The sequence below is a fragment of the Myxine glutinosa genome, chromosome 12 (genome assembly GCF_964187855.1).
Source record: "Myxine glutinosa chromosome 12, kmMyxGlut1.1, whole genome shotgun sequence".
NCBI lineage: Eukaryota > Metazoa > Chordata > Myxini > Myxiniformes > Myxinidae > Myxine > Myxine glutinosa.
Genome location: NC_136272.1, coordinates 101,674,713 through 101,928,334, shown reverse-complemented (window position 1 = coordinate 101,928,334; position 253,622 = coordinate 101,674,713). Strand labels below are relative to the sequence as shown.

At 44.9% G+C, this 253,622-nt stretch overlaps 3 protein-coding genes and 1 long non-coding RNA gene across 16 annotated transcripts; 2 read left to right on the top strand and 2 right to left on the bottom strand.

The window, feature by feature from the left end:
- Window positions 1-13,242: 13,242 nt before the first annotated feature.
- On the bottom strand, window positions 13,243-114,080 carry SUPT20H (SPT20 homolog, SAGA complex component). Of its 10 annotated transcripts, none has more exons than XM_068132206.2 (27): window positions 114,062-114,080; window positions 89,273-89,364; window positions 89,000-89,093; window positions 86,927-86,974; window positions 86,757-86,824; window positions 84,555-84,621; window positions 65,916-66,042; window positions 62,624-62,727; window positions 61,965-62,081; window positions 61,791-61,844; window positions 49,518-49,657; window positions 48,984-49,143; window positions 46,017-46,073; window positions 45,865-45,921; window positions 42,045-42,208; window positions 41,858-41,890; window positions 40,762-40,879; window positions 40,413-40,527; window positions 40,016-40,162; window positions 39,555-39,918; window positions 39,338-39,435; window positions 37,117-37,217; window positions 36,483-36,575; window positions 17,079-17,156; window positions 15,560-15,662; window positions 15,320-15,399; window positions 13,243-14,534 (listed from the first exon to the last, which is right to left on the bottom strand). In XM_068132206.2, the coding sequence occupies exons 3-27, from the start codon at window positions 89,000-89,002 to the stop codon at window positions 14,376-14,378; spliced, it is 2,655 nt and encodes an 884-aa protein (XP_067988307.1). In that variant the 5' UTR covers window positions 89,003-89,093; window positions 89,273-89,364; window positions 114,062-114,080; the 3' UTR covers window positions 13,243-14,375. The 10 variants fall into 10 exon arrangements, with proteins under 10 accessions (XP_067988307.1, XP_078622261.1, XP_067988305.1 ...); XM_078766135.1 differs by lacking the exon at window positions 114,062-114,080 and adding an exon at window positions 89,724-89,774 and having other exon boundaries at window positions 89,000-89,101; XM_068132204.2 differs by lacking the exon at window positions 114,062-114,080 and adding an exon at window positions 89,724-89,774.
- Window positions 90,457-102,434, top strand: LOC137437334 (uncharacterized). The gene is made up of 3 exons (XR_010986464.2): window positions 90,457-90,718; window positions 90,885-91,088; window positions 102,312-102,434. It is a non-coding gene; the product is annotated as an uncharacterized LOC137437334 (long non-coding RNA).
- Window positions 105,835-182,295, top strand: LOC137437696 (RNA-binding protein 47). Its single transcript, XM_068132216.2, has 7 exons — window positions 105,835-105,990; window positions 114,261-114,557; window positions 159,623-159,999; window positions 160,146-160,896; window positions 161,207-161,413; window positions 165,401-165,573; window positions 180,477-182,295. The coding sequence occupies exons 3-7, from the start codon at window positions 159,643-159,645 to the stop codon at window positions 180,738-180,740; spliced, it is 1,752 nt and encodes a 583-aa protein (XP_067988317.1). The 5' UTR covers window positions 105,835-105,990; window positions 114,261-114,557; window positions 159,623-159,642; the 3' UTR covers window positions 180,741-182,295.
- A 2,407-nt stretch (window positions 182,296-184,702) lies between these two features.
- On the bottom strand, window positions 184,703-242,991 carry RRP8 (ribosomal RNA processing 8). 4 transcript variants are annotated; one of them, XM_078766134.1, is made up of 8 exons: window positions 218,996-219,280; window positions 211,950-212,015; window positions 205,343-205,498; window positions 199,118-200,382; window positions 198,603-198,732; window positions 187,131-187,237; window positions 186,853-186,949; window positions 184,779-185,254 (listed from the first exon to the last, which is right to left on the bottom strand). In XM_078766134.1, the coding sequence occupies exons 3-8, from the start codon at window positions 205,433-205,435 to the stop codon at window positions 185,141-185,143; spliced, it is 1,806 nt and encodes a 601-aa protein (XP_078622260.1). In that variant the 5' UTR covers window positions 205,436-205,498; window positions 211,950-212,015; window positions 218,996-219,280; the 3' UTR covers window positions 184,779-185,140. The 4 variants fall into 4 exon arrangements, with proteins under 4 accessions (XP_067988315.2, XP_078622260.1, XP_078622259.1 ...); XM_068132214.2 differs by lacking the exon at window positions 211,950-212,015 and having other exon boundaries at window positions 184,703-185,254; window positions 218,996-219,298; XM_078766133.1 differs by lacking the exons at window positions 211,950-212,015; window positions 218,996-219,280 and adding an exon at window positions 242,797-242,991.
- Between the last annotated feature and the right edge of the window lie 10,631 nt (window positions 242,992-253,622).

The window sequence follows — 253,622 nt, the reverse complement described above, 5'->3', positions numbered from 1 at the left end:
CACTCGGACACGGCCATCTTGACGATAGACCAGAAATCTAGACTCGTCACTGAACGTCACGTGATTCCAGTGTCCTGGCTGCCATTGACGGTGCTATCTGACCCACTGCAATCGGCACTGGCTGTGTTGTCTGGTCACGTGTGGCTTTCTCAGGGGATGCCTGGCACGATAGCCTGCTTGAACCAGTCGTTGGTTGACTAGCCTTCTGGATACAGGCACATTTGTCAGTTGCTGCCACTCAGCCCTAAGCCGATTAGCTGACTTGGTACGGCCATTGCAGACTAACCGGTGCAGCTGGCGATCATCTCTCCTTGTGGTTCTGCGTGGACGTCCTGGCCTCGGTATTGGAGTAGGGACACCCCTCTGAGCATTTCGTTTCAGGATCTTTGACACCTGACCTTGAGTGATGCCATACTGCCGAGCAATAGCACGCTGTTTCATGCCAGAAATTTCGTAAAGCCACCACTCCATGACAAACAGCATTGTCAAGTTGACGGACCATCTCCAGATGAAGCGGCAATAACTTTTGTAGACGTGCAGAAGTTGTTTTCCACTAATACAGAACACAACAACCCTTATATACCGATTGTGAAGCCAATCGTCAAATGTACCTGTCCTTACATTTTGTCACGCCACCTGTGATATAATCCTGTTATTGACTTCTTGCTGCGAAAGACAATCAGTGACATGATTCTTTCAACAAAGACATCACCGAAGGGTAAAAGAAACTCACCAGATTGATATACTGAGTTCAGAAAGTAAAGCCAAGCCAAGGAAAAAAAAAATATTCCATATTAAATGCCAAGTCTGTATATTGTGAGAAACCACCGGTGGAACCACCTGTTCTCACCCAGATTTGGTGCCCCGCCCACCGCGTGACGTGGCCTCCTTGGAGCCTCACGCGATCGGGAGGCGTTTCGGCACGTGATTGGTGGAGGGTCAGAGAGCGCGGTCGCCATCTTATGCAACGGACCGCGGCTCGAAGGCTCCGAGTGGGAAATCTCAAAAGGGCTTTCCTTGAATCCTCACGACAGCCGAGTTGGGCTGGTCGATTACAGTTCGGTATTTTACGAGCGAGTAACTCCGGAAGAGACGAGTGATTCCCGGATCTCGTAGATTGGAACCGCGAGTGATTGCCTGCTTCGTGTTGGAGCTGCTGGCCGACCGTTCCTGCCGGCCTTGTGCGGTGAATTCCATCCTGTTACCCTCCGAGTCCGGAGATCGTCGATTGGAGCCCGCGAGTGATCTTACCTGCATCCTGTTTGAGCGTCTGTTGCCGACAGTTCCTGCAGGCTTTGTGCAGTTTATTCCATTTTGTTACCTTTCATGGTTTTGTGATCGAGCCAATAAAGCATCGTGCCTTACCCCGAGAAGGCCGATTAAAACACAATTGTGTTATTGAGTTCTCTCTGTCCACTCCGTGGACTACTTGAAGCCCGGACATTAACGTCCGTATTCCGTGCTGGGAACCATTTCACAGCCGGGATCGCGACAAATGGGGGCCCGTCCGGGATCTTTCAAGTGAGAGACATTCGAATTGAGACGGGAATTCGGCATCTGCATCTTCTCTGCATCTTCTCACCAGCGGACGCCGTCTTGGAGGAACTTTCTCGCCGTAGGACGCTGTCTTGGGTGGTGCTTCACTGCAGAATAAGTGAGCCTCGGATCCTCCAAACAACCGACAAAAAAAAAAAAAAAACGTGAGTATTTGTACGTGGTATTTTTCTCATTGGCAATTTGATGTGCGGGTGATATTGTGTAGTTCGTGTCGTATTTCCCCAACAGAGCGTTGTGTTTGAGCGTTGTGTTTTGTGCCTTGTCTTATGATAACTCGTAGCCAAGCTATGTCGACCAGAAGTGAGAGTTCAACCTGATCATGTTGACAGTCACGGTGGGGTGGCGATTGTGAGCGACGCAAGCAGCCTTGACCCGGTCACTCAACCCGAGATGTTAGGAAGCGATTCCATCATGACTAAATGCATGCGTTCGCCCTTCTGGACCGGGCTGACTCCGGTTCAACAACTTGACATGTATAACAGGGAGAATGACAGGGCAGAGGCAGAGCGTGCGGCAGCAGAGAGAGAGCGTGAGAGAGAGAGAGAGCGTGCGGCAGCAGCAGAGGCAGAGCGTGCTGCGGCAGCAGAGAGAGAGCGTGAGAGAGAGAGAGAGCGTGCGGCAGCAGCAGAAGCTGAACGCGTCAGAGAGCATGAGTTGCGAATGTTGACTGAACGACCGCGGGCAGAGGGGTCTGCTGCAAGAGTCCCGGAAACTGTTCATGTTCGTTTGCCGGACTGGACGGGAGACACGAAGCCAGAAGCGTATCTGGAGATGGCGGAGAAGTTGTTGGCTGCCGGTGGCATTGATGAGAGCTTGTGGGTCGGCCATCTTGTGAGCCATCTATATGAGAAGGCGAAGGAGGTATATGCGAGGATGGCAACCGAGGACGCAAACAAATACAGGGCACTGAAGGCCGAGATTTTGAACGCCTATGCGGTGTCCGCATGTATTTATAGGAGAAATTTTTTCAGCTGGACTCGTGAGTCCAGTCAAACCTATGAGGAACATTCGCGGGCCTTGTTGGAACAGCTGCAGAGATGGTTCAAGGGGAGCAAGGTTGAGTTACCTCAAGCGGTTGCGGAACTCCTGGTGCGTTACCGTATCGATCAACAGCTTCCGCTTGACTTAGCATTGTTTCTTGTCGACAAAGACACTGTTTCCTTGGCAGACTGCGTCAACCTTATTGATAAACATGTTTTGGCGTGCAAAATGCTGCAAGTCACGCAGTCGCGTCGTAAGACGGAGGAGTCTGCGATCAAGACCGCCCCCCGTCTGCCCGGCGGCTGGATCGAGGGGAGGGGTTCTCCGATGCCCTCCACTGGTGGCGGTCGCGAGCCGCAGACCAGGGCAGGGCCCTGGTGCGATTTCTGCAAACGCGTGGGGCACGGTGAAAACCGCTGCTTCTCTAATCCCGCTAGTCCGGCCTACCGAGGCAACCCTCCTGTTAAGTCGGAGGGAGATCAGTGGAGCTCATCCGCCGGGCCCTCGCACACGACGGTGGCATCGGTGACCGAGGTCACTGCCACCGAGGCTAATTCCATTCATCCACTGTACCAGGATTATTCAGGGACAGCCTTAGTGGGTGGCCCTGATTCGATGCTGAAGTTTGAGGCCCAATACCTTCGGGATACTGGGGCGACACGGTGTGTTCTCCGGGCGGGGGTAGTTCCGGCCTCTCAGATGCGTTATACCGGCGAGTATACCCTCCTTCGGGGCATTGACCGGGTTCTTGGCCGGTATCCCCTTGCCCTCCTCGAGGTCCGGAGTGACATTTTTAAGGGTCCAGTGACCTGTGTGGTGGTACCCTACTACCCGATACCCGGGGTCTCCTTGCTGATTGGCAATGATGCCATGGCCAGGGAGGAGTCATTGACTCTGACCTGTGGGGGGGTCACTAGATCCCAGAGTAAACAGGCGGAGAGAGTGGCGGAGTCAGACATATCTTCACTCTGGCCCGAGGAGCCTAGCGCCTCGACTCCAGTTTCCGACGGTGACGTTGCGTCAGCTGAAGTCCACCCGAGCCTCCCGTCAAGCCACCCTCAGGTGCCGTGCTCCTCAGGGACCGCTCCCGCCATGTCGCGATTCAGCAGGAACGCTAATGCTAAGGTATATGTGGGAAACCTGGGCAATGGAGCAGCGAAAGCCGAGCTAGGGAGGGTCTTCGAACATTACGGACCACTCCGCAACGTATGGGTTGCTCGAAACCCACCTGGATTTGCAGTTGTTGAGTTTGAAGAGCCACGAGATGCTGAAGATTCGGTCAGAGCCCTTGATGGAAGGTTAATTTGCGGATCGCGTGTGTGCGTCGAGATGTCGAATGGCATGTCGCGGCGGCCTCGTTTCAGACGCCCTTTGGTCCGCAGGCCTTTCGACCCGAACGATCGATGTTACCAGTGCGGTGAAAGGGGTCATTACGCATATGACTGTTGTTCTCGACACCGGAGGAGTACCCGCCGCTCTAGGTCTCGGCCCGTTTCCTTCCTGTCAACGCTTCCCCCAACTTGAGTTTGGCCCCCTTGCCTCTCTATTGTGCTTTGTGTGAAGTGTAACTCTTGTAGGGTAGATATTAATGTGGTGTATGGTGTTAAAATTTGTGTGTGAAAAAAAAAAAAAAAACCAAACTGGTTCATTGTTAACCTGTTAATGCCTGTTAATTGCCTGTGCGTTAATAATTGCGTTATTGTTGCGCTATTGCGTTGCGTTGTATTGTTGCGTTGTTGCGTTATTGTTGTTAATAAGTGTTAATAATTGTTAATTGCGTTAATTGCCTGTTAGCGATTACCGCCATCATCTTGCCATGTGATTTGCACCTACTACAAATACTGGTTTTAAAAACGCCGTCTATTCGACGGGGTTTTTACTTAGGGGGGGAGGACTGTGAGAAACCACCGGTGGAACCACCTGTTCTCACCCAGATTTGGTGCCCCGCCCACCGCGTGACGTGGCCTCCTTGGAGCCTCACGCGATCGGGAGGCGTTTCGGCACGTGATTGGTGGAGGGTCAGAGAGCGCGGTCGCCATCTTATGCAACGGACGCGGCTCGAAGGCTCCGAGTGGGAAATCTCAAAAGGGCTTTCCTTGAATCCTCACGACAGCCGAGTTGGGCTGGTCGATTACAGTTCGGTATTTTACGAGCGAGTAACTCCGGAAGAGAACGAGTGATTCCCGGATCTCGTAGATTGGAACCGCGAGTGATTGCCTGCTTCGTGTTGGAGCTGCTGGCCGACCGTTCCTGCCGGCCTTGTGCGGTGAATTCCATCCTGTTACCCTCCGAGTCCCGGAGATCGTCGATTGGAGCCGCGAGTGATCTTACCTGCATCCTGTTTGGAGCGTCTGTTGCCGACAGTTCCTGCAGGCTTTGTGCAGTTTATTCCATTTTGTTACCTTTCATGGTTTTGTGATCGAGCCAATAAAGCATCGTGCCTTACCCCTAGAAGGCCGATTAAAACACAATTGTGTTTATTGAGTTCTCTCTGTCCACTCCGTGGACTACTTGAAGCCCGGACATTAACGTCCGTATTCCGTGCTGGGAACCATTTCACAGCCGGGATCGCGACAATATATATATACACAAAGAATTAAGTTAAGCACCCCCCCCGTTTTTTTACAACCTCGCACATTACAAGTTTGTTGTCGTCAAAACAGTGTAATATACCCATGATATTGCTATATTTTCTGGAGAAGTGATATTATGGTCACATAAAAACATAACAATCATGCCGTTTTCAATATTTTATTCTGAATAATTTAAGGTGAAAATTTTTGGGAATTTTAGGCATATTTTCACCTCAATTTAAGTATGGAGCTATAGGTCCATCACGGACAGTGTGGATGACGTTTATGTTTTCTAACGTACAGTCATTGTTCTGAGAAGACCTCTAGCGATCTTTGCGTCAATAACGTGTGTAGGACCCACGTGATCGGATCACTGACTCAACCCTACGTCTCATAGACCCTGGAAGCCGTCGTATGCGTTGCTGTGGCAGGTTGTTCCATTCCCGATGTAATGCACGTTCCAATTCATCCAGATTGGCTATTGGAGGGACCATCTTCGCAATTTGTCGTCCCAACATGTCCCAAACGTGCTCGAGGGGGTTCAACCTGCCACAGCAACGCATACGACGGCTTACAGGGTCTATGAGACGTAGGGTTGAGTCAGTGATCCGATCACGTGGGTCCTACACACGTTATTGACGCAAAGATCGCTAGAGGTCTTCTCAGAACAATGACTGTACGTTAGAAAACATAAACGTCATCCACACTGTCCGTGATGGACCTATAGCTCCATACTTAAATTGAGGTGAAAATATGCCTAAAATTCCCAAAAAATTTCACCTTAAATTATTCAGAATAAAATATTGAAAACGGCATGATTGTTATGTTTTTATGTGACCATAATATCACTTCTCCAGAAAATATAGCAATATCATGGGTATATTACACTGTTTTGACGACAACAAACTTGTAATGTGCGAGGTTGTAAAAAAACGGGGGGGGTGCTTAACTTAATTCTTTGTGTATATATATATCCCAAATACAGACTTGGTATTTAATATGGAATATTTTTTATTCTTGACTTGGGTTTACTTTCTGAACTCAGTATATCAACTCGTGAGGTTCTTTTATCCTTCGGTGATGTCTTTGTTGAAAGAACCATGTCACTGATTGTCTTTCGCAGCAAGAAGTCAATAACAGGATAATATCACAGGTGGCGTGACAAAATGTAAGGACAGGTACATTTGACGATTGGCTTCACAATCGGGTATATAAGGGTTGTTGCGTTCTGTATTCGTGGAAAACAACTGCTGCACATCTACAAAAGTTATTACCGCTTCCTCTGGAGATGGTCCGTCAACTGGACAATGCTGTTTGTCATGGAGTGGTGGCTTTACGAAATTCTGGCATGAAACAGCGTGCTATTGCTCGGCAGTATGGCATCACTCAAGGTCAGGTGTCAAAGATCCTGAAACGAAATGCTCAGAGGGGTGTCCCTTCTCCAATACCGAGGCCAGGACGTCCACGCAGAACCACAAGGAGACATGATCGCCAGCTGCACCAGTTAGTCTGCAATGGCCGTACCAAGTCAGCTAATCGGCTTAAGGCTGAGTGGCAGCAACTGACAAATGTGCCTGTATCCAGAAGGCGAGTCAACCAACGACTGGTTCAAGCAGGCTATCGTGCCAGGCGTCCCCTGAGAAAGCCACGCCTGACCAGACAACACAGCCAGCGCCGATTGCAGTGGGCCAGAGAGCACCGTCAATGGCAGCCAGGACACTGGAATCACGTGACCTTCAGTGACTAGTCTAGATTTCTGGTCTATCGTAAAGATGGCCGCGTCCAAGTGTGCAGCCAAGTGCATGAAGCCCACAACGAAGATTGTATAGTGCCAAGAGTCCAAGCTGGAGGTAGTGGGGTGACCGTTTGGGCTGCTTTTCATGCAGGGGGCAAAACTGACCTGGTTGTTCTGAATGGAAACCTGAACCAGTTCAAGTACAGGGTCATTCTGGAAGAAACATTGCTTCCATTTGCTCGTGCAGCCTTTCGAGGAAACTTTGTCTTCCAAGATGTCAATGCACAGCCTCATCGTGCTCGCATGATCCAACACTTTCTTGCTGACCGTGGTGTAGAGCATATGGAGTGGCCTGCCATGTCCCCGGATATGAATCCGACAGAGAACTTGTGGGCAGAATTAACGCGTCAAATCGACAACTTGGACCAGCAGCCTACCTCTGTGCGTGAATTGCAGCAGACTATCGTCACTGCATGGCAAGCGATTCCTGTCCAAACCTTGGCAAATCTCGTGAACAGCATGCCTCGACGTGTACGTGCTCTCCTGAATTGACTAGCCTTCTGGATACAGGCACATTTGTCAGTTGCTGCCACTCAGCCTTAAGCCGATTAGCTGACTTGGTATGGCCATTGCGGACTAACCGGCGCAGCTGGCGATCATCCCTCCTTGTGGTTCTGCGGGGACGTCCTGGCCTCGGTATTGGAGTAGGGACACCCCTCTGAGCATTTCGTTTCAGGATCTTTGACACCTGACCTTGAGTGATGCCACACTGCCGAGCAATAGCACGCTGTTTCATGCCGTAATTTGACTAGCCTTCTGGATACAGGCACATTTGTCAGTTGCTGCCACTCAGCCTTAAGCCGATTAGCTGACTTGGTACGGCCATTGCGGACTAACCGGTGCAGCTGGCGATCATCCCTCCTTGTGGTTCTGCGAGGACGTCCTGGCCTCGGTATTGGAGTAGGGACACCACTCTGAGCATTTCGTTTCAGGATCTTTGACACCTGACCTTGAGTGATGCCATACTGCCGAGCAATAGCACGCTGTTTCATGCCGTAATTTCGTAAAGCCACCACTCCATGACAAACAGCATTGTAGAGTTGACGGACCATCTCCAGAGGAAGCGGCAATAACTTTTGGAGATGTGCAGCAGTTGTTTTCCACTAATACAGAACGCAACAACCCTTGTGTACCCGACTGTGAAGCCATTCATCAAATGCACCTGTTTGTACATTTTGCCATGCCACCTGTGATATAATCCTGTTGTTGACTTCTTGCTGCGACAGACAATCAGTGACATGGTTCTTTCAACAAATAAATCACCAAAGTGTAAAAGAAACTCACCAGATTGATATACTGAGTTAAGAAAGTAAACCCAAGTCAAGAAAAAAAATATATTCCATATTAAATGCCAAGTCTGTATAATAATTCACCAAATGTCCGTCTGTCTGTCCGTCCGTTCCCAGGTACCGCAAAAACGGTTGAACCGATCGCAACAAAATTTTGGGTGGGTAATCCTGGGACCCCCTGGAGTAAAATAGGCCTTGTTTTTCCAATATTCCAGTTTTTCCGGTATGGTGGGTACAGAGAGGGATGGGTTTGGGACACAGTGATGTGGCTTTTATTGAAATTCTACAAATACTGTTTAGATTTTGATGATTTGCGTGTGATATGATTTAACGGATGTTTATATAAATCGTTTAAAATAAAAAAACCCTTAAACTCTGATATTTTGCCTTTTCATTTTGGCCTCCCAATTGAAGCCCCGCCCATAGGGCGGGTACCGTTGCTCGTATGTATAATTCTTAATTAGTTTTATTTTAGGTAGTAGGTTGTAGACAGCAACCGCCCAGGGTAGGACTACCGTCCTGACTTAGGAGTGTTAAAGTGGTGCCCGGAACCATCCTACACGCTCCGTGTCAAGATTGCTGCTTTTACTTTCTGTCTCACTCAAACTACAGCTACCGGCCGAGCTTCAATCTCTCTTTCTCGCAAACAAATACCATACACTTTTCATAAATTTCATTCTTCTTTTATTTAAGGTTTGGCTTCGATGAGGGCTATACAGTGCATGCCTGGAGCCTCCAACATATATTTTAAAAAATTTGCAGGAAGGATCATAGACATTTTAAAAAAAATTTTTGTATACAGAATCGAGGCTCGTGAAAGAGCTAACATTTATCACACAAAAAAATCAAACAGACAAATAAAATATATAAAAAGAGGGAGCGGTAGACAAGATGGGGAGAGAAGGGAAGCACAGAAGGATGGGGGAAGCACACAATCACAACAGTAGAGAACAGGGACGTCGGGAGATCTGTGGAAGGGGGAAGGCTGGAGGAGGAGGGAGGGGTACACGGTATAAAGCAAATGAACACTACTAGGAATTTCAGGAAAGAAGTTGGGGATTGAAAGAGGCATATTTGGGGTGTTTAACGGGGGTAGAAAAGATCAAGGTTTTGGATGGGGGAAGATAAGATATGGTGGTCAACACCTGTTTTAAAAACCTGGAGGGAGGAGAGGGATTGAAGAGTGTGTGGGAGTTTGTTCCAGAGGTGGGAGAAAAGAGGAATGAAAGAGTGAAGGTGAGCAGAGAGTCTTGATTTTGGCAATTTCACCAAAAGAGGGTTTCACCACTTACATGCAAAGTTCATTTTGATAACGTGGGAATGCAAAAAAACGAAATAAATAAAATCCCAGTAATTAACATCAGTAGTTGAGCCCGTGTAATTTCCCTGCAACAGACGGAGACGATTACAGGTGAAGGAGCATGAACGCTGAGGTGTTGTAATAAATCCAGAGGTGCAATGCCCCCTAAATCGTCCTTTCCAGAGCTATCTCCATTAGCGCGAGTAAAGCCACAAGAAGTACTCTGGCGGGCATCTTACCATGCCGATCTTCATGATAAGGTAGATTAAAGTTAAAAAGGCAACAGACGGATCATACCGAGATGGGGAGGATTAGAGGTAGAGGAGAAACGCAAAAAGGGAATACACAGTTTCCATCATCAGCTTGCGTACATCTGACCTCAACATACGATCTTCACAATACATATATTACATATTTTATGCCATCGCTCCCGGGAAAATCCCAGTGTATACGAAGATACTCACTCGAGGCCTGAACACGGAAGTGTTATAATAAACCTGTGTAAAGCAATGTATTTTTTTATTACAGGTGGACGTGTAAACACACTGTTAATTAAATTTGTGTTGTTGACAACAAATCATGAAATAGTATCTCAACATGCGATCTTCACAATACATTACTCGATTGCCCCCAGGATAAGAAAAACCCAGGCAGTGTATAAGCACAAGACCCGATTGAGGCCTGAAGGCCAATTATCTGAATTTAATATATACAGTTATTTAAAAAAAATTTTTTATCCAAACATAGCCCTCGACCTTCCTCTGGATGAAAGAGGAGGCCATGTCATGTTTGGTTGCACTGGTTCCTGCAGGGTCAGAATGTATAAACGAACAGATACACAAAGAAACAAAAACAAATAAACTTTCTTCTTTATATATTATACGAGCAAAGCTATAGATGTCAACCTATGCATGGAATAACGGTGTATTGAGGAAGGTTTTGCATTTAGGAAGCAGTGGGAATCATTTCGGGAGGAAAAGGTTCGGCGTTTCCAGGCTCAAGGAGAAAGCACTTCATACATTAGAAAGGAGGTGGTTACGAGGGGATATGATGGAGATGTTTAAGATAACAAAGGGTATTGAGAAAATACGTGCAGAATAATTATTCAGCACAAGAGACAGTGATAGGACCAGGGGCCATAACCTGATAGTTAAGATGGTAGGAAGGCAAGGGTCTTTCACCCAGAGGAGTCAATGCATGGAATTGGAACCTTGGAAAGGTAGTGGCAGCAGAAACAGTACATTGGTTTAAATTAGAATTGGATAGATACCTGGAAGCATTGGAGATAGAGGGGGTATAGGGATGTTGGCAGGACTTGAAAGTAGCTTGAGTTTGGATGGGTGATTATCACTTGCCTGCTACACTTTCCTCATCGCCACTCCTCCTCCCCCCCCCCCCCCCTCCCATTACCTCCAATGAGATTAATTCAATCTGGTGTTGGTATAGGGCAGGCATTTTGGACTACTTCAGGCATCCAAAACTGTCTGTCAGATAAGAACTTGGTCCACCAACCATTCTATCACATGTACAGCAACATGTTTCACCATGCCTTTGACAAAAAAAAATCTTACCTTCCATACCATGATCTTTATCTTCCTGTCAAGGTTGGGAATTTGGAATCAGCAACCCTTCACTTCAGGTCCCCTCCTCCTCTACCACTCCTCAAAGCTTCAGTGTCCCCCCCATTCTGCATCCTCACCCACCATCTCAAACCTTCCCCTGCACACAACCCACTCAATCCCCCACGCCTCACACTCCACCCATTCGAAACTTCCCCTCCACCTCACACTCAAACCTTCCCCCACACACGCAAATACTCTCTCTCACCCCACACCCTCAAAGCGTTCAAAAGCAATTGCATTCTTCCCTCCAGATCTTCAAGACAGCTGTTGACCGCCATGTTAGATCATGCCCATGATCTTTTCTAACTCCAGTAACCCCCTCCCACCCTATCCCTCCTCCTTCCAATATTTCCAGTTTTTCACTCCTTGTGAGTTTCCTTCTGTATCCATGTTGTCCTTTTCCCCCCATTCCTCTCTACACCCATTGTGTGTACAAGTCTCCCTCTCTCTTGGCCTTCAACTCTGCTGTTGGTGTCCCCCCCCCCCCCACCCCTCTTTTCTCTACTGTTCCTTTTGTTCTGTTAGGTCATGATCCATTGAATGTACGAGCTCTTTCGTGAGGCTTGACTATGTGTGCAAACAAATGGCGTCGGTCTGTATCAAATTTCATTGATATAACTAGGTGGCAAACGCACCCTAAACCCAGTATCCAGCACCACTCAAACCTGGCGCTTGGGTCGCCCTCCTCAAAGATTCGGAGGAGGTAGAACCACTGTGGGCATTTTTGAGATGGTTGCCGATTCTTGCCAATTCACACTTCAAACACTCCCGGCCCAGGCAGATGACAAAGCGATGGAAATGTGAAAAGTGTTGGTGAAGGACTCGAAGGAACAACCGAAGATCTGCGCAAAACAAAACATCAGCTAGGGGTGTGGAACACAGAGAGCTCCAGGTGCTGATGGAATGAGCTAGCGATGCGGAACACCCCCAGGAGGCAAAGGCCACCACTAGTTTATTCATATATATTTATTTGTACAAAAAGCACGGTTGGGGTGCCGAGAGAGAGAAGGGAGATTTAAAAAAGAGGTGGAAGGGAGTGGGATGATGGAGAGTGAGTGTGTCGGCAGTCAGGGCAGGGGGTACTTTCCACCATAATTACATCATCAATAAATAATTGTCCCCAAAGCAGGTTTTTCATGCAGGGGGTTAGTGTTTTACTTGTACCTAGATTTTAAATACACAACTGAATGATGATGTTAGTAACCATAAACTAATAGAACAGTGCACAACAATCATTTAGTTATGCTCTGAGGAGAATGCAACACAATCATGATGGGCCAACTGTCCTATTGCAATACCAAAATTATTATTTTAATATCCTAATAAGACAATTCCATTCCAGTTTGCCAGCAGCTACTACTACAACTTGCACCTGGAAAAAGGAACATTCAATGGAAGCCAACAGCTCTGTGCCATTCCGGGTACACAGGTCCGGGCCCGAAGCATTTTGGAATGGCCGTCCACGTCCAGCTGACGTCGCTTCCTATACGGCCTTGTTTATGGTCTGTCTCGTGGCAATGCTCGCCTTGCTGGCTCGTGCGCTGCGTACACTGCGTCATGGAGTCGGTCCACCCCCGGAGAACGAAAGTGCCGAGGACACTTTGCATGGTCTGGAGGAGGTTATTTCCAATGGACCCGCTGGGTCATTACTGGAACTTACATAAATATAGTTCATAAAACTCACATGAGGGATGGTATTCGTGAAACACAAGTGTATCGAATACCTTCGCACACCTGCTTAGTGAATCTTCTGGACTCCACATTGCAGCCCTTTACAAAAAGTTACTGCAGAAATTATTCCCCTATCGTGGCCTGACTGCAGTATTATATCGATGAAACTTTTTTGAAGTGTTTAAATCTTGTTATAGTGAAATTAGTAGCTGTACATTGTGTGCACTATGAACTGGACATTTCGAAGTGTAAGCTTTTGGTAGAGGGGAAAGGGGGAGGGAGGGGAAATAGTTTGCCATGCTTTGCATATGTAATAAATAAACATCCTCTTCAAAATAACGATGAATTTTTTTCTGCAAAATGGGTTCCTGACAAGTTTACAATCCCACCACCGAAGGCGACATTAGAAAGAGGAAGGGCAGCTCCACACAAATGCAAAACAAAGCAGGCGGAAGAAGATGCAGAGAGCAAATTTACTTACAAATTCCACAACGGCAGAACTGGAAGAAAATAAAAAAAAGAACATTTTGTAGCATTGAACATGTCATTAATAATTACAGACAAGATTTGTGTACAACGTATCCCCACGAATCGACCTTTTGTCAAGACGCGACCCTCCGGACGGTCACTCAGACGACCGGCGATGACGGTGGCTCGGTTTACCCCGAGCGACCCTTTTCTTCCCTTTCGAAGGCATGTTACGAGAAGCCACGGTCGGACCACACGACATATTCACGGACAATATTTTCTCTCGAGAAGCGCACAGGACAATCCCAACAGCTGTGCAAAAAATTTCCAAAATTCTACCAAAAATACGATACCAAAGCCGAGTGGTAAAAACGTTTCGCACCTTCGCCGAGACCGGTCGCACGTAGTAACGGCCGAGCGGCTCGGTCTGCGGTACGGCTCCATTGTTCCACATTTTGTGCAGCATACTCTATTAAATAGACAAAGGTCCCTCTACAAAGTGCCATCGGACCGTCACCTTGCACCTTCATTGTGATGAGACGATGACGAGACGGCTTTTCGGTGGTTTTGAGAAAAGCCTCGGAGCTGGAACGCTGCTTTTGGCTCACAGTTTTGTAATACGGTAAACCTTTAGGGGGTTCAGCAACACTTTGCCTTTGAACACCATGGGGAAGGTGTGGGGAAGGTGTGGGGAAGGGGGTCGGCATAAAGAAAAAGCAGAAAACTACATTCATGTAAAAATAAAAAATTTCAATTATGCCTGGCTTCGCCAAAACGTATATCGAGAATTGCATTTAATACAGCTCAAAAGAAGAATCCCTCCCCCCCCCCCCCCCCCTGCCTCACACCAACATTCTCCCAGGAGAATGAAACATTGGAAACCTTCTTGACCCTCTCGACCTCGTCAAAAAGAGCCTCCATATTCAAAAGTGACCACGAAGAACAATCTCCAAAAGAAGACATACTGCATAAAATCCGACCGCAAAACGCGCGGCCTCAAAGCCACGCTCGCGAATCGGTCCAAACCGGCGAAGTTAAAAACCAACGTCCATCTCGCTGCGCAATAATTCTTTATACAATCTGCTCCCACAGGACCATGTCCCCCATGTGGGTGAGAATTCAAGTCTGGGGAGGCGTAGCCGGCGTGGTCCTTTTCTTTTTAGCTTTGTGTTGACCAGCCGGATTACCTCCGCTTGGCACGGGCCCCGCCAGCGCCGCGGCTGCTACAGCTTGCTGTTGGCGTATGGTGGCTAGGGCCATTTGCTGCTGCAGCATTTGCTAGGGAGAGGGGAAAGGGTACAGATCCATCAGTGTGTGTCCTTCAACAACCGAGGGGAGATTCGTGTACGCTGGCACTGGTTCGGTCACAGCAAGGCAATAGCACAATCCCCGTGCGCCGGTACAAAGAGGACTTCAATAACGTCACTGAGATGTTAAACCAGCGATCCTAACATCCGTATAACAGCGCTTGATACATTTGAGCATGGTGTCACCTTGTTCACAAACACCATTTCCAATCATGACCAACCGAGACTCGTTTCCTAACTCGGGGTGAAGGGGACAACAACCAAAGTCTGATATTGGGTTTGAATCTTGGCTCAGCTATAAACTCACCATGGTGTTTCACATGTAGGCATCAATGTGTGTGCTTGTCCCTTGGACAGACATTAAACTGGGTGTCCCGTCTACCGACATTAGCTGGTGGACGTTAAAGATCCCACGGTGTCCTTCGTGAGGAGTCGGCGAACTATCGCCGGCACCATAAACAAATTACAAATTCCTGCTCCACCAAACGAGGCGCTACATCAGCGGCACAGCAACACCCCCAGCAAATGATGCTACCAGCAGCCATGTGCTGTACACGAAATTAAATGACCATATTGAAGTCACGGACCCATAACTATTGCAGGGTAACAACATCTACCACCACCACCACATCAACCAACCTGCCGTCTTGCAATACATAACTCATAAATCCCTCAAACCGGCAGACACAAACTCAGAGGTTTTATTCACCGAGCAAGGTTTATGCCTGCCGTTTCATGTCAATTTCACAAAGATACCTGGAATTGATGTTGCGCCACAGCCGACGTGGGCTGCTGCTGCAGTACTGGGCTCAGCTGCATCCTTTGTCCTGCTCTGCCTGCAAATCACAAACAGCTCGCATGAATCACCGAGGGAGCTCATTCAAACTGTCCCAGCAAGTGTGCTAGGCCCCTCTGGAGAGCAACACCAATTTAAACCAAGCAAAGACTCCTCTTAAAAAAATGGATACTTGCTAATGGAGCAAATCTATTGCTCACTAGAAGCTTGCTGTGGAGTAGGCATGATGCTTGGCAGGCTGATCACAGTGGCTTGCTGTGTGGTCAGGCTTCCGTCAGGTCCACTGACGCTTACCTCACAGCTCTAAGGGAGGAGGTTAGGGGAGATAGGAAGGTTGGTGACAGACATAGGTTACGAATTGTTGAAATATTTTCCAACCTCTTCACATCCCACACACCTTCACTCTTTTACAGGTTCGCAGACCTCTCAATGCTCCTCTCACATTTACACAAGTGGCGTATCATCTCCAAGGTGTTTGGTGCAACTCTCCGTGCATGGGCGTTTGTTGATGCCTCGGTGGCAACATGGGTCTGGATTATACAAGCCGTATGTCGATCATTTTGCCTCATTAGCGGAGCAGAGACAGCTCTCGACGACTGCTCATTTGCTTTAATACTTTCGAACCATATAATTTGGAATAAAATACAAGAGATCCAGGATATCATCACACAATTGAACCTCCCCCCCCCCCCCCCGACCCCCGACAAAGAACCTTTGGTTTAAAAAAATAACAACATGAGGTCCAAATGATGGACCGAAAGTCCTTCATACCGTATTTTAAATACTTTGGATGTATGACTAATAAAAGTTAAAATTCCCCGCTGGTCATGAAACCAATTTCCATCCAAGATTACAGCAAACCGATACGAATTAAAATTTCTGGAAGACTTCTCCGGATAAGCTGGAGGCCCATACATTTATTATGTACGCAAATACGGAGAAAGGTCTGACCGCGCTACTCCATCCCAGATGCTCTCATGCATCCCCTTACCCATGTGGGCTAAGTGTTCAAAGGCAGTTGAAACACACTGGTGGTGGCGGTGGCAGTGACTGCAACATGCCTGCAACATGCGATGAAAACGTAATTTCCTCGCGAGGCAAAACGCCACGTTCGCACTGTTGTTACGTTACAGCCGTGGATACAACGCACACTTTAAAAGTTAACTAAAACCACAGCAAAATCATGACACTCGATAAAACAATGGTGGGCAATCAAATTAATTATATACCTGTAAAAGCAATGACGTGCTAATGTTGTTCAGACACAATGACGTCACAACAAAAAAGCATGAGTGTGGAGGAAGAATAATTAAATATAAATAGTTTAATTAACTTTGCCAACTGCCTCCCCACCCTCTCCCCCCCCAAAGAAAACAACCAACAAACTCGCAACTTTATGTTTTCAAATTGGAACATTCAGGGTTTTTGGCGATTAGCCACCTTGTGCGTTTTTACAGTCAAGGTACACGACCAAGGTGTCTTTCTGAACACCGTAAACCTTCTGAAGCCGTACGAGTATTGCGGTAATCACTGGTTGTCTTGACCAATTTTCTCGGACGGACGGGCTCACATGTCCTAAAAATGAATGCACATTGAAGATACAAGCACAGCACTGGACAACAAGCAATGTTCTGGACAACACACAGAAAACAAGCTCAAGCACGAATGGCCTCTTGAAACGGAGATGCAGGTATCGCTGTGACCACACCGAGGCCTCACCTGATCTCCGAGCTGACCCGCCAGAATGCCAGAGTTAGCTGAGCCTGGGGCCTGCTGCTGGGCATGAAGTTGCTGCAGCTGTGGATTGAACACGAATTGCGGCTACAACCATCCGTGCGGATAAAAATAAAAATTTTCAATAAATAAACCAAGGGTCATACGGCCATAGAAGGTCAGAAACATTCTGCTCATTAATGCAAAATCACATCGTCGTTCATCACAATAGCTTTAACATGGCTTCTTTATTTGAATTGAGCAGATGTTTCAAGTTTTCTTCTCATAGGAATAACCACAGGTTTCATTGGATGGGTGGAGTTTAAAAAATATATCTGAGGAGTAATTTTTGGAAGGACAAAAAAGAAAAAGAAAAACCTGCCCCATCTACATATTACATATGCATGGGCTAGTGGTGAATCTCAAGCTATTGCATAAAAGGAGAAGAGTGGAGGGAAGGCGATTGGGATTAGAGGGGCACATTGGAGTGGAGGAGGTGCAGTGGGGTTGGGGAATGGTGGTTGGGGGAGTGGATTAGGATTAGAGGGGGGGCATTGGGGTGGAAAAGGTGGGGTGGGGAAGGGGTAGGGTGGGTTGGGGGGCAGATTGGAATGAACGGGGAACTTTACACAAGAATATTAATTAATCCTTGGGTTTTTTTCCCCTATTTCCACATTTCCTCATACATTTCATGACTTGTTCAGAGCCACAATGGTCTATGCAGACGAGCCCCATAAAACCAAAATGCAAAATAAACTGTACAATCTCAAAATGGAAAACCCTACCAGGAAGTGATCAAAATTCATGATGAATGACATGACCTTTCCTCCATACAGACAGTGACGAAAGAAAGACTGTACATTGCCACGTAATACGTCGATGAGCCAATGTGGTGACATTTACGTGTTTACTCAACCAAGTTAAGCCATACAAAAATGCAAATATCAATAAATAGTATTAACATCTCATGCAAGTATGACTAGGTAGTGGTGTGGTAACAAAAGTGTTTCCAACAAAAAAAAAAAAAAAAAAAGGTAAAGTAAAATATAATGATGGGGATCAAAAATAAATAGCCCTGTGGAAATGAGCCAAGACAAGCAAACAAGAGACTGGAACTGGGTAGATGGAAGGAATCACCTTTCGAGGCCATTTTCCCCCACAGAGTGGGGGTTGGCCTTTTTTGGGCACTGTGGTCCCCTTTTTGAAGCAATGTTTTATGGCCGGATGCCCTTCCTACCACCAACCCTGTTAGTCGCCTCTTGCGACACACACGGAATTACCAGTGAACTGGTACTCAATTTGTCGACCTCGGAAGGATGACAGGCTGAGTCAACCCCCCTCGCGTTAATTCAGCGATCAATCGGGATTCGAACCCAGGATCCTATGATCCCAATCCGGCACCCTAACCACTAAGTCAACACCAGGCTAGAACTGGGTAGATGGCACGGGATAAAATAACTTACGTCATGTTTATCATGGATCTTTCAGACCAGGTGATGATCAGGATTAAAAACGAGTTGGCAGAGTGTGGCACCATTTTGCTGGTTCAGTGTCCAGTTTGTGCAGAACAGAATGACAAATTCACCTGCTGGTGAAGGCTGGTGTTGACATGTCGTGGTAGACAGGTACAACAATGGAAGAAATCAACAGGACATTGACTGAGGTATGCTAACCGCCGTGGGAAGCAAAGAGAAGCCAACATTTCAGGCAATCCCCTTAGTCAGAGTCAAACCTTCCTGTTTTGCTCTGACGAAGGGTTATCATGACAGCTTACCACTGCGGTTAGCATACTCCACTCAACATTCTGTCGATACCATCTGTCGGTGTGCATAACGGGTTCGATGCATCAAAATTGATAGTCGAGTTGTTGATGTTCCCGTCTTGCACGCTAACATGTGAAGATGATACAAATTAAGTTGCAAAAAAACTTCCGTAGAAACTTGTGGTGGCCGTGGTGCGTGGCGGGTTCCATCATGACTTGCATCAGTGCAAAACGCAGCAGCAGAAGCAATTCTTGCTCAATAAAAAACATGCAAAACGGGTAAACTGACAGAATAAACAAAAACTTATTTCCAGTTCTGGGTTCACCTCACATGAACATCTGATCTGTAGCTGCTGCTTCCAGTTCAGCCAAAATAAATTCCCTGGATCAGATACGTTGTGTTTTACTGTTTTGACTCCTGTTTTTCGTCAATTCTTCTGTCCCAAACCGTATCTTGCTGTGTTGAATCATCCAGTTTGTGTCCAGGTTGAAGTCAGGCCTACTGGTGATAGTCAGGTTGTGCTTTCCCTCCGTTGTTTCCCTCGTTTTATCCCAGGTATTGTTACTACAGATCCCTAAGCTCAATGCATTTCTGTTCCTCACTCAAAATACTAACATATCACTCTTCTTCACTCAGAGGAGAGGAAAAAACACAAACAAAAAAACATTCCTCCTCCCGTACATACAGCACCACGTTCCTCCGTGCCTTGAACAAAATATCTTATCTTCCATCCGATGATCTTTATCTCCGCTTGTCAAAGTTGTGAATTTGGAATCAGCATCCCTCCACTTTATGTCCCCTCCTTCCGCTTCCAAATATTAGATTTTATTTTATTTTTTGTATACAAGATCGAGGCTCGTGTAAGAGCTAACATTAATCACAAAAAAACAACGGACACACAAAACATATGATAAAGGGAGCGGGAGACAAGATGGGGAGAGAGAGGGAAGCACACAGGTACAACAGTAGAGAACAGGGACATCGGGAGATCTGTGGGAGGGAGAGGGCTTGGGAAGGCAGAGGGGGAGGGGGGTGGGAAAGTATAAAACACATGGACACTGCTAGGACTTCCAGGAAAGAAGTCGGCATTTCAGAAAAGTGGATCTGGGGTGAATTAACGGGGGTAGAAAAGATCAAGGTTTTGGATGGGGGAAGATAAGAGATGGTGGTGAACAGCTGTTTTAAAGACCTGGAAGGAGGAGTGGGATTGAAGAGAGTGAGGGAGTTTGTTCCAGAGGCAGGAGAAAAGAGGAATGAAAGCGTGAAGGTGAGCAGAGAGTCTTGATTTTGGCAGTTTCACCAGAAGAGGGGTGCTGGCAGATCTTGTGCGACCTGTGGGAATATTTTGGGGACAGAGCACAGACAGGGCTGGGGGAGCTAGGCCGGAGAGGAGTCGGTAGAAGACAGAAAGACCACCAACCTGCCTGCGGTGAGTGAGTGAAAGGCTCTCGGAGTTAGCTTCATCGCGGGAGATTCCAATGATTCTGAAAGCTTTGGTTTCAACAGCGTGAAGCCGAGCTAGGTGTGAGGCAGGAGCACCAGCCCAGAGGGGAGAACAGTATTCCATTGAGCTGCATAAGAAAGCCTTGCATGTGGTAAGGAGCTCAGGTGTGCCAAGGAAGGACTTCACACGACGGAGGATGCCCAGTCGGCGACTGGCTTTGGAGGCCAGCTTGGAAATGTGGTTTTCCCAGGAAAGATCATGGCAGATAGTGAGACCCAAAAGCTTGAGTGACAGAACTTCTTGGAGAGGATTGTTCAGAAAGTACATGGGAGGGTTGTCCAGTCGGTCTTTTCGGAGAGACATAGTAAGAGTGTGAGATTTGTCAGGATTGAAAGACATGTTCACTTGTTTGACCAGTCTGTGATTTTGTCCAGGTCTGCAGAGTGAGGAAGCTGCAGACTGCCGATCTGAGGGATGAGGTATGGAGCGGCAGAGAGTGGAATCATCAGCAAAGAGATAGAGAGGATTTTCCAGAGAGTCGGAGAGATCATTGATGAAGACCAGAAAAAGCACAGGGCCCAGAACACTGCCTTGGGGAACTCCAGCCAGAACAGGAAGGGGAGATGAGAAAAAACCATTCAGGGCCACACGTTGACTACGACCAGAGAGGAAGTCCGCAAGCCATGCGTGGAGATTTCAATGGATACCATTGGAGGAGAGTTTGGTGAGCAGAGCGGGGTGCCAGACCTTGTCGAAGGCACGTGATATGTCAAGGGAGACAGCAAATTTTGAAGATCCGGATACTAGCAAATTTTGGTGAAGATCCAGACACAAGCATTTTAAAAGTAAAAGTTTTTTTTTCTATTCTTGTGTATGACAAATTACAACTCAGATCTAAGTCGATGTTGGACAGCCAAGTCACAGCACTGCCTTGACTGGTTTGCCACAAAAGGAAACCTGGAGTTTGCTGTTAGCCAGTCGGTTGCTGAGATGGAAAGCGGTAACGGTCGTCTTAGTTGGACTTGGGTGGAGGTAGAGTCCCTGTATAAAGAGAGTTGCGCCATGCGCTGACCCGAGATTTCTGGTCACGTGATTTCCTGGCGCCATTTTGTGTCTAACTTCACCGTGCGTGAACGTCAGCTTGGTACGGGAATGTTGTTTATTGCCAAACAAAATGACTGGTTGTTCTGCTTTTGGTTGTTCAAACCAATCTGGGAAATATAAGATGTATAGATTTCCAAGTGATAAAGTCAGAAGACAAATTTGGGAAGCGAAAGTCAGACGAAAGAGCTGCAAAGCGATCGACTCCTCGAGACTCTGCCAGGTAGGCCCACGCCGCTTGATGATCGATGTCCAAAAGCAATTCTATTTGCTCGGTTTTTTTTTGGTTGTCTGTCCGTTGAAAACCCTTTTAAAGGGAAGTGATTTGTGTTTGTTTATAATCTTCAAGGAGCTGACCAAAAATGCATTTCCGTGGGAAGAACCCTGCTCAATTTTTTTCGGGTAGTCCTAGCGGACCGCATATTGTCATTGATTGATGAAATGTCCCGGTACAGTGACATTGCCTGGTCTGCGGTTGGGTAGTCTGCGGGCAATGTCACTGTACTTTTTCAGAGGGAATTAATTTTGATTTTATAGGGGTGGGAAACCCATGGTCCGTTTTGTTTTCAGTTGTCTGTCCATCCATTCAAGGAGTGAACGTAGTGGGATGAAGTGTTGGTCTGGTCAGAGTGTTGTATTACGGGCAGAGTTTTCTTACGGTCTGAATGTATGAATCATGTTCTGTACTGAATGTATGAATCATGTTCTGTACTGAATGTATGAACCAAGTTTTGTTCTGAATGTTTACTGTGTTGGCCTCATCGTGTTCCTGGTGAAATTAAACAAGTTATGGTGAATACGACGTCTTATCTGTGCTTTTCCATATCTGTTCGACGAGACGAACCGTGCACACTGCAGGTATTTTTAAAAGTTTTTTCTCTGTTTAATTACGGCTTGGCGCAGTCGAAAATTAAGTGTTAATTAAGTCGCCAGCTATGAAACATATTAATCGATCAGGCAATATCCATCAGAGTTCTGGGCAAGGGTGTAGTAATATTGAACGTTTCAATCTTACTAGATGCCGATGACGTTTTCCTTATGTCAGAGACAGAAGCTGACTTGCAGCTTGTTAAATCATTACAATGGAAATTGAATATAAATGTCGATAAAACTAAAGTTGTACACTATAGAAATATGGCAATACCACGTACAGAATTTGTTTTAAGTGTGTTAGACTATATGTCGGCTGGAAGTCCTACACCGGAATTGCTCTCGGCACCCTTTAAAAAATATTGGATATGCCCACACTCCTTTCTAAAAGTTATTAAAATTCAGAGAACGACAGCATTGGTTTGTCTTACTTATAATGTTAGCTCTTATATGCAGTGTTGGCTTGTAATATGCATTGCCATACCACTTTTAATATCACCACACAGCTCTTTTTCACGGCAATAGCTGAGTTTTTGACAAAACAAATATCACCTGTATGTAATAATAAGACTAAATATGTGCAGTAAATTTTTTTTTAGCAGGTTTAGAATATATCACCCCATATCGCGAATGTACATGTATATCTAATCCGACACACTTAGACACAAAATGGCGTCCAAATTTGAGTTGACACAACTCTCTATATACAGGGACTCTAGGTGGAGGCACCAGTGGATGAAGTATTGCCCCAGTACCTTAAAGTTGTGGGACAGGGTACGGATGAGATCTTCAAGGTTAATTGTTTGGGTAGCAAGGGCAAAATCATCTGCGTCGGCAAACTTTCTGGAGGTGGTACAAGGCATGTCTCCTCCCGTAAAAAGGTTGAATGCCTCAATGCTGTGTTTGCTTCAAATCCTGTGCCTCCCAACCCCCACACTCTCGGTACATATCCTTCCCTGTCACACCCAACTGCTCATGAACTCTTTGGCGTTTGCACCCGAGAAGGGAGAGATGGTTATTCCAACCCTCGACTCTGAAACTGGACTAGATGGCCTCAGCTCATGTGCCCTAAACACCTGCTCTGTTGCTCTTGCACTTCCTCTCTCTGCCCTTTTCACTCCATAATTTGCACAAGGTCATCTTCCTTTTGCTTGGAAATCAGCCATCATCACTGCATGGTATAAAAGGTGCAAAAACTGATCCCCTTAACTACATACCTATCAGCTTACTTCCAATCATAAGCAAGGTCATGGAATCCATCATCACATTTGATAGGAAATCCTTCCTTTTCTCCAACAGCATCATCTCAGATCATCAACTGGGATTCATACCAGGTCACTCCACCTTGGACATGCTGCTTCTACTCACCCAACAATGGATGGAGGCCCTCAATGTCAGACATGAGATCAGAGCCATCTCTCTGGACATATGTTGTGCTTTTGATACAGTCTGGCATCCTGCATTTACTCTCCACACTCTCTGACAATGGCATCCACGGCCAACCCAAAACATGACTTGCTGACTTTCTCAAGGGAATCCTTTCATCTCCTCTCTGTCAAGGCTGCAGTTTCCCAAGGCAGTGGTCTGATCCCAGTCATTTTCCTGATCTTCATCAATGATCTCACTGACTCTCTGGAAAATCCTCTTTATCAATTTGCTGATGGATGACTCCACCCTCTGCCATGACATCCCTCATCCTTCAGACAGGAATGCCGCAGCCTCGTCCCTCTCTTCAGACCTTGGGGGAAAAAAAATTCACAAGCCGGTAAAACACTTAGAAAGATGTCTTTCAATCCTGACAAATCTCACACGTGAGTGTGAAATCTGTGATATCTCTCTCTGAAAGGACCATATGGCAAACCCCCCAATCTACTTTATTAACAATCCTATTGAGGATGTTTCAGTCATTCAAGCTGCTGGGTCTCACTATCAGCCCCAAAGCCAACCGTCTACTGGGCATCCTCTGTCATACAAAGTCATTCCTTGGCACACCTGAACTCCTATCCACTTACAAGGCCATCATCTGTAGCTTGATGGAGTATTGCTCTCCCCTGAGCTGGTTCCCCTGCCTCACACCTTGCTCAGCTTGATGGCGTGGAAACCAAGGCCTTCAAGATTATTGGAGTCTCCTGTGATGAAGCTGAGTCTATGTGTCAATCACTTCGCCGTCTCAGAATAGTCAGGTTGGTGGTATATCTGTCTTCTACCGCCTCCTTTCTGGTCTTCTACACTCTGCTCTTTCCGTGCTTTGTCCCCACAAACCCTAGGTTTTTTTTAGGGCGCACACGCTCCACCATCAACCTCCTTCCGGTGAAACTACCCAAATCGACGTGAAACTATTTCTGGTGAAACTATCCAAACTATCCTCCACATCTTGAAGACAGCTGTTCACCACCATCTCAGATCATCCCAAAATGAGAACCATGATCTTTTCTACCCTTCTTAACACTCCTCCCCCCACTCCCTACCTTAAGTCCTCCTCCTTCTAAATTTCCTTCCAGTTCTTACCTCCTGAGAGTTATCCCATGCTTCCTTTGTCCATCCATCCCATGCTTCCTTTCCTGCTCCCCATTCCTCCTCACACCCATTGTTTGTCCTTTCCCTCCTCTCTCAACTGTTCCCTTTGTAAGGTTACCTCCTGATCCATCCATGTGTACTAGTTCTTTCACAAGCCTCGACTGTGTATACCCCCCCTGCCCCCCCCCCCCCCCCACCAAAAAGACATGGCACAGTCAACTGTCGGTGCCAGGACAAACAGGTATTCATACAATCATTACTCAAGTGAGGCAAAGCCATGGTGGACACTGCAACATCCGTGCACCAGTTTCTGAACTAGCATTGTATTACGGCCGACAACCGTACACATACATGTCAGGTCGTAGATTTGTTATTGTTTAATGTTCTGTTATAGACGTCGGTCGACAAATATGTTATGATTTAAATGTTGTTTAAAAATGCTATTTCATAAGTTAATAAAGGGTTTTTTCGCTTTGTTATAGGTTAAAATGAGAAAGTACTCGATGCATTCGTGCTGGACATATGGCTCGTTGTATACGTGTGCCCTTTAGAGGCTAGATAAGCCTGGTCATAAACTTTCTCCCTTCGATCCGCAGACGGCGCCTCGAGCCGCGGGCAGGAGAACGCTTATATGCGCGTGGAATGTGTAGCTTTATGTAGAATGCTTGGATTGCAGACATAAACCTTTTGATAAACGGCCAAAACATTAATTATATTTCGTATAATCACAGCGGCGCTTGAGTTACAATAAATATGCTTTGAATTTATGTTTAAATGAGAAATGTGAACTGAAGGTGCTTTTAACACCTGGGACTCATCAGAGCAACCTCATTTACTTTACGGTCTTATCGGAACCAAGAATGCAATTCCCTTTTCAGTGAGTTATATTTTCTGTCACCTCGGAGCCCTGAAAACACATCTGGTCCGGATCCTAACGGTGCGTGCTGCACTCCCCCAAATGAAAGGACGGATGACGGTGGGGGCTTGGCCCACCGGGGAGGAACCTCTACCAGTTTTCTTTGTTCCCTCGGAGATTTCCTGATAAAACATGTCCCTATATAAGTGAACTGTGAATCGATGTGCTTTAGGAAGGCTAGACGTGGCATGACGGCGATTCGTGCTGTAGAAGTCTTCGCTTCCTCCAGATCTGTATAATTGGTATTTTAATAAAGTTTCGTCATTCTCAAGCTGTTGGTGAACTTCTGTTACGAACAAAGAGCTGTTTCCTGACATTTGGTACCAGGAGTGGGGTGCAGCAGACGGAGGACGGGAGAAGCGGAACCTGAACGACAGGAGGAAGGCTGCCTGAGGCCGGCGCCGGCACGCTGATTTGGTTAAGGTGAGCATTGTTTTATATCAGAGGGCTATTTTCCCAAATTCGTACCTTCCTCCCTCGAGCGGGTTCAGTCCACTTCCCTGTCTTCTGCCCTGCCTGCACTCCGAACAGAAATTGTAAGTAAAGGCTAATTTTCATGCCTTAGAATGACGGGCCTTTGTTGAAATTCACCGAGGGTAACGCTAAGGGTAGGATCTTCGCAAGATAACATTAAGAATAACGCTAAGGATAAGAATTCGCGCAGGATATCAGTAAGGATAACGTTCAGTAAGGGTAACGTTATAGTTAACAAGGAAGAGGGGGAAACATGAGGTCGGACAGCCGTAAAGGCTGAGCCAGGTGGCCAAGAACTTTCCAGGAAGGATCAGCCCAGAGCAATAAGATGGGAAGCAAGCTAATGAAAGAAGGGGAACCCCTCAAGGGAACCCCGGCATCTTTCATGTTTAAGAGGCATCATTTTGCCGTGGTAAGACCAGTAAAGGACTGGGCTGTGTTAACTAAAGATTTAAGTAATCCCTGGCCAGAGGAGGGATCGTTTGCACTTGACAAATTGGAAGTGTTGTACGGAGCTTTGGATAAGCTAGAAAGGGAAAGGAAACACTTCCCACCCGATTACTGGAAAGTGTATGGGTGGTGGGAAAAGGAAGGGATGAAGCGACTGGCGGCCTCAAGACAGGCTAGCTTGGCAGGGGAAGTACTGAAGCTTCAGGGCCAAAAGAAACAAGCAGACAAGGTTCAGGACAAAACAATTAGGGAGGTAGTTAAGCAAGCAAACCAGCGGCTAATGCCACTCGTCCAAAATCCGGACCAAGACCCCGCGACAGGGGAGGTAGCCACCATGCCTCTACCCCCCCAAGCCCTGAGCCCTGTCCCCGGGCCACAGGCGCCACCTCTCCCACCCCCGCCCCTGTTTCCCCAGGGGTTAGACCCCCAGAAAACTAGACCAGCCGCTCCTCAGGTTCACCTTAGCCCGGGCAATCCATTTAGAGGACAAGAAGTTAGTGGGGCGGACAGCGGGTTCGCGGCCCCAGAAGGGCTAGGAGAACTGTACCCCTCATTGGAAGGGTTCACGGAATCGGAGAACCCACAGCCTACAATCGGGATGTGTCCCTTAAAAACCATAGGACTAAACAGGGGGGCACCCATTAACATCAGGATACCCTGGAGAGAATCAGATTTGGCGTCTATGCAGGAGCGGGTGAGAACCCTGCTGGCTGAACATCCCGGTCAGATACCGGAATTTATGCGTTTGTGGATACAAAATACTGGTGCAGATTGGCGGGACGTCTGCCACATGGGGAAGGCTGTATTGCCCGCGCGGGTGTGGGACCAGGCCAAAGTATACGCACGCTGGCCAAATGTAGCACCACCCCCGGCCCAAACCGCGGCCCAGACCCTCGCCGATTGGGAGGCCCTGGTCGACCTATTGTTGGCCGGGGTATACACCGCACTGATGCCTGCCGCGGGGCCAGATTGGAATAAAATATACGGCCTAAAACAGAAGCATGGCGAAGCAGCCATCGATTGGAGAGAGAGGGTAGAAAGAGCAGTGTTAAAGTGGGGAGGACTGGGCCAGGTGCGGGCACAAGATCTCCCTCACGCGGTAGTGAACAATTTTTTGGTAGAAGGAATGAGACCGGCAGTTAGGAAGCGCATTCAAACGGCTATGATAGGATGGAGAAACACCCCAACCGACCAACTAGTCGAAGCGGCCGAACAATGTGGCGATGGCGACGAGAAGAAGGCCGATGTTAAGGACGACATGTTGCAAATGCTTGTCCAGGAAAAACGGGCCCAACTTAACCAAAATAAGAAGGGAAATCGAGGCCAAGGACGGGCCCAGAATCGGAACACCAGGATAGAGCCCAACGAAGAGTGGGGCCGCGATAACGAAGGCGACGATGACGTCGACGACAACGACAGTGGACGAGTCGACATGCGGACACAAGGGCCCCCTCCCCAAAATTGGAACCCACAAGGGCCCCCTCCCCAAAACTGGAACATGCAGGGGCCCCCTCCACAGCAGCAGAATTGGGCCATGCAAACAACCCCTCCACAGACCTGGGCAGTACACCCTCCCCCTCCCCAGAACGGGTATCCACAGGGACCCCCTCCCCAAATCGATGGGCCTCCCCCAAGTTATTGGGCCCCAAGCGGAGCAAACGGGAATGGGCCGCCACAATGGGGACAGCGGAACCAACAGCCTGCGAGGCGTCCGACGCAACAGGGTCAGCGCAATAGCAACGGGTACCCCGCATCCACCGCTCCACAAGGGGCGTGCTTCCGTTGCGGACGGATGGGACATTGGAAACGTGATTGCCGGGGGCCCCGCCAGGGATACCCGCCACAGAGAAATCGAGTAGCCTATTGACGGGACGCCGGCGGGCCGCCCGTAGAATGCCCCCTCTTGACTATGACACCAACCGAGGAGCCGACCTGGACACTAGACGTGGATGGGCAACAGGTAGACTTTCTCGTAGATACGGGCGCGACTCGCAGTACTATTAACGAAGGGCAGCTACCATCTTTGCGCCCCACTGATAGAGATGTTCAGATAGTGGGAGTTTCAGGCTTGCCCCAAGCGCTTCCCATTTCAGAAGAGGTAAGAGTGGTGTGCGGCCCACTAGAGGCTAGACACGCTTTCTTGATGACTACCACCGCCCCGACTAACTTGTTGGGACGGGACTTACTTTGCCGTTTAGGCTGCCAAATTTCATGCACGGAGCAGGGAGTTTTTGTAGATGTCGCGGAATCCAAACGCGATCTGTTAATGACGGCATTGTCTCGGCCCGGCCCCACCGCCTACTGGTGGAGCCTGGAAAGGGGGGCTTTGGCCACTTGGGCACACGTCCTAGACATAGTGTGCTCCCGGAACGACGGGCTGCGGGATTGGCTGCGCGTACACCAAATTACAACAGACATAAAGGACAACCCTCCCCATTGCACGGCTTACTACGATGCTAGGGGCGATGACGACGAGTACCGAGAAAAGATAAAGGGGTCAATAGGTAAGAATTCGGACCTACTATTGTCAAATATATGGGTTGGACGGGAGGGAATAGGCGTCGAGGTAACCCTAACCGCGGAACAGCGGGCGTTGTCTCAGTATCCCGCAGGGGTGGACGCCCATGTTACCCTCACCACCGCTAAAGGGTGGCCGGCGGAAAGTGTAGGATGGATGATGGGGCGCTTGCGAGAAATTCCGTGCAGCGCTATTTATGAAGTGGACCACTGGACAGTGACGATGCTCGACAATGACGAAGGGTATTTGATCACCCTTGAGGAGCAGAGTATAGAAGGAAAACTTGAAGAGACAGACCTGCCCCCAAAGGGCAACCACGTTGTACGAACGGTGTCTCAGGGCCCGGGCGAGTCCGATGACCTTTTGGAGGAGGTTCCGGCCGATTTGTGGTCCCAACACGACAATGATGTCGGGCGAATTCGCGATGCCAAACCTCTGGTGATACCAGTCCAACCAGGAATGCCCCTCCCAAACGTGAGACAATATAAATTGCGGCACGAGGCCGATGCGGGCATAGAGCCAGTGATTCAATCTTTGGTGAAACAGAAAATAATTGTGGAAACTAACAGCCAATGCAACACACCAATTTTGCCCGTGAAGAAACCAATGCAGGATAAATGGAGGTTCGTGCAGGATCTGAGGGAAGTGAACAAGGTCATACAAGGCATACACCCAGTGGTACCAAATGCGGAAGGCCTTATGACATCTATTCCACCGGACGCAACACATTTTACCGTCATTGACCTATGCTCTGCCTTTTTCTCCGTACCTATCGCACCTGAGTCACAATACTTGTTCGCCTTCACCTTTAGGGGGCGCCAGTTCACCTGGACGGTGTTACCCCAAGGGTTCTCCGACAGCCCCACCCTGTTCTCCCGAGCGTTGCACCGCGATTTGGCAGACGTGGAACTAAAAGGGGGTTCGGTGTTGTTGCAATACATTGACGACTTGTTGATTTGTTCCCCCTCCAAGGAAGCCTGTGAAGGGGACTCCATGGCCCTGCTAAGAGCCTTGGCGGCCAAGAGCCACAAGGTGGGACGGAGAAAGCTCCAATTTGTACGGAAGGTAGTAACCTATTTGGGTCATGCCATTTCACACGGGAAGCGAGAACTGCATGTTGGACGGGTGACCGCCATCATGGAATCGCCACGGCCAAGTACGCAACGACAGATGTTGCGCTTCCTAGGTATGACGGGTTACTGCCGCTCTTGGATAATTGACTACGCGCTACTTGCTAAACCGCTGTACGAAGCCACCAGAATAGGAGAACCGAACTACTTGGTTTGGACGGACGAATTGATGCGCTGTTTCGAGGGGCTGAAAAAGGCATTGGTAACGGCACCGACTTTAGGACTCCCCGATTATGCGAAACCATTCACCCTTTACACTCATGCAATAAGGGGTTTTGCTCAGTCCGTTTTGACACAGACTCATGGAGATAAGGAACGACCGGTAGCCTACTTTAGTAAAAAGCTAGAACCGGTCGAGCAAGGGTTCCCGGTGTGCCTGCAAGCCGTGGCAGCGGCTAGGTACGCTGTGGAAAGGACAGCGGACATTGTGATGGGGCACCCGGTAACGCTACAGGTACCGCACTGCGTCACTTCACTGTTACTACAGCGGACAACACAACACTTGTCGACCACTAGATTAATGCAATACGAAACAGCACTGATTACGGCCACCAACGTCACCATTAAACGTTGCACTACACTCAACCCGGCCTCACTGATGCCCACCCCAGAGGAGGGCGAACCCCACGTATGTGTCGATGTAGTACAGCAAGTCTCCACGGTACGTCCGGACTTGAAGGACGTTCCTCTCGACAACCCCGATCGTGTGTACTACGTCGATGGATCAGCTAAACGCGGATGGGACGGCTCTTTGCTATCCGGATACGCGGTGTGTTCAGATAATGAGACGGTAGAAAGCGGGCGCCTTCCGCCCACATTTTCCGCCCAGCAGGCGGAGCTGTGCGCCTTGACTAGAGCATGCAGCTTGGCGGCGGACCTGGCCGTCAACATTTATACAGATTCAGCATACGCGCACGGGGTAGTTCACGACAAAGGGGCAATCTGGAAGATGCGAGGCTTTCTCACATCCGCGGGTTCGGTCATAAAGAACGGCGAACTGGTTGAAGGGCTACTCCAAAGCATCTTGCTTCCCCGCGCTATCGCGGTAATTAAATGTCGCGGCCACCAAAAGACAGACTCTGACGTCGCCCGAGGCAACGCCAGAGCAGATGCAGCGGCAGGAAAAGCGGCCAACCAACAAATAGGACGGAACATGCCGATGGTAACGCGAGCAAAGGGGGCACACACGCAAACTGCCAACGTACCGACCTCAGGACCAACCCCCTCCCCGCAAATTGGGTGCACCATCATCACCGCCTCACCAACTAATGAGGACGTTGTAAAACTTCAAAACGCAGCAACAGCAGCCGAACACAATGACTGGGTAAAACGAGGGGCCACACGCCCCGGACCAAATGCGATGTGGACCCTTCACGGAAAACCAATAGCACCCAAGGAACTACTGCCTTGGCTGGCACGTATGGGACATCAAAATGGCCATGTGTGCCAGAGGGGGGTGATGGAACAGATAAACTATACCTGGGCGGCACCGGGACTGTCGCGAATCGCATCTGAGGTGTGCGGGTCATGCGCGGTTTGCCAACAACACAACAGGGGGGCACCACCAAGGCACCCACATAATGCGGGCCATCCCCGACCAATCGGGCCCTTCTGTCATGTCCAGTTCGATTTTATTAACATGGAACCAAGTATGTCGTTCCGATATGTCCTGGTAATCGTGGACATGTTCACAAAATGGGTCGAGGCCTACCCATGCGTTAAGTCAGATGCCCCGACAGTAGCCAAGCGCCTCGTGCGGGATTTCATGTGCAGATTCGGCATCCCTCAGAAAATTTCGTCAGACAAAGGGGGCCACTTCACGGGAGAGGTGATTAAGGGTATCCTAAAGGCACTGGGCGTGAAACAATCTTTCCATTGCGCTTATCACCCACAATCAGCGGGACTTGTGGAACGCACCAATGGGACGCTGAAACTCAAGGTAGCCAAGATCTGTGCAGACACAGGTTTGAAGTGGCCGGAAGCACTCCCGCTGGCGTTAATGAGTATCCGGTCCACCCCGGGCTGCACCACGGGCCTTTTCCCCCACGAGATATTAATGGGACGACCTATGAGTTTGCCTGTTTCGGCCCCGATGGACATGTCCAAACTTGACTTGCCTGTGATGGATGACATGCTTTTAAAGTTTTGCAGAGGATTGTCCAATGTGGCACGCAGCATCCACGCCCGGGTACGAGAGGCGTTGCCTGAACCAACAAGCCACGCCATCCACAACTTCCAGACCGGCGATTACGTGCTCGTAAAACACTTCACCCGCAAGAACGCCTTGGAACCAAGGTGGAAGGGACCAGTCCAGGTATTGCTGACTACACCAACGGCTGTCTTTTGCGAGGGCAAGACCTCGTGGATCCACGCCACGCATTGTAAGTTGGCCATACAAGCACCAGACACTACACCACAACAACCACAGTAAGGATGGGCCTAATCATAGGTACGATACTATTGATAGCAACAGCAGCTAGGGGAAGCTCCGATCCCAATAGATGCGAAAACGGAACCCGACACCTCACCGTAACATGGGGACAAAGAGTATCACTACCATGTTTCGAACAGAAAACCCTGTACACAAATTGGGTAGCCGTAAGATGGCTAGCACTGTCGGCAGGGCCTGGACGCGTTGGCATTGTACTACGAAAGATACGAGAGTTCCGGGAAGACGGGCAAGCTAGCATTAAGACCTTGGCCCAACCAGGATACCAATGGGGAACCCCTGATTTTAAGCTACAAACACGCACACGCCTAGAGAAAGACATGACTATGCAGGTCCGGTGCAGCGTCTGGACCCCTGGCGCGGCCGGTGGCGAAAAGAACTACATACGATGCAACGAATACATACTCACGCCGCAACCCCAGGATAAGGCCCCAAAGAAGGGTGAAAACACATATTGGAAAGTGGCCAGGGAGGTGGCAATAATTCAAAATAGGACACACTGCTGGTCGTGCATGCACTTTCCCCAAGCAGGCACCACAGGAATACACATGATAGTGCTACCTTTGTCCCTCAATGACCTCTGCTCACAACCTATCGATTCCCCATGTTTAGTCACCACGCTGGAAAGAGAAGGGGTTGACAACGGTAAGAGTTGCAATCGACAATTTAATTATCGCCCGTCAATGATTGCCCATGTGGCCGAGAAGCCTGCCCCCGTCTGGGTCAAACCACAGAAAGGGACGGTCTGCCTCCAGGGTTCCGGCCACTTGCGTATGGGAGAATCAGAATGCGCCTACACTCTCCCCGGGAAGCTGGGACAAGGGAGCTCGGGGATTACATTACGAATAGTACTGCAAGATAAACACAACCACAACATAACGGCTATAACATTCTCTAGGGGGGTTAGTAGGATTAATGGGGTGGTAAAGGGACTCCAGTGCTTATCCACCCACCTGGTCCCACCCCATGGGACAATGTTTATATGCGGCGACAAGGCTTACCCCTATTTACCAAATAATTGGGGGGGCACATGTTATCTGGGTTCAGTCCTTCCTGACGTTGAGATACTGGATGAGCTAGACCCAAAGTCCTTGGACAGGCGTTATAAGAGGTCAGTCATGAACGAAGATGGAACCACTAAACTACACGGGAGCCTATGGGAAAAGGTGTTAGGTTTCTTCTTCCCAGGTGCGGGCACAGTCATGGATAGTTTCCGGATAGATAAATTGGCTTTGGCCCTAGAAAAGGTGGCAAACGACACCGCTACGGCTCATGACATACTATTGGACACGGTAATTCACATGCGTACAATGGTGATGCAGAATCGGGTGGCTTTGGACATGCTCCTGGCAGAGAAAGGAGGGGTATGCGGAATAATAGAGGGAAAATGTTGCACTTACATACCTGATCCATCTGAAGGAGTGTCAGCCGCAATAGTGAGACTAAGGGAAACTAGCCACGCCCTGACGATCGATCGGATCGCGCGCGAGAATTCTTATAAATTTAGCTGGCTCACTGACTGGTTCCGGGGATGGACGGGCACCATAGTGAAGTGGTTATTGACCGCACTGGCTGTGATAATTGGGGTAGTAATTTGGGGGGCACTAATGAAATCTCTAGTCCTCCTCTGTATGAGAAAGTACTTTACAGGATGGAAAGTGAAGAAGCCGCCGACAACGACTATGGTTCTGACCACAAAGGCCGTCGACCTGAATGGGTCCTTCAACAAGGCAGATGTGACCGGCGCTCCAGAAAATTGCATTGATTTTTGTGATGACTGTGATACTTGTGTTGATCCCATGTGGGAACTGGCTGCTGCCTGTAATGATGTCTGTGATGACTGTGATACTTGTGCTGTAAACCCCTTGCGTGTACTGGCTAACGCCTCTTATGTATTACAAGCTGACAGCTGCACGCCCCCTTCCGACCCAACTATGGATCTGATTGCGACGCTGGGTCTGGCGGTCGAGGGACCCGACGTGGATATCCTAGACCCGCAAGCCGACCAGGCGTCCATGGGAGACTTTGACATAAAGGAAGTCCCTCTCTTTGCTTCAAATGTTTTAAGTTCAAATGCGTCAAGTGAATCGGATTTTTACGCTCTGTACCCTGACCAGGAACATGAGACACAAGATACTGACATTATGTATTCCCCAGAACAGCAGCACGTGAGGGACCTCATGGGCATGATCGTTGATTAACTTCGAAGATCTGCAAGGACCGCGTCTGCAAAGGGTGGGGGGAGCAAGTTCCGCAGGGGAGGTCACGGGCCCTCTGGCGGGGCAGAACCTCATCTGGACCAGACGCCTTCGTTGTGGATCCGAAACGTTAATGGACTTTCATGTTCTGAGCCCTCAGGTTCCAAGCACGCACCACACGACACGTTCACCAAATGCACGGGCGAGGCGCTTTGGGCGCACGGTATGCCCTTGGGAGATACCCGCATTACACGATTGTTTTTCAATAAAGCCCGATGTGGCCCGTTGTCTCTTGAGATACTTTGTCTCGACGAGACAAGAGGAAGGAATGTCAGGTCGTAGATTTGTTATTGTTTAATGTTCTGTTATAGACGTCGGTCGACAAATATGTTATGATTTAAATGTTGTTTAAAAATGCTATTTCATAAGTTAATAAAGGGTTTTTTCGCTTTGTTATAGGTTAAAATGAGAAAGTACTCGATGCATTCGTGCTGGACATATGGCTCGTTGTATACGTGTGCCCTTTAGAGGCTAGATAAGCCTGGTCATAAACTTTCTCCCTTCGATCCGCAGACGGCGCCTCGAGCCGCGGGCAGGAGAACGCTTATATGCGCGTGGAATGTGTAGCTTTATGTAGAATGCTTGGATTGCAGACATAAACCTTTTGATAAACGGCCAAAACATTAATTATATTTCGTATAATCACAGCGGCGCTTGAGTTACAATAAATATGCTTTGAATTTATGTTTAAATGAGAAATGTGAACTGAAGGTGCTTTTAACACCTGGGACTCATCAGAGCAACCTCATTTACTTTACGGTCTTATCGGAACCAAGAATGCAATTCCCTTTTCAGTGAGTTATATTTTCTGTCACCTCGGAGCCCTGAAAACACATCTGGTCCGGATCCTAACGGTGCGTGCTGCACTCCCCCAAATGAAAGGACGGATGACGGTGGGGGCTTGGCCCACCGGGGAGGAACCTCTACCAGTTTTCTTTGTTCCCTCGGAGATTTCCTGATAAAACATGTCCCTATATAAGTGAACTGTGAATCGATGTGCTTTAGGAAGGCTAGACGTGGCATGACGGCGATTCGTGCTGTAGAAGTCTTCGCTTCCTCCAGATCTGTATAATTGGTATTTTAATAAAGTTTCGTCATTCTCAAGCTGTTGGTGAACTTCTGTTACGAACAAAGAGCTGTTTCCTGACATTCATTCACTCAAACTTTCTCCAAGTGATATTCCTGATGCCAAAAATGATCAGAATGTCCTTAACTGCATCCAATGCACTTGCTGCCACAAATAGAGTTGAAGGTGCTATTGAAAACATGGAAGTGAAAGGCCGAAAGATATTTGTTCTCTTTAGCATTTTTAAGAAAGGAAAAAAAAAAAAAATCTAACAAGAAAACCAAAGTACAATTAAGAACAAGACGTGGAAGTCATGCTTGAATCTAAATCGCAAGATGGACACAAAAGGTGTAGTGGAGGGGATGTGGAGAGGGGTAACAGAGCAAAGCATGCAAGAAAAGATGGGGAATGGGGTGCCAATGAACCAAATGGGTCAAAAAGACCGGCTGGCTACCTGGTGCAGCAAGCTGCCTGGCTTGTGTCCAAAAGGAGAGGGAGGAACCAGGTTCGGGCTGTGCATCCTTATCCCAGGACAGCCCGGCATATGCTATGAACCCGCACAAGGTGAGAAAATTTTTCAATGACATAAAAGAAATAAAGATAAAGAGGGAAACGGGATTGCTCACAGCAATGGGAGTGTTAGGCAATGGTGAGGGGTTGCTTAAGAGGTGGACAGGAATAAGTCAAAAGGACAGATCACTGTCCAATCGCTGATTTATATATATGTCGGATAGTTCATACAAGGGAGCGCACGACAGGTACATGCCAAGGGTTAAGCCTTTATCCTTCTGGATGAAAATTCAATCAATCTAAAACATGCATTTTTAGTTGGTGTTTATTTGTTTGTTATAATTGTAAAGTAACCAGGAAATGGAGATAAAATACACAACAGAGAAAAGATAAATAAATTTTGAATATCGATAAGGTAAAAGTAGTATTAAGCATCTCGCCTCGTTAACAGCGAGTCTAAAACCACCCTGAGCCTACCCATCTTGATCGATATAAAATTCCAGGATCTTTGGAAATTTCACACAATGCGCGTACAGCCGGTGGGATGGAGATGCGGCTTTGCGCGATTGTTGACATACCGGAAGCAGAGACAGTGGACTTGAGAGGCCTGAGCGCAGAGCCTGTGCATTGCTGTTTGATCCGGGCACGAGGGATCCAAAAGCCATCGGAGACGCACCACCTGATCAAGAACATGCAGAATAATGTTTAGAGGGAGAGAATGCAACTTCTTAAGCAAAAATAATTTATTTGAATGTTTTATGCACAATGAGCAGTTTGAGTTATAACACAGCACTTCCTGTTTGACTGGCAAGATAAAGCAAGAATGATCACAAAATATATATTTTTCACATCCTGTCTTCTCAATTCCCTCACCCTTGCTATTGAAGGTATTATGCAATTAATCTCCGACCCTGGTGCCGGCTTGTTGGGCTAGCGGTGTTGGTGTTGCCCTGGGCATGCAAGCACACATGCAAACCCTGGTGTTGGGCTAGCGGCTAGGGTGCCGGCTTAGGATCCTAGGATCCTGGGTTCGAATCCCAGTCGATCGCTGAATTAACGCCAGGGGGATTGACTCAGCCTGTCATCCTTCCGAGGTCGGCTAATTGAGTACCAGTTCACTGGTAATTCCCCGTTTGTCGTTAAAGGCGGCAAAAAGGGTTGGCGTCAGGAAGGGCATCCGGCCGTAAAACATTGCTTCAAAAAGGGGACCAAAAAACAACAACAACCACGGTTCCCGAAAAAGGCCAACCCCCGCTTGCGGGGAAAAATGGCCTCTAAAGGTGGTTATTTTTTATATATATGCAATTAATCTCCGAGGGTCTTCACGGTTTAGTACAATAGCAATTACTAATCTGACGGACATTTAGGTCTGGTTTCAGGCAACTAATACATCTACTCCATAAAGGAACGGCAGGAAGGGTCGTCTTATTATCCTCTGTGTGGTATAAAGATTACAGGAAATCGAGACTCGAGCCTCAAGACTGTCAGGGGTGTATTCATTTCGCAAGTTGCTTATAGAGCGCTCGCCAAGTGGCTTAAGCACTCAAGAGAGCACTTAATTCAAAACCGTTAAGGAACGGCTGGCTTGGCAAGCTCTAGCTAGCTGCTTAGCAACTGGACTCGCAGTGCGGTATCTTCATCCTAATGAAGCAGCACTTACAGCAAAATAAGGAAGAAAACATTCATTGTGATTCCAAACAGAGGATTTATTTTATATCTATCACTTCAGTTTTGTTATGTGTCTCTCTCTCTCACTCTCTTCCACCCTCCCGCTCTATCTCTTTGTGGTAATCAACCTGTTGTTCATAAAAACATATACGTGGTGATTTGAGGTACATGATTTGCCATGAAGTGTGACTGAACTGGCTTTAAAAATTTGGTTAGGGGCCGATTGGGAAACGCGCATTTAATACGCATATGTTGCACAGTTCAAAAATTATGTCACGCTATTTTTTTGAGGGAGGTGCATGAGACCTTGATTAAACCTTACTAAATATTTAACACTCGACCTAAACTAAACCAACGGAAATCTGACACAACAAAGCTGAGCAGTGTATAATCAGCAGAAGCCGACAGGCCTAATGTTAGGCCCACCAGGAAACAAGATGGCGGCAATATCATTTTGCTTCAGCACTGTGGTGGGAGGAGTCAAGCGACAGATGTGGGTGTGGTCTGGTGGCTGTCCGACCAAATGTTGCACATTTCAAAAATTGACCCCCAACAACAACAACAACAACAGCAGCAGCAACAACAGCAAAGCTCTTGTAGACCTAGAGCTTGAGAGTAAAAACTAGACAGTTCATGGAACACATTACCTTACTCAGTCTTGAGAAAGAAAAAAAAAGATATGGGTAGTGCCTGTGAGCAGCAAATTTGATTGGTCGTGATGGCATAAAATGCCGTAATATTTTGTCCAAGTACTGCTAATCTGCAGGTTAGTTTTCCGACTCGTTTCGATTTGTGTTAAAAATATAACATTAAATTTATATTAAGTTGTTCCATGATCACAAACTGACATTTGTAGACAGACAGAGACACAAACAGGCAGACAAAGTGAACCAATAGCTTAACCCCGCTTTTCGCTTTGAGTGTGCGGGGTAAAAATGTTTTCAGAAGCACCCAAACTAACCTCCCTCACCCCCCCCCTTCTGGACTTGGTTAGCTTCTCTTGTCTAAAACATTGTGTTAAGAACCATCGATTAAAGAAAATATATTTAGAAGGTATTCCTAATGGGCAGGCAAGAACATTTTCAGTTTGGGAAAGGGCCATCCACATATGAGGTAAAAAAATGAAAACACCTGCTTGCGTGGCATGTATAAGACCCGTGGGCCCAATAAGCCCAAGGCTTTTTGAAGAGCTTGCCACAATTGCAGATGTAAGGAGAGGCTGCGCTCCGCTGATTCGCAATGGGTAAGGGGTCAAGGAAGGAAGAAAATATTTACAAAAAATAAAACAACAAGAGGTTGGCTCTTTCAGAAAAATGAGGCAGAAAAAAAAAAATCAAAGCAGACGTACCAGACGAGGTAGTGACCTAAAGTGGAGACGACTTGTGGTGAGGAAGAACCACAAGAAGGGTTATTAGCAGTTCCTTGGCCAGAGCCAGGAAAAGGGATAGTCATTAGAGGCATCATGCCTCCTCCCTGGCCACTAGCAAAGGCAGTGGCCACTGGTTGCCCCAAGTGTCCGACTAAGGTAGAGAGAGGCTGGGGGGTATGGGCAGCCAAGGGTGGGCAGGCTGTTCCTCCTGTAGATACGTCCTGTGGACTGGGCGTATGAGTCAGGGGGGCTGTGGGCGTTGGCGTCCGGGCATCCGACGGGTGCGGTGTGGACGACGGTGTGTTGGTTGGCGTTGGAGTCGAGGATTTAGGGGTGCCTGCACCTACAACGAAAAAACAACAGCAGTTGTGGTAAAGATTGACAATGGAGCGACCTTCAGTCCAAACAAACAAAGACACTGAACACCATGAAGCACGCACGTTGCAGCGCTGCCGGGGACATTGCCGGAGGTGACAACATGCCCTGCGTTGCCGTGTCCATCGAGTGCTTGCGAGAAGCTGGGCGGCCAGGCTGGGACATGGGAGGTGGCGTGGAAGACTTAATCAGGCTTCCGGTGGGGCTAAACCCTGGCACGGTGAAGGCAAGGTCATGGAATTGAGGTAGTAACAGGGATTTGATTAATTATCAATAGTAGTATACTATCCAAATATGCAATCAAGGCATCATGTTTCCAAATGCGATGCAAGAAACACGAGCAGCCTGGTCCAAAGTGACATCAAAAATTCCATAAGAAAACTTAAACTTTATTGGCTCTTTAAGAAAGAAAATGAATAATTAAACCAAATTAAAAGTTATTGTTGACCCCCTTCAGCAAACCTGTCGTAGAGGAAGAGCAAGAAGGAGCAGGTCCCGGGAGCTTGATGGGAGGTGGACGGTGACGTATACCCTTTCCCAGCACCGAGCAAGGCACAGAGACACCCGTGTCCATTGCCTGTTCGACACAAACAAAAAGAGGAATTGCACTGGCGACCAGACCCTGGACTACCTTAACAAAGGTGATGCTTCCGTTTCATGTTTACAAGGGCAGAGGATGGCAAGTGATCTCAGGCTGCTGGTGAATAGATTTTCAAAATATTTTCAGCTGAGACCAACCATGAAACACCAACTCTGCCAATGCATTTGTCTGCTCAGCATGTATCCCTTCACTCATACATCAGACACTCACCTCAGGGTCTTCCAGGGGTGAGGAAAGACCTGGCGGGCCTGATGCGCTGGTGTGGTGTATGACCTGCACCGCCTGACGTACCTCGTTTTCCACGACTTCCTTCAGTTGCCGTACTAACCTGTCAGCAAACAGACAGTATGTATCAACGTTAGTCAACAAGCATTACAGACCCTACATGGACTCATAGGAAACCCATTAGTACGACCTGATATTAAATGCTTTCTCATCATTGAAAGCTGGAAGGTTGTCTGGTTATGGCATTAATGCAAGTGTAATTACGTCCGCCACCAAAGGTGGATGGAGGTTGTGTTTTCACCCCTGTCTGTCTGTCTGTTTGCTAGTTTGTCCGTTTGTGAACAAGACATCTCAAAAAGTTGTGGACGGATTCGGACGAAATTTGGCAGATAGTTAGCGTATATGAGAAAGACGAAATTATTCAATTTTGGTGAAGATCCGGATTCGGATCCGGATACTAGAATTTTTAAAGTGATTCTTCACCATTGGGAAATAGGGCCAAAAACGATACAGTACATAGCAGGATATCTAAAAAAGTTATGGATGGGTTTGGACGAAACTTGGTGGACCTGTTGTGTGTGTGACAAGGAAGAATCGGATTCGATTTTGGTGAAGATCCGGATCCAGATCCGACTAGTATAAATTTTTAAGTGATTCTTCACCATTGAGTGATATGGCCAAACATGATAAATAGCAAGAAATCTCTAAAAGATCTCAAAAAGTTGTGGACGGAAGATATAGATCAAATGTGATTCTGTATTGTAATATCCTCGTCTACTCTGGGATACAAAACGTAAACTGTTCACCTGGCGGAGGTATGCTCTCTACTAAGTGCCGTTCTCGTTATTTCAATGAATTACGAGTTAGTTTTATCCCAACGTCAGTAAAGTCAAATTCAACATTTATAAAATCAACTACAAACAAAATGCTGTTCACCTTCCAGGTTACAAAATATAAATGAGATGTTGTGATGATAACTACATTTATCTGTGCTGAAAATTAAATGTGCATTTGTTTACGGTTTGCAAGTTATTCAGCTGAAGGAATAGCTGCTCAAGGAGAGACAAACACCCAGGATTACCTGTCTGCAGTTTGCTTGTCAGCAAGAATGAATCTGAAATACAGAGTCGGAGAGTCAACAGGAACAATTATTATTCACAAACACCGGGGGCGACGACTATCGCTCTTGGTGTGATGGCAGTTTGCATTGCAGCAGCACGCAGTGACAGGACAACATCAGTGCACTCAAAAGGTAGGCCAGGACTTACTTGGCTCCTTCCATCAGCTCGCCTTCATCTCCATCAGGCACCGATTTGCTGACAAACGATGTTCCATAGCAACGAGAATCTCCAGGTACACGATGTACCATCAGGCGTGATACGGATCGCCGGTCGCTAACCCCGTGTTCAAAAACAAACTCATCCTGCAGCAACTGGAAAAGAGCACAATCGTTCACGACCCGACGATCAAACGCCAAAGCAACAGTTGGTGCTGGTATGCATTGTATTCGTTCATGTCGCTACCACGTACTGTATTTGGATCGCAAAACAACAAAACTTTTCTCGACTATGGTAAAAGTCACATGGTGCCATGAAAAAAGAACAAAAAAACAATCCAAACGAGAAAGCATCTGAAATTGCAAAGCCCGTCCATTCCCATTTGTATTCAGACGCCTTATTTTTCTTCCGTATGCTCAAAATAAGAAAACAGTTTAAACAAAATACAAAACAAGTATAGATACATTCAAAGTACACCGCCCCCATGCCAAATAAATAAATACCATCCTCCAGCGTGGCATTGCCGGGGCACCTTCGTCTCCCGGCAATACCGCCGTGCAGCACATAGAGACGGTATTGGGAGGGAGGTGTGTACAATAAATTGATTGTTTGCGTAATTAAAATCAATAAATAGTAATCGTAAAATAATTACTTAATCAATTGGCTAATAGCATACCTCAACCACCAGTGGTTTCATCCGAAGCTCTAACTTTTTGAAAATTAAATGTCATTAATCAAAAAAAAATTCGTTGATTAATGAATAAATAATAAATCGATTAATTGATTAATCAATAAATCAAAAATATCCTTTATAGCCAAATCACTTGGTCACTGTCATGTCCGAATATCAGCTTCCTAGCTCAGAAGGTTCCTGAGATAATGCCCAGATGAGAAAGAAAATAAATAAGTAATTGATGATGAAAATAAAAAAATAATAATGGTAAAAAATTAAATTATTAATCAATTGGCTAATAGAATACCTATACCACCACCGTTTCATCCGAATCTGTAACTTAATTTTTTTACGTCATTAATCGAATAATGAAATAATTAATCAATTAATATGAATGAATGAATGATCGTTTTAAGGCCATTTTCCCCGCTAGAGCAGGGGTTAGCCTTGCGGGCCCCATGACAATCATGGTTCCCTGTTTGAGGCAATGTTTTTATGGCCGGATGCCCTTCCTGGCGCCAACCCTTAGTCGCCTCTTACGATGCGCAGGGATACGGTGTACCTATTCTAAACCGGGGTACACACCGAGATCCACTTTGACCCTTGGTAGACCCCTTAGACCTGGATTTTTTAAAATGCCGTGAACAAACTTTAGTCACAACATGCCAAATGTCATTTGTGCCAAATCTGGTCACAATCCCATCAGCGGTTTCGTAGAAGAAGTTGCAAGTGTTTACTGATGGACTGACCAACGGACGACACGCCATTGCATAAGCTCCCCCAAAATAGGTATTTGCCTTTTCCTCTGAAACTACACAAGCAATGAAACTTGACCACAATCTTCACCACCCATGACGTACCAAAGTTTGTTCACGGCATTGAAAAAAATATCTGCCCCTTTTTAAAATTTTAAAAATAATACAAGATCGAGGCTCTTGAAAGAGCCAACATGAATGAATGAATGAATGAAATTAATTGATCAATCAAAAATACCCTCATTCATTCATTTCATTCAAAAATACCCTTTACAGCTAAATCACTTTTTGCCAAAGCATGTGCTCACTATTGTGTCCAAATTTCAGCCACCCAGCTCAAAGGATGGCTGAGATATCGCCCAGACAAACAAACAAACAACCAAGCAAGGAAGAAAGAAAACAAACAAACAAGAAAGAAACCAGAGTGAAAACTGAGTACTCCCATTCAGCGCGCATCATTGCCGGTCCCCCTTCGGTGACCGGTGATGACGTCATGCAGCGCCTGGAGATAGCATAGGAAAGGAGCAGTGTACAATGACAATTGATTATTTTATGCATCCTTGACCTTTGAGCTTTAGATTTTAAAAAATAATCTGACTCTGGGGGCCTTTTACTCGCTCACCACAGGCAGGTTGGTGGTCTTTCTGTCTTCTACCGACTCCTCTCAGGCCTTGCTCCCCCAGCTCTGTCTGTGCTCCATCCCCCAAAATTTAACTTCGGGTTGCACAAGATCTGCCAAGCAACCCTCTTCTGGTGAAACTGCCAAAATCAAGACTCTCTGCTCACCTTCACTCTTTCATTCCTCTTTTCTCCAGCCTCTGGAACAAACTCCCACACTCTCTTCAGTCCCATTCCTCCCTCCAGGTCTTTAAAACAGCTGATCACCACCATCTCTTATCTTCCCCCATCCAAAACCTTGATAGTTTCTACCCCCATTAATTCACCCCAGATCCACTTTTTTGAAATACCGACTTCTTTCCTGGAAGGCCTAGCAGTGTCTATGTGTTTTATACCTCTCCCACCCCCCCCCCCCCCCCTTCCCATGCCTCCTCCCCCCAAGCCCTCTCCCTCCCACAGATCTCCCGATGTCCCTGTTCTCTACTGTTGTACTTGTGTGCTTCCCTCTCTCTCCCCATCTTGTCTCCCGCTCCCTTTATTGTATGTTTTGTGTGTCCATTCATGTTTTCTTGTGATTATTGTTAGCTCTTACAGTCTTACACGATCCTCGATCTTGTATACAACAACAAAAATAAATAAATAAATAAAGTCAGCTTCTAGCTTTTGATTGGTGAGCCAATTCTGTGACCCAATATGCAAATTCTTAAAATTTCAGGGCAATTGGATGAAAATTGACGATTTTATGCAACCTTGATCTTTGACCTTTTGATCTAAAAAAACCCGACTCCTTCCTTTTGATTAGTGAACTAATTCAGTGACCCAATATGCAAATTCTTTAAATTTCAGGTTAATAGGGTGAAAATTGGTGATTTTACGCAATCTTGAACTTTGACCTTTTGATCTAAAAAGCAATAGATTTGTAGCTTTTGAGTGGTGAACCAATTCTGCGACCCAACATTCAAATTCTTAAAATTTCAGGTCAATAGGTTGAAAATTGGTGATTTGATGCAACCTTGACCTTTGGATCAAAAAAAAAAAAAAAAAAAATCAGCTTCTAGATTTTGATTGGTGAACCAATTCAGTGACAACATGCAAATTCTTAAAATTTCAGGTCAATCTGATGACAATTGATGATTTTATGTGATGCTGACCTTTGACCTTTTGACAAAACCATGAATTTGTTTTCTCCATATTATCATAATAAAGTTTTGGTGAAAATTTGATGACAATAGCTCAAATGGTAAGAAAGTTATGGCACGGACGGACACGGACGCGGACACACACACACACACACAGTCAGACTGACACACACACACACACACAGTCAGACTGACACACACACACACAGTCAGACTGACACACACACAGTCAGACTGACACACACACAGTCAGACTGACACACACACAGTCAGACTGACACACACACAGTCAGACTGACACACACACACACACACACACACACACACACACACACACACACACACACACACACACACACACACACACACACACACACACACACACACGTGATTACAAAACACTGTCTCCTGATGCGCAGGGGACAGACTGATTATATTGGTCTCAAATGAGTTTCGTCATAATCGTTACAATTGTAAGTGGAAAAAGCACTCAACATTACAAAGGACGTGCTGAAAATTATCCATTTCATTGATGCTGACGTTCGCTTCACTTTGAAAAACCAGAATTAGCAGTTACTACAATCGGCGATTTTATCAACAGGGGTACCGAATGTAGTCAATCTCACCAAATTTTCCGAAACATGAGTTTCTTCATGCTGTTCTACTTTCAAATATTTCTCCACCTGCAAGTATAACACAAAGGCAATGAGGATACAAGAAGAAAGCAAATCTTTTTAGACTTAATGTTTGATATTCTGAATTCAAACAAAAAACTCACATCAATCTCAGAAGGAACGGAAAGTTGAAGTGAACGCTGTTTCCATGTGTCGACGCACTGCAGAACGCAAATTTCATGCGTCACGTGAAAAGTCACTGCAGAAAGTGCAAATAAAGAGAAAAGGAGGAAGAGGAGGAGGAGAGAAAGAGAGGACAGAGAAGGAAAAGAAAGAGAGGGCAGAGAGGGGCAAGAGAGTGCAGAGAGGAGCGAGAAAGAGAAAAGAGTAGAGGAAAAAATAGGGCAGAGAAAGAGGGCAGGGAGTGCAGAGAGGGGCGAGAAAGAGAGGAGAGAGTGGAGGGAAAAATAGGGCAGGGAGGGCAGAGAGGGGCGAGAAAGAGAGGAGAGAGTGGAGGGAAAAATAGGGCAGGGAGTGCAGAGAGGGGCGAGAAAGAGAGGAGAGAGTGGAGGGAAAAATAGGGCAGGGACGGCAGAGAAATAGGGCAGGGAGGGCAGAGAAATATGGCAGGGAGGGGAGAGAAAGAGAGGGCAGGGATGGGAGACAGGAGAGAGAAAAATAAGGCAGCAAGTTCAGAGATGGGAGAGAGAAAGAAAGGGCAGAGAAATAGGACAGGGAAAGCAGTGAGGGGAGCGAACGCGAGGGAAGGAAGGGGAGAGAAAGATGGCGGGAGGGCAGAGACGGATGAGAAAGCGAGGGCAGGCAGGGGAGAGAAAGAGGGGAGAAAAAGAGAGGGGAGCGAAAGAGAGAACAGAGATCAGAGAGTAAGATGTCAAAGAAAGAGAGGCTAGGGAGAAGGGAGAGGAGAGAGAAGGGGGGGGGGCGAGAGGGAGGAAGGGGGAAGAAGGCAGAGAGGAGAGGGAGGAGAGGGCAGAGAGCACAGGGGGGAGAGGGTAGAGAGCGCAGGGGGGAGAGGGTAGTGAGTGGAGGAGTGGGGGGAGGGGGGAAGGAAGAGAAGGCAGAGGAGGAAGAGCAGAGGAAGAGAAGGCAGGGAGGGGACAGTGGAGAGGACAGAGGAGCAGAAGGCAGAAGGCAGAACAGGGAGAGGGAAGGGGGAGGGGAGAGAGAAGGCAGGGGGGTGAAGGCAGAGAGGATGCACCGAGTACAGAGAGGGCAGAGAGGAGGGGAGGAAAGGGTGGGTGGAGCGAGAGGGATGAGGACGGATAGGTTGAAGGGGAGAAGGAGATGGCAAAGGTGGGGGAGGGGTTGAAAGGGTAATGGGGAGGAGGGGGGGGAGAGGGCAATGGCGATGGGGAGAGGGCAATGGGGATGGGGAGAGGGCGATTTGAAGGGGGGGGGGGGGATGTAGAGAGGGCCATGGGGAGAAGGAGAGAGGGCAGTGGGGGAGGCGGGAGGAGCGAGGGAGAGGGGGTGTGAGAGGGTGATGGGGGTGGCGGGGGGTGAGAGGGTGTTGGGGTGGTGGGGGGATATGAGAGGGCGAGGAGGGATGAGAGGGAAAGGAGGAATGAGAGGACAAGGAGGGATGAGAGGGCAAGGAGGGATGAGAGGGCAAGGAGGGATGAGAGGGCAAGGAGGGATGAGAGGTCGAGAGGGTTCAGAGGACGAGAGGACAAGGGGAGTGAGATGACAAGGGAAGTGAGATGACAAGGGGAGTGAGATGACAAGGGGAGTGAGAGGAAAAGGGGAGTGAGAGGAAAAGGGGAGTGAGGACAAGGGGAGTGAGAGGACGAGGGGAGTGAGAGGATGAGGGGAGAGAGAGGATGAGGGGAGTGAGAGGATGAGGGGAGTGAGAGGACGAGGGGAGTGAGAGGACGAGGGGAGTGAGAGGACGAGGGGAGTGAGAGGACGAGGGGAGCGAGAGGACGAGGGGAGCGAGAGGACGAGGGGAGCGAGAGGACGAGGGGAGCGAGAGGACGAGGGGAGCGAGAGGACGAGGGGAGCGAGAGGACGAGGGGAGCGAGAGGACGAGGGGAGCGAGAGGACGAGGGGAGCGAGAGGACGAGGGGAGCGAGAGGACGAGGGGAGCGAGAGGACGAGGGGAGGGAGAGGACGAGGGGAGGGAGATGACGAGGGGAGCGAGAGGACGAGGGGAGCGAGAGGACGAGGGGAGCGAGAGGACGAGGGGAGCGAGAGGACGAGGGGAGCGAGAGGACGAGGGGAGGGAGAGGACGAGGGGAGGGAGATGACGAGGGGAGCGAGAGGACGAGGGGAGCGAGAGGACGAGGGGAGCGAGAGGACGAGGGGAGCGAGAGGACGAGGGGAGCGAGAGGACGAGGGGAGCGAGAGGACGAGGGGAGCGAGAGGACGAGGGGAGCGAGAGGACGAGGGGAGCGAGAGGACGAGGGGAGCGAGAGGACGAGGGGAGTGAGAGGACGGGGGGAGTGAGAGGACGGGGGGAGCGAGAGGACGAGGGGAGCGAGAGGACGAGGGGAGCGAGAGGACGAGGGGAGCGAGAGGACGAGGGGAGCGAGAGGACGAGGGGAGCGAGAAGACGAGGGGAGTGAGAGGACGAGGGGAGTGAGAGGACGAGGGGAGTGAGAGGACGAGGGGAGTGAGAGGACGAGGGGAGTGAGAAGACGAGGGGAGTGAGAGGACGAGGGGAGTGAGAGGACCAGGGGAGTGAGAGGACCAGGGGAGTGAGAGGACCAGGGGAGTGAGAGGGCGAGGGGAATGAGAGGACGAGGGGAGTGAGAGGACAGGGGAGTGAGAGGACGAGGGGGGTGAGAGGGTGAGGGGAGTGAGAGGGCGAGAGGCGAGAGGGTGAGGGGGGATGAGAGGGCGGAGGGCAGTAGTGCAAGGGACGCAAGAGTTCCAGGAAGGGGCAAAAGTGCCAATGGGGTGGAAGTGCCAAGGGGGTAGGAGAGGGTGGAATTGGAAGGGGGAAGAAAGAGGAAGCAAGGGAAAAGGGGAAGGAAGGGGACGGCAGAGGAATGGGGACAGGAGGGGAAAAAGGACAGAAGGGGAAGGGAAAATGGGGGAACCGGAGGGTAGGAGGAGGCAAGGAGAGGGGAGGGGAGAAAAAGAGAAAGATCGAAACAGTCAAAACTCACAGTGGATGTGCGTGAAATTTTGAGGTCCACACGAGGCATGGTGGTGCGCTTGTCTTTGCGGCGACTCAGATACGTGTGCAACCTTTGGCACGCTGGTGTTGTCGGCTGGATGGACTCAAGTTGTCGAACCAATGCTGGCCACGACCTCCGCTGAACGGCCCTGAGCAAAGCACAAGGACTTTTCACTCGTCTCAATCTTCCTCCCCCTTACAATTTCTCCATCACTTGTTCAACTTTCACTTTTTCAAAGTTTCAATTTTGTTAGTGTAGAAGAAAGCGAAGTGAGGAATCAAAGCAAGGGATGAACAGTTGATAGAAGGAAGGTTAACAGAAGAACTTCGGCCTAGAATGCAAGTACAATCTTCCAAAATACATTTGTCTATCTATCTGGCACTTTTACTATGCTATCTACTCTAGAGCTACCATGACTGAATCACCCTAAATATTGTTTCCATTCCTCATGATACGCTTTTACATTGAGCCGTTCTTATATTTCACATTCCGTATGAGCCTCCGAAGGTAGCAAACAGGTACCTTTGGATACGAGGGGAGTTCAGGTGCATTCTTTGGTGCAACAGACGGTTTGCAACGCATGAGATGGAGACGGATGGGTCAAGACACAAGGGTTCACTGGTGGCCAACAGCATGTGGCTTTCAAGAGCAAGTTTGTCCTCCTGAAGCAGCGGTAAAAAAGAACCAAAACACTTTGATCTTTATTCGTTCCAATCTAAAGCAACTGGATATAAAGATTGCATTCCCACATACAAAGATCGTTGATAAAATATCTACTTGTATGACTAGATGAGTTACAAGGTAGACAAAAGCAATGGAAGTAATTGCGGGGAGTTGGTGAGTAGATGGTGACGGAGTACCTTATCTGCATAAAAGACATCAATTAAGATTGGAATTTTGGACAATTAGAAGGCCCACAGTTGTTAATGCATATACCACATATGGTATTTTAATACCACTAGAAAAACCCGCTTTTTTATTACCCTCACCTGAGGAGAGGGTATTGCATTTGAGTCCGTTTGATTGTTACTTGCAAAATCGAAGATTTTTCAAGTGTATTGGTCGGTTCCGTTTGTGGTTCTGTCTGTTTGTCTGTCTGTCTGTCTGTCTGTCACCGGCCTACAGGTCACAATTCTAAACCGATCGTCACGAAACTTCACCACGTTATATAAGTCGTCCCAATTGAGAAGCCTATTGATTTTGAGTTCAAAGGTCATCTGGAGGTCAAATTTCTAAAATCGCCATTTTAAATCCGATTGACTTGAAAATTGAACAGCATTTGCATATCGAGTCAGTAAATTGGGAAGCATACTATTTTTAGGTCAAAAGGTCAAAGGTCAACTCAAGGTCAAACTTCCAAAATCATCCCTTTTTATCTGAAAACCCGTAAATCTTCATCCGATTGACTTGAAAATTGAACAGCATTTGCACATTGAATCACTAAATAGGGAAACCAACTATTTTTGAGCTCAAAAGGTCAAAGGTCAACTCAAGGTCAACCTTCCAAAATCATCATTTTTCATCTGAAAAATCGTCACTTTTCTTCCTATTGACCCGAGCTTTGATCAAGATTGTCAATTTTAATCTTGATGAAATGGACAATTTGCTGTATCAATGGAATTTTTTTTCTTGGGGAGGGTTTGGGGGCGTATTTTGCAAGTATCGTGCTCCGCATGACGTCTTCTTGTTACTTGCAAAATCGAAGATTTTCAAGTATATTGGTCGGTTGTGTTTGTGATTCTGTCTGTTTGTTTGTTTGCTTGTTTGTTTGTCACCGGCCTACAGGTCACAATTTTCAACCGATCTTCACCAAACTTCACCACATGGTAGAGTTGGTCAAATGCCAGAAGCCTATTGTTTTTGGGGTCAATAGGTCAAAAGGTCAACATAGGCCAAAGGTCACCAAATTTGCTAAATTTCTAAAATCCTCAATTTTCATCCGATTGACTTGAAATTTGAAGACCACTTGCATATCTGGTCACTGAATTAAACCACCAAGTATTTTTGAGGCCAACATAGGCCAAATGGTCAACATAGGCCAAATTTCTAAAATCCTCAATTTTCATCCAATTGACTTGAAATTTGAAGAGGCCTTGCATATCTAGTCACTGAATTCAACCACCAAGTATACTTGAGGTCAACATAGGCCAAAAGGTCAACATAGGCCAAATTTCGAAAATCCTCAATTTTCATCCAATTGACTTGAAATTTGAAGAGGACTTGCATATCTGGTCACTGAATTCAACCACAAATTATCTTTTTGGTGAACATAGGCCAAAAGGTCAACATAGGCCAAAAGGTCAACATAGGTCAAATTTCTAAAATCCTCAATTTTCATCCAATTGACTTGAAATTTGAGGAGGACTTGCATATCTGGTCACTGAATTCAACCCTGTATTATATTTTAGGTAAACACAGGCCAAAAGGTCAACATAGGCCAAATTTCTATAATCACCAATTTTCATTTTATTGACTTGAACTTCTAAGAGGATTTATATACATGGTCACTGAATTCAACCACCATCTATTTTTGAGGTCAACATAGGCCAAAAGGTCAACATAGCCCAAATTTTTAATATCCTCAATTTTCATCCGATTGACTTGAAAATTGAACAGCATTTGCACATTGAGTCACTAAATAGGGAAACTAACTGGTTTTGAGGTCAAAGGTCAACTCAAGGTCAACCTTCCAAAATCATCATTTTTCATCTGAAAAATCGTCACTTTTCATTCTGTTGACCCGAGCTTTGATCAAGATTGTAAATTTTAATCTTCATGAAATGGACAATGTGCTGTATCAATGGAAAACTTTTTTTGGGGGGTGGGGTGCGCATTTTGCAAGTATCATGCTACGCATGACGTCTTCTTGTTACTTGCAAAATCGAAGATTTTTCAAGTATACACAAAGAATTAAGTTAAGCACCCCCCCCGTTTTTGTACAACCTCGCACATTACAAGTTTGTTGTCGTCAAAACAGTGTAATATACCCATGATATTGCTATATGTTCTGGAGAAGTGATATTATGGTCACATAAAAACATAACAATCATGCCGTTTTCAATATTTTATTCTGAATAATTTAAGGTGAAAATTTTTGGGAATTTTAGGCATATTTTCACCTCAATTTAAGTATGGAGCTATAGGTCCATCATGGACAGTGTGGATGACGTTTATGTTTTCTAACGTACAGTCATTGTTCTGAGAAGACCTCTAGCGATCTTTGCGTCAATAACGTGTGTAGGACCCACGTGATCGGATCACTGACTCAACCCTACGTCTCATAGACCCTGTAAGCCGTCGTATGCGTTGCTGTGGCAGGTTGAACCCCCTCGAGCACGTTTGGGACATGTTGGGACGACAATTTGCGAAGATGGTCCCTCCAATAGCCAATCTGGATGAATTGGAACGTGCATTACATCGGGAATGGAACAACCTGCCACAGCAACGCATACGACGGCTTATAGGGTCTATGAGACGTAGGGTTGAGTTAGTGATCCGATCACGTGGGTCCTACACACGTTATTGACGCAAAGATCGCTAGAGGTCTTCTCAGAACAATGACTGTACGTTAGAAAACATAAACGTCATCCACACTGTCCGTGATGGACCTATAGCTCCATACTTAAATTGAGGTGAAAATATGCCTAAAATTCCCAAAAAATTTCACCTTAAATTATTCAGAATAAAATATTGAAAACGGCATGATTGTTATGTTTTTATGTGACCATAATATCACTTCTCCAGAAAATATAGCAATATCATGGGTATATTACACTGTTTTGACGACAACAAACTTGTAATGTGCGAGGTTGTAAAAAAACGGGGGGGGTGCTTAACTTAATTCTTTGTGTATATATTGGTCGGTTGTGTTTGTGACTCTGTTTGTTAGTTTGTCACCGGCCTACAGGTCACAATTTTCAACCGATCTTCACCAAACTTCACCAAGTGGTAGAGTTGGTCAAATGCCAGAAGCCTATTGTTTTTGGGGTCAATAGGTCAAAAGGTCAACATAGGCCAAAGGTCACCAACTTTGCTAAATTTCTAAAATCCTCCATTTTCATCCGATTGACTTGAAATTTGAAGACCACTTGCATATCTGGTCATTGAATTCAACCACCAAGAATTTTTGAAGTCAACATAGGCCAAATTTCTAAAATCCTCAATTTTTATCCAATTGACTTGAAATTTGAAGAGGACTTGCATATCTAGTCACTGAAATCAACCACCAAGTATTCTTGAAGTCAACTTAGGCCAAAAGGTCAACATAGGCCAAATTTCTAAAATCCTCTATTTTCATCGAATTCACTTGAAAATTGAACAGCATTTGCACATTGAGTCACTACATAGGGAAACTAACTATTTTTGAGGTCAAAAGGTCAAAGGTCAACTCAAGGTCAACCTTCCAAAATCATCATTTTTCATCTGAAAAATCGTCACTTTTCATCCTGTTGACCCGAGCTTTGATCAAGATTGTAAATTTAAATCTTCATGAAATGGACAATTTGCTGTATCAATGGTAAACTTTTGGGGGACGGCGTATTTTGCAAGTATCGTGCTACGCATGACGTTTTCTTGTTTGTTTGTTTGTCACCGGCCTACAGGTCACATTTTTCAACCAATCTTCACGAAACTTCACCAAATGGTAGAGTTGGTCAAAAGCAAGAAGCCTATTGTTTTTGGGATCAATAGGTCAAAAGGTCAACATAGGCCAAAGGTCACCAAATTTGCTAAATTTCTAAAATCCTCAATTTTCATCCGATTGACTTGAAATTTGAAGACCACTTGCATATCTGATCACTGAATTCAACCACCAAGTATTTTTGAGGTCAACATAGGCCAAATGGTCAACATAGGCTAAATTTCTAAAATCCTCAATTTTCATCCAATTGACTTGAAATTTGAAGAGGGAATGCATATGTGGTCACTGAATTCAACCACCAAGTATTCTTGAGGTCAACATAGACCAAATGGTCAACATAGGCCAAATTTCTAAAATCCTCAATTTTCATCCAATTGACTTGAAATTTGAAGAGGACTTGCATATCTGGTCACTGAATTCAACCACCAAGTATTATTGAGGTCAGCATATGCCAAAAGGTCAACATAGGCCAAAAGGTCAACATAGGCCAAATTTCTAAAATCCTCAATTTTTATCCAATTGACTTGAAATTTGAAGAGGACTTGCATATCTGGTCACTGAATTCAACCACAAATTATATTTTTGGTGAACATAGGCCATAAGGTCAACATAGGCCAAATTTCTAAAATCCTCATTTTTCAGCTGAAAAATCGTCACTTTTCATTCTGTTGACCCAAGCTTTGATCAAGATTGCAAATTTTTATCTTCATGAAATGGACAATTCGCTGTATCAATGGAAAACTTTGGGGGGGGGGGGGGGGGATTTTGCAAGTATCGTGCTACGCATGACATCTTCTTGTTTGTCTGTTTGTCCGCACAGAATAAATATGATTTTCTCTGCAACCATTGGTCCGATTGACAGGAAATTTTCACCATAGGTGCACCTCCACCTGGAAATTTTTTAAATGATAATTATGATGTCATAGGTCGCGTAGTTAGGCCGCCATCTTGGAAAAACCAAAAAACTTTGCACCTCTATATCTCCGAAAGTGCTGAATAGGAAAAATTGAGACATGGCTCATTGTGAAGAACTCTCTATGTGGAATAACATCTGTTAATTATGTCATAGGTACCTCCATTATGACGTCATAATTTGACAAGGACAAAACTTCATCCAATCAAGATGAAATTTCTTGAGCATAATCTAGGAATAAATTGGCGGAGAAAAAAAATTAATGATGACGTCGTCAGTCACGTGATTCGGGCGCCATATTTGTTTTAACACAAAAGCCTTAAAAAAAACACTGAAAACACATCCTGGTGAGGGTTTGCAATCTCTGATTGCTCTTTCTTGTTCTATTTGTTAAGGGTAGATTGTCAAGGCAATCATGCAGCGGGAGATGGAGTTTTACAATCACTTCTGTGTGTCTGTCTTTCCTGGGTTGCAACTTATTTACCATTTGAGCTTTTGTCATCAAATTTTCAACAAAGCATTATTACGAGAATATGGAGAAGCCAAATTAATAATTTGGTTGAAATGTCAAACGTCAGCGTCCCATGATATTGTCATTTTTCATCCAATTGACCTGAAATTTGAAGAATTTGCACATTGGGTTACTGAATTGGTTCACCAATCAAAAGCTAGAAGCCGCTTGTTTTTTTTATTGTTATTTTTTTTTAGATCAAGAGGTCAAAGGTAAAGGTTGCATAAAATCGCAAATTTTCATTTGATCGACTTGAAATTATAGCAGGGTTTGCACATTATGTCACTGAAGCCTATTCCTTTTGAGGTGAAACAGTCAATCAAGGTCGCCTAAAATCGTCAAATGTTCTTTTTACCATTATCAACGAAGGTGGATGGAGGTTATGTTTTCACTCCTGTCTGTCTGTTTGTTTGTCTGTCTGTAAACAAGATAGGTGTCTGTCTCAAAAAGTTGTGGACGGATTCAGACGAAATTTGGCAGAGAGGTAGCGTATGTGACATGGACGAAATGATTAGATTTTGGTGAAGATCCGGATTCGGATCGGGCTAGTAGAATTTGTTAAGTGAATCTTCACTATTGGGAGATAGTGCCAAAAACGATATATAGCAGAATATCTCAAAAAGTTGTGGACGCATTTGAACGAAACTTGGTGTACCGGTCATGTTTGTGACCAGGACGAATCTATTCGATTTTGGGGAACATCTGAATATGGATTTGGATATGAGAATTATTTAATTATTTAAGTGATTCTTCACCATTGGGAGATATGTCCAAACATGATAAATAGCATCAAATCTCAAAAATATCTCAAACAAGTACACATACATTCAAAGTACACCGCCCCATGCCAAATAATTAAATATGCTGCAGCGCGGCATTGCCGGGGCGCCTCCGGCGCCCGGCAATACCGCAGTGCAGCTCATTGAGGCTGCATTGGGAGGGAGAGGTGTACACTAATTGATTGATTAATTGTATAATTAAAATCAATAAAAGATTATCACAAAATATTTTCATAATCAATTGGCTAATCGCATAACTAAACCAGTAGTGCTTCATCCGAAGATGTATCTTTTAGAAATTTAATTAAATAAGTCATTTATAAAAAATTAAATAATTAATTGATTACTCAATAAATAATTAATCGATTAATCAATAAATACTTAATAGATGAAATGATTAATCAATAAATCAAAAATATCCTTGATAGCCACATCACTTGGTCACTCATGTCCAAATATTAGCTTCCCAGCTCAAAAGGTGCCTGAGATATTGGCCAAATGAGAAAGAAAATAAATAAATGATTAATAATGAAAATAAATAAATAATAATCATAAAAAAATTAAATTATTAATCAATTTGGTCAGAGAACACATAAACTACCACTATTTCATCAGAATCTGTAACTTAAAAAAAAAAAAATTTTTTGTCATTAATCGAATAATTAAATAATTAATCGATTAATTGATTAATTAATAAATCAAAAATATCCTTTGCAGCCAAATCACCTGGTCATTGGCATGTCCAAATATCAGCTTCCTAACTCAAAAGGTGCCTGAGTTAATAATGGTCAGAAGATAAATGAAATTTAATTAATTAAATAAGTACTTAATTAAACGCTAATAATTAAATAACTCCTCAATTAATTGATTATTCAAAAAACAAAAAATACCGTATTTGACAAAGGACTTGCTCACTACTGTGCCGAAATTTCAGCTTCCTAGCTCAAAGGATGGCTGAGATATCGTCCGGACAACCAAGAAAGAAAACAAACAAACAAGAAAACAAACAAGTACAAATACATTCAAAGTACACCGCCCCATGCCAAATAATTAAATATGCTGCAGCGCGGCATTGCCGGGGCGCCTCTGGCGCCCGGCAATACCGCAGTGCAGCTCATTGAGGCTGCATTGGGAGGGAGAGGTGTACACTAATTGATTGATTAATTGTATAATTAAAATCAATAAAAGATTATCACAAAATATTTTCATAATCAATTGGCTAATCGCATAACTAAACCACTAGTGCTTCATCCGAAGATGTATCTTTTAGAAATTTAATTAAATAAGTCATTTATAAAAAATTAAATAATTAATTGATTACTCAATAAATAATTAATCGATTAATCAATAAATAATTAATAGATGAAATGATTAATCAATAAATCAAAAATATCCTTGATAGCCACATCACTTGGTCACTCATGTCCAAATATTAGCTTCCCAGCTCAAAAGGTGCCTGAGATATTGGCCAAATGAGAAAGAAAATAAATAAATGATTAATAATGAAAATAAATAAATAATAATCATAAAAAAATTAAATTATTAATCAATTTGGTCAGAGAACACATAAACTACCACTATTTCATCAGAATCTGTAACTTTAAAAAAAAAAATTTTTTTGTCATTAATCGAATAATTAAATAATTAATCGATTAATTGATTAATTAATAAATCAAAAATATCCTTTGCAGCCAAATCACCTGGTCATTGGCATGTCCAAATATCAGCTTCCTAACTCAAAAGGTGCCTGAGTTAATAATGGTCAGAAGAGAAATGAAATTTAATTAATTAAATAAGTACTTAATTAAACGCTAATAATTAAATAACTCCTCAATTAATTGATTATTCAAAAAACAAAAAATACCGTATTTGACAAAGGACTTGCTCACTACTGTGCCGAAATTTCAGCTTCCTAGCTCAAAGGATGGCTGAGATATCGCCCGGACAACCAAGAAAACAAGAAAGAAAACAAACAAGTACACATACATTCAAAGTACACCGCCCCATGCCAAATAATTAAATATGCTGCAGCGCGGCATTGCCGGGGCGCCTCCGGCGCCCGGCAATACCGCAGTGCAGCTCATTGAGGCTGCATTGGGAGGGAGAGGTGTACACTAATTGATTGATTAATTGTATAATTAAAATCAATAAAAGATTATCACAAAATATTTTCATAATCAATTGGCTAATCGCATAACTAAACCACTAGTGCTTCATCCGAAGATGTATCTTTTAGAAATTTAATTAAATAAGTCATTTATAAAAAATTAAATAATTAATTGATTACTCAATAAATAATTAATCGATTAATCATTAAATAATTAATAGATGAAATGATTAATCAATAAATCAAAAATATCCTTGATAGCCACATCACTTGGTCACTCATGTCCAAATATTAGCTTCCCAGCTCAAAAGGTGCCTGAGATATTGGCCAAATGAGAAAGAAAATAAATAAATGATTAATAATGAAAATAAATAAATAATAATCATAAAAAAATTAAATTATTAATCAATTTGGTCAGAGAACACATAAACTACCACTATTTCATCAGAATCTGTAACTTAAAAAAAAAAAATTTTTTTGTCATTAATCGAATAATTAAATAATTAATCGATTAATTGATTAATTAATAAATCAAAAATATCCTTTGCAGCCAAATCACCTGGTCATTGGCATGTCCAAATATCAGCTTCCTAACTCAAAAGGTGCCTGAGTTAATGGTCAGAAGAGAAAGGAAATTTGATTAATTAAATAAGTACTTCATTAATCGCTAATAATTAAATAACTCCTCAATTAATTGATTAATCAAAAAACAAAAAATACCGTTTTTGACAAAGCACTTGCTCACTATTGTGCCGAAATTTCAGCTTCCTAGCTCAAAGGATGGCTGAGATATCGCCCGGACAACCAAGAAAGCAAGAAAGCAAGAAAGCAAGAAAGTAAGAAACCAGAGTGAAAACTGAGTACTCCCTTTCAGCGTGCGTCACTGCCGAGCCCCCTTTGGTGCCCAGCAATGACGATTTGCAATGCCTGGAGATGGCATAGGAAAGGAGCGGTGTACAATAGCATACCTAAAGCACTAGTGCTTCATCCGAAGATGTATCTTTTAGAAATTTAATTAAATAAGTCATTTATAAAAAATTAAATAATTAATTGATTACTCAATAAATAATTAATCGATTAATCAATAAATACTTAATAGATGAAATGATTAATCAATAAATCAAAAATATCCTTGATAGCCACATCACTTGGTCACTCATGTCCAAATATTAGCTTCCCAGCTCAAAAGGTGCCTGAGATATTGGCCAAATGAGAAAGAAAATAAATAAATGATTAATAATGAAAATAAATAAATAATAATCATAAAAAAATTAAATTATTAATCAATTTGGTCAGAGAACACATAAACTACCACTATTTCATCAGAATCTGTAACTTTAAAAAAAAAAAATTTTTTGTCATTAATCGAATAATTAAATAATTAATCGATTAATTGATTAATTAATAAATCAAAAATATCCTTTGCAGCCAAATCACCTGGTCATTGGCATGTCCAAATATCAGCTTCCTAACTCAAAAGGTGCCTGAGTTAATAATGGTCAGAAGAGAAATGAAATTTAATTAATTAAATAAGTACTTAATTAAACGCTAATAATTAAATAACTCCTCAATTAATTGATTAATCAAAAAACAAAAAATACCGTTTTTGACAAAGGACTTGCTCACTATTGTGCCGAAATTTCAGCTTCCTAGCTCAAAGGATGGCTGAGATATCGTCCGGACAACCAAGGAAACAAGAAAACAAACAAACAAGAAACCAGAGTGAAAACTGAGTACTCTCTTTCAGCGTGCGTCACTGCCAAGCCCCCTTCGGTGCCCGGCAATGACGATTTGCAATGCCTGGAGGTGGCATAGGAAAGGAGCGGTGTACAACAAGTACACATACATTCAAAGTACACCGCCCCATGCCAAATAATTAAATATGCTGCAGCGCGGCATTGCCGGGGCGCCTCCGGCGCCCGGCAATACCGCAGTGCAGCTCATTGAGGCTGCATTGGGAGGGAGAGGTGTACACTAATTGATTGATTAATTGTATAATTAAAATCAATAAAAGATTATCACAAAATATTTTCATAATCAATTGGCTAATCGCATAACTAAACCAGTAGTGCTTCATCCGAAGATGTATCTTTTAGAAATTTAATTAAATAAGTCATTTATAAAAAAATTAATAATTAATTGATTACTCAATAAATAATTAATCGATTAATCAATAAATACTTAATAGATGAAATGATTAATCAATAAATCAAAAATATCCTTGATAGCCACATCACTTGGTCACTCATGTCCAAATATTAGCTTCCCAGCTCAAAAGGTGCCTGAGATATTAGCCAAATGAGAAAGAAAATAAATAAATGATTAATAATGAAAATAAATAAATAATAATCATAAAAAAATTAAATTATTAATCAATTTGGTCAGAGAACACATAAACTACCACTATTTCATCAGAATCTGTAACTTAAAAAAAAAAAAATTTTTTGTCATTAATCGAATAATTAAATAATTAATCGATTAATTGATTAATTAATAAATCAAAAATATCCTTTGCAGCCAAATCACCTGGTCATTGGCATGTCCAAATATCAGCTTCCTAACTGAAAAGGTGCCTGAGTTAATAATGGTCAGAAGAGAAATGAAATTTAATTAATTAAATAAGTACTTAATTAAACGCTAATAATTAAATAACTCCTCAATTAATTGATTATTCAAAAAACAAAAAATACCGTATTTGACAAAGGACTTGCTCACTACTGTGCCGAAATTTCAGCTTCCTAGCTCAAAGGATGGCTGAGATATCGTCCGGACAACCAAGAAAGAAAACAAACAAACAAACAAGAAACCAGAGTGAAAACTGAGTACTCTCTTTCAGCGTGCGTCACTGCCGAGCCCCCTTTGGTGCCCGGCAATGACGATTTGCAATGCCTGGAGATGGCATAGGAAAGGAGCGGTGTACAACAAGAAACCAGAGTGAAAACTGAGTACTCTCTTTCAGCGTGCGTCACTGCCGAGCCCCCTTTGGTGCCCGGCAATGACGATTTGCAATGCCTGGAGATGGCATAGGAAAGGAGCGGTGTACAACAAGAAAACAAACAAGAAACCAGAGTGAAAACTGAGTACTCTCTTTCAGCGTGCGTCACTGCCGAGCCCCCTTCGGTGCCCGGCAATGACGATTTGCAATGCCTGGAGGTGGCATAGGAAAGGAGCGGTGTACAACAAGAAACCAGAGTGAAAACTGAGTACTCTCTTTCAGCGTGCGTCACTGCCGAGCCCCCTTTGGTGCCCGGCAATGACGATTTGCAATGCCTGGAGATGCCATAGGAAAGGAGCGGTGTACAAAAGTTGTGGACAGAAGATTTAGATCAAATGTGATTCTGTATTGTAATATCCTCGTCTACTCTGGGATACAACCCTGGTGTTGGGCTAGCGGCTAGGGTGCCGGCTTAGGATCCTAGGATCCTGGGTTCGAATCCCAGTCGATCGCTGAATTAACGCCAGGGGGGTTGACTCAGCTTGTCATCCTTCCGAGGTCGGCTAATTGAGTACCAGTTCACTGGTAATTCCCTGGTTGTCGTTAAAGGCGGCAAAAATGGTTGGCATCAGGAAGGGCATCCGGCCGTAAAACATCGCTTCAAAAAGGGGACCAAAAAACAACAACAACCACGGTTCCCGAAAAAGGCCAACCCCCGCTTTGCGGGGAAAAATGGCCTCTAAAGGTGGTTATTTTTTTTATTTTTTTTACTCTGGGATACAAAACGTAAACTGTTCACCTGGCGGAGGTATGCTCTCGACTGAGTGCCGTTCTCGTTATTAGATAATGCGTCATTCTGTCTCTTTCAGCATCTTACTTCTCTCTAACGTCCTCAATTCAAATAAACCAACCTGCGTCCATTTGTGGTTATCACAAGTGATTGCATTGACGTCACAAATGAGCGTCTGGAAAGAGAAAAACCACACATAGAAAACTCTGGCACAAACATATTGGGCAAAAGACAAAAAGTTGAGCAAATCAAAACAAGCGTTGGGAGTAAGGACAAATAACTCTGTTGGGAGTACCTGCGCGGTTGGCTTCAGTAGCACGTGTCTCACATCTGGAGCTTGTCCCTTGACGAGGCCGACCTGTCTATAGTCCCTTATCTCAGCGATCACACATCCACTGTGGAAGATGTTAACCTGGTGGGTGAGTGGAGGGGGAGAAGGGGGAGGAGGAGGAAAAGGAGGAGAGAGTTCCTTAGATCACACAAAGACCTATATTTTCACAATAATACCTCCATTACATTCAATGAACCAGCTTCATCTATGGTAGACAATACTGCCGCCCTTACTCTCCTCTGACAAAAAAATATTATATCATCAACCATGCAGTTTCCTTGTATGTTTGACCCTTGATTTGACTTCAACTTGACTTGACTTGACCTTGACTTCTGACCTGCAATTCAGTACCATAGACCTTTGATCCTTCATCTTTAGCGGTCTCTTTTATCCTTAATCTGGACCATTCGACCCATTCCCGACACTATACTGTATATATAAACCCTCCGTCCACCCACATTCCTATCTTTTGCCCTGATGAAGAAAAAAAACTGCTCAAAACGTCTGTCACACTTCATTTCCCATGTTAGTTAAGATACTCTTATTATACTGACTTTGATTTTGTCATATCAAAACAAAGCAACCATTATAAGCAAAGCACCCAGACATCACATGATCAGTACCTGTGCTTTCTCCAGCAAGTCCACCAGCACTGGAGGAAGCTCTCCAGAATCCAAGTATGCAAGAAACTCCCCTTCTTCATATGGCAGGTGCAGAGTTTCAACATCTGCCATGACAGATATAACAAGAGGTGGTGGAGAGATGAGAGATAGGGAGATAGACAGATAGGGAGAGATGGAGAGATGGAGAGACGGAGAGAGAGAGAGACAGAGACAGAGAGAGAGAGAGAGAGAGAGCGAGAGAGAGGGAGAGACAACACCATCAACTTCAGCAAAGGTACTTACAAGCGTTACGCCTAGGTCCCCCATCGGGGAAGTGATGTGAGTTGACAAAGTGGAACACGCAGAAAACATGCTATGATATGATATTTCGCTCACAAGGGTCAGACATACATGGAGGCGGCCATCTTGGATTTTGACGTAGGAACCCAATTTTCAATAGCGTTCTTCCTTATGCCTAGATACACCCACACACCAGAAGGTACTTCGCTTATTTTTCAAGATATTTCGCTCACAAGGTTCAGACATATATATGGTGGCGGCCGTCCTGGATTTTGACGTGGCGACCCACTTTACAACAGCGGTCTTCCTTATGCCGAGATACACCCACACACCAAATTAGAAGTTGGTACTTCGCTTATTTTTCAAGATATTCATCTCACAAGGTTCGGACATACATGGCGGCGGCCATCTTGGATTTTGACGTGGCGACCCAATAGACACACCTCCACACCAGATTAGACGTTGGTACTTCGCTTATTGTTCAAGATATTTCGCTCACAAGTTTCAGACATATATATGGTGGCGGCCATCTTGGATTTTGACGTGGCGACCCAATTTTCAATAGCGTTCGTCCTTATGCCGAGATACACCCACACACCAGATTAGAAGTTGGTACTTCGCTTATTTTTCAAGATATTCATCTCACAAGGTTCAGATGCCATCATGGCGGCGGCCATCTTGGATTTTGACGTGGCGACCCAATTTTCAAAAGCGTTCTTCCTTTTGCCTAGATACACCCACACACCAGATTAGAAGTTGGTACTTCGCTTATATTTCAAGATATGCAGGTTACAAGGTTCAGACATACATGGCGGCGGCCATCTTGGCTTTTGACGTGGCGACCCAATTTTCAAAAGCGTTCTTCCTTTTGCCTAGATACACCCACACACCAGATTAGAAGTTGGTACTTCGCTTATATTTCAAGATATGCAGGTTACAAGGTTCAGACATACATGGCGGCGGCCATCTTGGATTTTGACGTGGCGACCCAATTTTCAATAGCGTTCTTCCTTATGCCGAGATACACCCACACGCCAAGTTAGAAGTTGGTACTTCGCTTATTTTTCGAGATATTTCGCTCACGGGTTTCAGACATATATATGGTGGCGGCCATCTTGGATTTTGACGTGGCGACCCAATTTTCAATAGCGTTCGTCCTTATGCCGAGATACACCCACACACCAAATTAGAAGTTGGTACTTCGCTTATTTTTCAAGATATTCATCTCACAAGGTTCAGACATACATGGCGGCGGCCATCTTGGATTTTGACGTGGCGACCCAATTTTCAATAGCGTTCTTCCTTATGCCTAGATACACCCACACACCAGATTAGAAGTTGGTACTTCGCTTATTTTTCAAGATATGCAGGCTACAAGGTTCAGACATACATGGCATCAGACATACATGGCGGCGGCCATCTTGGATTTTGACGTGGGTTGCACCCACACACCAAATTCGAATGCGGTCCTTCGCTTACGCACGCACGCACACACGCCCGCACGCACGCACGGACGGAGGGGAAAGCCATAGTCCCCCTTTCGCTCCGCTGAGCGACGGGGGACAATAAAAGTTGAACAAACAAAGTTGCTTTCACCAGCCTCGGTGGCGTAAGGATTAAAGGGTCCGCTCTGAGTCTGGGAGGTTGGTGGTTCGAGCCCTAGCCGAGTCATACCAAATACTTTAAAAACGGTTTGTGCTGCTTCCTTGCTTGACGCTCAGCATTTAAAAGGATAGGGCATGGACAAAACCATAGATTGGTAACAATCGTGCAGGCCTTGATGAGCCTGATTGTCTCCTCCTGCGTCAAAAGTTCCTTGTGAGGGAACTCGTGTTATAGTTATATAACAAACACCCTGGGATGTGTAGATTACCAATCTCGACAATCATTCATTGAACACGGTTAAGGAAATGTACAAACTGGTAACATGTTAACCAGGGTTTTTTGAGGTGTGGAGAATGCTACAAGGACAGCATAAAATGCCCAAAGCATGACAACTTTGTCAGATGGCTACAGAGGGGTTGATGCATAGCAATGGGAGCAATCTTCCGACTCTCTTGCCTCTATATTTTGTCACTTTCCTCGAAATAAACCCTGACTTACATTCTTAATTTGTAGATCACCATTATCAGTTTGTTATTTGAAGCTTTGACCATGTGTGAAGGAGCAGGGCACCCAACCCAATTGCCTGTTGTGACGCCCAACAGCAAGGCAAGTGAACACGCCATGGATAAACCTCCAAAATCCCATCCACGATTTATAAACACTAGGGCATGCCCGTACTATATATATATCTAAAATTATATCCCCCCCCCCCCTCTATTTACATGAAATGGTTTGGTCCAAAGCGAACGGCTTGCGAGTACGGTGACAATCCCCCCCCTCTATTTACATGAAATGGTTTGGTCCAAAGCGAACGGCTTGCGAGTACGGTGACAATCCCCCCCCCCTCTCTATTTACATGAAATGGTTTGGTCCAAAGCGAACGGCTTGCGGAGTTTGGTAAAGAAATCGCCATAGCGTGTACAAACGCGCAGGAAAGCGAAAGAATCGCAAAGTAGTTTTAATTAGTTTTAAAACATAGTTTAACGCCAACATAGTTTGCCAACGTGAAATAAATGAATACGCTCTCAAATGTGCCGTCCGAGGCAGAGTCTGTTCGGCACGTTCGGCACACGTGATAGCTCGCTGCTCTCTGATTGGTTGAATCGTTTTTTGGACATAGCTCGATAACTACTTGTCCGATTAATATGAAACCTTGAAAAGGCACATCCTCGGGTCCCCAGCAATATACCTGGCAAGTTTAAAGTATATTGGACCCGTGGTTGTCGAGAAACAGCGGTCACAGACAAACATACAAACATACACACAGAGATTACTGGAATTATAGATAGATGTCAAGTGATTCAAACAATTCGCAAAATACCAACGAAGGGCGGGGGGAGGGGGCGAACAGCAAGAAGGAAAAGCGAGCACACGATCAGGAGCAAAGGACGAACAGAGCACATCATACCAGAGCCGTTCTTGGCGCGCAGCATGAGTGAATAGCCTTCGTTGCCTTTAAAAAAGTTGATGATAAGGCAGCAAGGTCGGTCCCTATTCACCACTTTCTCCAGTAGCTTTACATTCTTCCGCAGTCTCTGTGCACAACATTTGGTGTGGCATCTTGGGATGACGAGGGATGTATATAATTGATAGCTGCAATATATCAATCAAGATGGAAGCTTGAATCTTTGGTGATTAATAAAACTTCAAAAAGGAGCTTCAAACGTTAAGAAACATGCCCCTCAAACAACCCTTTGACTTTACGATGAGACCCAATGTCATGCAGGATATAAGGTCCAGGATGTGATAATGAGAAGAGGTAAAAGTGAAACACAAGGACGGAGTAATTAACTCCGTGCTTAAAAAAAAAACCCGTGGTATCATCTTCCTATATAAAAATAGTGTGTATTTGTCTGTCCCCCGTCATTAAGACGCTTTGATGAGGGTAGTAAAGGCCAATCTTTTAACACAAATGTGTGTTCACTATGGTCTATTTTTGAGAATAAAAAAACTCGAAAAACGTTTTCCATAAAAGAGTGGTGGTGGTCGTATGCACCCTGTGGCTGCTTAGCCACATCATTTCCTGAGGGTGCTGCTATGCCGCTGATGCAATTCCCCCCATTACCAGTCAGCTGCTACTCATTTTGCCGAACTTGGAAGAATAACAGGCTGAGTCAACCCACCTGGTGTTAATTCAACGATTAAAACAGAGGTTCGAACTTAGGACTCTAATAAAGCGCGGCGTTACGCGCGCTGCTTGTGAGCAAGGAGGAAGCGGACAAGCGGTAACATACAAACGTCTTTATTGTAAGACTACACTGTAACACTGTACCGCTCCGGGCTGGGCGCCCGGTGTATACCATGAGGCCACGCCTACCCCTCGGACGTGGCCACCGCCCACTTGGTGCGTGGAATGATGTCACCACGCCAGTGGGCTTTTGTGTCCGCCACACGCGCCCCCCCAGAATTCCCGCGCACCTGGAGGGCCAGTTTGCGGGGCAGACGAATGACCCGGCCGAAGCGCCCCCTGGCGATCGGCGGCGTCCGGGGTGCAGTGATGCCAGGTGGGATGCCCCTGGCTGCTCCTGGGATGGGTGCAGGACCGGGGGGCGGCGGAGCTGGGCGGTGCCGGGGGTCCGCCCGCAGGAGGGCGGCCCCGACGTGGGGGTCGGGCCACTGGCGGTGGATGGTCCACATCGAGGTGGGCCGGCTTGAGGCGGTCTACCGAAACGCGGTCAGGAGTACCGCCGATGTCCAGGGTGAAGTGCTTCGCCCCGGTCTCCAGCACGCGGAAAGGCCCGTCGTACGGGGGCCGCAGTGGTGTCCGATGGGCATCGTGGCGGACGAAGACGTACTCCGCCGTGCGAAGCTCCGGGGCGACGTGCGTCGGTGGGTGCCCGTGGCATGCCGTTGGCACCGGGGCGAACCTCTGGGCGGTCTCCTGCAGAGCGGAGCGCTGCTGTGCCGCGGACCATGGTGCCGTGGAGTCGGGGAGGAACTCGCCCGGCACCCGCAGCGGTTGCCCGAAGACCAACTCCGCCGCGGATGCGCGCAGGTCCTCCTTGGGCGCCGTCCGGAGGCCCAGCAGGACCCAGGGGAGCCTGTCGACCCAGCCGCCGTCGCGGAGGGTGGCCCGGAGCGCGGCCTTCAATGAGCGGTGAAATCGCTCACACAGGCCGTTGGCCTGGGGGTGGTAGGCCGTGGTTCGGTGCAGCCGGACCCCGAGCCCCTGCGCAACCGCCCCCCAGAGCTCCGAGGTGAACTGGGGGCCGCGGTCGGATGAGATGTCTGAGGGGGCGCCGAACAGGGCGACCCAGGTGGCGATGAAAGCCTGCGCGACATCGGTCGCCGTTGTCGACGCCAAGGGCACGGCCTCCGGCCACCGGGTGGTGCGGTCCACCATGGTGAGGACGTGGGTGAAACCCCGCGAGGGGGGCAGAGGTCCCACCAGGTCCACGTGGACGTGGTCAAACCGGCGTTCCGGCACCGTGAACGGGGCCAACGGGGCCTGGGTGTGCCGGTGCACCTTGGCGCGCTGGCACGCGAGGCATGTCCTGGCCCAGCCGCGGACGGCCTTCCGGAGGCCATGCCAGACGAACTTGTCGGCGATCAGCCTTTGGGAGGCCCTCGCGCCCGGGTGGGACAGGCCGTGGATGGCGTCAAACACCTGGCGCTGCCAGCCCGCGGGCACAATGGGGCGAGGACGCCCGAGGGAGACGTCGCACAAGAGGGCCGCGCCCGCGCCGTCGAACGGCACCTCGGTGACGCGGAGGCCCGTGACGGCGGTCCGCAAGGCCTGGACGTCGGGGTCAGCGGCCTGGTCCGCTGCCATCCGGGCATAGTCGATGCCGAGGTGGACTGCGTGGGCGACGGCCCGGGAAAGGCAATCCGCCACCGGGTTGTCCTTCCCCGCGACGTGCTGGATGTCCGTCGTGTACTCGGACACGGCCGAGAGGTGACGCTGCTGCCGGGCCGACCACGGCTCGGTGACCTTGCCCATCGCGAAGATCAGCGGCTTGTGGTCGACGAAGGCAGTGAACGCCCGGCCCTCGAGCAGATGGCGGAAGTGCCTGACCGCCAAGTGAAGTCCGAGCAACTCGCGGTCGAAGGTACTGTAACGGCGTTCGGGCGGGCGAAGCTGCCGGCTAAAGAACGCCAGCGGTTGCCAAGCTCCACGCACCCATTGCTCGTGCACCGCGCCCACCGCGTAGTCCGAGGCATCGGTGGTGAGGGCGATCGGTGCATCGGGCGCCGGGTGCGCGAGCATGGTGGCGTTAGCCAAGGCGAGCTTCGTGCCCGTGAACGCCGTGTCCATCTGCTCGGTCCAGGTAACGTCGCCTTTGCCCGGCTTACCTCGGAGAGCTTCGTGCAGGGGGCGCAGGAGCTGGGCGATACGGGGCAGGAACCGATGGTAAAAGTTCACCATGCCCAGGAACTCCTGCAGCCCTCTGATCGTGCGGGGGCGCGGAAACCCCTTCACCGCCTCCACCTTGGCCGGCAGGGGGACGGCTCCGTGCCTGGTGACACGGTGCCCCAGAAAATCGATTGTGGCGGCGCCGAACCGGCACTTTGCGGGGTTCACAATCAGGCCATGCTGGCCCAGGCGTTCGAAGAGCGTGCGGAGGTGGCGTAGGTGCTCTTCGCGGGACGCGCTGGCGACGAGGATATCGTCCAGGTAGACGTAGACAAAATCCAAGTCGCGCAGGACGCTGTCCATCAGTCGCTGGAACGCCTGAGCCGCATTCTTCAGACCGAAGGGCATGCGCAGGAACTCAAAGAGTCCGAATGGCGTGATGACCGCCGTCTTCGGGACGTCCTCCGGCCTGACGGGGACCTGATGGTAGCCGCGTATGAGGTCCACCTTCGAGAAGAAGGACCTGCCCGCCAAACGGGCGGAAAAGTCCTGAATGTGGGGGACGGGGTAGCGGTCGGGAGTCGTGGCGTCATTGAGACGGCGATAGTCCCCGCACGGTCGCCATCCCCCGCCGGGCTTCGGCACGATGTGCAGCGGCGACGCCCAAGCGCTCTCTGAGCGCCGAACGATGCCGAGTCGCTCCAGGGTAGCAAACTCCGCTTTTGCCACCGCCAGCTTCGTCGGCTCGAGGCGGCGTGCCCGGGCGTAGACCGGTGGCCCGACGGTGGGGATGTGATGGGCCACCCCGTGCTTGACGGCCCCCGCCGAGAAGGTGGGCCGCGTGAGGGCCGGGAAGCCGGCGAGGAGGCGGGTGAATGCGTCCGCTGCCGGAAGCGTACAGACCAACGTGGCCGGAACCGAATCGTTCGGCAAGCCGCTTGGCAAGCCGCTCGTTGAGCTGGGCAACGCACATGCGAGCGAGCTGAACGTCTCGGCCTGGACAAGCCGTCTGCGCTTGACGTCGACCAGGAGCCCATTAGCGCACAGGAAGTCCGCGCCAAGCAGTGCCATGGGCACGTCGGCGGTGACGAACGTCCATCGGAAAACCTGCCCTCCAAACCGCAGAGAGAGGCATCGTTTTCCGTACGTACGGATGGGCGTCCCGTTCGCGGCAAGCAGCGCGGGGCCCCCACCCGCGGCGTGCTTGTCTGACGTGCCGGCGGGAATGACACTCACCTGTGCTCCCGTGTCGCACAGGTAACGGCGCCCGGAGAAGGTGTCCGTTATGAACAGCAGGCTGCTCGAACGGCCGGCGCTCATCGCCACAATGGAGCGCCGGCCCGGGCGTTTCCCGACCCGTCGAAGGAGCACGGCGGATGACACCGCCGAGCTTCGTGGCCGAACTTGGCGTGGAACCAGCACCAGGTGGTGGAGCCGGAGGAGCGCGGCTGGCTCCGCCAGGCCGGTGGAGTCGACGGGTTTCCCCGCGGTGGCGGTTTTCGCCGCGGCGGTGGGCGGGGCGTGGCGGCGTTCACGAGGTGCGTATCAGCATGCTGCTGAAACGCAGCGTGCTGTAGAAGATGATGCTGTGGAACAGCAGCAGCAGCGTCGGAGGCCGTGACGGCCACGCCAACGCTCGCCCGCGTGTCCGAAGCGGCAAAGTACTTGTCCGCCTCGGCCGCCAATTGCCGGGGTTCCGTTAGCCCGGTCCCGGCCAACGCGAGGCGAACCTGCGCTGGAAGTTGGCGACGGAAAAGCGCCCGGAATAGCGAACCGGGGGCTTCGTCGCCCAACAGTGACAGCATATGGTCCATTCGGACCGACGGGCGCGTCTCACCGAGCTCGGGGAGGTCCAGGAGGCGATCGGCCCGTGCGTCATCCGTGAGGCCGAACGTGGCTAGGAGTAGCCGCTTGAGCGCCTCGTACTTGTGGCCGTCCGGTGGGTGGCGAAGGACGGACACAACTCGAGCGGCCGTGCCGGGCCCGAGGGAGGCGACGACATGGCAGTAGCGCAGGTCGTCATTGGTGAGGCGCCGAAGCTGAAATTGGGCTTCGGCTTGAACGAACCAGACCTCGGCCTGGGCCTCCCAAAATTCGGGAAGTTTAATCGCCATTGACTTGTCGTTGGCCATTGCAATGGCGTCGTGTTCGGAAGGATCGCTACGGCAGATCCAACGTCGAGGGTCACCAGTAAAGCGCGGCGTTACGCGCGCTGCTTGTGAGCAAGGAGGAAGCGGACAAGCGGTAACATACAAACGTCTTTATTGTAAGACTACACTGTAACACTGTACCGCTCCGGGCTGGGCGCCCGGTGTATACCATGAGGCCACGCCTACCCCTCGGACGTGGCCACCGCCCACTTGGTGCGTGGAATGATGTCACCACGCCAGTGGGCTTTTGTGTCCGCCACACTAACATCTCAAGCCAACCACCTTAACCTTTAAACCAACACCAGGCTTTCATAAAAGAGGTGCACAGAAGCATTAAAAAAAAAACAATAAAAGGTGCAGGCAGGTGAAATTCACTGCATGTGATGTGTGTAGCATGTTCATTTGTGTGTGTAGCATGTTGAATAAAAAAAATAAGCACACCTAATGCTAGGCCGAGGCTTCAGACTTTGGCACGCTGAGGAGGCTGTACCGCCTGTAAATTTTGACGGGCTTTCATACTAATGTGTATGCATGTGTGTGTGTGTATATGTATATATATATATAGTCACGTAAAAAAGTAAGTACACCCCATGTAAAGTTTTGACTTTTTCAACATATTTCAACATACAGCTATTTGATCTTCATTTCAACAATATTGATCGATAAAGGTGATATAATATAACAAATATCATGAAACATTTACATTTTGTAAATGTGTTACTGTTATTAGTTTATTTAAATGTGTTACTGTTAATGTGTTACTGTTGTAGTTTTTCTGTAGCAGTTCCTTTGATTTTAGTGAGGGGTGTAAAATGACAATGATCTGACATGGTTGGCACATGAAGGATGCATGCAGGTGGAGAGCATTTGTGGGCTGCACGATCTACACTCAGTTTTCTTTTGGGCATGCCAACTTCATGTCTACTTCTACCACCACTGTTAAAAAACTCCTTCTACCACCACATTGTATAATTTAAATAAACATAAATGCAAATTTCGCAGGTGGAAAAAGTAAGTACACCCTTGGCTCAAATAGGTGGTATTGCCCCCTTTGGCAGAAACAACCTCAAGTAGGCGTTTCTTATAACTGTCTACCAGTCTTTGACATCGACTGGGAGAAATTTTTGCCCACTCCTCCATGCAGAATTCTTTCAGCTGTGCGATGTTTGAAGGGTTTCTTGCATGCACAGCTCGTTTCAAATCCCCCCACAACATCTCGATGGGATTTGGATCCGGGCTTTGACTTTGCCATTCCAGAACCCTCCATTTCTTTCTTTTCAGCCATTCCTTGGTGGATTTACTGGTACTAGGGCATGCCCGTACTATATATATATCTAAAATTATATCCCCCCCCCCTCTATTTACATGAAATGGTTTGGTCCAAAGCGAACGGCTTGCGAGTACGGTGACAATCCCCCCCCTCTATTTACATGAAATGGTTTGGTCCAAAGCGAACGGCTTGCGGAGTTTGGTAAAGAAATCGCCATAGCGTGCACAAATGCGCAGGAAAGCGAAAGAATCGCAAATTAGTTTTAATTAGTTTTAAAACATAGTTTAACGCCAACATAGTTTGCCAACGTGAAATAAATGAATACGCTCTCAAATGTGCCGTCCGAGGCAGAGTCTGTTCGGCACGTTCGGCACACGTGATAGCTCGCTGCTCTCTGATTGGTTGAATCGTTTTTTGGACATAGCTCGGTAACTACTTGTCCGATTAATATGAAACCTTGAAAAGGCACATCCTCGGGTCCCCAGCAATATACCTGGCAAGTTTAAAGTATATCGGACCCGTGGTTGTCGAGAAACAGCGGTCACAGACATACAAACATACAAACATACAAACATACACACAGAGATTACTGGAATTATAGATAGATGTTTAGGGTCATTGTCATGTTGCAAGGTCCACCTTCGATTGAGCTTCAACTTTTCCGACAGATGGCTTCACATTATCCTCAAGCACCCTCTGGTACAATGAAGAATTCATAGTGGATTCTATGATGGTGAGCTGCCCAGGCCCTGATGCAGCAAAGCTGCCCCAAACCATAATATTTCCACCACCATGCTTTACAGTTGGTATCAGGTTCTTGTGGTCAAATGCTGTCTTTGGTTTTCGCCAAACATGTCTTCTGGTACTGTGGCCAAATAGCTCTATCTTTGACTCCAGAGCACATTGTTCCAGAAGTGCTGGTCTTTGCCTCGGTGTTCATTGGCAAACTTTAGTCTTGCCCTCATGTTCTTTCTGGACAGCAAAGGTTTCCTCCTGGCACACCTCCCATGTAGATCAAATTTGTGCAGCCTCTTTCTAATGGTAGACTCGTGCACTTTGGCATCAACAGTGGCAAGAGCTACCTGTAGGTCCCGTGATGACATTCTGGGGTTCTTAGAGACTTCTTTCAGCATCTTGCGGTCTGCTCTTTGACTGAACTTGCTGGGGCAGCCTGGCCTGAACAAGTTGGCAGTTGTTTGGAATCTTCTCCACTTGTAGATGATCTTCCGGACAGTCGAATGATTGATTTCAAATTGTTTGGAGATCTTTTTAAATCCCTTCCCAGACTCGTAGGCATCTATAACCTTCTTTCTGAAGGCCTCAGAGAGCTCTTTTGATCCAGGCATGGTGGCGCCGCACACTTCAACAATAAAGAGCAAACCAAACTAAATGTCTGAGGTTTAAATAAGACAGGTTCCTCCAAGATCCTCTCTAACGATGTTCTAATCATTTGCACCTGAGATGGTGCACCTGATTCTAATTTTAGGTATTTGAAGTAGTGATAAATGTGGGGGTGTACTTACTTTTTCCACATGTGAAATTTGCATTTATGTTTATTTAAATTATACAATGGACTACAAAATGTAAATGTTTCATGATATTTGTTATATTATACTCACCTTTATCTATCAATATTGTTGAAATGAAGATCAAATAGCTGTATGTTGAAATATGTTGAAAAAGTCAAAACTTTACATGGGGTGTACTTACTTTTTCACATGACTGTATATACAAACATACACACTATAATACTTTCCTCCAGTCCCTTTGTCTGTATCTCCATTCAGGGTGGGGCTTCAAAATCAAATCTTTGCTCAGCATAGCTCTGAGGCCTCATCAGCCTCTTTTGCAAGGCCCATGCTTATTGACTCTCTCATGGCCTTATCTGCACTCCAATTCAATATCTGATTTCATTTTTCATAGTCGCTAAGATGGTTAATTCTCAGTGCAGCAAAAGGTTTTTAAAAATCGGACAAATATTGGCGTTTTATTGGCAAAAATGCAATCTAATGGCCGTTTTGAATGTATCTGGTCGGATGCAATGCGGGGACTGGGAGAGGGGTGTTGTGAAGAGGAGAGGAGAGAGAAGGTGGAGAGGGTGTGGGAGGAGGAGGAGGGAGGGGTGGAGAAGAGGGGAGAGGAGTGAAGGGGGAGCGGAGTGAAGGGGGAGAGGAGTGAAGGGGGAGTTGAGGTCGGAAAGGAGTGAAGGGGGAGATGAGGGAGGAAAGGAGAAAGAGGTGGGGAGGCGGAGGGGAGAGGAGGCACGGAGGGGGTAGAGAGTAGGGAAGGTAGGGTTCCCTACTCGGGAATTAGTTATTTATTATTACTTTGGAAAAGTAGAACGACTGAAAATGAAAGTTAGGGATCAAACTGTCATCTAATCATGATTTTTTTTCATATTCCCGGGGTATATATATATATATATTATGTTTTTGGGGTAGGGATGAAATACTTTAGTCGAGATAGAATCATGTAGGTTTAGAATGCTCTGAGTGTCGTGAAGAAGGAGAACCCACCTCGATGTAAATTAAGTTAGGCCGACTGTCCGGGTAAGATTGTATATGTCTCCATACGAGGGGTGGAGCTATGCTAATTAGGTCGGGCTTAAGGATAAACCCCAGTGTGTAATTGCTCTGGGATTTTTCCATTCGTTGTTATTGCATCAAAAAGGTCCACCACAATAACTACAACAATCGCACTGTAAATGGACTCATTCGCTCACAACGCTGCCAGGTCCGACAAACACGGCACTTCTGCCGATCAGCAAGGGAACGACGTCATCCGAACATTCCCGAACAGAGATTGGACTCCTCCCCTGACGTATCGCAACGGGGAGGGCACGCCCCGTCCTTCGTGATAGAGTAGCGCTCGGTGATTGGACAGAGGGTGTGACGTGAGCGTGGAACATTCAGGAGAAGGCAAAAAGACGCGTTTCGCCATCTTTCTCTCTCTCTCGTTCTGGCTCTCGTCGTGAGTGGACGCTGTGGTTTCGGGTGAGCTGGTGAGGTGACGTGTCGGGGCTTTGTAACCTTTTGCAACGTGGAAGGAGGTGGTGCTGGTTGACGGTGGTGCTCTGTGGAGAATGTTGGGGTCGCGAGTGAAACCAAGAGGGATCCTGCCTGCTTGTCTCACACTGGCAGCTGGTTACGGGTGCGGTTCCGCACCACTTTGTGCGTTTCCCGCGCTGTGGTTCGAGGCGACGTCCAGCAGCCTTACCAGCCATTTGGGGACGCAAAGCTGTGTCGGTCGATTACCACAGTACCATTTATTTTCTTTTACTTTCGTTTTCCCCTTGTTTGTATAGGAGTCTGAGTGGAGACGTCTCAATTTAGGAAATAGTTTTTACCTCACCTTTCATTGTTATTTGCATTTATTTTAATGAAATCATTAATTGTCGAATCTTACTTTCCGTGTATTGTGTATTTTGCTGTCCCGTCTCTGTGTCTGTGGGGATCGTATAACCCCTGCGTGATCAGGTAAGACCTCAAACCTTCCCGCGTGTGTCACTACCGTCAAGTTGGGTATACGCTTCGGAGGTAAAGCTCGTTACAGCTATCCGTCAGCTCGGGGATCTTAATCCCCGGCGACGCGACAATATAGAGTTTGTTTAAGGTGAGTTTACTCTTGTCCAACTATGTAATTAAACAAAATGTACTTTGAAGAATGCAGGCATGTTACAGGTACAGCCTGTAATGCAGGTACAGCCTCCTCAGCGTATGAAATACAATATTTATCAAATAATAACATTTGGTTTTAATCTATTTTTAATTTGTAAAGCTAAGTGTATTCGATGTTTCAAAAATGAACAGAAGTCAGTCAAGGTGAGTTCTCCATCCTCCCTCCTCTCAATTCAAGTCAAGGCAAGTCAATCAAGTCAATGTAGAAGTGTCCCTTTCCACCCTACCCTCCCTCCTCTCCTCTGTGTGCGATCCATTCCTCCTCTCTCATATGTGTGCTCTCCCCTGTGCAGTGTGTGCAGTGAGGGGTTGGAGAGGAGTGAGGGGGGAGAGGAGAGTTGGGGGTGGAGAGAAGTGAAGGGTGGAGAAGAGTGAGGGGTGGAAGAGTGAGGTGGAGTTGGAGTGGAGTAAGAAGGGGTTGGAGAGGAGTGAGGGGTGGAGAAGAGAGATGGAGGATGGGGATAGAGAGGGGACAGGAGGGAGGAGTGAGGGGGAGAGGAGATGAGTGAGGAGTGGAGAAAAGTGATGGGGAAGGAGAGGGTGGAGAGGAATGAGGAATGAGAGGAATGAGGAATGAGATGAGTGAGGGGTGGAGAGGAGAATGAGGGGTGGAGAGGAGAGTGTGGGGTGGAGAGGAGAGTGTGGGGTGGAGAGGAGAGTGTGGGGTGGAGAGGAGAGTGTGGGGTGGAGAGGAGAGTGTGGGGTGGAGAGGAGAGTGTGGGGTGGAGAGGAGAGTGTGGGGTGGAGAGGAGAGTGTGGGGTGGAGAGGAGAGTGTGGGGTCGAGAGGAGAGTGTGGGGTCGAGAGGAGAGTGTGGGGTGGAGAGGAGAGTGTGGGGTGGAGAGGAGAGTGTGGGGTGGAGAGGAGAGTGTGGGGTGGAGAGGAGAGTGTGGGGTGGAGAGGAGAGTGTGGGGTGGAGAGGAGAGTGTGGGGTGGAGAGGAGAGTGTGGGGTGGAGAGGAGAGTGTGGGGTGGAGAGGAGAGTGTGGGGTGGAGAGGAGAGTGTGGGGTGGAGAGGAGAGTGTGGGGTGGAGAGGAGAGTGTGGGGTGGAGAGGAGAGTGTGGGGTGGAGAGGAGAGTGTGGGGTGGAGAGGAGAGTGTGGGGTGGAGAGGAGAGGGTGGGGTGGAGAGGAGAGTGTGGAGTGGAGAGGAGAGTGTGGGGTGGAGAGGAGAGTGTGGGGTGGAGAGGAGAGTGTGGGGTGGAGAGAAGAGTGTGGGGTGGAGAGAAGAGTGTGGGGTGGAGAGAAGAGTGTGGGGTGGAGAGGAGAGTGTGGGGTGGAGAGGAGAGTGTGGGGTGGAGAGGAGAGTGTGGGGTGGAGAGGAGAGTGTGGGGTGGAGAGGAGAGTGTGGGGTGGAGAGGAGAGTGTGGGGTGGAGAGGAGAGTGTGGGGTGGAGAGGAGAGTGTGGGGTGGAGAGGAGAGGGTGGGGTGGAGAGGAGAGTGTGGAGTGGAGAGGAGAGTGTGGGGTGGAGAGGAGAGTGTGGGGTGGAGAGAAGAGTGTGGGGTGGAGAGAAGAGTGTGGGGTGGAGAGAAGAGTGTGGGGTGGAGAGAAGAGTGTGGGGTGGAGAGAAGAGTGTGGGGTGGAGAGAAGAGTGTGGGGTGGAGAGGAGAGTGAGTAATGATATGGATGAGTAATGTTGAGGAGGCTCCAAGTAAGACAACTTCGAGCTCAGCGATTGTGGTGAAACGATATTAAACATAACGATCAATGTAAGAACGCCCTTTCACTTTTATGAGTGGGAGGAGAGGTGGGGTGGGGCGGAGGACAGAGAATTGTGGTTCAGAGTGGGGGGGGGGGGGGGCTGGGGAGAGCCAGAGCAAAGATGGGACAGAGTTTGGAGATGGAGGTTGAGACTTTGGGGAGGAAGGGGTTGAGGAGGAGAGGGTTGATTGGTGGGTGGGTGAGGGGAGTTGTGGTGGGCAGGAGGTTTGAAGGCTTGAAGTTGAAGTGTGGAGGGGATTAAAACCTTTTGGTTTGAAGTGGGAGGTTGAGTTCTTTGGATTTGAGAGAGAGGGTGGGGGGGTGGGGGGGGGGATTGATGGCTTGAAGTCACATTTTACTTTGCGTGGATTCGACGATGTAAAAAAAAAAAAAAAAAGTCACATTTTACAGTATTTTTGTAATCCGCTCCGCCCGTCTGCCTGTTCATCCGTCAAGCTATCTTCTCCTAAATGGATGTGAAGAAATTCACCAAAGTTGGTAGTTACGATCACCACATGGCTGAAAGATGAGAGAGCATTATAGATTTTGGCCCCGCTCCTGGGCGGACTCAGGGTCACAAGGATCAAGACGGGAAAATTTTTTACTTAAAATTTGATCAACATTCCTGGTGGAACGTTTTGCCACTTTTACCTCCGACACTGAATGTAGACAGACGTTGTGTTTTCAGACGGACGTTATGTGTGTTTGTTTGACTGTGAACAAGATATCTCAAAAGGTTGTGGACAGATTCGAACAAAACATGGTGGACATGTTGGGTGGGTGACAAGAATGAATGAATGAATGATTTCATTGGGTGACAATTCATTGGGTGACAAGGAAAAATTGATTCGATTTTGGTGATGATCCGAATCCCGATTCGAGAATTTTTAAGTGATCCTTCACCATTGAGAGATGGGGCCAAGAACAATATAAAGCATAGCATGATATTTCGAAACATTGTGGATGAGTTGCGACAAAACTTGGTGGATGTGTTGGGTCGGTGACATGAATAAACCAATTAGGTTTTGGAGGTACGGATCCAGATCGGGCCTATCAGTGGGATACAAAAACGTAAACTGTTCAGCCTGACGGAGGAATGCGCTCTACTGAGTGCCGTTTGAGTTAGCCTGTCCCCTGCACAGCAGGAGACAGAGTTTTGTAATCACTTCTGCCTGTCTGTGTGTCTGTGTGTCTGTCTGTGCGAGTACGTGTCTGTGTGAGTAAGTGTCTGCGCGAGTACGTGTCTGCGCGAGTACGTGTCTGCGCGAGTACGTGTCTGCGCGAGTACGTGTCTGCGCGAGTACGTGTCTGCGCGAGTACGTGTCTGCGCGAGTACGTGTCTGCGCGAGTACGTGTCTGCGCGAGTACGTGTCTGCGCGAGTACGTGCCTGCGCGAGTACGTGCCTGCGCGAGTACGTGCCTGCGCGAGTACGTGCCTGCGCGAGTACGTGCCTGCGCGAGTACGTGCCTGCGCGAGTACGTGTCTGCGCGAGTACGTGTCTGCGCGAGTACGTGTCTGCGCGAGTACGTGTCTGCGTGAGTACGTGTCTGCGTGAGTACGTGTCTGTGTGAGTACGTGTCTGTGGTCCAATTGACCTGAAATTTAAATTTACCATTTGAGTTTTCTCATCAAATTTTCAACGAGGCTTTATTATGAGAATATGAAGAAAGCAAATTAATAATTTGGTCAAAAGGTCAAAGGTCAGCATCACATAAAATTGTCAATTTTCATCCGATTCACCTGAAATTTTAAGAATTTGCATTTCGGGTCACTGAATTGGTTCACTAATCAAAAGGTAGGATTCGATTTTTTTTTATAGAGTAAAAGGTCAAAGGTCAAGGTTGCATATTGTCAATTTTCATCCATTTGATCTGAAATTTTAAGAATTTTCATTTTGGGTCACAGAATTGGTTCACCAATCAAAAGTTAGAAGCCGATTCTTTTTAGCCGCGTCGCAGACGCTGCTCAGAGTGCCCTCTGCTGTTGTTGTTGTTGTTCTTCTTCTTCTTGTTCTTCTTGTTCTTGCAGAGAAGACAAAACCTCAAAGCTCCACCCATTCTGGGAACCATAGCTCCACCCATTCTGGGAGAGCCTTCATATAAACAAATATCCACCATTTTATTAACTCGCATAGCTTTGAGGCCTGTTTTGTAGGCCCGTGGTGTCTTCCTCTCTCACACAGTTTTATTTCAAATCAAATTCGATATATAATAATAATAATAATGCATTTATTTTATATAGCGCTTTTCAGGAAGCCCAAAGACGCTTTGACAGAGTGCAAAAACATAATGCATAGCAAAACATAAAAACAATTGCAAAAAAAGAAGAATCAATAGGGAAATATTCAAAGCACAAAGGAGGGAGAAGGAGAGGAGATAGTCAGGGGTTAGATGCTGTGGGTTAAATGTTGAATGCAGTGTTGAACAGGTGGGTCTTGAGTGATGTTTTGAATGTGGTGAGTGAGGAGGAGTCTCTGATGGTGTGAGGTAGCGAGTTCCAGAGGGTGGGAGCAGCGATGGAGAAGGCCCTGTCCCCCCAGGATCTAAATTTGGTCCGGATGGGGGGGGGGGTCAGGAGGTTGGTACCAGCAGAGCGGAGGTTGCGGGTGGGAGTGTGTCTGGAGAGGAGGTCAGCCAGGTAGGATGGGGCCAGGTTATGGAGGGCTTTGTAGGTCAAGAGGAGGATTTTGTACTGGATTCTCTGGGAGATGGGGAGCCAGTGAAGCTTGTAAAGGACGGGGGTGATGTGGTCACGGGTCCGGGAATGGGTGAGTAGACGGGCAGCGGAGTTCTGAATGTATTGGAGTTTATTGGTGATTGTTGAGGGTGAACCATAAAGGAGGCTATTGCAGTAGTCCAGACGGGAAGTGATGAAGGCGTGGATGAGGGTTTCTGCAGCCACGGAGGAGAGGGATGGACGGAGACGGGCGATGTTTTTCAGGTGAAAGAAGGCTGTCTTTGTGATCTGTTTAGTGTATTTGTCGAAGGAGAGGGTTTGGTCAAAGATGATGCCAAGATTCCGGATGTGAGGGGAGGTGGATACTGGGAAACCGTCGATGTTGAGGGCAAAGTTATGGGTGGACTTGGTGAGCGTTTTTGGGCCAATGATGATTATTTCAGATTTATCACAGTTAAGTTTGAGGAAGTTGATTTGAAGCCAGGATTTTATTTCAGTGATGCAGTTTGTCAGGATAGAGTAGGTGGCGGTGGAGATGGACTTGGTGGAGATGAAAAGCTGGATGTCATCGGCGAAGCAGTGGAATTGGAGACCATGACGGCGGATTAAGTGACCGAGGGGGGACAGGTAAAGGATGAAGAGGAGGGGGCCAAGAACTGAACCTTGGGGGACACCTTGGGGGAGGGGAGCAGTAGGGGATTTGCAGTTATTGATGGAGATGAACAGGCGTCTGTCAGAGAGGTATGATTTAATCCAAGAGAGGGCAGTGCCGGTAATGTTAAAGGTGGTTTCAAGTCGGGTGAGGAGGATGGTGTGATCGATGGTGTCAAAGGCGGCGCTGAGGTCGAGGAGGATGAGAATGTTGAGGTTGCCAGCGTCAGAGGAGAGGAGAAGGTCGTTGGTGATTTTGAGGAGAGCAGTTTCAGTACTGTGGTTGGAGCGGAATCCGGATTGGAATGTTTCATACAGGTTATTGGCAGAGAGGTGATGTTTGAGTTGAGTGGCTACAGCGCGTTCCAAAACCTTTGACAGAAAGGGTAGGTTGGAGATGGGTCTGAAGTTATTTAGGGTGTCAGGGTTTAGTCCAGGTTTTTTCAGAATGGGGGTAACAGCAGCAATTTTGAGGGATGGTGGGACGATGCCTGTAGACAGGGAGGAGTTTATTGTTGCAATGATAAGTGGAGAGAGAGCAGGAAGGGAGGCCTTGACAAAGCTGGAGGGGATGGGGTCAAGAGTGCAGGTGGCAGTTTTCATTCCGATGAGGAGTTCAGAGAGGTCAGTAGGGGAGACTGGGGAGAATTGAGACAGGGGATGGCAGGATAAGGGGGGGCAGGTGGTTTGAGGGGGAGCGGGTGCGGCGGTGGTCAAGCTGTTGTCGATGTTTTCAATTTTGCGTTGGAAGAATGAAAGGAAGGAGATGCAGTTGTCTATTGTGAATGACTGGGTGGTGGTGTTCAGGGGGCTGAGGAGTTTGTTTATTGTAGAGAAGAGTGCTTTTGGGTTTCCGGAGCCAGAGTGGATAATTTGAGAGTAGTAGGCGGAGCGGGCGCGGGAGAGGGCATCTTTATAGTGTTGTATGTGGTCCTTGTAGGCCTGGGAGTGAACTGTGAGACCTGTTTTATTGCGGAGTCTTTCAAGTTGGCGAGCACGAGTTTTCATCAGGCGGAGTTCAGGGGTAAACCAGGGAGCAGAATGGGTGAAAGAAACTGTTTTGGTTTTTATAGGCACAAGTTGGTCAAGGCAGGAGGAGAGAGTGTGGTTGTAGTAGTCAGTGAGGTCAGAAGGGGTGTGGAGGTCAACGAAGGGAGAAGTGGACAATTTTTCAGAGAGGGTCGATGAGAATGAGGTAGGTGAAAGAGCGTTTAGCTTACGGAAGTTGATAGTGCGATAATGCCTTGGTGCTGGGGTGGGGATGTTGATGGTCAGAGTGATGGCTAGGTGGTCAGAGAGAGTGAGGTCGGAGCCAGAGAGATGGTGCAAAATTAGTCCAGTAGAGCAGACAAGGTCCAAAATGTGACCACGGTTATGGGTAGGAAAGTTGACATGTTCAGTGAGGTTAAAGCAGGTGAGTAAATCAGTGAAGTCAGTGGTTAGCATGGAGTCAGTGGAGTCCATGTGGATATTGAAATCACCAAGGAGGAGGATTGAGGGGGAGAGGGAACATAGCTGGGTCAGAAAGTAGGAGAAGTCAGACAGGAATGATGGGTGTGGTTTGGGAGGGCGGTAGACAACAGCCATGACTGACTGTGTGTGACCAGAGAGTTTAAAAGCCAGGTGTTCAAATGATGGAGCAGATGAGATGGAGATGAGGTTGGTCTTGATGTCTTGTCGGTGAATAACGGCAATTCCACCACCTCGGCCCTCCGAGCGTGGTTTATTGATGTAAGAATATCCATTGGGTGTGGTGAGGTTGAGCGTGTAGTAGTCCAGTGGTTGTTGCCAGGTCTCAGTGAGACAGAGAAAGTCCAGTTTATTTTCCAGGATGTAGTCGTTCAGGATGAGGCATTTGTTGTTGAGGGACCGGGTATTGAACAGGGTGAGCTTGATGTTGTTTTGTACGGCGGGTATGAATCCAGGTGATTTGGCCAGGGTTCGCAGACAGGAAGTGCGATTTTGTGCGTTGTTGTGACCAGGTGTGTTGGGACGATGAGTGGGAGTGCGCTGAGCCGACCAGAGGATGGGGATGGAGTGACCTGATTGTAAATAAACAAACTTACGACCGGAGCCACGGTGAATGTACCTGGGTCGACGCAGGAGTCCATTCGATTTGATTGCAGAGATGCATGATGGGGTGGAGCGGGTTTTAAGCAGGAGAAGCCTTGCGGCGGAGTACCGCAGAGCCATGCCAGCAGGAGCGAAGGGACGAGCACGAGGCCAAGGGTGAGGATGTATCATTTCATATCATAAAGAGAAATATCATTTCATTTTTCACAGTCGCTAACATAGTTTTAGACTCGGTTGAAAAAAAACGGGAAGAAAATCCGATGAAAGTTGCCCTTTATAGAACGAAATGAATTCTCAAAGGCCTGTAACTTCAAGTCCATTGAGATATATTTTTTTACAATCACGGCATGGTCAGTCATGCACCAGCCGAAATAACAGACGGGAAAATGCCGAGATATATTAAAAATCCGTCCATTTGATGACAATTGTCACGATGAAATATTTAATTTATACGTCGTCACAATAATGTGGAGAGAGGAGCATAGCTTCGTTCACGTGTCGCTACACACGAGAAATTGCCGAGATATATTTTTTTACAATCACGGCATGGTCAGTCATACACCGCCCGAAATAACAGATGGGAAAATGCCGAGATATATTAAAAATTCGTCGCCACACACGGGAAATTGCCGAGATATATTTTCACTTTGCACAAAAATAACATCAAGTAATCGAATCAATAGGAATGTCCTGTGCCTATAACATCGACGTTATAGGCACAGCTGCATCTAGGCATTGTGTAACATCGACGCGGCTTTTGTTTTGATTAAAACTTTTTGTACTTGTTTTAGATCGAAAGCTAAAGGTCAAGGCTGCACAAAATCATTAATTTTCATTTTGTATTTGTTTTTTTAACTGTTTTCGTTATTTTGAACATACGGAAGAAGAAGAAGACGTCTAAATGCAAACGGACGTAGACGGGCCTTGCATTTTCAGATGCTTTATAGTTAAACTTTGCATTCTGTGGGAAGCGTGGGGATTTGAATCGAAGCGCCATCGAGTTCACTCTGCTTGATTTTGCTGTGACACACACGTACACCACATTCAAATCCACACGTAAAATGGGTTAACAAAAGCTTTTGGAATGAAAACATGATGAGTGTTTGACAACTTCAAGTTACTTAAAATAAATGATCGTTTCCTTAAATGTTTGAAATAAAAATAGAAATTCAAATACAGAGTAAGTCTTGGTCAATTTTACTTCTGGAAGAATTCAAACATTCCACCTATTCATGCACCAACAAGGTTCTTCACGAACAGCAGGCGAATCGTCACTGGCACCTCGACAAATTACAAGTTTATGCTTTAACCTATGGAGGGCATTGCATCATCAGCACTGTCCTGCCTCTGCAGGAACTGATGCTAACCCGCAGACACGGGCTGCATGCCAACAACGCCGGGGAGGAGGAGGAGGGGAGGGGGAGGAGGAGGAGGAGGAGGAGGAGGAGGAGGAGGAGGATGAGGAGGAGCATCAATTAGCATTTTTACTCAAATTCAACATCACTCTCTTGTGATGCAAGCGTAGCTAATGATTGACCTTTGACTCATGTGCATACCTTCATTTCTGGCTCTTTGCTGGATTCTTCCACAAAGATGTCATACATTTTCTGGTACAAAGATTTCCTGCAGGCAGATAAAGAGTTGGCTTCTGATGATGAAAAGGTTTGCAAAATGCGAATAACAAAAGTTTCTGAGAGTCAATGCCGACAATGATTACGAAAAGAAAAATTATTAAAATAAGAAGACAAGCGTTACGCCTAGGTCCCCCGTCGGTGAAGTGATGCGAGTTGACAAAGTGGAAGACGCAAGGCGGGCATCTTGAATTTTGACGTGGCGACCCAATTTTCAATAGCGTTCTTCCTTATGCCTAGATACACCCACACACCAGATTAGAAGTTGGTACTTCGCTTATTTTTCAAGATATTCCGCTCACAAGGTTCAGACATACATGGCGGTGGCCATCTTGGATTTTGACGTGGCGACCCAATTTTCAATAGCGTTCTTCCTTATGCATAGATACACCCACACACCAGATTAGAAGTTAGTAGTTCGTTTATTGTCCCCCGTCGCACCGCAGAGCGAAAGGGGGACTGTGGTTTTCCCCTCCGTCCATGTGTGTGTGCGTCCGTCCATGCGTGCGGACGTGCGTGCGTAAGCGAAGGACCGAATTCTAATTTGGTGTGTGGGTGCAACTAGGCATATGGAAGAAACCTATTGAAAATTAGGTCGCCACGTCAAAATCCAAGATGGTCACCGCCATGTATATCTGAAGCTTGTGAGCGGAATATCTTGAAAAATAAATGAACTACTAACTTCTAATCTGGTGTGTGGGTGTATCTAGGCATAAGGAAGAACGCTATTGAAAATTGGGTCGCCACGTCAAAATCCAAGATGGCCGCCTTGCATCTTCCACTTTGTCAACTCATCACTTCACCGACGGGGGATCTAGGTGTAACGCTTGTTTTTCAAGATATTTCGCTCACAAGGTTCAGACATATATATGGTGGCGGCCATCTTGGATTTTGACGTGGCGACCCAATTTTCAATAGCGTTCTTCCTTATGCCGAGATACACCCACACACCAGATTATAAGTTGGTACTTCGCTTATTTTTCAAGATATTCCGCTCACAAGGTTCAGACATACATGGCGGTGGCCATCTTGGATTTTGACGTGGGTTGCACCCACACACCAAATTAGAATTCGGTCCTTCGCTTACGGCACGCACGTACGCACGCATGGACGGACGCACACACGGACGGAGGGGAAAACCATAGTCCCCCTTTCGCTCCGCGGTGCGACGGGGGACAATAAGGCTGGTCGGATGGCCCAGAGGTAAAGAAGAAGAAGATTAATATCAGAAGATAATTTGATAAATAAAGTAGGGTCATTTTGAAATTTCAAACATACAGTCGCCTTCGTTGGGAAGGGTGGGATATAAACAAATTCAAACAGGAACCTTCAAATGAAACAGTTTATAAGGAGGCGGCACTTGTGTGACAACCACCACGATGATTTGGCCTCATTTTGTCAACACGACCATTTATAACACTAGCACAAAGAGCAAAATGGTGGCAGACCATAAATAGTGTGCCAAATATCCTTTAAATTATAGAAAAAGCAATCACGGAACAATAGACAGGAAGGAAAATCTGGGTCGAGGACAACCCCGAATCGTTACTGTGCAATACACGGACAAAAACGGCGAAGCATGCGAAGCAGATAGCTTGGTGATGTGTACGCTGTTTAACATGCTGGAAGGCAGCAATGAAGCATGATAGGAACTTAGCCACAGGAGGAGGCCATTTGGATCATCATGCCTGTGCTTTATCAACACCATATTAAATCAGTCAGTATATTTATCTACTCTCACTGGGGGAAAATGGGGAGGAGGGACAGGGAGAACAATGGGGCGATGCATCATCTCTAATGATTCCGAGATACTCCGAGATAAAGGGCAGGTTGCTCGAAGGCAACAAACACAACTTGAATGCTGTTTGGTCAAAGTATGACTGTTTTTGAATGAACAGCAACACAAACAGGAATGCTTGGTGCCAAGAAAATCCTCAGCAGGATGAGAATGGAATGACAGGAGGGGAAGAGAAAAGGGAGTTGAGAGGAGTGGGGGGGCTCATCATCGTTATTAACTCGGATGTCCTTTACGCTCGGTCACTCAAAATGACGTTCAGGAAAGTTTGCATCAAAGATGTGAAATGATTCGGCAGTTTCCAGCTAATGGTGGTTTAGGGTGCATCGTACCAGCGGGATCCTGAAGTTGTCGGCATTTTCCTTCGAGGTGGCTTTTGTGACGCACTTTCTATGATGTACTGCAAGATAATCAAGGGGTAGGGGGATTTTTAAAAAATCATCACATTGAGGTTAAAAACCATCTGGAACACAGACAGGAGTCAAAAACAGTTTGTGGTTACCTCAGCATGGTCGAGAGCTTGTTCCAATGCTGTTCCAGTCCGACTGACCTGAAGAGCAAGAATATCATGGATAAGTTCCAACCAGTCGATTCACCAAATTATCTTAGACAATTGACTTGCATAAAAACTTTGGTAACATTCGCTTGTATGCTCTGACCTTTGCTACAGGAAGGTGAAGGAATAAAGGTCATAAACACTTTAAGACATCTGTGTTTAATATACAGTCAGACCCCGACATTCGTGGTCCCAACATTTGTGGGTTTCGTGTAATCGCCTTTGATAAAATGTGACCTGCTTCTACATTTGTGGAACTGTGTCCCACGTATTCATGGTTTTTGCAGGTGCAGCAAAAAAATGATCTTCCACCAGCCATTCACATGCCACTTCTAAAAGCATTTTCCATGCGTCACGCACAAAGGCGACATACATGCGCAACTCCACGATTCGACATTCCATTTGCAGTTTTTCTGACTTGCTTCGACATTCGCGGCCTGTGTTTCACATATTCGTTGCTTTTTGCAGGCATGTCCACGGTTTTTCATGGAATTTTTGATTTTCCCTTATGAATCACGAACCGCCAGAAAACTATCCCTGCTTTTCGAATTTAAATAATGCCTCCACATACGCGGATTCGACATTCGCAGCATTTTCCAGGAACGTATCCCTGCGAATGTCAGGGTCCGACTGTACAACAAAACGTACTAAATGCCGAAGCAGTTACGAAAGCCACAATCCTAGTCAGGTCACCACTCCGGCTCAAGAAGTCAGGGCAGGAATTTGCAATTAGTTCATGGTGCCGGCGATAGTTCACCTAATGCTGGCAGACGGGACGCCCAGCTTAACGTCCATCCAAGGAAGGGCACACACTTTAATTAATCATCCTGTCCGTGAAACTGACAGTTTGTAGCTGGGGCGGGATTAAAATCCAGGCGAGACAGCTTAGAGGCAAGTGTGCGCACCGCTAGGCCATCCTGTCAGACCTTTGTTTGGATAGCGTGATTAAATCAGTAAGGAAGGAGATGGGAAGAGTAAGGAGCAGGTACGGTATAGAACGAGGACGAAAGGAAAAACAAACTGCTCGGGTTCAGCAAAGATAACTATGTGCGAGGCCTAATACCATATCACAGCACAACATTGCACACAAGCCAGACAGAGACATGCACAGCGGGACTGGAATGGACGCAGACATGTATCAGAATACAGAGCTTTATCCAAAATCTCTAACACGATGTGCAGTTCTCCAATTTAAATGACAGAGCTAAACATGTCAAGTCCGTTTTTTGAGCCGATTATGTTTTGGTGGAAAGGTTTTTTTTTACCGAGATTGGGTTTGCTGGTGCAGTTACAGGGTTAAGATTATATCAATCAATTTCATAAGTTAACGAGAACGGCAATCGGTAGAGAGCATAACTCCGCCAGGCTGAACAGTTTACGTTTTGTATACCACTGATAGGCCGGATCTGCATCCGGAACACAACCAGAATCTAATTGGCTCGTTATTGTCATCTACCAGGTTTTGTCATAATCCGTCCATACATTTTTTTAGATATCGTCATATATATCGTTTTTGGCCCTATCTCTCAATGTTGAATTACTTTAAAAGTTATAGTATCAGGATCCGGATCTTCACCAACATCGAATCAATTTGTCCTTGTCGCACACCCAACCAGTGATTAATTAATCAATGTGTGTGCCATCCCTTGGATGGACGATAAGCCGGCGGTCCCGTCTATCAACATTAGTCAAGGTCAAGTGTCCTTCAGGAAGAGTAAGCGAGCTATCGCCGGCACCTTGAACAAAATTCCAAATTCCTGCACACAGGGTCGAGCATCCTCCGTCGGCTTGGCGTCCCGGTCAGGATTTTAACGCTGTCCAAGAAACCCCTTCGGCAGAACTGACGCTCTGTATAGAACTTGGTACATGATGATGGATGATGATGCAACTATTGGGGATGCGGACAGAAGCTGAAGTTGCACATACAGATTTGCCATAAAAATTCATCCTTATCAATAATTTCACTCCATGAGGCAGAAACTCATATACAAACGTCCAAGAGGGTCTTGCGCGGCGTACCATGGTGTCCGCGCTTGTAGGCAGCGCATTTGAGCAAGGTAATCAGGCATTGATGATGCATGAAGACTTCATCACATCAGAGTGGAGACAGCGGCTGTAAAAAAAAAACACACACACACACACACACACACACACACACACACACACACACACACACACACACACACACACACACACACACACACACACACACACACACACACACTCTCCATGTATCAATACTCAACATTACTTCTGAAGGTATCAGGACCACATGCTAAATGTCCAACATACCTTCGTACAGACGTCTTGAGCCGTTTTCACAAGTCACGCCATGGGACCGTATCGCAGTCCAACGCACTTCGACTCCCAACAGCAGGGAGATTCTGCAAAGCATTTTGCAGACATATTCGAGCTCACCGAACATCCCATGCACACGACAGTCGGTATCATTCATTTAATTATCAATCACGATGGGTATTCTGTACAACCCGAACTTTATTTGCACACTCAGACAACCATCAACATTCTTGGACAAGCCAGGCAGACACCATCAGGCCTAACTCAAGCAGCCAGTCAGGTATCCATCTCTCCATCACTGAAAGTTTCCATAGCTCGCCCTACCCTTTTCCGGTACTCATTACGACTCGCTCCCTACCTCCCATCCCTTATATTTCTTCTGGGTTTTTTCTTTCTCCAAATCTTTCCCTCTTATCGCTGATTATCTCCTACAGAGGCCTATTACCATCTGTCAACCCGCGCCCTGTCGGCCATTGAAGAGCAAAAACACAGTTGCTTACGATAGATAATTTTGATTGACGTTACTGCCCTCAGGGCGACTTGTACTCCCTTAACCAGGACAACTTCAACTGCTCAGGCATGACTCTTGGCGGCCGAAGTACTTTCTAAACATACAAATGCCCTAGGGGCGGCATACTTTTACTGGAGTTGCAAAAGGGTTTATTTTGAACGCATCGCGATTTCTCCTTTCCTACTACTAAGGAATCACGTTAACTTGAGATGTCAGGACATATATTAAACTTTATTCTTTAAAGCGTATTAATCATTTCATTCATGAAACCAATTTTTATAACTATTATTATTTTTTAATATTACATCATATTTTTGTTGATTGTCGCATTTCCTTAATTTCGCGCGATCCCATCAGATCACTTAGTGCTTGGACTGCAGAACTTCATTGGAAAGCCTTCCTATGGAAAAAATAGATGGAAACTTCCGTTCTGGTGCATCAAGATCAAGGGATATTGCATCTGAGCAACATTAAGCCGGCTGTCCAGTATGCATTCAGGTTGTGAATTAGACGAACAGACACAGCAATTACCATCCCACATCATCTCTCGAAAAAGAGTAGACATTCATTCATTCATTTATTCATTCGTGTGCAGCACATGGTTCCTGGTTTGCGTCATTTAAACGGAGTACAACTGTGCCGCTGATGCAGTGCCCCTTTAGGATAAAGCAGGAATTTGCAATTTGTTTAGGGTGCCGGCGATAACTCGCCTACTCTTCGGGATCTTTAATGCACCCAATCAGTGTGCGTACACTAACAACGAAGCAACTAACGAAATCAACAGCCAGGCTGGCAGCAGGATAAAGCATTCAGCTTTCGTCCCATCCGATGACGTCACACACATTGATGACGCATCGCCTTGCCTGCGAAACACCAGGACGGCAGTTTATAGTTGGGTCGAGATTCGAACGGAGAGGAGCTATCTCAAGGTGAGTGCGGTATGCCTATATAATCTGTCCTGCCAGCCCAGTAGGCCATTGTGTGATTGTGCACCTGCTAGATTAGCTAAATGAATGGGATATTGTGCATAATTTGATTATCAAGGGATGTGGACCACACTAGACCATTAAAATGAGATGTTTTTCGTTCTATCAGGCATGAGAGCGCATTGCATTGCAAGAGCGCAAGTGATGATGGTGAATCAACCATGGACCTGCTGGGAAGGCAAAGGCAAACCACCCATCGTCATCCTTGCTGTAAAGCTGCTTTGACAGAGAAAGAGAGCGGGAGAGGGAGAGCTACTGATGACCTGATTCAAGGACCACATGGACCATTAGATGGGCACCGTCCATCATCGAGGTTTGATGATTTGTCTGTACACATCACTTCAAAATAAAAGTTACACTTTCTTTTCCTCCGTGTTCGTTATCTTTCAATTTCCAGTGAAGAAGATGCTACTTTTCACACTCGTACAATAGGCAGGGTGTTCAGTGTTCATGCGTTAGATTCTGTGTGATTGATCCTCCACACACACATGTTCTACACAAAGCATGGGAATCCAGACTGTGACATCACTACCACACAATGAATCACAGTTTAAACTAGAAAGGTACGAGGTAGAGCGCAGCATACCTCCTCCAGGCTGAACATTTTACGTTTTGTATCCACTGATAGGCCAGATCTGGATCCGAATCTGATCCAAAATCTAATTGGCTTCTTCTTGACACCGACCCAACTCATCCACCTAGTTTCATCATAATCCCCCTCCAATTTTTGAAATATTGGGCTATATGTCGTTTTTGGTCCCATCTCTCAATGGTGAAGAATCACTTAAAAATTAAATATTTCTCATATCCGAATCCATTATTCAGAACTTCACCAAAATCGAATCGAATCGTCCTTGTCAGACACCCAACCGGTCCACCAAGTTTCGTCCAAATCCGTCCACAACTTTTTGAGATATGTTCCACAAACGGACAGACAGCGGTGAAAACATAACCTCCATCCACCTTTGGTGGCGGAGGTAATCAGCAAATCCTATTCAAATTTAAAGTCAATCAGATGAAAATTGACGAATTTAGAAATCCAGCCTATGGTTGACATTTTGACCTTAAGACCTCAAAAATAATTGGTGGTTGAATTCAGTGACCTGATATGCAAAAAAACACCCCAAAAAACAACCACCTTTAGAGGCCATTTTTCCCTACAGAGCAGGGGTTGGCCTTTTTTGGGCTCCCTGTTCCCCTTTTTGAAGCAATGTTTTACGGCCGGATGCCCTTCCCGCAACCAACCCTGTTAGTCGCCTCTTGCGACTTAGAAACTTACAGGGAATTACCAGTGAACTGGTGCTCAATTTGCCGACCTCGGAAGGATGACAGGCTGAGTCAACCCTCCTGGCGTTAATTCAGCGATTGACCAGGATTCAAACCCAGGATCCTAGGATCCCAAGCCAGCACCCGAACCGCTAAGCCAACACCAGGCTAAGTGACCTGATATGCAAAAAAAAATTGACGAAGTTGTTGACTTTTGGCCTAGGTTGATCTTTTGACCTCTAAATCAAAAAAATTAATCCTTACAACCAATTCTGCCATTTTGTGAAGTTTTGCGAATATTGGTTTTAAATTGTGACCTGTCGGCGATTGACAGACAGACAGACAGACAAACAGAATAACACACGCGACCAACCAATATACTTGAAAAATCTTCAATTTTCGCAAGTAACAAACAAAAGACAGTCCTTCGGTGGCAGAGGTAACAAGAAAAAGATCACGAGTGGTGCTTGTTAGGAAAATGAAAGTAACCTAGATGCTGAACGTTATATTCAAGTAATTGAGCAACCTCTAAAATGTTAGATAAAGAAAAACGGTGAACGAGCAAGTTGTTTACTGTATTCATTCATTATACTTATCACATTATACATTATCACAGCTACGATTGGCTGAATTAACCACCTTGATAACTTGGTTTGTGTACACGATATTTCAAAAACCCTTCAAGATTTAGCTTTCATATTACACAGATCTATTCCTCATACCACCCAAAAGGCGGTGGATGACCTGGAGTATCAGCTCCTTGTTTTCCTGCACCTGCCACAAACCTTTGCAAATGCAGGTACGAAGATACACCTACACCTAAGCACCCAATATATACACTACACCTCGTTCGTATTCAAGGAAGGACATTTTTGGTTCATCCAACTTCTTACTTCCTTCTTCGTCTGAAACTGGCGGCTTTGGAGGGTCTATTTATTACGTACGCACATATGGCGGGATGATGACCTCTCCGTCCACGCCCCTCACTCCCTTTCCCACCTGTGCTCCATTCATGTCCTCTACCTTCCCTCCCCTTACTAAGGACTACTCCAAAACTTTTCCTTCTCTCGTCTGCCCACGGCTCCAATCTCTCTTCCTTTTATCAATTTCGCCTCAAATCCTGCCAGTGCGTATGTAATAAATAGATAGTCATTTACAAGGGCAACCCACCCCCCCCGCCCCCCCCCCCCCCTGATTGAGTTAAGCACAGGTGTTTTGTAAAAGTATGGGATACATACAGCAAAGAGAAAAACTACTGATTCACTTACTGTACCAGCTTTGAACATGATGAGAAATTGTACACCTGCTTATCCCTACGTAGGTAAAACGGATCAACTTACAGGTGGGTATTCAGAGAAATGGTTTTATAGAACCATCTTTATAGGCCATTTTTCCCCGCGGAGCAGGGGTTGACCACAGGGGTTGGTTTCATACGTACACACAAATAATCTTTATTTAGTTTGTAATTATTAGAAGGTAAACAAAACGTGTTTTTGTCCCCCGTCGCACCGCGGAGCGAAAGGGGGACTATGGTTTTCCCCTCCGTCCGAGTGTGCGTCCGTCCGTCCGTGCGTGCGTCCGTCCGTGCGTGCGGACATGCGTGCGTGCGTGCGTAAGCGAAGGACCGAATTCTAATTTGGTGTGTGGGTGCAACGAGGCATATGGAAGAACCCTATTGGAAATTAGGTCGCCACGTCAAAATCCAAGATGGCTGTCACCATATCTAAACCTTGTGAGTGCGATATCTTGAAAAGTAAATGTCTGAACATTGTGAGCGGAATATCTTGAAAAATAAATGAACGACTAACTTCTAATCCGGTATGTGGGTGTATCGAGGCATAAGGAAGAACGCTATTGAAAATTGGGTCACCACGTCAAAATCCAAGATGGCCGCCACCATATATATGTCTGAACCTCGTGAGCGAAATATCTTGAAAAACAAGCGTTACGCCTGGGTCCCCCGTCGTTGAAGTGATGTGAGTTGACAAAGTGGAAGATGCAAAGCGGCCATCTTGGATTTTGACGTGGCGACCCAATTTTCAATAGTGTTCTCCCTTATGCGTAGATACACGTTATGCGTAGATATATACCACCCACACACCAGATGAGAAGTTAGTAGTTCGTTTATTTTTCAAGATATTTCGCTCACAAGGTTCAGACATGTATATGGTGGCAGCCATCTTGGATTTTGATGTGGCGACCCACTTTTCAACAGCGTTCTTCCTTATGCGTAGATACACCCACACACCAGATTAGAAGTTAGTAGTTCGTTTATTTTTCAAGATATTTCGCTCACAAGATTCAGACATCTATATGGTGGCGGCCATCTTGGATTTTGACGTGGCGACCCAATTTTCAATAGTGTTCTTCCTTATGCGGAGTGACAACCACACACGAGAATAGAAGTTAGTACTTCGCTTATTTTTCAAGATATTCTGCTCACAAGGTTCAGACATACATGGCGTCAGACATACATGGCGGCGGCCATCTTGGATTTTGACGTGGCGACCTAATTTTCAATAGGGTTCTTCCACATGCCTCGTTGCACCCACACACCAAATTAGAATTCGGTCCTTCGCTTACGCACGCACGCACACACGTCCGCACGCACGGACACACGCATGCACGGACGCACGCACGGACGCACGCACGCACACACAGACGGAGGGGAAAACCATAGTCCCCCTTTCGCTCCGCGGTGCGACGGGGGACAATAATGAACTACTAACTTCTAATCTAGTGTGTGGGTGTATCTACGCATAAGGAAGAACGCTATTGAAAATTGGGTCGCCACGTCAAAATCCAAGATGGCCGCCGCCATGTATGTCTGAACCTTGTGAGCGGAATATCTTGAAAAATAAGCGAAGTACCAACTTCTAATCTGGTGTGTGGGTGTAGCTAGGGATAAGGGAGAACGCTATTGAAAATTGGGTCACCTCGTCAAAATCCAAGATGGCCGCCACCATATATGTCTGAACCTTGTGAGCGGAATATCTTGAAAAATAAACGAACTACTAACTTCTAATCTGGTGTGTGGGTGTGTCTCCAACCCACTCGCAAATATTATAGACTCTTGCATGTTTTCTTCCACTTTGTCAACTCACATCACTTCACCGACGCGGGACCTGGGCGTAACGCTTGTTTTTAGTTACAGTCACGTGAAAAAGTAAGTACACCCCATGGAAAGTTTTGACTTTTTCAACATATTTCAACATACAGCTATTTGATCGTCATTTCAACAATATTGATAGATAAAGGTGATATAATATAACAAATATCATGAAACATTTACATTTTGTAGTCCATTGTATAATTTAAATAAACATAAATGCAAATTTCGCATGTGGAAACAGTAAGTACACCCTTGGCTCCAATCGGTGGTATTGCCCCTTTGGCAGAAAGAACCTCAAGTAGGCGTTTCTTATAACTGTCTACCACTCTCTGACATCGACTGGGAGAAATTTTTCCCCACTCCTCTATGCAGAATTCTTTCAGCTGTGCGATGTTTGAGGCGTTTCTTGCATGCACAGCTCGTTTCAAATCCCCCCACAACATCTCAATGGGATTTAGATCCGGGCTTTGACTTGGCCATTCCAGAACCCTCCATTTCTTTCTTTTCAGCCATTCCTTGGTGGATTTACTGGTATGCTTGGGGTCATTGTCATGTTGCAAGGTCCACCTTCGGTGTGAGCTTCAACTTTCCAACAGATGGCCTCACATTATCCTCAAGCACCTTCTGGTACAATGAAGAATTCACAGTGGATTCTATGATGGTGAGCTGCCCAGGCCCTGATGCAGCAAAGCTGCCCCAAACCATAATATTTCCACCCCCATGCTTTACAGTTGGTATCAGGTTCTTGTGGTCAAATGCTGTCTTTGGTTTTCGCCAAACATGTCTTCTGGTACTGTGGCCAAATAGCTCTACCTTTGACTCATCTGTCCAGTGCACATTGTTCCAGAAGTGCTGGTCTTTGCCGAGGTGGTCATTGGCAAACTTTAGTCTTGGCAAACCAAAAATTCGCAAACACATGTCGATCAAATTTATGCAGCCTCTTTCTAATGGTAGACTAGTGCACTTTGACATCAACAGTGGCAAGAGCTACCTGTAGGTCCCGTGATGACATTCTGGGGTTCTTAGAGACTTCTTTCAGCATCTTGCGGTCTGCTCTCAGGCGGAACTTGCTGGGGCGGCCTGGCCTGAACAAGTTGGCAGTTGTTTGGAATCTTCTCCACTTGTAATTGATCTTCCGGACAGTCGAATGATTCATTTCAAATTGTTTGGAGATCTTTTAAATCCCTTCCCAGACTCGTACGCATCTATAACCTTCTTTCTGAAGGCCTCAGAGAGCTCTTTTGATCCAGGCATGGTGACGCCGCACATTTCAACAACAAAGAGCAAACCAAACTAAATGTCTGAGGTTTAAATAAGACAGGTTCCTCCAAGATCCTCTCCAACGATGTTCTAATCATTTTCACCTGAGCTGGTGCACCTGATTCTATTTTTAGGTATTTGAAGTAGTGATAAATGTGGGGGTGTACTTACTTTTTCCACATGCGAAATTTGCATTTATGTTCATTTAAATTATACAATGGACTACAAAATGTAAATGTTTCATGATATTTGTTATATTATATCACCTTTATCTATCAATATTGTTGAAATGAAGATCAAATAGCTGTATGTTGAAATTTGTTGAAAAAGTCAAAACTTTACATGGGGGTTTTTTTTTGTTGTTTTTTTGTATACTGAATCGAGGCTCGTGAAAGAGCTAACATTTATTTCACAAACAAATCAACCAGACAAACAAAATATACAAAAAGAGGGAGCGGAAGACAAGATGGGGAGAGAAGGGGAAGCACACAACCACAACATTTGAGAGCAGGGAGAAGTGTGGGAGGGAAAGGGCTTGGGGACAGGAGGCGTGGGAAGGGGAGGGGGGAGGGGGGGGGGAGAGGTATAAAACACAAGGGGACCGAAATTAGCGGGGGTAGAAAAGATCAAGGTTTTGGATGGGGGAGGATAAGAGATGGTGGTGAACAGCTGTGTTAAAGACCTGGAGGGTGGAGTGGGATTGAAGAGAGTGAGGGAGTTTGTTCCAGAGGCGGGAGAAAAGAGGAATGAAGGAGTGAAGGTGAGCAGAAAGTCTTGATTTTGGCAGTTTAACTATAAGAGGGTTGCAGGCAGATCTTGTGCGACCTGTAGAAATATTTGGGGGACAGAGCCCAGAGAGGGCTGGGGGGGCAAGGCCAGAGAGGAGTCGGTAGAAGACGGAAAGACCACCAACCTGCCTGCGGTGAGGGAGTGAAAGGCCCTTGGAGTTAGCTTCATCGCGGGAGATTCCAATGATTCTGAACGCTTTGGTTTCAACAGCGTGAAGACGAGCTAGGTGTGAGGCAGGAGCACCAGACCAGAGGGGAGAGCAGTACTCCATAGAGCTGCGGATGAAAGCCTTGTATGTGGTGAGGAGCTCAGGTGTGCCAAGGAAGGACTTCGCACGACGGAGGATGCCCAGTCGGCGACTGGCTTTGGAGGCCAGATTTGAAATGTGGTTTTCCCAGGAAAGATCATGGCAAATAGTGAGACCCAAAAGCTTGAGTGACAGAACTTCTTGGAGAGGATTATTCAGAAAGTGGATGGGAGGGTTTTCCAGTCGGTCTTTTCGGAGAGACATCGTAAGAGTGTGAGATTTATCAGGAATGAAAGACATGTTTACTTACTTTAAAGAAAGGCTTACTTTAGAAAGGTTAAAGAAAGGAAAGGTTTAAAGAAAGGTTTACTTACTTTTTCACGTGACTGTACATATACCGTAGTATGAATCGCTCTTATTCACTTACAGCACAACGTTATCTACCTGTGTCACTCACAGGACAGCTTTATCTACCTGTGTCTCTCACAGCAGAACTTTATCTACCTGTGTCTCTCACAGCAGAACTTTATCTACCTGTGTCACTCACAGAAGAACTTTATCTACCTGTGTCACTCACAGAAGAACTTTATCTGCCTGTGGCACTCACAGCACAGCTTTTTACCTCCGCCAGCAAAGATGGATGGAGGTTATGTTTTCACCCCTGTTTGTCTGTTTAGCCGTTTATCTGTCCCCTTGTGAACAAAATATCTCAAAAAGTTGTGGACGGATTCGGACGAAATTTGGCAGAGATGTAGCGTATGTGACGAGGACGAAATGATTAGATGTTGGTGAAGATCCGGATTCGGATCCGGCTACGAGAATTTTTTAAGTGATTCTTCACCATTGGGAGATTGAGCCAAAAACGATACATAGCAGGATATCTCAAAAAGTTATGGATGGATTTGGACGAAACTTGTTGGACAGGTTTTGTGTGTGACAAGGAAGAATCGACAACAATTTTGTTGAATATCCGGATCCGGATCCAGCTAGTAAAATTTTTAAAGTGATTCTTCACCTTGGTAGAACGCAAAGCTCCACCAGGCTGAACAGTCTATGTTTTGTATCCCACTGATAGGTCGGATCTGGATTTGGACCTGAACCAAAATCTAATCATTTCGTCCTCGCCACACACACAAGCTCTCCACCAAATTTCGTCCTATTCTATTCACAACATTGTGAGATATCTTGTTTACAGACAAACAAACAAACAGACAAACAGGAGCCCGACAGGTATTACGAAAATCAAGAGAAACAATAATTGATTAATTGTTTGTGTAATTAAAGTAAATGAATAATAATCATAAAATAATTTAAATTTAAAATTTTAATTAAAAATTTTATCTTAAATTTAATTTAAAATTTTCATTAAATTTCAAAGATTAAAAATTAAATTTTTAATCAATTGGCTAATAGCATACCTGAACCGCCACTTTTTCATCCGAATCTGTAACTTTTTGAAAATAAATGAATCAAGTGATTTATCGAAAGATTAAATAATTAATCAAAAATACCATTTACAGCCAAATCACTTGGTCATTGTTGTGTCCAAATATCAGCTTCCCCTCTCAAAAGGTGCCTGAGATATTTCCCAGACAAGTAAGAAAATAAATAAGTACATAATAAATCGATAATAATTAAGTAAATAATCAATTAATTGTTTCATCAAAAAACAAAAAATAGACTTTTCGCACTATTGTGCCAAAAATAGACAAAAAAAAGCACTTGCTCACTATTGTGCCAAAATTTCAGCCTCCTAGCTTAAAGGATGGCTGAGATGTCGCCCGGCCAAACGAGAGAACCTTGACCTTTGACCTATATAGTCAAAAACATTGCCAGCCTCACGTTTGGCTTTTGGAATCATGTGGTAATGTTTGATGAGGATAGCTGAAAGCGTTTGCGAGTTATCACGCTCACAGACAAAGAAACAAACAAACGAGAGAGACCGACATATGATGAAAATTTTCAAATTTTCAATTTTCATCACAACAAACAAACAAAGATAAAAACAAAATAACAAAAACAGACAGGGGTAAAAATATAACCTCCATCCACATTCGGTGGCGGAGGTAATAATAATAATAATAGTAATAATAATATTATTATTATTTGCTCCTTGGCTTGAGTACTTATTATTAATATTATTATTATTATTAATTTTATTATTATTATTATTATTAATTATATTATTATTATTATATTATTATATATTATTAATTATTATTATTATTATTATTATTATTATTATTAATATTATTATTATTATTATTATTATTAATTATTATTATTAATTATTAATATTTGAGTACCAGTTCACTGGTAATTCCCTGCTTGTCGTTAAAGGCGGCAAAAAGGGTTGGCGTCAGGAAGGGCATCCGGCCGTAAAACATTGCTTCAAAAAGGGGACCGAAAAACAACAACAACCACAGTTCCCGAAAAAAGCCAACCCCAGCTTGCGGGGAAAAATGGCCTCTAAAGGTGTTTTTTTTGTTTGTTTTTTTTGCTCCTTGGCTGTCTCCTCCTCCTATTTGCTCCTCCTATTATTATCCGCTCCTCTTTTTATATACTTTGTTTGCTTGTTTGTTTGATTTGTTTGTTTGATAAATGTTAGCTCTTTCACGAGCCTCGACTCTGTATACAAAAAAAAAAAAATTTTTTTAAATAATAATAATGGAGTGTTCATATAACACCTTACACCGCAAAGTTTAGCGAAAAAAGGACCTGGGCCGGATCTGCGAGCAGCAAATTTGATTGGTCGAGATGGTGGAAAATGGCGTATTATCTCGTGCAGGTCCTGCTGAATGAAAGGTTTTTGAAAAAGGCAACAAGGTGATTGGTGTTCCACAATGTTCAAGTATATAATTCAATTTAAATAAAATAAAGGTTGTAGAAAAACCTTTTTTTTGGTAGTTTACCACTGTTGATGCAGCGTCTTTTACACCACCTTATTCAACACGTTAAATTAGTTATTTGTGGCTGTTGTTTGTGTCTTTGCTGACGTCCTCACAAATGGCAAGTTTCCCATTTGGAATTATTTTCAGTTTTGTTTGACTGCCAGACAAGCAGATAGACTAAAAATATTATCTCACTCCTAGTCAGGGCCCTTAGGGATATTTTGGTTCAAATTCTTCCAAAAGCATCAAATTTGGCGCAGATGTTGCCCATGCCATACTCTCGATTTTTGACGGGCGCCAAGGGCGGTATGATCCGGGGACCATACCGGTCCATCCCGCCATGTCACCTGACCTATGACGTCATAATTAGGATATGCATCCAATCACATGGCGTACTATAAGTGGTCAAAGTTCAAAATGAATCGATCGAAAAATGAAGGCAGGGATCCATTTTTAAGGTTTTCATAAAAACCAATATGGCCGCCAGGTCACATGACCTATGACGTCATATTTATGACATGTATACAATCATGTATACATGAACCCGGATCATGATCGCACAAAAATTAAACACAAGGATATGGCATACAGTTCATAAAACATCAAAATCCATGCCTTTGTAATTAGACTGATGAACTGCATATGCCTGAAAATTAGGAAATAGACATGTAAATATTTCCTCTAATTGTCAAAAATAAGGTCAGAGTTCGATTACCCAACCCAGAAACATAAAATGGTGAACCTCGCGTAAATCTTGACAAAAAACTCAAAAACCGACATGTTTGACTCAAAAATGACCTTTAAGATGACCTTGAGGGTTGACCTTGACCTCGAATCATCAAAATAACATCATAATTGGATTCCTCGACCTCGAAAACCTCTGAAAAGTGGTATCATACATGATTCCAACCCTTTTGGTTATTTAACTGATTTTCCTCTAATCCGGGTGGCGGCCATTTAGTATTTCGCCAATATGGGGCCCCCGGGGGGGGGGGGGGCGCCCGTCTTGGCGCCCGTCAAAAATCGAAAGAGTATGGCATGGGCAACATCTGGGCCAAATTTGGTGCTTTTGGAAGAATTTGAACCAAACGGCCCCAAAATATCCCTAAGGGCCCTGACTATCCGGCCTCTCTGTACACACGCGACCATGCGGATTAATTCAGAGCCAAAGTACTGCTAACCTACAGGTTTGTTTGCCGATTCATGTTTCGATTCGTGTTCGAAATATAACATTCAATTTGAATTCAGTTGTTCCTCGATCAAAAACTGAAGTCTGTGGACAGGCAGACGACAGTGTCGAACTAAGAAGCAGCATGTAACATAATTATCAATGCCTTGTTGTCATGAATGAAATTGTTAACTGCCATTCATTGCTTTGCTCCTTGATGTTACCCGGTGTAAACATCTGGTCAATCGGAGTATGTTATGTGCTAGCAAAAAGAACACCTTGTTCTTCCCCGTATCTGTCACAAATGGCTGCCCTACTATGTTGAAGATCATGGTCCAGAACGTTTGCCAGGGACAGAGTGTAACCTCGCCAATTGTTACACGAACTTCTATCCCCCTTGTGTAAACATCGATGCCTCACCCTGCATGTGAAACACCAGGATGACGGTTTACAGCTAGGTCAGGATTACGAACCCAGGTGAGACAGCTCAGAGGGTAGGCTACCCTGCCAGCTCACCCTCTTTATATAATCTGGTCCAGATGCATTGAGAAGATTGAGTTCTGCATTTTTCGTTCAGAGATCATGAGCCAACTCCTCATATGATACTTAACCGATAACGCTAACCCTCTTTCTGTCAGGTCGGTGGTCTTTCTGGTCTTGCACCCTCTGCTTTGTACATTATCTGCTTCCCCACCCCAGGTTTCTGCAGGACGTATGCGGTCCACCAGCAACCCACTTCTGGTGAAACTCCAAAAATCCAGAATCACTGCTCACCTCCACTCATTCGTTCCTCTTTTTTTCAGCCTGTCGAACCAACTTCAACATCCTCTTCAATCTCCGACTTTCCTCCAAGTTTTCAAGACAGCTGTTCCCCACCAGCTCAGATCATCCCCCTTCCAGAACCACAATTTTTTTTTCTATTCCCGTTAATCCTCTCCCGTCCAAGGCCACCTCTTTCCAAGTTTTCACTTATTTGTCCACATCTCTCTTTATTTTGTCCCATATCCCTGCTGTATAGGGTTAGGGTTATAGGGTCACTACTCTCCATATATAGACTTTGTTTATGACAGTCTATGCATCTTTCACATCATCAAGCATGTTTTCAATTCCTACCAGAGCATCGAACCTGCCTGATACCTGCATTTGAAATTCCATGATGAAGATGGAGGTCGTTCAACCCAGCAATGTTGATTATTTGGGTCGTCCCCTCCCATTTTTGTAGCTTCTTCAATTCAATCTCCATATAGCGATGCACAGTTTGGAACCAGTGTTACAAAAAGGCTGAATATTACATAAAGAGGATCTGAACCTTTTTCTGAGGCATAAATGATCAATTGGATTCTTGATGTTGATATCTGGTGATGTCTGTGTTGCCTTCTGAGTAAAAGAGGGAGCCTCCTCTGAGTGTGGCAGTTGGGTTGGTGTACATGTAGTCTTCTTCTAATATTCTGTAGCGCGTCGACTTTTACGGGGTAAGGTTGCTCGTCCTGCGCACAGCCCTTCTGTGGGCATGAGGGACCAGGAGGGTGGGTTGTACTTTTGGGAGATTTGAACACACTGCACGGCACACCTTTATTTACCTTGTGCCACTCATATAGAACACGTTTGTCTATTTTTACACACTTGGCAGTTGAAAGTTTCACTTGCTGATGGAACATTGCAATGTATAAGCAGTTGTAGAGCCAAACTTCCTGTTCCTGTATGCCACACAAAAGGTTTTGGGTTTTCCCCAATGCAAAATAATCCTTTGGAAAGGTTAACAGGTGAGACATCATTTCATAAAGGAATTGCTTAAAGTACATATCGTAATTGGAACCGTTGATGTGATTATCCAGTGTTCATGGGTTATAACAAGTCAAAATAATAATGTGGGTGGTTCGTGTGCAGCCACACGGCTGCTGGTTGCATCATTTATGTGGGCTCATCTGCCGCTGATGCAATGCCTCTCTATAACCAGTTATCTGGTACTCATTTTGCCGACCTCGGAAGGATGACAGGCTGAGTCAACCCCACCTGGCATTAATTCAGCAGGATTCAAACTCAGGACCTTAGGATCCCAAGCCCACCACCCTAACCATTAGGCCAACACCAGGTGATAATAATACAGCAAAATGAATGAGCAATTTCCAAATCAGGTATGCACTGAAAAGGTTTGTAAGCACCTGGCTGATGACGTAATGTGTTGAACGTTCTATTCCATGCCTCCTCCACTGTTTCTCACATTGTTGACTTTAAGTCATGACCTGAACTCACTTTGTTTGTATTGATAACGAATGATTCACAACACACACTCTGAAGAACTAAACAGAACGAATCAAGCAATTAATTCATTCGTTGTTATTAAACGACCTGTTTTATGGAACCTCCTGGACGTGAGAGAGTATAGGGTGTTCAAAAAATACCTGGACAACTTTGGTTGTTAATATATTTAGCACCACAAATGATGCAACAATACCGTTTGTTTTATATGATACAGAAACTCAGAATGTTTTCTTTATTTTCAGGTCTAGTGGTTCAATGTAAAATAAAATGGTGACTCCGCAAGAAAAGTCTCAGTGCGTCGAATGATTCATTGAGACGAGAATCGACACACAGGTTCAGCGTAATTTCCGTACAAGGTATGGAAGGAATCCGCCATCGTCGCCTAATATCAGAGAGCGATACGAGAGGTTTAAGGAGACTGGAAGTTGTCAGAAACAGAGAAATACCGGTCGACGAAGCACAAGTGGAGAAGACGTTGAACGAGTGTGTGAATAATTTCAACAAAGTTCCAGAAAATCAATCCTACGCACATCCAGAGAACTGGGACGACCAACCACCACTGTACACAGGATTTTCCATGAAAGACTGAAGATTTATGCCTATAAGGTGCAGATTATGCAGGAACTAAAACCAAATGATGGACCCAAAGCAAGGCATTTGCCTTGGAAATGCTCAGTCGCATAGAGGATGACGAAGATTACCTGAAAAGGTCATGTTCACAGACAAAGCTTGCTTTCATGTGTCGGGGAAGGTCAACTGGCACAATGTTAGGATCTGGGGTTCTGAAAACACCCACGTGGCCATTGAACACATACGCCACAGTCCTAAGGTCAATGTGTGGTGTGGCCTTCTCCATGACCGCTTGCTGGGTCCGTTTTTCTTTGCTGAGGATACAATGATCTCAACAATTTACATGAACATGTTGAAGGATTTGCCTTCCCACAAATTGTAGACCTGTAACCCGATATCATTTTTCAACAGGATGGCGCTCCCCCTCATTGGGCCTTAGTCGTTCGAGCCGTCCTGAATGAAAATTTTCCAGGTCGCTGGATTGGCCGAGACAGACCAACCACCTGGCCCCCACGATCACCAGACATAACCCCCTTATTTTTTTCTGTGGGGGTTTGTCAAATAGGTTGTCTACAACACCGAGGTGGCAAACCTGCAGGATCTTCATTCTCGGATCACAGCTGCATGTGCACTGGTGGATGTAAACGTGCTGAGCCGAACATGGCAAGAACTTGTGTACCACCTTGATGTCCTGCGAGCGACAAATGCATCTCACATTGAAGTGTATCGATGGTGTACACAAAACACGAGTTTCTGTATCATATAAACCAAAGGGTATCGTTGCATCATTTGTGGTTCTCAATATATTTACAACCAAGCGAGACGGCTCACACCTATTAATTATTCGGGTGAATCGTTCACATTGTGATATGCAAGCATGACATTTGGCAGCTAAGATAAGTTGAAAATTTTAATGACCTGTTATAGATAACATGTAGTTATGTGATTGTGTATTGATACTCATAGGTCCTAAATGCAATATTTAAAAAACTATGGCAAATTTTAGAAATTTTGTCGGCCCAAACTTCGAGTTGGCTAATCGACTGGATTTAAAAAGTATCTATATCAGAACTTAACTGCCAAACGTCATGCTTGTATCACATTGTGAACGTTTTTTGTGTTCGCCGCCTCCACAACTATCGGTCCTTTTGTTCAGTATATTGAACGCATGGCGTCTTGACATTCGCTGAACTGAACCAGAGAGCTTAACTGAACATATACCCAGGACCGAGGAGGTGTCACACTTACACACGTGGGGCTAAACATCCGAGAGGTCGAATTTTGAGCCAGCTTTCCCGACAGAGGCGATCTGGTGCCCCCACCTTAGTGTACCTGTGAATTAGGAGACATAACTTAGGCATGATTTACTTACTATCAGCTTCGCCATCACTCGTGCCCAAGAGCACGAACACAAAGGATTTGCACACAAAGGTTGTTGAACAGGTTGTACGAGTGCACGAATATCTGTTCTCCCCTCCTCACACCTTTCAGTTGTCGAGAACCCGAGCTGTGTGTGAGTCACGGTGCTCGGAAAAAGGTTGTTCTGCTTTCCTCGCAGGTACTTATGGTTGCAGGTCGACAAGGTACGAGGACGGTCACCACGGGATCGTCAGCGAACAGGAGGATCCCAAGTTATCACGTGGCCCTCAGGTAACAAGTGGCCGGAAAATGGCGGGGGCTGGAGGGAAAAGTGTGTTTAATGGTCCTGTCGTGTTAAAACGAGGGTCTATTTATAAAAGTTAGACGAATGGTTAAATCTTATGATATAATATACAACATGATATAACATAATATGATATAACAGACAGTACATGTACAGTTTGTGAAAAGTAGGGACAGTCCACATACAGTTTGTAAGTAGGGACAGTTGGGTCACATTCACACCTGAAATTTTGAGGACAAGTAAGATTTTGCTCTCTGCTTTCGAGTTCATTCCTGATGGACTTTCGCTTCGATTTTTTCATCTTCCTACGAAAAGGACATTTAATAAGCCATCCGCTGTTTCTAGCCACTTTGAGTAGCCAAATCGTAAAGCACCTGTCCAGTCAGGTGAAAGGTTTTGACCAGGTTGCTTTATTATATAACTCTTTTTGGTCTACAATTGCTGCAGGTGTTGTGTCGTACCTGTACGGAGCCTGTGGATGCTGATTTAACTTCACTTTTAAAAGTGCTGGACGATGAGGCCAATTTGTTAATCTCCCGAAGCACAACAAGGCCAATTGTCAGAAAATCCTGTTGTAAACAAGTCAGCTTTCGGATAATGTTTCACTATGACATCCCGGGCACCCTCTCCACACGACAGCCAGCTGGTAGCAACATTATGGAAACCGTGATGCACTCAGAATATCTACACGTTTTGTTTGGGGAGGGCACTGACGACAGTAGCGGAAAACCTAGCAAGTGGATTTGGGGCACCAGGTATTGTTGAAAAAGAAGAAGAACCACTCCGTTCACGTCTTCACACTTGGGTGACTATATAAGGATCTCAAGAATAGAGAATAGTTGCATGTAGTGCGCAGTGATTTATTTATATATTTATTCGACAGTGCTGTGGCGGTTTGTGTGCAGCTACCCGGCTGCTGGTTGCATCATTTTTCTGTGGGCGCATCTGCCGCTGATGCAATGCCTCTCTATAACCAGTTATCTGGTGCTCATTTTGCCAACCTCAGAAGGATGACAGGCTGCATCAACACCACCTGGCATTCATTCAACGGGATACGAACTCAGGACCTTAGGATCCCAAGCCCACCACCCTAACCATTAGGCCAACACCAGGTGATTTAGTGCTAATTCATAATAACCATAATTAGAAAAACTAAAAAAAAGTTAAATGTGTATCACAATTATAGGATCAACTCATGCTTATATTTATGTCCTCTCTTGGCATCATTCAAAAGTTTTTTGTTCTCAGGAAGTGAATGTACATGTCTTAACATTCTTCTCAAATTAAAATCATAGAATAAACCCATTCTATGTGAGCATTGCTGCCTGGTATTCAAAATATGTAGGGTAGGAGATGAGTATCTTCATGTTCTTGAAGTATGGGCTCAATAGGAAAATAGAGGACATCGAGGCATGTAGGTACGTATCAATAGAGGACAGAGAATAAAGTAGCAGAACACAGGACTCTCATCTATAAAACCGGCCCGTCCTCTGTAAAACCGGCCCGTCCTCTGTAAAACCGGCCCGTCCTCTGTAAAACCGGCCCGTCCTCTGTAAAACCGGCCCGTCCTCTGTAAAACCGGCCCGTCCTCTGTAAAACCGGCCCGTCCTCTGTAAAACCGGCCCGTCCTCTGTAAAACCGGCCCGTCCTCTGTAAAACCGGCCCGTCCTCTGTAAAACCGGCCCGTCCTCTGTAAAACCGGCCCGTCCTCTGTAAAACCGGCCCGTCCTCTGTAAAACCGGCCCGTCCTCTGTAAAACCGGCCCGTCCTCTGTAAAACCGGCCAGTCCTCTGTAAAACCGGCCCGTCCTCTGTAAAACCGGCCCGTCCTCTGTAAAACCGGCCCGTCCTCTGTAAAACCGGCCCGTCCTCTGTAAAACCGGCCCGTCCTCTGTAAAACCGGCCCGTCCTCTGTAAAACCGGCCCGTCCTCTGTAAAACCGGCCCGTCCTCTGTAAAACCGGCCCGTCCTCTGTAAAACCGGCCCGTCCTCTGTAAAACCGGCCCGTCCTCTGTAAAACCGGCCCGTCCTCTGTAAAACCGGCCCGTCCTCTGTAAAACCGGCCCGTCCTCTGTAAAACCGGCCCGTCCTCTGTAAAACCGGCCCGTCCTCTGTAAAACCGGCCCGTCCTCTGTAAAACCGGCCCGTCCTCTGTAAAACCGGCCCGTCCTCTGTAAAACCGGCCCGTCCTCTGTAAAACCGGCCCGTCCTCTGTAAAACCGGCCCGTCCTCTGTAAAACCGGCCCGTCCTCTGTAAAACCGGCCCGTCCTCTGTAAAACCGGCCCGTCCTCTGTAAAACCGGCCCGTCCTCTGTAAAACCGGCCCGTCCTCTGTAAAACCGGCCCGTCCTCTGTAAAACCGGCCCGTCCTCTGTAAAACCGGCCCGTCCTCTGTAAAACCGGCCCGTCCTCTGTAAAACCGGCCCGTCCTCTGTAAAACCGGCCCGTCCTCTGTAAAACCGGCCCGTCCTCTGTAAAACCGGCCCGTCCTCTGTAAAACCAGACCGGCCTCTATAAACCGGTCCGTCCTCTGTAAAAACTGGACTGTCTTCTGTAAATCCGGACCGTCCTCAGTAAAACCGGACCATTCTCTATAAAACTGTACTGTCTTTTAGAAAATTGTACTGTCCTCTAGAAAACCAGACCGTCCTTTGTAAAACCGGACTGTCCTCTATAAAACTGTACTGTCTTTTAGAAAATTGTACTGTCCTCTATAAAACCAGACCGTCCTTTGTAAAACCGGACTGTCCTCTATAAAACTGTACTGTCCTTTAGAAAATTGTACTGTCCTCTATAAAACCGGACTGTCCTGTGAAAACCAGACTCTCCAATATAAAACCGTACTGTCCTCCATAAAACTAGACTGTCCTCCATAACGCCAGACTGTCCTCCATAAAACAAGAGCTGTCCTCCATAAAACCAGAGCTGTCCTCCATAAAACCAGAGCTGTCCTCCATAAAACCAGAGCTGTCCTCCATAACGCCAGACTGTCCTCCATAAAACAAGAGCTGTCCTCCATAAAACCAGAGCTGTCCTCCATGAAACCAGAGCTGTCCTCCATAAAACCAGAGCTGTCCTCCATAAAACCAGAGCTGTCCTCCATAACGCCAGACTGTCCTCCATAAAACAAGAGCTGTCCTCCATAAAACCAGAGCTGTCCTCCATAAAACCAGAGCTGTCCTCCATAAAACCAGAGCTGTCCTCCATAAAACCAGAGCTGTCCTCCATAAAACCAGAGCTGTCCTCCATAAAACCAGAGCTGTCCTCCATAAAACCAGAGCTGTCCTCCATAAAACCAGAGCTGTCCTCCATAAAACCAGAGCTGTCCTCCATAAAACCAGAGCTGTCCTCCATAAAACCAGAGCTGTCCTCCATAAAACCAGAGCTGTCCTCCATAAAACCAGAGCTGTCCTCCATAAAACCAGAGCTGTCCTCCATAAAACCAGAGCTGTCCTCCATAAAACCAGAGCTGTCCTCCATAAAACCAGAGCTGTCCTCCATAAAACCAGAGCTGTCCTCCATAAAACCAGAGCTGTCCTCCATAAAACCAGAGCTGTCCTCCATAAAACCAGAGCTGTCCTCCATAAAACCAGAGCTGTCCTCCATAAAACCAGAGCTGTCCTCCATAAAACCAGAGCTGTCCTCCATAAAACCAGAGCTGTCCTCCATAAAACCAGAGCTGTCCTCCATAAAACCAGAGCTGTCCTCTATAAAACCAGAGCTGTCCTCTATAAAACCAGAGCTGTCCTCTATAAAACCAGAGCTGTCCTCTATAAAACCAGAGCTGTCCTCTATAAAACCAGAGCTGTCCTCTATAAAACCAGAGCTGTCCTCTATAAAACCAGAGCTGTCCTCTATAAAACCAGAGCTGTCCTCTATAAAACCAGAGCTGTCCTCTATAAAACCAGAGCTGTCCTCTATAAAACCAGAGCTGTCCTCTATAAAACCAGAGCTGTCCTCTATAAAACCAGAGCTGTCCTCTATAAAACCAGAGCTGTCCTCTATAAAACCAGAGCTGTCCTCTATAAAACCAGAGCTGTCCTCTATAAAACCAGAGCTGTCCTCTATAAAACCAGAGCTGTCCTCTATAAAACCAGAGCTGTCCTCTATAAAACCAGAGCTGTCCTCTATAAAACCAGAGCTGTCCTCTATAAAACCAGAGCTGTCCTCTATAAAACCAGAGCTGTCCTCTATAAAACCAGAGCTGTCCTCTATAAAACCAGAGCTGTCCTCTATAAAACCAGAGCTGTCCTCTATAAAACCAGAGCTGTCCTCTATAAAACCAGAGCTGTCCTCTATAAAACCAGAGCTGTCCTCTATAAAACCAGAGCTGTCCTCTATAAAACCAGAGCTGTCCTCTATAAAACCAGAGCTGTCCTCTATAAAACCAGAGCTGTCCTCTATAAAACCAGAGCTGTCCTCTATAAAACCAGAGCTGTCCTCTATAAAACCAGAGCTGTCCTCTATAAAACCAGAGCTGTCCTCTATAAAACCAGAGCTGTCCTCTATAAAACCAGAGCTGTCCTCTATAAAACCAGAGCTGTCCTCTATAAAACCAGAGCTGTCCTCTATAAAACCAGAGCTGTCCTCTACTTATCAACTGTCAACTCTATGTATTAGCTGTCGTGCAGCTGTGCCGCTGATGCAGTTTATAAGGAATATCAACTTATTGATTTCAAACTTTTAGAGGAGTTTAATTTAAAGGAGCTATAAAGTTTATAAAGAATATCAACCTATTGATTTCAAACTTTCAGAGGAGTTTAATTTAAAGGAGCTGGTTTTTAAGGAATATCAACCTATTGTTTTCAAACTTTCAGAGGAGTTTAATTTAAAGGAGCTGGTTTATAAGGAATCTCAACCTCTTGATTTCAAACTTTTAAAGGAGTTTAATTTAAAGGAGCTAGTTTATAAGGAATATCAACTTATTGATTTCAAACTTTTAGAGGAGTTTAATTTAAAGGAGCTATAACATTTAAAACGAATATCAACTTATTGATTTCAAAATTTTAGAGGAGTTTAATTGAAATGAGCTAGTTTATAAGGAATATCAACTTATTGGTTTCAAAATTTTAGAGGAGTTTCATTTAAAGGAGCTAGTTTATAAGGAATATCAACTTATTGATTTCAAAATTTTAGAGTAGTTTAATTTAAAGGAGCTATAATGTTTAAAACGAATATCAACTTATTGATTTCAAAATTTTAGAGGAGTTTAATTTAAATGAGCTAGTTTATAAGGAATATCAACTTATTGATTTCAAACTTTTAGAGGAGTTTAATTTAAAGGAGCTAGTTTATAAGGAATATCAACTTATTGATTTCAAAATTTTAGAGGAGTTTCATTTAAAGGAGCTAGTTTATAAGGAATATCAACTTATTGATTTCAAACTTTTAGAGGAGTTTAATTTAAAGGAGCTAGTTTATAAGGAATATCAACTTATTGATTTCAAACTTTTAGAGTAGTTTAATTTAAAGGAGCTATAATGTTTAAAACAAATATCAACTTATTGATTTCAAACTTTTAGAGGAGTTTCATTTGAAGGAGCTAGTTTATAAGGAATATCAACTTATTGATTTCAAACTTTTAGAGGAGTTTAATTTAAAGGAGCTATAATGTTTAAAACAAATATCAACTTATTGATTTCAAACTTTTAGAGGAGTTTCATTTAAAGGAGCTAGTTTATAAGGAATATCAACCTATTGATTTCAAACTTTTAGAGGAGTTTAATTTAAAGGAGCTAGTTTATAAGGAATATCAACTTATTGATTTCAAACTTTTAGAGGAGTTTAATTTAAAGGAGCTAGTTTATAAGGAATATCAACTTATTGATTTCAAACTTTTAGAGGAGTTTAATTTAAAGGAGCTAGTTTATAAGGAATATCAACTTATTGATTTCAAACTTTTAGAGGAGTTTAATTTAAAGGAGCTAGTTTATAAGGAATCTTAACCTCTTGATTTCAAACTTTTAGAGGAGTTTAATTTAAAGGAGCTAGTTTATAAGGAATATCAACTTATTGATTTCAAACTTTTTGAGGAGTTTAATTTAAAGGAGCTAGTTTATAAGGAATATCAACTTATTGATTTCAAACTTTTAGAGGAGTTTAATTTAAAGGAGCTAGTTTATAAGGAATATCAACTTATTGATTTCAAACTTTTAGAGGAGTTTAATTTAAAGGAGCTAGTTTATAAGGAATCTTAACCTCTTGATTTCAAACTTTTAGAGGAGTTTAATTTAAAGGAGCTAGTTTATAAGGAATATCAACTTATTGATTTCAAACTTTTAGAGGAGTTTAATTTAAAGGAGCTAGTTTATAAGGAATATCAACTTATTGATTTCAAAATTTTAGAGGAGTTTCATTTAAAGGAGCTAGTTTATAAGGAATATCAACTTATTGATTTCAAACTTTTAGAGGAGTTTAATTTAAAGGAGCTAGTTTATAAGGAATCTCAACCTCTTGATTTCAAACTTTTAGAGGAGTTTAATTTAAAGGGTTTTCAGCTTGTTATTGGGATAGAGGAGTTTGGAGAGTGAAAATAAATTAATTCGGAATGGGAAGCATAATGAAATCGATGATGTGGATCTTCGTGTGCAGCCTGGCACTGCTGGTTGGTTGCATCATTTACTGGGGGTGCAGCTGTGCCGCTGATGCAGTGCCCAGTTACCAGTCATGTGGTATTCATTTTGCCGACCTCGGATGGATGACAAGCTGGATCAGCCCACCTGATGTTAAATAAATGGCAGTCTCAAGATCCTAAGGTCTCAAGCCAGCGACCTTAACCATTAAGCGAACTCCAGGCTAATAGAGATCGACGATGAAGAGAGTGAGGGAGAGGAGTGATGGCAGAAGATTAAGGTTAGAGTCAAAATTGCACAACATTTGTGTACATAATACATGTAGATTTCCATGTTTTCCCATTTATAACTATCCAAAATCTCACGTTGCACAAAAACCTCACTCAGACTGCAATTCTCCCAAAAATCCATTCATCAAAGAATGAATGAAACCGAGTGAATGAGTGAGGATGAATGAAAGCTGATAGTTTCGATGAACGGTTAGATAACATAGAGAAACAAATTAGATGGCTCAGAATACTGTCTGGTCCCTCTATTTAGATTAACAAAACAAAGCCACTAATTACCATTAATAAGTTGGTAACCCTTAGATCAGAGTTCAGGGACGAGTGAAGAATGACTCATCTAACTTGACGATTACATTCGATATACAGGAGACAAAAGGAGACAAAAGTCTTCACGTTTGCGTATCCCTGAATCATGAGTATAACTAACCTGTCCACATGATGACGTCATTGGTTGTTGGAACATGATAACCAGTGTCCGCATGTTTTGTGGCTTTTGGAAGACTGCAATCATTCCCAGATCTCCCTCCTGATTACCTCCACCACCCAAGGTGGATGGAGGTTATGTTTTCACCCCTGTCTGTTTGTTTGTCTGTATACTTGTTTGTTTGTTTGTCTGTATACTTGTTTGTTTGTCTGTGAACAACATATCTCAAAAAGTTGTGGATGGATTCAGACGAAATTTGGTGGACAGGTTGGATGTGTGATAAAGATTAATCGATTGAATTTTCGTGAAGATTCGAGACCGGATCCGGATCAGATAATTATTTATTTAAAAAAGAAAAAGATTCTTCACCATTGAGTGCTCGGACCAAAAACGATATAAAGCATGTCACAAAAAGTTGTGGACGAATTATGACAAAACTTGGTGGACAGGTTGGGTGTGTGATAAAGATGAATCGATTCGATTTTCGTGAAGATTCGAGTCCGGATCCGCATCAGATAATTATTTATTTTTAAAAAAGATTCTTCACCATTGAGTGTGAAGACCAAGACGATATGAAGCATGATGTCACAAAAAGTTGTGGACGAATTATGACAAAACTTGGTGGATGTGTTGGATAAGTGACAAGAACAAGCCAATTGGATTTTGGTTCAGGTCTGAATCCAGATCCGGCCTATCAGTGGATCGAAAACATAAACTGTTCAGCCTGCCGGAGGTATGCTTTCTACTGAGTGCCCTTCTAGTTATACCTGTCTCACCTGTCGTTCCTCGACTCCTCCCCTCGCTCTCATCTCACCACCTTAGTCGACTGTACCTACGGACTTGTGTTCACGTGAAGTCGTTGGCCGCGTGACCATTGCACAGTCGCCTCTTTTGGGTGGTGGCCACATGGTATTGCCCTGTTGGGTATAATCTCCGTCACGACTGTCTTTCTTTGCCCCTCCCTTTCTTACTTAGAGCAAGCAGTGGGCGTGGCTCTACCGGCACAACCGGCCAATGGGTATGAGGAAAGTCGCTCGTCCAGCCCACCTGGAGCAGGTTTGAGAGGATTTTGCTTTCCCAGGAAGGAACTCGGCACTCGACCGGTAAAGGTACCACTGACGATCTCCCGAACTCTTCGCCATCCAGATCTTCCTCCAACTCATCCTGAGCTCTCGGCTGCGACGGACGAGCTCGTCCGCACCGTTCCCTCTTTACACCTGCACCATTACTCGGACAACCTGTCGTCATCTCCGCTGTGCCCACTCGACCTAGGTAAGTGAGCTGTTTCGTGTTCCATCGGGAAGGTGTTCATGGAACTTTTTTCTCCCAAGAGGCTTTTGAAAACTTTTTCGTGCATGGAGATGATTCCTAACCAGTTTTACCCACATTCCAGAGCTCTTACCAGCCATGACCAAGATAAGTTTGTTGACAGTTACTTTTTAAGCCTGGTGGCCATATCATGGATGTTCGAGTTATACACGAACGATTAAATGTTCTACATTGATGTTCCTATGAGATGCAAACAGATTATGGTTACTCAAAAGTGTACAAAGAACAGATTGAGTGACGTAAGTGGCATTATCGACAGGGTACAGTACTAATGTGGTTACCTTTTAGCCTTACAGATGAAAGGTTTAGGCAATTTAAAATAACGATGTAATTGTGCATTCACGAACCTCGGGAAAAGGGAAACTGAAAAACAATTAGGCTTGTAATTAATTTGTGAGTCACCTGATAAAACTTAATGTTTTACGTATCTCATGAATAGAACCAAGAGATCGGGAGATGAGTGGTTGTTTGTAGATGTGGTTTAGAGGTATGGGCAGGTGCGGGATGTCGAGGTAGGGGCAGGTGTGGGATACCGAGGTAGGGCAAGTGTGCAATGTCGAGGTAGGGGCAGGTCTGGGATACTCAGGTAGGGGCAGGACTAGGATGGCGAGGTAGGGGCATGGTTTGAGAGTCACTGAACGGGGTGTTCAATAGGTCAAGGACAGGCATTATAAAGTCATAAACATTTAAGGTGAATTTGCACGCAGAAAGTTGATGAGTAATACATTAACATAAACTCTTTTGCGCGTGCCAATATGTGTGCATTATATATATACATTTAGATTTTATACATATTTATAATCATTTCGATTTATATATATATATATATATATCCATTTATGTCTCCACAATTTTGGGGCATATTTATATTTTTATAAATATCGATATATATATATACTATATATATACTATATATATATACTATATATATATATATATATATATATATATATATATATATATATATATATATATATATATATATATATATATCCATTTATATTTGTATATATATATATATATATATATACATATTTATATCCATTTATATTTGTAGATATATCGATATACATATTTATATCCATATCTATATATATATATATATATATATATATATATATATATATATATATATATATATATATATATATATTAATAAGCGAAGGTGATTCTGTCTGTCTGTCTGTCTGTCTGTCTGTCCAGGGGTGTGGCTTACTCCGTTTACAGAGTAGCTCCACCCATTCTTGGAGAGGCTTCATGTAAACAAATATCCACCATTTTATTAACTCGAATAGCTTTGAGGCCTGTTTAGTTAGGCCCGTGTTGTCTTTCTCTCTCACACAGGTTTATTTAAACTCTAATTCGATATATCATTTCATTTTTAACAGTCGCTAACATAGTTTTAGACACGGTTGAAAAAAAACGGGAAGAGAATCCCATGAAAGTTTCCGTTTATAGAACGAAATGATTTCTCAAAGGTCTGTAAAATAAAGCCCATTCATTGAGTCATCCTCACGATTTTATCTCGAATTCACCATCTGATTTAATTTTTATCGATGGTTTTAGACTCAGTGTCAGAAATAATTGAGAACATTCATGCACACATGGGAAAATGCCTAGATATATTTTTTAAAATCGCGCCATGATGATACACGAAAATACACCGCCTAAAATAACAGTCGGGGAAAATGTCGATATATATTAAAAATTCGCTTTTTCTTTTCTGTTAAGATATATTACTTTTACTTTTGATGACAGTTGTCACAAAACGACATATATTTCTTCGTTCTTATTTCATTCAACATTATTATCCGGAAGTAAAAACTAAAATATGTTTCCGGAAATTACCGACAGATATTTCTTCGTTTTTTAAATTTATTAGTTCTGTGCACATACACTTTAAATAGGTTTATTTGAAATCTTTAATTTTCACAATGTAATTTACTTGCCATTTGATGATTACAAGACACTTCCTCTTGAGGATCGTGACAATTCATGCGTTGCACGGAAACTTCCATTTCCAAAATCAATGAGACGGGAGAAGAGCGAGGAGCGAGGAGTTGGAGAGTGAGGAGCAAGGGATTGGAGAGCGAGGGGTTGGAGAGTGAGGGGCGATGGGTTGGAGAGTGAGGGCGAGGGGTTGGAGAGTGAAGAGTTGGAGAGTGAGGGGTGAGGAGTTGGAGAGTGAGGAGTTGGAGAGTGAGGGCGAGGGGTTGGAGAGTGAGGAGCAAGGGGTTGGAGAGCGAGGCGCGAGGGGTTGGAGAGCGAGGAGCGAGAGGTTGGAGAGTGAGGGGAGAGGGGTTGGAGAGTGAGGGGAGAGGGGTTGGAGAGTGAGGAGCAAGGGGTTGGAGAGCGAGGGGTTGGAGAGCGAGGAGCTAGGGGTTGGATAGTGAGGGGCGAGGGGTTGGAGAGTGAGGAGCGAGGGGTTGGAGAGTGAGGAGCGAGGAGTTGGAGAGTGAGGGGCGAGGAGTTGGAGAGTGAGGGGCGAGGGGTTGGAGAGCGAGGAGCGAGGGGTTGGAGAGCGAGGGGTTGGAGGGCGAGGAGCTAGGGGTTGGTGAGCGAGGAGCGAGGGGTTGGAGAGCGAGGAGTGAGGAGTTGGCGAGCGAGGAGCTAGGGGTTGGAGAGCGAGGAGCTAGGTGTTGGAGAGTGAGGAGCGAGGGGTTGGAGAGTGAGGAGCGAGGAGTTGGAGAGTGAGGGCCGATTGGAGTGGAGAGTGAGGAGCGATTGCAGAGGAGAGTGAGGAGTGATTGGAGATGAGAGTGAGGAGCGATTGGATGGGTGTGAGGAATTGAAGAGGAGTGTGAGGGATTGGAGAGGAGTGTGAGGTATTGGAGAGGAGTGTGAGGGATTGGAGAGGAGTGTGAGGGATTGGAGAGGAGTGTGAAGGATTGGAGAGGAGTGTGAGGGATTGGAGAGGAGTGTGAGGGATTGGAGAGGAGTGTGAGGGATTGGAGAGGAGTGTGAGGGATTGGAGAGGAGTGTGAAGGATTGGAGAGGAGTGTGAAGGATTGGAGAGGAGTGTGAAGGATTGGAGAGGAGTGTGAGGGATTGGAGAGGAGTGTGAGGGATTGGAGGGGAGTGTCAGGAGGAGTGGGATTGGAGAGGCGTGAGAGTGGAGAGAGGAGAGTGTCAGGTGGAGAGGAGTGAGGCGTCACATATTATGTGACATAAATAAATTGTGTTCATTACACCATTTCTGGATCTGATGAATTGCCAGTAACCATTTTGTAAAATTTAATGTGCAGCATCTAAATGAAGATGTCCAAATGTCACACACGTCCATGCCCGTGGGATTCCCATGGATGACCCCACTAGACTGCAGCAAGAAAAAGAATGAGACGGGAGAACGAGACCCTCGACGAACGTGATCACAGAGTTGCACAGGTTGCTGCTGCAACAACGATGAGGAGGGTTGGAGAGGAGCAAGGAGTTGGAGAGTGAGGAGCTAGGGGTGGGAGAGTGAGGAGCTCGGGGTTGGGGAGTGAGGAGCTAGGGGTTGGAGAGTGAGGGGCTAGGGGTTGGGGTGGAGTGAGAAATTGGAGAGGAGTGAGGTGTTGGAGAGTGAGGAGCGAGGGGTTGGAGAGCGAGAAGTTTTTGAGAGTGAGGGGCTAGGGGTTGGAGAGTGAGGAGCTAGGGGTTGGAGAGTGAGGAGCTAGGGGTTGGAAAGTGAGGAGCTAGGGGTTGGAGAGTGGGGAGCTAGGGGTTGGAGAGGAGCGAGAAATTGGAGAGGAGTGAGGGGTTTGAGAGTGAGGAGTGAGGGGTTGAAGAGTGAGGAGCGAGGGGTTGGAGAGTGAGGAGTTAGGGGTTGGAGAGCGAGGAGCTAGGGGTTGGAGAGGGAGGAGCGAGGGGTTGGAGAGTGAGGAGCAAGGAGTTGGAGAGTGAGGGCCGATTGGAGCGAAGAGTGAGGAGCGATTGCAGAGGAGAGTGAGGAGCGATTGGAAAGGAGAGTGAGGAGTGATTGGAGAGGAGAGTGAGGGGCGATTGGAGGGGAGTGTGAGGAATTGGAGAGGGGTGTGAGGGACTGGAGAGGAGTGTGAGGAGGTATTGGAGAGGGGTGTGAGGAGGAGTGGGATTGGAGAGGCGTGAGGGTGGAGAGAGGAGAGTGTCAGGAGGAGAGGAGTGAGGGGTCACATATTATGTGAAATAAATAAATTGTGTTCATTACACCATTTCTGGATGAGATGAATTGCCGGTAACCATTTTGTAAAATTTAATGTGCAGCATCTAAATCAAGATGTCCAAATGTCACACACGTCCATGCCCGTGGGATTCCCACGGGTGACCCCACTAGTATATATATACTAGCCGAAAGCACCCGGCATTGCCCGGGTTCTTTTTGAATGAATTTACTACTGTAATTCAGCTTTTACTCGCAGCCGTAGAAGATTGACTACTATAATTCAGCTCAGCTTTTAATTGCGAAATGGGCCCAGCCCGGCTGAGGTGGGCCTCGTCCGGCCTCACCACCTAGCCTATAACCTTCCCGGGGCCCGTCCCGACATTTTTAGTTCTTTTTGAATGCATTTACTACTATAATTCAGCTTTTACTCGCGGCCGTAGAAGATTGACTACAATAATTCAGCTCAGCTTTTAATTGCGAAATGGGCCCAGCCCGGCCGAGGTGGGCCTCGACTGGTCTCGCGACCTAGCCGAAAACCTTCCGGTGGCCCTTCCCGACATTTTTTGTATTAGAGGTTTCCTCCTATCTTTCACCGTTCAGGAGATTAGCTTGCGCAGACAAACAAACAAACAAACAAACAAACAAAAACTTTCTTTTATATATATATAATAATATATTATATATATATATATATATATATATATATATATATATATATGTATATATATGTATATATATATATATATATATATATATATATATATATATATATATATATATATATATATATATATATATATTTACGGATTCGTCACTTCTGTTGTTGTGGTTCTCATCCACTGTAAACCTTTTTGGTTCCATGTACTATTATTGTTGTCGTTTGAGTGAATTAGAGATAGCTGTTTTCAAAAGGTAAAAAAAGTTAGTGTTTTAAAAGAAACCGAAAGTTCTGTAAATCTTGCCATTCTTGCCAGCTGGTGGGAAAACCTAATCAGAAAGTCCCATCCACACCTTTAAAACCAATTCCAGCTTTTGAAGAGCCATTCAGCCGTGTCATTATTGACTGTGTAGGCCCTTTACCTAAAACTAAGGCTGGACATCAGTATTTGCTGACCATCATGTGCGCTTCCACAAGGTTCCCAGAGGCAGTGCCTCTTAGAAAAATTACTGCAGCAGTTATTGCGAAGGCCTTGATTAAATTTTTCACTTTGGTTGGCCTACCTAAGGTCATCCAGTCTGATCAGGGTTCCAATTTCATGTCAACACTTTTTCAGCAAGTGGTACACCTGTTGGGAGTGGAGCAAGTAAGATCAAGTACTTACCATCCCGAGAGCCAAGGGGCCTTGGAAAGGTTTCACCAGACATTGAAGAATATGATCAGAACGTATTGTTTTGAATGTGACAAGGATTGGGATGAAGGAATACCCTTATTGTTGTTTGCTACAAGGGAATCTGTTCAGGAGTCATTGGGATTCAGTCCTTTTGAACTTGTGTTTGGACACGCAGTGCGAGGACCGTTGAAATTGGTGAAATAACAGTGGCTACAGGAGGAGTCACAGTCAACAGTGGTAGAGTATGTGTCAACGGTTAGGCACAGATTGGCAAAGGCTTGTGAAGTTGTGAGAAGAAACTTGAAAGTGACACAGGATAAAATGAAAGTGAGACATGACAAGAAATCTCAGATAAGAAATTTCAGTCCTGAGGACCGGGTGTTAGTGTTGCTTCCTGTTCCAGGTCAGCCACTACAGGCTAGATATTTCGGTCCCTCTGCAATCGAAAGGAGGGTTAATGAAACAGATTACGTGACAACAACTCCCGACCGACGGAAAAAGCGGCAGCTGAGTCATGTCAACCGACTGAAGAAATATTATGAGAGGAAGCCTGTGGGGAAAATGGTTCCTGTCTCACCTGTCATGCCTGTAGTCGGGGTGCAAGAGAATCCAGAGGTTGAGGCTGGTGTGAAGTTTGATAACTTTGATGACCAGGCTTGTCCCAGATTGACGAACACAGAAGTGTTGAGTCATTTAGATGAGAAATTAGGTCATTTGACGAGGGAACAACAAGGACAACTATCCAGCCTAATTTTTGAGTTTGCACATTTGTTCACAGATGTACCTGGTCGTACTGACTTGGTATATCATGATATTGAGGTGGGGGAAGCCACTCCTGTGAAGCAACACCCCTATCGGATGAACCCTGTGAAGATGGAGTATCTTCGGAAGGAGGTTCAGTATATGTTGGAGAATGACATAATCGAACCAAGCAGCAGTGAATGGAGCTCACCATGTGTGTTGGTTCCAAAACCCGATGGCAGTTTTCGCTGTTGTACGGATTTAAAATGGATTAATGCAGTGACCAAGACCGACTCATATCCCATCCCGAGGATTGATGACTGTATTGATAGAATAGGCCCAGCTAAATTTGTAACTAAATATGACTTGCTGAAAGGGTATTGGCAGATTCCTCTTACTGATAGAGCCAAGGAAATCTCGGCTTTAGTCACACCAAATGGGTTGTATCAGTACAAGGTTCTTCCCTTTGGATTGAAAAACGGGCCTGCTACATTTCAACGGCTGATTAATAAGCTTATTGCAGACCTTGAGGGGGTGGAGGCTTATCTGGATGATGTCATCATCCACACCATGACCATGGAAGATCATATTAAACAAATTCATGCATTTTTCAAGAAATTGACCGAGGCAGGGTTGACCATCAACTTATCTAAGAGTGAGTTTGTAAAAGCACAGGTGGTGTTCCTAGGCCATGTAGTAGTTCAGGGTCAGGTGCAACCGGTGACAGCCAAGATAGAAGCCATTGATCGCTTCCAAGTTCCAAAAGGGAAGAAGGAGCTTATGAGATTCTTGGGTATGGCTGGTTGGTACCGGCGGTTCTGCAGGAATTTTTCTGATGTGGTAGCCCCTTTAACGAATTTGCTGAGGAAAGAGACCAAGTTTATTTGGGATGACAAATGTCAAGCTGCCTTTGCCCACGTCAAAGCGATATTAATGAGCTCTCCTGTCCTAGCAGCCCCGGATTTTCAAGCACCTTTCAAGTTGGCCATTGATGCAAGTGATGTGGGAGCTGGGGCAGTTCTATTGCAGGAAGATGGTGATGGCGTGGATCACCCGGTGTGCTACTATTCGAAAAGGTTTAACAAACATCAGGCAAACTATGCCACCGTGAAAAAAGAGACCCTTGCTCTCCTGCTAGCGCTTCAGCATTATGAGGTGTATCTGGGAACTACTACCTTTCCTATAAAAGTCTTCACTGATCACAACCCCTTAACCTTCATTCAAAAAATGAAAAATAAAAATCAGAGGTTGATGAGATGGAGTTTGGCTTTGCAGGAGTTCAGCTTGGAAATTGAGCATGTAAAGGGCAGGGACAATGTCGTTTCTGATGCTTTATCCAGAGTGAACTAACTTTGGAAATTCCTGTGGGTTGTTTGGAAGTTTTGTTGCTTTATTTTGGGGAATATTAATAATTATTGTTGCTCACGTGAATTGATCATTTGGGGGTGAGTTTTACTTTTGTTTGTTAAAAGAGTTTTTGCATGCAAAGAAAGTTTTCACTATGTTCCAACTTTCTTTCTTGAGGGGGGAAGTGTTACGGATTCGTCACTTCCGTTGTTGTGGTTCTCATCCACTGTAAACATTTTTGGTTCCATGTACTATTATTGTTATCGTTTCAGTGAATTAGAGATAGCTGTTTTCAAAAGGTAAAAAAAGTTAGTGTTTTAAAAGAAACCGGAAACCGGATCGGGAACCGGACGAAGAGGAAGAAGAGGAAGAAGAGGCGGAGCGAGTCAGGTGGAGAAGAAGCCAAGCTGCTTTGAGGTCTTGAGCAAACGCTGGTGAACGGGGGTCACAAGGAACTTTGGGTTTCCTGGGAAAGGGATTCATGCGACAGAGTTGTTATCGCTGTGACAGATAAACCTGCGTGACAGGTTTTGCGGTTGATTCCGAAGAGAATCATTGGAGTGCCGTTACGTCTCGAGTACGGGCCGGTTGGCCGTTTTGCCTCGCGCTGGATTTCGCATCGCTCTAGGCTCTTCACCTCGCTTCAACCATTTCGCCGCATCCAGACGTTAACCTGGTGTGTGTGTAACATGGATTTTGAGTGGGAATTTGTGGTTCGCCGATTGGGAGCCGTTGAACGTCCATACCCGAAGGTGTGATTTCCCAGTCGCCTCTTGAGGACACCTTTGCCCATCTTTGGCAGTGTGACTGTCAACCGAACGGGATTCTGGTCTCGATACAACATCGTTCTGACGATCACTGGAGCGTGGATCGACTTTGGTTTGAAGCTGGAACAGAGACATTGGGAATGTTATTTTCACTCACTTGGAGCACAGTGAGTTATATTGCACGAAACTGATGGTACCATCATAGGAATGATATATTGGTTGTACAATTGATTCATATTGTTATTGTGCTGTTATTTTTGTGTGATCTTAATACAATACTTGTTTGTTGGTAACAATTGGTGTGGTTTCACCATTGATCTTTGACACACAGAATAACACATCTTTCTGCCGTGACTCCTCTCGGGGCTCGGAGGTACACCGTGACCGGGGTTTGGGGAGGAGCACGTAACAATATATATATACAGTCACGTGAAAAAGTAAGTACACCCCATGTAAAGTTTTGACTTTTTCAACATATTTCAAAATACAGCTATTTGGTCTTCATTTCAACAATATTGACAGATAAAGGTGATATAATATAACAAATATCATGAAACGTTTACATTTTGTCATCCATTGTATAATTTAAATAAACATAAATGCAAATTTCGCATGTGGAAAAAGTAAGTACTTTTTTTTTTTTTTTTTTGTTTTTTTGTATACAAGATCGAGGCTCGTGAAAGAGCTAACATTAATCACACAAAAAGACAAACCGACACACAAAACACAAAAAACAAGGGGAGCGGTAGACAAGATGGGGAGAGAGGGGGAAGGACACAAAAGAGAGGGGGAAGGACACAAACACAACATTTGAGGGCAGGGACATCGGGAGGACTTGGGGGGAGGTGGGAGAGGATTAAAACATATGAACAATGCAAGGACTCTGGGGTGAATTACCGGGGATAGAAAAGATCAAGGTTTTCGATGGGGGAAGATAAGAGATGGTGGTGAACAGCTGTTTTAAAGACCTGGAGGGAGGAGTGGGATTGAAGGGAGTGGGGGAGTTTGTTCCAGAGGCGGGAGAAAAGGGGAATGAAAGAGTGAAGGTGAGCAGAGAGCCTAGACTTTGGCAGTTTAACCAGAAGAGGGTTGCAGGCAGATCTTGTGCGACCTGAAGGAATATTGGGGGGACAGAGCACAGAGAGAGCTGGGGGAGCAAGGCCGGAGAGGAGTCGGTAGAAGACAGAAAGACCACCAACCTGCCTGCGGTGAGTGAGTGAAAGGCCCTCGGCGTTGACTACATCGCAGGAGATTCCAATGATTCTGAAAGCTTTGGCCTCAACAGCGTGAAGCCGAGCAAGGTGTGAGGCAGGAGCACCAGCCCAGAGGGGGGAACAGTATTCCATTGAGCTGCGGATGAAAGCCTTGTATGTGGTGAGGAGCTCAGGTGTGCCAAGGAAGGACTTCGCACGACGGAAGATGCCCAGTCGGCGACTGGCTTTGGAGGCCAGCTTGGAAATGTGGTTTTCCCAAGAAAGATCATGGCAGATAGTGAGACCCAAAAGCTTGAGCGACAGAACTTCTTGGAGAGGATTGTTGAGAAAGTAGATGGGAGGGTTGTCCAGTCGGTCCTTTCGGAGAGACATTGTAAGAGTGTGAGATTTGTCAGGATTGAAAGACATGTTCCACTTGTTTGACCAGTCTGTGATTTTGTCCAGGTCTGCAGAGAGTGAGGAGGCTGCAGACTGCCGATCTGAGGGATGAGGAATGGAGCGACAGAGAGTAGAGTCGTCAGCAAAGAGATAGAGAGGATTTTCAAGAGAGTCAGAGAGATCATTGATGAAGACCAGAAAAAGCACAGGGCCCAGAACACTACCTTGGGGAACTCCAGCCTGAACAGGAAGAGGAGATGAGAGAAACCCATTCAGGGCCACACGTTGACTACGACCAGAGAGGAAGTCCGCCAGCCATGCGTGGAGATTTCCATGGATACCAAAGGAGGAGAGTTTGGAGAGCAGAGCAGGGTGCCAGACCGTATCGAAGGCACGTGAAATGTCAAGGGAGACAGCTCTAATTTCCTGTTTGGCGTTGAGGACCTCCATCCATTGTTGAGAAAGCAGAAGCAGCATGTCCAGAGTAGAGTGACCAGGTCTGAAACCAAATTGATGATCAGAGATCAAGCCATTGGAGAAGAGGAAAGATTTAATATCTGAAGCAATGATGGATTCCATGACTTTGCTGATAATTGGGAGAAGGCTGATTGGTCTGTAGTTGCTGGGATCTGTTTTTGCACCTTTTTTGCGCAAAGCGGTGATGTTGGCTGATTTCCAAGCAGATGGCAGATGACCTTGAGCAAAAGAGAGGGTGAAAAGAACAGAAAGAGGGAGTGAAAGTGCAGAAGAACATGATTTTAGGACCCGTGGGCTGATGCCGTCAGGACCAGTTGCAGAATCAGAGTCGAGGGTTGCCAGAAACTTTTCCACCTTGTCAGGAGGAAAGGACACAGAGTCCAGGAGCAGCTGGGTACGACTGGGTACGGTGGGTACAGAGAGGGATGGGTTTGGGACACAAGATTTAGAGGCAAACACAGAGTTGAGGCATTCAGCTTTTTCACGTGCGGAGTCAGCCGTTAAGCCGTTTGAGGTGAGGGAGGGGATGGAGGGGGAACAAACACCAGAAACAGATTTGACCAGACGCCACCAGGATTTGAAAGAGGGAGACAGATAAGAGAGTTCGGTCTTGAGAATGGTGAGATATTGTTTCCTGGCTCTCCTGAGGGTGGACACACACTTGTTTCGGGCTTTGTGAAAGGAAATGAGATTTCCTTCCGTTGGATTTGCTTTCCAGGAGACGAAAGCAAGTTGTTTCAGGGCAACAGCCTCACCACAAGATTCCGTGTACCATGGACGGGAGGAAGGGTATGACAACTGAAGACGAGATGGTATAAATCTGTGCATGAGAGACAGCAATTTACTTTGAAAGAATTCCCAGGATGAGTTGATGTCAGAGGCGGTAGAGATGGGAGACCAGTCCAGATGATTGATGGCTGCTTGAAGACCGTGCCAGTTGGCCTGAGTGAAATGCCAGACTCGTCGACGCTGAGGAGGCTCTCTGAGAATGGTCAGAGAGATGTCCACTTTGACAAGCACATGATCAGATGAGCCGATTGGAGCAGAAGAAGAGCAGCAGACATTTTCAGGGAAGTTTGTCATAACCAAATCCAGAAGAGAAGATGCTCCGTTGACTGAGATCCGGGTCGGGAAATTGACAGATTGTGTCAGTCCCAGTGAGTCGCAGAAGTCCTTTGCTGAAGTGCCATGGCTGGTGAGAGAGGTACCCACACCCAGCCAACTGGCATGGTGACAATTGAAATCACCACATATGAGGAAGAGAGAGTTGGGATGGGTAGATAGAAGTTGGTCCATATTATCAGACAGTGAGATGTAGATGGAGTCATCGCTGATTGGTGGACGGTACAACACACATATGAACAAAAGGTGGGAGCGAAGGGGAAGCCGTAGCCAAAGGTATTCCTGGGGGTGAGGTGGAGAGAGGGCAGTGGAGGGCGAGTGAGGAAGAGAGTTTTTTATAAAGATAGCAACCCCACCTCCAGGACGAGGCTCAGGTCTATCATACCGGAGGAGGGAGTAACCTGGGAGAGATACCAAGGCATCAGAGACATCATGAAGGAGGAAAGTTTCTGTTAAGCAGATCACATCTGGTTTGTCAGAAGCAACCTGTATGGAGAGGTCAGTCAAGTTTGAGCGAAGGCCCCGGATGTTTGAGGTCCATACCGTTAATGAAGAGGAAGGGGGAGCATCGGGTCCAGAACAGGGGGGGGGAGAGGGGTAGGGTAAGATGTGGAAGAGGAGGAAGAGGTAGGGAGAGCTGTTGAAGGTGTGTCAGAGATTTCAGAATAGCTTGGAGAAAGGGAAGAATGGGGCGGACAAAAGGTTTGATGGAGATTGGGTGAGGCACAGTGAGGTGTTATTTGAGGAGGGGGAAGAGCAAGGCAGAAGGTTTGGGGAGATGAAGGTGAAAGTTGGAAGGAGGAAGAAGCAGGGAGGATGCTTTGAGGAGGAGGGGTGAGAGGGGAGTCTAGGAGGGGAGGAGCGAGGGAGAGTCTCGGAGGGGAGGGGTGTGGGGGGAGTTTAGGAGGGAGGGGAGGGAAGGGGCAAAGGGGGAGATTTGAAAGGGATGGGTGATGGGGAGGATTTGGAGGGGAGGGGTGAGATTGGATTTTGAAAAGTGTACGATTCATGGGAAACGAACATTTTTTGCAAAATGAGTTTGAGACCTTCGAGTCAAAAATACGTTTGAGGACACTGGAGGAGGGATGGAGTTCTGGATAGTTTAGGGAATGTAGAAAGGAGGAACTGTAAGAGATGGTATTATATATATTTTTTGGAATGAATAGATTTGGTGAGCAAGACGAAAGCATCCTTTTGTAGGAAAAGAAGAAAAGGGTGTTATAATATATGAGAGAAAATAGTTGTTCAGGGGAGAGATTATACATTTCTAACCGCGTGATCGCGAACGAAGAACGAACGAACAAAAAGAACAAATAAACGAATAAGACCTGAAAAGGAAATAGTTTTTTTGGGGGTTTTTTTTTTTGGTTTTTTTTTTTGTGAGTACAGATATTAAACAAGGAGGTACGGGGTGAACGACTGGGACGAAACAGTGAACGAAAATAATTTCAGCGCATTCGACGAATCGCTGAGAGAAAAACAAACCACAAGGTCGGAGACGGTACGGTAGTCCAAGCCTACGAGTACTAGGCCGCAGAATACTCGATACCATTAACCGACGATTGTGTATACATGTACGAAAAATTAGCACCGAAAATTTTCCAAAAGATACGCTATAGGTACACACACCGAAGGATAGATACAGTCTCGACAAAAACACGATTGAGAAATATCACTTAGCTTCGAAAGCGTGAGCGCATGGAGCAGCTTCGAAAAGACGTGACCTCGCCGTGATCTCGAGGTCACGATCTTGGCTCTAATCGGTGGTATTGCCCCCTTGGTGTCCTTGTGTTTTATACTTCTCCCACCCCCCCCCCTTCCCATGCCTCCTCCCCCCAAGCCCTCTCCCTCCCACACATCTCCCTGCTCTCAAATGTTGTGTGCTCTCAAGTGTTTGTGTGCTTCCCCTTCTCTCCCCATCTTGTCTTCCGCTCCCTCTTTTTATATATTTTGTTTGTCTGGTTGATTTGTTTGTGAAGTAAATGTCAGCTCTTTCACGAGCCTCGATTCAGTATCCAAAAAAAAAATAAAAAAATATATTAAAAAAACCTCACGTGGGTGTTTCTTCCAACTGTCTACCAGCCTCTAACATCGACTGGGAGAAATTTTTACCCACTCCTCCATGCAAAATTATTTCAGCTGTGCGATGTTTGAGGGGTTTCTTGCATGCACAGCTCGTTTCAAATCCCTCCACAACATCTCGATGAGATTTAGATCCGGGCTTTGACTTGGCCATTCCAGAACCTCCATTTCTTTCTTTTCAGCCATTCCTTGGTGGATTTACTGGTATGTTTAGGGTCATTGTCATGTTGCAAGGTCCACCTTCGGTTGAGCTTCAACTTTCCGACAGAAGGCCTCACATTATCCTCAAGCACCCTCTGGTACAATGAAGAATTCATAGTAGATTCTGTGATGGTGAGCTGCCCAGGCCCTGATGCAGCAAAGCTGCCCCAAACCATAATATTTCCACCACCATGCCTTACAGTTGGTATCAGGTTCTTGTGGTCAAATGCTGTCTTTGGTTTTCGCCAAACATGTCTTTTGGTACTGTGGCCAAATAGCTCTACCTTTGACTCATCTGTCCAGAGCACATTGTTCCAGAAGTGCTGGTCTTTGCCTCGGTGTTCATTGGCAAACTTTAGTCTTGCCCTGATGTTCTTTCTGGACAGCAAAGGTTTCCTCCTGGCACACCTCCCATGTAGATCAAATTTGTGCAGCCTCTTTCTGATGGTAGACTCGTGCACTTTGACATCAACAGTGGCAAGAGCGACCTGTATGTCCCGATTGTCCCGTGATGACATTCTGGGGTTCTTCGAGACTTCTTTCAGCATCTTGCGGTCTGCTCTCGGGCTGAACTTGCTGGGGCGGCCTGTCCTGGACAAGTTGGCAGTTGTTTGGAATCTTATTCACTTGTAGATGATCTTCCGGACAGTCGAATGATTGATTTCAAATTGTTTGGAGATCTTTTTTATTCCCTTCCCATACTCGTAGGCATCTATAACCTTTTTTCTGAAGGCCTCAGAGAGCTCTTTTGATCTCGGCATGGTGACGCCGCACACTTCAACAACAAAGAGCAAACCAAAGGAAATGTCTGAGGTTTAAATAAGACAGGTTCCTCCAAGATCCTCTCTAACGATGTTCTAATCATTTGCACCTGAGCTGGTGCACCTGATTCTAATTTTAGGTATTTGAAGTAGTGATAAATGTAGGTGTGTACTTACTTTTTCCACATGTGAAATTTGCATTTATGTTTATTTAAATCATACAATGGACTACAAAATGTCAATGTTTCATGATATTTGTTATATTATACTCACCTTTATCTATCAATATTGTTGAAATGAAGATCAAATAGCTGTATGTTGAAATATGTTGAAAAAGTCAAAACTTTACATGGGGTGTACTTACTTTTTCACGTGACTGTATATCTACACAAATGGGCAGTGTCTGTGTTGTCACTTAACGACTCCCTCAAACTTTTGTTTCCGTGGTTGTGAACTGTTTTTAATAACGTTGTGGTGGTTTTGAATCACGTGGTGGTGATGAATTTTGAACTATGTGGTGGTGAGGTGTTTTTAAATGACATGGTGGTGAATGAAATGAATGAATGAATGATCGTTTTAAGGCCATTTTCCCCGCTAGAGCGGGGGTTAGCCTTGCGGGCCCCATGACAATCATGGTTCCCTGTTTGAGGCAATGTTTTTATGTGGTGAGGTGTTTTTAAATCACATGGTGGTGAGGTGTTTTGAATTACGTGGTGGTGAGATATTTATAATTACGTGGTGGTGAGGTGTTTTTAATTATGTGGTGGTGAGGTGTTTTGAATTAGTTGGTGATGAGGTGTTTTGAATTACGTGGTTGTGAGGTGTTTTGAATTACTTGGTGGTGAGGTGTTTTGAAATGACGTGGTGGTGAGGTGTTTTTAATTATGTGGTGGTGAGGTGTTTTGAATTAGTTGGTGATGAGGTGTTTTGAATTACGTGGTTGTGAGGTGTTTTGAATTACTTGGTGGTGAGGTGTTTTGAAATGACGTGGTGGTGAGGTGTTTTTAATTTTGTGGCTGTGAAGTGTTTTTATTACGTGTTTTATGGCTGTGAGGTGTTTTTAATTTCGTGGTGGTGAGGTGTTTTTATTATGTGTTTTATGGCTGTGAGGTGTTTTGATTACGTGTTTTATGGCTGTGAGGTGTTTTTAATTTCGTGGCTGTGAGGTGTTTTCAATTTTGTGGTGGTGAGGTGTTTTTATTACGTGTTTTATGGTTGTGAGGTGTTTTCAATTATTTGGTGTTGAGGTGTTTTTAATTACTTGGTGGTGAGGTGTTTTGAATTAAGTGGTGGTGAGGTGTAATCGTCCCAAACTTCCAGTCTGCACCTTCCCCTCCCCTATGTATGTGTTGAGGGGTTCTTTCTTGAAAAAAAAACATTCAACCTAAATCTTCAACCTAAATTGCCAATAAAAATGTAATATCACAAACACAACAAAAACATTTGTGCAAAATAATTGTTAGTATTATGATTGGTGTAAATCATGACAACACAGAAACTCAGGTACAGTCATTATCCTCAGCTAAAATAAGCCCGTTCCTCAGTAACGACACTTGGTTGAGGTGAGCGTAGCGAGCCGAGCCAAGCTAGTATATATATATATATATATATATATGTATATATATATATATATATATATATATATATATATATATATATATATACACAGACATTTATGTATTTACATTTATATATATATATATATATATATACAGACATTTATGTATTTACATTTATATATATATATATATATATATATATATATATATATATATATATATATATATATATATATATATATATATATATATATATATATATATATTGTTACGGATCTCGGAGTACGGCACTCCCCTTACCGAGGGGGGGTTAATCCCCTCGTCTATTAAGCTGGCCGTCTCCGGTCCTGGAGCTATGACGTCACTTCCAGTCAGCGCTGAATAGGGTGGTAGGCCAATTGTTCCTATTACCTAATTACCAGCGCCTTCCGGTAAGCGAGGAAATGAGCCCTGCCCGAGCCGCGGCTGTAATGGACACGCCGAGCGAAGCGAGCCACGACTCAGGCCGTTAACAAAAGGACTAAACCCGATTATAGGGGTTGGCCAAATCGTGCCACAGGTACTCAATGGGGAAAAGACTAAGACGATCGGACGAGAGGAAGCAAAGAATACGAAGGGTAAAGGAAGAACAAATTTGATTTATTACGATCTACAAGAGGAAACGAAAGAAGGGAATATACAAGGAGAGGAAATAAAAGGACATAGGGCAACCTTAGACACTCTTATATAACACGCCCCTGGACAATACAGACAGGCTTACATGAATAGGGAATGGCAGGAAGGAATGGCTGGAAGGGGGAGAAGGTCCAAGCAGATGGCAGGGCAGGAAGGTCCGGGCAGATGGCACAGCGTCGAGGTCCGCTCCAGGTCACGCTCCGGTCCACACTCCGGGCTTGAGGCGAAACCCGGCGGCAGCTGCACGTATCGGTTGCACGCGGTCGGACAATGCGAATATATTGCGGTATTGTCGCCGTCAACGGACCCACTCTCCTGCCTTACGACTTGTCGTGTTCATCTGGTACCCCGTATCTCGGACCTTCACACTCATCTGGTGAAGCAGTCCCTCCCAGCCGCTTTTATTGGGCGTTTCTGTATCCAGCCGCCGGCTCCTAGGACACGCCTACCGGTCGGCTCACCTCGGCCCTGGTTGGCCAGCGAGGGCTCGCTGGCTCCCCCTCTTGAGGAGACATTGACAGGCCACGCCTCGTTCCTGGCGCTCAAACCCACTCCTCCCCTTTTTCCTCCAGATTACCGCGTGCGTAATGGCAGCTTGGGGCCAGCAAACAAACCAAAACAAGGGGCAGCAAACGCTGCCATACCGCTACTGCACTTTGAAGAGAGAGAGAGATGATTGGGGATAATTCAAGGGGCCTATCTTATTTGATTAATACAACGCAGAGTCAAACTATTGGAAACAGATCCTTAACTGAAACATAGACTAATGAAATAACTGAAGAAGATCCTATGGTTTGCTACGTGTTGTACATGGCCTAACTAGGGTGCAACCTTTACAAAGGGGAATATTTACAAGAATTATTATTATACAAAGTGAAGGTTCTAAAAATCGTTACAATATATATATATATATAATTATATATATATATCTAAATGTATATACATATGTGTATGTATATATATATATATAAATATAAATGTTTATAAATATGTATATATATAAAAATATAAATGTAGCTAAATACTGTATGGATATATATAAATACCATTGGGAAAAATAAGTGATTCATAATTTTTTTCCTTTAAGAATGATTTTTTTTCATGATTTCTTTTCGTTTCTTGCAGATGTCCATGATATTCCTTACTCAGTGACATCATGGACACCTGCAAGAAACGAAAAAAATCAAAATCATGGAAAAAAAATAAATTCTTAAACGAAAAAAATCATGAATCACTTATTTTGCCCTCTGGTTCCAGACTTATGGGACACCTTGTATATTAATACACACACACACACACACACACACACACACACACACACACACACACACACACACACACACACACACACACACACACACACAATGTCGTGATATCGAAAGCAAGAAGAATCCTGACAACGAGGAGAAAAAGTCTCTGGATATTAAAATACTTGACATGCCACACAGTAAACCATACACGAGATGAGTAATAGGTTACTATTTTCCTGTTCCCCAGTGAGGGAGAAGGGTGGAGTCATGAAAGCACAGACATCAAAACTGCTCAGGAATGCAAATTTGTACATGAGAAGTCTCAACTGGTTTTGTCAAAGTCGTGGCCAAAATTTTTGGCACCTTTGCACTTTTTTCAACCAATGCACCATTTCTTCCAGAAAATTGTTGAAATGAAAAAATATTTTGGTATCCACATATGTATTTCTTTGGTTTGCAGTAGAACAAAACAAAAAAAAGCTGAAAAAATTACTAATTCTTAGCTTATTCCACACAGAAATCCTAAAATGGCCCGGACAATATTATTGGCACCTTTTAGAAGTTGTTAGAAATAATTAGATTTCAAGCAGGTGATTCTCCTTTACTTTGGAATTGAACTCAACTGTAGTGAGTTGCAGGTGTCTGCAATATAAAAATCACTCATTCAACCAGTTTGAATGGAGAAAAGGAGTCATTCTGCTGTTTTGTGTCACTGTGTGTACCGCAATGAGCATGGAGAAAAGAAAGAAAACCAGAGAATTGTCTGAGGAGGTCAGACATAAGATTGTAGCCAAGCATGGACAATCTCAAGGCTACAAGTCCATCACCAGAGACCTTGATGTTCCTGTGTCCACCATACGCAATGTTATCAGGAAGTTTAAGGCCCATGACACTGCAGCCACCCTCCCTGGATGTGGCCGCAAGAGAAAACTTGATTGAAGATTGCAGCGAAGGATTGTTTGAATGGTGGAGAAAGCACCGCAATCAACTGCCAAACAGATTTAAGCTGACCTTCAGACACAAGGTAAGACATTTTCAACTCGCACCATCTGTCGCCAACTCGATGAAAGGGCACTATGGTAGGAGACCCAGGAGGATCCCACTGGAGAGAGACAGAGAGAGAGACAGAGACAGAGACAGAGACAGAGAGTGAGATACAGATACATAAGAAAGACCGACTGGAGTTTTCCAAAACACACCTGAACAAGCCAAAATCCTTCTGGGAGAATGTCCCTTGGACAGATGAGACCAAATTAGAGCTTTTTGTTGAAGCACATCATCTCTATGTTTACAGAAAACAAAACTAGAACGGCACTCAGTAGAGAGCATTTTTTTTTTTTCTGCCTGGTTGGCAATATCACTCAATGGTAAAGAATCACTTTAAAAATTCTACCAGCTGGATCCGAATCCGGATCTTCACCAAAATTGAGTCGATTCTTCTTTGTCACACACACAACCTGTCCAACAGGTTTCGTCGAAATCCGTCCACAACTTTTTGAGATATCCTGTTATGCATCGTTTTTGGCCCTATCTCTCAATGGTGAAGAATAACTTAAAAATTCTAATAGCCAGATCCGAATCCGGATCTTCATCAAAATCTAATCATTTCGTTTGTGTCACATACGCTACATCTCTGCCAAATTTCGTCCGAATCCGTCCACAACTTTTTGAGATATTTTGTTCACAGGCAAACGGACAGACAAACACAGGGGTGAAAACATAACCTCCATCCACCTTTGTTGGCGGAGGTAATGAAGCCTACAAAGAAAAGAACACCTTCCCTACAGTCAAACATGGAGGAGGTTCGGTGATGTTTTGAGGTTGCTGTGCTGCGTCTGGCACTGGGTGCCTTGAATGTGTGCATGGCATCATGAAATCAGGAGATTACCAAGGCATTTTGGAGCGCAATGTTCAACCAAGTGTCAGAAAGCTGGGTCTTCGTCGAAGGTCATGGGTCTTGCAGCAGGACACTAACCCCAAACACACTTCAAAAAGCACCCAGGAATGGTTCAAGACAAAACGCTGGACTGTTCTGAAGTGGCCAGCAATGAGTCCAGATCTAAATCCCATTGAACACCTGTGGGGAGATCTGAAAACAGCAGTTGGGAGAAGGCACCCTTCAAATCTGGGAGAACTGGAGCAGTTTGCACAAGAAGAGTGGGTGAAACTGCCAGTGGAGAGGTGTAGGAAGTTCATTCATGGCTATAGGAAGCGCTTGACTGCAGTTATTTTGTCCAAAGGCTGTGCTACCAAATATTAAGTTTCGGGTGTCAATAATTTTGTCAGTGCCATTTCTTTTTATTTTCTGATTTAAAAGGATATATTAAGTTCTGAATCAAAAACAAAGGTTCTGTAATATTAACAGTGAAATAAAGAATTGTGGAGACCAAATACTTTTGTCAATTTCAACTTATTTTTGGAGAAAATTGTGAGTTATTTGAAAAAAGTGCAAGGGTGCCAATATTTTTGGCCACGACTATAAATGGAGAGCTAACACTAAAATTATAACTTTAAGTTGCGGGTCGGATTTTAACTTGACATCGGTTCTTAATAATGATATATTTACTTTTTCTTTGAAATATATTTTTCTTTGAAATGTAACTTCCATGACGAATGTTGCTACAAGTAATGGTGTGAATTTGCATGAAGGATGCAATGGTAATTATACTACATTAATGGCTCCGATAATTTGCGCCTTCCTGTGGGGTCACACTGGACACCCGGCTTAACTTCCATTTGAGTTAGGTCACATTTCGTGATGCCTGTGAAGCACCATGCCTGTGAAGCACCCATCTGTTAACGTTTCCAAACTTCTGGAATTGAACCCAGACTGGTCATATTAAAGATACGCGCATTACCTCTGCACCATGCTGTCACAATGCAATGGGATTTCTTCCCAACTATAATTATCATTATTCTTTACACAATTGGCTGATTTGTGGAAACAAGCACCTGGTGTCATGTTTGCACTTCGAGTAATCAGAGACAGTCTGTGAGATGCCAATAACACAGCTAATGTCGTTCCATCTGAGCAGGTGTTATTCCCATAACCCAGGTAACCTGTTTCATCCAGTAATTTGACATGCAGGGTACACGTACCTCTCCACTCCACCTGAATTTGATCGAGTAATGCACATTGTACCTATATGTTCAACAATCAGAGTTTACATCGATCTCTGTTTGTTACTGCCAGTATTGGTGAAACTGGAATGCAAGTTCTGAAAGATTGCTTAAATAGGGAGCAAAAAGGGGGGTGGGGCTAGGGTTCAGGGCCCGGTTGCTAGAAACCCGGATCAGCACAATCAGGTGAATAAATCACCTGTCCGGCAGATGCATTTTATCCACTGGATAGATTTTGTTGCTCAAAGCCTGGATAACTTTATCTGCTGAATAAATTAGTGATTTTTCCGGATAATTTTAGCCAACCTCCTCTGGCCCGGTATCACCTTATCCGTGGTTAGTGATGCGTACTTAGGATTGTCTAATTCAAAATGGCAGACAATCCAGCTTTGTTCGACATCTGTCGCCATTTTGTCTGAATCTCAATGTTACTCTTCACTCATGTTGCACAGCAAATTTGATTGGTCAAGACGGCGTAAAATTTTGCCTAAGTACAACTAAACTAGAAGTTTTGGGAAGTGTAAACAAGGTGATTTGTGTTCTACAGTGTTCAAATATAGAATTCAATCAAAATAAAATAAAGGTTTTAAAGGTTGTAAAAACCAAGACTGATAGTCGAACAACAGCATAGCTGGGCTTGTTTGATATTGTTACAGACGTGGCTTAGATGTTATTTACCGAGCGGTTTTGGTATGACCACGTCTGCACAAGTTACCCGATTATACCCGAACGTTGACTAATCGCGCTACGCTAGGTCAATGAAGGAAAAGACACACAGCTGGGATTCAAATGACACGACACCAGGGTTCAGTTCTCAAGACCTCCGGAGGAGGTTATATTGTTACGGAAGGTTAGATTACAATTACAAGAGGGACAGCATAGTAAGATAAGCACTTAGACACACTCTTATATTATTCCCAACAGACGACAGATAAACGGGACAAAAGGCTGACTCACACGGGGTTTGATGGCTAGGAAAGGCAGGATCGATGGCTCCAGGTGCACCTGGGCTCAAAGGTCAGAATCGACTCGGTCCGGTCCAGAGATGCGGGGAGGTATTCAGCGCTCGTACGTGGCAACTTCTCTCTCCAGGCTGGGGGCGCATCTGACCTCACATCCGGTGAGTCGCTTCGTATCTCCGGCGGGGAGTGACACGCCCTCGGCTCGTTAGCTCCGCCTCAGATGGAATCGGCACGTCGCCTCTCATTGGGTGCGTGCGGGGGGGGTTACCGGCTCCGCCCTTGACGGGGGACTGACAAGGAGCCCCTTCGTGGTAACCCCGTGGAGCGCATGGTCCGGCGCGCATTGTCAATGGCGGCTAACCGAGCCGGTGTGATGACGCACACTCCCCCGCGCAGCGTCGTTGTTGTTGTAATTGTTGTTGTAGTTGTAGTTGTAGTTGTTGTTTGGGGAAGAAGATGGAAGGAGGTATGGGAAAGGTCCTAAACTCACTACTGGTGCCATATAATCACATTCTGGTGCAACGAAGAGTCAGAATTAATGGAAAGGAGTCCTTAACTGACATAGACTAAGAATAACTAGCAAGATGTCCGAAAGTTGTCTACGTGAGATGCGGTGGACCTGGGCACGACATTTAATGGGGGAAAAAGGGGAAGGTCGGCTCTACTGATTGTTGTTTACAGACAATGGGACAAGGGAATGGGGGATTGGGGATGGTTGGGGAGTATTGGGGAAATAGGGGAATATTTACAAGCGGATATGGAGGCCAAATTCCATATTCGCAACAATATTTTAGTTGAAGAGAAGAGTATGACCTGGGTGGGGATACCAGATACCAGTTAGCAAATAATGTATTAAAGTATTAAAAAAATTTTGACTACAGGCATGGACAGCCGGTTCGTGAATGACGGGTAAAAAAACAAAACGGCGAATGGCAAACGATAAAGCAATAAATTCCACTCCTGTGCCACCTTCAATTGAACGTCAGACATTGATTGACAGCAGGTCCATGGAGGACTTACACAAAAAACGTTCCCAGTCTGAATGTTGCTATATCCAGTCAATGGTGAAACTGCAAATGGGGAATCCACGAATGTCACATGTAAACCCTTACGTCATTTCGTCATTCTGCTTTAAACTCAATATCTCTATATGTTCATGCCAAACAGCATCATTCATCATTCCAATCACAAATTGATACTATGGTATTGATATATCAAAATATAATATGAAATCACGATTGTATTGAGATATTATCAAACCAGCGAACTGTCGTCATCTGTTCGCTTCCAAATTCCGGAGCAGGGTCCGTTTTGATCACATTTCAAAATAGTAATTGTATTGAGTAATTCCTAAAAACTCCTACCTACCTTATGACATCCGTTGGGACCCCAAAACGTTCCACAGAAGATTATTATATTTCTTTTTAGTAAAATATGCAACTGTAATGGTTACTAAATGCTGCCCCCTGTCATGTGACAAGATTCTCAACTCTGATTGGTATACGTTTGTGGGGACATACATACGGACATACAGTACATAAGTACAGACAAATGCTGTTCTGGACGGCATTGCCCTACGGGCTACGCCGTAAAAAAAATAAACCATTGAATCGGAAGTTTACCCCTGCTTATGCACCCCCTGTAACACCACCTTATGTAACACGATAAATTAGTTATCCATGCTTGTTGTTTGTGTCCTTTGTGACATCCTCAAAACAGCAATTTTCCTGTTTGGAATGGTTTTCAATTTTGTTTGAAACATAGATTGAAGCAATTGCTTCACCACAAATGCGATCAGGACAAGATTCCATACAATTTGCCAAATTCAGAGCCAAAGTACTGATAAACAGCAGGTTCATGTTCGGAATCATGTTCTGAGTCATGTTCCACAGTGTACAAAATTTAAAATTCAATTTGAAATTAAGTAGTTCTCCGATCATAGAAATAGACTGATAGACAAACAGAGTGAACCCAATTGCTTCATCCCACTATGCGATATGTGTACGCTAGGGTGGTCCACAGATACAGTCATGTGAAAAAGTAAGTACACCCCATGTAAAGTTTTGACTTTTTCAACATATTTCAACATACAGCTATTTGATCTTCATTTCAACAATATTGATAGATAAAGGTGAGATAATATAACAAATATCATGAAACATTTACATTTTGTAGTCCATTGTATAATTTAAATAAACAGAAATGCAAATTTCGCATGTGGAAAAAGTAAGTACACCCCTACATTTATCACTACTTCAAATACCTAAAATTAGAATCAGGTGCACCAGCTCAGGTGCAAATGATTAGAACATCATCAGAGAGGATCTTGGAGGAACCTGTCTTATTTAAACCTCAGACATTTAGTTTGGGTTGCTCTTTGTTGTTGAAGTGTGCAGCGTCACCATGCCTAGATCAAAAGAGCTCTCTGAGGCCTTCAGAAAGAAGGTTATAGATGCCTATGAGTCTGGAAAGGGATTTAAAAAGATCTCCAAACAATTTGAAATCAATCATTCGACTGTCTGGAAGATCATCTACAAGTGGAGAAGATTCCAAACAACTGCCAACTTGTTCAGGCCAGGCCGCCCCAGCAAGTTCAGCCCGAGAGCAGACCGGAAGATGCTGAAAGAAATCTCTAAGAACCCCAGAATGTCATCACAGGACCTACAGGTAGCTCTTGCCACTGTTGATGTCAAAGTGCACGAGTCTACCATTAGAAAGAGGCTGCACAAATTTGATCTCCATGAGAGGTGTGCCAGGAGGAAACCTTTGCTGTCCAGAAAGAACATCAGGGCAAGACTAAAGTTTGCCAATGAACACCTAGGCAAAGACCAGCACTTCTGGAACAATGTGCTCTGGACAGATGAGTCAAAGGTAGAGCTATTTGGCCACAATTTGGCCAGTACCAGAAGACATGTTTGGCAAAAACCAAAGACAGCACTTGACCACAAGAACCTGATACCAACTGTAAAGCATGGTGGTGGAAATATTATGGTTTGGGGCAGCTTTGCTGCATCAGGGCCTGGGCAGCTCACCATCATAGAATCCACTATGAATTCTTCTTTGTACCAGATTGTGCTTGAGGATAATGTGAGGCCATCTGCCGGAAGTTGAAGCTCAACCGAAGGTGGACCTTGCAACATGACAATGACCCGAAACATACCAGTAAATCCACGAAGGAATGGCTGAAAAGAAAGAAATGGAGGGTTCTGGAATGGCCAAGTCAAAGCCCGGATCTAAATCCCATCGAGATGTTGTGGGGGGATTTGAAACGAGCTGTGCATGCAAGAAACCCCTCAAACATCGCACAGCTGAAAGAATTCTGCATGGAGGAGTGGGCAAAAATTTCTCCCAGTCGATGTCAGAGACTGGTAGACAGTTATAAGAAACGCCTACTTCAGGTTGTTTCTGCCAAAGGGGGCAATGCCACCTATTAGAGCCAAGGGTGTACTTACTTTTTCCACATGCGAAATTTGCATTTATGTTTATTTAAATTATACAATGGACTACAAAATGTAAATGTTTCATGATATTTGTTATATTATATCGCCTTTATCTATCAATATTGTTGAAATGAAGATCAAATAGCTGTATGTTGAAATATGTAGAAAAGGTCAAAACTTTACATGGGGTGGACTTACTTTTTCACGTGTCTGTATATGTAATATTTAATAATATAAAAAATCCATGCTCCACAAGGCCGCCCTTGTTGCTATGTTTATAAAGATCAAATGAACCAAATATGAGGTCAATTGGAACTTATTTAGAGGTTGCTCGAAAAATAACTATTAATTTATCCTGTTTTTTTTCAGATGGCAGAAACTCGCAGCTCTTCCACAGTTTGGTTGCTGGGCAAGTCTGAAAAGGAAATAATATTGTTACAGATCGCGGATTAAGATGTTATTTACCGAGCGGTGGTATTGCCGCGACCGTTACAGGATCCCCGACTCACCCGATTCCACCCAAACGTTGGCCGGGTCGCACCACAGCTAGTCAATAGGGAAAAGACAAAGGCGACGAATGCAAAGAGGAAAACGAAGGCAAAGAAAGGTTTGGAAATACTACTGAATTTATTGACTATTTACACCCAAGCAAAAAGAAAGCAGTCACGTTTATTTACAAGCACATAAGACGCAGGTGACACAGGGAAAATACTAGCTTACCTACAGTCTTAATTAACCCAGGACAGAACAAACAAAAGACACTGACTCACGCGGGGAATTGCAGGAATGGCAGGATGTGGATGGCTGGAGGTGAACGCTTGGTGGAGCCAACGCGGAGCTTGGCGGAGCTTTGGTGGGGGTGAACGCTTGGTGGAGCCAACGCGGACCTTGGTGGAGCTTTGGTGGAGGTGAACGCTTGGTGGAGCCAACGCGGAGCTTGGTGGAGCCTTGGTGGAGGTGAACGCTTGGTGGAGCTCTGGTGTGACGGGTTCTCTCTCTCCTTCCCTCACAAGCTTCAGGACTCTTTCTTGACGACCAACTCTTTGTGACCAACTCTTTGTGACCAACTCTTCACGGACCCTCTACTGGCAACCGACTCCACTGACTGACTCTTCACCACTCTCCACTTGACGACCGACTCTCAACCAACTCAAAGTGCATCTCCTCTGGGAACACCCCTGCCGTGGGTTATATAGGCCCCGCCCCTTAACCTTTTCGAACCTCCCCCAAACGTTCTCTCCCCGCCCTCTCAAGCCAAACCCCTTGTTCATGGTTGGTCGAGTGGGGCTGGCTCACTCCTCCCCTCTCTGACGAGGTGGGGACCCGCCTTCCTTCCCCCAACCCTGCCTCGTGGGCAATGGCGGATGAAGGGAAAACCGCCCAACATGCAGTTGGCAATGCGAATTGCAATTGACGGAAAGGGGGGAATGGAAGTGTTGGGAGTGGGAATGAAGGGAATCTATCTCTTTCACTGGTGCAATGGAGTATTTCAATTAATGGAAGACACAGCCTTACACTAATACACATAATAAGGATATAACTGTCAAAAAAGATATATCGTGTCCTGCATGTATGTTTTATGGACTAACTACGGGAACGCCCTTTGACCTTTATACAACCACAAACGGAGGGAGGAGGGGTGATATTTTACAACAACCTTTTACAACAACATTTTACCACAACAATAAAATTAAAAAAACATTCTCATATCCACAACACTGCACCCTCCTCCCCTTAGGCACGTCCCGGGCCTATAACTTTTACCTTAGTGTGGCACGTAGGTGTAGTTCCCTCTACTTTTAACCTGACCCTGAGTGCGACAGTTTTACAACATAAATAAATGTGTCCCGCTGCTCCATTGCACACTGCCTAACAGACTAACGCCCACAGTTAACCGAATTGCGGAATGGTCTTCAAACTATACACTGACGGTGGGAAGCATTATTTACAATGACGCTATTTTTATTTACAAAACTAACCCAGGACCTGTGATTGTTCTTTCTGGGGGGGAGACAGTCTGCTCTGCATCGACGCACCATTAAAGCACCCAAAAACGCACCAATACACACCCAAGCACCAATCGGTGCAGTCACCATAGTTCATCAGTGTTCCATAAAAATAAAATCAACAACCCCTAACCCTGCAGGTGATCTCTTGCTCTTCGGCTCCCTCTGCTGGTTATTATTATTTTCCTGGTGTTGTCATCTTCCCTTGCTGGCGGCCTATTTGCAATAAAAGAATGCACCTAACGTGTCCGTTTTTATTTTATTTATGGCCCACAGGGGCCGACTACGTGTGGTTAACCTGTGGGGCATCGGTGCCCTGTGGCCAAGGTCCGCCAGCAAGATTTCGGGCCCTCATGGCCGGTTCCAGCAGAGGGGCCATGCCCCAACCCATGGGGTCCATAAGTGGTGCTCGGCCACAGGCATGTGGTCCATAATGTGGTGCATCGATGCAGACAGCTGGTTCTGGGAATTTCGGGCGCACAATGGCCGACCCACGCACGCTCCCCTCAGCACCCAATGGCGCACAGGTCATGTGGGAGACAAAAGGGGAAAGACAATTGAGCGAGGGGTAAGGTCACAAGGGTACACATCAATAAGGCAATGCAAGGCGAAATGCGTACGGAGGGCGAAGTGAGAAAGCTCGTCCCTACCGTACGTCACCCCCCTGTCACCTACCCTACCCTTGCCCTTACCCCATATGTACAAAAATCTACACATTTACAAATTCGTCACTACTGTCACGTCTTCCCCATATTTCCCCTATACCAAATTCGTCTCCACAATCCCTCTACTTCAAAATTTGCCATCACCAAATTCATCATCAATCCTCATAAGGAGGCAGAGATGCAACATCAAAGCACAATGTCACACCCACGTCATGATGCGTCTCACAATCCAAACATTTGCATCAAAAATAATTAAACATGGCATGGTGCGGAGTACCTGTCACCTCAGGTGAGTGGATGCAGATGGTGCGAGGAGACTTTATCCTAACTACTTTCTAAATGACATTAACACACTTTACACTACCCGGGGTCTCTCCCTGCCAATCCATTGGCCAACTTACACTATGGGTTCTAAAAACCAATTCCCATTGACCAAACTGTGGTGCTTCTCAATTTGGGGTCTCACTCCCCCGATTCCTCTCCCGGTGCCTCGCACAATTTCTGGGCTGCGACGTGTAGCTCTCCCAGCAGGTCTACCCACCTGCACACCTCCACCACTGCAGTTGCCACCCGAGCTTACCTAGCTCCTCACCCTAACCTAACTAACTGGGGCAGGCCCTCTCCTGGCTCTGTCACCCCCTGGTGCCCTCTGGCACTGGGCTACCCGGGTCCGTCCTCCAGATCCTCGGGCCCCATCCACAACTACCGGCTCCCAGAGCCCACCTGCGGCCTCACCTGGCCGACATCCTCACAGTGGTGGAGTGCCCAACCAACTACACACACTAACAGGCTACACGCTCAGCCATTTCCACAACACTAATGCACCCATCCACAATACCATTCTGCAACCGCACCACAAATGCCAATATCCAACCACAATTTACCTATACCCTCTACCTAACACTTACACTACCCACCCCGGGTACTCGTGAAAGGGGTCCACTCTTCCCCCATCCACACCTTCGCACCATGCACACTACTCCGTACCACTTACTCCAACTCTCTCCACACCACTCATTCTCTGCTCCATATATTCCACACACCTGTACTTGCACACCTGTGCTCTCACACCTGGTGCCACCTGCACCCTTCTCTCCCCAAGCGCATTCGCGCTGATCCACAACACTCACTACTCATCCACTGCTCCACACACCTGTTCAGTTGCACACCTGTGCAATCACACCTGTTCAATTCTCACACACACGGCATCATCTCATCTAACTACTCCCCTCTGAACTTGCGCTTCCCAGTCGTCCCTTAAACTATTGCACTCCCACGTCATTATCATCCACACTAAACTACCTGCGTCCCCACTACAGGTATCAGTCACTAACTAACCTTAACGTTACCTAATGTCAATCTCTTCTAGATCCCTACACACGATATAACCTAACCCACCCGGGCTAGTTTTCACTGCCATACACCCCATAAACTATTGCGCATTTGCCCCACCTTCTGTGAGGGATGACAGCGTTGCCATCCCACCACAGCGGGGCATCTCTCACTACCATCCCCCCAGTCCTCTGACGCTACGAGCCCCCGTCGCAAGAGGTACTAGGTCCTGCCTCGGCATCTAGAGCCGAGGCGATCCATGAGGGCGCCTGCTCGCCGGCATAAGGTCTTATCCGGTCGGCATGGACGATCCGAGGGGGGGTCCGTGGCCCCATTTTGATCTTAATGACCACGTCACAGATTTGCGACAGGACGACTCCTGGGCCTTGCCAGGGGGAGGTGAGTTTTGGGCACCTTCCCTTCCGCCTCCGGAGATTAAAGAACCAAATCTTCATCCCCGGAGCGTATTGACTCCCCTGGCTCCAGTCGTCGTACCTGCGCTTCATCTTGGCCCCCGCCAGATGGAGCTGGCGGCGGGCGAAGGCATGGACCCGCTCCATGCCTTCCTCCAGGTGACGTGCGTAACCCTCCCTCGGCGGTGTGTCCGTGGTGTCTGGCACGGGACCGCATAGCAAGTCGGCGGGAGCCCGTAACTCCCGCCCATACATAAGCAATGCTGGACTGCATGCGGTGGCCCCGTGCTGGCTAGTTCGGTAGGCCATCAACAGGTACGGGAGATGTTCGTCCCAGTCATCCTGACGGGTGGTGGTGAACAATGCCAGTTGTTGGATCAATGTTCGATTGAACCTTTCCACCATCCCGTCAGATTGTGGCCGCAAGGGCGTGGTCCTGGTTTTTCGAATTGACAGGAGTCTGCACACATCTTTTAGTAATTGACTTTCAAAATTTCGACCCTGATCGGTGTGCAGCTCCTGTGGAATCCCGTGCCGACATACAAATCCTTCTACGAAGGCCTGTGCTACCACCCCGGCTTCTTGGTTGGGGAGGGCATAGGCCTCCGGCCACTTGGTGAAAATTCCATTACACCGAGGATATACTTATTACCTTGGCGGGTGCGGGGCAGCGGTCCTAGAATATCCATAGCCACCCGCTCAAGGGGGGCCCCCACCTGATGTAATTGAAGGGGGGCCCTCATCCTCCATGCTGGTCCCTTTTTGGCAGAACAGGCGTCGCATCTCCGACACCAGTCCTGTATGTCGCGTCCCATATTCACCCAATAGAACCTCCGTCGGACCCGAGATATTGTCTTTGTCCTGCCCAAATGGCCGCCGGAGCGGGTACCATGCACCTGTTGCAATATGACGTTCTTGAATTTGTCAGGGACTATCACCAGCCAGGAAGTTCTATCAGAGGGAACCTCCACCCACTTGCGATACAAGATGTTGCCTTTCAATTCCAGGGTCTGCCACTGAGCCCAATACGCCTTTGTTTGCGCCCCGAGGGGGGTGACCTCTTCCCCCTTTGGTCTTTGCCCCAATTTGACCCAATTGAACACTGGCCCCAGGACAGGATCCTCCTGCTGGGCCGTGTTCCATGCCAAATCTCCAAATTCCTCGTCCGCGGTTAGTGGCAAAATTGGCCCTCTCACCCGGGTTGCCCGGACGACGAGAATCGGGGCAGAATCGCCCAATTGCTCCCTCTCCTCGTGTCTCGCACAAAATTTACAGTTTTCCCCCAGACAAGGACGCCGAGAGAGTGCGTCCGCATTACCATGGGCCTTCCTGGCCCTATGGGCCACATCAAAATTGTACTGCTGCAACTTTTCCAACCACCTTGCAATTTGGCCCTCCGGTTCCTTGAACCGAAGGAGCCATTGCAAGGAGGAATGGTCAGTTCTAACCAAAAATTTCCGCCCGTACAGGTACGGGTGGAAATGGTTCATGGCAGCCAGCATGGCCAATAACTCTTTGCGAGTGACGCAATAATTTCGCTCGGGCCTACTTAAGGCCCGACTATAGTAACCAATCACTCTCTCCACGCCCTCCTGTGTCTGAGACAAAACTGCGCCCAATCCTTCCTGGCTCGCATCCGTGTCCAGGGTAAATGCCCCGTCACTAGTGGGGTAAGCTAGAAGGGGTGCGGATGTTAGACACCCCTTCAATTTTTGGAAGGCCTCGTGGCACTCCCGTGTCCAATTAAATCGCGTCCCCTTCTCCGTAAGCCGGTGGAGGGGACGGGCCAACTCCGCAAATTTCGCCACAAAGCGCCGGTAGTAGGAGCAGAGTCCCAAAAATCCCCGCACCTCCTTGATGGTACGTGGTGCGGGCCACTCCTCTACCACTTTAATTTTGTCTGGGTCCGTTTTTACCCCCTCGCGGCCGATCACGTGACCTAGATAGGCCACCTCTCTTGCAAACAAAGTGCACTTACTCGGGTTCAGCTTCAACCCTGCCTGTCTGAGGCACCCGAACACCTGGTCCAAATTAGTTACTGCCTGGGGGAACGTTTTGGCATGTACTAGGACGTCATCCAGGTACACCAGGCATGATTGCCATGGCATGCCGCCTAGTACATGCTCCATCAATCTTTCAAAGGTGGCGGGGGCGTTACACAAACCAAACGGCATCACAGTAAACTGATACAGTCCCTTACCTGTGGAAAATGCCGTTTTCTCCTTCCCTGCCCTATCCATTTCCACCTGCCAATACCCACTCTTGAGGTCCAAAGTCGAGAACCAATTTGAGCCCGCAACGGCATCGAGGGTGTCATCAATTCTTGGCAGGGGATATGAGTCCTTGAGTGTCACGTTGTTTAGCTGGCGATAGTCCACGCAGAACCGCGTGGTCCCATCCTTCTTTTTGACCAGCACAACAGGTGACATCCAAGGACTTCCCGAGGGCTCGATCACACCTGCGTCGAGCATTTTTTCAACCTGCTCGTCAGCTTCCGCCCTCTTGCTCCAAGGGAGCCGTCGGGCGGCCTGACGAATAGGCCGGGCCTCACCGGTGTGGATCTGATGTTTCACCAGGCCCATACGTCCAATATCCTCGGTGGACAAGGAGAAGAGGTCCAAATGGGACCCAACCAGTTTGTGTAAGGCCTCCCTCTGGGTACCTCCCAACTCTACACTACTACGATTTACCATCTCGCAAATGTGATCGGGCCAATTCCTAGAACTTATTGAAGGCTCCCCCTGGGGCCGGCTCGGCTGGACGTTCTCGCCCCTCACTGACGCGACTTCTCTAACTGGGGTGCAGCCAGCTACCTTCGTGCCCCTCACTATAGTGCGTGGTTCTGTGCTAATATTAATTACTCGGACGGCCACCACCGGCCCGTCCGTTTTTACAAGGGTACGGCCCACGATTAAACCAGGTATGGATAGTGCTGCCACCGGTTCGACCAGGCCGCAGGATTCCTGCCATGTCGGGCGAGCTGACCATCGGGCCGGCACGATGGCCTCGGCCCCTGGAGGGATGGTCACGGCCTCAGGAGCCTCCAGCTCCACCCTCTCGGCCGTGCTCACCCCCTCCAATGGTAGCTCTTCCACTCCCCATCGCAGGATCCCCCGACTCAAGTCGATTTTACAACCGCTGGCAGTCAACAAATCCAACCCTATTAAGCATGGGTCGCACACCTCCGCCACCCAAACCTCTATCTCTTTCCTTACCGATCCCAACTTGAGGGTCACAAAACCACGCCCTATGATCGGAGCCATTGCCCCGGTAGCCAACTGCAAACTATGATTTTCCAGACGCTGGATTTTACCCCAGCCGTCTGCACTCGAATTAAGGACCACGGGGCTGATGATCGTGGCGCTGGCTCCCGTGTCCACCACGGCGTCTACCCCGACGCCGGCAATTTTGCACCGAATTGTCAAACTACCCGTCCCAATTCGGCCACAATGAATGACCTGTCGTGTCAACGAGGGCTTCTCCCCATCCCCTACTGCCGAACACCGCCCTGCATGCCCGGCACGTTCTAGTTTCCCGGGCCCTGGCGGGGGGGGGGGTGTCTGAGGTCGGCTAGGCCGATCTATACGGGGCGGAGTTGAGGGCATCGGTTGGCGGGAAACGTCCCGGCGCGGAGCTCGACACTCCCATGCACGGTGACCCATCCGAGCACAATTATAGCACCTCACCTGGTAAGGTGCTTGCCTCCGGTATTCCAAATTCCCCCCCCCTGTATGTCCGAATTGGGGTACTCTGTCGGGGACTACCGGGTGCCACCGCTGGGGCCGCCTGCCATGGTCCAGGTCCCGCCAGGCGCCGATCCACTAACCTCTGGACCATGCTCTCCAGGTCAGGGCCCCCGTCGGGGGCGGGCCCCCTTGGGGGGCCGCCCCCCATCACGGGCCCCATCTGACGCACCGCCACTGCGTGGCGCTCGCCTCCCCGGGCCAGGGGCCTCGCTGCTTCCCAACGGGCTGCAGCGTCGGCCGCCTGACTCATGGTTTGCGGGCGCCACATGGCGAGCTGTTGCCGGAGCTCCAGATCCGGAAGGGCCTGAATAAAGTGATCCAGCGCCAGGCTTTCCTGGGAACTCGCTGCCATGTCCGCGTGTGCAATCCCGACCGCGCGGCGAATATCGTGAGCAAGTTCCCCGATGGTCTCCTGGGGCTTGCGTTTTCGCTGCGCAAGTTGGGCTTTAACAAGCTCGCTTTGCTGTTCAATGCCGAACCGATTAATTAATGCCGCACGGAGAGCTGGCAGGGTGAGAGCACCCGGTGGTAAAGCCGTCAGCACCTCCGCCGCCGCACCGCGCAGTGCCCCCACCAGGTGTGCTCCACCTTCGTCCGGATTCCAACCGTTGCCTTTACACACGTACTCAAACTGCGCCAGGTACGCCCTCAAATCACTCTTGCCGTCATACGGCGCGAGTGGGACCTTGTGGGCGCCCGAACGTCGGACCCCGCGCGTCACTCCTTGCGGGATCAACGCGGGACCAACCCGTTTGGGCTCCCACAGTACGTTATTCCCGGGGGGCTCCCGCGCATCCCCCGTCCCTCCAAACACTACCCCTCCTGGTGTCGATGCCTGGGTCGCCCCTCCGCAACCCGCTACCCATGCCATACCCCCACATCCTTGCTCACCAGCACCCCCCTCACTCCCCATAGCCAAACCTCCTTGCACACCTCCCCTGTCCATCCACTCCGGACCAGTCATACATCTTACCATTGGTCCCTCACGAACACCCGGGTCTACACCACCCCCCAAGCCGACTGAATCTCCCCTCACATCATATACATTGCCGCTCACCTCCGTACCTCGGCGTCGCACCTCCTCTGCCACCTGCAAACTTTTTATTTGGTTAGTGAGCACCTCATCATGATTTGAACACAGACCTTGTACATATTCCATGACTTCCTCCTTTATCTCCCTCTTAGTTTCCCTCCGTCTCTTCTTAATTTCACTCACCCCCTCTTCCACCTCCTCTAATTTTTCCTTTACCTCCTTCATCTCCCGGTGCGCCCCCTCTATCTCTTCCTCTAACGCCACCTTAACCGTTTCGATGTGCGTCCTCACCTCTCGGTCCTTCGTCTCCATCACTTCTGTCACCTCCTCCAACTTCTTCGTCAACCCCTCATGTACCATCTGACATTCCTTTTGTGTTGCTATTAATTCGTTTTTAATGTCCTTTTGTGTCGCTTTTAAACCCCCGATGATTGCAGTGTTCTTTTCCACTTGGTCCGCTAGTTCCCTTTGTCCGACTGTCAGCTGTTCTACTCCCTTCGTCAGATCTTCTATTCCCCCTTGTAACTTAGCCGTATTATTTCTCACCTCTTTCTCCATACGCTTCTCACCTCGCTTTACCTCCTCGCGTAGCCCCGAAACCTCCTCACTTACCCCTCGTCGTATTTCCTCCATCTCTTTTGTAGATGCCACCCTCATCTGTCCCAATTCATCCCTCTGAGCATCCAGTTTGGTTTCTACCCCGATTTTCACCTCCTCTATCTGCTCTCCCATTTGTTTGATTTCCCTGGCAGATTGTTCCCCTATTTCCCGCAATTTGTCTTCCATCCTATTTTCTAACCCCATTAACCCATTTTTCACCCCCTCTAACTGATTCTCCTGGGCAGCCATTCTGTTTTCCACCCCCGTTAACCCATTCTTTACCTCTTTTATCCCGTTGTCTAACCCCTCAAAATTATTGTCTAACTTCCCAAATTTCTTGTCTAACTCCTCAAAATTATTGTCTAACTTCCAAAATTTCTTGTCTAACTCCCCGATTTGATTTCCTAGTCGCTCCCCCATTCTGTTTTCCATTCTCTCACTATCAGCCCTCCTTCTGTCTTCCATTTCCTCCATTTCCCTGGCTCTTTTTTCGTTGTCGCACTTCGACTCTGCCATGTATTCGCTAAACCGTGCCATGAACTGCTGCATGTCAAACGGCTGCATGTTAAAGCCCGCTGATACAGCCGGCTCGGCTACCGCGCGCTCGTGCGAGGCGCCTTTTTGCGCGCCTGAAACCTCGTGCGCGAGAGCGCCATTTTGTGCGCCTGATACCCCCTCAACCGCCTCCTCATTGCTCCCCTCCATTTGATCCTGGGTTACTCCTAACCCCTCTATCTCTCCCACCGGCATCCCGTCGCCTTGACCAGCCATGGCGCGATTTCAAAATTCGGGTTTTTCTTTAAAAAAAAACAAATTTCGGCAGCTCGTAATTTTGACCAAAATTTTTTTTTCTCTATTCGTTTTAAAAATTTGGTTCGGGCCTCGAATCCCACTCCCAGACACCAATTGTTACAGATCGCGGATTAAGATGTTATTTACCGAGTGGTGGTATTGCTGCGACCGTTACAGGATCCCCGACTCACCCGATTCCACCCAAACGTTGGCCGGGTCGCACCACAGCTAGTCAATAGGGAAAAGACAAAGGCGACGAATGCAAAGAGGAAAACGAAGGCAAAGAAAGGTTTGGAAATACTACTGAATTTATTGACTATTTACACACAAGCAAAAAGAAAGCAGTCACGTTTATTTACAAGCACATAAGACGCCGGTGACACAGGGAAAATACTAGCTTACCTACAGTCTTAATTAACCCAGGACAGAACAAACAAAAGACACTGACTCACGCGGGGAATTGCAGGAATGGCAGGATGTGGATGGCTGGAGTTGAACGCTTGCTGGAGCCAACGCGGAGCTTGGCGGAGCTTTGGTGGGGGTGAACGCTTGGTGGAGCCAACGCGGAGCTTGGTGGAGCTTTGGTGGAGGTGAACGCTTGGTGGAGCCAACGCGGAGCTTGGTGGAGCCTTGGTGGAGGTGAACGCTTGGTGGAGCTCTGGTGTGACGGGTTCTCTCTCCTTCCCTCACAAGCTTCAGGACTCTTTCTTGATGACCAACTCTTTGTGACCAACTCTTTGTGACCAACTCTTCACGAACCCTCTACTGGCAACCGACTCCACTGACTGACTCTTCACCACTCTCCACTTGACGACCGACTCTCAACCAACTCAAAGTGCATCTCCTCTGGGAACACCCCCGCCGTGGGTTATATAGGCCCCGCCCCTTAACCTTTTCGAACCTCCCCCAAACGTTCTCTCCCCGCCCTCTCAAGCCAAACCCCTTGTTCATGGTTGGTCGAGTGGGGCTGGCTCACTCCTCCCCTCTCTGACGAGGTGGGGACCCGCCTTCCTTCCCCCAACCCTGCCTCGTGGTCAATGGCGGATGAAGGGAAAACCGCCCAACATGCAGTTGGCAATGCGAATTGCAATTGACGGAAAGGGGGGAATGGAAGTGTTGGGAGTGGGAATGAAGGGAATCTATCTCTTTCACTGGTGCAATGGAGTATTTCAATTAATGGAAGACACAGCCTTACACTAATACACATAATAAGGATATAACTGTCAAAAAAGATATATCGTGTCCTGCATGTATGTTTTATGGACTAACTACGGGAACGCCCTTTGACCTTTATACAACCACAAACGGAGGGAGGAGGGGTGATATTTTACAACAACCTTTTACAACAACATTTTACCACAACAATAAAATAAAAAAAACATTCTCATATCCACAACAATATGTAGGGGACTACCAACCAAAGGACACACATTGCAGAAAATGGTGGACCATCACATACAAGAACACCATACAGTTCATGACAGTGCCAAACTTAGTGTACAAGCTGTGTGTGCATACTGGGAGAAAGCACGAATTCCAGTGCAGAGAGTAGATTCCTGTGAGCGCCAACTTTTGAAGTTGTACGATGCCTACAAACTGGTAAAGAAAAATAGAACCAAGACATTCGAAAACTACAGAATGAAGGAGCAGATGTTCAAAGATGATCTTCAATCCCTCTTCGATATCTCACCAAATGATGCGCTTGAGAAAATGACGAATGAAGAAGACAAAGCATTCCTTATCATGCAGCGTGAGGATCCCTCAAGTTCACGTATGGGATCTGTGGACAACACTCTGGCAGTGAAGGAGAACAGAAAGCGTATCAGGCTTGAGAATTAAGATAAAAGAAAGAAGAAACATGCTGCTGAGACTCTAACAGCAATGCAATCTGTTCCATCAACATCGGCTGTGGTTGATGATGATGATGAGTCTGAGATTGAAAGCTCCGATTCAGGGGACAATGAATTCAAACTCCTAATTCCATCTTCTGCCAAACAGGCGAAAAAGGCTCCCATCAAGGTGCTCACTCCAGCAATAGTGGCAACTCTGGACAGAGTAAATCTCTCAGATCGGCGTGCTATGTTTGTGGCCAGTGCATCTCAGAGTCTGACAAAGAAGTATCACTGAGTTTTCTGGAAAAGGAGCCACACCTCTGGAACACAGACAACTCATACCAAGAGCTTTAGAAGAAGATACGCAGCATGAAGGTTATCAATGACTGTGCTGAGCGAGGTGTTGCTCTCATCCAAACTTTCCATGACACTGTGACCAAGAACGAAGAGCAGAAGCAATTTGTATTGAGAGTTGTGAAACTTCATCGTGAAAACTTTCCAGTGTCGACCAAAGCCATCTTGTCAAAGAAGTAGGCAATGTTTTGAAACACAAGTTTCTGAAAACAATGTTATGTAAAATCATTCAAATTATGTGTATTCTGATGTTTACTTTGTTTTAATTGTTCTGATAGATTTGTTTTATCGTCTCTGATAGATATTTTATATTTTCTGATGGATGGTTTTTTTTTTCCGATAAATGATTTATTGTCAAATTAATACATGAATGTTTAATATACTGTTTTGTTTTTAATCTAAATTTGACTATATGAATGAACATTGAACAATGAACAATGAACAATTGAACATACATGTACATTGTACAATGGTACATTGTACATAATTATTTATTAGTTTACAACCAAACAACAACAATAACAATAATAAATAATTTGAGTAATTGAAAATAGATAATTATCTATGAATTGATGTATGATGCTAAAAATTCTGTATCTTATTATTCATTAAAATTTGTCAACATTTTGAGCAACCTCTAAATATTGTCCAATCAAGCTCAAATTTTCACCACAAACTACTTTCTTCAATAGGAATACTGGCAGGCTTGTGGAGAAATGAAAATCCAATCTTCAAATTTTTGGACCACCCTAGTGTACGCGGTAACAATAATAATAACAACCAGAGCGAAGTCGATGGTGTGTCATCGCAAGTCCCCACGCTTCCCATCTAAAGCAAAGTTGAAAGATGGCAAACGGTTCCACCAGGAATGATCAAATATCAAAGTTTGAGTTAAATATTTTTTCCCATTTTGACCCCTGTGAGCTTAGCTGCCCCCTTGGGCATGAACCAGGGGTCAAATCCAAAACATCGTTAGATAATGTATGCGTCCCTCAATGTTTATTGCATACACAAGGTTTCATTTTAAAATGTTTTTAAAATGTGCCCATAATTGCATTTTTCAGTATTTGATCTTTTGATCCACTCCAGGGGGTGGGGTCAAAAATGACACTGCTCTTCACCATCTTGCCATGTGATCATAACTACCAAGTGTGGTGAATTTCTGCATCACAGTTTAGGAGGAGCTAACATGACAGACAGATGGACGGACGAACAGACAAACGGAGCCAATTGCAACCCCCCCCCCCCCTCCCCATTTTTTTTTCAAAAAGCATGAGATAATAATAAACTCCAGCAAAAGGATCAAGATTCCAGCCATACTGGCTTTGGAAGTCTAATAATGAAGTATCTGAAACCAAAGAACCATGAACATATGCAAGATAACCTTGTTCTGCAATCGTTCATATAATCTGCTATGAGGTGATGGTCAACAAACCTATAACTGTCCTCTGAGTGAGCTTGTAAAAGTAAACTAACATAAAGATAAGAATGGGAAATTTCCAAGGTGATTCAAGATCTACACTGCTGCTCTGTTAGGCCCTGCTGTCACTAAACGCAGAACGAAGTGCTGCAGGCTATGGATACCAGATTAACTTCGAGCGAGTGTAGTCACCATCGCAAATCCCCACACTTCCCACTTGAGTAAAGTTGAAAGATGGCAAAATGTTCTCTAACCCAATCACACAATCCATCCCCCACACCTCGCACACACAATCCTTTCCCTGCACTCCACACACTCAATCCTTCCCACACACCCCTCACATGCGATCCTTCTCCCACACTCCACACACTAAATCCTGTCATTGAAAGTCATGAGCGTGTTATGCGCAGCTGATAAAACGGTCTTTGGGTAGCATGGAGATTAAACAACGTGGAATTGATGAAATGTGGCAAAAGTACAGAAAGACAAATGCCTCGGAATTCTGACAAGGCCCAAAGCCTTAGAAGAGATGAGGCTTGAAGGTAACGGAATTTGGACTGATCACCCTATTTGTTGAACTTTCTATGAGACTACTAGTTTATATATCCATCAAGGATAGGTGATGGGAATATATAGGATATGTTGGGAGGGGAGGGACAGAGAACAACAACAACTGAGTGAAAAAATGTTGCCGGAAGTGCCGCCCACCTGAACGCCGTGATGTCATCCAGCATGAAGAACGCTTTCAGAAAAGTTTACTTTTTACTGGGCCGAATGGGATAAATGGAGTTGTATCTAAATTTATATCCTGTAAGTAGAATTGCAAGACCGACAAAGTTTGGTGGTAACCCATGAAGTCATGAGAGAGGTGATAGGAAACGGAAACAGACAGACACCACCCTTTTATTTATAAAGATTACACACTATGACGTACTCTCGTGGCCAAAAATATTGGCACCCTTGCACTTCTTTCAAATAATGCGCCATTTCTTCCAGAATATTGTTGAAATTAAAATATATTTTGGTATCCACAAATGTATTTCTTTGGTCTGCAGTGGAACAAAACAAAAAAGGCTGAAAAAATTACTAAATCTAAGCTTATTCAACACAGAAATCCTAAAATGGCCCAGACAATATTATTGGCACCTTTTAGAAGTTTTTTTGTTTTTTTTTGTACACAAGGACGAGGCTCGTGTAAGAGTATTAATCTCGTATTAATCACAAAAAAACAAACGGACATTAAAAAAACATATAACAAAGGTAGCGGGAGACAAGATGAGGAGAGAGAGGGAAGCACACACGTACAACAGTAGAGAACAGGGACACCGGGAGATCCGTAGGAGCGAGAGGGCGAAGGGGGGAGGAGGCATGCGAAGGGGGCGGGGGGAGATGGGAAAGGTACAAAACACATGGACACCGCCAGGACTTCAAGGAAAGAAGTCGGTATTTCAAAAAACTGGATCTGGGGTGAAATTAACAGGGGTAGAAAAGATCAAGGTTTTGGATGGGGGAAGATAAGAGATGGTGGTGAACAGCTGTTTTAAAGACCTGGAGTGAGGAGTGGGACTGAAGAGAGTGAGGGAGTTTGTTCCAGAGGTGGGAGAAAAGAGGAATGAAAGAGTGAAGATGAGCAGAGAGTCTTGATTGTGGCAGTTTCACCAAAAGAGGGTTGCTGGCAGATCTTGTGTGACCTGTAGGAATATTTGGGAGGCAGAGCACAGAGAGAGCTGGGCGAGCTAGGCCGGAGAGGAGTCGGTAGAAGACAGAAAGACCACCTACCTGTCTGCGGTGAGTGAGTGAAAGGCCCTCTGAGATGGCTTCATCGCAGGAGATTCCAGTGATTCTGAAAGCTTTGGTTTCAACAGCGTGAAGCCGAGCTAGGTGTGAGGCAGGAGCACCAGCCCAGAGGGGAGAACAATATTCCATTGAGCTGCGGATGAAAGCCTTGTATGTGGTGAGGAGCTCAAGTGTGCCAAGGAAGGACTTCGCACGATGGAGGATGCATAGTCGGTGACTGGCTTTGGGGGCCAGCTTGGAAATGTAGTTTTACCAGGAAAGATCATGGCAGATAGTGAGACCCAAAAGCTTGAGTAACAGAACTTCTTGGAGAGGATTGTTGAGAAGGTAGATGGGAGGGTTGTCCAGTCGATCTTTTCGTAGAGACAGAGTAAGAGTGTGACATTTGTCAGGATTGAAAGACATGTTCCACTTGTTTGACCAGTCTGTGATTTTGTCCAGTGATTTTGTGATTTTGCAAAGAGATAGAGCGGGTTTTCAAGAGAGTCGGAGAGATCATTGATGAAGACCAGAAAAAAGCACAGGGCCCAGAACACTGCCTTGGGGAATTCCCGCCTTAACAGGAAGGGGAGATGAGAGAAATCCATTCAGGGCCACACGTTGACTGCAACCAGTGAGGAAGTCGGCAAGCCATGCGTGTAGGTTTCCCTGGATACCATAGGAGGAGAGTTTGGTGAGCAGGGCGGGGTGCCACACCGTATCGAAGGCACAAGATATGTCAAGGGAGACAGCTCTGATTTCCTGTTTGGAATTGAGGATCTCCATCCATTGTTGAGACAGCAGAAGCAGCAAGTCCAGAGTAGAATGACCTGGTCTGAATCCAAATTGATGATCCAAGATCAAGCCATTGGAGAAGGGGAAGGATTTGATATCCGAAGCAATGATGGATTCCATGACTTTGCTGTTTTTGCACCTTTTTGTGAAAAGCTGTAATGTTGGCTGATTTCCAAGCTGATGGCAGATGACCTTGAGCAAAAGAGAGGGCGAAGAGGACAGAGAGAGGGTGTGAAAGAGCGGCAGAGCAGGATTTTAGGACTCGTGGGCTGATGCCATCTGGTCTCGTTGCAGAATTTCGAGGTTTGATAGAAACTTCTCCACTTTGTCAGGAGAGGACACAGAGTCCACGAGCAGCTGGGTTCGACTGGGTACAGTGGGTACAGAGAGAGATGGGTTTGGGACACAAGATTTTGAGGCAAACACAGAGTTGATGCATTCAGCTTTTTCACGTGCGGAGTCAGCTGTGTAGCCATTTGGGGTAAGGGAGGGGATGGAGGGGAAACAAACACCAGAAACAGATTTGACCAGACGCCACCAAAATTTGGAAGAGGGAGACAGGTTTGAGAGTTCAGTTTTGAGAGTAGAGAGATAGTGTTCCTGGCACACACTTGTTCCGGGCTTTGTGAAAGGAAATGTGATTGCCTTCCGTTGGTTGTTGAGAAATAATTAGATTTCTAGCAGGTGATTCTCCTTTACTTTGGAATTGAACTCGCCTATGGTGAGTTGAAGGTGCCTGCAATCTAAAAATCACTCATTCAACCAGTTTGAATCGAGAAAAGGAGGCATTCTGCTGTTTTGTGTGACTGTGTGTAATGCAATGAGCATGGAGAAAAGAAGGAAAACCAGAGAATTGTCTGAAGTGGTCAGACATAAGATTGTAGCCAAGCATGGTGGACAATCTCAAGGCTACAAATCCATCTCCAGAGACCTTGATGTTCCTGTGTCCACCATATGCAATGTTATCAGGAAATTTACGGCCAATGGCACTGTAGCCAACCTCCCTGGACGTGGCCGCAAGAGAAAACTTAATCGAAGATTGCAGCGAAGGATTGTTCAAATATTGGAGAAAGCACCTCGATCAACTGCCAAACAGATTCAAGTTCAGACACAAGATACGACAGTTTCAACTCGCACCACCCGTCGCCAACTCAATGAAAGGGGGTTTTATGGTAGGAGACACAGGAGGACCCCACTGCTGAGAAAGAAACAAAAGAAAGCCCGACTGGAGTTTGCCAAAACACACCTGAACTGGACAAGATCCTTCTGGGGGAATGTCCTGTGGACAGATGAGAGCAAATTCGAGCTTTTTGGTTACAGAAAACAAAATGAAGCCTTCAAAGAAAAGAACACCTTCCCTACAGTCAAACATGTAGGTTCAGTGATGTTTTGGGGTTGCTGGCTGCTTCTGGCACTGGGTGCCTTGAATGTGTGCATGGAATCATGAAATCAGGAGATTACCAAGGCATTTTGGACCGCAATGTTGAACCCAGTATCAGAAAGCTGGGTCTCCGTCAAAGGTCATGGGTCTTGCAGCAGGACAATGACCCCAAACAGACTTCAAAAAGCACCCAGGAATGGTTCAAGATAAAACGCTGGGGTGTTCTGAAGTGGCCAGCAATGAGTCCAGATCGAAATCCCATTGAACACCTGTGGGGAGATCTGGAAACAGCAGTTGGGAGAAGGCACCCTTCAAATCTGGGAGAAGTGAAGCAGTTTGCACAAGAAGAGCGGGCCAAACTGCCAGTAGAGAGGTGTAGGAATTTCATTCATAGCTATCGAAAGCGCTTGATTGCAGTTATTTTGTCCAAAGGCTGTGCTACCAAATATTAAGTTTGGGGTGTCAATAATTTTGTCAATGCCATTTCTTTTTATTTTCTGATTTAAAAGGATATATTAAGTTCTGAATCAAAAACAAAGGTTCTGTAATATTAACAGTGAAATAAAGAATTGTGGAGACCAAATACTTTTGTCAATTTCAACTTATTTCTTGACAAAATTGTGGGTTATTGCATTGGTGCCAATATTTTTGGCCACGACTGTATACTTTCATCTTCATATCCCTAGTCCCTATCTCCTGTACATCATACAGAAACATTTGCTCTTGATAATGATTATTACATTGATTATATACGGAACATGACACTGCCAGGCAGGCAGAGTAAAAAAAAAACTCACTCTACGCTTGTGAGATCAGTAGAGATTCCGTACAATTTGCCAAATTTGGAGTCAAAGTATTGCTAAACTGCAGGTTCATGTTCTCATTCACGTTCTACAGTGTTCAAAATATAACATTCAATTGAAAGTAAATAGTTCCTCGATCATAGACTGACATCTGCAGACAGACAGATAGACAGATATAATTAATCATTGAACCTGACCCAATCGCTTAACCCTGCTTTTCGCTTTGTGCGCACGGGCAATTATGTCAACTACTTGACCCAGTCATCGGTACAATTATGCTGAAAATTAACCATGTACCATTTCCACCAAAATATAACTATTTATAGGTTGGCCAGGATGGTTGATTAGTTTAAACTGCATGAACAAGCCTGTTGATTGTAGTGATGGCCTATTCATTTCATATGATTTGTATTTAAGATGAGAAAGGATGGTCTGGTATTGCTGAAGATGAGCGGAACTTGTGAGGAGACTGGTTTATTTAAAGGTGTGATTCTGTGATGGATATGCTTGCAGGGCTCTGCACTGACAGTGCAATGATGACAGCGGAAGAGAGCCAGTTGTTGGGTGGCACACATGCAGAGCAGCTGGCTACGGGGGACATTCTCACAGTGCCTAATCCCAGAGCTTTGCAAGAGCTGCTTCTGCAGTCCGGCTACAAGATAGTGCAGGAGAATGGTCAGAGGAAGTATGGAGGACCACCTCCAGAATGGAAAGGGGTGGCACCACAGCGGGGCTGTGAGGTCTTTGTGGGTAAAATCCCCCGAGATCTCTTTGAAGATGAGTTGGTGCCAGTTCTCGAGATGGCAGGTCGACTTTACGAACTACGTCTCATGATGGACTTTGATGGCAAAAACCGTGGTTACGCATTTGCCATGTACACCAACAAGCAGGTATACACTGAAAAACAATTACCACAAATAAAAATAACTTGTGCAATATTAGGTAGGATAGCAAACCTCTTCGTGTTTATGCTTCAATAGCTTATATTGGTATTTTTAATGGTGAACATCTGCTACCCTCCTGTCTGTGTGCACAGGATGCTCGTCGAGCTGTTCATGAACTTAATAACTATGAGGTGAGGCCTGGCCGCTTGCTCGGAATTTGCTCGAGTGTAGATAACTGTCGTCTCTTCATTGGAGGCATTCCTAAAACCAAAAAGAAAGAGGAGATCATGGAAGAAGTCTCCAAAGTGACCGAAGGAGTGGTAAATGTGATCGTCTACCCGAGCGCCACTGATAAGATGAAGAACCGTGGCTTTGCCTTTGTTGAGTATGAGAGTCATAGGGCTGCCGCCATGGCACGACGCAAACTCCTTCCAGGCCGTGTACAGTTGTGGGGACATCAGATTGCCGTCGACTGGGCTGAGCCAGAGTTAGATGTGGATGAAGATGTTATGGAAACCGTGAAGATCCTCTATGTGAGAAACCTTATGATCGATACCATGGAGGAGAGCATCCAGAGGGTATTCGGACAGTTCAAGCCAGGCGCTGTCGAACGCGTTAAGAAGATTCGAGACTATGCATTTGTGCATTTCTCAACCCGTGATGATGCGCTTGAAGCCATGAGGAAACTTGATGGTACGGAGCTTGACGGGGCATGCCTTGAGGTGACCCTGGCAAAGCCCGTGGATAAGGAACAGTATCAGCGACATCAGAAAGCTGCTAAGGGCACAGGCAGCGCATTGCAACCAAGCTACATATATCCGTACGATACTACTGGGTTGACCTACTACAGTTACGGTCTTTGTAACACTGCGGTTGGTCCTAACCGAGAATATTTCATCAAAGGTCAGTTGTAAAGAGTATTTTATCATCATAATATGCCAAATTACAGGTTTATTTATTGTTAATTTGATTGGCACACTCCTGTGAAAGGAAAAACTACGACTTCACAGTCACAAACACAAAGCGCTGATGTTCAGAGGTCACCAGTGCTAGATGATGTTGAAATGCCAGTGGCCGTGTCTGTGGACATTTAATTATTAAAGAAAGGCAGTGCTGAGTTCTTCACATATTACATGGGATTTATATTCTAAAATGTATCCTATATTGGTAAAAGGTATACATTTGGGAATAATAACATTCTTTCTTATTGCAGGCCATCGGGGTCGTGGCCGAGGTCCAATAGGCCGGGCCGGTTTGCGTGGAACACATTTGGGTGGCTACAGCGCGGGTCGCGGGATCTACAGCCGATACCACGAAGGGAAGGGAAAGATTGGAGAAAGGCCTCTGGAAATCTCTGCAATGCACGGTCTCACTACTGAACTACAGGGGATGGGGGGGCTGACTTTCAAGCCCCAGCAAGGTAAAGACCTAATGGGGAGGAGATGGGAACACCGATGGGGTGCGGTACGGAGTAATGGATCGATGTCGATAAATGATGTCATAAGACACGATGGAGGTACTTAAAAGCTGCACATGAAAAAGTAACCAACTATTTTAGTCTTTCCTTTTATCCGGTTTATTATTTTCCTCATCTGCCTTCTCCACTTCTGCCTCAATCTCATATAATGGCATCGCAGCGGCATTTTGAGAGGTGTATAATTGGAATGTGCTTGCGAGTCCATTCCACCTTATTAAGAAATAGTAGAATTTGATGAGCAGTGCTGCTAAAAGGGAACGGCCAAACAAACAACGGCAGGTTTTCTTCTATTGGTCTTTCATTGATCATGCAAGACCCTTTAATACAAGCTCAAGCACCACTAATATGATGGGGACCAAATGTACACTAGTTGGACAGGAGGAGAGGGGCCGTCCAGATATTACATCATTTTCTTTGGCAATTTTAGACCCCCCACCGTCTTCCCAAAGCTTAGCCAACTACCCACTCACACCCTCACAACACTGGGTAGTGCAAGGTCAACCATCAACACACACCCTCACAACACTGGGTAGTGCAAGGTCAACCATCAACACACACCCTCACAACACTGCATAGTGCTAGATCAACCACCCACCTACACACAAGACCCCATAATGTTGGGCCAATCACGCACCCCCACGTGTTACATAATATACGGACGGCTCCAGATTAGTAAAAATCAGGGGTAGATATGGAAGATACAATGATAGTCGTTAGCTGTTATCTAAGAGACACTGGAGGCAGGAATGGAAGTTTTCTCGGTTGAGGATAATCACATGAAATACATAAAAATTAAAAACTTCAATGAGCAGCTCCATTTAAATAGCATAGACCAGATCTCGGAATACTGAGATACTGTATTCGATATGAATGCAACAACTGCATCCTTTATGTTGAAGCCGTCATACAACCCTTAAAAGCTCCCACTGCCCCATGAGATTTGCTAGAAATCTGATGCGAATCTCGTGTTTTTTTTGACAAGGGAGACTTCCGGTTTACTGACTGTGCTCGATATATCGGCTTTCGGTCCCAAACTCGGTCCCAACGAGTATGAAAGCGATAAGACTGCATATGTTTGGGTTTGTGTATATACTTTGAATCACGTTTTAAGTACAAACTCGTAGTTTGTGGTATTATCTACAAGAGTACTCCACGTCCGTGGACGGAAGATAACAACGTTGGTACGTGGATGTTGGTCATATTCACAAAGCACAAGTCATGGTGGAGACGCAGGGCCAGCCGCTCTACCGAAGTCCCGGAGCGGTCTAACGGACGACCTGTTCCCATAGGCCACGATGCTGCAGGAACGTCATAATGGATAGCGAGGGCCCGGGCAAAGGGTACGAAACGCCGCACGAACACGCCACCCTTCATAGAAAATCAGCCATAAATGGCAGAAATGATTAACCTCACAATCATCTCCACAATCAGCTAATGCCTTGCTCACGAGTTAATTATTATCCGCAGCAGAAAAGTACATTTACTGAACATGTTTCTTTATGGAATGAAATCATCGGGCAATCACAAAGCACTCCATTGATCCTCAACTTTTGCCAAACGCAATGACAAAAAATAATTCCAGGTGAAAGCTCGGATTGTCAGCAAAATTGCGTGGAAAATTAGTTGCTGCTTGTACCCACTGAAACCTTCGACGTGAAGTGTCTTCGGGTTTTTAATTATATGTTTTTTAATGGCAAGTTGCGCTTGGAGCGAAGCACCAGAGAAATCCTGATTTTTTTTTATTTATGAAACCATGATCACTTACCGAATCTGTGGCAAATGAAGGCTAACCCGAAATGATTGGTGAAGGAAATTTGGTTGTTATTTATATCACATGTGATTTGGTGGCAGGTATAAGGTCTCCGGGTCGGTGCGTACCTCGTTGCGATCCAGGCTCCGATGATGAAAATGAAATCACAACTTAACGAAGGCTATGTTGTTAGATTTTGTGGTATTTTCAGGATATAATGATGTCTTACTGTTGTTTAGTATTTTTCTGTGCAACGTTTGTTCTCTCCCTTATCTTCCCCCATTAATTTTTTTCGTTTTCTTTTTCATATGTATGTAATACGTAGATGCTCCCTTCAACAATAGCAGAATAAGTCTTATTAACCCTTGCGTTACCTTGGCAAAGAAGTTTGGGCTGGAAAAAATGGAGTCCAAACTTCTCTAAAATGGAGTTCTGGAGGAAAAAGTGGGATACCACGGCCTCTGGAAAGCAGTTCCATACACATGGGAGAAGCGAGGTACAAAATAGTTGAGGGGTGCAGTTAGCTTTGGATTTTGGAAGTTTAACCAGGAAGGCGTCAGGAAGGGCATCCGGCCGTAAAACATTGCTTCAAAAAGGGGACCAAAAAAAAAACAACAACAACAACCATGGTTCCCGAAAAAGGCCAACCCCCGCTTTGCGGTGAAAAATGGCCTCTAAAGGTGGTTTTTTTTTTTTATAACCAGGAAGGGGTTATGGAATATCGTGTACATCCTGGAGTTACTGAGGAGGACTGGAAGGCTAAGAAAGGAGCTTGACTGAAGTGGCAGTGTAAAAATGAGAGGGGCCACCAACAAGCCTTGGCAAAGAAGTTTGGGCTGGAAAAAATGGAGTCCAAACTTCTCTAAAATGGAGTTCTGGAGGAAAAAGTGGGATACCACGGCCTCTGGAAAGCAGTTCCATACACATGGGAGAAGCGAGGTACAAAATAGTTGAGGGGTGCAGTTAGCTTTGGATTTTGGAAGTTTAACCAGGAAGGGGTTATGGAATATCATGTACATCCTGGAGTTACTGAGGAGGATTGGAAGGCTAAGAAAGGAGCTTGACTGAAGTGGCAGTGTAAAAATGAGAGGGGCCACCAACAAGCCAGTGGTCTTGTCCTTCGGTCTCATCACGGATGATTCCAATAATGTTGAAAGCTTTATATTTCAAAGTTTCCAGGAGACATAGATGTGATGCTGGGGTACTAAAACTAGGGGAGAGCCATAATCCATTGAGCCATGGATAAATACCATGTAGGCCGAGGAGTTCTGGTTTACCAAGGACACCTCCACCATCCCAAGGACAAGCATTCCTCAGTTCTAATGCATTAACAAAAACATGGCACGGAGACATTATCATTTCAAAACACATTTCTCATTGGATAAAAAAGTTAAGATTCTTCTGTTGATGACTTCACAGTAAAGCGCATTAGTCAATCAGTCAAAAAAGGAAGGTTCTAGGAAAAAATATTTTTGGAAACCAGAACCAAATTGTTTTTTTTTGTAAACGCAGTAACACAAAGTAAACACAAGCATGAAGTTGTAAACAAAACAAAGCTTACCACGAATAATTAATCGCAACCAATCTTACCCTACAACCACCTCACTCTAATTACTGCCCCACTTCCCCCATTGATTGATTTTATCTTAAAACTCGAGCAACCAGTTTTAGCACTCAGGCTTTCAAGCCTTGCTTCAGAGCAATTAATCGCCGCTCCTCTTGGTTATCCAAAGTGTAAGTCACTCGTCCCCTCGTCACACTCCACTTACATCCGTCACACTTAGCCTCTCCACTCCCACCCCACACTCCATTTTTTTTTTGTCTTACAGAGACATGATGTTAGAGTACAAGTGATGACATCATACAGGATTTGTTCTTAAGGGGGTGGGGTACAAAGCAGTTGTAGAAATAAAAGAAGGAGCCAGACGTACATGAAACATGATTTTTTGGCCTTGTGTCATTAAGCTGTAATTATTATTTTTTACGATTTGGTGGAGTGTGCTGATTCACACGTGTGCAGATTAATGAATCTTTACTGCATGTCTGCCTGAAACCCATAAACTCTTGGGAGAAATTAATTTTTTTTTTTCAAAGTTTTATAAATCCCTGTCTGAGGTTTAACTTGAGTGCGCATTCGAACTTTTTTAATCAACTGAGGGTTTGACATGTGCCTGTCACAGCTGCAGTAACCTTAGCAGCACTCGGCGCTCAGTACCCTGCGCTGCTGCCAGCAAAATTTGGAGAGGATGCACGCACGCGCACGCCCGAGATTGCGGTCCCCTTCGCCATACCGCAAGAGCTGTCCAACACCACATCTCTCTTCTCTTCTGTCACTACGTCGCAACCCTTACAGGTATCTACAACATGCCACCTGCATCTATGACTGGGAGAGGCCTGCACTAACGAGATCACCATATAGTGGAAATAGTATTACACAACAGCTTTCATTTTCAGAAGAAAATATCTGCTCATCATATAGGATAATGTTGCTCCGATTTTCCCCAGAAACGAGAGCCGTATTTTCGCTAATTGGAAGATTTCTGCTTATCTTGTATACCAATTGTTCATTTAAGTACATAAATGAAAAAGCAATTTAGGAAGAGGGAATTGCAACTGATATCACTATGCTGCCTGCTTTCCTTGCGCAAATGGTGAATATCAAACTCGCCAAATTTCCAATAATAAGTGACATGATGGGTGAACTAGACGAAGTCCAAGCAAAGCAACACCAGCTCTGAATCGGGCAGTCACTGTGCTTCAGGCCGAGCTGCTTTCAGAATACATTTCTGCACAGGTAGAGACTTGGCCCACAGCTCGTAATTATAGTACCTGTCTCGATACATATGGAAAATTATACATGGCCCCTTTTGGGCGGTGGTATGGTAATGCCCAGTGAAGATCTTATCCTTTCATACGATAACCCTCGGCAGAGGACCATCCCCTGGAACATTTATCGCCGCACCATTAACATAGTTCGAGTTGAGCAGATAGGGTATACAAACAGGCCTTCAAAGGCAGATTATATTAGGGTAGTCCCTGCCATTCCTATCTCCACTTTGGAAATGTCACATTTGCATTATTGATGCATCTTATTGACATTAAAGACCCCAGAGTACCTTTTACAAATAGTAGGCCATTGTGAGCCAGTACACTGAACAAATTCCAAATTCCTGCCCTACTGACTGCTGAGAAAGCAATGGCAAACCAGGAAGTGTATTCTCTGCCACAAAAATGATATTGAAACATGAGCGCCGAGGCCCCTAGGCCTGTTGATCCTCCATCGCAGACGAGAGTATAGTACCCGACGATAACGATGGTGATGAAGTTAACTCATAGTGCCCATCCATGGCGAACATCTTTGATAATAAAAGGCAGTGTCCGTCCGTCTGTCTGTCTGTCCCCTCCATAACTCCAAAACAATGAAACCTAGCGGCCCCAAACTTTACATGCATACACCTGGACCTCCAACAGATTGAAATGATGAAAACTAGCTGTTTGGGTGTGTTATAACACCCTTTTTGAAGATGATTAACGAGGTGCTCATAGGAAAAAACCCGAAAAAGCCTTACCAATATGGCGGCCCACCTCGCTGGGTTCTTAAGCCGCCATTTTGTTTTGGCCTATTCAAACATGCCTTGCCTTGGAAACACAATCGGTTAAACATTACATAACTGAAGCATATCATCAAAACCTGGATTCGGATATGAGGATTGGATGCTGTAGACTAAATAAATGTCCAAATCTGGAGTGAACTCTGACAAAATTTACCATATCTAGTGATTTTTATAACGAAGTGTACATATTCATTTATTTAAGCAAGGCTGTCATTCTCCTTCTGTTGTTAGTTGTTTTGTTTTTTAACTTAAGAATAATTTTTAACTTAATTCATATTTACATGAGAAAGGGAGTCACTCCACTGTACCCACAATCTGTTTTTAAAATTCCTTGGCCATTTCAACCAGAAGTGATCAGCTTTCTGTCGCTTGCCAAGCCAGGTGTTCCTTATCACCCATTTCGTTGGAGTGCTTGCTGGAGTGCTTAAGCCATTTGGCGAGGGCGCAACAAATGAAGTCAGAAATACCTGTGTACTTAATTAATTAGTCACAAGGCCGGGGATGTTTGGGTGTGTTATAACACCCTTTTTGAATATGATTAAAGAGGTGAACCACCACTTAGTGAACACTATTCAGGCTGCTTTTGCAAGTCATGGCGTTACAGTAGACAGAGCTGCATTTTTGTTATTACGTACCCATTTTTTATTGACGAACATTTTTGTGCGATATACCCTCCACTCCTTCTCCCTACCATCCCTCCCCCCCCTTCCCACCTCTCCCTCCTCTTCATATTCCCGTCAGGAAGATACTCATTGTTACCTGGCAACGCCAGGTACTTTTTCTAGTCATCAAAAAATAAACCCCTTTATGAATATTTCATCCTCTTTTGCGGCGAGATGTTGTTTTTTTTGTGTGTGTGTGTGTGTACAAGCTCGAGGCTCGTGTAAGAGCTAAAATTAATCACATAAAAACAAACTGACACATAAAACATAAGATAAAGGGAGCGGGAGACAAGGTGGGGAGAGAGAGAGAGAGAGGGAAGCACACAAGCACAACAGTAGAGAAGAGGGACATTGGGAGATCTGTGGGAGGGAGAGGGCTTGGGGAGAGCAGGCATGGGAAGGGGGGGGGGGGGGGGTGGGAGACGTATAAAACACATGGACACTGCTAGTACTTCCAAGAAAAAAGTCGGTATTTCAAAAAAGTGGAACTGCCGTGAATTAGCGGGGGTAGAAAACATCAAGGTTTTGGACGGGGGAAGATAAGAGATGGTGGTGAACAGCTGTTTTAAAGACCTGGAGGGTGGAGTGGGATTGAAGAGAGTGAGGGAGTTTGTTCCAGAGGCGGGAGAAAAGGAGAATGAAAGAGTGAAGGTGAGCAGAGAGTCTTGATTTTGGCAGTTTCACCAAAAGAGGATTGCAGGCAAATCTTGTGCGACCTGTAGGAATATTTGGGGGACAGAGCCCAGAGAGAGCTGGGGGAGCAAGGCCGGAGAGGAGTCCGTAGAAGACAGAAAGACCACCAACCTGCCTGCGATGAGTGAAAGGCCCTCGGAGTTAACTTCATCGTGGGAGATTCCAATAATTCTGAAAGCTTTGGTTTCAAATAGGAATCTAGTTGATCTGTTGTAAAATGTTCCATATCTAATAAAACTGTTGATCTAGGAATCCTGGAATCCACTGAGCACAAAAAAACACGGCTGGATATTTGATGAATCGGAACAAATACATCACCGGTTGTGTGGCTTTTCATAAGGGGAAGGGAAGACGATTTCAAATGCCAGAAGCTTCTCACATTGTAATGTATTCCACATTTCCACCATGAGAATACCGTGGTTCCTCATCAATGTGGTTTACTACTAAAGTGTGGTGAGGGCATAGAGACGAGATAGAAACTAGGTTTGAGGAGGGGGAGAGGGAGGTTGGGCATTTCATGATAAGCATCCCTGCTTTTGTGGCCTCTGTACATAATGGGTAGACCAGGCAAATGCTGAGAAGAGGTATTTCAGGAATTTCTAGTGGAATGCAGGCTGGGCCAGCATGAATCACCTGCTTATCCCAAGCACACGCACTTATAAAAACCCTTTTTACAAATAAAGACATGTAAAGGACAGTAGATATGGACTTGGACTTTAAGAAATATCTGGCACACCGTACAGGATAGCAATCTTTGAACTCATCATGGTGTTTAGGGCCTGGTCATGATTATTTAGATTAAGGTGATGTCCTCAATCTCAAAACTTAAGATTATTGCCAATCTCACAGAAACATATCCCCAGTTATAGATCGCGGTGACAGAATGCACTCTTCAGGGAGGAAAGATGCAACGTACGGAACTTTGCTCTGATTCCAAACTCCGGGCGATGCCTTCCAAGGTGGTTGTGTCCGATCATGTCCAACTATTCATTAGCGATAACAATTCCGATGCTGTTGTGAAAGTTAACCACCTTGCATTAGATTCTTCTTCATCAATGACTTGTCGGGATTGTGCAATGCATGGCGATAAATATGACAATTTATTTTTACAAAAACAAACTTCAATTCGACAATGTCATACAAGGACCCAACTTCCACATTCTCTTCAATCCCATTCTTCCCCCATTGGGAAGAATGACATTGAAGACACCTCCACTCATTCATTTTCTCCTTTTTTCCTCACCTCCACTCAAACTGCTCACCTCCACTCATTCATTCCTCTTTTTCCCCACCTGTGCAACCAACTTCCACATTCTCTCCGATCGCATTCTTCCCTCCAAGTCTTCAAGACAGCTGTTCGTAGCCATCTTAAATCGTCCCCAATCAAAAACCATATTTTCTATCCTTGTCAACCCTTCCCCCCCCCCCTCCCCCCATCTCCGCTTCCCTACCCCAATTCCTCCTCCATTCAAACTTTCAGTTTCTTATCATCTCCCTGCCCCCCCCATTCCTCCCCTCACGCATTGTTTGTCCAAGTCTTTCTCTATCTTGGCCTTCAACTCTGCTGTTGGGGTTCCCCCTCTCCCTACTGTTCCTTTTGCGTCCTGATCCGTTCAGTGCACTAGCTCTTCCACGAGCCTTGACTATGTATACAAAAACGGGTTATGTCCACACACCATAGAGATTCCTCTCTGCAGTGAATATGGTGCAGGGCACATCATAACTTTACGATGTGAATACTATGTCTGTGTTTAATACAAAACAAGCCTGGATGTATATTTTCATCCATTTTATATTGTATACTATAGTGTTATACATTATGTGAATATTAACACTTGAACAGAAACAAAATAGGTAACTCCCTTATCTTATTATAATGGAGCAAACACATATGGTTATGTATGTACGTATGTATGTATGCATGCACGTATGTATGTATTAGGTGTACCGGAAAGTAATGCCGTTTTTTAAGCTGTGTATTCCTCTTTGAAAAACGACATGACTTTCCGGCACACCTAATATATTTGTGACCAAAAGATCTTCTTCTTCATACCGTACTCGCAAGCCGTTCGCTTTGGCTTTGCGAATGAACCAAACCATTTCATGTAAATAGAGGGGGGGGATATAATTTTAGATATATATATAGTACGGGCACGCCCTAGTATATATAAAACCGAAAAACACGGTCTGTGAAGCCATGAGGCGGTGAAGCCGTGTGACTATGTATCTATGAATTACGTAATGATTAAACATCGGTTGCATCTTGTCTATTAATTAGGTGCTGTTGGAATATACCCTTCGACCCTCGAGACTGCCGACACCCCAAAGACCCAGAGGACCCAAAATAACCCAAAGACCCAAAATACCACCAATACCCCACCCATAAAGACCCTTAAAGACCAAGAGGACCCAAAATAACCCAAAGACCCTTAAAGATCCTGAAGACCCGAAATACCCCAAAGACCCTTAAAGCCCCCAAAGACCCAAAATACCCCGAAGACCCAAAAGATTCAAAAGACACCAAAGACCCTAAAATATTCTAAAAGACCCTGAAGACCCAAAAGCCCCAAACACCCAAAAGACCCTGAAAACTCTTAAAGACCCTGAGAACCCAAAATACTCAAAAGACCCTGAAAGACACAGATAACCCAAAATACCCAGAGGACCCAAATGACCCTAAAACCCCAAAGACTCAAAAGACCAAAATGACACAAAACCCCAAAGACCATTAAAGATCACAGACACCCTTAAGAACCCAAAGGCCCATAAGATGCTTTAGACCCATTAGACCAGCTTGGATCCTTCACCATTTAGAGCTTTAGACCACTTTTTATTTTTATTTGTAATAAAGTGCTACCTAACACTTTAAACATGAAAACATGCACAGACACATAAAACATACAATTAAAGGAGCGGGAGACAAGAGGGGGAGAGAGAGAAAAGCACTTGGACTTCGGTAGATCTGATCTGTGGAAGGGAGAGCACAGGGAGGGGGGGGGGGGGTGGGGGGGGGATACACGGTATAAAGCAGATGCACACAACTAGGAATTTTAGGAATTAAGTCGGAGACTGAAAAAGGTGAATTTGGGGTGTTTTAATGTGGGTAGAGAAGACAAGAGATGGTGGTGAACAGCTGTTTTAAAGACCTGGAGGGAGGAGAGGGATTGAAGAGTGTGGGAGTTTGTTCCAGAGTTGGGAGAAAAGTTTGTTCCAGAGGCTTGAGCCTTTTTAGATTTCAAATAAATAATATCGCTAATACTACAAATACATTTGTACAAAAAAATGTTTGTATTATGATTGTTGTAAATCATGACAACACAGCAACTCACGTACAGTCATTATCCTCAATTAATACAAGCCCGTGCCTCTGTAGCGACGTTTGGTGTAATTAATACACGTACTCAGTTTTCAATGGAGTGTAATCAATAGCACACAGGTTTCAATGGCATCTGATTAATAGACGTACTGTACTCATGTTTCAATAGCGTGTAATTAATCGACATACTCTGGTTTTAAATTGACGTAATTAATCAACGTAGTCAGGTTTCAATATTATGTAATTAATAGACATACTCAGGATTCAATAGTATGTAATTAATAGATGGACTGTGCTCATGTTTCAATAGTATGTAATTAATAGACGTACTGTACTCATGTTTCAATAGTATGTAATTAATAGACGTACTGTACTCATGTTTCAATAGTATGTAATTAATAGACGTACTGTACTAATGTTTCAATGGTATGTAATTAATAGACGTATTCAGTTTTCAATAGCATGTAATCAATAGCCACACAGGTTTCAATGGTGTGTAATTAATAGACGTACTGTACTCGTTTCAATGGTATGTAATTAATAGACGTACTGTACTCATGTTTCAATGGTATGTAATTAATATACGTACTGTACTCATGTTTCAATGGTATGTAATTAATAGACGTATTCAGGTTTCAATGGTATCTTTTTTATTATAATGGTATAAACGTATTTGGTTATGTATGTATATTTGTGACCAAAACGTCTTTTTCTTCTTCAAATTTTCTTTACCAAATTCTGCCATCTTGTTTATATATAGAAAGCTAACCGAAGAAACCCATTCATGACTTACCTGTATTCATCAGCGCTATTTTTTTTTGTTACTTTGACCTGATTAATCGAGATTGAGATATGAGCAAAAGAAAATATACGACGTAAAAACTCGCCCAGAAGTCTAAGGTAAGCGGTTAATTATTTTTGATTTTCTTTTCTCCCCCTACCTCCCATGAAGATCTTACCCTTTGTCTAACGTTTTAAATCCCTCCCCCCCACCCCCCACCCCCCCCCGAAACAAAAAATTCCTTAATAATTTCCTTCGCTCCTCGCAGTCCCCACCCACGACCACATGCATGTTGTCTCACCACGCCCCCTTTATCTCCTTTTTCTTCTGGCTCTCCAGCCGATGCCTTTCCAATTCTAGTTTCCCACCACACTCATTCAACCCTTTCTCCTTCTTTCTCAAATCCACATCCTCACTTCAGGGATTTTTCCCAGATTGTTTTTCACAGTTTTGTTTAAATTTTATTTAAATCTGTTTAAACTTTCCCCTGCAGTGTTTTATTCAGTAGTATATTACAACACGCTGTTTTTCTTCCTACTCAAAAATCTTTTTTCAATTTCCTAATCAAATCATTCCATTTAAAAAAAAACAATTCAATTTCTTACAGTTCTTCCTTTCTACATTATCTAAAATCACCTGCATTCCACCCCTCCTCTATCGTTTTCAAATGGATCTCTGACTTGAAAATCACAATAAACCCAGTTTGTAATAAATGTTCGTTTGTCCTTAATCGTCTAACTTTCGAAACTCCGCCCCACACAACTCCCCTCCAAAACTCCCTCCTTACCTCTCCCTTTCAATTCTCCCTCCTTGCCCCTCCCCTCCTAAAATCCCCCTCCCCACCCCTTCAAATCTCCCCTCACCCTCCCTTCTAAATTCCGCCCCCACCCCTCCCATTGTAATCTCCCCTCTGACCATCTTTCTCCAATTCTCCCCTCTCCCCCCTCCTCCTCAAAGCTGCCTCCTCCCACTTCCATCTCATACCTCCACCTCCGCCAACGTTCTACTTTGCTCTGCCCTCCCTCAAACAACACCTCCCTGTGCCGCATCCCATCACCATCAAACCTTTTGTCCTCCTAATCCTTCCCTTTCTCCTAGCTCTTCTGCAATCTGACACACTATCAACAACTCTCCCTAGCTCCCCCTCTCACCCCTCATCTTACCATACCCCTCCCCTCCCCTGTCATGTACCAGATGCTCCCCCTCCCTCTTCTTTAATGGTATGGACCTCAAACATCTGGGGCCTTCATTCAAACTTGATTGATCCCTCCATACAGGTTGCTTCTGACAAACCAGACTTAATCTGCTTAACAGAAACTTTCCTCCTTCAAGATGTCTCTGATTACTTAATATCTCTTCCTGGTTACTCCCTCCTCTTGTATGATAGACCTGAGCCTCGTCCTGGTGGTGGGGTGGCTATCTTTAGCAAAAACTCTCTTCCTCACTCTCCTTGCACTGCCCTCTCTCCACCCCACCCCCAAGAGTACCTCTGGCTACGGCTTCCCCTCCATTCCCACCTTTTGTTCATATGTGTTCTGTACCGTCCTCCAAACAGTGATGACTCCATTTACATCTCGCTGTCTGACAATATGGACCAACTTCTATCCACTCATCCCAACTCTCACTTCCTCATATATGGCGACTTCAACTGTCATCCTGCCAGCTGGTTGGGTGGGTGTGGGTACCTCTCTCACCAGCCACGGCACCTCAGCAAAGGACTTCTGCAACCAACTGACACAATCTGTCAATTTCCCAACCCAGATCTCAGTCAACGGAGCAACTTCTCTTCTAGACTTGATTATGACAAACTTCCCTGCAAATGTCTGCTGCTCTTCTTCTGCTCCAATCGGTTCATCTGATCATGTGCTTGTTAAAGTGGACATCTCTCTGGCCATTATCAGAGAGCCTCCTCAGCGTCGACGAGTCTGGCATTTCACTCAGGGTGACTGGCACGCTCTTCAAGCACCCATCAATCATCTGGACTGGTCTCCCATCTCTACTGCCTCTGACATCAACTCATCCTGGGAATTCTTCCAAAGCAAACTGCTCTCTCTCATGCACAGATTTATCCCATCTTGTCTTCAGTTGTCATACCCTTCCTCCCGTCCATGGTACACTGAATCTTGTGGTGAGGCAGTTGCCCTGAAACAATTGCCTTTGCCTCTTGGAAGGCTAATCCAACTGAAGGCAATCTCAGTTCCTTCCACCAAGCTCGGAACAAGTGTGTGTCTACCCTCAGTAGAGCCAGGAAACACTATCTCTTGACTGTCAAGGCTGAAATCTCAAACCTGTCTCCCTCCTCCAAATCCTGGTGGCGTGTGGTCAAATGTGTTTCTGGTGTTTGTGTCGTGGGTTTGAATCCCTTTCCCAGGAATAAGCACCTTGTTAAACTCGGACAGCGTACAAGAGGTTTATTATAGATAAGAATACATGCATGGAAGACGCTGGCGTGGCGTGTAAGCTAGTAAAACCACACCACAGTGACATCATGTTCCTCACACAGCCGGCCCCAACATCTCAGCCAGCCACGACCCGTAGTTGGCTTAATATACTTTCCTCTGGGACAAAGGAACTCAAAACAACATCCCATGATCATATCCCTTCCGAAGGATACAGACTGCCACCTCGAAGAGAAATTGTACGAAGTTGACAAGGCATGTCTCATTCGGAAAGAATGCTTCGCCAAGGCCAATCATGGGATATTTGTGTGAACAGTTTTTCAAAGTCCGACAACCAGCCGCCAGGGAAATGGGTTACAGTGTCTTCAGCCTGGAACATTACTGCCCCCGTCAGGATGGGGATTGAATGAAATCCCCTTCATTTGTTCCCCCTCCATCCCCTTCCTTACCTCAAATGGCTATACAGCTGACACCGCACGTAACAAAGCCGAAAGCCTGAACTCTGTGTTTGCCTCAAAATCTTGTGTCCCAAACCAATCTCTGTCTGTTCCCACCTTACCCAGTCGTACCAGCTGCTCCTGGACTCCTCTCCTGACAGCCCTTCTCTCCTGACAAGGTGGAGAAGTTTCTGTGAAACCTTGACGCTGATTCTGCAACTGGACCAGACGGCATCAGCCCACGGGTCCAAAAATCCTGCTCTGCCGCTCTATCTCACCCTCTCTCTGTTCTCTTCACCCTCTCTTTTGCGCAAGGTCATCTGCCATCAGCTTGGAAATCAGCCAACATTACTGCTTTACACAAAAAATGTGCAAAAACAGATCCTTCAACTACACACCAATCAGCCTGCTCCCAATAATCAGCAAGGTCATGGAATTAATCATTGCTTCTGACATCAAATCCTTCCTCTTCTCCAATGGCTTGATCTCTGATCATCAATTTGGATTCAGACAAGGTCATTCTACTCTGGACATGCTGCTTCTGCTGTCTTAACAATGGATAGAGGTCCTCAATGCCAAACAGGAAATCAGAGCCGTCTCCCTTGACATATCTCGTGCCTTCGTTACGGTGTGGCACCCCGCCCTGCTCACCAAACTCTCCTCCTATGGTATCCATGGAAACCTCCACGCATGGCTTGCCGACTTCCTCACTGGTTGCAGTCAACGTGTGGCCCTGAATGGAATTCTCTCATCTCCCCTTCCTGTTCAGGCTGGAGTTCCTCAAGGCAGTGTTATGGGCCCTGTGCTTTTTCTGGTCTTCATTGATGATCTCTCCGACCCTCTGGAAAATCCTCTCGATCTCTTTGCTGATGACTCCACTCTCTGCCGCTCCATATCTCAACCCTCAGATCGGCAGGCAGCAGTCTCTTCACTCTCTGCAGACCTGGACAATATCTCAAACTGGTCAAACAAGTGGAACATGTCTTTCAATCCTGACAAATCTCACTCTCACTTTGTCTCTCTCTGAAAAGGCCGTATGGACAAACCTCCCATCTACTTTCTGAACAATCCTCTTGAAGAAGTTATTTCACTCAATCTTTTGGGTCTCACTGTCTGCCATGATCTTTCCTGGAAAAAACACATTTCCAAGCCAGTCTCCAAAGCCAGTCACCGACTGGGCATCCTCCGTCGTTCGAAGTCCTTTCTGGGCACTTCTGAACTCCCCACCACATGCAAAGTTTTCATCCACAGCTCAATGGAATACTGCTCTCCCTTCTGGCCTCGTGCTCCTGCCCCACACCAAGCTTGGCTTCACATGGTTGAAACCAAAGCATTCAGACTCATTGGTATCTCCCACATTGAAGCTGATTCTGAGGGCCTCTCACTGCAGGCAGGTTGGTGGTCTTTCTGTCTTCTACCGACTCCTCTCCGGCCTTGCTCTCCCTGTCCCCCCTTGCGCCCCCTGTCTGTGCTCTGCCCCCCAAATATTCCTGCAGAATGCACAAGATCTGCCAGCAACCCTCTTCTGGTGAAACTGCCAAAACCAAGACTCTTTGCTCACCTTCACTCTTTCATTCCTCTTTTCTCCCACCTCTGGAACAAACTCCCACACTCTCTTCAATCCCACTCCTCCCTCAAGGTGTTTAAAACAGCTGTTCACCACCATCTCTTATCTTGCCCCATCCAAAACCTTGATCTTTTCTACCCCGTTAAAACACCCCAAACACCCTTTCAATCCACAACTTCTTTCCTAAAATTTCTAGAAGTGTTCATTTGCTTTATACCGTGTACCACTCCTCCCCCAGCCCTCCGCCTTCCACAGATCTACCAACGTCCCTGTTCTCTGCTGTTGTTGTGCTTGTGTGCTCCCCTCTCTTTCCCCCTGTTTTCTTCCGCTGCCTTCATTGTATGTTTTATGTGTCTGTGCATGTTTTCATGTTCAATGTATTTGCTGTTACACGAGCCTCGATTCTGTATACCATAGAATAAATAATAAATAAAAAAATTTATATATATATATATATATATATATATATATATATATATATATATATATATATATAGATATTGGGGGCACACATCTACTTTGTGAGGCTGACAGTTCTAATTTCCCATCCAGTTTTTGATAAATTTGTGTTGACTATCAAATTCCGCCATGTTCTTTATATAAAGCTAAGTGTAAGGAACACATCCGTGATGTACCTGTATTCGTCAGCACTAAGATTTTTGTTATTTTGACTTCATTAAAAGGCAACGGTAAACGGTGTATTGGGGGTAGGGTGTGTTGGGGGTACGTCTGCTATGTGAGGCTGGAATTTCAGCCTTCATACCCAGTTTTTGATAAATTTGTGTTGACGTCTTTTCACCTCTAACTGATCATTTAAAATAAACATAAATTTGTGCTCAGTTCCTTTTTATTTATATGTATTGGGTTCTGGTTTACAGTATATATTCAAACAGAGCACAATATATATTTGGCCAACCTCTCCTGCCATCCCTAACGTTGCGACAGTGACATACTTGATGACGATGATTATTATTATTTGTCGTGAAAATCAAGCTCAGACACGACTTGACCTCTGGGTAGGTTTAATATCATTTAGATCTGAAGTACATCCTGTAAAAATACATTCATGCAACAGGCATTAAAATCAGAGTATTTCATGAGCAATGGTCGATTCAATATGGCAATGGTCCAATAGAGAGGACAGTCAGCGCAGCATTTAGGGGCGTACATACCATTCAAACTACAGGACTATGTCACAGTGAGTTCCGCTGGAGTGTCCGTGCGCCCCGGTTGTCCCGGGTCTTATAGACGCCCCTTTTGAAGCGAGCACACCCTGGGTTCACCTTGGTATAATTTCACTACATTATTATTGTTATTATTATTCATATACCACATTACGAGCATAACCAACCCAGGTTAATTTATTCCAGGTATAAATAATTGTGTTCGACCTGCTTTTACTACTGTTCAGGGTGTTGGCGATAACTGCTTACTACAAGGTACTTGGCAGGCCTGCTGGATAACTGTTTATCACCTTGATAATCGACTAGAAGAGGCTCAGTCCCCTCAAACCTCTGGGTCTCACCATCAGTCATGGCATCTCTTGGGCATACCTCCAAAGCCAGACGCGCACTGGGCACCCTCTATCATACAAAGTACTTCCTTGGCAAATCTGAACTTCTCATGATGTACAAGGCCTTTGTCTGTAACTGAATGGAACATTGCTCTCCCCTATGGGCTGGGACTCCTGCTTCACATTTTTCACTCCTGGATGCTGTGGAATGCAAAACGATCCACATCAATGGCATCTTCAACAAATAAACAGAAGAATGAGGCCTTTTAATCTTTCATTGTAGACAGGTTGTTGGCCTTTGATTTCCATAATCTTCTGTTTTGTGCACCACCCACCACACTTGCATGGTGTGTCGAGCTGTTGCCCCACTTTTAGTATATTGTCCATCTACCCTTGCCACTTGATATTCCTTGAACATAGATTTTGTATACAATGTATTTTTAGCTGGTTGAACCTGGTCTCTCTCCCTGGTATAGAATGCTAATGTAAGTGCAATAATAAACAGAGCCAAAGCCAATGCACAAAAAGAGATAGCAGAATAGTAAGATGACGCCATTGCATCTGTGAGAAAGCTGGGATGGATTTAGAGGTCTAATGGCACTTGCAGGCAACAAGGTTTAATCAAAAGCTAATGCACACATCTATTTTAAGATGGTGTAACATGTGTGATTGATATGTGTGTAATATATATATATATATATATATATATATATATATATATATATATATATATATATGGTGGTCCAGAAACCCTGGGCACATTTTGAAGAATGATACCTGCTAGAAACAACGAAGTTTATTATTGTTCTTTGGTGAAAAACAAAACATGATTACTCGTAAATGGATGTGACTACTTCAGAACGCACAGGCATCACGTGATATGCAACAAGGTGAGGTGCATCACGTGATATGGATCTGAGTGAGCTTCGCTCACTGTGCTGCACGCGTTTGTCTTTGCATTAGTTCAGTTCATTGTGAATTAGACGCCCTAATATGACGGAGGATATCGTGAGACAGAAAATTCACACTGTACGCTTGTATTCTGTATCTGCAAATTTGGCTGACTTTCACAGACAACTTGTCAAAGAATGTGGTGCCGATGCAATTGACAGAAGAACCATCGGCAGAATAAACAAGCGGTTTGATGAAACCGGCAGTATTCTTCCAAAACAGTCACCAGGTAGGCCTCGTACTGCTCGAACTGAGGAAAGCAGAGTGCTCATTCAACAACTTGACAGTAACACACCATTATCAACTCGTCGTTTATCAAACATCACCAACATAAGTTGATCAGAGATTTGAAGAATACTAAAAGACCTCAATGCGAAACCATACATACCCAGATGAATCCACCAACTATCTGAGGATGATTTTGACAGGCATGTTGAGGCATGTGAGACATTGCTTGGGTTAATGGATATGGACAATGATTTGCAGAACAGGATCTTGTGGTCAGATGAATCCAAGTTTACTCTATCTGGTTCTGTGAATCGTAATAACAGCGTGATATGGGCAGTAGAGAACCCATGATTTACTGTTGTGCACAACGTCCAGTATCAAGCTAGTGTGTCCATCTGGGCAGGCATTTCTTCTGGAGGAATTGTTGGACCAATATTTTTCGAAGAAGATGTAAATGCTGCAAATTACCTTCTAATGTTGGAGCAGCATGAATTTCCACTCAATGATGGCCAAATGTGGTTCATGCATGATGGTGCGCCTGCTCATTATGCTGCCAGTGTACGTTAGGCCCTTGATATTAACTTTATAGACAAATGTATTGTCCGTCGTGATCCGGTTGAATTGCCGTGGTCTTGTGATTTAACAACACCCTGTGATTTCTTCCTTTGGGGTTTCCTCAAACACAAAGTGTATGCGAGGAATCCTACGACCCTTAGAGACTTGAAACAATTCATCCGTAATGAGACTGCTGCCTTAACGACGGAATCATGCAGAATTGTGTGTCAGTGTTTCGTCATGGCTACAGCTGTACATAGACAATGAAGGAAAGCAGTTTGAACATTTGAATGGATCTGTTTCATGTATATTAGACTGATTAGACTGTTTAACGTGTAATCATGTTTTGTTTTACACCAAAGAACAATAATAAACTTAGTTGTTTGCTGCAGGTATCGTTATTCAAAATGTGCCCAGGGTTTCTGGACCACCCTGTATATATATATTATATATTATATATATAATTATTTAAAAAAAATATTTGTATGAGAGTTTTCATGCCATACCTTTTCATTTACTCCCCTCCCCCACCCAAAACAGGCTCGCACATTCACGCCTGTGTATGCCATGGCACCAGGTATGCCAAGACTTTCAATGGCAGCACCAAGCTTCTACAGTCATGGGTACATTCCCATGGCAGCAGGTTTCCCAACAACAGCATTCCCAATGGCGACAGGAATGCAGTCTCTCACGGTTGGCAAACAGCCTGTACTACCACTGGGTTTCCCTTATGCGGGATTTATGCCTCAAGCATTGGGCACCACATTGCAACTGCCCCTTCCTGACATATACCCAGGCTTCTGATATGAGAAAGGGGATGGGGCAATTTAGTGGAAGAAAAGGGAGAGGGTGATGGGAGGGGTGGGCGGGAGAGGTAAGAATTCAGGTCGTGGACAACTGACACCAGATAAAGATGGCATGGGAGTTATGCTCCTGGAAGTTGGGGATGTTTCGGAAGCAGTTAAGATTCATGTCCATAGCATCTTGTGAAATTGAAAATGTGACCTCATGTCATGTCAGTGATGACACCAGGCTGCTGCTAGAGCCACAATTGTGCCTGAGAGAAATAAGGGTAGAATAAGTGTTTATGATTAAAGATGGGGACAAGCGGTAGAGAATGTTTCATCTCAACTAATACAAAGGAACGTTGTGTGAGACAAGAGCCACACCGTCAATTCATAGTGCTTTTACGCATAGTTTGGAGATTCGATATGGTGAGTCATACTGTGAAAAAGTCCTGATATTTCTACGTTCACATTAAGTCTTTCCGTATGACACTGGAATGCCAATAATGTCCAGAGCCTAATAATATGAAGATAATGTCAGCGATTAATCCTCCTTTGCAATTTTTTGCACAAGTAATGTAGGCCAGCCTCTTTGCTACATGAAGGTTTGGGGAAAGAAAATTAAATAGATATTTGTAATATCTGGGTTTTTGTAAAGAACCCTTCGATGCAATAATGCGGGACATTTCTCACCTTATGTGCACACACTTTCGAGAACATTCCATGAATATCGGGATTCCAATGATGTCGTTTTGCATTCGAGGGATAAAGGTTTTTTATTTTAATTATCGTCAACAATTAAAGATGCGGAGACGCAAGGTAGAATGCAGGAAGTAGGTAATGCATTCAATAACTATTCCGGCAGCACTTCATAGCCCCGGTCGTACACGCAAGTACCCGAAAAGCCTCCACAAATGCTTCATGAAAACCACGATATCCTTGATGTTACGAGGGAGGAATGAAAATAGTTTTAGGTGATTTCAACTGCCGAGAGCAATATTAGATAATGTCGCTGCTGCACTGCTTTTATTGGATACCACGACGACCCACCTCCGCGATGTAATGAAGTCCTTCTCATAGCACAGCCAGAATAGTTTGGGGGCCTGTCCTCCAGCAGGGCCTGCAGAGTTGGATAAATGAAAATCAAAAACCTAAGCAGGTAGAACAGAACTGCGTTGCAATCCACCCAGGGAAAACGGAGAGGTACACCGGAACTAGACAGACGCCACGTTTAGTGTATTTCACAGACGGCAGCAAAATCGGAAGCTGCATTTCAACTTTAATACCTTCTTTGCTGAATGTGACTGAAACCTCGTGAACTGTGTAATGGCGAACTCAGCTGGGTAGATGTGTGCTAGATTTGGACCTTTTCAGCGAGTGCTGGTGTGACACCTGCGTTTATGGCTCCCAACAGTTAAAAGGTGCTATTTGGAGAGACATACAAATAAAATATATATACACACACACACACACACACACACACACACACACACACACACACACACACACACACACACACACACACACACACACACACACACACACACACACACACACACACACACTATATATATATATATATATATATATACAGTGCATTCAGACCCCTTCACTTTTTTCACATTTTGTTATGTTGCAGCCTTATGCTGAAATCGTTTAAATTCATTTTTTCCCTCATCAATCTACACTCAATACCCCATAATGACAAAGAGAAAACAGGATTTTAGAAAGTTTTGCAGATTTATTAAAAAGAAAAAACTGAAATATCACATTGACATAAGTATTCATACCCTTTGCTATGACACTTGAAATTTAGCTCAGGTGCCTCCCATTTCTCTTGATCATCTTTGAGATGTTTCTACACCTTGATTGGAGTCCACCTGTGGTAAATTCAATTGATTGAACATGATTTGGAAAGGCACACACCTGTCTAGATAAGGTCTCACAGCTGACAATGCATATCAGAGCAAAAACCAAGCCATGAGGTCGAAGGAACTGCCTGCAGAGCTCAGACAGGATTGTGTCGAGGCACAGATCTGGGGAAGCCTACAAAAAAGTTTCTGCTGCATTGAAGGTTCCCAAGAGCACAGTGGCCTCCATAATTCTTACATGGAAGAAGTTTGGAACAACCAGGACTCTTCCTAGAGCTGGCCACCCGGCCAAACTGAGCAATCGGTGGAGAAGGGCCTTGGTAAGAGAGGTGACCAAGAACCCGATGGTCACTCTGGCTGAGCTCCAGAGATCCTGTGTGGAGATGGGAGAAACTTCCAGAAGGAGAACCAAAACTGCAACACTCCACCGATCTGGGCTTTATGGCAGAGTGGCCAGACGGAAGCCAAATAGTTCAATCTTGGTTTCATCAGACCACAGAATCTTGTTTCTCACAGTCCGAGAGTCCTTTAGGTGCTTTTTTGCAAACTCCAAGCGGGCTCTCATGTGTCTTTCGCCGAGGAGAGGCTTCCGTCTGGCGACTCTGCCTTAAAGCCCAGATCGGTGGAGTGTTGCAGTGATGGTTGTCCTTCTGGAAGTTTCTCCCATCTCCACACAGGATCTCTGGAGCTCAGCCAGAGTGACCATCGGGTTCTTGGTCACCTCTCTTACCAAGGCCCTTCTCCCCAGATTGCTCAGTTTGGCCGGGCGGCCAGCTCTAGGAAGAGTCCTGGTTGTTCCAAACTTCTTCCATTTAAGAATTATGGAGGACACTGTGCTCTTGGGAACCTTCAATGCAGCAGAAATTTTTTTGTAGGCTTCCCCAGATCTGTGCCTCGACACAATCCTGTCTCTGAGCTCTGCAGGCAGTTCCTTCGACCTCATAACTTGGTTTTTGCTCTGATATGCATGGTCAGCTGTGAGACCTTATATAGACATGTGTGTGCCTTTCCAAATCATGTTCAATCAATTGAATTTACCACAGGTGGACTCCAATCAAGGTGTAGAAACATCTCAAAGATGATCAAGAGAATGGGAGGCACCTGAGCTAAATTTCAAGTGTCAAAGCAAAGGGTATGAATATTTATGTAAATGTGATATTTCAGTTTTTTATTTTTAATAAACTTGCAAAACTTTCTAAAATCCTGTTTTCTCTTTGTCCTTATGGGGTATTGAGTGTAGATTGATGAGGGAAAAAATGAATTTAAACGATTTCAGCAGAAGGCTGCAACATAACAAAATGTGAAAAAAGTGAAGGGGTCTGAATACTTTCTGAATGCACTGTGTGTTTGTGTATGTGTATTTGTGTGTGTGTGTGTGTATACACACACACACACACCAATTTATAGATAACTACCTTTTTATTTATACATACATATCGTACTTTTGGTGCGTCTTGGACAACCGCAGCTCATTCATAGATCCTATTGAGCTTCCCAAATAAGACTGAAAACAGTGCCCCATAGTTTGTCCTATGTTGTCCATAGTTTGTCCCCCATAGTTTTTGTCCTTCCACCCAATAAGTACAGCTGTTATGGAGGGGTGAAAAGAAGGTCGCTGAACGAGTTGAGATGCTAAATGTTGGCAACAACAGGTGGCAGTACAATAACAGTGGTGGGTAACATACGACGGTTTGTGAAGGACGTTTTGTTGGGTGGGCGGTGCAGTCGGGCTCTACAGGTGTTGCTGTAAACAAAGTTATCAGGAGATTGCCTATAAACCCCGTGACTTTGCAGAAATGGCCAAGGACGAGGGGACAATGTACATTCAACCGATAAGTTTACTTTGACATGCAGGCCGGTTTTACAAGACTTGGGAAAGATTCTTACGGTTCCGAATGAATGAAAAGATAAAACAACACTCGATGCAATATTCTCGTCGCGTGTCGTGTCGGAATGCGATGTTTTCTGAAACATACATGTATTTAGAGAAAACACCGACTTAAGCCACATCCAAATCAAATCGGATTAGCAATTGACAATCCCATTTCCTGCAGTTATTGATCGAGTAACTTTGCTAATGCCTTTCATCGTTTTTTTTTTTCATCAGGCATCAGCAATTTTGGGAATGTCCACCAGGAATAGAAATAAATAAATAAGGAATCTCACATAAACAACCAAACAGGCAGTGAAGCTCCACTTCGTCTTTATGCCAAGTCAGACAAATAAATATCCAGTTACAGTCTTTGTGGATCCGTCTTAAACAAACAGGAAATAATATGTTATCGAACTCAGAAGTTATATGTTGATGGGAAATGCCAATGCTGCAAACTGAGTGAATGCACAACTTTTGTGTCAATCTCATTTGGTTGTACAAAGATGGAGAATGTGTGCCACAGAAGGAAATGCAGCACAAGCCCATGTAGAGAAATGTTATAGTTTATTTCCAGAGTTTTATGGCCACATGATGGCATGTGAGTCCATTACGAAATATAATAAAATTATATAAAACGTGCCGTTGGTTGCTTGTTCCTTTGTCAAGTGTCTGGCGTTAGCGCTTCTTGTAAACACACGGTCTTAGTTCCAGGCCCTGCAGGTCCTGCTTGGCTTTGGGTTTTGAGACTTTCTCAAACTCAAACATGAAGAAATGGGAATGCTTCAGGTCCTGGTGGGTGGGTGTGGGAGGCAGAAGTAAAACCATGGACCGGCAAAAACGTAAGAAAAAAAAAAATACATCATCGATGAAAGAGTCTCGATAAATGGTGTTCGGCTGGCCTGATTGATTTTGATTTCGTTACTTGCACCGTTCATATGTTCATATGTTCGCACATATGTTAATGTATGATGTATGTTCGTTCATCCGTACACACTGGAAGGAAAAAAGTTATCCCTGCTGGTAAACTACTGACATTTCAAAGACGGGAGACAGGACTTGAAAAGGGCACCACGACATAATTTCAGACATTTTGCTTACATCTACATTAATGGTGAATGTGAGGTTTCCGAGATAACTCCGACCCATGTTGACCCATGTTGACCCATGTTGACGTCGTTGAGTAAGAAACGCGACTTTCGTCGTTCTTTTGAGTGCGAGCCATTTATCGATGGGTTTCTAGTGAACAAAAGAATGCCTCACGAAGGGTTGATTTTGTGGGTTAAAAGTTCACTGGAGGCCAAAACTCAAAATATTTACAAATGGTGATTGGAATCGTTGTGTGGATTGTGAAAACGGAGCAAAGAATACTTTTTTCTTGCGATACTCATTAAAAATGAAGGCGCCACTGATGTCACAAATGGCCATGTGGACTCTTTGGTATTTGGGTAAATGAAGGACAACATTTGGAGGTAAAACGTTTCCATTCATCTTGCAAAACAGCAAAATTGGAATTTCTACAAAGGAAGCTCCAGCATCAGCGACAACCCATCTTCAGACAAATGGCATCAGTGTCACAACTTACCGTCTTAGCTGCACCGTCCAGGACATAAGTTTGAGTTGCATTTAAGTGAGCCAGCATCCAATCTTGGGACTACCAGCTCACAAGCAGTCTTGTCATCAAATATGGGGGACACTGTGACAGTATTATAAACTAGGACGGCACTCGGTAGAGCACGCACCTCCGTAAGGCTGAACAGTTTACGTTCTGTATCCCACTGATAGGCCGGATCTGCATCTGGACAATAATCAAAATCAAATTGGATTGTTCTTGTAACCTATCCATCCAACTCATCCACCAAGTTTTGTCATTACTCGTCCATGTTTTGAGATATCATGCTACATATTGTTTTTGGCCCCATTTCTCAATGGCTGACGAATGACTTGAAAAGTTCTTCCTGGTTTTGGTCGGCCAGAGTGGCCTCCTCTGTTTGGTGAATTCATATCCAAGACTGTATGTCATGCTGTTCAAATATTTTGACATGCAATCGTAGTTGATGACAGGTGCAGCAGATATTCCTTACAGGTGCTTACAGGTGCTTACAGGATATTCCTTACAGGTATTCCTTACAGATGACCAGACCTGTACCAGGAATTCCCAAATTCTTATCCTTTATGTCTACCACGCTGCATGGAGTGTGTGTAAACCAGAGAGGAGGGATGTGCAATCGGAACATAAATGTGCACGATTTATTTAATTCACCAGTTATCGAAAAGCGTGGTCATAATGGAGGAACTTGAATGCCATTTCTAAAGTTGCACAGCCCGGTGTAACAATTTCTGCCCCTAATAATGAAATGAAGGCCTTGAGAATGCAGTGCAACAACCACCTTGCTGACGATCTTGAATCCGAGCGTGCTGAGAGCGTTCACAAAGTTGCATACGCTTGTAAAACGACTGGACACCTCAGCTATCTTCATCTTCCCACTGGCAGTGAGAATTATGCAGAATAGCAATACGCATTGGAGATTCACAACTTAATACAAAAGCAACAGCGGAAGAAGACAACAAGGAAATCTGTACCAGTGCCTCCGAAATGGACATCAGCACCACACTGTGGCCGTTTTAAACCATTGCACAGAAAAAACAAACCCGACACCTTGCATACCTGTTCTCGAGGACACGGTTCGCCTCCTGAAGATAGTCTCGTAGATTTGTTCCCATCAGCGAGAGGCAGAACACGACGATATCCACTGAGCAATCATCCAGTGGTACCTGATGAGAGACCGGTGGGATTTGAAGTTAATAATCTGGCAGGATAGCTTTAAATAGTTTATTAAAACCCGAATGACAGTATTATTAAAGGGGCTGGCAAGGATAGCTTTGAGGTATGCATCCTTCCCTCTCATCTGTCTATACAACAACATGCATTTTAAAAGGCCATTTTCCCTGCTAGAGCGGGGGTTAGCCTTGCGGTCCCCATGACAATCTTCTCCATTTTGCCCTATTTTCTGCATCTCTCCTTGTTAACCCCCTTGCCCGCATTTCTTCTTCCACCATCTTTAGCCAAGTCTTTCTCGGTCTTCCCCGTCTTCTACTTCCTTCTACATTCATTTCCATCACTCTTCTCAACCAGTCACTTTCATCCTTCCTCAACACATGACCAAACCATCTCAACCTGTTCCTCTTCACAGCATCAATCACAGGCTCTATTCCCATCATCTTTCGCAATTCATCATTTGTCTTCCTCTCTCTCAACGATACTCCGCACATCCGTCGAACCATTCGCATTTCCACCCTTTCCAACCTTCGTTGCTGCTCTACGTTCATTACCCATGTCTCGCTCCCATAAATCATAACACTTCTCACACATGCAGCATACACCTTTCCCTTCAGCTTCAACGACACTCCCCTCATCATCAGCACGCCACTCAATTCCCGAAACTTCTTCCATGCACATCTCACTCGAGCAACCGTCTGATCCACCTTCTCCATTCAGCATGTCTCCGAGGTAGCAAAATGTTTCACACCTTCCAGCTTCACGCCGTCTCCAAGATCCAACTCAATATTTCCTCCATCTGCAGCTCCCTCTGTGCACACCTTACATTTGAATGTAGCTGCCACACTGGTTAATGACCCTCTCAGACCACTACATTTTTGATGAACCCACTCAGCGCACATTGTACACTGAATGGAGTTCACTCCGACACCCTTCCGACACACAGCACAGGGCCACTTCCCAGTTCTTTCCACCTCACCACATGCTTTACCACTTGCCATCACCTTCGTCTTTCCGATATTCACCTTCAGACCTTTTGTCTCCATACATTCCTTCCACGTGTTCATCTTTTCCTTCAGTCCATCCATACTTTCCACAATCAACACCAGATCATCTGCATACAACAACTCCCACGGTAAACCCTCCTTTACGTTCTGAGCCAGCACCTCCATCACAGCTACAAATAGTAGTGGACTTAGTACCGACCCCTGATGCACTCCCACCTTCACCTCAAACTCACCACTGTTCCCGTCCTTCGTCCTTACAGCTGTGCGCGCTCTTTTGTACATTGCCATCACTACTCTGATCAACCATTCCTCCACTCCTAACTTCCTCAATGCCCATGTCAATACTTTGCGTGGAACCCGATCGAATGCTTTCTCCAGATCAACAAACCCAAGAAACAACTTCTTCCTCTTCTCCATGTACTTCTCCTGCAACTGCCTCACAATGAAAAGCGCGTCTGTCGTTCCTCTTCCTGGCATAAATCCAAACTGCATTTCGTCGATCTTCACTTTCTTCCGTATCCTCCTCTCCAATACCCTTTCCAATACCTTCATTCCATGCTCCAATAACTTTATCGCTCGGTACGAGCCACACTCCAGAGGGTCACCTTTCCCCTTGTATAGAGGGGACGAGGGTACTAAGTTCCCAATCCACTGGAATGCGGCCTTCTTTCACCACCAGATTACAGATCTCTGTCATTCTCTTCACACCCCAACTTCCTGCTGCCTTCAACATATCTCCCACAACTCCCGTCGGCCCTCCCGCTTTTCTACCCTTCATTGCTTTTATCGCTTCCTCAACTTCCTTCTCCAAATTCTACCCATTCTACCCATTCGGTCCTCGAGAACATTTCCATCTGTCTATCCTGGGTTCAAATCCTGACACAGGCGTAGACTGCCATTCTGGTGTTAAACATGCAGGATGAAGGTTCAGGGTGTGCGGCGTCAATTACAAACCCCATCCAGCATTGCTTATAGCCTTGAAATGTATTTCTATTTGTCATGAATGCCCAATAGCAGCTCTTTCAAGCATATAGGCCTCCATTATACTTCTTAAAGTGAAGCATGCACAAACTTCGAAAAAAAAATCAGAATTACTAGAGTTCATCATTATTGACTTTTCTGCTTTTTCCACTCCACATCTACAAAAAGGCAGATATGTCCGACCGAGCAGATAATACAACCTCAGTGAATCGTTACCTCCACCACCAAGGGTGGGCAGAGCTTATGCTTTCACTCATGTCTGTCTGTTTGTCTGCGAGCAGGATATCTCAAAAGATTGTGGAGAGATCTGGAAGAAATTGGTGGACATGTTGGGTGTTTGACGAATTGATGAGATGTTCGTGAAGATCCGGATCCGGATTCTAGAATGTTTTAAGTGATTCTTAAACTATTGAGAGATAGGGCCAAAAACTATATATAGCACGATATTTCAAAACGTTGTGGACGGATTTTGACAAAACTAGGTGGATGAGTCGGGTAGGTGACAAGAATAAGCTGATTAGATTTTGGTTACGGTCTGGATGCAGATCGGGATACAAAACGTAAATTCTTGAGCGTGGCGGGGGTATGAGCTTGAGCGTGGTGGGGGTATGAGCTCTACCGAGTGCGGGTCTAGTTCTATTTGCTTTTTGTTGGGGGTGCCACCATCTCTGATCCACGAGTAGCTTTGACATTTCCCTCTGTCATCAACATGGATGGACATTTAAAGTTGTTTTTTGGAATTTGGATTCATTTTTTGGTGACCACACTTCATATTTGCATGAAATTTTTTACAAAACTTCACAAAACCTAAGGCAAAATTAAAACGTGATTAATGAACAAACTATTCGAATGATGAAACACACAATTGCATTACTGAAAAGTCTAATCGCAAGAGGTGTGTGGGGCACAACAAATGTCACACGGCCAGTTGTGGACCGGATGTGGTGGTAACTTCAAAAAAAAAATATCGGAGTAGGGGAGGTGGGGGAAAGGATCATTTCACCGAGATATATTTTGTAGAGATGTCATAGAAAAGAGGAAGGAACAAGACAAACACAATGACTCGGAGCAAGACGAGAAAAGTGGCAGGTAAAAGGGCGACCGGAGGTCATCTGGGTAAACAAGACCTCAGTGGAAGTTTGCTGCTTAATGCTTAATCTATAGGAAAAAAAAAATCTAAATTGATCAAGTGTAACAATTCAGTTTTTGAAATGGAATGCATGTTGCAATTTAATGTAGAATAAATCCTGATCCAATAAATGTTTAAAATTACCTCTATACTATTGCTGAGGGAATCCAAACGTGACCATTTGAGTTGATGGTGGCGCTGTAAGGTAGGTCAGTAGATAGGCCCAAACTCTTGACATAGCATCAAGGAACTCACAACAATTTGGGAACGTTTCTTCGACTAAGAACCCAATCCTGGATTGGTCGACATTCCATCACGTGGTACAGAATTTCCAGCAATGATAACAGTGCAACAAGGGCACACGTGTTAATGTGCAATTATAAACAGGTGTTTCAATTGCTAACACGGCTTTATTTGTACCTTATACACTATGTGCAATTCATAGTTTGACCACTTGGAAGCACAGTCACACCAACAACAGCACTACCATTAAAAAAGCACAAAACAAGTAATCTTTGCTGGGCTGTCGAGGATAGTACAAAGCAAGAAATGCCAAAGGATAACATCTTAAAGGGGAACAGACATGAGTAAAGCGTCTTTGGGCTTCCTGAAAAGCGCTATATAAAATAAATGCATTATTATTATTATTATTATAGACATCAAATGCTTAAGATTAATTAATTGTAGCAACAAAAAAGATTAAGTTTGGCGCAAAAATTGTTGCTCTAGCATGCGTGAATCGTGAGATATCCGAGTTTTAAAATGCCAATAGCAGACGATCTCTCGCGCCGGCCAGCATCTGGTGATGACTATCATCATCATCGTGACGTCATCGGAGGAAGCTGATGTGACTGCGCAATAGTAAACAATGGCAGACACCGACTCCGATAGTTGCGTAAGTCTGGATATCAGCGATATTTCTGACCAATCTGATGCGGAAAATGAAGAGAAAGTTAATAATCTTGGGGAATCACACTCGATTCTCCCATACAGATTCGAACCATACCGTCCAGAGAGTGAAGAAGATAAATCGTCGGACACAGACACAATGACGATCGATTTTGATCTCTGGCGCCTCCAAAATACTGAATGGTATTCATTTTTATGTCTCTTTTTTAATTGAAAAAGTTTCTTTTTCTGGTCAATGGAATACATAACTAATATTTAATCAATGTTCGGTGCCGTGAGGCAAGAAATGGATAAACACAGAAACGAAATACGACTTTATTGACTTGGTGCAGCACTGCAGGTGTATCAGTTGTAATTGTATCATTATAGCACTCTATAATGCAAGCAATCTGTGTGTGTGTGTGTGTGTGTGTGTGTGTATGTCTGTGACCGCTGTTTCTCAACAACCACTGGTCCGATCTAAGTGAAACTTGCCAGGTATATTGCTGGGGACCTGAGGATGTGCCTTTTCAAGGTTTGCTATTAATCGGACAAGTGGTTACCAAGTTATGGCCATTTATTTAGCAAACACATACGTTTTGTACGTGAACGAAAGAACAGCGAAGGACGAGAGCGAAGGAACGGCGAAGGACGAGAGCGAAGACCGAAGGAACGATGCAAGTTTTAATTTTTCTTTGCATGTACGGTCAAGCGACAGCGAAGGAACCGCGTGTGTTTGTTGTTTCTGCCTCGCGGTTTGAAAATTGAATACTTGGCCATTAAAACTAATTTGCGATTAATCGTAACTGCGATATGCGAACTTCCGGACAGTGAGGCCCTATTTTTGGTACGTACGTCAACGTACGTATGTCCACGTACTTACCTCCCCGCACGTACGGGCACGCACTAGCAGCAGCCACACAACGACTGGGCATGATTCCAACTGATCGTAACGAAAACAAAGCGATGTTCTGATCGTCACGAAGCCAGCAAAGCTTTAAGAACGAAAAACTGGGTTACTTCGCAAACGTCATTTCCGGTTTGCGGTTTTGACAAAACTGATTTTGCTTGTTCGGCGATATTTTGACAAATTCTAATAAAACCGCGAAGATATTTGTGAAATGAACTCAATAGAAGTGTTTAAGATATGTTTATGTTTCGAAATCTGCAAAGTTGTTTTGGTCGTGTCCGTTCTCCTTTAACATACAACTGGTGCATCCATCATCCATCATGATTAGCATCATACCATAAAGTACAGTGTCAAAAATCACAACCGATTAATGTATTTTGATAAACAGTAATTGATCTTATAGTTTCCCTTTTTTACAGCATTCAAGGCTATAGCGAGAGCCGGGTTGGCATGATGGCCGAGAGGTACTCTCACTCGCATTAGTTGGTGGACGTTTTAAGAGCAGCCGAACTGTTGGCAGCACCGTGAACAAATTACAATTCCTGCTCTAACCTACAGGGGGCATTGCAACAGCGGCACTGTCACCCCTTCTCCTCTCTCCTCAGCAATCCATGCTACCTGCGGCCATGTGCTGCACAAGAAATGAGGCGACAACACATGGTTTTTGGATTTAAACCATTGTCAATGTAGTTTTTAATCACCAATGGGGCATTACATACCCCAGCGAGTACCCCCGCCCTCTGGGCAGGAGTACCCTTATCGGTTTATCGGCGCTCAGGCTGGAGCAACTTAACAATTTCGGGGTTTCAGTGATATCCACGTTTGCACTATTATAGGAAGATATCAAACAGCAATAAAGATCTGAAGATAATGAATACAAACTTGAAGAAAGATTCATCCTCTGATGTAACCGTACGTCAAAGAGGTTTTTTTATTTTGGTTTTTTTTTTGTATACAAGATCGAGGCTCGTGTAAGAGCTAACATCAATCACAAAAAGGCAAACAGGCACATAACACATAAGATAAAGGGAGCGGGAAACAAGATGGGGAGAGAGAGAGGGAAGCACACAATCCTGCCCTTAACGATTTAGCTTAATAAATTTGAGGAGAGAGGGAGGGGGTGGGGGGATGTCGAGCAATGTACTTTTCCAATACCAAGGGGGAGGGACGGGGTTGATTACAAATTTTACTGTGGAATTATCATGAACACTGTCCCTGGTAGTCCCTGGTGTCCCTGGTGTTCACAACCCCTGGTGTTCACAACCCAAATAGTCCCTGGTGTTGGGCTAGCGGCTAGGGTGCCGGCTTAGGATCCTATGATCCTGGGTTCGAATCCCGGTCGATCGCTGAATTAACGCCAGGGGGGTTGACTCAGCCTGTCATCCTTCCGAGGTCGGCTAATTGAGTACCAGTTCACTGGTAATTCCCTGTTTGTCGTTAAAGGCGGCAAAAAGGGTTGGCGTCAGGAAGGGCATCCGGCCGTAAAACATTGCTTCAAAAAGGGGACCAAAAAACAACAACAACCACGGTTCCCGAAAAAGGCCAACCCCCGCTTTGCGGGGAAAAATGGCCTCTAAAGGTGGTGTAATTATCATGAACACCTCTTTTGTGGATCATACTTTGAGCCAACAGCAATGTTCACCAAAAAGAAGCCCCTGACAGATTATCACCAAAAAATATATATATACATATTTATTTTAAAAAACTTTAAAAAAAGAAAAAAGAAAAGAAAAATAAAACTTGCTTTTTTAATTTTATTATGAAAATAGGCATGGCCAAAAATACAAAAAAAGCTGAAAAAATTACTAAATCTTAGCTTATTCCACACATAAATCCTAAAATGGCCCAGACAATATTATTGGCACCTTTTCAAAGTTGTCAGAAATAATTCGATTTCAAGCAGGTGATTCTCCTTTACTTTGGAATTGAACTCACCTGTGGTGAGTTGCAGGTGCCTGCAATATAAAATCACTCGTACAACCAATTTGAATAGAGAAAAGGGGTCATTCTGCTGTTTTGTGTCACTGTGTGCACTGCAATGGGCATGGAGAAAAGAAAGAAAACCAGAGAATTAACTGAGGATGTCAGACACAAGATTGTAGCCAAGCACTGACAATCTAAAGGTGACAATTCCATCTCCAGAGACCTTGATGTTCCTGTGTCCACCGTACGCAATGTTATCAGGAAGTTTAAGGCCTATGGCACTGTGGCCAACCTCCCTGGACGTGGCCACAAGAAAAAACTTGATCGAAGATTGCAGTAAAGGATTGTTCGAATGGTGGAGAAAGCACCTCGATCAACTGCCAAACAGATTCAAGCTGACCTTCAGACACAAGGTACGACAGTTTCAACTCGCACCATCCGTCACCAACTCAATGAAAGGGGGTTCTATGGTGGGAGACCCAGGGGTACCCACTGCTGAGAGAGAGACATAAGAAAGCCCGACTGGAGTTTGCCAAAACACACATGAACGAGCCAAAATCCTTCATTGAGAATGTCCTATGGACAGATCAGACCAAATTAAAGCTTTTTTGTAAAGCACATCATCTCTATGTTTACAGAAAACAAAATGCAACCTTCAAAGAAAAGAACGCCGTCCCTACAGTCAAGCATGGAGGAGGTTCAGTGATGTTTTGGGGTTGCTGTACTGCCTCCGGCACTGGGTGCATTGAATGTGAGCATGGCATCATGAATTCAGGAGATTACCAAGGCATTTTGGAACGCAATGTTCAACCCAGTGTCAGAAAACTGGGTCTCCATTGAAGGTCATGGGTCTTGCAGCAGGACAATAACCCCAAACACACTTCAAAAAGCACCCAGGAATGGTTCAAGACAAAACACTGGACTGTTATGAAGTGGCCAGCAATGAGTCCAGATCTAAATTCCATTGAACACCTGGGGGGAGATCTGAAAACAGCAGTTGGGAGAAGGCACCATTCTAATCTGGGAGAACTGGAGCAGTTTGCAAAAGAGGAGTGGGCCAAACTGCCACTAGAGAGGTGTAGGAAGTTAATTCATGGCTATAGGAAGTGCTTGACTGCAGTTATTTTGTCCAAAGTCTGGGCTACCAAATATTAAGTCGAGGGTGTTAATAATTTTGTCAATGCCATTTGTTTTGATTTTCTGATTTAAAAGGATATATTAAGTTCTGAATCAAAAACAAAGGTTCTGTAATATAAACAGTGAAAGAAAGAATTGTGGAGACCAAATACTTTTGTCAATATCAACTTATTTTTCGAGAAAATTGTAAGTTATTTGAAAAAAGTACAAGGGTGCCAATATTTTTGGCCACGACTGTATATATACATACACTACCGGTGAAAAGTTTTAGAACACCTCAATTCTTTCGGTTTTTATTGAAATTTACGCAGTTTAATGTCTCAATGTACTCTGAAATTAAGCGTAGAACAAATAAACAATTAGAGATAAAAAAAGAAATCATAGAATCATTTTGTTTAGCAAAATTTAATTTAAATTTTTGACTCAGCAAAGTCGCCACCTTTTGCAGATATAACCGACGAACACACTCGTGGCATTCTTTCTACAATGGAAATCAAATATTGTTCGGGAAGTTCTTCCCAACACTTGCAGAAGTTTCCACAAATGTGTTGCACTTGTAGGTTGCTTTGCTTTCACCCTTCTGTCCAGTTCATCCCAAACCAGCTAGATGGGGGTTAAGTCTGGAGACTGTGCTGGCCATTCCATGATTTGAAGCCCACCGTCTTGTTCTTTCCCTCAAAGGTAGTTTTGACATAGCCTGGAGGTGTGTTTCGGGTCATTATCTTGCTGTAGGATGAAACCCTGACCAACTATTCGTATACCGGAGGGTATTGCAATTGCGTGGCGCTGCAAAATGCTGTGGTAGCCCTTTTGGTTCAGGGTGCCAGTCACTCTGTGCAAGTCGCTGACTCTGGATCCAGCAAAAGAGCCCCCGACCATCACGTTTCCTCCTCCATGTTTGACAGTTGGTGTCACACACTGAGGAACCATCCTTTCGCCTACTCGACGGCGTACAAAAACCCTGCGTGATGAACCAAAGATTTCAAATTTTGATTCATCGGTCCATAAGACCTTCTTCCAGTCTTCAGTAGTCCACTGGCAGTGCTTCATGGCCCAGGCAAGCCTCTTTTTCTTATTTTGCCATCTTAGCAATGGCTTTCTTACTGCCACTCAACCTGTCAAACCTGCAGCTTGAAGTCTTCTCTTCACAGTTGAAACTGAGACTTGCTTACTTCGACCAGTGTTAAGCTGTGCTTGAAGCTGTTGTCCTGTGAGCCGCCTATCACGCAAGCTGTTGACTCTCAGAAACTTGTCTTCTGATTCTGTTGTGGCTTTGGGTCTGCCAGACCTCTTCCTATCAGAGTTTCCTCCAGTTTCCAATATACTACTTCCTGCAGTGCAATATTGTCCAAATAATACTTCAGAGGGTATAATAACAGTCTGTTCCAATACTGCTTTTATACAGACAGGGGGTTTGTAATCAAGTAATCAGCAGAGGTTGAGACACCTGTATGAATTGTTTGCATCAATTTGAAGGCTTAATTTACTTACATTGCTGCAGTACAGCTGTAAGTTGTTAAACCATTACTTGTTCCCTGAAGAAGGCCTTTTTTTTTTTTTTTACAATATAACTGTGCAATTTACATTATTTTCCCGTTTTTGCTAACCTAAACTTTTTTTTAACCTCGAGCAGTTTACTGCTTACCTTTGTACCATTTCAGGTTATTCACTGGACTTTAATTGCTTAAATTTCAATAAAAACTGGAAAAATTGAGGTGTTCTAAAACTTTTGACCGGTAGTGTATGTATATATAAATATATATATACATGTTCGCCATTTTATTTTGACACGCATGCGATATCCCTGGGCGTGCCAGATTGTCGCGTTTACATTCCTCCACTCATTCCCCAAATTGTATTGCATCATTTTGATGGATAAAATTGGTCTGGTGTTGATGTGGTGCTGGCATGATGGGCTGAGTGACCCTCCTCCAGCATCTAGTTTCCTTGTGCATCCTTGTGCATCAATTCTTATTTGTAAATACTAGTGAGGTACCCGTGCTACGCACGGGTGGGAGGCCAGAAGCAAACAGGCAATGCAGATACGGCAAATGCTAAAGCATGAAACCAATAAATTCCACATTCCTGTAGCACCTTGTCGCACATCAGACAGTGGACAGCAAGTTCGTGAAGGACTTCCATGAAAAACATACCCGCTCGCAAACAAACGGGTACGTTCACGTATAGAATCAATCGTGGGTCCGTGGCGAATCTGCATATGGCGATCCGCGAAGTTCACATTTAAAAAGTAGAAACCATCACGGCATGTCGTCATTCACTTGAACTCGATACAAAATAGAGTCCAATCACAAATTAATCACAAAATAAACTTTTAATAATGTTTCCTTCATTGTAAAAACTACCAAGTCAATAGTTAAAAGGATTTTGAGCCGATAGGTGTTATGTCATCATCATCATCATCCTCGGCAAGATCGATGGAGACAGCGATCTGTTGGCTTATACAACGCCCAAACAGCTATGTGGGAATTATCTCATGTAGAGATTAAACCCACGTCGTTTGAACTTTGGTCAAGGTCATTATTTACTTTTAATGATGTTTATATACGAACCAAAAAGAAGATAATTGGATTTGGGTCGTCCTTTCCGCATATCTCGTGGGATTGTGGGTTGGAGAGACGGCCGTGATGGCGGGGAGGGGTTGGCATTCTTTCAAGCAGGGATTCAACCCATGTCCTTATAACAGGTCACCGAGTCCGATCGGTGCAGCCGTGCAGCGATCGGTGCAGCCGTTTGTGCGGCACCCGGGAAAATAATGTTATGCGGGAGTCAAAACCTGAAAATGCTGGAGGCCAAAGCTGAAATTGGAAAAACAATATAGCCTATTTTACTCCAGGAGATCCCAGGATTACCCACCCAAAATATCGTTGCGATCGGTTCAGCTGTTTTTGCGGTACCTTCGAATGGACGGACAGCCGGACAGACAGACAGACGGACATTTGGTGAATTATAGTGAGATTACATTTTAAACCCCTGATTCCATCCACCTTCTGTCGCATCTCCTCTCAAACATTCTCACATCTCCTTTTCTTCATTATCCTACCCCCTTCCCTTCCTTAAAACTCTTAATCCATTCTAACTTCTGTATCCCCAACCATTTAGCCGAATAGCAAAACAATTTGTGGATGGATTTTTAAAAGGATGACAATATTTATGCCTACGTGGCATAATGATCATCATCATCATCATCATCATCCTGAAAATCAGATGCAAGCAAAAGAAGAGGGAGACAAATAATAGACTGTTCGAGCAAACAATAAAGGAAAGGTAGTGAAACAACAACAATAGTAATAATAATAAAAGGAATAATAATAATAATACTAGCAGCTTTACAGTAAAGTACTGGAGAATTGTTATGGCTGAAGTACCTTTGCCATATCGCAGACAGTGACGTCGCTGTTCAGAGCAACCAGGTCGAAGGAGTAAACCTTGTTGGGGACGCTCCGAGCAAGGCGGGCATCTCCACAGCCGAAATCGGCCACCCTCAGGTGGGATGGTCTGCACAATCATAGGCAAGCAGTGATCAAATCAAGAGATGGGAAACACACTAAAAACTAGAATGGCACTCGGTAGAGAGCATACCTCTGCCAGGCAGAACAGTTTACGTTTTGTATCCCACTGATAGGTCACGTAAAAAATTCTTGGATTCAGATCCAGATTTTCACCTAAACCTAATCATTTCGGCCTTGTCATATACCCAACCTCTCCAATAAATTACGTCCAAATCCGTCCACACCTTTTTGAAATATGCTGTTCACAAACAAACAGACAGGGGTGAAAACGTAACCTCCATCCACCTTCGGTGGCAGAGGTAATGCACATAATCAACAATGTAGGGAGTTTAACAAAACCAATCGTACGAGTACACCGCAATCCACCGTACCCGTGTTTCACGTAGTTCACAATTCGGTTCAAAGGGTCAAACGGCCAGTTCTTCATGCTCTCCAGGTAGCCTTCATGATAATCTCTGAAAGCTTCAGGGTCGCATTGGAATATGTCCTTTGACTCACAGCCTCGGCTCTTGTACAATGTCTCATTAAGCATACGGAACCGAGCCGCCCGCAATCGAGCCTCGGCCTTGGCACGGAGCTTGGAAATTTGACCACGATTCACGTTTGTTTGATTCGCTCCCTTTTCCTCCCCACCATCATTACAAATGTTGTCACTGGTGGAGTCAAAGGCTGAACAGGCCTCTATGGTGTCTTCAAACCTAGGAGATGACAGCTCTGCATCTCTCTTGTGCCTTTTGGTTTTGTTGCTGGAGTGAAGGGAGTTGCGCTTCTCTCTCCTGCCAGTGTCTTGTACCTGTTCAGCAGAACAAGGACCTATCACATTGGAGTCAGACAATTGAGAATTTATCCCAGTAACTTCACAATTATATTTTTCATTCTGTTCCTCCTCCATTGCATGGCCTCGAGATTTGACTGTTTTTGAAGATGCTTGGGAAAGTGTCTTCTTCCTGCTCCTAAAACCAAAACCATGAGCTTCATCAAAATTCTTCCTATTTCTTTCTGGTAGACTTTTGGAGTATTCCGATGGATTTTCTGTTTGACCTTGCTGCAACATGGGTTCAGCCATGTATGCAACACCCTGTTGGACACCACTTCCATGACAGACTTGCCCACTCAATCCCTCAAAACCAACCCTGGACCTCATTCTGCTCCTCTTCTTGTTCTTAAAACGATTCTTCCACTGCTGTCGTGTGTACTGTTTTACCTCTGCTGGCATTTCCAACTTTTCACCATTTGTCTTCTTCCGTTTTCCTCGCAGCATTTCAGTGGCATCACCTTCAATCTTCCTCTTCCCTTTTTGGTGCTTAACTCTACCTTCAATTCTCTTTTCTTCAGGTGCACCAACTGACGTTCCTTTTCCCTGCCCTTTTGGTTTGTGTTGCCATTCACCTTGTACTTTACTTGTGCATTCATCATGCAGCAGGTTGTGTCTACATCCCAGAGATGCCAGTTTTGTGCCTTTACAAGCATTTCCGTTCTTTTTTCGTACAACTGGCTCATTAGTTACACTGAGACGTAAGGTTTTTTCTGCTTTTCCCTTCTTCCCATTTCTTCTCGAATGCCGTTGTTTGGTAATAGGAGTTTGATTTGCAGCAGGTAAAACAGTCCTTCCAACACCAACATGGTGGGCATCATTCTGCAAAAAATAAAAATACAGAAGTAAATAAATGAACAGGATTATATATATATATATATATATAATTAATTGACATATGTGGGAAAATTACATGCCCAGAACACAGGTTCGATTCCTGGTCTGGGCATGTAATTTTCCCACATATGTCAATTAAAAAATACAGAAGGTAATTTATCCCGAAGATTCCATCAAAGCCATAAATTGCTACAAAAATGAATAACAATAAGAACACATTACAAACTACAACGGCACTCAGTAGAGCGCATACCTCCGCCAGGCTGAACAGTTTGTTTTGTATCCCAATGATAGGCCAGATCTGGATTCGGACCTGAACCAAAATCTAATCGGCTTGTTCTTGTCACCTAACCAACTCGTCCACCAGGTTTAGTCTCAACTCGTCCATAACTTTTTGAAATATCATGTTATTTATCGCTTTTTTGCCCGATCTCTCAATGGTGAAGAATCACTTAGAAAATTAAATAATTCTCGTATCTGAATCCATATTCAGATCTTCACCAAAATCGAATCGATTCGTTCTTGTCACACATCCAACCTGTCCACCAAGTTTCGTCCAAATTCGTCCACAACTTTTTGAGATATCCTGCTATCGGTTTTATCCCTATCACTCAATGGTGAAGAATCACTTTAAAAATTCTCTGATCCGGATCTGGATTCAAATCTTCACAAACATCTAATCATTTCGTCCTTGTCACACATGCTACCTCTTTCTAAATTTCGTCTGAATCCATCAAGAAATCTTAGAGATATCTTGTTCACAGACAGACAGAGAAACAGACAGACAGGGGTGAAAACATAACCTCCATCCACCTTTGGTGGTGGAGGTAACTAGAAATTTCATGGAATGCCTTACCCCACACAGTCTTGAGAAAAAGGACATGGCAAGGGTTTTTTAACTTTTGCTTTGTGTTCCCGAGAACCATCTATATTTCCTATGAGATCTCGATATTCCCAAACGTTAAGAGAGCGAGCGGAAATTTTGATTGGTCAAGATAGCATAAAATGATGGAATATTTTGTCCTAGTACTGCTAAACTAGAAGGTTTTTGGAAGTAACAAGACGATTTGTGTTCTACAGTATTCAAGTATATAAATAAATTTAAATAAAATAAAGGTTTTTTTTTTTTAATTTAAATAAAAGCGTTTAAGGTAAACTTATGAAAAACCATGATCCTTCGTGCCATGTGGTGATCATAACTACCAAGTTTCGTGAATTTCTGCCCAACCGTTTAGGAAGAGATAACGTGACAGACAAACAGACAGGTGGAGCCGATTACAATATCAACCCGTTTTATTTTTCAAAAAGTGTAGAGATAATTAATGAAACGGTACTCTGATGACATTCAAATGGAATTTGGCCGAGATAAGTCAGACAAGTGCACATTCGTACAAGGGAAACCAACTAAAATGGATTTAAAATAAAAATCTACCTCGATACAATAGAAGAACTAGACAACACCGCATCATACAAATGCCGCGGAGCATAAGAGAGCCACCAAATATGTCACAAACAAATGGGCCAAATAATTACCAAAGAATACTTGTGTAGAACGAGGCTGAACCTGAAAACATATCTTTACCTAAGAAATAAAATCAAGGCCATTAACCAACTAGCAATTGAGAATAGTTTTATGTGATGCCTATCAGCGCAACACTTGGCTGCTTTGAGACTTCCAATCTTCACGATAACGCGGCCTTCCGATGCAGATCCGGCAGAGTCTCAAAGCGGTTGACTGTTGCGGCTGCTTTGACACGACTCACCGGATTCGAACAGGGTAACCGGAGTGATCCGACAGCTGTAACAACATCATACTGTTTGTGTGTTTGTTTTACATCTATGCCCTCTTGAACTGCTGGACAGAGCGAGTTGAAAACTGGTGGTTGTACTCGCCAGGTGTGCAAGGTGTTTTAGGGGGTAAATAAATTCATAGTCCCCTGGTTAAAGGTGAGGTTGAACCCCAATTCTCTATATCCAAATGTGTATCGTATAGCGCCATCCGGTGGGCATGGGACTCCAGTCATCTATAATAAAAATAACAACTAGAAAGAGCAATCAGAGATTGCATACCCTCACCAGGATGTGTTTTCAGTGTTTTTTTAAAGGCTTTTGTGTTAAAACAAATATGGCGGCCGAACCACAAGACCGATGACGTCATCATTTTTTTTTCTCCACATGGAGAGTTCTTTACAATGAGCGGTCTCAATTTTTTCTATGCAGTGCTTTCGGAGATATAGAGGTGCAATTTTTTTTGTTTTTTCCAAGATGGCGGCTGAACCACGTGACCGGTGACGTCATCTTTTTTTTTTCTCCACCAATTTATGCCTACATGACGCTCAAGAAATTTCATCATGATCGGATGAAGTTTTGTACTTGTCGAATTCTGACGTCATAATGGAGGCACCTATGACATCATCATTAACATATTTTATTCCCCATGGAGAGTTCCTTACAATGAGTCATGTCTCAATTTTTTCTATTCAGTGCTTTCAGAGATATAGAGGTGCAAAGTTTTTCGATTTTTCCAAGATTTTGGAAATCGCACACTCGGTCTCACACTCCGTACCAGTCGCCCTCATACACCGCACAATGGGCCCATCGCGAACGCCCTGGTCTCGCTTCTCTCCCAAGCGCGCCGAATACCCGTTCGCGCCAAACACATTCGCGCCATTTTCACTCACCTCGGGGCTCTCCTTCAGGGCCAGCACCTGCAAACCTTTTATTGGGTTAGTAAGCCCAGCATCACGGTGCAAATACAGACTTTGTTCAGGCTCCATTTCTTCCTTCCGTGACTTATTCACTTTCTCTCCCATCTCTTCAGCCCCAATTATTTCTTTTTCCTCGACGATCGTCGGCGCCCCCAAAATTTCCTCCTCCAACTCGACCTTCGCCGGCGCCCCCAAAATTTGATTTTCCAATGCGACGATCGCCGGCTCCTCTACACCCCGCGTCGCGACTCCCATAGCCCTGGTCAACTTGGCTGTCCTTCGCTCTACCTCGCTCCTCACGCGTTCTCCACACCGTGTCACCTCGTCGCGTACCACCGCGACCTTCCCGCTCAACCTGCGCCCAATGTCCTCCCCTGTCTTTTTTATTTCCTTTTTCGACTCTGCCCTAATCTTTTCCATTTCACCACCCATTTTGTTTTCCAACCCCTCCTTCATTTCTTTCAATTCCCGGGTGGATTTGTCCCCCAATTTTTCTATTTGACCACCCATTTTGTTTTCCAACCCCTCCGTCATTTCTTTCATTTGGCCACCCATTGTGCTTTCCAACCCTTCCATGTTGCAGTGTTGCACCTTGCCTCGTCCCTCATTTCTTTCATGTACGCCATCATTTGCGCCACAAGTAGCGGCATGTCCAAACCCGCTGGCACCGCGGCCTCGGCTTCCGCCGCCATTTTCTTCACCTGCTGCCACCCCTACTTCAACTGCCTCCACTACCAACTGTCCCTGTTGGTCCTGGGTCATTAATTCTTCCTCTACTACCCCCACCGGCATTTGACCGCCTTGGCCAGCCATGGTACGAATATAATTTGGTTTGTTAAACACTAAATTTCGTTCCCTCATAATTTTGAGCGTGTGAAGCGCACTCTAGGTCCAATTATCCCACTCCTAGACACCAATTTGTTGCGGCCATTTGTGCAAATTGGTGTTCAATTTGTTGGTGTCCAATTTTTTTTAATTTTTTTTTTAGGGTTCAAATCCCTCTCCTGACTACCAATTTGTTGCGGATCTCCCGAAGCCCATCCACGTTACAAAGGGGGGATTAAACCCCTTTTTCCCCTTGGGTCTTCGTGTCCACGAGGCCGAATCGCCACTTCCGCAGCAAGCGTGAAAAAGGGTATCGGGTCGACGCCGCACGTACCTTTGACCCACGCTGCCCCGAAAGCGGGGACCGGACCTCGCACAAGCCACGCTAATCGAGTACGCCCGAGTGGTATGCGTATCACGTGACTCGTGCCGTTACTTTTATGGAACCCAATTCGAGCGGTTTTATTCGTACTATGCGAGGCCAATTAATGAAAGGGATGGGAACGGTCAAATAAGAGGAATAACACGATTTATTTATAATGTACAGGATTCGAAGAGACACAGAGCAGGCACTTAAACAATGTTACTTAATCCCCAGACACAGGGCCCACTCACGCACACGGGGAGAAGAAGAAAGGAAGTTCGCGCGCCAAACGCGCTTTGCCGTCGGTCGCTCCGGGACAGCTCGCCCGGCGTGACCCTCTGGCGGTCACGGCACGTATTCAGGAAAAGGCAGGCAGGAGGAGATCGCGCGTCTGTGGCCCGGAACGGGTCGTCTTCTCAAACGCGATTAATACAGCACAGCAGAGCGCAGGGCACGGGGCACGGGGAAAGTTCATGTATAACAGGCAATTCAATTCACTCATTCTGCAACTCAACTCGTGTTCTCAAGCTCAACTCGCACTCCAGCTCCACTGATCTGAACTCAGAACTGTGCACACGACTCAACTCAGGCTCAACTGAGGCGGGGGGCTCAGAGCAGGGTTTTATGGCTCCGCCCCGGCCTGACCCGAATGTTCCATGCTCCGCCTCCCGTTGCCGTGGTTATCCACTCCCCTCGAGGTCTGATTGGCGGCTTGCGCTTACCGGCCACTCCCCCTGCAGCTCCTCCGTTCGGCCTTGCCAGACTTGTTGAAGGCCTACCACGTGGCATTTCCAGCCCAAAAGAACACCCTACTCACGGGCCTACTCAACGCAAAACTAACACAGGAAAGGAGACTACCTTACATTTACTAAAATAACTGTACTATCGCGAGGCTACATGTTGTGGTGCGTCTACCTACGAGGGGGATTATCCTTTATTCCAAAACCACAACAATAATTTAATACGAGTCCATTATTGATGAATACATTATACTGAATCAAAAAATTTACAGGATTTTACAGAAATTTACAGAGGGGGTGTGACATACCCCAACAGACGTATTAGAAGAAGCCTTGGGAAAAACGACCTCAGCCAGCGAAGTACCCTGACCAGCATCACTCCACTCAACAATTTGAAACATCCTCCACGTAGAACTCAAATGGCAGGTTGCCCAAAAATGACAACTCAGGTTATGTTCACAACACTGCCTCATTAAGGGGGGTAGGGGGAAATAAAGCAGTGAAAAGATAATGAACAGAAATCATCTTTATAATCAGATAACTTTGTGTGTTCACTGATTTTGTCTGGACCCAAGGTATTAGCATTAAAGGAACTGCAATATTGCTTCTCATATTAATGCTGATAAGAGTATTTGCATTTATCTAACAGCAAAATAAACAGCAATCATTCTATATTACTGTAATAGAGCTATGCCATACATGTGTATGTATGTATTATGTATGTATACGTGTGTGTGTGTGTGTGTGTGTGTGTGTGTGTGTGTGTGTGTGTGTGTGTGTGTGTGTATATGTGTGTATGTATGTACTGTATAAGTGTGTATGTATATGTGTGTGTGTGTATGTGTATGTATATGTGTGTATGTGTGTATGTATATGTTTGTGTATGTATGTGTTTGTGTATGTATGTGTGTGTTTGTGTATGTATACGTTTGTTTGTGTATGTATATGTTTGTTTGTGTATGTATATATGTGTGTATGTATGTATGTGTTTGTGTATGTACAGTGCCTATAGAAAGTCTACACCCCCTTTCAAAATTTTCACCTTTTGTTCCCTTAAATCCTGGAATTAAATTGCATTAAATCAGGCTTTTTCCACCTATATTTACACATCATAACCCACAACTTCCTATAGTCCAGTGGATTAGCTCAACATATCAAACCAATTGTTCATTTTTTGATAAAAGCACCAAAATTGGCACAAGCATAGAATATTATATACTAAACAATTTCTGATATGGAGGCACTTGAAATTTTACCTCTGTCGGGCAAGGCAGCCATTTTCCAAAATGGTGGCCATATGGCATTCACAATATAGATAAGCCGCTCTAGATGTCACTTTATGATTCTAAAAGTCGTTTTAAAGGTGTAAGTTGGTAATACTATTGCACCAGAATATCAAACAGAGGGTTCACATAAAATATATATGGCCGCCATTTTTCAAAATGGCCACCATTTAACGAAAATTTACGATTTGTAAAAATTTACCAAAATGGTGGCGATTTATTGAAAATTTCAGTGCCAACTCAATCACATTACAAATGAATTTAATAGCGACCACAATCAACCTAATAATGTGTTACATGTCTTTGCAGAGTATGGTGGTGGTGGATGGTGGATATTGTGATACAGAAGTGGCGGTTGCAGTAATCGGTGACCCGATAGCACATAATAGCGACTAAGACACTTAATTAATCATGTCAAAACGGTTCAAACTTGTGGACACATGTGCATCGCCTGCAGATCAACAGCCAGCTCATACAAACTGGGAACTTTGTGTTATATGCGAGGAGCAAACAATGGAGTCGCCTCGATGCCCGGCACTGTCGAAAGGGTCAGACATTGGAAGAGGGTATAAGTCACTTGCTGATAACCTTGTCAAATTCAATGAACTAAGACAGTTACCAAGAACATTGCAGTTGGACAGAATAGATGGTGGTTCTGGTATTGAAGCTGCTATGATTGCCAACGAGGCTAAGTGGCATCACACATGCATGCTCCGCTACAACAGTACAATGCTGCGAAGAGCAGAGAAAAGAACGATGCCAAGTGTAGCAGCTACGTCGAGTGGAAGTGGTGATACTCCATGCAAACGGACTAGATCGTGGCCTGCTAGCACAGAAACAATTGCAAGCGAGCCTTCATGCTTCTTCTGTGGACATTTGGCTGGTAATGATGGCCTTCATGAGGCTTCAACATTTCAGATTGACCGCAATGTACGGGCAAGTGCAGCAGTTGTTGAGGATAGAGCTATTGGCCAGGCTCAGTATGGGTGACATGGTGGCATTGGAAGCCAAATACCATACAAAGTGTTTGCTGGCCCTATACAATCGCGCAAGAAAGGTCAAGACAGATGCACAGCAAGGGACAGATAGCGAACGTGTAATTTACGGAATCGCCTTTGGTGAACTTGTGATGTACATTGAAGAAACTTGCCTGGAATCAGGAACTGCTCCAGTCTTGAAGCTTGCTGATCTGGCACATCTCTACATGTCAAGAATGGAACAGTTGAGAGTTGCACATGACAAAAGAGTAAATACCACATGACTGAAGCAAAGACTCTTGGCCCAGCTCCCAGACCTGCATGCTCAGAGTAAGGGGAGAGATGTTGTGCTGGTATTTGATGAAGTTATCGGTGCTGCATTAGGCAAAGCCTGTGATGGGGACATTGATAGTGATGCTGTTAACCTTGCACATGCTGCACACATTGTACGTCAACACATGTTCGAAGACTCAGTGCCTTTCAATGGGTCATTTGATGGAAGATGCCAGGAGAACTCTGTGCCAAAACTTTTGCTTGCCTTAGTAAGCATGGTGCTGGAGGGCCCCAGCATCAAGGACCAAAGCCTGGTGTCTTTGACACCAGCAACACTGGCTATTGCCCAGCTTCTGAAATATAACTGTGTCAAGCACAGGCGAACCCAGAACCCGAACACTACTCCATCAGTCAGACACGATACCTCCCAGGAAACATCTCTTCCAACATACATTGGGCTAATGCTGCATGCAAAAACTCGTAAGAAAGAACTGGTAGACGGGCTATTCAATCTCGGCCTCAGCATCTCATATGACCGCGTGCTGTGCCTCTCTGCTGAGATGGGGAACAAGTCTGCCAACGCTTTCGCATGGAGCAAGTGGTTTGTCCAACCACCATGCATGGCACCATATTCACAACTGCTGCTGTGGACAATATTGCCCACAATCCGAGTGCAAACACAGCCAAAGACTCATTCCATGGAACAGGAATCTCATTGCTGCAACATCCCACTTGCGCAGATGCTGTAGTAGACCGTGGTATTGTCATAATTGGAGGCAATGTTGGCTCGAAGACGGTTGGTGATCGACCACATTTCTATGCTGATGTACCGCCTGTTACATCCAGCATCAAGGAATCTACTGTTCCGGCTACCCATGTCACCTCCCTGCGAAGGAGTAATTTCAAGACCCATACCGAACAACAGTACAGGTGGTTGGAAAACACGCGACATGTCCTTGATGACGACGAAGAGAAGGACTTTGAGAACATATCATGGGCTGCATACCATGCAAGCCATCAAACCCCTGGTGATCGAATCATCACACCCACTGCCTTACTCCCCCTTTTCCAGGAGTGTGCCCACACTATGGCTATGATTAAACACTCAATGGATGTAGTGAAGAATGCTATCGAACATCTGAACACAGGCCAAACACCAGTGCTGACATTTGACCAGCTGCTATATGCTCTCGCCAAACAGATCCAGTGGAAGTGGCCTGAGAAATATGGAGAAGATCAATTTGTGGTGATGTCCGGTGGTCTCCACATCGAGATGGCAGCTCTGAAGACTGTGGGTGACTGGCTACGTGGAAGTGGATGGGTACAAGCACTGGTACAAGCAGAGATTACTGCAGCAGGAACAGCAGACTCCTTCCTCCAGGCAGCACATGTTACACGTACAAGAAGGGCACACCAAATCACAGCTGCTGCCTTATACATTCTGCAACATCGAGCCTATAACCACTACAGTGTTGCCAATACAGAAGATGGAGACCCCAGTGGACTTTGATGCCTGCTGTAATGACAGACAACAGAATTGCCCACAGTTTCAGTACTGGGCAACAACAATGGCACTGGATATTTGCATTCTAATCTATGTGCACTCCATACGAGAAGCCAATTTTACTAGGTATCTGGATGCACTGACAGAACTGACTCCATGGTTCTATGCACTAGATCACACAAACTATGCGCGCTGGATACCAGTGCATCTGAGAGATATGGCTCAACTGTCAAAGTAACACCCAGACGTTTACAGAGAATTTAGTGCTGGTCACTTTACGGTGCAGAAGACCAAACGGGTATTCTCAGCCATCACTATTGATCAAGCACATGAACAGAATAATGCTTGCATCAAGGGTGACGGAGGGGCGATTGGCCTCACAGAGCACCCAAGTGCTCTGTGGCGGTGGATGATTGCTGGCCCAGAGGTTGCCAGAGTTATTCAGGAATTCGAGAATGTGGAGCTTCACTGGGAAAAACAAGTAAACTTATGTCACCATGATCAAACATCAAGTGTACAGAAATCCTTTGCAAACGATGTTCGTTCACTTGTGAGTGTAATCGAGGAACTGGGCAACCCTTTTGATGAGGAGAGCCAAGACTTACTTGTGCTTGATACCAAAGAAATTGCAGACCCTTCAGTATTGAAGACAGTCCGTACTGCCAAGAACCTAGGCCAAGAACAGTTTGATCAATTCACAAAGGAACGTCTCCTAGACAGGACCAAGTCAATCGATGATGTACTTCACCGTAATAAGTCTACGTCAACAAGTCACTCTTGGTGCCTAGGTGAAGTCTCCCTGCCTCAGAGAGTGCTGGTGGGCATCCTTGGTTCTCGTGTCGAAAGAATTCATCAAGATTTCCATCCCGAGTCTGACAGCCGATATACAACCGAGAAAATAATTCCATGTCACTCTTCAGGGAGGCAAACTGTTGCAAAGCACCTAAGGGAAAGCAACAGTTTGCCTCCCTGAAGAGTGACATGGAATTATTTTCTCGGTTGTATATCGGCTGTCAGACTCGGGATGGAAATCTTGATGAATTCTTTCGACACGAGAACCAAGGATGCCCACCAGCACTCTGAGGCAGGGAGACTTCACCTAGGCACCAAGAGTGACTTGTTGACGTGTCTGCAAGGCCTTTCCAATGCGCAATCAGAAGCTCCTAGTGTCACCAATATAGTATTAGATGGAGCAGTCATCATTCAAATGCTGAAGCCAGGAACTGCAAAGACATTTCTTGAATATGCCAGTCAGGTGTTCATCCCATACATCTTAGGACAGCTTCAACATGCATCACGTCCAGATCTGGTCTGGGACAGCTATGTAATTGATTCTCTAAAAGCAACAGCCAGGGCAAAACGTGGAAAGGGGGTTCGCAGACGTGTTGTTGAGTCTGCACTCATACCAAAAAACTGGCAGGACTTCTTGCGTGTGGATATCAATAAGACAGAACTGTTCAGTTTCCTGTCAAAAGTACTCATCCATTCATTCGATACTGAAAACAAGGAGCTGGTAGTCACAGATGGGGACCGGGTACTCTGTGTACCACCACAACAGGACAGTGACTCACTTGCACCATGCAACCATAAAGAGGCAGACAGTCGAATGTTGCTGCATGTAGCACATGCTGCAAAGCACGGACATCACCAGATACTAGTACGTACTGTTGACACCGATGTTGTGGTGTTGGCTGTGATGGTAGCTCATACACTACCAGATAAAGATGAACTGTGGCTAGCTTTTGGAACAGGAAAGAGTTTTCGCTACATACCAACCCACAACATTGCAGCCTGTCTGGGTCCAGAGAAATCACGTGCGCTTCCAATGTTTCATGCCCTAACAGGGTGTGATACGGTGTCAGCCTTTGTTGGACATGGAAAGAAAACTGCATGGGCTACTTGGAGCTCACTGTCGGAGCTCACTGATGCACTTTTGCGACTGGCACGTGCTCCCAGTGGGATCTCGGAACAAAGCACGAGTGTCATTGAGAGGTTCGTCATACTCCTCTTTGATCGAACAAGTACTTGCACTGATGTTAACAAGGCTAAGAAGAAGCTGTTTGCAAAGAATAACTCTATTAAGCAAATTTCGCCAACACAGGCTGCTCTAGAACATGTTAAGAGGGCTGTTTTCCAGGGTAGCCATATCTGGGGCCAGACACTGCTTCCACAGCCTGCACTTCCTTCTCCATGTAGCTGGGGTTGGATAAAGACTGATGATGGACTTTATCAACCAAATTGGACGACACTTCCTGAAGCATCCAAGACCTGCTATGAGTTGATCTCCTGTGGCTGAAAGAAAGGATGCCGTAACCGCTGCAAGTGCAAAAAGGCTGCACTTAAATGCACAGCTCTCTGCTGGTGTGAAGGAGAATGTCCAAGAAACTAATATACCTAGCAGTACGTCAATTTTTACATAAGTTGAACTGTTTTAAAGCAATATGCTCAGATATGATCCCATTTTGTGAACATGCGGCCATTTTGAAAAATGGCGCCCATAAATATTCAGGCCAGCACCTGGATAATAATATTCTGGCAGAAGATCATGAGCAATTGGCAGCTCTAAAGTGGCTATTAGACACAAACAAAGACATCTAGTAGGCATTATCTATATCGCTAATGCAGCATGGCGGCCATATTGGAAAATGGCCGCTCTGGCCAACGTAGGTACAATTTCAAGTGCCTCCATATCTGAAATTGTTTACTATGCAATTATCTATGTCTGTGCCAATTTTGATGATTTTATCAAAAAATGAACAATTGGTTTGCTAATCCGCTGGACTACGAGTGAAAAACAAATTCTACAAATTTCAGAAAATTAATTATGTGTGTGAAACTGTGTGTGTGAAAAATTAGTTAAGAAAAAAAAAAATTTCACCTTCGTTGGCGGAGGTACCCCGGTTTAGAATAGGTACACCGTATCCCTGCGTGTCGTAAGAGGTGACTAAAAGGGTTGGCGTCAGGAAGGGCATCCGGCCATAAAAACATTGCCTCAAAAAGAGAACCATGACAATTACGACTACATATGGGCAGGGTACAGCCCGAAGTACCCCGTGGGGGACCCCACTCCCTCTCGTCAAAACTCAAGGTGGGGAACCCGATCGAAGCAAGGGTGGAAATTTATGACGACAAAACGTCTGATGCCCGACGTGGAGATCGGTTTCTGAGATTTGGGACATGGAATGCAGGGACAATGACGGGGAGATCAGAAGTGGTGGAAGTATTGGTCAGAAGAAGAGTGGACAATGGACATATGTTGTGTGCAGGAGACGAGATGGAAGGGAAGTGGTGTGAGAATGGTGAAGGGTAGGCAGGGACAGAAATACAAGTTTGTGTGGCAAGGGTGCCTGGAGGGCGTGAATGGTGTTGGTGTCCTGTTTTCTGAGGAGTTTGTAGACAGTGTGGTGAGTGTGACTAGAGTGAGTGAAAGGTTGATGATGGTGAAAATGATGATTGGAAAGCTCTTGGTGAACATCATCTCGGGATATGCTCCGCAGGTTGGTCGGAGCGATGAAGAGAAGGCCAAGTTCTGGTGTGCGATAGAGAAGCTGATGGAAAACGTGAAAGATGAGGAAGTTGTTGTGGTAGGAGGAGACCTAAATGGACATGTGGGAAGGAGTATGGACGGTTTTGAGGGAGTTCATGGGGGTTACGGATATGGTGTGAGAAATGGAGAAGAATGAATGATCGTTTTAAGGCCATTTTCCCCGCTAGAGCGGGGGTTTGGTGAAAGGATTTTGGAGTTTGCTGATGGAGCTGATTTTTTTATTTGTAATACTCAGTTCCAGAAAGAGGATAATAAGCTTGTTACATACACGTCAGGTGGGTCGACGACAACCGTTGACTACCTGATGGTGCGTAGGCAAGATAGGGGGCACCTTCGGGACACAAAGGTGATCCCGGCGGAGGAGGCTGTTTCACAGCACCACTTGGTTGTCTGCGACATAAGGGTGAAAGGTGCGAGGAGAGCTCGGTGGGTGAAGTACCAACCGAGAATGAAGGTGTGGAGGTTGAAAGAGGTGACAGTGAGGGAGGCATTAAAAGAGAGGCTGAGTATGGTGGAGGATGATGTGGTTGAGCTTGAAAGTGGTTGGATGTCAATGAAAGATAGTCTGTTGGGAGCCGTTGGTGAGGTATGTGGATGGACAAAAGGACCTCCGAGGCACTCAGAAACATGGTGGTGGGCTGATGAAGTTGGAAAGAAGATCGACGAGAAGAGGAAGAGGTTCAAGGAGTGGCAGAAGGTGAAGGGTATGGGGGCAGAAAAGGCAGAGCCTGAAAGTTATAAGGCAGCCAAGAAGGCTGCAAAGAAAGAGGTAGCAAAGGCACAGCCGGCATGTAGGAAAATGTTCGGAGAACACTTGGATTCGGAAGAGGGTCAGAGAGCGGTATTCAGGATTGCAAAGCAGATAGCGAAAGAGAGGTGTGATGTGATGGGGGTGAGTTGCTTGAAGGATGAAGTGGGACAAATCGTTGTGGACCCAGATGGAATTAAAGGAAGATGGAAGAGATAAATGGAAATGCTGTTGAATGCAGAGAATGAATGGGATGGCAACATAGAGAGTAACCCAGTTTTAGGACCGGCAGAGAAGATAACCGAGAAGGAAGTTGAGGAAGCGATAAAAGCAATGAAGAGTAGAAAAGCGGGAGGGCCGACAGGAGTTGTGGGAGATATGTTGAAGGCAGAGGGAAATTGGAGTGTGAAGAGAATGACAGAGATCTGTAATCTGGTGGTGACAGAAGGCCACATTCCAGTGGATTGGGAACCGAGTACCCTCGTCCCTCTATACAAGGGGAAAGGTGACCCTCTGGACTGTGGCTCGTATCGAGCGATAAAGTTATTGGAGCATGGAATGAAGGGATTGGAAAGGGTGTTGGAGGAGGAGGATAAGGAAGAAAGTGAAGATTGACGAAATGCAGTTTGGATTTATGCCAGGAAGAGGAACGACAGACGCGCTTTTTATTGTGAGGCAGTTGCAGGAGAAGTATATGGAGAAGAGGAAGAAGTTGTTTCTTGGGTTTGTTGATCTGGAGAGAGCATTCGATAGGGTTCCACGTGAAGTAGTGACATGGGCATTGAGGAAGTTAGGAGTGGAGGAATGGTTGATCCGAGTAGTGATGGCAATGTACAAAAGAGCGTGCACAGCTGTAAGGACGAAGGTCGGGAACAGTGGTGAGTTTGAGGTGAAGGTTGGAGTGCATCAGGGGTCGGTACTAAGTCCACAACTATTTGTAGCTGTGATGGAGGTGCTGGCTCAGAACGTAAAGGAGGATTTACCGTGGGAGTTGTTGTATGCAGATGATCTGGTGTTGATTGCAGAAAGTATGGATGGACTGAAGGAGAAGATGAACAAGTGGAAGGAATGTATGGAGACAAAAGGTCTGAAGGTGTATATCGGAAAAACGAAGGTGATGGCAAGTGGTAAAGCATGTGGTGAGGTGGAAAGAACTGGGAAGTGGCCGTGTGCTGTGTGCAGGAAGGGTGTTGGAGTGAATTCCATTCAATGTACAATGTGCGCTGAGTGGGTTCATCAAAAATGTAGTGGTTTGAGAGGGTCATTAACCAGTGTGGCAGCTACATTCAAGTGTAAGGTGTGCACAGAGGGAGCTGCAGATGGAGGAAATGTTGAGTTGGATCTTGGAGATGCCGTGAAGCTGGAAGGTGTGAAAACATTTTGTTACCTTGGAGACATGCTGAATGGAGAAGGTGGATCAGACTCGGCAACGGTTGCTCGAGTGAGATGCGCATGGAAGAAATTTCGGGAACTGAGTGGCGTGCTGACGAGGAGGGGAGTGTCATTGAAGCTGAAGGGAAAAGTGTATGCTGCATGTATGAGAAGTGTTATGATTTATAGGAGTGAGACATGGGTAATTTTTTTGTTTTGTTTTTGTATACAGAGTCGAGGCTCGTGAAAGAGCTAACATTTATCAAACAAACAAATCAAACAAACAAGCAAGCAAAGTATATAAAAAGGGGAGCGGTCGACAAGATGGGGAGAGAAGGGGAGGAAGCACACAAACACAACATTTGAGAGCAGGGACATCGGGAGATGTGTGGGAGGGAGAGGGCCTGGGGGGCATAAAACGCAAGGACACCAAGGGCTTCCAGGAAAGAAGTCGGCACCTCAAAAACGTGGATTTGGGGTGAAATTAGCGGGGGTAGAAAAGATCAAGGTTTTGGATTGGGGAAGATAAGAGATGGTGGCGAACAGCCGTTTTAAAGACCTGGAGGGAGGAGTGAGATTGAAGAGCGTGAGGGAGTTTGTTCCAGAGGTGGGAGAAAAGAGGAATGAAGGAGTGAAGGTGAGCAGAGAGTCTTGATTTTGGCAGTTTAACCATAAGAGGGTTGCAGGCAGATCTTGTGCGACCTGTAGGAATATTTGGGGGACAGAGCCCAGAGAGAGCTGGGGGAGCAAGGCCGGAGAGGAGTCTGTAGAAGATGGAAAGACCACCAACCTGCCTGCGGTGAGTAAGTGAAAGGCCCTCGGAGATGGCGTCATCGCGGGAGATTCCAATGATTCTGAACGCTTTGGTTTCAACAGCGTGAAGACGAGCTGGGTGTGAGGCAGGAGCACCAGCCCAGAGGGGAGAGCAGTACTCCATTGAGCTGCGGATGAAAGCCTTGTATGTGGCGAGGAGCTCAGGTGTGCCAAGGAAGGACTTCGCACGACGGAGGATGCCCAATCGGCGACTGGCTTTGGAGGCCAGCTTGGAAATGTGGTTTTCACAGGAAAGATCATGGCAGATAGTGAGACCCAAAAGCTTGAGTGACAGAACTTCTTGGAGAGGATTATTCAGAAAGTAGATGGGAGGGTTGTCCAGTCGGTCTTTTCGGAGAGACATCGTAAGAGTGTGAGATTTGTCAGGATTGAAAGACATGTTCCACTTGTTTGCCCAGTCTGTGATTTTGTCCAGGTCTGCAGAGAGTGCGGAGGCTGCAGATGAAATGAACTGCAATGAATGTAGCTGCTGAACTGCTGAATGAACTGCTGCAATGAACGTAGAGCAGCAATGAAGGCTGGAAAGGGTGGAAATGCGAATGGTTCGGTGGATGTGTGGAGTATCGTTGAGAGAGAGGAAGACAAATGATGAATTGCGAAAGATGATGGGAATAGAGCCTGTGATTGATGCTGTGAAGAGGAACAGGTTGAGATGGTTTGGTCATGTGTTGAGGAAGGATGAAAGTGACTGGTTGAGAAGAGTGATGGAAATGAATGCAGAAGGAAGTAGAGGACGGGGAAGACCGAGAAAGACTTGGGTAAAGATGGTCGAAGAAAAAATGTGGGCAAGGGGGTTAACAAGGGGAGATGCAGAAAATAGGGCAAAATGGAGAACATCGTCATGGGGACCGCAAGGCTAACCCCCGCTCTTGCAGGGAAAATGGCCTTGAAATGCCTGTTGTTGTTGTTGTTGTTGTTGTTGTTATTGTTGTTGTTGTTGTTGGAGGTAACCAGATTACGAATACCGAGCGAGTTATGATTTCAACAGTGGAATGAGCTGAAATATGACATGTGACTTCTTTATTTTACCATTTCTTCCTCTGCATTCCAGACTCAGGCAATATATTGTACACACAGAATAAAACATAATAGACTTTGAAATCACTCAAAAATGTTGATTACAAGCAGAATTATGGTGAAAAACGTTAAAACCTCGTCAGATCAGATATCGCTGGGTAAATCTTGGATTTATGAAATTAATGATGTTTCAGTGCGGGGGGAATCATGCATTTTCTCACTCCTCGGACTTTACTGAACACAGAAAATATATATATGTATATATCGTCTAGTAGGAAGACTAGGTCCCTCTGCACCCCCCGGAGATATACTTCTAATCAGTGTTTCTAGATTGGAAAAAATGTGTAGAAAATGACTAGCTATGGCCCCAAGCTGAAAAAATGTCCCACATACCATTTTTATGCAAATTACTGCTGCAAATTTTATGCAAAATTATGCAAATTTTATGCAAATTTTTGATGAGGAGTAGAGTTGAGGGGTCTTTGAGGGCTTCATCGAGGTGCTCTCGGTTGCAAGACTGGGTCATTCTGAGAAGCACAGCAGGGTCAGAGATCATGATGTTCTCCTCCTCAGTGAATCTCTCCATCAACAGCCTCTCCATTGCCTCACACACTGTTTTGAGGCAAAAGAGGGACTTTGCGTAGGCCTTTCCACTGAGAACGCCTTTGAGAGATCCACTTGTTACTAGTTGTGCCTCAAAGAGAATCTCTGCATATCCAGAACCACGCATCTTGTGTCCAGTGAGCATCCCGATGTAGTTCATGGATGTGTGGAAGGGTCCAATCGTTACTACATGACTAGCAAATTCATTTGGCCAGCGCCAGATGATGGGAAGGGCTTTCATGCAGACACCCAGATCAAATGTATTCAGGACCCATCTCTGACCCACCTCAGCAGTTGCTGCCTCGGAACGCTTCAGTAGCTCACGAACAACTGCGTTGTCTGTGATCGGTCTGTGCCTGGTGCCTGCATGGCATGGCAATGGCCTGCAGCCTGTGCCTGGGCTAGGGGGTTTCACCTCTGCAACTGGTTCTCCCCCACCCAGCAAATCAACAGTCGACTACTGCACGCCTATCCACCAACCGATCACAGACAACGCAGTTGTTCGTGAGCTACTGAAGCGTTCCGAGGCAGCAACTGCTGAGGTGGGTCAGAGATGGGTCCTGAATACATTTGATCTGGGTGTCTGCATGAAAGCCCTTCCCATCATCTGGCGCTGGCCAAATGAATTTGCTAGTCATGTAGTAACGATTGGACCCTTCCACACATCCATGAACTACATCGGGATGCTCACTGGACACAAGATGCGTGGTTCTGGATATGCAGAGATTCTCTTTGAGGCACAACTAGTAACAAGTGGATCTCTCAAAGGTGTTCTCAGTGGAAAGGCCTACGCAAAGTCCCTCTTTTGCCTCAAAACAGTGTGTGAGGCAATGGAGAGGCTGTTGATGGAGAGATTCACTGAGGAGGAGAACATCATGATCTCTGACCCTGCTGTGCTTCTCAGAATGACCCAGTCTTGCAACCGAGAGCACCTCGATGAAGCCCTCAAAGACCCCTCAACTCTACTCCTCATCAAAAATTTGCATAAAATTTGCATAATTTTGCATAAAATTTGCAGCAGTAATTTGCATAAAAATGGTATGTGGGACATTTTTTCAGCTTGGGGCCATAGCTAGTCATTTTCTACACATTTTTTCCAATCTAGAAACACTGATTAGAAGTATATCTCCGGGGGGTGCAGAGGGACCTAGTCTTCCTACTAGACTACTTTCAGTTGGGTGGAAAGGGTTGAAGATGTGTGGTTGAGGGGGGGGGGGGGGGGTGGGGAAGGGGGTTTAAACGCTTGAAGCGAGGAGGGCATTGATGCCTGAGGTTTGGGAGGGGAAGGGTGAGGACTTCGGGTTGGGTGGGGGTGGAGGTGGGGGTGGGAGGGAGTAAAGATGGGACAGAGTTGGGAGGAGGAATTTGAGAATTTTTTTTGGGGGGAGGGGGAGAAAGTGAGGTTGAGGACTTTGGGTTGGGATAGGGAGGAGGGGAGGGGTTGGGGACTTGTAGAAGAAAGGGATTAAGGACTTGAAGTGACATTTTATATTACGCTGAATCTCCACGGGTCCCTGCCATTAGCATTATGCTGTCATATTCCCAACAAATTCCACAAATATTCCACATTCTATTGGGAACGAATTCCCTTACAACAGCCCTGTGGAACCGGGTTATCTGTTCGTCGGAAAAAAACAAAATCAACAATAACTACATCAATCCATGGTAAATAAAAGGTTAACACTATTAACACTATGATATGTGATGATCATATGACATACAATGATTTATGTTGTTCGCCAGTGATTGTCTATTTCAACATGCCATACACTATACAGTGGAGTAAACACCCGGTGACGTTTACCTCAAGTATCTCCCAGTGACGTGATTTTCAGGTTCGTCTTACCGTCGGTCCCGACCAACCAAAGGCAAAGGGCAACGTCAAACGTGTGGTTACTTCTACTAGTACAGTATTCTAATTTTTATAAACACTTCACTAATGTCGCTTATATTACAAGTCATTCAAATATTTAACATCATTCATACACCTAAACTCGCTTTATACGGAAAAAACTGCACTTTAACCTCTAAAAGAAAAGGCATAACTTAAAACACTACCGGACTGTACGCGACATGATGTTTCAACCTTGACCCCGGAACCGGAAGTGACGACAAAGTGTTTTTTCTCGGAAACACGGAAACACAAAAACCCGATAATATAATATAGCATAAATCCAAATACTGTTTAATATATTGATTAATACAATAAATTCTCCTCACATTAAATTTTCCTTTCTAATATCTAACGTACTATTGGTACTGTATATACTGTACTTGGTGGATTAGCCGCTAGGCCTCCATGGAGGATCTCGCCGACGGTTCAGGCCCTGTGATCCGAGAGGCCGTTCCATGACGCGATTCGTGAAATAATAGTCCCACATTTGGTTCTACATGTGTTACGAGCTTCATTGAATGCTCTCGATCGATTAAAGCGGAAACGTCACTTCCGCCCCATATACGTTTATGAGGGTGACATGGCAGGATTATTCATTCGTTTTTACTTTTACATTTTACAAGCGAACAGTTCGAAGGAAATTTTTAATCCCTGCCTTAACCTGCAGGGGGCACTGCATCAGCGGCACGGCGGCTCAGCCAATGATGCTACCTGGCAGCCACGTGCTGCATTCGAAAGAGTTAGGAGAACTTCCAATAGCGGAGGGTATCGATCTCGGGTGAGCAATGGATTTTGGAGGGAGTGGAGGAAGTGAAGAAGCAGCTAGAAGATTTAAGGGATGATAATTATCTCCAGATCCGGATAATATTAATAGGATAATATGTATCCGAGAGTATTGAGAGAGGTGGCAGAGCAGGTAAATGAGCTGTTAACGGATATATTTAACAACTCGTTGGAGTCAGGACAGGTAGCCTACCCGAGGATTGGAGAAGAGCAAATGTGAGACCGTTATTACCTGCGCTACCGAAAATGGATCGAGGTTATGTTATCACTTATCTTATCAGTGTGAGTTATCACACATGTATAAATGTCTGTCTGTCTGTTTCTGTTTGTTACTTGGCCAAAAAAAAAAAGTTTTGCAAGTATGTTGATCACTCGTGTGTGTGTGTGTGGCGTGTGTGTGTGTGTGTGTGTGTGTGTGTGTGTGTGTGTGTGTGTGTGTGTGTGTGTGTGTGTGTGTGTGTGTGTGTGTGTGTGTGTGTGTGTGTGTGTGTGTGTGTGTGTGTGTGTGTGTGTGTGTGTGTGTGTGTGTGTCTGTGTCTTTGTTTGTTTGTGTTTGTTTGTCTGTCCGCTCACTTATACTTGCCTACAGGTCACAATTTTAAACCGATCTTCACGAAACTTTACCAAATGGTAGAGTTCGTGGTCCGACAAAATCCTATATATTTTTGGGGTCAAAAGGTCAACATAGGCCAAAGGTCAACCACTTTTTTCAAATTCCTAAAATCCTCAACTTTCATCCGATTGACTTGAAATTTGAATAGGATATACATATCGGCAAACTGAATTCAACCACCAACTATTTTTGAGATCAACATAGGCCAAAAGGTCAATATAGGCCAAAGGTCAACCACTTTTTTCAAATTTCTAAAATCCTCAATTTTCATCGGATTGATTTGAAATTTGAATAGGACATACATGTCAGCGAATTGAATTCAACCACCAACTATTTTTTGAGATCAGCATAGGCCAAAAGGTCAGCATAAGCCAAAGGTCAACAACCATTTCGAATTTCTAAAATCCTCAATTTTCATCCGATTGACTTGAAATTTGAAGAGGATTTACATATCGGATCACTGAATTCAACCACCAACTATTTTTGAGATTAGCTTAGGTCAAAAGGTCAACATAGGCCAAAGGTAAACCACTTTTTTCAAGTTTCTAAAATCCTCAATTTTCATCCGATTGACTTGAAATTTGAATAGGATTTACATATTGGCTTACTGAATTCAACCACCGACTATTTTTGAGATCAGCGTAGGCGAAAAGGTCAACCACTTTTTTTTGAATTTCTAAAATCCTCAATTTTCATCCGATTCACTTGAAATTTGAATAGGATTTACATATCAGCAAACTGAATTCAACCACCAACTATTTTTGAGATCAGCATAGGCCAAAAGGTCAACATAGGCCAAAGGTCAACAAAAATTTCAAATTCTAAAATCCTTAATTTTCATCCGAATCACTTGAAATTTGAGTTGGATTTACATATCAGCTAACTGAATTCAACCACCAACTATTTTTGAGATCAGCATAGGCCAAAGGTCAATGACGATTTCAAATTTCTAAAATCCTCAATTTTCATCCGATTCACTTGAAATTTGAATGGCATTTACATGTCAGCAAAGTGAATTGAACCACCAACTATTTTTGAGATTAGCATAGGCCAAAAGGTCAACAACAATTTAAAATTTCTAAAATCCTTAATTTTCATCTGATTGACTTGAAATTTGAAAAGGATTTAAACATCGGCAAACTAAATTCAACCACCAACTATTTTTGAGATCATCATAGGCCAAAAGGTCAACATAGGCCAAAGGTCAACAATTTCAGATTTCTAAAATCCTCAATTTTCATCTGATTGACTTGGAATTTGAATAGGATTTTCATTTCTGCCAACTGAATTCAACCACCAACTATTTTTGAGATCACCTTTGGCCAAAAGAGCAACGTAGGCAAAAGGTCAACAACAATTTCAAATTTCTAAAATCCTCAATTTTCATCCGAATCACTTGAAATTTCAATTGGATTTACATATTAGCTAACTGAATTCAACCACCAACTATTTTTGAGATCGGCATAGGCCAAAAGGTCAACATAGGCCAAAGATCAATGGCAATTTCAAATTTCTAAAATCCTCAATTTTCATCCGATTCACTTGAAATTTGAATGGCATTTACATGTCAGCAAAGCGAATTGAACCACCAACTATTTTTGAGATTAGCATAGGCCAAAAGGTCAACGTATGCCAAAGGTCAACAACAATTTAAAATTTCTAAAATCCTTAATTTTCATCCGATTGACTTGAAATTTGAAAAGGATTTAAACATCGGCAAACTGAATTCAACCACCAACTATTTTTGAGATCATCATAGGCCAAAAGGTCAACATAGGCCAAAGGTCAACAATTTCAGATTTCTAAAATCCTCAATTTTCATCTGATTTACTTGGAATTTGAATGTGATTTTCATATTTGCTAACTGAATTCAACCACCTTAATTTTTGAGATCAGCATAGGCCAAAAGGTCAACGTAGGCCAAAGGTCAACCACTTTTTTTTTTAAATTCTAAAATCCTCAGTTTTAATCCGATTGACTTGAAATTTGAATAGGATTTTCATTTCTGCCAACTGAATTCAACCACCAACTATTTTTGAGATCACCTTCGGCCAAAAGAGCAACGTAGGCAAAAGGTCAACAATTTCAAATTTCTAAAATCCTCAATTTTCATCCGATTCACTTGAAATTTGAATGAGATTTACATATCAGTTAACTGAATTCAACCATCAACTATTTTTGAGATCAGCATAGGCCAAAGGTCAACCAATTTTTTCAAATTTCTAAAATCCTCAATTTTCATCCGATTGACTTGAAATTTGTAAAGGATTTGCACATCAGGTCACTGAATTCAATCACTAATTATTTTTGAGGTCAAAAGGATGCTCTACCGAGTGCCATTCTACTTTGTTCTGTTTTGCCAAGTGTCACTCCATGAGTGATTTTTCATCTGTCTGTTTCTGTTTGTCTGTCTGTTTCTGTTTGTCTGTCTGTTTCTGTTTGTCCGTCTGTTTCTGTTTGTCTCTCTGTCTTTTTTTTTTTTGTATACTGAATCGAGGCTCGTGAAAGAGCTAACATTTACTTCACAAACAAATCAACCAGACAAACAAAATATATAAAAAGAGGGAGCGGAAGACAAGATGGGGAGAGAAGGGGAAGCACACAAACACAACATTTAAGAGCAGGGAGATGTGTGGGAGGGAGAGGGCTTGGGGGGAGGAGGCATGGGAAGGGGGGGGGGGGCGGGAGAAGTATAAAACACAAGGACACCAAGGACTTCCAGGACAGAAGTTGGTATTTCAAAAAAGTGGAATTGGGGTGAAATTAGCGGGGGTAGAAAAGATCAAGGTTTTGGATGGGGGAAGATAAGAGATGGTGGTGAACAGCTGTTTTAAAGACCTGGAGGGTGGAGTAGGATTGAAGAGAGTGAGGGAGTTTGTTCCAGAGGCGGGAGAAAAGAGGAATGAATGAGTGAAGATGAGCAGAGAGTCTTGATTTTGGCAGTTTAACCATAAGAGGGTTGCAGGCAGATCTTGTGCGACCTGTAGGAATATTTGCGGGACAGAGCCCAGAGAGAGCTGGGGGGGGCAGGGCCAGAGAGGAGTCGGTAGAAGACGGAAAGACCACCAACCTGCCTGCGGTGAGTGAGTGAGAGGCCCTTGGAGTTAGCTTCATCGCGGGAGATTCCAATGATTCTGAACGCTTTGGTTTCAACAGCGTGAAGAAGAGCTAGGTGTGAGGCAGGAGCACCAGCCCAGAGGGGAGAGCTGTATTCCATTGAGCTGCGGATGAAAGGCTTGTCTGTTTGCCTGTCTGTTTCTGTTTGTCTGTCTGCCTGTTTCTGTTTGTCTGTCTGTTTCTGTCTGCCTGTCTCTTTCTGTTTGTCTGTTTCTGTTTGTCTCTCTGTCTGTCTGTTTAGTTCTGTTTGTCTGTCTGCCTGTCTGTTTCTGTTTGTCTGTCTGTTTCTGTCTGCCTGTCTGTTTCTGTTTGTCTGTCTGTCTATTTATTTCTGTTTGTCTGTCTGTTTCTGTTTGTCTGTCTGTCTGTTTATTTGTTTTGCTGTCTGTTTCTGTTTGTCTGTCTGTCTGTTACTTGCAAGATCGAAGATTATTAACTTGAAAATCAAACAGCAATTACATAGTGCATCACTGAATTGGGAAAGCAAATATATTTAGGTCAAAAGGTCAAAGGTCAACTCAAGGTCAAACTTCTAAAATAATCAATTTTCATCTGAAAAATAATCAATTTTCATCCGATTGACCTGAGCATAGATCAAGATCGCTAATTTTAATCAAAACGAAATGGACAAGTTGAACTATTCATGGCAACTTCTTTGGGTGTGGAGGAGAGGGGTTAGGTGGGGGAGGGTTGGGGAGGGGGTGTGCAAGTATTGTGATTTTGGATTTCAGGATTTTGCAAGTATTGTGCTCTCTCTGCATGACGTGCCATTCTTGTTTGGTTGTGAACAAGATCTTCTCAAAAAGTTATGGACGGATTCGGTCGAAACTTGGTGGAGAGGTTGGGTGTGTGACAAGGAAGATTTGGTGAAGATTCAAATCGAGATACGAGTTTGTTAAATTATAAAGTGATTTTTCACTATTGAGTGATATGGCTAAAAACGATATATATCGTGATATTTCAAAAAGTTGTGGACGGATTATGACAAAACTTTGTGGATGAGTTGTTTGGTGACTAGAACAAGTCCATTCGATTTTGGTTCATGTCCGAATCCAGATCCGGTCTACCAGTGGGATATAAAACATAAACTGTTAACCTGGCGGAGGTATGCTCGCTACCGAATGCCAATTGTAGTTTTCACAGTTTTGCACAGGTTCAGATTTTATCTTCCCCAAACAAATTTTTTGCATACTCTTCTGCTGGCCACAATAAGTGTGAGATGATGATGATTACAGATATATATATATATATATATGTCGGATCGAAACACAACAACGTAATGACGATGACGTAGTCGATTTTGATTGGTTAATTTGCTGTGCTTCATCACGTACAGTTTTGTGAGATGATAATAACGGATAGATAAGTGGAATCCCATCGGATCCACTTTACACAGCCTAACAACATCAGCCGGATCCAGTGAAACCAAACTCCATTTTGTATTTTTTTCAAGTCGTATTTTCAAGTGCAGTGTCAGGGATCAAAACAACCAGAGCCAGGGGAATGTCCCCCATTACGCGGTCAAATCGCACCATGTTTGTACTGAAAACCTCATCCAGAAGAGACCATCGACCTCCCAGGAAAGGCTGACCATTTGAATGACCTGTGGGGTGTAACCAAACATGGCGACAATACACGAGGTCCAAACTCCAAGAGGCTGCTGTGTTCGCCGTGGAATGGACTGGTGCCGTGTCCTACCAACTACAGGAGAATCTCGGAGGAGGGACAGGGTGAGGGAGGGTCCATGGTTTGGTTCCTACCAGATAGGTGGAGAGCACTGCACGGAGAATGCGAATGTCGAAACCTTGTTTGTAAATAAGTACATAAAGTGTGACGTCAGAAGATTTGTATCTGATATTCTCGACGAGGGAATTATTTTTTTAATTATCAATCTATTTAATAAATTGGATGCAGAATAGCTTAGAGACATGTGGATTCACCTATAAGCTGGTTGGCCTGGGTTCGAATCCCGACCCAGTCACCCAGCTGTAAACTCTTATCCTTGTTACGCTGCATACGAAGAAGAAGAATCCAGGGGTGTGTTCCATTACCAAGCAGCTTGTAGAGCGCTCGCCAAGCGGCTTAAGCACGCAAGCAAGCAGTCCAACGGAACGGAACATAAATTAAGAATCGATCTGATAAGCATGATAACTTTGTTTGACAGTTAACCTAAATCCGAACTATTTGTGTAGTTTGAAATCTCGGCTTGGTAGGTGGGATACGAAATATTTACAAAATGCAGGACGATCGATGATCGGCAACTCATATCTTAATCGATTCCTAGCTGATCGATTGATCTCGTTCATTCCCACTAACTGACTGTTAGCTATAGGCGGCTAACACAAAAACGCGTTCACCTAGTGATACAAGTATGAAATTTGGCAGTTATGCTCGTATGTAGACGCTCTGTAAATCCAGCCGATTAGCCAACTCGAAAGTCAACAAAATTGCGGCCATTTTGAAAACAATAATTAGGTAATTTTGAAAAAAATGGTACCCAAATTTTCTAAAAATGTGCCATAAACTTTTTAATAATTAATTTGGGACGTACGGGTATCAAAACAAAATCGCAGAACCACATATTATCTATAAGAAGTTAAAATTTTCCATTTATGTTAATAAGCTAAAGTTTATGGCTCATTTCAGCAATTTTGGCAGCCATTTTGAAAATAATGGCCGCCATGTTGAATTTCGAGTTGGCTAATCGACTGGATTTAAAGAGTGTCTATATAATAACATAACTGCCATATTTCATGCTTGTATCACAATGCGAACGACTCACCCTAATAATGGGTGTTGGCTATAGCTATGTCTGTATTTTATAAGGTAAATGTCCAAACGTCGGACATTATTTATTTCTCCAAAGCAATTGTCCTGTCCAACTGGAGATAACATTTGACCTTTGAAGCTACTGAACGTGGCAGATTTTAGGAGCTGGGTTTCTGGGCGTTATAGCCGCAGCGTGCGGTTACCACCTCAGCCCGGTCGGTAGTCTGAGACCATTTACGACAGGTCGTAAAGTGCTTTATTGCCGTGCCCTTTATTTCCATCAGCGGTGTTTCCGGGTGCCATAACCCCCGGGTTTTACTTATCTTCGGACTGGCCTAAGGGTCAATGTTTTCATGCCAGGGCGAGGTCACTCTCCCCGCACAAGACCCCGGTGGACCGACGAGAGGATGTGTACGCCGCGCACCACCCTATGGTATCTCGTGCATCGACCATAAAGCATCGGAGTGCAGCCAAATGAAGCGTTTGCTAATCTTGTGATTTTATGGCACATCCATGATCCATCGACCGATGGTCGTTCCCAGCAGGTGGCGACACGCGGAGAGCACGTGTACCGTATGTCCGCCGTCGGGAGAGGGACGTGTGCGATGATTCCCTCCATGGCGCTGGCCCGTTTCATGACCTGTTTCTAATGAATTCCCTCGCATTTTCTCAGGAGGGAGAACGTCTAATGCTTTGCACGTGTACGCGCATTCCACGTGTCGCGGCTCAAGGCGCACGTTCCTGGGAACGGTGTGACGTCACAGCATGAACCGTGACCCCTGACGACGGGGCCTCGCGCCACGGGAGGAGATTCTAATCTCGAATTGTATCGTTTCGTTACGGACAAAGGATCCGTCTGATAAACGTCTTCAGTCGCGTACGGAAGGTCGGTCCCTCGTGCTGATTTCCTGCTGTGTCTGCACAGATACATCGATTCTGCTTGATGTTCGAACAGTACTGTAAATAAATGTAAAATAAACAAGAATTGCACTCGATAGAGAGCATACCTCCACCAGGTAGAATAGTTAACGTTTCACATCATGCCGTGAACAGGTCGGATCTGGATTCGGGCCTGAACCAAAATCGAATCGGCTTCTTCTTGTCACCAACCCAACTCATCCACCAAATTTTATCACAACACGTCTGCAACTTTTTCAGATATCATGCTGTATATAATTTTTGGCCCCATCTTTGAATGGTGAAAAATCACTTAACAAAATTTTTTTTTGTATCGTATCCGGTTCCGGATTTTCACCAAAATCGAATCGATTTGTTTATGTCACATACCTAACCTGTCCACCAAGTTTCGTCCGAATCCGTCCACAACTTTTAGAGATATCATGCAATGTATCGTTTTTGGCACTATTTCTCAATGGTGAAGAATCACTTTTAAAAAATTTAAATATACTCTCTGATCCGGATTCGAATCTTCACCAAAATGAAATCAATTTTTCATTGTCATACACCCAACCAGTCCACCAAGTTGCGTCCAAATCCGTTCATAACTTTTTCAGATATCATGCCGTGTATAATTTTTGGCCCCATCTTTCAATGGTGCAGAATCACTTTAAAAATTTTTTTAAATATCGTAACCGGATCTGGATTTTCACCAAAATCGAATCGATTTGTTTATGCCACATACCTAACCTGTCCACCAAGTTTCCTCCGAATCCGTCGACAACTTTTAGAGATATCATGCTATGTATTGTTTTTGGCACTATTTCTCAATGGTGAAGAATCAAATAAAACTTTTAAATATACTCTCTGGTCCGGATTCAAATCTTCAACAAAATTGAATCAATTTTTCCTTGTCATACACGCAAGCTGTCCACCAAGTTTCGTCCGAATCCGTCCATAACTTTTTGAGATATTGTGCTATATATCGTTTTGGCCCTATCGCTCAATGGTGAAGAATCACATAAAGATTTTAAATAAACCCTCTGATCCGAATTCGAATCTTCACCAAAATTAAATCAATTCGTCCTTGTCACACACCCAACCTGTCCACCAAGTTTCGTCCGAATCTGTCCATAACTTTTTGAGATATTGTGCTATATATCGTTTTGGCCCTATCGCTCAATGGTGAAGAATCACATAAAGATTTTAAATAAACCCTCTGATCCGAATTCGAATCTTCACCAAAATTAAATCAATTCGTCCTTGTCACACACCCAACCTGTCCACCAAGTTTCGTCCGAATCCGTCCATAACTTTTTGAGATATTGTGCTATATATCGTTTTGGCCCTATCGCTCAATGGTGAAGAATCACATAAAGATTTTAAATAAACCCTCTGATCCGAATTCGAATCTTCACCAAAATTAAATCAATTCGTCCTTGTCACACACCCAACCTGTCCACCAAGTTTCGTCCGAATCTGTCCATAACTTTTTGAGATATTGTGCTATATATCGTTTTGGCCCTATCGCTCAATGGTGAAGAATCACATAAAGATTTTAAATAAACCCTCTGATCCGAATTCGAATCTTCACCAAAATTAAATCAATTCGTCCTTGTCACACACCCAACCTGTCCACCAAGTTTCGTCCGAATCCGTCCATAACTTTTTGAGATATTGTGCTATATATCGTTTTGGCCCTATCGCTCAATGGTGAAGAATCACATAAAGATTTTAAATAAACCCTCTGATCCGAATTCGAATCTTCACCAAAATTAAATCAATTCGTCCTTGTCACACACCCAACCTGTCCACCAAGTTTCGTCCGAATCTGTCCATAACTTTTTGAGATATTGTGCTATATATCGTTTTGGCCCTATCGCTCAATGGTGAAGAATCACATAAAGATTTTAAATAAACCCTCTGATCCGAATTCGAATCTTCACCAAAATTAAATCAATTCGTCCTTGTCACACACCCAACCTGTCCACCAAGTTTCGTCCGAATCTGTCCATAACTTTTTGAGATATTGTGCTATATATCGTTTTGGCCCTATCGCTCAATGGTGAAGAATCACATAAAGATTTTAAATAAACCCTCTGATCCGAATTCGAATCTTCACCAAAATTAAATCAATTCGTCCTTGTCACACACCCAACCTGTCCACCAAGTTTCGTCCGAATCTGTCCATAACTTTTTGAGATATTGTGCTATATATCGTTTTGGCCCTATCGCTCAATGGTGAAGAATCACATAAAGATTTTAAATAAACCCTCTGATCCGAATTCGAATCTTCACCAAAATTAAATCAATTCGTCCTTGTCACACACCCAACCTGTCCACCAAGTTTCGTCCGAATCCGTCCATAACTTTTTGAGATATTGTGCTATATATCGTTTTGGCCCTATCGCTCAATGGTGAAGAATCACATAAAGATTTTAAATAAACCCTCTGATCCGAATTCGAATCTTCACCAAAATTAAATCAATTCGTCCTTGTCACACACCCAACCTGTCCACCAAGTTTCGTCCGAATCTGTCCATAACTTTTTGAGATATTGTGCTATATATCGTTTTGGCCCTATCGCTCAATGGTGAAGAATCACATAAAGATTTTAAATAAACCCTCTGATCCGAATTCGAATCTTCACCAAAATTAAATCAATTCGTCCTTGTCACACACCCAACCTGTCCACCAAGTTTCGTCCGAATCTGTCCATAACTTTTTGAGATATTGTGCTATATATCGTTTTGGCCCTATCGCTCAATGGTGAAGAATCACATAAAGATTTTAAATAAACCCTCTGATCCGAATTCGAATCTTCACCAAAATTAAATCAATTCGTCCTTGTCACACACCCAACCTGTCCACCAAGTTTCGTCCGAATCTGTCCATAACTTTTTGAGATATTGTGCTATATATCGTTTTGGCCCTATCTCCCAATGATGAATAATCACTTAAGAAATTCTCAGATCCAGATTCTGATCTTCACCAAAATCTAATCAATTCTTCCTTGTCACATACATCACCTCTCCACCAAATTTTGGCTGAATCCGTCCACAACTTTTTGGGATATCCTGTTCACAGACAGACAGACAGACAGACAGAGGTGAAAACATATCCTCCATCTACCTTAGGTGCGCAGGTAACTATACACAGCACGAACACGATAGCCTAGGTTCGCTTCCTGAGAAAATATGATCTGACCGTGAACTGCCGTCATGGTGATTTGCAGATAGGATGTCGCATCAGGGAGCACGCTGTACTTTCGGTGGGGACCTTAAGCCGAGTGTTACGTTTTGCGCGCACTCCCTTGTGGCTATCTTTCAAATAAGGAGTAGGCCATTGTGTGCCGGTGCCTTACTTGGTGAAATGGCTAATTTAACATCTCTGCCTTATTCTTCTGCTCTAAAGTTGTTGTTAAGGTTAATTTTTTTTTTTAAACCCTCTGACAGCTTGTTCTTTATGGTTCAGTGTCACCTACCTATCCACAAACGAAAGGTACAACATGGAGGACGACGACCGTATAAACAGTCACACATGACACCTCATCATCATTAAGGAGGGAAACAAAAACGTATACTCCAACCTGAAACCTGGCACCTCATAAGATTTCCACATTTTATTCAAAGTTTAAAAATCTGAATACAGGTTTAAAAAACCCCCAAGAAAGCCGCATTCTCCCAGCTCGACCTGTTTCACTGCATTTTCAGTTTTTGGTTACCAATGACGTCATCAAAGGTGCGGGTATAGATGTTCGGGTGTAGATGTCCATTATTCGGGTGTAGATGGGCACGAATGTGCTCTGCCATTTTTCAAATGGCGAAATGACCAGTCCAAGACCCGAGGTGTTAACCCTGGGATCCTGCCCATGTATCCGATGGACACCAACTCCCTTTGCCATTTTCCAAAAGAGTGAATTGACCAGTCCAAGACCCAAGGTGTTACCTCCAGGGTTCTGATCATGTATATTGTTCGTCTATAGATGGACACGAGCTCCATTTGATATTTTTCCAGAGAGAATTGACGAGTCCAAGACCCAAGGTGTTACCCCCAGGTTCTCACCATGTATATTGTTCGTCTATAGATGGACACGAGCTCCATTTGACATTTTTCCAGAGTGAATTGACCAGTCCAAGACCCAAGGTGTTACCCCCATGGTTCTGACTATGTATATTGTTCGTCTATAGATGGACACGAGCTCCATTTGACATTTTTCCAGAGTAAATTGACCAGTCCAAGACCCAAGGTGTTAGCCCCAGGTTCTTACCATGTATATTGTTCGTCTATAGATGGACACGAGCTCCCTTTGCCATTTTATCACCCGCTGTCCCCGTGGCCGCCAGTTGAAGGGGACACTCGCTGGTTAAAAAAGACCCTCAGGCCTCTTTCCTGTGGTGCAGCTGTGGACGGTCGACCTGAAGAACGGTCCGTTCATCATTAAAACATCCTGCAATTTTCATTAGAAAAAGTACCCCGTGCGGGGCTTCAGGATGAATGTTCTTTAATGGCCATAATTGCCTTTAATCCAGACCATGTGGGGGCTTGTGCTGGCAGCAGAGGGGAAAACGTCTCTGCGTCTGTCATTTGTTTCAACAATTTGTCTGGATTTGGAACTTTGGGGGCTCAAGAGCACAAGGCCGCACGCGCGCTCACAATGGACGATTATACAGTTCATGAAACTCTAAACATGAGTTTATGCGCTTTTCGAAACGAGTCCATTTCACATCAAGCGATAAATCGGGTGGGAATAAATAAACAATGAAAGAGTTATTGCACTTGTACGTCACAACAGGAATAAAGTGATTGGTCGACTTGGATTCATCATAGAGAATAATCAGAGCGATACGTGTGGCTGCGCATGACGACACCTGTGCGAGCAGGACGCACACCTTTACCTGCCCTAATCTTTTGCGGATGGTTTTAGCTCCAATTTTGTTTCTTCACCGCCATCACAATGCCCAGTAGGAACTTTAAGTTAGTGAGGAGCGGAGACCAGGGCTTCATACGAGTGCATTAGAAAGAGGTTGATTAAGAGGGGATATGATGGAGATGTTTAAGATAACTAGGTCCATTGGACCAAATTTTCATTGGTCTTCACCGCCTTGTGGCATAATTGCCTGCTGGACTCTGGGGTCTTTTGGGTCCTCGGAATATTTTGGGTTGCTCAGGGACTTTTAGGTCATCTGGGTCTTTTGGGTCCTCTGGGACTTTTGGGTCCTCAGGGACTTTTGGGTCTTCTGGTCTTTTGGGTCCCCGGGGACTTTTGGGTTCTCAGTAACACTTGGGTCTTCAGGGTATTTTGGGTCCTCGGGAACATTTGGGTCATCTGGGTGTTTAGGAGTCTCAAGGATCTTAGGGGTCTGGGTCATCAAAGCGAGTAATAATTAATTAATAAATAGACGTATGTCATGAATAGACACAAAAAGTATGCCTCACACACACACAACTCATCCATTTGTAGTAGATGTAGAAGGGTGAGACAAAATAAGTGCAGAAGAGTCTTTCAGTGGACAAGGGGGCAGGGGGCAGGCATAGGACAAGGGGGCAGGCACCATATTCTGAAAATATAGAAAAGAAGAGTTAAGACGGTAGTAAGACAATGGTCTTTCACCCAGAGAGTAGTTAATGCAATGAATGTTCTCCTTGGAAAGATAGTGGCAGCAGAAACAGCAGATACGTTTAAATTGGGATTAGATGTAGGTACCTGGAAAGATTTTGGAGATTGAGAGGTTTAGGGCTATTGGTAGGACTTGTAGGTGATTGTGCACACCTGTGTTGAGTGTGATGTCTGGGTGAGGGTCTCGTCAAAGGGATAGTGTGTGTGATTGGTGTTGTGCATTCTTCACAATAAACCTCCATAAACCCTCCAAAAATGAATAAATAAATAAACAAAATTTTTTTTCACCATTTTTATTTTAAACATCCTGGTGATGTCCCTGACCCTGCCATACTTTTCTCATCCACACCTCCCCTCCCCATTTCCCCAATTAAATTAAGTCTTATAGCCTGATATGGATTTATTAGTCCCCTACCGGTTTCACGGAGGCTACTATAGATTTGCTCTCCGTCTGTCTGTCCGTCCGTCCGTCCCACCTGTGGTTTTTAAGAATTTTTTCCCTTTACCCTTTAACATATTCAACTGAAACTTGGTACATGACTTTATTATGATAAGTTACAGAACCAGTTCAATTATTTCAACAATCAATTTTTCATAGTTATGCCCTTTTTTCACTTAGAAAACATTACATCGGTGGGAAAACATTACATCGGTGTTGCAAAGCAATTCTCCCACTTGTTACCCTCGCCAGAGGAGAGGGTATTGCATTTGAGTCCGTTTGTTACTTGCAAAATCGAAGATTTTTCCAGTATATTGGTCGGTTGTGTTTGTGGTTCTGTCTGTCTGTCTGTTTGTCTGTTTGTCACCGGCCTACAGGTCACAATTTTCAACCGATCTTCACGAAACTTCACCAAATGGTCGAGTTGGTCAAAAGCAAGAAGGCTTTTGTTTTGGGGTCAATAGGTCAAAAGGTCAACATAGGCCAAAGGTCACCAACTTTGGCCAAATTTCTAAAATCCTCAATTTTCATCCAATTGACTTGAAATTTGAAGAGGACTTGCATATCTGGTCACTGAATTCAACCACCAAGTATTCTTGAGGTTAACATAGGCCAAATGGTCAACATAGGCCAAATTTCTAAAATCCTCAATTTTCATCCAATTGACTTGAAATTTGAAGAGGACTTGCATATCTGGTCACTGAATTCAACCACCAAGTATTTTTGAGGTCAACATAGGCTAAGAGGTCACCATAGGCCAAAAGGTCAACATAGGCCAAATTTCTAAAATCCTCAATTTTCATCCAATTGACTTGAAATTTGAAGAGGACTTGCATATCTGGTCACTGAATTCAACCACCAAGTATTTTTGAGATCAACTTAGGCCAAATTTCTAAAATCCTCAATTTTCATCCGATTGACTTGAAAATTGAACAGCATTTGCATATCTGCTCACTGAATTCACCCACCAAGTATTTATGAGGTCAACATAGGCCAAAAGGTCAACGTAGGCCAAATTTCTAAAATCCTCATTTTTCATCCAATTGACTTGAAATTTGAAGAGGACTTGCATATCTGGTCACTGAATTCAACCACCAAGTATACTTGAGGTCAACATAGGCCAAAAGGTCAATATAGGCCAAATTTCTAAAATCCTCAATTTTCATCCAATTGACTTGAAATTTGAAGAGGACTTGCATATCTGGTCACTGAATTCAACCACGTATTATATTTTAGGTAAACACAGGCCAAAAGGTCAACATAGGCAAAAAATTTAATATCCTCAATTTTCATCCAATTGACTTGAAAATTGAACAGCATTTGCACATTGAGTCACTAAATAGGGAAACTAACTATTTTTGAGGTCAAAAGGTCAAAGGTCAACTCAAGGTCGACCTTCCAAAATCAGCATTTTTCATCCTGTTGACCCGAGCTTTGATCAAGATTGTAAATTTTAATCTTCATGAAATGGACAATTTGCTGCATCAATGGAAAACTTTTGCGGGGGGGAGGGGGGGGGATTTTGCAGGTCTCCGCATGACATCTTCTTGTTTGTTTGTTTGTCACCGGCCTACAGGTCACAATTTTCAACCGATCTTCACGAAACTTCACCAAATGGTAGAGTTGGTCAAAAGCAAGAAGCCTATTGTTTTTGGGGTCAATAGGTCAAAAAGTCAACATAGGCCAAAGGTCACCAACTTTGCTAAATTTCTAAAATCCTCAATTTTCATCCAATTGACTTGAAATTTGAAGAGGAATTGCATATCTGGTCACTGAATTCAACCCCCAAGTATTTTTGAGGTCCACATAGGCCAAAAGGTCAACATAGGCCAAATTTCTAAAATCCTCAATTTTCATCCAATTGACATGAAATCATAAGAAGACTTGCATATCTGCTCACTGACTCAAGGTCAACCTTTCTCAATTTTCCTCAACAAATCCTCAATTTTCATCCAATTGACTTGAAATTTGAAGAGGACTTGCACATCTGCTCACTGAATTCAACCACGTATTATATTTTAGGTAAACATAGGCCAAAAGGTCAACATAGGCCGAATTTCTAAAATCACCAATTTTCATTTGATTGACTTGAACTTCTAAGAGGATTTATATATATGGTCACTGAATTCAACCACCATCTATTTTTGAGGTCAACATAGGCCAAAAGGTCAACATGGGCCAAATTTTTTAAATCCTCAATTTTCATCCGATTGACTTGAAAATTGAACAGCATTTGCACATTGTGTCAATAAATAGGAAAACCAACTATTTTTGAGGTCAAATGTCAACTCTAGGTCAAACTTCCAAAATCATCAATTTTCATCTGAAAACTCATCTATTTTTATCCAATTGACTTGAACATAGAACAGCATTTGTGTATTGCCTCACTGAATTGGGAAACCAACTATTTTTGAGGTCAAAAGGTCAAAGGTCAACTGAAGGTCAAACTCCTAACAGCATTTTTCAACTGAAAAATCGTCACTTTTCATTATTTTGACCCGAGCTTTGATCAAGATCGTAAATGGTAATATTCATGAAATGGATAATTTGCTGCATCAATGGAAAACTTTGGGGGGGGGGGGGGGGGGGATTTTGCAAGTATCGTGCTCCGCATGACGTCTTCTTGTTTGTCTGTTTGTTTCTTTGTCTGTTCGTCCGCACCGAATAAATATGATTTTCTCTGCAACCGTTTGTCCGATTGACAGGAAATTTTCACCATAGGTGCAAATACACATGTAGAATTTTTAATCATAATTATGACGTCATAGGTCACGTGGTTCGGCCGCCATCTTGGAAAAATCGAAAAACTTTGCACCTCTATATCTCGGAAAGCGCTGAACAGAAAAAATTGAGACGTGGCTCATTGTAAAGAACTCTCCATGGGGAATAAAATATGTTAATGATGATGTCATAGGTGCCTCCATTATGACGTTACAATTCGACAAGTACAAAACTTCATCCGATCAAGATGAAATTTCTTGAGCATAATCTAGGAATAAATTAATTTAGAAAAAAAATAATGACGTCATCGGTCACGCGGTTCGGCCGCCATATTTGTTTTAATACAAAAGCCTTAACAACCACTGAAAATACATCCTGGCGAGGGTTTGCAATCTCTAATTGCTCTTTTCTTGTTTCATCTGTTGTTTGTGTTGCGCAGGTATGATGGGCCGGATGGTCTCCTCCTGCGTCGAATTTCCTCGTTATTCGTTGTTAAGTTGGTTCCAAAATGAACGATCGAGGAAAGATCCGCTCCACAGTTGTTGGGCTTTTCCTGTGCCGAGTTCGTGTACTTTTCTTCACTATCGGTCGTCATGAAGTCGTTTGTCCGGGGAGCCAAGATAAGTCGAGCCGCATGTGGAGGCTGCGGTTATCACGCGAGGCCAACACAAAGAGGCCTTTCTCTCTCCCCATGAGCTACTGCTGGGATGTTACTGATTCAATGGAGATTCAGAGCTTGGCTATGCCCGAACTACAGCAGGCACTGATTGATTCAGAATGCCGCTAAGTGTCGGGTGAACAATGCTCCGATGACTATGCAGATGTGTCCCTTTTTTATATCAATGGACCAAAAAGTCAGAATCTGTGCACTTAGGTGCATGCCACCACATTTTATCTCAAGTCATGAATTATTTCGGTCTTCCTCCACCGTGAGGATCCTGACCTGAACACAGGTGGTGGTTCGTATGCAGCCTGGCGCTGCCAGCTGCATCATTTTCTGGGAGTGCGGCTGAGCCGCTGATGCCCCCCCATTCCCAGTCAGCTGGTACTCATTTTGCCAACCTCAGAAGGATGACAGGCTGAGTCAATCCACCTGGTGATATTTCATCGGAACGACAGGGGCTCAAACTCAGGACCCTAAGATCTACAAGGCAGCCATCTTAACCGTTAAGCCAACAGCAGACATTCCCTGATCGCTAATTTAAATAAAAAGGTGCGATGAATTGAAAGAAACGTCCATCAATCTATGTATGTCTGAACTTAAGATGATACCACCAGGTGAATTGAAACAATAAAGCGGTAATCTCGCGAGACCGGCATTGGACGTGGAAGGGAATTCCATCGGCACGGAAAGAAGAACGAGAGGGAATGCAGGTGGCTGGTAAGATGAGATATCGGAGGAAGGAATGGAGGACAGGATTGGAAGAGGAGCAAAGAGCAAGGTCAGCTCTGCCAGCAAAGGATGGATTACATTTTGGAGGAGTTGGTGCGAGATCAGAGAAGAGTCGATAAATCATGGTGTGAAAGGTAAGCCCACACGTGATGTCGGAATGCATCCAGAGGAAGTACACTACATAATGGAAAGTAGAAAGTACATTGTGAGAAACGAGAGAAGTTCTATGATGGGAAAGACAGGTGGACTTGCTGAAAAATAAAGTTTCACAAAAGTTTATTGCACTTTTTAAGAGAAGAGAACTCGTAATTTGGAGGGACAATTTACAGGTGTACTCGTTGATTACGTGGGTTGCTCAACCTCTAGTGTCACCTGATAAATGAGTTCGTCTAAACTAAAAGATTGGGGAATGCAAACCATACATGGAATAAGGCTGACCTGTTTATTGCTCCCATCTGAGCATTCAGCTCTGCAAGAGTATCTCATTGGGATCCCAGGTTCAGACCACATACTGTCTGTATGCACTCTGTTGATTTGTCCATTACTATACATCAGTTAGGAGAAAAGATGAAAGTTTTCCAAACTGAAGGCCATTTATGGGAAAAGATGTACGTTTGGCGAACCTATTAACCGGTTGTTTGATGGATATTTCACAAATGAAGTGAACGCGGTGGCTTCGGCTCCTTTCGTTAACCGACAAACCACCATGTGGCTCAAGAAGTGTTGCACAGACGTTGGTGGAGGACGAGCAGGAGGAAATTAGCCTTCGCAGGAAAGTTCGTAAAACGGACCTAATAAGTCCCACGGGGATTGAATCGACGGCCTCTCACGTGCAATGTTTCATTCCTCGCGCGACGGCCTTGATTCATTCATCGCATGGCGGAACGTTATTCCAGTGCTCATGTATTTGATGCTATTCCGTGTGATGGTAAAAAAAATAACTATGATGAATCTTTGAACCTATTCTGAAAACAGTACACATTTTAAATTAAATCCCATTATTATTATTATTTATTTGTGATCATAAAAAGACTGGAGATGCTTCGAGGGGGGAAAATATGTATTGGGGATTGAAAGACTAAACTTTGTTGCAAAGGTCAGACATCCTCTTCGTCATCATTCCCTCCCCTCCTCACCCTACACCCCAGCTCTCGGCACTGAAACAATCCACATGACTGTTGTATTCGAGGTCATTATTTGGCCAACAAGAATGTGCATGGAGGTCTTATCAGAGAGATTGCATAAACCCTGGTAAAGTCTTGCCGTGCTGGAACAATTAGTGAATAACAGCCAAAGCTAGTATGAAATAGCACACTGTCGTCAAGTTCCAAAGTTCAAGGGTCTTCAGCCGAGGCTAGATGGAGTGGAGCAGATACTGCGGTCTTCAAATTCAGGCGAGGGATGGGGTGGTTTATACCATGGATACTGATGTAGTCTTCGGGTGTCAATTGGAGAGGGGGAGTTGGATGGCATTGGTATCCTCGCATGACATGAATCGGGGCATAAAGTGCCCCTTTCTCAATACAATTACTTTTGGTTGAGGTCTGTAGGATCAACGAGCACTCCGTAACAGAGCAAGACCGCAGCGTGTTGCCGTTGGGGTTACAAATCAGGAAACAGCAACGTGACTATACAGAATAAAACTACATGGTATTCATAGAATACTTACCCTACGCAGTCAACTTGGTGTGAGCCAACTCTTCTGTTTTTGAACGTTTTTTAAAATCCAATATGGCTGCCAGACCACGTGAGCGATGACATCATAAATTTACATTCTCTAATATAATTGTTGCATAGATCACGCTCAATAAATTTCAAGCTGATCAGACTAAGCGTTGTCCCTGTCGAATTATGACGTCATAATTACGGCACCAATGCCATCATCGTTAACAACACCTATTCCCCAAATGGAGTTCTTTACAATGAGTAATTATTTATTATTTACAATTATTCTTTGCAATTATTTAAACTTTTTCCATGGAGTGGTTTTGGAGATATAGAGGTGCACCGTTTTTCGGTTTTTACAAGATGGCGCCTGTACCACATGACCTATGAAGTCATAATTATCATTAAAATATTCTACAAGCGGAGGCATTCCTTTGGCTAAATTTCGTGTCAATCAGACCAACGGTGCCGAGAAAATAAATTTTAAAAATGCAGACATGTACGCCACACATACGCGCATATGCACCCGAATGTCTAACCCTGCTTTTCACTTCGCGAGCGCAGGGTAATAACGCATTCATTTGTTGTCTCATTATCTACATTCAACTTAGAACGCACACTGTACAGATGATAAAGTCCTGGGCCTACTTCCTGTTTGGAACAGAACAATTTGTCAGAGCAGCTGATCAGTTTGCTTCTGACAGACAGTCTTGTTTATGACAATAGCTGCTGCCCTATTATAGAGAAAATCTTGATGAGATGTCGCCTACATAGACATGGCGCCAAGCATCCTAGGCCTCTTGTGAAAAGCACCGCAGACAACACTGTGGACAACTTGTGAAAAGCACTGCAAAAGCATCGTTAATGAAGATGGATGGTTGGGGCTGAGTGCTACATTACCGGCAACTTATGCAGAGTATGCTGTGGTCACCTCATGTCAAAAAGCAAAACATTTCTGGAAAGGCCATTTGCCAATTGGCCACGGAGTTAATGATGATAAAGGCTGCGGATCAAAGTGTGGACGTGATTGCAAAGTCTTCCTCATACCCTTGTGATTATCGGCATAATAGGCCTTGCGGCGTCGGCCGAATCGAGTGCTGGTCCAAAAGTAAAAATGTAGGAAGTGAGATTTGCTCAAAAAGTTCAGCAAACAGGTCCTTGTAGATCTTCTGCTGGATGAATCGATGCAATTATCGGTCAACCAATCGTTGGGAAGCAGAATGGAGAGGAGTACTGGATAAGATGATGAATCCTTCTGCATCTTTCCATAAAGTGCTTTCAACTGGTTATTGTAAGCAATGGACCATCTACTCCGTTTAAAGTTTTCACACGGACACAACTTTAAGGCTCAGATCTCAGATCATCCCCCATCCAAAACCATGACCTTTTCTAGCCCCGTTAACCCTCCCCAAGCCCACCTCTTTCCAAGTTTCAGTTTTTCCTTCCTGAGAGTTTGCGGCTGTATCTATCCATCTTGTCCAACAAGTGTGCTCTCCTCTAGTTCTCATTCTTCACGACATTTGATTCTTACTCGAAGTGTCCCTCTACCTTGCTGTTGGTGCGTTTCTCCCTTTTCCAATATGTTCTTCTTGTTCTGTTATGCTCTGGTCCATTCTGTGTTGTAGCTCTTCCGTGAGCCTCGACTTCGTATACAAAAAGTCCCTTATTTCTCCAAGTCTCCTCTATTTTGTCCCTCAAACCTGCTGTTGGTGTGTCCCTCAAATCCTCTCTTTCTACTCTTCCTTTTGTTCTGTTTTCATTGAAGGGAAACCTTAATTTCCCGACGGCTTCTGTCTAAGCTAAGACAAACTGATTAAAACTTCCAGGGAGTATGGAAATCATAATTTTGAGTGGCTCTGATATGCTGAAGAGTCTTAGGGCTTGTCAGTGACTCAGGATATACCGATACAGAACTTGTGTACTCATTCACCAACTTCTTCCACCCATGCGCTCGTCCCTTTCATGAACTTGAACGTATAGAGACATTGAAATTGAAAACGATATTATAATTGGGTACCTAGAAAATTGCATCAAGTGTAATCACGCATAGAAAACGTTTTGTGCCTTGTTGCTCCTGAGAAGGACAGACAAGGATTGCGACTTGCGAGGTTAACTGGCGGAGCGCCTTCCAAAATTCCGGCTCCGTTCGCCAGCGGAATGCGCGTGTCCCTCGCCTCCCATCGGAACCGCTCTCCGTGGCCTCCCGACCATGTTGAATGGCCATTGCCACTGCATTCCATGCATTCTGCTATTGTACTGAACTCAAATGGATGGGCTTGCTTGGATGTGCATGCGCAGGTCAGGACAAGTGCTGGCAAGGTCAGGGTTCAACCAGAAAACCATGCGGGGTGCTGGAACTAACAACGGTCTTCTCTCGGTCTTGGGTCGAACAGTGAGTGAGCAAGAGGAAGAGTGAGTGAGAGATCTAAGAAATCGGTCATGGAGTCATGCACCCATACAGGGGTGTGAGTGAAGTAAACTGGAGCAATTGTGCTGGAGAATGTATTTTTTATTTATTTCTTAAGATTTGTGGAGAGCTTGAGCAAACGTTAACATTCGTTATCACATTGACGGTCATGGCGTTGCAACGTGACGACTGAAAAAAGGAATGACGATCATCCTTTACGATTTAAGACAACAGATGGTCTTCGGAATTCCATCTTAGTTACTCCCTAATTTGTACAGCAGATGTTACAAATTCTCCGTTCTGCCACGATTGGAAAGGGATGTGGCTTGGTGTTAGATGGCTTGGTGTTAGATGTTAGCAGAGGAAGATCGGAAAAATGGAAAAAGAATATGGATTAAGAAGAAAATCCAGGACTTACCAAAGGGATCAACAACATGTATTTGCCTGGTTTTATGCTCGGCTCCCAGAGGAATGTCTTAGCTTTACCCAAAGCCATGTTTGCTGCGTTTATGTGCATTTCTCCATGGAAACCTGACTGTAGACCATTTCCGCATAAGGTGCGTATTGGTCATGCCGAAGGTGGGTGGAAGAAGAGAAGTTGAGTCAAAGTTGACTGTGCACAGGACTATTCAATTCGAGGAAAACAAAACCGAGGAAAACTTGGCCATATCACCCAGTGTGGAATTTCCGCCTGCATCATGCAGGCGTGACCCATCACTTGGCTCCAGAGTTTGTGGTGCGATGGGCTGTGAAGAGCGGTATCCTTCAACCTCATGTCAATGGGTGTGGGAGGATGGAAACTGTTCGTTCGAGATGATAGCCTTGGATTTAGGGATGACTTTGCAATGGTTTCTGTACGTGTCACATATGTGTCTGCAACTTGCAGGGTTTTCAGGTCAGTATTCACCTGTAAGCATACAGCTTAACCTCTAACCCCACCTGATTATGAGGTGTATCACTGTTCCTCCATACGATATCAAACACAAAATGAAAGGGAGAAAACATTCCTTCTCCCCCCACAAAATCTTTGTCAAGAAAGAAAAGCCTTGGGGGTTCCTTCAAGAGAGCGTAAGCAGCAGTTCAAAGGTTAATGAAGCTAAGAATTTCTGGAACCACGAAGAAACTCCTACAGGCTGCACATGACATGACTCTGAAGTCCAGATCATCATATAACAGAGGAATGTTCGTGATTGATAATCATTGCATGCAAGTTAAAATCTCATTGGTAAACAAACTGCCAGCAACCCTCTTCTGGTGAAATTGCGAAAATCAAGACTCTCTGCTCACCTTCACTCCTTCATTCCTCTTTTCTCCCGCCTCTGGAACAAACTCCCTCACTCTCTTCAATCCCACTCCACCCTCCAGGTGTTTAAAACGGCTGTTCACCACCATCTCTTATCTTCCCCCATCCAAAACCTTGATCTTTTCCACCCCCTTTAATTCACCCCAGATTCACTTTTTTGAAATAGCGACTTCTTTCCTGGAAGTCCTAGCAGTGTCTATGTGTTTTATACTTCTCCCACCTCCCCCCCCCCTTCCCATGCCTCCTCCCCCCAAGCCCTCTCCCTCCCTCCCACAGTTCTCCCGATGTCCCTGCGCTCAAATGTTGTGCTTGTGTATTTGCCCCTCTCTCCCCATCTTGTCTACCGCTCCCCTTATTGTATGTTTTATGTGTCCGTTTTTTTTTTTTGGGGATTGATGTTAGGTCTTTTACGAGCCTCGATCTTGTAGACAAAAAAAAACAAAACGAAAAAAAAACGAGTTGGTGCCGTTCAGGTGATACGTGTTTTAAAGGTGGGGGTAGGAGTGGAGGTAGGACGGGTGCGTTAATCCGGCTGTTCCATAATGATACTTACTTGCAGAACGTATACAGTTTCATTGTGTGTCAGTTTGTTGGATGTATTAGATATTTCCACTTTTCCAGTCTGCAGAAAAACTTTTTTCCTCTGTGCTGTGCGGCGTGGCGAGTGCTGAGTGAAGCCAACATTGTGTGTGTGCAAAAAAAAAATGGAACTGTAAAGTCACTTAAACCCATTCATGTGAAACTGATCATTCCATCCTCACAAGATGTACCTGCGGGTCCTTGAGCTGAAAGGAGGAGAAGAACAAATATCGGAAGACATCTTAACCTTCAGACGGCCAATGAGGTACAGGTATACTGTACTTGTGCCCCGCCCCATTAGTACTGCTCACTAAACAACTCAAACTTCTGAACTTCGTGTTTTGTGAAAGTTTATATTTAAACCACGAAATCACATTTTAACTTCAACATTTATTGTCTCGATTGTCATATGAAGTTTAAAATTGCATTGACTGCTAAAGGGACACATTATAAAAAATAAATGAAATAAATATTCATGTTTGCCAGGTATGGCAGGTGAAAATGACGTAAATATAAAAAAAGTGCATCGACAAGTTGGCAGAACAACCTTGAAAGAAAACTTTACTGGATCTTTTTCCTGTTTTCCAATCTGTTGCCTCGTCTGTGGAATTTCCCTCATGAGTTTGTCCTCTCCTGCTTTTCCCTTTTCTCCTTCAAGATGGCAGCACATCGACATCTTTTTATTGTTTCACATCTCTACGATACATCTTTAGGGTGTCCCCGCATAACGTCGTACCGGTTAACTTGTCTTGTTATCATGTCTATACCAATGAGATTCCAAGGCTTCACAGAACTTGCGCTATTACGTTGTCAGTTATATAAATGTCATGGAAAGTCTTCGGTGCTGCTATGAAATTTACAAAGAGGAGAAGAGGCAGAGCAGGAAGCAGTCAGCCATTGATCCCTTTTTCAAAAGGGAGGAAAACAGTCCTCTCAACAGCAAGGGGGAGACCCCTCCAGATCTCATTGACTTGCCTTCATCCTACTCTCCACCATCCACCAGTAGATTGTTTTATTGTATTAAAGGGTGATTTTTTTTGTCGTTACCTCGACCACTGAAGGTGGATGGAGGTTATGATTTCACCCCTGCCTGTTTGTTTTTCTGTTTTTGTTTTTTGTTTTTTTTGTATACTGAATCGAGGCTCGTGAAAGAGCTAACATTTATTTCACAAACAAATCAACCAGACAAACAAAATATACAAAAAGAGGGAGCGGAAGACAAGATGGGGGAGAGAAGGGGAAGCACACAACCACAACCAATGTTTGTGAACAAGATATCTCAAAAAGTTGTGGATGAATTCAGAAGAAATTTAGTGGAGAGGTTGGGAGTGTCACAAGGACGAAGTGATTCGATTTTGGTGAAGATCTGAATCGGGATCCGGATCAGAGATTTTAAAAAGTGATTATTTGCCATTGATAGATGGGGAGGAAAACGATATATAGCGTGATATTTCAAAAAATTGTGGACAGATTATGACAAAACTTGGTGGATGAGTTGGGTAGGTGTTTATTTTACATTTATTTACAGTTCTGTATTGCAATGTACAATACAGAATATATAAACAATGAAAAATGTATGAGTTTATACTTAAATGTGATGCATTTAATGTGAGCGAAGGAACCCAACCTCCCCTATTTACATTAATTTGTGTGAGATAAATGGATCCATTTAACGTTGCTTCACTTAACGTCATGGCTACGTTCTTGAAAACATGACGTTAACCGTAGACCAAGTGTACATTGTAACGGTTTTGTGACCATCCGCATACCCCCCCGCCCCCTCCTCCGGAGAACGCACATCCACGGACAGTAGGTTCCCGAGTTTAGCTATTTTATTATTAAATGTTCTAGATAGCTCCAATCTTTTTGTGTCGTGGGAAAACGGGAGATATGCGTTTGCGAGATCTATAGAGATGTCTTCTTCTTCCTCCATCCAATGCACTACCAAAAGCACCACCTCCCATGACCCAAATCCACAGACCATATAGGTTAGTAACCATTGCACATTATACACACAGTATTTAATTTGGCTTCTCCTCTTTCCAGACACAGTTAGACAAAGCTCCAATTCGGTTTCTTTACCTCTCCAGATACATTTGAGACATTAGCGATCCTTGTACTAAATATATATACACCATTCACATTTTTTTTGGTCACCCATATTTTACACCACACACAGACACCTTTGTTAAACACCCACACCTCACTAGGACCACACACCACAAGGAAGGACATCATAATGTTTGAACGCACTTTGGAGGGAAGCGCTGAGGGAAAGAGGTCCGGTGAAGAAGATCCACAAAACGAAGCGTGGATGATTGACAGGAAACCTGGGTGGAGCGTCTGGAAGCGCACCAATAAAGATGCTTTGTGCGGGACCGGGCTCAGCCCTGCTTAAGTAAGTATATAAGGCGGAATGCAAGCACTGTTTGCTGACTTGGAACTGAACCGGAAATCTGCGGAAGAGGAAGGGCCACCTACCTGCCGCTGAGGAGAAGTCCTCGCCTTGGAACTGAGCCAGAAGAAGCAGCCCGTGTTGCACTGGAAGTGAGGTGCCATGTAAGTGGTGAAAGTCAGGCAAGTCAAGCAGAGATCTCTGGAGGAGGATGAGGCTGCACTACTAACTACACTGCACCAAACCGCACCATGATACCACACTGACTTTCCCTCCCTTTCCCCTTTACCCAAGTGTATCTCATGGCTGGTACCCGTACGTCGACAGTGCCTAAGGTGAGTCCAGGGGCTGCCCCCCACATCCCAAACTTAATTCTTCCCCTCTTTTTCATATCTTCCTATCTACCTTCCTGGGAGTGTGCTTCTGCTGGGCACATTTTACGTGTGTTGAAAATGAAATTATACTGGAGAGGGGATTTAGGTGTTAAGGGCAGTAAGACATTTGGGGTTGTGATTATTGACTATGTTTTTCTTTATTGTGTCTTGTGCTTGTAATTACTTTCTTTTTTTACCATTGCTGTATAAATGTGTTGCTGTATTGTTCTTTGTAAATACTTGCGTGCTGCAATTCTTTGGAAAACAGTGTTTGTTCAACCTGCCAGTTTTGTCTCTTTTCCATTGACCCAGCCAAGGTGCCATAGTAATAGGCCAGGAAGTTCCTCCTAACCGAGTAGCTCCCTAATATCAGCCAGTACATACTCAACAGTTCACTCGACTGCCCCTGATTAGATAAGATAAGGGGAATACAAACCGAGGACGCGATCCCCGGTTAGGTTTGCCACATCATCCCCCAAGTAAATGGTGTCAGATGGAGGACCTTGGGAGATTTGGTCATCTGATTGGCATTTGTGGTTGATTAGCAATCTGCCGGACCACGAAGATATCCACAAACGGTGCCATCAGGACCGGTAATTGGGATGGATCCCGAGAAGCCCCTTATGGTAAAACCCAAAACCTACAGAAACCTACGGAACAATATACAGTTGTACCCCAACATTCGCGGGTTGATGCATTCCTGGAAAATGGCGCGACGTTTGAATCTGAGAATGTGGAATGTGTGAACATTGTTTGAAAGGGGGCCAAATTTTTTTTCACTATAGTTGGGCAGGTCTCGTGGAAGAGCTGTGCCACAAAACAAATCAGGACACAACATAACGAATAGAAGAGCAGGAGAAAGGGGAAACACCAACAGCAGGGCGGAGAGAGAAAATAGACAGAGATGGACAAACAAGGGATGCAGGTAACGATGAGGGTTAAGGGAGAACGCAAAGTTGGACAAGATGGATACATAAGAAAAATGTTTGAGAGGGGTGGGGGTGGTTTAACAGGTGTAGGAAATATCATGATTTTAGATGGGGGATGACTTGCGATGGTGGTGAACAGCCTTCTTGAAGACCTGGGAGGAAGAATGGGATTTAAGAGAGGATGGAAGGTGCTTCCACGGGTGGGGAAAAAGAGGAATAAATGAGTGGAGGTGAGCAGTGGTTCTGGATTTAGGCAGTTTCACCAGGAGGGGGTTGCTGCTGGATCACGTGTGTCTTGCAGTTACATGAGGGGGACAAAGCAAGGAGAGGGCAGTGGATGCAAGTCTTGACAAGATGCCACCAGGTTTTAGCCAAGGGAGACAAGTTTGAAAGCTCATTCTTGAGATTGGACAGATGTTGTTTTCGGCTCGAGAGAGAGAGTAGACACATTCGTTGCGAGCTCTATGGAATGATCTGAGGTAGTCTTCAGTTGGATTTATCTTCCAGGAGGAGAATCAAGTTGTTTTAAAGCAACTGCCTCACCACAGGATTCAGAGTACCAAGAGTGGGAGGATGGTTAAGATTATTGAAGACGAGATGGGATGAATCTGTGCAAAAGAGAGCAGGTTTCTGTGGAAGAATTCCCAGGCTTAATTAATATCAGCAGTGGTGGATATAGGAGACCAGTCCTGATGTGTAAAAATAAATAAATAAATACTTCTTTTTTTTCTAAGCACGAAAACGCGAAGCGCAAATGTAGAAGTAGGTCGCATTTTATTAAACGCAAATATACGGAACCTGCAAATGTTGGGACCGTGAATATTGAGGTCCGACTGTATATACGAGTAAATACAACCCGTTGCTTCACTGACGGTAAGAGGGGGGAGGGGCGATAGAAAGGGGGGAGAGAGAGAGAGAGAGAGAGAGAGAGAGAGAGAGAGAAAAACTCTTAAAACTCTAGAACTCTTAACCTGAGCTGAATTTCAAAATTTAAACTGTGGAATTGATCTTAGCAGCAGTTCCGACTGCTAAACAAGTGCTCATTTGTCCAATTTGCACATTCGACACCCCTTCCTCTCCTCCACCTCCAGAGAGTTGTATGGTTGTGGAGGTTTTTTTTTTTTTTTGTATACATAATCGAGGCTCGTGAAAGAGCTAACATTTATCACACAAACAAATCAAACAGACAAACACACAAAGTATATAAAAAGAGGAGCGGTAGACAAGATGGGGAGAGAAGGGGAAGCACATAAACACAACATTTGTGAGGGACATCGGGAATGTATGGGAGGGGGAGGGCTTGGGGGGAGGCGGCGTGGGAAGTGAAGTATAAACACAAGGACACCAAGGACTTCCAGGAAAGAAGTTGGTATTTCAAAAAAGAGGATTTGGGGTGAAATTAGCGGGGGTAGAAAAGATCAAGGTTTTGGATGGGGGAAGATGAAAGATGGTTTGGGAAGATGTTAGCATGAGGAATGGAAAGGGAAGGCAGCACCATAGAATATGAGATTTTGACAAACTTTTACGCGTTTTTTATGGACCATTGGATGCGTTTGTTTTTTCATGTACATTTTCATTGAGATTTTTATTTCAGAGTTTACATTTATAGAAATTACAATTTTAAAATTATAGATATCGATTGAGGTTTTTTTTTTTACGGATGTGTTTACAGTGTGTTACATAAAGTTTCATTTACGGACATTTTCCGTAGGTTCTTTGAAATTTCCCAGTGTACCGGCTTCGATGTCCGTCGGCACACGAATTTCAGCTTTCCACAGCACCTGGAAGGTTCCGAACATTAATATCAGTCAGTGGTTAGAAAGATATTGTCGTGTTCCTGGGGATTAAGATCCTCCAAGGTAACGGGTAGCCGATCGAGCTTAACACTCCGAGGCATTCAATCCAACTATTGCGGAGTTAATACACGCGGGATATGAGGCAGCGAAGGGTAGCGAAGCTCTTACCTGTACGGACCCCACTGGACGTCTTCTACCCTGGTAATCAACTCAACCCGACATGGAATTAAAATGTACAATCAAAAGGTTTAATAAAATAAATGCCAGCAAACAAGAAAATGCACGATAAAACTAAGATTCCTAATCGAGGGACCCTACAGACGGACTCGTAAAACAACACAAGGGGAAAAATAACTGAAAGTAAAAATGTGTGTTTGTGTACTTAGCTCTGATCCCCTTGATCGTCCGGGGTCGTCACAGGCCCCCGCGTCCCTGTGCAGGAAAACACACGCCCTGGTGTGAAGCCCGTGCGTGGGAAACCAGGTCTTGGCATGCAGTTCGTTCCTCCGGCCGCCGAGCGCAAAGCAAGCAGGCCGCGCCCGTCCACTTGCCGTCTGCTCCACACAGCACCGCGGTCTCTCAGCGTGTACAGCCGCCGCACCGTCAGCACCAACAAGCCAGGGAAAGGAAAATGCGGCCGCTCGAACCAATTGCCGGACCAAAAAGCGCAAATGTCCGACTGCACGACACCAATGTCCCTGTCCCAACGCAAGAGCGAAAATGTCGGGGACACCTTTCTTTTGGTCCCCGGGCTCTTACGTCATCCGATGACGTCCGCACATTCTCCTATCAGAGAATGCCATCTCATCGCTCTATGGCCGTCCTGACCAATGGTTCTTTGGGGCGTGGCCTCACGGCCACTTGCCGGCCTTTGTGATCACCCGGTCGGTGGTATCAGCGGTAGTTGAATGTCCTGGTTCCGGGTACTTTTATTTCGTGTTTATTTTAGGTGTGAAGTGCATGGCGGTTGTGGGCACTATCATATTGTTGCGGATCTCGAGCCCGTCGACGTACAGAGGGGGGTTAAACTCTTTTCCCCCTCGGGCCTTCGAGTCCACTACCCACTTTACACTCGTGGGGCGGATTGCGGAGCAATTCCAGCCGCCACCCCCGTAGCGAGCGTGCGGAAGGGTATCTGGTCGAATCCCCAAGTACCTTCTATACACACGCCGCCACGAGAACGGGGACTGGACCTCGCACGAGTCACGCTAGTCTGATACGCCCGAGCGGTTTGCGTGTCACGTGACTCATGCCGTTAATTCTTATTGAACCCGATTGAGCGGTTTTATTCGTACAATGCGAAGCCAATAGTGGGGACTGACGTGAACGGCCAAATGGTTGCAAAAGAACACAGGTTTATTATTACTATGTACAAATGATCAGGGCAAAGAGACACAGAGCAGAAACTTAACGTCCTTAACTTAATCCCCGGACAAGGGCCCTCTCACTCACGCAGGGAAAGGAAGGAAGAAGAAGGACGCGCTCAAAGTGCGTTCGTTGGTGCCGTTCGCCCTGGTCAGCTCGTTGGGCGTGTCCCTGGGATGTTCGTGGCACGTGCAGGGAGCTCATTCCCGGGAGGGATCGTCCTTGAAAGCGCTTATAACAGGCAGAACGCAGACTACAGAGAAAGTTCGTGCTTTCGATCACACACACAGTCCTTCAGAATCCCGGGACAGAGAGCTCAGAGACAGACAGCGTGCTGGGAGCTTGGCCACAGAGGAGATCATTACCACCGAGAGACTCGATCACAGAGAGACAGACAGACAGTTCGGGGGCCCCGGGGCAGGGTTTTGTAGCCCCCCCCCCCAGAGTCCCATCAGAATGTTCCAAGCCCCTCCCAGAGTCCCATCAGAATGTTCCAAGCCCCTCCCCTGGCTGCCGTTGTTAGCCACTCCCCTTGAGCTTCCATTGGCTGCTTGCTGCCTACCGGCCACTCCCCTGTAGCTCCTCCCTCGGGCCGCCCAGACTTGTTCTGGGCATAGCACATGGCATTCCAGCCCAAAGAACAATGAAGCCTACACTTACTTGCCTGCTTCAACGCATACCAACACAGGAAAGGAGACTATACTTAACATTGAATAAGACATAACTGTACTAAGCGAGGCTACATGTTGTGGTGCAACTAACTAAGAGGGGGGTTATCTTTATTTCTCACAACCGGAACAATATACAGTGGAACCTTGACTTACGAGTTTAATCCGTTCCGTGACCGAGCTCGTAACTCAAATTGCTCGTATCTCAAATCAAATTTCCCCATTGAAATGCATTGAAATGCTATTAATCCGTTCCAGCCCGCCAAAAACCACACCAAATTTTTTTTAAATATACAGTATATATAAAAATATCTCGCGCTTTATATTTCACCTGTATGCCAGCATACAAGCTGGCAGGATGGCCTGGACTGGAGGTATGCACACTTGACTCTAAAGTCTAAACTGTCCAGCCTGGGTTTGAATCCCGACCCAGCTATAACCTGTCATGGGTGAATCACAGGCAGGGTGATTCATCAATGTGTGTACCGCTAAACTGGGCGCCCCGTTTGCGTCCCATTAGTTGTTGGATGTTAAGGATCTCACCGTGTTTTCCACAAAGAGAAGGCGAGCTATCGCCGGCACTCTGAACAAGTTGACGGCAGAGATACTGTACGTGCACGGCAAGATAACCACGTGTCGCACGATCTCTTGTCATGGTCCACAAGATTATCACAGAGAGGTGCAGCTTCCAGCGTTCCGAGATATGATCCAGACCTAACTTTTGAGACCAGTCCCAGCCTTCTAGGCCCCGTGGTTGGTTCAGACGGACCCGACAAAGGACGTGTTGGATTTTACCGCGAGCCGATTCGAGCACCGACGTGCCGGCGAACAAAACCGGTCATATCTTTTGAACGCGTGGCTCGATATTTACAAAGTAAACTTTTTCTTGAAGGGCTGAACCGTGCGCTCAAAACGATACCGAGTTTGACCCTGAGAGAGCCGTTTTGCGCCGGAGATACTGTACGTGCACGGCAAGATAACCACGTGACCGGGTGGCGAAAGCTCGTAACTCGGATCTCGGCTCGCATCTCAAAGCAATAAACTGCCAGAGTGACGGCTCGTATCTCGAAAAACTCGTAAGTTGGGGCACTCGTAAGTCGAGGTTCCACTGTACAATCCTACTTGGCCCAACGGCATTCCCATTGCCTTCCCTCCCCATAAACGTAACAATATATATATATATATATATACATATACATATATATATATATACATATATATATACATATATATATATTATATATATATATATATATATATATATCTTATTATAATAGTGCAAACGTATATGGTTATGTCATTCATGTTCGTATATGGTTAAACATTCGTTTTGTTTATATGCGACGAAAACGTCTTCTTTCTTCCAAAAAAAATTAACACCCTCTTAATTATGTTTAGACTGCTGAGATCCCTTAGACCTTTGATGACCCTTTAAATCCCCGAAGACCCTTAAGACCACCAAGACCCCTGAATACTCAAAATACCCTTAAAGACCCAAAAGACCCTGAAGACCCAAAACCCAAAATACCCTTAAAGGCCTAGAGGATCCAAATGGCCCTGAAGACCCAAAAGACCCCGAAGACCCAAAACACTCTGAAGACCCAAAACACCCTGAAGCCACCAAAGACCCTTAAGACTCAAAATACACTTAAATACCCCGAAGAACCAAAATACCCCAAAGACTCTTAAAGACCCAGAGGAATCAAAAGACCCTGAAGACCCAAAAGCCCCTGAAGACCCCAAAGACCCAAAATACCCTTAAAGGCCTAGAGGATCCAAATGACCCTGAAGACCCAAAAGATACTGAAATGGTTAAAGATGCCTATCCCTCTGAAACGACGTGTGGTGAGGCGCGCGGAATGCGCTGTCACGCTAATTACTACAATAAGCGAATATATATATATATATGTGTTTGTGCTGAATGCTTGTATATAATTAATTAACTCTATATACTTGGGTACACATACTTGAGAACACTCTATATACTTGAGTATACTTGAGTACAGTAATGTCCACCTTAAAAGAACGAAACAGTTGTTCTCAACACAACAAGAAATACATTTATTAAAAGTCTTCTTTTTTTCTCCGTTTCACAAGGCACATAGGAGGATGTACGGTCATGTGATTCTCTCATTAATCACTCATCTCGATCGGAATTACTAAGTCGATGCCCCTCCACTCATGAATCACATACAGAGAGGGGGGAACATGGCAATATGCCGTTTAACCCATCAAATCTGTGCCATAACCATAGCCCCTTTTACACTGAGGTTGAGAATAGTGGAAGAGCTGGAGATGAGATGTTAAATAAAGTCAATGAAGTTTTATTGAATTAATTCGTTTTATACTGAGCTTATATTTTAATTGCGCTTACATGCAAAGCTGGCAGTTTTTGTCTGGACTAATCTTGCTAATACCTAAACCCCGCAAAGAGCAATCTTCCTCCCCGCCCCCCGCCACCTCAACCCCCTCCATCCACTCCCCTCCTCACCCCTCGGGCCTCCACCACTCCCTACCACCCCTCTCCGGACCTATCAGTTCATTGCTTCCCCCAGGCAGCGCCATGCAGCACATCTGGCAGCAATAAACAGTGCGGACTTCCCGCTTCCCGTCCCTCTGGGCTGCTGGGCCGCACTTCCTACTGCCAGATGCACGCGGCCGCCGGCGGAGACCAACGGACACAAGACACCGACGGACAGTTGCG

Coding starts and splice junctions, on each gene's coding strand:
- LOC137437696 (XM_068132216.2), top strand. CDS start 159,643: ATGATGACAGCGGAAGAGAGCCAGTTGTTGGGTGGCACACATGCAGAG. Junction 160,000..160,145: donor CCATGTACACCAACAAGCAG/GTATACACTGAA, acceptor CTGTGTGCACAG/GATGCTCGTCGAGCTGTTCA. Junction 161,414..165,400: donor GACTTTCAAGCCCCAGCAAG/GTAAAGACCTAA, acceptor TGCCTGTCACAG/CTGCAGTAACCTTAGCAGCA.
- RRP8 (XM_078766133.1), bottom strand. CDS start 242,901: ATGGTGGTGAACAGCCGTTTTAAACACCTGGAGGGTGGAGTGGGATTG. Junction 186,950..187,130: donor AACCGTGTCCTCGAGAACAG/GTATGCAAGGTG, acceptor TCTCACTGCCAG/TGGGAAGATGAAGATAGCTG. Junction 185,255..186,852: donor GATTCAAGATCGTCAGCAAG/GTGGTTGTTGCA, acceptor CCCACCCACCAG/GACCTGAAGCATTCCCATTT.
- SUPT20H (XM_068132206.2), bottom strand. Junction 66,043..84,554: donor GCAAAGAGCCAGAAATGAAG/GTATGCACATGA, acceptor TGTTGTGCACAG/AGACTGCGGAAGAATGTAAA. Junction 40,163..40,412: donor TTGCTCTTCCTCTACGACAG/GTTTGCTGAAGG, acceptor TCACCGTGCCAG/GGTTTAGCCCCACCGGAAGC.